Genomic DNA, 267,399 nt, shown 5'->3' on the forward strand with positions numbered 1-267,399 from the left:
GTCCTACATGAATCAAGAAAAGCTGTTGAGTTTAATTAAAAGTCGATTCTGATCTACTTAGCTTGTTCTCATGCTCAGTAGAGAGCTCATCAAACAAAGACTACATCTGTGAAAGTAGGAAAACCTCTGTTGTGTTGTCCTTGGTGTGTGGTTCCCAGTATTTAATTCCCACTGTACTTAATGAAGTAGAGTTAAAAAATAGACCTGATGTTAGTTTTCTCCAATTCCTGCTGGTATCCAAGGAATTCTCTGTGCTGGAGAATATAAATTCTCTAATCCCTAGAAATGAGAAGTTAGGAAGCTCTTGCTGGAGCAGCAAGGGAGCTGTTTCATGCCTGATACCACACATTCAGCCTTTTTGGATAGAAAAGGAAATTTCAGGGCTGATCTACAGACTGCTGTTGCAAGCAGGGCAAATCAAAATGCTGATGTGCTCGAATACAAATGAAAATGATAGTGAGGTCTGTTCTTCATGGTTCACATTACCAGTGTTCATTGCCATTCTTTCCTCTAGAGAGACTCCAAAAAACAGAACTGTCAAAAATGAACGGCAATCATGGTAAATTGAAATCTTCCAGGAAGAGCAATCTGGATGGACCACAGCATATATGGGATTTACTGTAGTTTGATGTTTATATTTTACATTTCATAGAATCACAGAATGGTTTGGTTGGAAGGGACACAATGACCATCTAGTTCCAGCCCTTCTGCCATGGGCAGGGACACTTTCCACTAGACCAGGTTGCTCAAAGCCCCATCAGTTCTACCTCAAGGACACAAAACTTCTAGCTGGTGCAGAAATAATTACAATATATAGTGAAGTGGAAAATTCTTATCTTTAATTTCACAGAGGACAAAACAATGAGTTATTGGAAGGTTTCTGCTCCTTGGTCTGTGTGTTGCAGAGCCAGAAAGAAGACATGGATTGCATGTTCTGGTTTTCCTCTTTGAAGTACTCAAATTCTGCCTGGCAACTTTGAAACAAAACTGAGAGGGCAGTAGGTATTTGAGAGCAATTTAAAGTTGAGCAGGTGTGGTCTAGGTCCAGGTGCACGAGTATCTGATTCTGTTCATAGGTCAGAAGGGTTGATACCTAGTTTGTGGTACTGTACTGTGCTTAAAATTACAAGGTTGGGAGAATGAGAGAAATTGTCACAGTTTTCAGTGATGTCACCTCAAACAGTGGTCTCCAAAGGAGATAGGCGAATACTAAATTGGTTAAAAAAATTGCAAGATCAATATTTCCACTATGAAATACAGCAAAATCCACTGGAATCAGTTCCCATTAAAAGGCAAAGTTACTTTTCTTTGTTATTGGGGCTCAGCTCCCAGAGAAAGGGAATTACTTTGGGGAAGTGTGTACCAGTGTGGGAGGGTTTCTTTCAATCACCTCAAATGACTTCCTTAGACAATCGTGCTTCCTATGGTGAAAGTGCCAGAATAAATATTCCTAAATTAGATGCAGGGGTGTATTTCAAACAATGCTCATTCAGAAATCCTGCCTGGTTTGTTCAGTGTGCCATTTGTTACAGCAAATATGCAGGATGGCAGGAAACAGCTTGCTGTGCATTTCTTCCCTGCGTAAATGGCTTGTTGAGCTGATAATTAATAAGCAACAGGACATTAGGTTTATTGTAACTTTGCTGGATGGATGGGTAGAAAGTACAGGAAATGTCTTATCTATTAAGGCTTTTCACATCTGTAGGAATTGCAGCCACTGATGTATGGAGTAGCACACTCCCTAAGAACTGTGATATGCACATGAATTATTAGTGTGTGAAAATCCTACCTGGAGTAAGAGAAATTTGGGCTAACTAGCAGTCACATGTGGTTTCTATGGATGCATCTCCATTGGCATTCACTTAAATGTAAACAACGATTCAGGACTACACAGAGATTATTGCCTGCTAAATCCTTAAAAACTAGAAGCTTCTAAAATATCCTCAAATTTTCCTTTACTAATTCTGCTGCAATCTGTTTCTGTTTAGACGCCACGCTCCAGGGAGGCTGTGTCTCCTGCACGTATGCCGAATGCACGGTGTAGGCAGTAGTACAAGGCAGGCTTGCGTTCAGCAGGACAGGAGAATGACATGCAAGGCATATCCTGTGGGCTGGGTGCTGCCACGAACTGCTGGGTGCTGGGGAGGGCTGCTGAGCACGCTCCTGCTGGGTCCGTGTCCTCCAGGAAGACGATGGGGAGCAGGTGCTGCCGACTTAGAGGCTGATGAGAGTGCGGATGCTCATCATAAGCAGCTGGCTGTGAGTAACACTGCTGCGCAGGAAGCTTTTCTGTGCCTGTGGCTGTCTCTCTTAGCAGTTTCTGTTCTTGTTTCCTCTTGAGGTCAGCTCTTCTGTTAAGGTGATCAAAGGGCTTCTTCCAGACAGGGATGAGAAAAGCTCGGGGCGACGAGCGCATTGATCGCGCACGCGCCTCCCGCTTGTGGATGGCAGCGCTGGGCCTTCGCTTCAACATCAGTGACTCCCTCGTGTGCTGATGAACCCACCTGCTCCTCAGAGCTCACTGCAGTGTGCACACAGGTGATTGCTCACACTGACAGTCTGTGCAGTGCAGCGGGGCTGCCTCGCCTTCTGCAGCTCAAGTCAAGCTGGGAGTCAGGGCATTGCCTTGTCCCTGTGTTTTTGTCACGGCGCTGCAGCTTGTGGGAGCAAGTTCTAAGTGTTGTCCCCACTGAAAATACAGTCCTAGAGTTTAAAGGTGTGTAAATATAAAAGGCCTGGTAAAGCTACAAGACTCTACACCCATTGTAAAATTTCTTTTTGCTGCTAGAAACATGGAAAAGAACTTCAAGGGTTTTCATTTCTTTATGAGCAATATTCACTCCCAAGCTTCTGCTAGGGCATGGAGTAGACAGGGCACAGCTGCATATTGAAGGCCTTTCTCAGTTCATGCTTACTTAATGTGCAGCGTTGCGAGCATCACTAAGCAGTAATGAAATTTTTGCATTTGAACTGTTTAGTTCTTTGAAGAGGCACTTTTTAGTTCATCTTTAGAAGCTTGAGGACATTTCTTCATGGCAGTCTGCTAAGGTTGTTCCTTAGAACTTGTCACGTTTACTTCTCTACTGGGGCTGCAGTGTCAGAGGAGTCAGTGAGGAACAGCAGTGAAAGAGCTGCCTGATCAGTCAGATGGGACAGTTGCAGCACCTCACTGTCCCTGCTTTGGCAAGCACCAGCTGCTTGGCTTCTTGGAGGCACCTCAGAGCAATGGCAGATGCTTTGACCTGGATGCAAACAGCAAGGTTTGTAGCAGTTAGGAGGTAACAGCCTGGAATTCCCTTCCTCCTGAGAGGCAGCAGGCACTCTTTCACTTCAAATGGAAATTATTGGCCAGTGTCCTGTGCTGGACTTGTTCTAATCCAGAAGATCCTTTCTTGGAAACCAGAGCAGGACAGGAAGTGGTTTTCTTGTCTCAGGGGTGTATTGCTTCTCCAAAAAATTTTCTGTCATACTATGAGTTAAAACCAGTCAAAAAGCAGATAGTTTTCCTGACCTGTCAGATAGGGTCTAGGGAGGTGTGTTTGCCTTGGATTTAATCTTCATTTAGATTTGAATTTTATAATTGAAAAATAAAATCTTAGCTTGCATTTCAAAACAAGCATTTGTGGGCAGGGATTACTCTTTTATCCTGATGTAGGAAATGGTAGAAGGTTTTCTTTCACTGGGATTTTTTTCAATGAGAGACCACACACAGAAAGTTTGTATAAATTTGGCTATCCCTGTCTAAAGAGCCTCTAAAGAGTGTGAGAGTATATTTTGGGTGAGGAAAGTTCTCAGCTCATTCCTAGTAACTGAATACCTTGTGTAGAATACCAGGACATTTCAGTGATCACCTAGTGCAACATATGCTGAGTAGGAATGTTTCGTCCTGTAGGCTCAGCATCAGATTCTTCAAAGGGAGAGAAGTTGTTCAGTCAGGATTGCAAAGAATTAGAAGTCCTGGATGGAGACAGTAGACTGCAAAAAATCAGCAGGTGACCCACAGTTCTCCTCCTCCAGTTGCAGTTCTTCAGCAATCTTTGCCTTGTTAACCATTGGCAACCAATGCAGTGGTTTACTCCTGGTTGTATTCAGTCTGTACCAAAATGTACCAGTTTTGAGTAGCTCTGTAGAAGATGCAAGATTGGTCCAGTTATAGGTATGTAGTGTAATATAGATATATATGTTTATGATTGGTTCCTTACTATCTCATGCTTGGAAATGATGTGTGTGTCTGGTGAGTGTTTCCACTCTGTGCCTCCAGCTCTGACTCAAATTGCTGGATGAATTCTTACCTGCTTAAGGCATTAAACAATTATCTGAAGGGGAAGGATTTCAGCAGGGCTGAAGCTCGCTGCATTCTCTCCGATTCTTACATCTTGTTATCCTCACTTTGCTAATTCTCTGGCAGACAGATGTGCTCTTCTGTTGCTGTCTGCATACAAATATTTAATTAAAACAGGAAGTGGTAATGCTTCTCAGAGGCAGCTGTTGTCCCCATCTCCAAATGCCGTGTCAGTTTAATAATAGCTTCAGAATGCCGAAAACCAAACGGTGACCTGGTCAGTGCTGGCATCTGGTGCCTGTGCAAAGAAAGACCAGGAGCAGTGTCTGTCCATCAGAGCATTTGACAGCATGGCTGGCTGCAGCCTTCCTGGGGTCACACAGCAGCAGCCAGAGCTGTCCTGCTGGAGAGCAGGATGTTCATGGAGGAGTCAGGCTGTCAGAGAAACAAAGAACTTGGGGATGCTGCAAAGCTGGCCAGACTTTTAAAAGCAGAGGAGCTGTGATCACTCAGTAGTGAATCTAAGGGACAAAATCAGTCTGATGGTTCTGCTAAAGCCTTCAGCTGCCCTCCAGGCCCCTTTGATGAATCATCACACTCAACAGCATCGTGGTGCTAACTGGCATCAAAGTGCAGTTTTCCTTTACCAGAAAGCAGCACACTGAAAACTGTCATTAATTTGGTTTTTGGTTGTTTTTTTTTTGATGCAGCAGAAGCACTTTTGGTGTGTGAGGGCAACAGCACTATGCTGACTGCTGCCTTTCTTGTTAGAATGTCTTGGCAAAGGTTATTGAACAGCTTCCTTGGCTTGTTCATCCCACAAGCACATAGGCAGGATATTCAGAAGTAGGATATTTTTAAAAAAATCTCACATGGTATTTTTTTAATAATGAAAACCATTTCTCTAGGCTATAATCAAAACTTGGTATATTTATATATGAAAAGGTTTTGTATAATTATCATGGAAAAGACTGGAAATATAAAGATACAGAGAGGAAAAGCCATGAGGGGAAAAAATTCCTTCATTATTGTCTTCTTACTTTGATCTTGCATTTTTTGATGTTCAGAAATATTTCAGTTAAAAGCAGGAATTCTGTAGAAGATGTATATATGCACTAATTCATTAACCAGCCAGCAGGTGAACAAGAACCATAGCTGGAGAATGAGTTGCCAGTTCACTGTATAATCTGTTGGTTTTGCCAGAATACAGTATTCCTGACAGTGATGTAGAAGAATGATAGTCCTTTCTAGGACAATATGTTCATGATTCAGGTTTAATAAAAAAATTAAACTGAAAGGGAAAAAAAAAATGGAGAGAGAGAAGAACCCACACTCATTGAGGACCGAGGCAAGTACATGGAAATCAGTTTCATGTTTGTCATTTTCATACATAGTTTTGAAGGAAAAGTAATTAAAGTAATTGAAGTTATTTCTCTTGGATTGGCATCTATTAAAATTCCCTTGAATATGAAATGAATGTGGTTAATATAATAAAAGATCTCTTTTATTCTGTCTCTCACCTTACCACTTCATCCTGCTGTTGAGTGCTTGAAAATATTTTTTTCCTTAATCTAGTAATGACTTTATAAAGCATTTGTTACAGTTCTTCCTTTAAAATAGAAAGAGAGCAAGACTATTTCACTTTTGGTTTGCTGGGCATGTTTTAAAATCAGTAAACATGGTGAAATGTTCTCACATAACAGAATGTGTTTAGCTGCTCAGGTTTAGAAGAAAATCTGCGCTTGCAGGTGTGTGTGTACACGTGCACACACTTGAGTCAATCTGGTATTATGACAGATTAGGTGCAGCATCTGATTTGGAGTCCACTAATGAGAAAGCAGCTCTTATTCTTTCCACTCCTGTTTGTGATGAGATCTCATTCCAGTAATACTGATTAGTATCAGGTAGAGTTTTCCTTTAAGAACTGGAGAGCATCCCTGGCTTATTCTCTACAAAAATAGCTGGTAGTTGGTAATGAGCTTTTGCACAAGCTCATGAGAAAAAAAAGAAAAAAAAATTCTTGATCCAGCTGCTTCTTTTTCTTTCTGCTCCTTTATCTGATTGAATTCCACAATACAGTTTTGCCCAGAAGAATGCACCTCTCTCACTTTTGCTCCCACTGGTTTTTTGGGAGTTCATTTCTAATGGTGTTAATGAAACTCACAGTTTAAATAGATGAACTAAATTAATAGAAACCTTAACATTGCAAGTGCATAATAACTAGTGATCAGCACAGTACCTCGCTCTTCCTCAAACAAGATAAAATCTATTATTCTATTAGCACAATAGATTTTTAAGAAATCAGCCTCAAGACAAGTAATCCTTTGATTTGATGCCTGAGAAGGAAAAAAGTTCTAATACTGGTTTTCTGTATTTGCTGAGGTACTTCAAAATTTCCATTCTAAAAAAGCTCTGCTCTTATACATGGCTCTAAAGTGTCTGTGAAAATTAAGCATCAGGACAACCCTGCCTCCAGCAAATATTTTAATAGAAGTGCCTTAAGAGAATGAGGACAGCTGGGATATTTCATCCTTTTAGAATCCTTTCAAATCCATGTAATTTCTCTTCAGTGAGGCAATTTAACTACCAGTGTTCTGTGAAGTTTGACATTCCAGTCACTGAATTGACTGGTTGCAGTAATGCTTATTGGTTGGTTCCATTTATTATAAGCAGAATTCTCCAGATTTGCTTCAGACTTTCTGTCTGACATGGTAAATCACAATTTTGGAAATTAAATGCTAAGATTCAGATTTGTAGCTGAACTTTTCTTAAAAGTCAGTTTTCATGCAGAGACTGCATTAAATTATATGAGTTTGGTCAAAGAAACATATGCAGTAAGCATTGATCGCAGAGCTCTACTCAGTGTTGAAGCAAATAGTCTTAACTAGGTTTGATTAAAAATGTGTTGAGGTTGTGTTCTTAGAAATTATGGATGTCTGAGCACTATGTTACAATTCTTGGACCGTTTAATCAAAATAAAATCATGGGGTTTAAACAAGTCAAACAGGAACTTTCTCTGCATAAGTGAATATAATGTATCACCTCCTAGAAGATGGGTGGAATGAACAGGTTCTATTTTGTCATATTTACAAACATCATCACTGAAAAAGAACTTCTCTGAAATGATTTTTGTGAAAAAGCTTCAGCTGTTTTTGTAAGAAAAATTGAACAGTTACACAAAAAAAAATCAGAAGATGATGATTGTTGTTGTTGTTGTAAAGTGTGACAGTAGATGACCAAAGGGGATTTCCAATAGCCCAGAAGAGTTGACAGTCCATTTGGATATTTAAGACCTTCAGAAAGTCTGGCCCATACTGAGTCCTTTAGTGTTGAGAGCTTTACATCTCTGCCAGTTTTCCTTGCAAAGAGTCATTGAATGGTTTGGGTTGGAAGAGACCTTAAAAACCATGTAGCTTCAACCCCTGTGCCATGGCAGAGACTCCTCCCACTAGACCAGGCTCAGAGCTCCATCCAGCCTGGCCTTGAGCAGCTCCAGGGATGGGGCATCCACAGCTTCTCTGGGCAACCTGTGCCAAAGCTTCACTGCCCTTAGAGGGACAAATTTCTGTCTGCTGTCTAACCTGCACCTGCCCTCCCTCTGTTTAAAGCCATTCCCCCTTATCCTGTCACTCTCCATCTGCCTCCTAATAGTCTCCTTTCCTGGAGGCTCCCTTCAGGTACTGGAAGGCCACAGTTAGGTCACCCCAAAGCCTTCTCTTCTCCAGGATGAACAATCCCAGTTCTCTGAGCCTTTCCTTGTATGAAATGTGACCTACTACATTGTAGTGCCTACATTGTAGGTACTTTGTAGGTGGTAAGAGGAAGATGAAGGACACCAATTTTAGATTCCCATTGTGCTTCTAACTTTTAGCTACTTTAAAAAAATATCTTCCTGCATATTTTCTGAGAAAATAGAATCTGAATATGAGGTGGGACAAAACTTCCTCATTTCCATTATCAAAATTAAAAATACTTGCATTTCTAGGTAAAAAAACACTTTGCACAGGGCATGAATTCACTTAGATACTTGTATCACATTATTTACTGCATTATTATAGAATTTGAATTGACATCCACAGCTACAGCTCTTACTTATTCCATTCCTACATTTGTATAAAATCATCATCTTTTAACCTATTAAACTTTACAGCATGATTCACTAATGCAGTATTTCTTTAATAAATTACTTCAGCAGATTACCAGAAATATCAGGTATTCAATAAATTCACCAGTGGTTCTTACTGCATTTTAAAGGAATTTGTTTAAAAGGCAGAATGCATTTAAATGTCATTTACATGGTAAAAATTAATTCAAAATTAATTCCTTCATCTCCATGCAACGATGGATGCAAGTGTTAAAAGGAGTGGTGCCTTGAATGTTGGACTGCATCTTTCCTCTGGCCAGCTGTGCCCCAGCTCTGGAATCCAGCCCTTCCTTGAGCCACAGCATTTTCATCAGCGGGTGCTGGTGTCCACTGGTTTGGCTCCATTGGCACCCCCAGTCCGAACCCTTCCTCCTCTGAGTCTCCTTCCACTGCTCTGTGCAAGTCCTCCTCTCTGTTACACCTTGTGCCTGCACCTCCTCTTTCTGCTTTCTAAGATCCTTCACATCTACCATGGAAGCAAATTCCAGTCAGATTCTCTGTCTGCTTTCTGCCAGTGGATGTACATATCACACATGTTCATTGTCCATCTGGATGCTCCTTCCGCATCCACATGATGATTCTACACACAACAATTGCTCAGTTAGGTGCAGAGTCTGAAAGATTTTTACAGGGATATTGGTGAGGTAAGGAGCAGGCCCTCAGGGAAGCTGCTCCAGGTCATCCTGACAGAGGAGCATTTTATATTCCCCAAGTCTTTTATTGCAGCATATGTGGGGTCTGTAAAGTGCTTTGATGTTGGAGCTGTATTTAAGTGCTGGGCATTTATTGTCTCGAATCTTTTGGGTTAAGAGTTGTGGACACGGGGAGGCTGGTTTTTGTTAAGCTTTCTGTTTTATCTTCTTCACACATGGTCTCCTGCTGCATGGACTTGGCTTAAAATTATAAAATGCAGAATTAAGTATTAAAGAGGATTTTGAAAAGGTCACGGGGTGACTGGTGAACAATCTGGACTTGCCATGTAAAATCACATGGAGGAAAAAATCCTCCTAATGTGGAACTGGAAGGACTTCTCTTCCTTGCTCTGCTCTGGCATGCCATGTACCAGCTGAGGACTCGACCTCCCAAGGTGGGGGATGAACTAATGCCTACCTGGATTGACAAAACTAAGAGAGAGCACCTCTTTTTCTCAGAAACAGAAAAATGCAGTTTCCATTTTGACTGTCACAGTATTACTGTCATATTAATTTGTGGGAAACAATCCTGGGTAGAAGCTGCTTTGTGTACAATTTCCTGATAATTCCTGAAAAGACCCTTTTCCTTTGCTGTGAGCCATCTTTTAGTTCTGTGTTTCCAGGGCTGTTTGTGTCAATGTATTTCTGTGTTCAGCAAAACCTCAAAAGCCTGGAGCTGCTCATTTAAGAGAGTCTGATGGTGATTGCTCCTGCCACCTCCAGAGATCTTCTAAAGTGGAAAGTAGATTGGAAAGATCAGAGGGTAAAAATTAGGTTTTAATGGCAGTTCCAAGAGCACGTTGGAGAAGGAGATGTGAGGTGCTGTGTTGTTTTTAGCTGGATTGTGTGCTTTGCATACAGAATGAAGGGAAAGCTGGGTTCACAGTACTGTGTCTGCTTGGTTTTTCAAGGCTATCCAGTCTTCTCCACTGCTGTTTCCTAATCAGTGACTGATTCATACAATAAAGAAAATTCCAAAGAGGCTGCAGATTTTGGTTATTGGAGAATTATTTTTACTACTTTTTTCCCAAATCAGAAGTACCTCTAGCACCTGAAACACACTAAGGCAAAACCCTGTGTACAGGTGAGTTGATGCCTAAATGGCCAGGAAAGTCAAGGAGAGAGACTTTGAACACATCTCACTGGCTGAGTGAGTTCTGCTTAGGCATCCTGGGACAGCCTTCCCTTTTGCCATATGAAGAAAAGTTACCAGAGCTTTTAGAAATCGGGTGTCTTTCAAATCTGCTCCAGTGGGATGAGCTCAAGGAGAACTATGAGCAGTTTTCCCACCTACTAGTAAAAAATAGGTAGTGAATAAGAACTGAGAGGCAGAATAACTTTGAAAGAATATGTTTAACCTAAATATTTCTATACATTTCAACCCTAAGCACTTACTCATGCTGAAATAAGACTGCATATTCATAGTTTTTTTCCAGCAGTGGTATTAGAAAACTGAAGAATAACATTAACATTTCTGTATTATAATAAACCTTTAAAAAATTGAATTGATATATTAATATGGTTAGGAGCACCTCACATTTCTTGCTACAAGACCATTAATTGTTTATTTGCTTTTGGGGTTTTTTTTTAAGTTTTTATTTCTCTTTTCCCTCAGGCCAATTCCTAGAAGAATCCACTCAGACAAAACACTTCAGGCGTCTCCAGGTGTGGGGCTGAAGTACGTACTGCCAGGTTGGCAGGCTTCTTTGAAAGGCTGGAGGCAAGGCTTGACATTTAGTTGGAGATAAGGAAAAGGAGAAGGGAAGTATGGGGAGCACTTCAGATTTGTGCCTCAGAGGTGAAGAACAATTGCCTCTGTCAGCATTTGGCTTTTTGTCATGTGGGAATTGACCACTCTTTTCTTGCTCAGAGATTCCTGCTGAAGTTAGCAAGGACTGTTGTGTTCTTTTGATATGTTAATGTTATTTAAGTTATTTACAGAGTCTGATCTGAAACTGTGTCAGGATGCAGGACAAAGCCTTAATGCTGGTGTATGCTGTGGCTTCTTTGCATCCTTCTGTCTTGCTTGTTAGTGCTTGCAGGTCATGCACTGTGGTCTAGGCAGAGATGCAGCCTGGAGCAGACACCACTGGACCGTGAAGGTGACTCTGACTTTGTCCTGTTCTCTCCCTGGTTTTTGGCAAGAAGAAGTCTTTGCCTGGGAGGCACATATTGCTGCTCTGCTCCCATCCTGTGCTTGGTGGTCCACTTTGTTCATGAGAGAGTTAATGGTAAAAGAGCATGCAGCAGAGCTCAGCAGGTTTTGGAGAAGAGCAGGAGGGTGGTGAAAGGATGAGATGATTTCCATTCGCAGAATGATTCTGAAGATAGGTAAATTTGTAGCTGAAAGGTAACCAAATGCTGCAGTGAGACAGTCGAGTAGGTGGAGAAATTACAGCAAAATTGGTTAAAGTGAAATTTGCAGATTCAGAGCAGACACAAGCGTCACCTTTTGTTTTCTAAATGCTTTTCATGAAAGTTAGGAGATCTAACACTTTCCAGAAGTCTGACAGTTATTTGTTAAACTAATTAATTTGACAGAAGTATTTTCATCTATGCAAAATCCTGTCCTTTTTTCACTGAAGTAGACAAAAAGTTGTTTATTTTCCTGTACTCTACTCCAACTGTTTTACTAGAAAGATGCATAATTTTAGTACTCAAGTGTTGCTATTTACTAAAATATTGAATGAACTCCTTTTCTCAGATGGAATGGTGTGGGGGATAGTTTGCAGGGTGGGGCAGGGGAGGATTGTGAGAGAAGGTCCTGTCATGTACTCATAAATGTGAAGTCCCAAAATAACTGTTGCAAGCAAGTGGTGTATTTTCAAGATGAGGTAGGCATCAATATTTCCTCTGCTTTCAAGCCAAGTCCCTCCAATTACTGAGTGCTCAGCTCCCAGCTGACTTGCTGGGAGTGGTTGTCACTGTACAACAAAGAGCATCATACCCTGGCAACCCAGTCCTATTTCCTTTAAAATTGGTAACAAATCCCCACCCACTATTTTATCAGTACCAGATTTAAATGTCTGAGTCTTCTTTTGTCAGGTAAACTCGTTTTCTACAAAGACCAAAGGATTTAAATCTGAGCCCTATTACGTCATATGAAAATTTTAGTAGGAGCCCATCCTAGATGTGTTAAACCTTCTGTTTACTGCAGTCAGCCTTGTTTATTTTACAGACACTTTCATAGCCTGAAAAAGCACCATCAAGGTGTTGTTTTAAGAGCCCTTCTCCAAGCTGTGAGGCTGTCTCACAAAAAGCTAATTTGGGTAAGCTGCCTGCTGAATTTTACACAGCCTGCTTTCAATACACTTGCTGCTCTGTGCTGGCCTGCAGATCTGTTGCTTGACTCCAAAAATGAATCCAAGTTTTGTCACATCAACTCTCTGCAGGAAGTTGCTGTTTTCAGCTATTGAGCTGCTTCAACTTGTGTGGTGGCAGTTGTGTCTTTTATCCCATAAACAGTTCAATGCCTCCCTTTTATTCTGGATATTCTGGAGCATGCTGCAAAACAAAGCAAATGAAGAAAAAAATCAAAAGGAGCCCAAAGTTAATTTTTACTTGATAGCAGTATGACAATGCTTCCTGGGGGACATTACTAATGGCTGCTCTTGGTGTAAGGGACAGAGGCCCTGGTTGGAGGGAGAGCTGTTGTACTTAATTATGTCAGTAATTAAGCTCTGGTCCATGCACCTAGGAGAGGGTGAGTGATGCAAAGTAACCTGAAGATGCTACATTTTTCAAGGACTAATGGTTTCCTGAAGAATGTCTGGAGTTGGTCTGGGATTCCTTTGGAGGCCACTTTTCCAAGAGGGTAAAACCATGAAGGGATTTCTGCAGAACCTAGCTGATGCTTGGTTCTGTGCTCTCATTTGTGGGGTTGGGGCCATACCTATGCAGAGGGCACCTTTGCAAGTACAGGAATGCCCACAGGCTGTACCACATAAATCCATGCCTTGTACCATTTCAATAAAACTCTTCCTTGGGTTGAAACAGCATCTAATGTCATGAATGTACTTGTGGCTTTTACCAGCACAATTATGTAAAACAGGGATTGAACCTTTTTATACTGGCGTGCAGCTTAGTCATAAGGGACACAGGGCTTTGCTAGGGCATTTGATGCCATCTTTCTGCTTTATGCTGAATATAAATGCTGTTCACAGCAATCACAGTTAAAACCCTTTTCTAGTAGCAGCAAGATGATTCTGTTGTTTCTCAGGAATCCTTTCCAATGAGCCTGATGGTGACACTATCATGAAGCTCTGTGCACATCACTGTGTGAGCTAACCTTTTTAATGATATATTAAAGATTAAAATTGCATTAACCTGATAATGCAAATTTTACATCATGATGCTGTTTCTGAAAAAAAAATTAAATAGCACCTGTCTTTTTTTTCAGTAAAACCTCTGTTGCCCTTGGCAACATGTTAGACAAAATTGCTCAAAAGTGTCCCAAAACACCTGTCCTTATAAACCTGGTTTGTCAAAAATTGTTACTCCTGAGGAGAGAGCAAGTGAGCATGGTTTCTTCTCCTAACTTCATTTGAATCTGCTTTGGTCACCTTAAGGTTACAGTAAATTGCCAGGTTTCTTAGCAGCAAAATCTGGCAATAGATGTGTGTATCCTTTTGTTGTCCACTACTGCACTTTTGACCTAAACATGTGAAGAATTTTGTGATTCAAGTTGCTTTACAAATAGCAGAGGGAAACAAAGGGATAGGCAGAGGTAGTAAGTCAGTAGCAGAACTGGGAGTAGATTTTGGCTCCTGTGCCTGATGTCAGTCAGTAGTAATTCACATTCATTCCTCCCTGTGATGTGCTTTTCCACAGCCCTGCTGTGACACCAGGATTTTTGGGGTTTGTGAGGGCAGCTCAGTAAGCACAGAGCGATGAGCAAGAAGTGGTCACAAAGCAGAAACTTCTAACACCAAAGTAGTGTCAGAAGAATCTCTCAGTGCTTTGGTTTTTGTGCTGCTTGAGCTGCCAGTAGGCTTCTGTGGCAACAGCACATGAAAAATCCGCTGTATTGTCTGTAAAAGGGATTGCCATGAACTAGTCATTTCTCAATTAGTTTGACTTATGCCAGATTTAGAAAGGTCAAGTCCTTGTTAAAAGTGTCATCAATGCAAAGGTGTCTTCTTTTTCACTGGGATAAGCATTGCTGCTCTGTCTCTCACTGAAGCTGGCTCCTCAAGTGCAGTCAAACACACAAGATCTGTCTCATACTTCTTTTTAAAGTAACAATATTGCTGATGAAGGGTTGTGAGATGAGGACAGGAGAGGCTAGGAGATGGAGTCAGCATTTACTTGCTTTGGCAGTCTGGAAGAATTGTCAAAATGTATCTTGTGAGATGAAGTAGTTCTTTTGGTTCCATCCCTCTTTTTTTTCCCTCCAGGATGGTCTGTCTTAGTGTGTTTGTCGTGCATAGGTTAGGGGTCCTTTATGATGCTCTTGATTTTATTTGTGTGGTTTTTCTCTTCCTCTGAAAACCTGCCCTCACCTTTACTGCCCACTGCTCAGGTAATGTGAAATAGTGAGATGTTTTTCCCATGCTCTGGGCTCTTGATGCCTCCTGGGGAATGCTAAAGACTATCTGGAAGCATCTGTAAGGATGTAGTTTCTGCCAGTTGTGGGCCATACTGGAAAATCTGATTTACTTCAAGCATTTACTGGGTGGAAACCAAATGTAGTCTGGGGAGCAGGGAGAGGACCCTCTCTCTTCCATTTTGCCACAGGAGAGTGTACTAGCTGTGAGGTTACAGAAAACGCTGGGGTGTTTATGCAGGGATTCTAATTTCCTTCCAAGGGAGGCAAAGAGCTGAGCCCAGCATTGGGGAGCCCAGCTCCAGAGGGAACCTCCAGCTGAAACTTCCTGGGGAGAAGCATGTTTTCCTTTGGGAATCTAATCCAATATCACTACTACCCCATCAAAAGCAATGTGCATTGTTGCTACAACATGGTGCTACAATGAGCATGGCTTCTGACAAAGTAAAAAAAGACCCAGATGTCACATCTTAGCATGCTAAGTCTTCAGCATGATTCTGAAAAAATGAGTGGTTTAGAATTTTTTTGGTCTTGCTTGCACTTTGCACTTTCTGTATCTTCCCACTGTCTGTGGTGTTCCATAATGTATGATTTTATCTCAGTGCAGGCACAGTGGTGGATCCAACTGCACAGGTCTGCCTGCAGTAACCTTCCTGCACTTGTGTTACAAGAGTAAGTGCTGACCCATCAGCTCTCTTGAAACTGAGACCATGGCAGTGCTGTGCTTGGCCAAGGACACACCATTGATGAGAGTTTTAATCACTGAAGTTAATTTCATTAGGATCTTGTGTTACATGTAGTACTTTGACAAATTTGTACTGGGTTTGAGATGACACAAATTACTTCCATGACAGTTCAGAGATTATTGCAAATTAATGTATAGTCTGATTAGATCTCCATTAGTCAAAGACAGTGGGTATTTTTTTGAAAATGTTAACATTTAGTTAAGACTTTTTACAGAATTTTTCTACCATCGTTTGAGTTTTGCAGGAGTAATTTAATTATTAATTCAATTCAGCTTTATGTACTGCTGCCTTCATCAAAGAAGTTGGCTACTGACAGCACTTGTATTTAATGTTCTGGTAAGCTTGATTGAGATACAAGATTAAGCCCACTTATATCTCCAAGAGGAAGGCAATAAAATGTTTCTGCCTTAATGAGATGACAGCTATAATTAAGCTGCTGGTCAACCTGTGCCAAGCCTACAACTCCTCACTGTAGACTGTCTTAAGTCTTCAGACTGAAACAAAACTGGCATATTGAAAGAAAGCTCAAAAGACTGGACCTGTTTTTCATCTGGTAAAGCCCACCCTAGTTAGTCCTAACTGGATATCACACATTGATCATTTTTGGGGGTCTCTTTTGCCACATGACCTTTGGTATCCATTCTGCACATAAGGGATGCAGGTGTGCACCAAAGGCACGGGCAAAGCTGAGCTGGATGTTGTCCCTGCTGAAGGCACCCTCAGGTGCCTGTGTTGACATACAGGCTTTCTTTACTTTTATAACTAAAAAGAACCAACTCAGATTTGAAAAAATATATATTTTTATTGAGGTTTTCTTACAGTCTACTTTTTTTTAAAAAGTATTTTTTTAACAAGAGTACTTGAATGTTTCAGCTCTCATAATGTACTTGATTAAGATAATTTGTCACCTAAGGTGGTGTGTAGTGCCCATTCTTTGCCCATCTTCTAAGTGGACTGTTAGATCAGTATTGATGAGCTGAGAAAGCCTCTTATGTCTTCTTTTTTAGTGAAGAGATTATTTTTTTTCAAATCTGTGAGTTTGATTCTTGCTTCCCATCTTTTCTGTTGCTGTTTCCCTAGTTGTGTTCTCAGTCCACATGAGACATGTCTTCCTTTTTACTGAAGATCTACTTGATCACCTAAACACTTAAATGTTTCATATTTTTTGTCTAGGGTGATGCCAATGCATTTGAGTCACCCTTTTGCTCTTATCCTTCCATTTATTGTGTTTTAAGGTCTCCAGTAGCAGATCAAAATGGAGACAAATGATGCCACAGCTTCTCAAGTATTCTACCCAACAATTACAACATCTGTTGTAGTTCAGGTTAGAATTTAAAACAAATTAAACTACATCATTCTCTGCAGAATAAAAGAATAGTTTATTATTATATTTATTAAATCAGGGACTTCAGCAAAAGGGAAGGTAGAGACGTTAGTAAGTTGGTAATGACCTTGGTACATCTGCCAGGGTAATTTTTCTGCCTTGGTAATTTAAATGCATTCAAATGTGATTGAAAGGTCATCAAGGATGCAAGTCAAAGACTTAAGCACAGTTTCTGATCAAAACATTTAGTATTGTCGTTGACTTTTATGAAGGGCTGAAGGACTCTGCCAAATGGTAAATTTCACTTATTTAATCAGGCTTCTTTGTTACAACAAACTTTGACTGCAGCTGAGCTCTTCACTTGAGGCCAGTACTCACTGAAGGACAGACGAAGGTCTTCCATCCATAGTTATCTTGCAGTTCTGCAGAAAAGTGAACACTGAGGCAAATCCCAATGCAAAGTAATTCTTCAAAGGGGAAAAAGGACTTATCAAGAGCAGTTTTGACCCATATTATGAATACAGTGTGAGCAGATGGGAAGAGTGCTAAAACTTGTGTTGCAAAATTTGATCCAAACAAATCTTTCAACATTTATCCTGGATGTGCTAGTATCTGTAGAAAAGATTTTTTGAAAGTAATTAGTAAGGTGATATAGGGTGGCTGTAGAACCAGATTGTGCTTTTAAGATTTTCTAATAGGGAAAAGAACCAGTAAAACAAACTGATACTTTTCTTTTTAAATGTCCATTTCCTGTGCAAAAACCAGCTTCATCCAGTGACCATGCATAAAATTTGCGAAGCTCTTCTATTTCATCCAGAACATTTACTTCAGCATGAGGCATTGATTTTTAGTAATAATTCATGTAGAATCAGTAGAAGAGCCAACTGAAAATAAAGGAGAAAGGAAGAAAATGAACCCTCTGTCCTCTCTGTTATGTATGCTAATTATTGCCAAAGATCAGGAGTGATACTGCCTTCAGAAGAAAAACAGCCTATTTTGGCAGGGTGAGTCATATACCCTGTCCCCCTGCCCTCACCCTGGCAAAAAAAGGCAATCTTTTGGTTCTCCAGCTAGTCAGGGTAAATTGTGGACTCTCTGCACTCTATCCTTCTTCAACACTGGCTTTGCCCATGCCCAGCCAACATCTGTAGCCACCGTGCTGTCTTAACAGGGCATCTTGGTGTTTCAGTTTAAAAATGAGGATGTGAGGAAGCGTGGTTTTGACATGTAGTGATTGTAAGCAAAGATATTTGATCACAGTCTGGGCCTGCTTGAGATGCAGCTTTCATTAATTAGCCCAAATTTATCTGTAAAATGACTAATCCATGTAGCCACACCATTGCACATGCACTGTGATCTGAAATCAGATCAAATCCAGTTCCTTTCTCTTGGATCTTCTGAGCTGATTTGATGATTGATCAGTTATTCTGCTTGTGTGGCTGATCCCGTAAAGGCAGCGAGCACCACACACGCTGGGGAGAGATTTGCAGAGATGATTGTTTAGCAGAGACTGTAGATATGGAAATTTGTTCTCATTTCTTCCTTTGTGCTAGCCCATTTACAAATGGAAATGACTGCTTCGTAGCCAGTTCTCATTATATTTCTCTCCCAGGAGATGTGAAATTAGCGCTAGGAGGAATCCCACAGTGGTTGGGAGTGAAGCCCAGTCTCTGCCGTGGAGGTTGCCCCACCAGGAGGCGGGGGGAGCAGGGAGTCAGTGAGGCTGGCAGGATCCTGCCCTCTCCAGAATGTCTCAGCCAGAGACAGAAGAAGAACAGGAAATTAGCTGAGGAGTACAGAGCTTGTGTGTATAAATGGATCTCTCCAGAGAGGTGGAGGTATATGCTGGTTTGGAAAGATGGTTTTGAGCAAGGTGTGTATATTGGTGTTATTAACAGTCATGTTAAAGATTTGCAGCACTGCTTATATTACACTGACTAGCAGAGCCCAGGTGGGACAGAGGGTATGACAGCCATGCATCAGATCATAGTCCTTGCTAGTTTTAGTGGGCCAGAGAAGCACCTGGAAAGATGATATCTCATTGCACTAAACTGCACTTTGTTAAATAAGGCAATTTAAACATAGGCAAAAACTTTCTGGCGAGGCATAGTAATTCTAGAACTTTGTTCTAGTTTTATGGAATTGAAAGGTTGTGAGGGGTTTTCTCCTTCTAGAAAAGGGAATATGCTGGTAAAGATATAACAATTTCAGATATAACAATGGAGTTCTATGAGATCTTTTTGTAGGTGCAGACTTGTTTCTGTATGTGCTTTGCTATGCCAGTGCAGCCATCTGACCTGAAAGGAGCATTGTGAGGGATCCCCTTCAGCAGCTGCTCAGGAAGCTTGCTTAAAACAGGGAAGCAAGGAGAACAGCTAGGCTGTTACAAGACTTAAATCTTTCCATTCCCATTCTTTCCATTCCTCTAAGCCAGGTACAAGGCACAGGAGGGTCGCATCTCGCAGCATCAGCTTGGGTTGGCAGAATGTTTTTGGTCTCCATGGCCACTCTGGGTAGGTAGCTCCTTCAGATTTTTGCTGATCAGGCTTCCTCCCCTTGGGTGGCTGCTTACTGGCTTGACACCACATCCCAGAAAAGTAGAGCAGGGCTTAGCAAATGAGATCCCTGTCCTTGGAAGTGCTGGCAGATTTTGCATGTTGATATAGCTGCCTGGGTGTTTCTGATCTGTGTTTTCTGACACAAGTGATGAATGGTTTACCAGCTTTTGCTTCAGATGAGCTCTGTGCTTACACAGCTCACCCAGGGAGGCCTGTATTTTCAGATACTCTCTGGGCTCTGTTGCCCAGCTCACACAGAAAGCAGAGAATAAGGTATTCCCTCCCCAAACTCAGTAGATATACTCTTGAAATCCAAAATGTGTTTTCTGAGAATACACAAGCAACTTGTCTAATTTTGTCCTTGAATTCAATTAAATATTGACATAATTCAAGGAATTTTAAATTAGTTTTTTCCTTTGTTTCAAGTGGTCTTGATGATGGACTAACACAGATTTGTTTTCCCCCCCCCCAAAAGAATTAAAATGAATTTACTCTCATCCACAAGTTATTTATAATTTAACTATTTTACTGATAGTTCTTCTATTTAGTTGCTATGATTCTGTGGACTGCAGCAGGGTCAGGCCAGCTTGTGCAGGTAAGTGAAACAGTGAAACAATTGTTCTTTCAAAAAGTGCTCAGCTGAGGCAATCCTGTCTGGGCCTTTTGCTCCAGATAACTTGTGTGCAACAATTCCATTTCACGGGATATGCCACCAGTGGGATGGAGATTGTTTGTTGTCAAGGCTTTCTGTTGGCTCATGGCCACCTTCAGGCACCCCTGTCTCTCTGCCTCCCTAAATCTGCATCAGCTCTCTTCTTTGCCCTTTGGTGACACTGTGAAAATGAGACACCAGCAGAAGGGGAGTAACTTCATCCAGCCTGAGACCAGCAGTTCAAGATGCCTTAGTCCTGCATCGATTGCCATGGCTCAGTAAATGGCTGCAGGATTGCCTGGTTACCTTATCTGTGCACTTCCATCCCTCAAGATATTTGTATTTCTGTTAAGTGAGAACTCAGCTCAATGACCTCACTTGTAGTGTTAGCTTTACACTGATACAGCAATTATCAAATGCAGTGTTCATGTAAATTACCGCTGTGCTCTCAGCCCTTCTCTTGCTGCACTAAGCTCTAGTAGTTAATATAATTTTTATCCATGGAGCATTTCAGCTATGAGAGCTCTGTGATAAGAAGCTATAGTTTGTTTGTTGCTAGCGTAGCTGGTTGTAAATACTTGTTAAATTTGTCACACTGTCTGCTTTTTTCCTAATTCTTAATGCTGGGAAGACACAAGACAGCACCACAGAATAGCTGCAATGGTCTTGGAATATGAGTGGTTTTGAGGATGACAAGGAAAAATGCCAGATGAAAAAATGGGTTGCAGGTAGGAAGGGGATTGTGAATAATTAATCTTTAAATCATTCTTCATATTTAAAAATTAATTATTTTACAGTCATTTTAAGCATCATATATTCATGACCGTTTCAGGGTACCTTGGCCAGAAATCACGTTGAGGAAATAAATTATAGTGCTTCACCTTTTTACCCAAATGTTTGCTTGCTGGTGATTGATGGCACGTGTCTGAATCCCTGGTTTAAATCCTCTTCTTCTGTGAGTATATGGCCTTGATTTCTCAAGAGCTCCCTAGCACTAAAAGGCAAGAGAAGGAGCTTCATTGTATGTGAAAAGCCTGACACACAAACCTAAATCCAAGAAGCCCAGCTGGACTGGTACAGAAATCTTACTGAAATTTGAAGCTCTAGTGGAGGGGAAGTTAATTCACCTTTCTGCTCAGCACGTCCTGCTATATATAACATGGGCATCTCTCTGCTCAGTGAGAGGCAGATGCTCACCTCAGGATCCTGCCAGGCAACAACAATGTTCCCAGATCTGCCTTTGGGATGTTCATGTTCTCCTGGGGAGTTAACTCTTCCTTCTCCTGTTTCATCTTAAAACTGTAACAGAAGGAGGCTCCCTGCTCTGGTGTTTCCATTGGTGTATATAACACTCAGCAGATAATTACAACTGAAAAATGCCCTAAAATCTTTGCAAGTCTCATCTTTATGTACTTGTTCACACCATATTTAAGGAAGCTCTGTTGGGAATACCTGAGTAGACATTTAATGGTAAACATAGTGCTGTCCTAAGCGAGATATATGACTCTAAAATGATTTCCTTGGAGAGCACTTCATAGAGGTAGCTCTTTTGCCTTGCTTCAGGGTGAAGATGGATTTTTGTTTACAATAATGCTTTTAGAAGCTTTTCTCTCTGGTCTAAAAATAAATGAGCATTAAGATTTCATATTTTGTGGGCTTTGATTTCATATTAGCTGTGTGTAGGTCTCAATTTAAGACATGGGAGGAGAGGGAAGGTTGCTTCTGATTTACAGATTCACCCCTTCATAATCTGAAAACTCAAGCTGGTTGGTTGGATTTTTTTCCTTCCTCATTAGCAGTTTTGGCAGGAAGATTCTGACAGGCAGTTTTCATCAGTCTTCCTTACTGTTAATTCAAATTCAGCAGTAGCATGAATATGGTTCTTTTGATTTTAGTTGAATTACTCCAGAGTCAACTTGATATGCATGAGACCACAATTACTGCCTAAAATACCAGGTTTTTTTCCACTGACTAGCTCTGCTGGGAAAACTAGTAGAGGGTGAAGATTTATTTTAAAGCATGAAGCAGGAGGCATAACTCCTGTGAAATATTTTTGTGCTTTATACAAGAGTTAGAAGTAAAAAATGCTTAAGGTAGGATGATATCACAAAAACACACCAAGAAATATAGAAATTATCCTGCTCGTATAAGGTGATACATACTGGGGAAATAATCCTTCTAGTCTACATTGGGCAGCATCTGGAGAGCTGGTAGTGATCATGGTATTTAGCATTAAATGAGGTTCTAGCTCCAAAGACAAAACAGAGAATCTCTGGATACTTGCATCCAGAGAGCATTAACCAGCAAACAGCAGAGCATGGTGGTAGTGGGGCTTTTTGTTTTTGGTTTTTGGTTTTCTTCTTTCATGTACATAATGCAATGAAAATAGTTTTGGCATCATCACTGGGTTGTGTTGGTAGGTGCTTAATTAAAGGTAAAGGATAGGCCAATCTTTTAAGCTCTGCCTATGAATTTGTTTATTTGCAGCTTATCTAATTACCAGCATGCTCAGCAGCCTTAGCTCTGACATAGGTTAAATCGATATCTTGTTGCTTAACAAAGTCTTTGCCAACACACAACTTTCTTCAGTGCCATCAAGCATAAAAAGAACATTATTTTAGCTATGGTAAAGCCTGGTTCCATGTGCAGTAAGAACACAGGAAAGCCACAACTTTTGTGACCTCTACAAAATCCAACCTATTTGTAATATGAAAACACCAGGAGACTTTGGCTTTTTGCTTCCAGTAATGCTGATCTGAATGATTTGTTGTCATCCTGTGTTGCAGCCGATGGTCTTGGACTGTTATCTCTCCATTTTCAATTTTTCACAGCAGTCATAAGTACTCAGAAAACCACAGATGTAAGCATTCTTCGGGATGACATGATTTAAAATTCACATAAGTAGATTACTATGTTGCACATTTGTTAGTGCCTTTTGCTGGAAACTGCTTCATGCCTACTAAGAGGCAGCTTTTGTGGTTACTGCCAGTGTACCTGGCTGAGGCTCAGGTCTAGACCTGGAAGCTCAGAATTTTGTCCTTCTCAGTCATCTTTCCAGATGCTGCATGGGACAGGGCTGAGGTATCCTTACAGCATTTCCATGGGCTTCCTTTGAAAATGACCTATTGTACATTAATATTTATTATTAATATTTGGACCTTTTCCACAGCCACCAGCTAAAGTGCCTTCAATGCCTGGAAATCCAAAGGAATAGGTCAGGTCAGCCTTACCTGATCTCCCAAGCTGGTTCCCATTGGTTGAGCTGCTCTGCTCCCAAGGTGCACAGTGGGTGGAGGGGAAATATGTGAGAGCTGTTAGCTGGGGGCTCATAATGGGACAAAGTGGCATCTTGAATTTACAGTGACTGTGTGCTGCTCTACATGGACTGGGAGGGTGGAGATGCCCAGCTGGGACTTGGAGAGCTGTGTGTTTGCTGGCAGAATTTATTGTCTGTCCTTTGACACGTGTGCAATGTGGAGGCTGAAAGCAGCAGCAAAAAAAAACCTGCTCTGAATCATGTTAGGACTTTGCTACAACACTGCTGAAAACAGGTAGAGTTTTCTTTCCAAATATCTGAAGACTAATTTGGTATCAAAGTGCACCACGTTTGTAACACATGCTGTGTGACATTCCCTGCTGTAATGGTCAGACAGGTCCACCTGGAAGTGACAAAAAGTCATGAAATTAAAATTTAAAAATGCAGAGTTTATCTAGCCCAACATTTGGAGATGCTTCAAATGTTGGGCTAGATAATAGGTTTCTTTCAACAGAAAGTAGTAGATCTGCAGTTTGGAATGTGTTATTTTTTCTGAAAAAGTGATAATTTTACTGATCCTCTAAGTATGTTAGTAATTGTAGGCAAGAGTTGTCTTGGCCTCAAATGCTGGTTTGCTTTGGCTTTTTATTATGCTTGACAGACTGGTGCCTGTTCCCCCTCCTTCCCACCACTGTGTCTCTTCAATTCCACTTTACAGAGGAGTTGCTTCAGTGTCTTTGTCACATTTGAACTTTTGTTTAAGAATAAATTTTCCTGAGTGCTAAGCCTTACAGCAACTTAGGTACTTCCAAATCAAAGTCAGAGTAGATGTATGCTCCTCCAGCCAAGCTTTTCAGGGAGATTAGTTCTTCTGACTTCAATTGATTTAATAACTACTCTGCACTTGAAGGCTTCTGAGGACTGTGCAGCCAAGGCACTTCTAAAAATAACATTTAGGTCCAAGAGCCACTAAAGCAGTTTTGGAAAATGCAAAAGATAACTACGACCCCCTTCTCTTGTATCTCACTGGTTGGAAGGAACAAAGGACTGTTTCCTAGGGTTTGGATGATGATGTGAAACCTGGCTATGCCCAAAACATTGCCAGTGTGATTATTTTCATTACTGGGGGTGCTGAGGAAATTTGAAAGAGCTTCCTTCTGGATACATGATTAAATGTTGGTTCAAATGATTTGAACTGAGCTAATAAGGATAGAACTGGTCTTTTGAGAGCTGGGATCCAGGCTGTTACTTTTCAGTTGAAAGCTGAGTTTTACCCCACTCTTATCAAAATCCAGAGCATGCTAGAAGCGTGATCTCTTCTAGGCATTAGCAAAGTATGCAATCTCTCAAATACTTTGAGAGATGAGAAGTTGAAAGTGTAACTCCAAAAGCTGTTCCTGTTGCAGCAAGTTTGTATCAATTCTCTCTTGATCATGTAATGAGAACAAATCTCCTGCTCATTAGGCTGAAAACTGAGTACATAACATACCAAAATGTGATTTTAACCAGCAAGATTCTTGGAAAGTCCATGAGCTGTGTTGGACAGAGCAGTGCTTCAGGCCTAGCTGGGATTGAAGACTTCTCTGGGTTGTGTGATAGATGGATCAAGTGCTCCTGCAACATCTCTACAAAATTTGTACTCCTCCTCACAAAGGAGCTTGTGTTTGATGTTTTGTGGAGCAGCACACCTTGCTATAAGTAGAGAATTTTGTGATTCTCACCCAGTGTTCCTTTGTTAAAAGTGATATCCAGCTGTCTTAAAATAAATTTCTGCAGGTAAAGCTCACAAATAATTGCTGGATTTTCAAACAGCATATGAATTAGTCCTTGTTTCTACAAATAGCATATGTTAATGAACACAAATTCATCTTTCTGTGAAAAAAATTATGACAATCTGTGTAGTCCCATGAAACCCCAAATCAAATTACTGAAACCAGTGAAGAAACTGTAAGATTTAAGGTGGTATATGACATGGTTTTGAATCAACAGATTTAACTCAGTCATTTCCTAACAGCTCAGTCATTTCCTAGTGCTGAAACCAAAAATATTTTGAAGAGTACATTCTATGTATGACTTCACAGAGAGATACTGATCCAAAATGCAGGCATGTATGCTTCCAAGGAGGGTTTGGAGACTGGTACAGCACAGGTGAGGGTGCAGTGGTTTTGGGGGATAAGGCAAAGCTGAGGAGTTGCCAAAAAGAGCTCCCTGAATGGTGTCTGAGAGTAGGAGCAGAATGAGAGGCAGCAAAAGGCTTGAGGTGCAAACATACCTTAAGATGGCACCTGGGACAGGGTCAAAGGAGGAAATTTCCTTGGAACTGTGCATCCAAAGCCATCAGTACTCTTTGGTTGCTTGGGTTTACAAGGAGAAGCTGTGGAAGCCAGAAGAGGCTGCTGTGACCTTACCTTGCAAGAGAGCAGCTCGTGCTGCTGTTTGATTGTGGAGGTCACCTACAAGGAAAACACATGCTGGGCAGAATTTGAAATTGCACCCTTGCTGGATTAGCATTGCTCCATGTGTCCTTCCTACATCATCACCTCTGGACACCAAGTTTTCCAGATTTTTCAACAGCTTTATTGTATCCAATCCTGAAATGGAAGAGATTAGTGAAAACAGTTTAAAGGTCCCCTGCTTGCTTCAGGCTGTCCTTGGGCTGCTTCTCAGGTGTGGATGCACCTGTGCAAACCTGCCTTGAGTGGGCTGGAGTAATCTGGGATTGCCAGGGAGCAGAACATGATGCCTTTGCTTCACTCACATGCACGTCCCCACACCCACAGCACGGCACGTGGTGCCAGGATGGCGAGAACGGGCAAGGTCCCCTCACTCCTGCTTGGAGCTGCCTCCTACTTGTGCAGCAAGAAATGCTTTGGGATTTGTGCAGCACCTCCTAGAACAACTACAGCAAGATTAATTTTTTTTAAATCCCCTTTTCCTTTGCCCATATTGGGGTCATTTTTCTTCCCCCCCCCTTCCTTCTCACCTTCATGAGATGAGCGGGAGATGATGTGCTGAATGCCACCCCTGACACTGTACAGGACAGACTCCCTACATTCCAGGAGGATTACCACAAGCTTGATTATTGTGGTTAAAAACCCTGTGAACCCAGGTTCTGGGCACTATGGAGGAATATTAGCAGAAATCTAAGACATCTAGAAAAGATTTCCAGTGCATAACTATGTATTCTGACAAGACTCTGATATGCTGGCTGGGGACAACAAGTAAGTCAGCTACTGTTGGCACATTTTCTGTGTGCCAGAGCTTTACAGTATTTAAAAATGCAAAACATGTAACTAGCAAATTTCCAAAGTGGCCCTAAAACAGAACAATTCTACTCAGTCCTTTTTTAATTTTCTGGCTCTGTCTCTATAAAGCAGCCACCACAATATTGCTGCCAGAAGAGGTATGTTTTTATTACATCTATTGACATACTTTCACATGCAATTTCAGCAGAGACAAAGCACAGCTGGGCTTTAGCTTGCTATTGAAGGTGAAACCCAATCTGCAGTAGGCTAATTTCACTGAAATAAAAACAAGACTTTTATGGTTAAAAATCCCCTTGGAGATACCTCAGCCAATTTGTTTTGTGAAACAAATAATTAAACAAAAGTATAATTTCACTTCAGGGTTGTGAAGACAAGGGATTAATATTTTTAAATGTCTCCATGAAAATTAGTCAGGTTACAGGACAGTATTTCACCACAAAGCAAGGCCAGGATAATTAGAGGCTCGTGAAACAAACACAGCCATTCATAGCAGGGGGATGCAACTTTTTCTGAACCTGTTCCAGGATGAAGTGTGACCCTGCCCAGCTCTTGGAGCACAGGGGAAGGTCCCAGCACGTGCCATCCCCAGAAGTGCAGGACTGAGTCTGGGGCTCTGAGTCCTGCTGAGGGCAGGGTATTGGGCTAAGGCTCAGCTGGGTGGGAGCACAATTAAACTGTGCCCTGACTGGAATTAGCTTGGAGCCTGGACAAAACCAGCCTGCAAAGCACCTTGTTAACAGAGCTTCAGAAAGAGCTCTTCCTGGAGCACCACTTTGTGCAGAGGTTACGGCTTCTCTCCATCCCTTCTTCCAGGCCAAAGGGGCATCTCCTGTCTGCCAGTAGGTTCCTTTAGACCAGAGTTTTCCCCAGGAAGGGCAGATTTTCTTTCAGAAGCAGATGTTGGTTGTCCAAGGACAGGATGCAGGAAACCATTCATGCACATGACCAAAATTTTTTTGTCAACAATGGCAGCAATTAGCCATTAAAAAACCTTCAAACATCTTCCTCTCTGTCCCGTCCCCAGACAGCACACACTAAAACACATCAGGGCCTAGCACTGAGGATTTCAACCTGTAAGATCTAAATTTCATAAATTCTAAAGAAAGGAGGAGAATGGACAAAGGAAACAGAAGTGTCAGGAAAGGTATCAAGGGAAGCAAAATCATTTACTTGGTTACTTTTCAAATTATTTCTAACTCTGCTGGAAAGCAATAGACCTTTTGGCTTGTGACCTCCTGCTTACTGCTGTTTGCTGTGATAAGTTTGAGTGAAAGGATGGTAGCTTTTGCTAAAAAGAATTTGAAATCATAATGAGACATCATTTCACCAGCAAAGGTTTTATATATTGGAAGAGACTTTATAGTTAAAAAATAACCTGGGCATCAGGCAGAGAGGTCTGTCTGTTCTTCACTGACACACATTAGCTGTTAGTGGAGTACATCAGGCTTTACACCCAGCTGCAGGATATCCAAAACAACCTTAATTAGAGATTACCCCAGACTCCTTTTGCAGAACAGGTAACAGGACTTGTTCAGGTTTTTAATAATCTTCATTGGGGCTGTACATCCCTTTGTGCCTAGGAAGCACCACAGCCAGCTTAAAGCATCAGGGTTCATTGGGGGAATCTGCTTGATAGACAAACTCACTCCAAAGGAGAGGATTGAAACAGACCTTTGTAATTCCACAGGAATAAATCCGGCCCAATTCCCTGAAAAATGAGAAAGACAATGACTGCCAGGGGGTCAGGCAGCCCTGGAGCTTAGATAATTTTACTTTTCATATTTTGTGGGTCGACTCTACTTACTTATGAAGCTGAATTGCTAATAAAAGTAATTAGAAGCATCATAAGTTGGCCATCCCAAGAGTATTTCTACTTGAAGCAGTCATTAATTATTCTGACTAGGATTGTCTGTCTTCTCTATTTATAGGCTGGCCATGGGCGACACTGACTGTTCTTGGGTTCCTGTACTGCTATTCTCATGTTGGAATTGAGTGGGAGCAGAAGTCTGCTGCACGCTAGCAATGATGCAAACAATTATTCTTCAGGCAGGTTGATGATTTTTCTACACTGGATATTGGATCTGCACAAGGGTGAGCCAGACCAAGTCTTCAGTCCATGTATTAAAACCAAAAGCTCATTTAATTGATTCTGGATTGCAAATGCAGGAAGTGAACTGCAGAAACACTGATGGGCTGCAGCAGGGGGTGGGAGACATTATGAAGCATTGTGAATTATGTTTTTTTTGTAAAACAGCATCTTTGTGGCTCTGTGTACACTAGAAGCATGCATCTCAGAACAGCTACTTTATGTATGTTGAGGGTTGTTTGCATGTTTTGCTGCCCATCTTGAGATGTGAAGAAAAAAAAATTTCTACCTTGGAGAATTCAAAAAGCCCAGTCTCTCACAGATGGTGTCCAGGGGCACGAAGGGCTGTGCCCTGCACTTACACTACTCCATGAAGGGCATGATGCTCATCAGTTCTTCTTGACTGCTTTCCAATATAAGCTAGAACATTTTGTATTCTCACTGACTGGAGTAGTTCTGCCTTAAGCTACTTTTCCACCTACTGTAACAAAGCCTGCTTTTTCTTTTTAATGTCTTCTTTTTAAATTTTGCCTTTAAAATAGCACCTTTTTGGTAACCTTAGAAATGGTTTTGTTTCTTTAAAAAGAGAGAGTAGGAAGGAAGGTCTTTTCTTGAGAACAGTTTTCCTTTTTAATCAAATGTGCTCTTTAAGCTTCTTGGACTTTAAGTGCTCTCTGCCTTGTCTTAGAGCTAAAGCATTAAATACTATCTTTATTTTGGGGCTAATACCACCTTCAGACTGTTCAGCCTGCCTCTTGTATTGTTCTGTTACTTAAGGAGATATCTCCAGTCTGGTTTAATGGTAAATCTGTTCAGTCTGCTTCATTCTCTGGTGTCCAAGCAATCAGCTCCTGCAATATATTGCAGACACCCTGCGAGGAACTTTTTAAGACCTTTATTAAAAAACAGAATGCTCCAATACAGTGGCACCAGATTATCTGGAGCTCCGTGTCCTTTGGCCACACAGACCTGTTACAGCAGCATCTTTGCCCAAAGATTTTGTTGTCCAGAGCTGGGAAGGTCCTGCCTGCAGGTGCCCAGGTTGCAGAAGTGCTTCAACACATGCTGTTTTCTAAGGGAAGACCCTTCCCCTGTCTGATACTGCGGGTGTCTCCTACACTGTTCTGTTTTAAACTGATACTGAAGAGCAGCCAGAAGACCTTTAGTCTTTCTAAAGTTAGACATTCCCCCTAGGCATGGTCAAAAGGCCACAAGTTCTGGAGTAGACTTCTTCCAAAAGCAGCTTCCTCCACCCAAAGCATGTCAAAACTTGTTCCATGCCCCTGGCAGACATTTCAGCCTGTTGGGAATTAGTGTCCTACTGTCCATCACTCCTGCAGCTTCAGCCAAGTCTGATATAATGTATCCCTTCAACAGGAAATTCAGTTCCTGAGACAGGCTTCTTCTTATTGCCTGCATTTCTGATGTCTCTGCTGCTCACGACTATGGCAGCCTTCTTGCTACCCTGCATTTACTCCTGAAGAAATAAGGGCAGAGGCTCCAGCTCTATCCATCCAGAGAAAAGCCCATCTCCTGCTGTTTCAAAGCAGAAGCTCTGGCCTTCTATGCTAAGAGTCCCCCAGGTCCCCCACCATGACAATGCCATGATTTCCCCTGGAAGCTATTTCTAGGAGGCACCATAGCCTGCTGAAAATACCTTGAATTCTGCCTGGCCAAAGACATGGCTCTCCTGACTGACTGGATGATGATTGCAGGGATTCTCTCAGCCACAGAGTACATGGCTCTAAGCTCTGAATTTTCTAAAAGGATCCAAAAGATTGGCCTCCATGTTGGGGCAGCACTGAGCTAAGGGCAAGAACTTTCTCAGACTTTGCTCAAACTTTGTAATTCAGAAGAATTAGCATTAGAGCAAAAAGTCATGAATCTGTTCTTCAGTCTTATTGATTACCATTATTACATGAGCTGAGGTGCTACTGAGTGATTGGATTCCAATTTGTATGCATGCAAAACTTCCAGCTCCAATATGGAAATGACCCTGAAGGTCATCTAGAGCATGTGTATTTCTGAACTAAAATAGTTTTCTATTTTTCTTTTCGGTGCTTTATATATCTTTCATAATTTTGTATCTTTTTCCGTTTCTATAAATAAAGCTGAAATGCACTGTTGGCTTGAGAGCTGTGTCTTGGAAAACTATAGCCTGGTGTGGAGAAACACCACTATGCCCTGGAAGCCTGCAGGGTGGGTGCAATGCAGACTGGTCACTTTTATCCCTGTTGTGCACTGCATGGAACATGCCTTTGCTAATGGTGTGAGTTGAAAAAGCAAATCAGCCTTTGGTGGCTGGGTTAAGGAAAGACTTCAGCACGTGACGTTTCTGAGAAGGGCAGCATGCACATAAAATGGTGCTTCCCACTGACAGAGTCCCTTCTCAGTCCTGCTTGTACAGCAGCTGCCAGCATGGGGCACCTTCAGTCAGACAACACACAGCTCTATGCCTGGAGCACTTCAAACTTGCTGCTCAGTTACTCCTTCAGCTTGGAGATACATTCCTCTGCATGGCCTGAGGAGTGACTCTTCACGTGGCACCTGATGTCCTTTTGTGGCAGCCCAAAGTGCCATCCTCCAAGCAAGGCCTCTGTGACAGTCCTGAGTGGGGGGGAGTTTGCAGAGACTTGGAAGAGACTGCAGTAGCCATGCCACTTGCCAAAGGACAAAAATAGGTGAGGGGTGTGTGAGAAAGAGACTTCCAAACCCTGAGAAGAAGCTAGCTATGGGGTGTAGGAAACAGGTGACAAGGACAGCCATGGCCAAAGGAACACACTGGCCAATTTGCACCAAAGGGGAGCACTTTTAGCCAGGGTGAGGGGAACAGCAGATACTGATTACTACTGCTCTGAGACCCTAAAAGTCACAAACGTGCAATGAACAAAAAAACCCTCAAAGGTGGTGGCTCCGAAAACAAGGTGGACAGCTACACAATGAACAAGAGTTCAGAAGTGATTGTGCAAAGCTGTCTAAGTGACGAGCAAGCATAATGTATAATGATATGTGGCTGTAAGGGTCACCACAAAGCTGCAGTAGAGTCTCTTGCACACACACACACACACCCACCCCCTTGCTCTAGCCCCTCCTTAGTTAACAGAGCCATCATCATTACTGGGTAGGATTACATTAAGTGGCTCTTTCTTTAATTCTGCATTGATTAGAAGGTGAGTAAGGCTTTGCTCACGTATCTCTTTCACATCTGTGAGCTAAAAGCAGCTTAGTTGGAATATCCAGCTTATCACAGGTCAGAAGAAAAACAGCTTAACTGTGAAAACCTGCAGCAATTTAGTTATTAGTCACAGCAATAACACCAGGCCTGTCCTTTCTCTTGCACACCCACCTAATTGCCTTTGTCACCACAAACCCTTGAGCTGGTCACAGTTTGCACTTGCTGAAGGGGGGAGGCTCTGCTTCCTCTGGCTTGGCAGCAGGAGTGTCCTCAAGGAGCTGTGAGGAGTGAGGAGATTGCTATGCATGGTCTGTCACAACTTCTCCTCGTGGTTCTTTATAGTTTCCCCCTCTTCCACGAGCTCATTATTGCTTTCCAAAATAACTTCCAGCACACAGCTACTTGTTAGTCAAGGCATATATTTTAATCCAGCAGGGACAGCTGAAACACTGCTTGATGCAAAGCCTGTGTGGAGAACCCTGTGCCTGTTACACCTTGAGGAAGAGGGGAAATCTGCATTACAATGGATCATTTCTTGTATTATGGGACCTCTGAGAGCAACCCTCTGTGGTGGGTCTGCATGGATGCCCAGGGCTGTTCTGTGCACACTCACTGAATTCAACAATCCAACCAGAGCTGCTTTGTGGAGTGGCTCCTCCATTAGTTGTGTGTTAAAGGAAGAAAAAGTGTAGACAACTTTGCTGTTTTTTGATTTTCTGCTTCATGCAAATTTGATTTTCTGCTTCATTCAGCCACATCCAAGGCAGATCCTGCCAGAGCATCTGAGAATGAGTCCCAGCTGCCTGTGGCACCAGTCACCTGCACCCAACCTACGGATGGACAATGTGGCTCACACATCCCCAGCCTAGGGGATGACATGCACTGGCAGCTCCAAGCTTGAGAGGCTTTCTCAGATGCCAGCAATGCCCAAGAGGACAGGAAAAGGAAAATTCGAATGGATATGACACACAACACACTTTAGACACTGCACAAGAGATGGAGCTGAAGGGTGTCAAGGCTTAACTTTGAGGCAGCCTCAGCACCGCTCCCTTTAGTTCCCACAAGCTTTAGGAACATAAGTAAAATGCTTTCCAAGAGGAAAAAGGTGTGTGCACTCTGTCCCCACTAGAGACAATTAAACCTATGTTCAAAAATCTCCTCATTCCTTATGCTGGGAATCACAAAGATCTGGGTGAGAACAAGTTAAGCTAACATCAGGATCTAACAGGAAAATTTGGACCACAAATTAGGCTGCACCACCTTTCTTAATATCCAGGGGCAGCTCAATGTGTAAATAGCTTTAGGTAGCTGCATATCAGCACCTTTCAGGAACAGAACAAATTAAATGGGCTACCTGTAGCCTGTGCCTTCCCCAGCAATGGTCAGCCTGCAGGTAACAGAAATGCATTCTATCCACAGGGATTTAAGAAAAGCTTTATATATGGTTGGGTAGCTGAAGTGAATCATTGCAGACAGGTGCATCAGCCAGCCACTGAAAAATTAAAGTTTACTGAGAAAGTAGCACAGAAATATAACTTCAGTTATGACCTGTGGCATTTAAATTGTATTGGCACTCCCTCTAGAGCTGATATTTCTTGACAAAATTAATTAATTTTTATGGACCATAACATTTTCATCCCTGCGCTAGCACATTTGAATTTCCAAAATTAGGTGACAAAAATAGAAGAACTGGAAATGATACTGGGAGAACAGAAACAGCTACACTGTTCATAAATTGATTAAAATGCAAGTCAGGGAAAAAATGAGGTCCAGTTGATTTTATTTTTTTTTAGACTACTGCCAGAAGGGTTAAGGTTGCTTTAGGGGCTCAGGTATGTGGGAGGATTACTATATAGTAAGCCACAATTCAGAGATAAAAACAAGCATTTATGAGACGGTTCTTGAAGCGATGGTATTGCTAATTGATGTGTTTCTTTACTATTGCAGTAATAGTTTTGTGCTGAGGTGGTAATTCATGATGAAACTGCAGGCTAATAACTTGCATTTGGCCATGCATTTGCTCCAGGCCCCTTCAGTGACCTCTCCACTGCCTTTCCCCAGCTCTTGGCATCCTGTCTCAAGGCTATCCTTGGATCCAGCTCTGTTGACTCACCCTTCACACACCACTGCTGGTGCCATCTGCCCAACCTTCACTCAGGTTATTCTTCTCAAAGTTCCTCAATTTGATCAAGTCCTGCCAAACATGACTTGGTAAAAATAAGAGACCTAAAAAGGGTCTGAAGATGTCCTGCTTGTCTTGAACAGTTATGCCAATAACCACTGACACCATGAGCAAGTTGGGTCTGAGGCCTGACATAGGTGTAAGGCTTTAAAAAGCACGATGGCCATTCAAAATAAAATAACACACTGCTTTTGGAGCACTTGGGGGCTCTAAACTTGGGGGCTCTTAGTTGATGCTGGTTGAGGAAATGTCTATTTTAAGAAAAATGACATTTGCATACTAAAAAGGTTTCCAAGCTAAATCTTTAAAACTTTAGGGCTGCTGGCAGTAACACAAGGGCACTCTCTGACACTGGCAGAGACCACTGAGGCAGGGTAAAGTTTCTCACAGCTCTCTTCAGCAGGCAAATGGTGACTCAGATGGCTACAGCCCTTTACAACCTCCAGCCAAAGGAGTCTTCTGGGCAGTCAGTCCCATTTGCCCTTGTGCCTTGTGCCAGTGTTGTGTTTCCCTTTCCTGCTCCCTCCCTAATGTCTGCCCCCTCAGTGAGTGTAACCTACAAATCCCCCCCTCCTACTTCATTTTCCAATGTTTTCCCTGGATGCTTAAGTTACACACAGACAGGTTTCCTCCATAACAGATTTTCCTGGGTGAAGGAAGTGCGGCAGATTCAAGCTACAAAGACAGGTATCCAGGGCTGTACTTCTGCTACATTATATGCTGCTTCCATTTGCTGTTGTGACCTTAGACTCTTCTCCCTGATCTACGCTGGGGTCAGAGCAGCCAGCCTGCAGCCTTTCAGCACACCTGGCCATAGCTGCTCTATTTGCTGCTTCCAAATGAGAGGTGCCCACCCCCATTTTACTGAGCTATTTATGATTTGTGTTGGCAGAATTGTAATTTCATGCAGTATTTCATGCACACTTGCTGTACACTTTCCTAAAAGATGCTTTTTCCAGTTTAGCTTTCAGCTGAACGGCTTTACTTTATATTTTTGTCTGACCACTTCCACTAGCCAGGTTGCATGTGCAGTGTTATCATTCTAAAGGAAAACAAAAATAAATACTTTGACTTGGTGCTCCATATGGATTATCTCAGCTTTCTTTCCAGTTCTCACGCTGAGAGTGTTCAATACATTTTCCTGTTATTGTTAGTTCTTCTGAAATACCTTCTGCTTAACCATAAAACTCACCAAAAAAGATTGCTGGAGAGCTTTGAAAGCAATCTATTTCTCCTCTCTAAGCCCTGCTTGCAGGGAGCCATTGCTTGTTAAGCTGTCTGGGTCCCATTGCTGAGCACAGAGCAGCTCCCAGGCTTAATAGTGCACTCCCTGTGCTGCTGCTGCTTAGCATTTCCCCCCAGTGGCAGCCCCTGATGAAGAAGAGGCCATAATCTTCCTTTTATAGAAGGTCCACATGTGTAATAGATACTCCAGCACAGTTTCTTTCTGCCGCCAGTTTTGTAAGCTGGGAATTTGGGAATGTGGAAGGAAATTCCAGTGCAAAAGCAGAACCCCCTCAGATTTGCACATAGAAACTGCAGTGACATTTACAGGTGCTCTGTGTCCCCCCCAGGTAGGAATTAACAGCAAAGCTCACCCTTTCCCTCATCCCTCATCCACCTGAACAGAAACATCTTCAAGAAAATCTCTACAAGAGAGCAAGGCTTAAAAAGAGCCAAAACATCTTCAAGGTTTCTCAAACACTCCTGCCTCTGTAAGTACTTAAAGTGGGGCTGGAGGGAGAAAGCTTCGGAATTGGTAATGATGGATGGAGCTGCCAAAGTTAAGCTTGTTTTAAACCCACACCTGTGCCATGGGGCAACTTAAATTTGAATTTGGCTGTGCTACATAAGGACTTGAACTTAATTAGGAAAGGGGAAGCAGGAATGGAAAAGGAAAGGGAAAAAAAAGCAAAAAGACAAGTCTTGAGCACATGTATTTTACAGATACAGCTGTGAACGAGCATCTTGATAGCTACTTCTGACAGACTTCAGAAGCCCACTTTCCCTAATGCCTTTTTTGGATTTCTCACAGGTTTTTACTCATCCTGTCTTTCAAGAACAGGAGAGGTTAATTCCCCCAGCTGCCACGTACCAACACAGAAGTTGTGGTGAATTAGAATGAAAGAAGCACAGACTCAATCTTCTAGGTGAAAAAGACTTTTATTGGCTGAGATTCTTTATGTGTGTGTTGCAATTGAACCCCTGACACCACTGGCAGCAATAAATACCATAGCAACACAGCATCCTTCCCAGCATTTTCTGGTTGGATGCACAGCCTCACTAACCAGCCTAACTCCTGGAGCAGAAGGCAAGCACAGAGAGCAGCTGATCAGCCAATGTCTCCTCAGCCTCAGTGTTGGGGCACAGTGGTCACTTCCCACTGGGTGAGGGGCTCAGTGCTGTCCCCAGGCTTTGGTAGGGTCTCCTGAACATTGCCCTGCACCAGGCACACTGAACAGGAATAGTTTTGATGTTTCCTCAGTGCTCTGGGACCTCTCTTGCTATTGCACACATGTGTGAGGGGGAGGGATTTGCTGCAGTTCAGTCCCACTGGCTCTCACAGCACAGAAGAGCTGGTTTGTGCTGATTGTCTTTACTCCAGACCAGAGACAGAGTGCTTCCAAGTTTAACATGGATACTAAAATGCACCACAGAGCAGCTAAAGAGCCTCCATTACCAAATGCAGAACTTAAAACTGTAGGCAGCACTCACCTCCCCACAAGCTGATGCATTGCTGACTGTGCCCAGGAGTTCCTGCTGCTGCCCCAGGACTGTACACCCCCTGGCACAGGTCCCCAGCAGCTGCACACTAATTCCTACCCAAACAGAGGAACCTGCAGCTGTTTCTGAGAAAAACCAGAAGCCATAGCACACTCCCTGTGCTGTGAATGTGCTCCCAGGGGGAGGGAATGAGGAGCAGGGGTTGGTGCAGGTGGGCCCGAGGCTGCTCACAGCTGCTGGGGCTGCTGGTGGGCAGCGTGCACAACACCAGCCTTTGCAATGTGGCACCTAAATCTGGGCAAAAAGTGCTCTAGGTAATTATCCTTGCTTTGAAATGCTGTGGGGCTGGTGAAGGGAGAGAAACTCTGCTGGGGAACATTGTGTGGCTGGTGCTACCCCTCCTGAGCTCACTGAAGCTTGGAGCACTGCCAGAGAGGCTGCGAAGAATGCAGGAGCAAAGAAAATAATAAAGAATTTAGAAAATGAGTACAACAGCCTCTAGAGACCTAAAAAAAAAAAAAACCCCACCAAAAACCCAACCCACGCCAAAAAACCCAACCAAAATTAAACAAAACAAAAAATACCCCACACAACAAAACAAAAAAAACCCAAGTGAAAGTACATGCCTCCACTATGGTAATTTTCCCTTTTCTAGTAAGTATAAGGACACTGTATAACATAATGCAAAAGAAAGCTGGATTTTCACACTGGCCAGAGAAACAATGCGAGTGAGAGAGCTCTTGTCACAGCACATAGGACAGTGGATACAGAAATGGTACTAAAAATAGCTCCTCATTGTGCTCCTTGGCTGCTCTCCGTACAGTTCCACCCCAGCTCAGCAGTCTGAAAGCTCCTGCTTTACTGCTGTTCTTTTGGAGATGAGATTGACAATCCTAGGGAGTGTCTTAGTACAGGTGACAGCCACTTTCACAGACCCTTGGTTGAGAGGATGGAGAATGAGCCACAAAAATGGCTGCAAAGCTCACAGGGCCCAGGCTGACACCCTGAAGAGTAAAACTTTGCATAAACTTCCAGCATGGCTTCTGGCCTGCAGGGATGACTGCTGGCTGTGACCCTGTCACATGAGTCCCTCCTGATCAGAAAGGATCTCCCATTCCCATGACCTTTGGTTATCCTTTGCTGAGGTAGCCAACAAAATGTTCACTGCTGCCTGTTGCAGCAGTGTCACTACCAGGGGCTTCCTCTGCGGGGTTTGTCTTTGGCTAAGTCCATGGTGAGGTCACTTTCTTCTACATGCAGATGACAGGAAAGCAGAGGGTTCTTTGATCTCTGGTTTCCATGAGTTTTGTAAAAGTTCTCAGACACTGCAGCAGTGAACACAATCTAAAACAAAGAGCAACTACAGACCTGTGTGCTTGTAGGACATGGGATGATCATTTCAGACAGGTCACAGCCAGTCCTCTGGTGCTCTCTTTTTGCTCAGCAGATACCTGGGCTAGACTGAGGTCTACAGCACAGGACACTGCCTGGGGTGTCAGAATATTCACTTTAAAGGACACCTGAGTTTAGTTTACAGTGAACCTGGAAATGTGAGTCCCTTTGCACTGATACACAGCAGAAAGAAATCTGAAAAACAACCTGAATCATTTACAACCAAAGCAATAATATCCCACTGTTCCACTGATAACACTTGAGATACAAACCAACAGCAACAAAACTGCAAGCCAGAAGTTCCAGAGAGTAATTTAAAAACACCTTGCTGATCTTATGAGCACATATTCAACACAGAGAAAAGCACACCAGAGCAACTGTAATGTATAAAATAGTTTATTACTATAATAAATAAAATTAAACTTCTTTTTTTACAAATATTATTTGTGCTTGTTTAAAAATGTTGACTAGGGATATCATTAATGGAGGTGGCTGCATTTGTATCTGAAACATTCCCAGACAGTGCGTATACATACATACATACACACACTGTCTATCTACTGGCAGCTGCTTTGCTGACCACAAAAATAGTATCTACTCATTCTCTGTTTCTAGTCATGCTTCATTGAACAAAGTGACAAATGCAAAGAAAAAGAACTGAGAGTATTTGGTGGATTTCTGAAAGGATAAAAACAAGTGAAGTACATTGAAAAGCGCCAAAGCAACTGCATTAACTGCATATCAATCAAGTGTCCATGCAGTGGTGGCTAAATATTGAAACGCAGACAGGTCTCCAACAGATGTACAAATATTGATTGCATGTAGGTACAATAATATAACACATTCATTGGAAAACTTGGTATTTCTTTATATAGCAGTTCATCCTGATACAAGATTATTGAACTTCTTTCATCTACAGCTAAAATGATTCTTTTTCTATGTTAGTGGTCACAGATTTAGTGGGAAGAAGAAAGAAACCCATGAGCCTTTCAGAACAGTTAGTGAAAACCCCGAACTGTTTTGTTAATATTAGGCATTTGGATCCAGTTACAGAGATGTTCTGGGATTACACATCAAATATGTTTACACAACACTCAACAATCAGCTTGAAACAAATTACAGTTGCAGGTAAATTCACATTAGCTTTGTTGATCTGTAAAAAAAAAGCCTCTGAAACACTTTTGCAATATGACAGGTTGGCTCCCTGATATACAAAAGTGTTTAGACAATAGCTATGTCTCTTTGTTTTATGAGGGGAGAGGGCAATTGGAGTAATTAATTATCCTAATAAGAAGGCAATAAGTGGAGAAAGAAATGTGATTACCAGCAAGTGATTTCCATTAGATTTAGAAAGCTAATCAAAGTGCTTCATCTTTAGGCAACACTGTAAATACTACAGAACATTAAGAAGGAAGAAGAATGGAATCACAGTTTGAATTATATCACTTATGAAAGGGTCTTAAGGCTAAATGCTGGAAATATCTTATTGCAAAAAAAGCTTTATTTTTATTTAATTGAATCAATGCTTCCCACAATAATGTGGTCAAAATGATGTCAGATTGGAGGATACAGTATCCTACTGTGCCTCACCTCAAATTTCTGGAGCTCCCCCTGCATGGGACTCTCTCTAAAAGGTTTGTCTTGATGTATCACAAGTGCAGCAAAAACACAGACTTTGTTATTGCCAATACACCCACAGGAGACTATGTGGAAATGAAAAATTCAGTAGAAGATGCTTTTTGCCACCTAACACCAGGACAAGAAAGCAGAGGTGCAGCAACCATGTGTTATGCTGCCCATGAGAAGAAGGATAGGCTCAGCACCTTTGAGACAGCCCCTGGTACCAGAAAAAAATAAATCCATCTATTCCATCATCTCTCTTGCAGGAAAAGCCATGATAAACACTCCCAGGGCAGCTTGGCTTCAGAGATACTGTGAGCAACAAACACCAGCTTATGAGCTTTATTCCCACCAACTAGGACACAGCATTTTTCCAATTTCACATGGATTTCTCTTTCCTGACTGTCATGACCCTCACCAGATCTTCTCTCAGTCACACTATTTACCAGACTCACAGTATGAAGTTGAGGCCAGCTAGAAAAATCAAAAATCATGGCCTTAAAAGTTCAACAGTTAACAAACAAGACACTAACAGGACACTCAGTGGATGTCTACTGGGAAGATTTAAGCTCCCTTCTTGGACTGGAATCAATGAGGAATGTGCTTTTACTTAACAGAAATGCAATCCATAGACTTATCTATACATAGATATTATATATATGTGTGTGTATGTACACGCATCTGCACAAGCGTAATCATACACCTCGTTGTTTATATAGTAAAGACAAATTATGTAGTCAATTTTTTCACAGATTGGTTAAGAGTGATTGAAAATATATCACCAGATAGTCACAGTAAGTATCTTGTTCAGTTCATTAAAGGGAAGTGCTGTAGGAACAGAACATCGCCTTCGAAGCTGTTAAACAGGGTGCACGCTGGGGCTCAGGGCAGAACTGTGGAAGAGATTTAAAGGAAGAAATGGTGTTTTCAAAAGTATACTTGCAATACCAGACAGAAGTAAATGTATCTGAACAAGGTAGGGGTGAGGGCTGGGGTTTGCTTTTTTAATCCTTTTTCATGTGCTGCATATTTGTATTCTTTGTAACCATTTAAGCATGAGCTTTCAGAAGTTCCCATTTGACCAAATCATAATACAGGCTCCTTCTCTCAACTACCTTTTTTTGGCTGAAATTTAATTCCACCATATAGTCAAAATGGAACACATCATCTCTTTTAGAATGAGGCAGGTCATTTAGCAGGTTGTTAAATGGCAGAAGCACTATGCCAGAACACAGTCAAAACCGAGGCCTTGGTTTTTGTTTGGGTTTTTTCTTTATACTATCTACAAGCATTTGCTTTGAAGGGGCAGAGTCTTTATTTTCAGAGATCCTTCAGTTCTAAGCTGGAAAATAATTTAAGTGAAAACATGTAGTGAGGAACAAGAGAAAAAGGAAAAGCTGACAAATAAAATCAAAGAATGAATAACATTTATGATGGGTCCACATGCCATCCAGCCAGAGGCATCTGTCTGAGTGTAAGGCTCAGTGGAGAAAGACAGATTTGTAACACAGGGGCTTTTAGCCACTCTTTAAAGGAAAAGTGCTGCATCAGCAGAGCCTGAGCACCGTAGCAAAGGTTCAGATTAGTCTGGGGTTCAAAGGAGTGGGCATGGATTTGTTCATTTTTTAACCACTCAATAGTCCAGGAAATCCAAACACCAAAACTCATCCTAGACGGTATCATTTTTCAAATTCTCTAACAACAAACACAGGTTGCTGAAGGATGATGCACTCTCTTACGACCAGTTTTAGTGCCTGACAGTTCATAATAATGGGCTTAATCTCAGTTACAGCTGTACAGGTCTGACTGACACTGGGCTGTCAGGGCTCACCTGGAGCAGACACCCTGAAGGTGTCACTGTAAGTAAGGAGCAAGCAGAGTTTCTTTGCCATTTCATGACCATAGCAAAGTTAAATTTGGCCATAATCTTCAAAGACATTAAGTTTAAAGTAGAATTCAGGTGCATGTTACAATCTTTGAGGGCTCTACAAATAGTAAATCTCTCTTTAGGCCATTGTAAGAGCCTGAAAAAAGCCTTAGAAAAGGACTGGGTTCACCCAACCACTGTTATACAGGGTGGGTGAGGTGGGGAGGAGTTTGGTATCATTCTGAGCATGAGGCTACACAAGGAGCATCCCCAGAAAATGGGGACTTGTCTGCCTTTGTTCACAGGCCTGGGTAATTATTAGAATTAGGGGGCTTCTGGGGCTGGTCCTGCTGGGATTCCAGGCTGGGCAATCAACAACAGCAGAATAACCACTAACATATCCCTGAGGGCACACAGAAATATCACTGAGAAATATCAATTCAGTATCAGCAACAAAGGGCCAGGTAACCTGCAACTGCACATTTACTTTTAGGTTTGCACTGCAGTTCTGGAGATACTAGGCACATTCTTGGGAGGTTGTAAACATTTCCTCCCTTGTCCACCTGGGATAAGCTCAGGTCCATGTTTATCCAACTGCAGGTAAATAGGTGACACTTTCACAAAGCACTTGCTAAGACCTTCAGCCTTTCAAAAATTTTATGAAGAAAAGTGTCATGAATATCATGCTGGTGAGGCATTTGCCTGGATCAGGAAACTGACTCCAAGGCAGTCTCTAAAAACTTGCTGGAAATCAATTACAAATCCCTGTGTATCAGTACACCTGGGGTTTACTTAGGTAGTAGTTACTAAGAAGACTAGAAAGAAAAAAATAAATCATGACAAAGTTTCTCACAGAAACTGTGGATGGATGAGTATCTCACAGAAACTGTGGATGGATGAGTATCTCACAGAAACTGTGGATGGATGGGTTTCTGTGGCAGCCCTGCCACTGCTGTTGCAGGTAACTGCTGCCACTTACAGTGATTAAAGCACCAAACACAAAGAGCGTGGCTTTGGTCAGAGAGTGCCTTCCTCAGCACTGCAGGTCTGCAGTGAGCAGCTGGAAAAGACACCAGGAACCACTGGAAAAACCTAAACATGGAACCAGAAATAAGTTAAGGAAGTAGCTCCTTGGTTTCAGAGCAACTCACCTCCCTGCTTGCCTTTTCTTGTGGGAGGGAAGAAAGTAACCTACAGATTTGAACCTGAGAGGTGTTTCTCAGGAGAGCTTAAATCCTTGGGTATGAATTCACAGTCTGTGGGCACCTCCATACCAAACCAAGGAATAAGACAATAAAAGGCAATCCTAAACCACCTGCCTCTTGACTTAGAAATGGTGGTGCTGGCCTGGAATAATTGTTATCTTTGAGAGCAAGGGCAGTTACTGCAGGAACAGGTACAAACAAACACTCTTGACAGCAGGACCTGAGCTGGGAGCTTTGCACAGCACAGCCTCACCACTGTGCCAGTCATCTGTGGACGTCCCAGCTCCCCAGGGATGTCTGACACTGTTCTGCATCGCACTGTGCAAGCATCAGGCCAGTAGAAATCATTAAAATCAATCGTGTTCCTTGCCTCTTCCGCACTTAACGTGAACAAAAGTCTTCCCCCCAAAAAATCCTGTGTTTCTTTGTAAATGACTTAGTACCAAGGAAAAAGAATAAGACTTAACACACACAGCATCAAGACCTGTTGACATTAAAGATGAAAACCCCTTAAAGTGTGGTATGGCACCATGCTTCTGAGATGTAAGGTACTGTTAAGCAGTGAACATACCAGATCAGTGGAGTGAATGTATTGTGAATATACACCTGTATCCCAAGGTGAAAACACAAGTCATGATACCATCTATGCTACCCTCTATGAATAATGAAGAATAGTTTTGGTAAAGTGCTTCAATCTTCCTCTGAAAAAAGCTATGAAAATATAAGTTTTGGAAACATCTCCTTCTTTAAGAAGCAGATCTCTTTGTTTCCTTGCTACAATAGCACTTGCATACAGTAAGCACTGAATTTCTGCCTCTACTATCCATTTGCTTCCAAGCTAGATTAGATCAGGAACAATACAACTGGATGTAGAGGAAAATGCCACCGTCTGAAATTGTTAAAAATTCTGTGAAAGCCTTTGGCTTCAGTGAACATTATCAAAACAGAAACTTCTGAATAATAATTTAACAAGAATTAAAAGAGCAGATTGGTAGCAGAACAGGACATAAATGCCACAGTATATTTTCATTGGGAGGCAAATCTGCAGAAACCTGTTAGTGATGTTTCAAATATGTTGTGCCAAGGGCTGCTCTCAGGTCCACTGCGCACCCAACCCTCCAGCAGCTGGAGTTGAAAGCAGAAGTATCAAATGTTGAAAGACATCTGAGACAGAAGTTTTTTGAAAAAACATTTAAAAAGTTTGAAAAAAACATATCCTTGATTCAGTGAATGACAGTGTGGAAGATCCCATTTATTAACAGATCTGAAATACTGTGGCTATTTTTGAAGATGTTGCCAAATGTACTTGTTTTAGCAATATGTCGGTTTGAAATTAAAAAGTACAGTATTTTTTTTCATCCTACTAGCCCTTCCTTGACTACCCAAAAGAAACTTCAGCACACAATGAAATGCATGCCTCCTACTGCTCTTTGCATTATTACAGCTTTATGAAAATATACTGTGACATCCAGCGTGCTGTAGAGGTGACTGAGACAGTGACAGCAGCAACAAAACAAAAAAACAAACAACCCACCAAACACTGAAAAGATAAGCACCCTGGCAAGTGCTTATTCATAGAGGCATAAGCCGAGCTAAGGACATAAGGCATGCTCCAAAAACCTCAGAGATCACCTGGGGCTCACGGGGATGGCTGCTGCTGTCAGAATTCTTATTCCGACATCCCAAGGGAGAGAAGGGGACGGGGGGGGGGGGAACGAGGACAAAGGGAGGAAAGAAAAACTTTAGAAACTGTACCCTTGCTGTCAAAAAGGCTTCAAAGTCAGCTGCCATCTTGACATGAGGTTGCAATTCCTGTTACCATACTTTTTTAGACAGAGGGAACATGCTTAGCGAACGGATCCCTCACTTGTTTTGAAGAAAAATTAAATGTAAATTGTTAGGGGGCTGTTTCTTTGTTTGTTGGTTTGTTTGTTTTTAAAAAGAAACACCTCAGCTAGCTCCAAACACATCTTTTTCTGATTCTGGAGACTGGGGCCTTGATATTTCAAACAACTCCTGGGGTGACTGGGAGCTTCTTCTTGAGGTCAATATCCTAAGTATCTCAGCAAGCTGGTTTTCTATATTGGTCATTTTTGTGTTTAAAGCCTTGATGTCCTCTTTCAACTCATGTTTCACTTCTAGCATGGTGGCCTGAAGAGTCTGTTCTGGGATGGGGTAAAAGGAGTGCTTGACCTCGGTGAGCACCGGGCTGTGGTCCTGCGGGCTTCTCGTCTCCCCGGCGTTGTCCAAGCGCAAGTCGCTTTTTGTAATGCCACTGTCACAAGAGTCTGTCTTCTTCAGGGTGGCTTCTCCCGAAGCTTTAGTTCTCTCGGGTAAAGTCTCCATGGACTCCGCTTTAGAGACCTTGTTCCAGTCTTCGCCCTTCCCGCAGGCTTCCTTGAACTTGGCCCAGCCTTTGCGGCGCGGGTGCTCCCCCGAGGCCTTGCAGGCCGCGTGCTCCGGCGGCGGCGCCTGCAGCTTGGCCTGGTCCGAGGCCCCGGCGCTGGAGGCGGGCTGGTAGGACACGGGCGTCGCCGGGCTCTCCCGGACCGTCACCACGCTGGCCTTGACCACCGCGCGAGCGGAGGATTGCTCCCCGACGGCATTGCCCTTTTCCACGTCCAGCTCCTCTGGATCGCGGCCCCTCTCCGCCGCCAGCCGCGCTTCCTTCTGCTGCCTGAACCTCTGGAACAGCCGCCGCACCGGGTGGTCCGGGGGCAAGATCAGCGGCGCTTCGTTCTTCCTCTTCATCCTCTCCTCTTCTTCCCGCTTGACGTCGCTGATCTTCCGGAACACAATCTACAGGGGGAAAGAGATTTCACTCTGTGATTAACTGCACGCTTGTTAAGGGGGAAAAGTCGGAGAAAGAATTATTGGAAAGAATCTGTTTTAACTGGGAAGTGCACAACCTCTGCGCACTATTAGCAACATTTTCAAATGTCTTACGTTGTGTGGAACGTGGTTTATTTCATTATTTAAGAGCAGACACCATCTGTCTTATAACACCAGAAAGAAAAAAAAACAGAAGAAAAATACTTCTCCAGCTCTGACAGGTCAGAGCAAGAGTGCCCTTGTAAATATAATGATCCCGGGAAGATACTGGTTCTATTTTGTGTGAGAAAGTGACTTCTTGTATTTGCTTTCCTGACTATATGGTTTAGTACCAAGTTTCTAATGTTACAGAGCCATGCCCATCAGTCTCATCTCAGAGCTCACTCACTGCAAATGATCTGACACTATTTTAGTGCAGCTTGGCCACTCGTGGTGCCAGTACAGCAGAGACTACTCTGGACTCTTCAACAGCAGTTTGCAAAGTGCTTCTTGCCCTCCTTTCCTGCCACACATTCTTTTAGAAGCAACATGCAGTTTAAGGATGCAAAGCTTGAATCAGTCCCAAAGCCAGGGGCACATGGACAATGGGAGATGGCCTTGGCAAGACATGGGGTAGCTGCTCATGGCTTGATTACCTCAGAAGCTTGTAGAGCTTCATGTCTTAATTTATCCCTTTATTTCTATGCAAAAGAGAACATTTTTTGCACAAAGAAGCATTAATTTTCCATCTCCGCTCCTAATTATATCTTCCTGAGCCTCTAAGGCTAATAGATCTCTACAGGAGCAGCCCAAGGATCCCACAGTACTGAAAAAAGCCTCACAGCGTCCCAACCTGCAGCCAGACAAGGTTTCTTCCTTGCATGTGATGTGACATTACCTTCAAAAACTCTGTGCATTTTACATTAGTATTGGTATTTTCCAGGCCAACCCAAAAACTCCACTCTGGCACTAATGAAGAACCAGTAAGTAGCCTGGTTTGAAAATGAGAGGTCCCCAAAGCTGACGTTTGCAATACAGAGGGTAAAAGATGCAGCCCACAGCTCCTACTGAACACTGATACCTAATCCCTTTAGCTGCTTTGGGGAAAATCCACTTAATCCACTTAAAGACCTTACACTTCAACGCAGAAATAACTTTGAGATTCAAATCATTATTAGGAAATGTGTAAATAAACCCATCCCTCTGTTGCAGACAAATTTAAATTAAACTAAAGTTAATAAGCACTTCTTCACTGGCGCACACAAAATAAATGTTTCTCCAGACTCCAATGCTTCTTGACAGTTTTGTCATTGTGGAGCAGGGAAAAAAACATCTTAACAGTGCATCTTTGGAAGGAAGAAGTTGTCAGACTTGGCAGCATTTCCTAAATACAAAAGAATAAAATTAGCAGGAAGGATATTTTATTTCCAAGCTGTAATTAGGAAACTAAATATGAGATAAGAATAAGAAAACAGGGTACTTGCCAGTCTTTTTTTTCTTCCCTCCAGGAAACTCACTCTGCAATGAGCTCAGTAGAAAGTGGACAAAGCAGGGTAATCCTTAGAAGTGAAAGACTAGCACTCAGTGGGAAGGGAATTCAATGCAGTCCTGCAGGCTAATGGTTCCCACACACTGGCAGTTTCCCACTTTACCTGAGGGATGAGGGCCAGCCCAGTGTTAGGGCACCTGCCCCTCTTGCTCTGCCCATGCCAAGTGATGCCAGGCCCGGTCCCAGGGGGTCCCTCCAGCAGCATCCTGAGGCTGGCTCTGGGGGCACAAAGCCCCAGCACACCAAGGCAGCTACCTGACCATGCCAGGTCAATTTGTCCCTGCAAAATTCTGCGTCCCCAAGCCTTCCCTCTCCTGGGGTTTGTATGTTAGGTGTGGATATCCACATCTGTGCCAGATGGAGCTAACAGGGCTCACTTTGTACATGAGCATGTTGTCTTGGTCTGACCTATGGATGAGGACTTGCCTTAAATGCTCAGAAGGGATGTATGACTGGCTGGTGCAGTGGTCACCCTCACAGGGATCATCAGGGAAGGCTTTTCAGACCCAGAGGCCAGGATGCTTTGCAGAGTCAGTGTCTGGGCCAGCCCCTGCTCCACACAGCCCAGTCAGCACTTGTCTGGAAAGCACTTGAGCATCCCTTGCTATTTAATGCCTGGTTTTTGCAACATAAATGGGTAAGTTATGTGACAGAAGCTATCTCTGCTACAGCATCATGCAGGAGAGACAGCAATGACCAAGTCTCAAGCAATCAGTCCCATATTAACAGCCTGGCCCAATCCATATTAGCCCTAGCCACTGCACCTCAAGCAGTTACTAGCATGATCTCTGTGGTGGAGGACACAATAAATCTACCAGCAAATGCAGAGAGGTGAGCACTGATGGACAAGCTGTTGGCAACACTTATCCACCCACAGCCCCGCTGCTCTCCATGGCACTGCCTAGGTGAGCCCCCCTGGTGGATGCCAGGCACACCTGGCCATGGAGGAGCTGCCATCAGCCTTCCCACCGTGTGGTGGCCAGCCTGAGAGACCCAAACACACCTTCCCTGCTCTGCCTTTGGGAGATCCCACTGCAGCAGCAGCAGGAATGTGCGCAGAAGGAGATGTATAAACCTTGCCTTTGCCATGGGTACTGCTACCACACTAAGGAGACCCCTGATTTCCATTCTCCACAGCTCCAAGGGAAGTGCACCAGGGCAGTAGCCACTGCATGAATGCAGAAATGCAGCCCTTGGGTGTCCCACCCTGCCTGACATCTTCTACAGGTAGCATTTATGTGGCAAGCTGTGCTCATGTGGTGCAAGTCAAACATACACACATTTGTCAGGGGACATCCCTCCAACTCTTGGGTTGACTCCTTTTAACTGACTCCTGAGACACTGGAGAAACAGCTGTCAGAAAGCAGCTTCTCTTTGGGAAGCTCAGACAAAGCTGTCACTTGTCTCCCTTTCAGTAAGTTCCCCAATGCCATATTTTCTCCAGACAGCTCCATATTTATGTTGTAAGCAAAAATATTATAGCTATGCAAAACTCAGCAGTAATTGATAATGCATTCATAACTCAATTTTAGATTTTTTCTGCCTTTTTTTAAGATTAAATGCTCCTTATAAATAAAAATACACATAACTTTCAAATGGACTCTTTTACAAATACTAAGGAAAATACCGTTTTCAAGTGCTTTATCTTCAGCAGCAGCCAAGTTATTCAGAAAATCTGGTTGGTATGCCAATGGATGTACACCTGCTCCCACAAGCAGTAAGAGTACAAAGGAAAAGCAAATAGATTTCATTTGTTGTAAGGAAGAGAAGTCTGGACCTACACAGAAATTTTCATATGGAATTTGATAGGGCTACAAATATGGACCTTAATCAAAGTTAAAACCCAAAATATTGTGGCAAAGATCCCAAGCTAGCTTTCAGAACAGTCCCTCTTTATCTCTTTCTCCAAGCATTCACATCTGTCTGGGAAAGGACAGCGCTATATGCCCTCAAAATCTCCTAGTCCCTGTATCATACACTGCTCAAACACAGGGAACTTCACAAGTTATGCAGCTCTCCAGACCACTGCACTCTTCAAGACCTAAGCACACAGGTCCCACAGAAAAAATCTAGTGGGAGCATTTTAACAGTATGCCAAAACCAAAAGATGGACAAAGAACCTGAACTGAGATGAAATAACATGAAATTTAAACACCAGCTGCATATTTCACATCTCCAATCTCAAATCTCATTTCATAATTCTGCTTTTATTAAAAAGGTGCTGAATCTTGTACCTCCCCAGGGAAGCTGCCCAAGCTGCAAGAAGTTGGAATATCGTGGAGGTATCAGCCCAGATTTGCCAAAACCTTGAAAAATAGCCCTGTTAGGCACAGATTCTTGCAATTCTATGAACATTTAAGCAAGGCATGCAATCATGATGACTCAATAACAATTTCATTTTTTGGAAAATTCCCTCAGAGACAAGTGGAGAAAGGCAGTGACATGTCCTGGTGCACTCCTGTTCCCCTATGTCCCTACAGACCTATGACAGAATGCTCTCTGTGGCCATAACCCTGCCTGTGCAGGAGTCCTATCCAAGAAAGAAAGATGTGGTTACACCAAGCACTTTGACCTTTCCTCAGTATTACCTAGTTGTGAAGTCTTAAGTGGCTTTGGGTAAAAACTCTATCTCTTTTGAATCATCATAGAATTTTCAAGTTGTATTTCTAGAATAAATGTTTTTACAGATTAAGGTCAAAGCATTAAAAAAATGAGGTAGACATAATTAAATACTCAGTTGTCAAATGCGGAGTACCCAGCACTGAAACCAAAGCATCAGAGGTGGACATTATTTGTGAATATGACAACTTTCATAATTTCTTTATGATAAGACCAGGAGAACAGATGGCAATGCCACCCCCAAGATTAAGGCAGGCCATAGGATTGCTCTGAAGGGGCACTCCCTGGGAGGAATCTTGGTACCACTAGATTGCATCTTTTAGAAAAACACCCAGTTTGATGGCAATAAAGAATCCATCATGACATCTAGAAGAAAGATTGCTTCAATTTTTGATTCAAGGCTAAGTTTCATAGAATAACAGAATCATAGAATCATAGAATGGTTTGGGTTGGAAGGGACCTTAAAGATTGTCTAGTTCCAACCTCTCTGCCATAGGCAGAGACAGCTTTCACCAGACCAGGTTGCTCAGAGCTCCAGGCAACCTGGCCTTGAATGCTTCCAGGGATGGGCATCCACAGCTAATCTGGCAAGAAGAATTCTAATTATCCAGTCTAAACTGACTTTCTTTCAGTTTGAATCCATTCCCCTTGTCCTGTCACTGCAGGCTCTTGTAAGAAGTCATTCTCCATCATTCTTGTAGGCTCCCTTCAGGTACTGGCAGGCTACAATTAGGTTACACCAAATCTTCTCTTCTCCAGGCTGAACAATCCCACTTCTCTCAGCATTTCCTCATGGGAGAGGTGCTCTATGATGTTGTCCACTGTCAGTAGTTCTTGTCATGAACAGCCCCACTGTTGGTTGTTCACAAACCCCACCAGAACAATGCTGCCTGCCAAGTCATGGCAAGTCATGTTCTTTGCCTCTCCTCACACTGCCAGAAAAGTAATCAACAGAAGGGCAAGGCAGGAATGATGTATCAGCCACCAGATTTTGGACTTGTGAGCCAACACTGCATGAGACAGACTTAAAGATCAGGGGATGCTCCATTTAGACATATTGTGAATGTATTGCAAACCTTACCCTGCAAATGCTGAAAGAGACCTGCCTGCACCTGCAACGAAAGGATCTTTTCGTCTTGTGCAAAAACATCTGAGGTTTTTTCAACTCTGATTTGTAAGGACTGATCCAAGGCCCACAGGAATAGACAGAAGTAGGATTTAGAATAGATAGAAGTACGGATTTCATCATGTTTTGAATCAGACTGTCATCATGGAGTTACAATTATGAGGCTTCTAGCCACAAAGCTGCTGTTATTATTAGCTATCCCAGCTTCCCTTCTTTCCACCTCTATAGCATGCACAAATACTGCAAGATTTGGCAGGTCTTCCTCAGCATAACAGCAAGTAGCACGGCATTTTTCTCTGGTGCTTAATAATTCTCTTTCAAAGATACAGAAACATTCCCAGAGTCTGGAAGTGCCAAATATCATAAACAATTAAAAGCTTAAAATTACTTCATACAGTGCTCACAGAAAATGAACTTAAGCGTGAGGAAAACAATCATGAAAAGGCATTCATTATTACACAGTCCATCTAGGATCTGCCAAGAACTGATGAAAATATCTTCAGGCTGATGTTAGTCCGACGAAAATTGGATCCAATCTTTCTTCCTTTTTTATTTAGCTTTTTTTAAGAAGCAAAAGGGGAGGAAAAATGGAAAGAGACAGAAGGCTCAACAATAAAAACTCTTTTGACACTGATGTTAAAGAAACCAAAGCTGCACGTGATCAACGTAGAGTGTGATGATGAGGAATCCCTATAGCAGTGTATTAGCAGGTGTCAGGGCAAAAGGAGCCTGTGTCTTTTGCAATTTTATGGGATGGCTTGTCAGAAAGGAGGGAATCACTGGTCCTACCTTCTCATTAAACACAGGATCAAGAGAATGTGCAAAAATGTCGCAGATGTCACTAAGTTCTCTCTAGCTTTACTGCCTATAACAGCAGAATTTAATTTCTGCTTCTGAAGAGGAACAAGTTTCTCTCCAGCTAAGGCCACATCCCTTCTGGGCACTCTCAAATATTTCTAGTTTTGATTAATTATCTGAAAATTCAAAGCAAACTAAGATTCAGAAGGTCCTGGCAGTGGGGCTGTACAGGAGTGCTGGTACCAGGGGTGCTGGTGTCAGCAAACCTCAGGGATCCCTGGGAGACACAAAGCCCAAGAGCCAACATGTGGATGGGCACAGCCCCTTGTGATGTAGGGTGTCATCACCCTGCCCTTCAGACAGAGCAGTACCCAGTTACTTTTCAAAAACCAGACTTCTGTGCACTTCATTAATAAACAAGTGCTCGGAAGAGACACAACTTCATCATTTCATGAGCATCCAGGCAACCCAGATGAACAGAGGAAACAAGGGTTTCAGTCTCTACAGATCAACATCATGAGCACTATCAGAAATTCTTCTCTGTGACAACCTGCTTTGTAGCCTGATTACAAATTCTAGAAATATCAACTCAGATATTAGTGTTTAATCATGTCACTATTACTTATTTAGAAGTTCTGCACAACTCAAGGCTCCACTCCTCTATGTCAAACTCCTCATTCTAATTCAGGTTTACAGGCTGTGCTAGTGTTGAGTGAAAAGGGAAAAGCTTTTACAAAAATACTACTGAGAACAAGAGAGAATTATGTCTAAAGCAATTAGTGGAAATAATAAAAAACCCCTGCCTGATCTGCAACAGACTCCCTAGCAGGTTTTGAGGCATTAAGAGATGTCTCTTCCCCAAAACAGATTTCAAAACACTGTCAACAGTAAACTTAGACAACTGCACAACTAGAAACCACACTGGTTTGAATAGACACAATTACAGCACATTACAGCTCATTTAGCAACCTCCTTCACTAATATAGAAAGATGCAAGAGAAACAGGGAAAAAGAAGCCATTGAAATACATATATTGCTAAAGATCTACTGGAGCTTCATTATCCTGAGATGAAAAGTAGCTGTCACAAGCAAATACTTAATGTGCAAACAAGAGCTTAGGGAAATTATGCCAGATCTGAGTGGTGGAATGTTATACCCCCTGAGAGCTACTATGTCCATCAAAATATGAAATGCTCTGTAGGACCTTCTTGTTTCTAGTAAATGAGGGAAAAAAGAATGTTTACGGGTTTTGACAGCCAATTGTCAGCAGTTTCCAGCAGCAACTCCTATAAAATACTATTTTCATGTATTTTTTTTTGGGGGGGGGGGTGGTTTGCATTGTTTTGGTTTTTTTAATCTTCTTTTTTAGCACATGGGGTGTTTTTCTAGCTGTGGGCAGACATCAGACATGCTACCAATTCATGTAGTGTCATCTTTTATTCCAGATCAACATACTACCTGCATTCTTGGGCAGACAACACGGCCTCAAAAACTGCTTTAAGGAGAGCCCAAGGCACAGCAAGAACTTACCTCTCTGTCACCTAGATTACAGCTATACAAAGTGTCATATAATCTCTACAACATGCCTTCTCAGGACTCAGAGTCTGTTTCTCCTAGCTCCCTGTGGCTTGCTGCCATTTACTAAGTGTTTTCTGGAAGAAACCAGGCAATTTGTGAGAGTCAAGGATTTGGGATTTTTTTTCCCATCTCTAACTCAGATACAATTTCACTTGAGATCTGAAATGGATGCAGAGGTTGTAGAGCCGAGAAAAGCTGATGTGTTGAGGGAATAGTTAAATTGTGTAGTTTGCTTTCTGTGATTACATTTTGGATACCAGCTTGCCATTAAGATAATTTCCTCTTAGCTAGTGTCTTCATTCCCTTTTTTTTCCTTCTGCTTTCACTTATCTGCTTTCTGTCATTAGGCTTGCAGTGATTGACAGGTATTTTATTTTCCAAGAGAGGAATCAAATGCATTTTTCAAATGTATTCAAATTAATCAGAGCTTACCAAGAGCTTACGAGTCATTCAGCTACCTTCCAATGCCCACTCACAAACCAATCCACACAAACACAACGCTCCGTGCTCCCAATGCACAAGGGTTGTGCGGCTCTTGAAATTATAAATTGAGAATTACACTCGGATGAAAGTTGCCTGCATAAATTGCCTAAGATAACATGAACTCTCTTTTATGTGTCTCTCTCTGAGCTGACAGACCTAAAGTTCAGCTATAATATTGAAGAAAAGCAAACTAAACTGCAGCCCTGCACAGAAAGAGAATAAATCTTCTACCCAAGTAGGTGGCCCAGTATGGCTGCACAGTCATGCACAGTCAAGCACCCAGTGCCACCCAACTGGTCTGTCCTTTCCCTGTTCAAAAGCATGGATAACATTATATGAGAAGGAAACAAACTGCTTATAACTGAATGAGAATCAGCAACAGAAAAACTGCATTGCTCATCATTTCCCAAAGCAGCTGTCAAACCCTTTCAGCCCTAACAGCCAGGAGCTTAAAATCTTGAAGGGAAGACAAGAATTGACTGTAGTGAGGTGTTTCAGACTTTTTCATTACAAGAGCTCCTCTAAACTCTCAGTTCCTAGAAACAATCTCTGCCAGTTTCCCACAGCCCATTTGCAGCTGGTGATGGTAAGTGACGGCCCGTCTCCCTTATCAGTTGTCAAAACTGATAGCTGTCTCCCATCCACTAAATCCACAGGTTTGCTAATTAAAATACCCAAGGACTGGCTGGTCCCTCCAAGTAACTTCACAGAGAGTCCTTCAGAGCTGAATTTCTTGATTTTGTTTCAGGTATTTTAGTTCTGTGAAAGCAGACACTTATGTCCCATGCTGAACGTAGATTCCAATACTGGCAGAGGTAGGTGATTTCTATCTGTCTTATCAGCACATTTAATTCACACACCTCCAAGAGTTTTACAGCCATTTCTCAATCCTTCCAATATGACCAATGCCATTATTTTTATTACTAATGTGGCACCAATCCTTAGGGTTCTATTGTGCTTTCAGTTTATACACACACAGAGCAAAACATCACTATTCAATGAGGTAAAACGACCTGTTTCATGGGAAGACATCACAAGCCCAGCGCATATTGCAGCGTTTCATGTCAGCCACACAAGTATTTATCAGCAGTTTGAACTGCTACTTGTGCAAGACGTCCCTTTCTGATACAACTGGTGAGAGTTCACCCTTACAAGTTTCAGATAAGAGATCCTCAATACAACTTGTCCAGTGATTTTAGACATGCTAAACTTAAACATTCATGAATTTCTCCTGAAGAAAACACCTGCTCTAGAAGAGGAAAACCAGGATAATTCAGCAGGAGAGCATTGTTTCTTCACAAGTAGACTGAAATCCTCATTTTAAAAATATTTACCATCATCTGTATTCAAAGAATGACAAAGTTAGATTTGAATATTGAAATTTTACCAGGAGCAGTAGGAACCACAACCTCCAGACTCCCTGAGACCATCAAGTGAGAGTCTAAAAGGCAGCTTTGACCCAGCCTTTGTTTGTATCACACCTCTCCCTCTTATACAGACATGGTTCATTCACTTACACACAGTGGTTCATTCATCCCCAAATGCCTTTTCAATCAAAAGTCAGGCTGCATTTGCAACCAGTTTTGTTAAAAGACTTTTTTTAGAAAAAGCGTGTGCTTGCGTCTGACTCTTGGACACCACGGTCATGGTTTTGTCTACCTTTTTTTCCACGAGTAATTGGAAAGTAGTTGACAGTACTCAGAGACAGCAGAAAGCAAATTCCCTTTTCCCCTCTGCCAAAAGGATTTGAACACGCCTTTAAGGAGCACAGTTCTTGTCACCACATTATGGGGACAAAGCCTCAGTTCAAACTCCAGTGTGCGCAGAGATGCCGTGAGGGAAGCCCTCCCTCCCCTTCCCTCCCTTGCCAGAGCTTTGCCCAGTGACGAGGTGATGAGATTCCTGCCCACTGCAAGTGATTCACAGGCCAGGATGGCTGAGCTTACCCCAGGGAAAGCTGTTCCAAGTCTCCCCTGCATTTCATTTTGGAAACACACACCACAGGACATCCTGCCTTCCATGCTACAGAGACATTCAGAGCTGGTGTTTCAACAAGACAGGCTGAAGGAAGTTCTGCTTTTAAAAGTGTAAATTGGAACTGAGGTCCCCCAGCTTCTCTCAGGTGGGTGACAGGACTGGTGCAGCAGTGTGGAGATACAGGTCCTCACCAGGAGGGAGGGCGGGATCCCCACATTCTGGCTCCTGCTTCAGCAAATGCCCCCACCACTGAATCAAAACAGAAAAATCTCAGCTGGGGAGACAATGATATCTAATCCCAGAACTCCTCCAGGATAGCAGTTTTACCATTCTCTTCATCTTCTCAAATCAGTGAGAAAAATTAACTTCCTGAACCTGAAAACTATCCCAGTTTTATTGAATAGTGCCCTCCTTCTGCTCTGCAACTCTAACCCTTCATTTCCCCGAACTAAAATGTTTCATTTCATCTTACAGACAGCTTTTCATTTAAGCTTTCTCCTCTTCTCCTATTTTTCCACTTCACTGAGACAATGCAAAACATTTAATTTTCACTGGAGAGGCAGGCAGGCTTGAAGAGTTCAGCTTCAGTAGCTGAAGCGAGGCAGAGCACAGAGTGTACACTGACGCGGTTACGCGCTTTTAAGAGATCAATAAAATATTGATTGTTTAACTATCGTGCTTCGCCATCTCTACCTCTTCCATGTTCTAACGTCACACTGGGCTAAACTTGAATACTTCAGGTGACATCTCCTTGCTTCCTCCTTAGGAGCATTGTAAAATCAGTTTTCTCCTTGATCCCCTGTTCTGAGATAAGACAGAGACGTGACACAGAGCTCACCCTTGAGCAAACTGCTTCTCTTCCACTGGTAGTACTGGGACATCAAGCCTTAACCTCTGAGCATCACTGAAATGTGAGATATTCTAGTTTCAGAGCTGTACTAGTATCCAAGAGAAGCCACCACCAACGCCATATCTCAGACTAGGAGTGCAGTGAAGCTTTGTAATCTCAGCTTAACTCCTCCTCACACTGCATCACAGGCTCTTTAGTTCCCCATGTGCATTTATGGTTTATATTTACATAGCATAATCTTCTTATTTTTAAAAGAAGAGAGGCATCTTTCAAGGAGCTTGTCATATTATGTTTTGTTACCCATTTTCTAGTCTCATCTTTCACATGAACTGATTCTTGTCCCAAGTGTAGGAATATAAAACACCATCATCCTGATCAGAAATAAAGTCTGTGAGCAGCACGCTGTACTCTTACTTTCCTGAAAACAGGAATAACTACAGCCATGGAGAGGCTGGAGAAGCTGCTGGATGTCAGGTGAGTTTCATGTTGCCACAGACTCCTTCTACTTCATCACCACCACGTTGCAAAGTTGTGCTTGAGGAGAGGAAGGAAAGGTTTGCCATGTCCCTCATACAACTTGGGGGACACAACCAAGGCCTCAGGCACATGAGATCCAGTTGGGAACAGTTCTCAATGCAAAGCTTTACCTAAGAGCAGACATTTCAATGGTGCTGTAAAGCTTTTCTGTTATGACAATGATTGTACTTGACTACAGTGTATAACTTTGTTTAATTGCTCAGAATTAAGTAAACAAAGGCAAAAAATCCCTCTATTCCTGTCTCCACAAGATCTCTCCTTTCTGCTTTCTCTTATGCCTTGGTAAGACATCTAGTCTGCAAGAATTACTCGTCCCAAAATTCACTTAAATTTGTCCTGGTGAAAAGATGTATGATCCTATACCAGAGGCATAGGCTGAGACATTAAAAATATTTATCAAGGGAAGGAAACTATTTCCTTAGCAACTGAAGAGTGCGGCAGACACTTCAGCAGTTAAGTAAGCAGACTCCACAAAGAGAGTATTTCAATTTAGTGGAAACAGCCATTTAATGGAAAATGCTATTTTGAGATCCAAAAAAGACAGTGTTATCCAAAATAGTGCTAGTCATGGATCTAAACGCAAGGAAAGACAACAGCAGATATGGCCAGTGCATCCCCCTGAATCTGAGTAAACAATGCTTAGATCGATCTGTTATGTGTGCACACCTGACAAAGACACAGCTGGACAATCTAACAGAGAGCTCAGAGAAAATAAAAGTGTTTGCACAAACAGCAAACCATGCTGAAGAAGCTCTTCCTGACATTGTTCTCAACTAAGAGGTTACAATCCTCAGAAACACAGAGCAGTCATCATTATATAACCAGCACCAGCAACTGAAAGCTGGATTTTGGCAACAGCTTCATCATCCCACAGAAATGAAAAGTGCTCTTAATTTTTTACATAATGACTAATCATAATCCTAATCAAATGAACGGCTTTTAAGACCATCTCCCTTACTGCATAATAACCCCATTTCTCATGGGAACTCCTTCACCAGCTTGAATTTGCCACCTAACTTCCCCGTGCAATCACAGCTCACGAGCAGGTGGACCCGAGCCATTGTTGTGTCATTCTCATTGCAGATTATCCCAGCGCTGGGAAGGACTAACAGATTTTAGAGGACTCAGAGGCTTGTCAAAGATGCATCTCATCCTCCACCCCTGCTGTCCTCTCAAATGCTCCTGAACTCTCCCAACATGCATCTTCATCACCACTACACTGCCCACAGCCTAGATTTACATCAGGCTTTATCTGGCTCTGTGCTACTGATCACACAGGGGCCTCGCTGCAGAGATTTTGGCACCAGATTCATAAAAAGAAGCTGCAGTGCTTTCAGACTTCCAGCAGATTTATCAAAAGTCAACAGGACAAAAACATTTTATCTCAAGATGAAACAGCACAAGTCCTACAACTCCTGGCACGGGGACTCCATATTGACCCTGCTGAAGCAAGCCTATGGCACATGCACACACCTGGGTTACTCTGCACAAAGTGTGCATGCTTTTAATTTACCCATTTCCCAACACTTGGAGCTACTATTATATACCAAGTAAAATCTGGAGAAACTTGAAAGATGTGGCTTCCAGCCTTCCCTTCATGATTTTTATCTAATGTTGCACTTTCTAGCAATATTTGACTGCAAAGGCACAGAAGGAGCAAAGAGATGGTGCACTCATTACACCAGCACACTGGCAAATCTGCTTCATATTCAGATGGAAACCATTTGGCTCAGGAGCATCATTGCATAGTAAATCAGCTGTAATTTCCATTATTCTCATTGTGCTGTAGGGGCATCCAGCCCAAAACGCCTGTTTGGCTGAAGTGGATGGAACCACCGGGCAACTGCTGGATCCAGCTTTTGTTCTTCAGTGACAGAAGGCTCTAGAAAACGCTGTCAAGGAGGGCATGGCAATGCTGGCAGAGATCATTTAATCTCCCTAAACTCCAAAACCTGCTCACTTATAACTTGGATCTGATGCCAGCTCTCAGGACAAGAGTCCTCCTGGCAGGATGCCAGTGCTGGAGCATCTCTTGACATGCTGCATGCTTTCATTATGTGGAAAAGCTGTCCTCCAGCTCAGTGGTCGGTAATGAGCTCCCCACTGAGCTCCTCGCCTGGGTGCCTGTCTCCATCCTCAGCAGAGCCCTCATGACCACCAGCCCCACAAGCAGAGGGTGACACATCAACATGTGGGGTAAGTGTGGTGTCCTCACTGCAGGGCAACATGGAGAGGAGGAGGCAACATGCTCAAGGGCTCTCACTGCCTCCAAAAAGTGTCTGAGGACAGTAAATACACTGCCTGCCTTTGCCCTCTCAAAGCCAGGTCTTGCACCAAAGGAGGTCAAGAATTAAAACATTTGCCAACAGCCCTCTTCTCTTTCTCTCTGCTCCCCAAAGCTCAGAAGCAGAGCAGACAGGGCACAAAAATCTTTTTCCAGCACACAAAGTTGAACACACAAGGCCCCTCGCTCATGCACAGATCGTAGGGAGTGCTGAAGATCACCAGTTTCACCTGCAGCCCATTTATCTCTAACACTGTGCCAAGCCTGAGACTTCTTAAAAGAGTTTGGGGGAAAAAAAAAAAGATTTTTGAAAAATAAAATAATTAAAATAAATATATTTGACCTCTCAAATCCAAGAGGGCCCTTGGGAAGATTTGCCAGAAACATCCTATGCTGTTGAGCATGGGCACTGGGAGGAGCAGGAGCTGTCTGCAGGGTGTGTGAGCAGGGTGGAGGGAGGTCTGCAGGCAGAGGTGCAGACCTTGGCACCACATGAGCTCAGCTGAACGGGCATTCCCGTGCACACAGAGGCAATAACTTCCCCAGCAGCCCCAAGCTATAAAGTGGGGTTCAGCTGGGATGTTGGACTAAATGAAAACACCCTTTGAACAAGTGGTGCTCAGGAATCTTTTCAATTTTAGTTGCAAATTCACTTCCCCCCCTCAAGTAATCTGTCTTACCCAGCTAGAAAAAACCCAATCCAGCTGCTATTAGATATTTTTCTAACAGGAGAGTTTATGAGATCTGGATTGTGAAACAGGTTTTGTTTTTAATATTCCTTTTACTTAGCATTTGCTGTTTCATACATGACTTCTTAGGCAATGTGGTTTATTAATAAAGAGGATTATTTCTAGAACATTAGTTTGCACTAAACCAGCTAAAATTCAGACTGCTGCTCTTCAAAATCACCATCCTCAGAATACCATAAATTTAAAAGCTGTTGCTTCAGTAAGTCATGCAACTTTTAGCATTTATCTTAAACATGACTATGTATCATCACCTGTTCTGCAACCCAGCTGCCCCTAGCACACTGTCTGGAACTCAGTTTGCTAAAAATAAGAGTCTCAACAGCATCTTCTGATTTTTCTTGCCTTTTTTTTTTTTTAATATACATTTATAGCATCTGCATCCAACCTTCCAATCTTGCTCAGGTGCAGGAGTGATTAAAAGAAGATCCTTTAAACTTTGTTACTAGAACTTCTCCCCTGTGAGAGGCCCAGGTTTGCTGCTAAAGGGTGCAGAGCTGCCTGTGAACAGCTGGCTGCCTGCTGCTGCTCTAATGTGCCGACCCAGAAGGACTCAGCAGAAGCACAGGATGCTGCTGCCATCACTCCCTGTTAGCTGAGTCAAATTACTTCACAGGACATGTTGTAACTAATCAGCACACAAACCTCATCTTTGCCCAACTCAAGAGAAGAGGATTCCCCAGAAAGAAGTTGTTTTTCTGTCTTAATGGATGTTTGGCATGTCATATTGCATTTGACTATTTCCTTAAACACACCATTTGCTGGATACATCTACCATATGAGAGTTTCAAAGAAGCAGTCATCAGGCAGATGAGACGATTCCGATAAAGAGGAGAATACTTTTAGCCTGTACCTTGGGGGCAGGGGGAATCTAGGCTCATTTCTGCATCACATCCAGCTCTGAAAACACCTGGTCCTTGTGCCTGCATTGGTTATTGAAACTGCATCTTGCCAAATGATCTCCAGCACTGGTGCTAATGCCATGAGTCACTCTTGATTGCCCGAGATTTTCCAAGGCATTTACACACTTCAATACAACATTCTGCTCTTCTTCTCAGAGAGGCTTCTTCACATTCAAACCTGTTCAAGGACAACCCTACAACAGCAAAACAGTGCTGAGACACCCCAAAATCTGTTGTTGCTGTTGGCTTTGTAGTTGGTTCTATTTTTCACAGGGTCAGAAGCTGAGCACTGCCCCGTCAGTGCCGCATGCGGGACTGGGCTGGGCTCACAGCCCCGAACAAACAGGAGGCAGGGCGAGGAAGCAGTGCAGGGGCTCTGCTGCCAGCTTCCTGCAGCAATTCACTCACCAATCACCACATCTCAAATGTGAATCTCTACTCAACCCCAGTGAAGTGGGAGTATGAGACAAGGCTGTTCAGTATGATGGCAAGGGTAGCTCAGGAGAGACAAAGAAGCCTCCTGAACTGCATGAAAACATTTTGATGGCAATGGGGACACCTGCCAAAGAGCTGAAATCAAACTCCAAACAGACCACATTATCCTTTCTCTACACACAGACCATTAATTCTCCAAGCTGTAGTCTGGCATGATGATGCCATATCTATTTTATGGAAAGGGAGCAAAAGACAGAAGAAAATAAATTATTTCTTAAGGACCGCCAGGGACATTTTTTTGCAGATCAGAGACGTAGACTGGTATCTCCCAAGTCTCACATTAATACACTGCACAAAGGTTGTTCTACCTCTTGCAGGCTTGGACTAAGTGATCAGAAGATTTTTATGATACCAGGCACTTACTGATACCAGGCACTGCAGAGGTCCTGCAGGACCTAAGTGCTGCACAGTGTCTACAGACTGAGGCACTGGCAGGGCAATCCAGCTACGCCTCGCTGGGTTTGTAGAGAGCCACACACACAGGAGGCAAACTCAGAAGGCTTCTGGCTAACCAAAATGCCTCCAAACAGCCACAATTCACAGACCAAACACCCAAGTGGAATACTGACTGGCCTGTGTTCTAACTTTGACTGCAGGAACAAATCAGGCAACAAATTTGCAAATGCATCATACACTGCATTGAGATGTGTTTTGCATGTAAGGGAACAAGGACTGGGATACTTCAGACTCCCTGCAGCTGATGGCAGCATCTCATCTATTTTTGGTTTTTGTTGATTTGCCTTGACCAAAGACATGAGGGTCAGGAGGCAGCACAGAGCTGTGCTTACTGCTGGGCAGGTCAAGCACCCCCAGGCAGAGCAGGATGCAATGGGAAAATTTATCACCTCTGATGAGGTGATTGCTCCAAGGAGGTGTTTTAAACTCTGATGGTTATAAAAAGAAACCCAAATGCCTGAACAGGTGAGGGGTGGCAGTTCTACTTTCTCCTTTATGTTCTCCAAGCTGAGATAGGGTCTGCACTGTGCTGCATGTATTCCCTCTTCCCACACTTTGCCGCCAGATTGAGCCATACATTTTGAGTGTAACTATAGCTGATGGCACCCTCCTAGCACTGGCAGTTTTAGGCAACAAGCAGATGTCACTGTGCCTTCCAACACACTGGTGGACGCAGCTTTAACGCATCATGACTTAGTTGAAAACTTCTCCAGTTTGTATTAGTATTACAAAACCAAGCAAGTAGAATAGAGACAAAGTTCAAAGTGTTTAACCGATAACAAATTCTGCTTCACGACACCCCGGAAATAGATATCACAAACAAAAGGTTCAGAAAATCAAAACCTGGCTGCAGATGAGGAACCACCCATACCATTTTATTTCCTGGTCACTTTCTATCAATTCTGTAAATATCTGACAGTCAAAATGTCTCCTTCACTCTGTCATTTATAAAAAATGGTTCCAGAATCAACAAAAAATACTTGTCAGAAGGAAAACATCCTAAAAGCAACAAATAATTCAACTAGAGTAAATGTCCAATTTTTGCAGGAGTTTTCATACTGAGATGAATCACCATACTTAAACCCTTCCACAGGACAATTACAGCATATCTCTTAACCTTTTAGGTCTTCTCTCCCTATCGAAAAAGATCCTTTTTTAAGATTAGATCTAGATTGAAGTCCAGCTATTGTGTCTAGGTCACTAAAGATGTTTGGATATGCTCCAGGAGCTCCAGCAGTCATTGTCCTCCTCACAGAATACTCCAAGAAAAGAGCATTCAAAAGTTACCACTGATGTAATGACCGTGAGGAGGAAGACAGAAGGTGTATGTGAAGCCCTTCATTCCAACTGGAAAACTAAGCACTGTCAAAAAAGCAATCTTCCTGCACATAAGAATCAGTAAAAATCCCAGTAAAATCCATACCTTAGGATTTGATCTAAAATTTATAAGCAACAGCAGTGAATTTCACCTTTTTTGCAGGTTTTGTTATGGGTTTGGGTTTGTTTTTGTTTTTTTTTTTAATTACCAATCTAGGTTGTGGCAACAGCAACAGCAACAGCAGTGAATTTCACCTGTTTTGCAGGTTTTTTTGGTGGGTTGGGTTTGGTTTTTTTTTACCATCGATCTAGGCTGTGGAATAAGCTTTAGTCAAACACCTTTTGCCTGGGAGTCTTAAGAAGATTCAACTTTGTAACAGCTTCTGAGGCAGGAAAACACTGCTTTTGCTGCCTGACTGGAGAATAAAGAGAGTGAATAATCAGCCTAGCCTTTAAACTAGATGCCTGCAGTAGAATGAAAAGCAATCCTTGTTTTCCCAGCAATACAGGATGTTCATTGTAAGAATACATGTTCAAAGGAGTCATATATGCTTGCAGAACAGTTACAGATAGTGCACTGAATTACCAGTGCAGTAAATAAATTACTTTGACTTGTGCAACACAACAGGAATTAGAGGTCCCTACTTTTAGTTCATTGTGATGGGCTGCTTCCAGGCAAAAAGAAAGATATGGTAGTAAAGCATCAAACTGCTACCATCTTAATAGAAAAGTTCGTTTAACCAGTTTGATTTAAAAGCTTAAACAGCTAAATTCTCAATGGAGCTGAACACCCTCAACCTCAGTGCTCATCACTGACCTTAAGCAGCTTCTCAGCCTCTGAACCCCCCCCCCACCCCAGGCATCCCTCCCTCACACACACATGGAGGCAGGCTCAGGAACTGCCCTGGGGGAAGGCTCAGGCAGACCTGCAGCACCAAGAAACCTCAAATTCTGGTTGCCTCTGCCAACCCTCCTGTCTGCTGATGCTTCTTATGAAAGCCCTGCCCTCCAGCCCAGGGCTCCTGTGTAGATGAGCAGCGCTGAGTTCACCAGGAGCTATTTTTCACAGGGCTTTGCATGACCTGTCTGTCAGCCAGCAGCATCCAAACCCTGCCCAGCCAACAGAGCCACTTCCCCATGGACTTTGGGGGTTGCAGGAGCTTCATCCTTTCCAAAGATTAATGAATTCCCCTTTGCAGTGCCCTGTGACATTTTACTACCCATTTACCCACAGAAGAAGGATTGCATGTCTGCTCCCAGTACGTACTCATGCTTTATAATTAAGCCAGATTGTTTCTGTAATATCAATACATGCAGTTCAGTTCATCCTTTAACTTAAATCAATACAGATCAAAACAGGTTATAATTTCTATACAAAAAAAAAAAAAAAGGTTTGAGACAGTGTGTGAACAGCTGTATGGATTTTGTTGAGCCTGAAGGATGGCTTTGTTAAAAGCATGGAAAGTTGCACATTTTCAAATAGTCAGAAAAGGATGGAAATGTCATCAGCTAGTGTCAGTGCACCTCTCAGGAATGCCAGAAAAGCAGGATTGGGGAAATGATTAGAGCATACTGCAATGCAATCCTCAGACAGATACCCCAATCCATACACCATTTTATTTATATATATATATATATGTAAGAATTTAGGGAGAAACCATCGAACTGTGCTGTAATCTGCCTTCTTGTAAGATAGATGTTTGTCTTTTTTCTAGGCAGCTCTTTAGGAAGAGCCAGATATGAAAGAGAAACAGCAGTTGGAAGCAAGAGATTTCCTGAGAATAAGAATTTTATTTTCAAGAAATCTTGAAAACATCCAAAAGAAATAAAACTGTAAGGGCATTGACTTTTTTTTTTTTTTTTCGTAATGAGAACCAGCCCTCGAAAATAAAATAATTTAAAAAACATTCCCCAAAAGCCTTTGCATGCTAGGCCAGTAGAAATTTCCCTTAACTCAAAGGAAAACTGAGACAGAGCACAGCTATTACTCAAGAAGATGTGGCTTCTGCAATGTCTGCTTTACCAGTTTGATACATTTACATTGAAGAATGTTAAAAGCCCTGTGCAATGGAACAGAAACATAAGAGGCATGAGTCAGCAACAGGACAGGATCATCTTTCTTTTGATTTAAAAGAGCTTGAAGAAACTCTGAAACATAGAAGCATTCAGATGCAAGCAATTTGAAGAAGATTATAATTTTTTCAATCTATACAGTGGGGAGTGACTGGACAGAATTAATGGGTATTTTGCAAAAGCCCCGCAGTCATAGTAAGATGATTCATGCTACATTGTTCTTATACAGCATAAGTGTATGGAAATGTGTATATCATATTTAAGTGCTACACTATATTCACATTGTATGCAAGATTTCATGGGATGAGAGCAAGAAAGCTTTCCCACACTGAAAAAAACTTTATTTTAATACAAGTGATACCAAGCAAAGAACAATCTGACATGCCCATACTGGGTCATGCCACCTCCCCCTGGAAAGAAGGAATTGTCAGCTTTCCAACAGGTACCTGCTGTAACTCTGCACTATGGAGATATCTAATGGGGATTTCATTCAATGAGATGGCTAATGGGGATTTCATTCAAAACAGGCAGTGAGACACCACTGAGCTCCAGTAAATAACTACTTCTACTGCTGATGACAGGATAATGGAAGAATATCCTGGACAGGTAATTTTTGGGGAAAAAACTTTCAGTTAACCACATAATGTAGAAAAACTGTACTCAGCTCATTCAGATGGTACAGAAAGGCCAGATTTCTGAGACTGGCCATACAGATCACAGGTTTCCTCAGACTCCAGACTAGCTCCACCACCAGTGGCATTCATAAAATCATACAATCATAGATAATAGTTTGGGTTGGAAGTGGCCTTTAAAAGTCATCTAGTCTGAGCCTCCTGTAATGAGCAGGGAAATCTTCAACTACATCAGGATGCTTAGAGACCTATCCAATCTGACCTTGAATTTTTCCAAGGATGGGGTATCTACCATCTCTCTGGGAAGCTTGTGCTTCTGCCTCACCACCCTCATTGTCAAAAAATTTCTTCCTTATACCTCGTCTGAATCTATCTTCTTATAGTTTAAAACTATTAACACATGTCCTGTTGCTACAGGCCCTACTAAAAAAATCTGTCCCCATTTTATAAACTCCTATTCATATTCTCTTATTCGTCGTTTTAGAAAAACATAGTGGGAACATCTCTGTGAAGAATCACAACATGATTGCGACGCTCCTGAAAGAAAACTGCAAGGTAGACATGGAACAGTGGCCAAATTTTTTAAGCCAGAGTGAAATTAAATGTTTGACAAAATGGCTGAAGTGAGGTACTGAGTCCTCAACATATAAAGATGGCAACTTGATTGTTTGGTGCATTAGAATTACATTTTCAGAAGTCAATTTAATCCCTTACACGCCATTGCTTTGTTTTGGTTTTCCTGCGAGACTGAAATCAGTCATCTCATACATTATTAATTATTTTCTCCAAAACAGAACTTATTCTCCATTGGTTCAATCACTCTTTACAATGAAAATTTTAGAAGAGATCATTTTGCCCTGGCTTCACTTCTTTTATTCTGTGGGAAGGATGAGTATGCTGAAAAGGAGCTTGTAAACCTGCTGTCAGCAGAGCAGGGTCTCCTCTGGTGACAGTGCTGTGGCAGAAGCTACAGGCTCCCCTCCTGCATGGCCACTTGCATTGAGCCACCCTGGGCACAAAAGTGTGAAGGACTCAGTGCTGTTACAGGTGGTACAAGGCCTAGGAGGTTGCCACGACACAGACAGGACAACAGGTTTGCTGAATTTCACTATGGGCCTTTCCTGCCCTTGAAATGGCCAACTTAGGAGGGGGCCAAGCACCCAGTCACATCCTTCAGAAGTGGAATATCAGCATAACTTCACTGGAGCTACTGGAATTGTCTAAAGATGAAGGCAGATTCTCCAAAACTGAAACCCCTGCTTTCAGCAGTAAGAACAAAACTATACAGAAATCTATACATAGAAAAAAAAAAAAAAAAAGTAGTTTTGGCAGCTATTCCACCCTTATCTCACTTCACAGCTTGGCACCATCATACTTCACTTACCAATTTCTCTAAACAAGTTTCACAATATTTTTGTGGCCACAAATATAAATATTACAAAATATCTTTAAAGTTTTAGTTGAAGTCACTTCCACAGCTCTTGGCCTCCTGGAATCAGGAGGCCAAGTGCTGCAAGCAGCTGTAGTTGGAGCCATGCTGGAGTTCTTAGGGCACCTGAGACACAGCACTCACAAGATTAAGTTCTCTACAAGTCACCAGCATGTCTGTTGAAGTGCTACATACCTTCATAGCTTTTAAAGGAAAAAGAAAGGTTTTGTGACAAAAGATTAAAAATTTCAAGTATCTGACAGCATCTTCCAGTGATGTTCAAAAGTTGCCTCCATGCAGTTATTATTCTGCCTTTATTCACTAACCCACATCACTTCCTCACTGGCTGGATTTTAAAGCCAATGAGAGCAAGTCTTTTCACATTCATATTTTGCTCAGTCTGAATCCTTAAATGCTCCTGTTTTACCATTCAAAATAAGTAAAATAGTCCAACTGAAGAGCAGTGCCCAAATGAGTGATTCTGCTACCTACTGAATGTATCTTTGATTTATCTGTCCCATCTGAGGGATGCTTTAAAGCATCAGTCTAGGCTCAGACATGCAGCGCCAACCTGCTACAAATTCAGTACACTATGGTTCAGTGCAAGGATGCAGCCCAAGCCTGCATTTTTGAGAGATGTAACTGTAGGGAGTGAGAAGTAGTCAGGAACTCACCTAACCCATTACCGTTCTCTCCTGCCTTAAAAATCCTTTCAAAGCTGGTGAGGAAAGCAAGTGTGTGCACAGGAGTGCTGTTCTGGGTCTCTCTTCCCATTCTAGAAAGGAGCTCTTTGGAGGTTTTCTGGTCCAAAGTATAAATGCAGATGTTCAAAACTGGATGGGTTTCCTTGGAGTTTTTAAAAGTGCAGACATGGAGGAGTTTTGGGATTGGTTTGGGTTTGGTTTTGGGTTTTGGGGTTTGTTTTTTTTTTCCTTGGGGTTTAGTATCTCTGGAAACCAGGTCCAAACCCAAAATACAGCACTAGAGACACATATGGATTTATTATGGGCTTATGGGTTCAGAATCCAAAAGATCTTATTAAAACACTTCTCACAGATACACATTGGGTTTCCTATGAAGTAGAGAAAATCTTATTCCACTACTGTTCTGGTGACTCAGGAGAATACAATGCCAATTTCCTCTATTTCAATGCTTTGGCATTTAAGCAGGTAAAAGGTACTGCTCAGGCTCAATAAACTGGGAAATACAGGCCTTATTGCTCATCCTTATGAGATCAGCAGAAAGGGTACAGCTTTTTAACTTTTTTATAACTGCATTTGTTCAATTGCTGCTGAAAAAAACCCTCCCGTGCTTAAACTAGCAGATGTTTTTTGCATCATTTGTCCTCAATTCACACATAAGATACAATAAATGCCATTGGAAAAAACCTCAACAACAAATACAAAACCAGCTAGGACAGGGCAAAGTGAGGGGACATCACAATTGAAACAACAAGATTATGCCTTGCGTGCATGACCCTTGTGTAAAAATACTCCATTTGTTTCGGCACGATGCTACCCCATAAAAAGGTCAGATCTCCTGTATTACCAACCTATAAATAATTCAGGGTTATAAAGCTTCTTATCTGATGCTGAAAATGCAGAGGGCACAAGAGAGTGCTCTTTGAACAAAGTCTCCATAAACCTTGTGATCAGAGAATATTAAACTGCCCGGCCCCGAGGAACGATGCGCTGTTCCCTCAGCCGACACGAGAGCAGGTCCTGGCTTCCCAAGGTGCCAGTGCAGATCCACTGCAAAGCAGCTCAGTCAGCCCAGCTCCTGCTCACAGGCTGAGGGCACGGCCCAGGCTGGGCTCAAGAGACAGAGAGAAACCCTGGATTTGCACAGGGGCTCTTCCACACCACACTTTGTGCCGACACGAGGGAAGAGCCCATGTCTTCCGCAATGAGTTTTCATCTAAGTGCCTGCGAGAGGAAGATTCACCTTCTACCATCACAGTCCAGAGCCAGGTGTTTATCAGAAACCAGGCTAATATTAACTCCATATGTCCATACTCTAAACCCATACACTGCTGCACCTGAAACATGAATACATTCTGCTGACAGCTCTGGGGCCACTATCCATACATTGCAACTATCATGTAATGTTGCCACTTGCTTTCACTAGTTCCCTTTGTAGAGAAATTTTAAAGAGTAGCATCAGAATTTTTGTTTTCACAACTATTCCAAATATTTTAGCAAAAGTTTTTTCATTTTGTCAAAGTAGACCTGATGTTAAACATCAAAAGGCAAGTCATTTTAGAGTATTTGTCATCTTCTGAAAAATGCTAACCAGAATTAAATCCTCTTTCTTTTTTTTCCTTACTTGTGACTTAGAAAATTCATTCTGGTTCTGTATAAAACACGGAATTAAGGAGATGGCTTTGAAAATGACTGGACTTTATTAGCTAAAACAAAACTAACTGCTTTTCTTTCTCGATGATGCTTTAAAATATTTGCAATAAAGCAAAAATACACCCTTAATCTGTTTGAACCATTTTTCCCCTGTAAATATTTTCCCACTGTTTTTATGGATTAAAAAAATGCATTCAGATGAAACATCTGTTTGACCTTAAAGCATACAATCTGTCCATTGTCTCCTATGGAAAACAGAAATTATATTGATTTTCCAAGTTTTTTTCCTTCTCTGCAATGTAAAATGGAAAATTACTTTGGCATGCTTAGACCTTAGCCTAGTCATGGAGGGCCCAGCTGGTAATTCTGCAGGCCACATTGATTGTTCAGGATTTTTTCTACCTGTGCAAATATCTTTTCCTCAGAAGAGGCTGGGAACAGCTGCAGGGGATGACTGCTCAGCACTGCCCGGTGACTGTGTCTGTTCCTACAGCCCAGGCTACAGCCACACATCCACTCTGGTGGCAGGAGTGGGGTTCTGATGCACCTGAGATGCAGTGCAGCACCAAAGAACACATCAGTGGGGATATGGGGGGAGATGGAGGGGCAGCACCATCCACCTCTACCAACTCATGGGCATGGACCTGCAACACTCTCATCTGAATATGCCACTGTCATCACTCACTGGTTAAATAGCTGCTGTGTGCTCGACAGGCATGCAAAAAGAAAAATCCTTGGTCTAAAAGAAGGTGTGCTGTCCTGTGCTATACAGCTACACACAGAGACAGCCTGAACTGAATTGCCTCCTCACATCTCTGAGCACATGTAGAGAAATGAACTATCTGCCTACCTGACCAGGGGCAAAACATGAGGGAGCCAGTCCCTGCCTCCTACTCTGATGAACCACCCACCCAACACAACGGGAAAAAGCTCCACTGGTCAGGTCAAGTAACAAACACAATGCTTCTCCTGGAGGCTGCAAATTACAATTTTCTCAGAACAAAGTGGAGGGCTGATAATATTTTTTTGGATGGCAAATCTTTTCTAAGATGCTGTGAGGAGCAGCACAGCTACATACTGCAATTCAGAGAAAGATGATGAACTGTGACCAAAGCCCATACTCCCCAGGTGAAATCACTGCTTCTACAGGACTGAATCCTACCAGAGACCTACTGCAATCAATCACACTCTCATAGAGTTACAACCCCAGAACATACAGCGGCACAGCAGCATCTCAAATGGGAAGAGGAAAAGGAAGAAAGTCTACAAGCAGCAATTGTCATGACTTTCATTTTCTCAGTACTATGCTTCCTTTTCACTTGTTTTTCTTGTTCCAAAATTCTTATTTCTCATATAAAACAGGAAAGTGGGTCCCAAATGCATTATATAAGTGCCTCAATAATATAGTCTTAAAAATTTAAAATGAGTGCTTACAATGTTGCTTTCATTTTATTTTGGTTAGAGAAATAATTAATATTAATGCAGGGAACACAGTATCATTTTACATTCATTTTGTTAGCTGTTAAATTGCTGCACATTCCCCACTCACTCTTATTACTCATCGCTGTTTTCCTGCTCCCGTGGTAGCTGTAGGAGTGAACTCTTGGCTGCTGCCTGTCCACGGCACGTAGCTGTCTCTCAGTCAGCTTCAGAGCTTTGCAGTCATGCTCTGATAAATCTGCCACGGTAGGAACAGGATCTGGACTTATGTTACTTTAGCAGGATCAGAGCTAAGCCTTGAATCCTCGCATATGTTACACACACAACACACACACACACACACACAAACGTGCCAGAAAGCAAAATACCTTCAGCGCTTCCAGAGCCCTCTAGCACCTCAGCTTTGCACCATGTGTTATGAAGACTATTGGGCAATTCCATGGACAGGAGCCCTGTGTTGTGAGAGTCACAGAGCAGGGATGGACATGGAGCTCAAATGAGTGGGACAAAGGAGTGCCACCATGGTGCCGTGGCAGAGCCCGGGACAGCGGCTCTGACCAGGGAAAGCGCAGCAAGGGATGCTGACCACGAGGCACCCTGCCAACAGCCTGACCTGCCCCTGCCAACAGCCTGACCTGCCTCCTTGGCTGCTGCCATGCCCAGAGGCTGGCTGAGGCACAGGTGAGTGCCATGCCCAGAGGCTGGCTGAGGCACAGGTGAGTGCCATGCCCAAAGGCTGGCTGAGGCACAGGTGAGTGCCATGCCCAGCCAGCAGTTGAAGAGAATTGACCCCTGTGAAGAGTTCTGCGGGTGGCAGCAGTGGCAGCAACACAGACTGGGTCCTAGGCTGCACAAAGGCCTGAGGCTTTGCAGGAAGCTCTCTCCTCACAGCCCCTGTGCTGAACACCCTCTGGCAGCCCTGGCCAAGCCTCCTTCCAGGTGCATGGGAGAGGAGCACAAAGGGACACATCCTGCATCAAACCCCTTGTGTGCATATACCCATAACCCATGATTTGGGGAACAGGAAAGCCTCCTATGCTCACCATAGCCCACACATTAATCAGTTTTGCCTTAGAGAGCCAATAATCTCACTTATCCAGCTGCAAAGACATGGCCCCTTCCACACACTAAAGGAATGGTGTGAGAACAAACAGTATGTTCTTGAGATCCCCCAGCACAGGACAAAATTTGCCTTGATGACTTCTATGCAAGTTTCCTGCCATCAGACTCCAAAGATGACTGTGGCTTCATGTCAGCACAGACAACAGTGACCCCCAGGTGGGGCAGAACTGCAATTACAGTGTGGAATCAGAAGTAACTGGCTGTACCTACAGGTATCTCTTACTCCACAAAAGCAGAGTTAGACAGAGATAAATTATACTGCAATATATAAAATGGAAAAGCCTCTTTTGTGCAGAACACGCAGCAACAGAAAGATGCAATGGGCACATCTACTGCTTTGTTTTCAAAGTAAATCTAATTTTTTGACATATTAAAGTACTTCAAAAGACAAAGGTAAATCCTCTGTCTCCTCTAATCAAATGCAGATGCAACTACAGAATGAGCAATGACACCGATGACTATAAAATCTAGAGCAGTTAACTGCTTAGCTGAGTGGACAGTCCACTTGAATATCTGGGAATCATACTCTTTTTTCAAACCTAGCTGGTAACAGGGACATAGGCACACAGCAAGATACTGGACAGAGACTTCTCTTGGCCTTAAATGTCTGGCTAAGGTACTCAATAATAATTCTGCAGCGACTTGTGAAACTTAAGATTTCTGAACAGCTAAACTTTGCTGCAACATTATGGTATTGGGAATTTACTGTTTCCTCACTGTAAGGAAAAGTATGATTAATGCATTTTCAAAATAAAAATGGAATAAATAGATGGAAGTAGTCATTGCAACCACTACTTAACGTGTTGCCTGAATTTGTCTTAATCTTAAACAACTCATTTGTGAGCAAAGAGGGAATGCTCTTAGATGGCACATCGCAGGCACAGCTGGCTTGGGGGCACATGCTCTCCCACAGGCAGTGCCTGACCTCTGCTTTCTCCATTAAATCCTAAAACTGCCATGTAACTAAACCAGATCTAAGCAGCAAATGCCTGATGATCCACTTGCAGTTACACTTCGCATATTAAAAGAATTATTAAAGAAAAATAAACAGTCAGAAAGGGGCAGTTTTAGTGTAGGGCAAAATAAACTTTTAAGGTTTCCCTTCCCCCCCAAAAAAGCTATTTCTGGCTTTGCTTTAAAACTGTCTGAAAGATGTCAGACATGCAAATTCCCTCCCCCAGCATCAGCTCCAAGAAGAGCAGAGCTGCAGCAAAAAGAGGAGCAGAGACCAAAGCTGAGCATCTGCTGCGTTAAGTGGGAGTTGTGCAGCCTCCACAGCTCCCTTCACTCCTTCCAAGCCCCTGTGCCCTGCACCACCCACCTCTCCTGTGAGCCACTGCAGTAAAACATGGGCCCTCATCCTTTATTTCTCCTTCCAGTCCTGCAGCAGCTTTCTTGGAGCAGAGTCGACTCCTCAGCTGGAAGGTGTACTGCTCTTCTGAACTAGGAGCACCCATCTCCCACATGGCTGTCAGACAAAGCCTGAAATATTCCAGGTACCCTTCTCAGTGAGAAAACACTGAGCAGTTGGCTATCACTGCTACAACAGAAACTGCTACTGGATTGGGGAACCATTTTGGGAACCCTCAAAGGGTCAGCAGAAAAAGGGCAAGAAGAAAAGAGAAGCTCAGCTGAATCGCATCTGTAAAGCCCTGGGCTGAGTATTGCTGTATTCACTGTGTTCTTTTGGGACCTGGCTGTGTGAAAGGGTAAGTCTGTGACTTACTTTTCTTCCAGAAAGCATCTTTCCAGGGAAGATGCTCACTGAGCTCCAAACTGTGACTGCCATCACTGTCCCAAACAACATCCATTAAAATGTTTGTGTGGTTTGTCACGCCAGCCACCAGCTGAGCATCCCCGCCCCCCTTGTCAGAGAGCAGGAAAGCCTCATTCTGTTTCTGAGGAAAGCAGCATCAACATTTGAATTCAATAACAGCAAACCATACTCACTCCTGTAGAAAAGCAGAGGCAAGTCTCACGTGCCACCTGTGCAAGCATGCAACATCTATCTAACCATGAGGCAACACACTTCCTCCAGTGTGTCCCCTCAGAAAACCTGGAACATGTCCCTGCTTTCTAGCAAGCCATTCTGCAGGCTCTGCTGAGATGCTCCCCAGCTTTCCCACAGAACATGCAAGGGGTTTTTTTCAGCTCAGTGGGAGGGTTTTAGAGCATGAAAAGGTTTTAGACACTGCTTTTGTACAACAGAAAGGACCTCAGTGTCCTTCTCCACATGCTGGCTTCTCATATTTATGCTACAGAGATGATCTCAACCACTAAGGACTGATGTATTTCACTTCAAAAAAAGAAATGAAAAATTCTGATGAAAATTTGTTTCTGCTTCTCACAGGAGGCATTTTCAGAACCATTGCACTAGTATGGCACAGCTGCCCACAGTGAGCTTGCAACAGAAGGGCAAAGCAGCAGGAAAGAGGATGTACCCATAGATAAGCTTCCACAACAGGCAATATTCATTTGTATGGGAAATTGTAGCCATCCCTTCAGTGCAGACCTCAAGGAAGACAAGAACTAGCCTGGCTGGAGAAAATTGAGTACCTCTCTCTGCAGGGTCCAGAGGAAACATCCACTGATACATACCTCAGCACAGAGTCAGTACCTGCCACTGAGATTTCATTCAAATAATTTGAAAAATAACTGTATATACGTCACTTCTGTTGCATTAGTCAAACTGACAGCCCTTGCTTATAAAATACAAATAGGATAGATAACAACAGGATTAGTTCAGTTTCATCTAACTCAGCACTGTTAATATCTTTTCATAAAAATGCACTCAGGAGTCTGCCTTGCAATCATCCAGGCATAACTTTGTTATCATGAACTAATTATTATAGACAGTTTGCAATGGCTACACATTTCTGTCTCTAGTAAACAGATTAAATCACTGAAAGATGTCTACAGCAATAATCATGCAAGACTGTTTTGGTGAAAACTCCATTTGCTAATCTTTTTCCTTAATGCTCTGAATATCACAAGCAACTGATTCCCTGGTGAGGCTGCCTGTAGGACTACCAGTGAATGCTCCAGGAATGTCATAGGGGAAAATGCTGACATCTTTCATGGAAGAATGGGAGAAATATAGTCTGAAGTTTGCAATTTTTACCTCACCATGATAAAACAGTGCTACAGGCACACCAAGTTAAAGAAAGTTCATTGTCTACTACTACACACAGGATCAAAACCCACAAACACCAGCTGACACACAGGACCAAAGAGAGTGGACAGCCCACAGGAATGCACCAACAGCATTGCCAGTGACCTACCCACCAATGCGTCGTGATGTAAATGAAAAACCTCATCTCACTGATGGTTAATTTTCCACCTGGGCCTCACCACTCCCCTATAAATTCTTTCCTGGAATTTACTGGAGTTGATAACTGCCCAAGAGGCAGAAAGCGGGCCCACCACCCATACAAACCTTTTCCAAAGCAATTCTTTGCTTCTGGTGTTTTGGCAGCTCCAACTGAGTGACAATAAATCACAGCTGTTGGCTGAGTCAAGTGCTGCTTTAAATGCCATTGTCTGTAAAAACTCATACCAATTTACTGGTGCTATGCTCTGATGAATGGAAGACAGCAGTGTCGAAATCCCTTTTAGAGTGACACCTTTACTGTCAGTATTTTGCAAACAATGTATGGGCTGATCTGGGTATCAGAGAGAAGCACGTAAATATTTTGTTACAGCATTTGTTGATGGCATTTTGTAGACAAATAAGTAAATTATATGGATGTATATACATAGAAATTGCGTTTAAAGGTCTTGGTTGATTTTGTTCAAATCCCTTTGTTATTTGAAGTAAAATTCAGTCTTGTAGAAACCTCAGACTATTGTGAGCATATGATTGGAAATGGTTATTTTCCACCATTTGCTTTGATTATCTCCCACAGAAGTTTTGGTTTTCTGCTGGTGACAAAATAAACTTGGTGCAAAGTTCCAGACATTAGTGACACATATCTGCAGCACCTGAATTATAGATTTTTCCAATATTCAAAAGACAAAAAGCAGAAGTGGGTTGTGTGCACAATGAACAGCTTTTTACCTTTGAGCTAACCTGAGGTTTGAAACCAGACTGGCTCAATAATCCAAGAGTTTCCCAGAGCCACTTTTATGAAGAGAACAAAAAAATGAACGTAACTGAGTATAATGCAACTTGGTTTTATCACTCAATTGTCTAGAAATTACCAGGTATATTCACACTACTGTTGGAAAACCATTATCACTAACAACCATATCGATTCTCACTTACAAAGAAGTCTTTGAAAAAGATAATTGCCCAGTCTGACTAGACAATTCCCTTTTAACCACACACAGAAATATGTGGAGTGGCAAACCCCCTACACAACAGCGAGTTCTCTACCTCAGCTGTGAGTGAAAATGCAGTAAAGAAGCACTCTGTCCTTTTGTGATCTATGGCATTATTCAAGTGATGGCACTGCTTTCTCCTCCACTGTCCTCCCAGTGGCACTTAACAGACTTAGAAGAAGGCATGTGGTATTTCTGTCTGCTCAAGCTTTGTGCCAACAAACTACATCACGTGTCTCTACCTTAAACTGGCAACCAACTAATGGCTCTTGCCTTGGGATGTACACTTCCCCTAAAAAAGGGGCTCTTGGTATTGCCCTGCAGGTCCTTTAAAACAGGAGTCTGTGATGGCTGAGGTGCTTTGCTGAAGGGAACGCTGAGCGTCACTTAGGGGTCCTGCTCAGATTTCATCAAAAACATGGAACAAATGCCAAGAGTCTGGCAGCGTGGTGGAGCCGACATCCAGGGAGGAGTGTAGCTGGCCAGGGGTGCTGAGCACCCACACAAAAGGCAGAATCTGTTGCTAATTTTGATCTTGCTGCTGGTCTTGTGCCTACTGCCTATTCCTCAGATCAGTCTGTTCTGAACCACCCGAGGGAGGAAGAACAGCTATCAGGCCAACACTTGACCCCACCTACACGAAATCAGCAGACAGTATATGTTCTTCCCAAAGCAAGTTTTAAAGAAATCACAGATCTCCCTGTGACTATCTCTTTCCTGGAAATAAAACTTCTGAGCTACAAATGTAAAAGCATAGACCAGTAACAGTCACCATCTTCCACAAGGATCATTTGCCAGCAAATCACAGACTCTTAATTTGAGAAGGAAATAATATATTTAAATTACACTGCTGGTTCAACAGTTCATAACAGATTTCTCTCAATTTCTATGTGAAAAAGTTTTTCTCTTTAGTTCTTTTATAATGCTTATTTGCTTTTAACTAGTTTTCCTGCAGGCATATGCTATAAAGCCATAAAAGCAGATTTTTATACTGCCATATCTTAAAAGCTGTGTGTCTGCAGCTACCTTAATGTTATTCTTTATTGAAGTCAGCACCACCAAATTTATCCCTTTATCATTTATAACCCTCATATAGCTGATACAACTGAAGATCAAAACACATTTATTTCCAATGCATGTACATTTAAACCATTTATTTTGCTTGACTGCTGACAGTCCTACACAGTAATAGAAAACATTTTTGATTAGCTGAAATAAAGCACCCTTCTAGCAAATGAAGTCTTGATGAGGGTGTCATTTTCTATCATTGACTGAATTTGTTGAAGTTCTCAATATTTAAAGTTGTTTAGACTGGTGGTTTATTTGGCCTGGAATTTCATTCTTTTTACCTATTTGTGCTACAGTTTAAAAATCACTTTAATCCTGAATGGAACATCTAGAATGAGGTAACAGAAATATTTCAGTTGTTGTAGATTCAAACCTTTACAGTGTCTGCTTCTGTGTGCAGTATGGAGCCAGAAAGATCTTACCCATTAGAGTTTCTGGGATTACATTTTTTTACTATTTTAAACCAAGATCTTGGCTTCTGCTTTTCCTCTGTATAACATTTCCTCCTTTAGGGGGCTCTTATCCATTAGAGCCCCTCAAAACTTATAGTTACTGCCCACTCCATCACCTGTGTTGATCCTCTCTGGTGATGTGACACAAACCAAACATTTTTCCCTTCTTCTTTTCTCCAGGCTAAATGTCCCCAGCTCCCTCAAGTGTTCCTCATAGGATTTAGTCTCCAGACACTTCACCAGCTTTCCTAAAGACTACACAGAGAATCAGCAAAAATCTAAAAAACTGATTGCCTAAATAATTGTATAAAGGTTCCTTTTCTGTTCAAAAATGCAGTTTCAGCTAAATACACCCTACATATGTTGGGTCTTACCCTCTTATAACAACTCAGCACTGAGATCTGCATTGTCATCAGCCTCTGCTGCATTCTTTACACTTCTTCCTTACTGTGGACTGGAACAGAATGTCTAGAGAGGTTGTGGAGCCTCCCTCACCAGGGATATTCAGGAATCTTCTGGATGTATTTCCATGTAATGTACTCTAGGATGACCCTGCTAGTGACCCTGCAGGTCAATTGGAACAGGATGCACTACTCCCCTTCCCTCAGAGGAAAAGGGAACATTTCAAACACAAAGCAGCAGAGAACTTCCAAAATCCCCCTGAAAAACTCGTGGCTTCTCCCTAGTTCTGTTCATCTTTTGCACTGCCCCTGACAAATACCGTCAGTGAGTCCAAAGAAGAGAGATCACATGCTAGGTGGGCTGCTGGTGCATGGTCCTCAGCTGAGGTTCCTTGACAGTGGCCCACCTTAGGGACCAATGGAAGGAGAGATGACATCTATGATTATGGCATATTTCAGTTTCCCTTGGCATTTAATTCCTCACAGGCATCTTTGCTCCATCCTGACTGCTATTCTAAACATCAGCTCTTTGCTCCATCCTGACTGCTATTCTAAACATCAGCTCCTTGTTGCATTAAATGCCTCTGCATTCCCAGCACTAGCAAGCTCCTGCACTGAAAGCACAGGTTCTGTCAACTGGATGGAAACAAAGAGCAGATTTGAAGTGCAGGGATGGAGGAGGGAACAGGGAGAGGTGTTCCCTAGCAAACAGCTCTGTGCTCTTCTGTCTATAACATGACAGCCATGCTTTGGGAAGCACTAACAAGATCACCGCTAACAATGGATTAGGAACAACATCACTCTTCTTTGCTGGGTCGTGCCTTAAATATGCTAGATAGAAGTAAATTAGTTTTGTAATTAATGGAGAGTTAAATCACAAAACATCTTTTTATCATCTCTTCATCAGGAATACTTTTGCATTGACAAAACATTAAAGCATACACTCAAAGTCAGCAAACCAAACCTGACACTTCTAATGAATGTTGTGCTAAGATTGATTTTTAGCAGGGCATAATCACCAAGATAAAGACACTGTTACTGGAAGCCACAGTACAAAGCTGAAATTCCTTTAACATTGACTTTTCCAGTCATGGATAAGTGATAAAGAATCATTTAGACTTTTAAATGTCTGCTTTCTTAAAATGTGAACTGCAGTAATTTTATTCGCTGGAACGTATTTGAATCCCAGTGTAATAAAGCCACATTTAAAATTAACCAACAACATAACTTTTCCATAGAATTGTAAAATCATGGAATGGTTTGGGTTGGAAAAGACCTTTAAGATCATCCTGTTCCAACCTCCCTGCCGTGGACAGGGACAACTTTCACTAGGCCAGGTTGCTCCAAGCCCCATCCAACCTGGCCTTGAACACTTCCAGGAATGGGGCATCCTCAGCTTCTCTGAGCAGGCTGTTCCAGTGCCTCACCACCCTCACAGCAAAGATTCTTTTCTTAATATCTAATCCAAACCTATAAACTTCTCTTTCTCTAGAGGAGATACAACAAATTCCCACTTTGCAATACTACAGCCTTAGCAACAAAACTTATTCTTGCTAAGCTGTTATTTTTGCTGTTTGAAATCCATTAATACCACAATTTTAAACCAAGATACCCTATTTTTGCATTTTAATATGCTGCTTTAAAAAAATTTATTAGGTTATTATCAAATAAGAATCTAGCCCAGGCTACAGAATAGACTTGAAAAGCAAAATGGCACAGACTCAAAACATAGTAATTTAACTTTCTATTCTGTAAGAGAAAGATTTCACTTGAAAACACACACACAAAAATAATCCCGTAACTTACTCTCTTGTGGTAAGGAACCACATTAGAGGTAGATACAGTGTTTCCCCCTCACTCTATTTTCAGTGTCCAGGCCAAACAGTCTATTGGCAAGAGGCAGATTTAGCACGGGGGGGATTCCAGTGACTCACAGACACCTCACTATTGTATAATCATGCAGAAGAAGATGCAGAGGCTTCTGCACAAATTGCATATTTGTGGAAGCAATTTCAACTAAGAGCAGAGTAAGAAAGTTGGTAGATACATTTATGCAATTATTCAGGGGAGATGGAAGCAAAAACACAGGCAGGACATTCGCTGCCTAAGTCACTTGACTTGGTGTCTCAAGACTGACAAAAACAAGGAATTAGATGTAAACAGAAGAAAGCAATTCTGGAATAAACACTAAAAGTGGAGAGACTTTACACGTCTCAAACCAAGACTGTTGCACAAGTGTGTGTGTAAACGTTTGTTCACTCAGACCTGCCTGTGCAAGGACAGCAAGATTTGAGAGGGCAAAGGGAAGGGAAGAAGGGAAATGCCAGACATAGTTTTTGGTCCCTTCTGGCTCTGCCAGCGCCTCTGGCTGGGAAACACAGAACTGACTCAGCAGGTTTCAGACTTTGCACCTCCAGCACAAATACCCTCGTGCAAGCACGATCCTAAGTGCCCATGTGGCTCCTCCAGTAACATGGAACAGACAGAGCTATAAAGCGATTCTTGCCAGCAGGACAGGGAACACAGCCTGGGAAGGCAACGACACCTCCTCCAAGTCCACCTGCGTGCTGTCACAGGCAACTGCAACCTCTTCCTTGGCTTCACAAGTTCTGTCTTTGACCTAATTTGACTTTTACTCATATTTAAAATCCAGTTTCAACATCTCATCCTTTCCATAATAAGAAACCTGATTTTGAATTCCATCTAAATTTATCCATGATCAATGTAGATCTATTTGGCATAAGCCTCACTCTTTTTTTAGTAAGTAGTGGTCATCAAGTCCCATTTTATTTCCTCTTAGAATCCACCACTCTAATATTTTACATCAAAAGTAAGACTATGCCATTCTCTGCTTTCAAATTAAAGAAAATATGTTGTCAGAAAACTATTTGACCACCAACTCTAAAAGAGTTGGAAGAACAGTATGTCTTAAAAGCCTGGCACATGAAAAACAATGATTAATGATGGATGCCATATTGACCTTGCTGCAGCCCATGGAGCACTCGTTGTGGCCAGGAAAATGTTTTCAAAAAGCCAAATTTGGCAGCAAAGGCAGCCTTCCAGCTGGCTGGGAGGTTGCCCTGTACCTGCTAAGAAACAGTACCCTGTTTCCTATTATTTGGAAATTCTCCACAGTTTCTCCAGGTAGATTTTGATGTGGTTTTTTTTTTTTTTTGCTTTTGTACTATTCTTACTTATTAATTATAAAAGAAGAATCATATTCCTAAAACCAGCTTGTCACAATATGTTTGTTTGTTATTCAAGTAAATACAGTAGGTGGAATTAAACATAAAAGGTTTAGGAGATTTTACTGAATATGAATATATTAGTAAAGGAATTTCTACTTAGTGCTGTAATCAGAGGCCTACAAATCTTAACTGCCCATGCATAAATATATATATATATTTATTTACATACATAAAGATTATAAAACATACTTCTTCTATTTGAGTGTATGCCTACATGTCTAGAACACAACAAAATATTTCTGTGAAAGCTTTCTCATATCGAAAATCTTTAATGGAAGTCCTTTGTCTTGTGACTACATTATTTTTCCTGTCCTTTATTTTATAATGAAGTAACCATTTTATAAATATCATAGCAAACAAATATATTTTTTCACCATTATTTTAGTGCTTTTAAATTAAAACCTAATTCAAATAAAAATAAAATTGATGATTTAAAATATATTGGTTATACAAAACAGAGGATCAATATAAGATCTTAAAAAGTAATGCTAAGTTGAGTATAAAATAACCTTGATGCTTTTTTCTTCTTCAAAACCGTGAGGAGGGGACTATGTTACTAACACTAGTATTGCTTATCATGCAAGTAGGTTTGGAATTCACAAGATTAGGAACCAAAAATACTCTGCTTTTTAGGTTTTGTATTACACATTTCCAAGTATTTATAACTGTGGGATTCCTAAATGTATGAGTTGTGCTCCTTGCATAGATGCTTGTATCCAGGAATTGTGCCATCAGGGGAAAAAACACCAAATGCAGCCTTTTCATGAAATTACAGGAGCTGGCAAGTGCTGCAACTCTTGCTATTTTATTGTGAATCTTAAAATATAAAGTGGGGGGTTTTAAAACAGCCTAGTTCTCGGAACCAAATGGTGCCTGCAAATGAAAAAAACTTCCAATAAGCAAAAAGAATGAACTTGCTGTTGGTCTGTAACAGGAGGCTGGCTGGCACTCCAAAGTGTTACTTTAAATACATGGTAAAAGAATTCTTCACCATTGTGTGAAATGAGATTTCTGGCACATCCTGACCCCTTCATCTTCCACCATCTGCTCTGCCTCTCCTCTCTTCTGCAGGCAGCTCTATCCCCACCTTCAGCCTCAGTGAGGCAGAAGAGGTTTGTGCTGCTGAACATGGGGCCAGTGCACCTTTTTCTTCTACAACTCTTCCACCATCAATATGACTTGTTTTCCTAACACTGCAGTAAAGGAAGCAAACCAGTCAAATGCAAGGCATTCATCATCTGGACAGAAAGAGTGCTGGAAAATTAAGGGGGGAAAGAAAGAATACATGGGTTTTTAACAGAGGTAAAAAATAAAAGTCCTTCAGAAAACAGGAAAACCATTGAGAATTTTCACAGCTTCGCAACCCGAAAAATCCAAAGCAACCGAAGGGCAAAAAGGAAATAGTTTGGAGAGTATGTAGATTCATTACACCTCATTTAAGCTATTAATGCAGCCTCAGGTGGGTTTAGAAAAGGGAAGTGTACCTCAGAGTTAAAGGCTGTTCAGAGCAAAATGCAGTTCTGCATTAGGATTAGATTCCATGCAGCACTCCCATCTCAGCAGAACCTGGAGGCAAAACAGTGGCAGGCAACAGAAGCAAATGGAGAAGGAAGAGCAATAAATGAGTAAGAGCTTTATGCCACGTCGCTGGAGTGCTGCTGTCAGTCTCTGCCTCACCATTTATTTGGCAGATCTCAACTGGGAACAGACTTTTCTAGAATTCCAAGTATGTTTTACATTTCCTTCAAATTAAAATTTTAAAGCCCATGCCAAAAAGCAAACAATTTCTATTGTAATATTTTGATTTTATTCTCTCCACTTTGGGAGGTTCTCAGTGCTGAGGCTTTTAAAGCAACATCAGAGACATTACAACAATATAAGGAAAATCATGGGCTTTACTGCAGAAAAATGAAGTCAATTAAGCCCCTGAAAAATGACCTGAATGCTGAGATACTCAACTGCAAAATGAATGGAACCAGAGTAAAAAGCATTCATTGCTTTTGAATGCCATGATGAGGTACATTTGGAAAACCAACAAATTAAAGCCATTTCTATTAACATTAATGACTTACTTTCAGAGGAATTACTCAGACCTGTTGCTTATCCCCCTTCCCCAAGACTAATCAATGACTGATCTAGAGGGCACCATGGAGAATCTTATTCAAAAGACAGTTGTGCAAGGAGGGAAGAGGGGCTGGGAATGGAGGAGCCAGTAGTGGAATTGCTGCCATTGTGAGAGAAGGAGGCAGAGCAGGGTCAGGCCACAGGGAGCAATGAAGGGTCACCTGGAGGAGCATCAGGTCCTGGATCTGAAACCTGGAGCATCAATCTGAATAAAGAGTGCATTCCAATGAGGCTGGGGGAGAAACTGTAAAGCCCTTCTCTGTCTAAGTCTTACAAGCAGCTCCCCTGCCACTTCTGGTTGTACAGCAAAGTGTTAACAAGCCTGTACTCCACACAGCTCTCTGTGGCCTGGGAGCTGACCATTTTCCATCAGAAAAACTAATTTACTCGGACTATTCTCTGAAAAGGCTGGAAGCAGCTTGTTCCCTTCATCTCACCCCTTCCCTGTGCTCAGCAGCTCCCCAGAGCTCCCGGTTTAACAACAGCAAGAAACAGTCCAGGTCACTGCTCATTTTGTACCATTTCTCTCAGTATTGTTGACAAAATAACACTGATGATAATATTACTGATTGCAACAAAATGCAATGAATTCATTACAGATTTCATTTCATAAATAACGATTTTGCTCTTGCATTCTTTCAGAATGCTTTCAGAAATAACAAATCAATTAATAAACACAGCAAGTGTCTTCTTTTTCAGTGCTGACAAGGTACAAATTTTGTTAATTGTAAATGTCAAAATCTGTCATCAAACCAGTAGGCATACTCTGCATAATAAATACCAAACAATCACCCTTAATTCTAATTTAATTTCTGCACTATGACACTGCATTTACATTTGGAAAAAAAAATTGAAAATTATGCCTGCTGTGACTAGTTATCCTGAAAGAAATGAGAGGGGGGAAAAAAGCAACTTGTTATTAGATTGTTTAAATTTCATTATCTATGTTTTAATAATTCTACTTTTTCTGAACAAAACTTTGTTCCTGTCTGGACCATTCTGATTGGAAATCACAAAACACATAAACTGGTCACAAAATTGTGAGCAAATTAGAAAACACTGGTAAGAACAGCAACAAATAGGCAATTTAATTAGAATGCTTGCTAACTATGAACTATGAAACAACTGTGGGCTTTATTCTGTCTGGAAGCACTGATTTACAAACACTGGGGCAAGTAATATAGTTCTAGGACATTTGTGTCTCATAGCAAAATGGATATTCACATTGTAGCAACATAAAATATTCTTTCTTTGGTATCAGAGGCAGAAAAACTGCAACCTAAGCACTAGTAACTGGAGGGAAAATAAGCAGACTTGACCTCTTTAAATGTAAGCCCAGAAGGCTTGAAAAAGGCCACACTGGGAGGAAGGTGCAAAATGGCACCATGGTGTTACACTGAAACACTCACACTGGAGCCCCTTGCTCCATGCATCTGATTCCAGACATGTTTCAGAAAGTATTTCTATATTCTCAAAGAGCAGAGGTTGAACTTGGCTTTTAAACTTATTACTCTATACTGAAGAAAATGTTTCTTTATTAAGGACTTCTAAAAATCACCTCAAAAGATTTGACACTCGTCTGCAGCATGTTTACCTTCCCAGCACAAAGTAATACAGGCAGAAATCTGATCTGATGCTTTTGTTTCTGAAATGCTCAATGGTGTAACTCAAATGCAACCAAGAGAAACATGGGAAGTGAGTTTGTCCATAACAAACATTTTATGATTATCTGAATTTTGTGCCGCTTTACAGGCCGTGTACTTTTCAGAACTGAACAAATTAAATATGTCAGATATGTTCAAAAATATTGTTAAAAATTTAATTAGCCCAGAATTAATTTTGAGAAGAAAGAAATAATTTTTTTTTCATTTAGAAGTCATAATAATGAGTATGTTTGGGGAAAAAAGCCTGTAACTTCAAATGTTTTTGTAGTTTTGGAAGCTGTTCCCCACCAGTAACTTTCTTCAAAATTTCTGCCATGATTTTTGTAAGATTTACAAAAGGAGTCTGGATTGGTGGGGTTTTAGGACGAAAGGAAGACTCATGTAACACAGCCCTGTCTTGCACTTCTACCTTTAACTTCAGTAGTAAGGTTTATTTTTAAGTTACTTTTCCAAATTGGCTTATTCCCTAATTTACGGACTGAGAAACTCTGGAAAGTGGGGGAAGGACACTTAATTTTCCTCCTTCCGAGTTATTTTTATTTCAGTGTTTCTTTTGTTTGTTTTCTTTAACAGGATAATTCTCCAAAGGAAACTTCTAAGGAGACAGCAATCTTTTGGGTCATTTGCAGTATCGAATATCTGAAGGTGAGGTTACAGCTACAGCTCCTCTCACAGCTCAGACCACGTCTGATTTCTGATATCTGCTGATAAAGCACTGACTTCCCAGAAGAGACCACTGCTTAGCACTGTTGGTCATCTCACAGATTCTCAAAGTGCTGACTGAGCTTTCAATTTAATTAATGGTTACATTAAAGTAATAAATGAATGGAGGCAGGGCATCTATACAAGTAAGTTCTTCAGTGGATATTCTTCAAAATAAGTTGTTCAAAAAGCATAATGCTGCCCAAAGCAAAATGATGTGGATTCACAAATGAAGGTCACTGCAATGGCAGCTGAGTCCCCTTGTCTCTCTGTCCAGGAGCAGTGCAGACCCACTGCAAGGAGGAGAGGAGGTTGACTCAGGCTCTGCCAGTAGGAAGCACATACAATGATCTAGGGGAATAATCTTCCACCACGGATGAGGTGCCTCAGGGACACACAGCTCCCCTACATGCAGTAATCAGGGTCAAATGGCAGCTAAACACGACCACTATTGGCCATGTATTTGTGCCAAAAGCACGTGACACAGCCAAACTTTAAATACAGGTAACTGCATTCATCAAGAATAAGGTTAACAGCAGTAAGGAAACAAATATTTTATGTACATTGACCCTCACACGTTTTGTCACCATGCTATGGAAACTGAGGTTCACATCTTCAGTGTAATTTGAATTCTCTGCAAATACAACTCTGGTATAGAGCTGTGATATTCCCACTTCAGCCTTCACATACACAAAATGAGTTACATTGGCTGCCATCATGATGTTAAAAATGGAAAAGGGAGAGAGCTGCCCAACCACCTATTCCACTTCTGAGCCAAAGAAACATTTTTGTTTGATTAGTTTGGGGTTGTTTTTTTATTTTTTTACAGTATATACTTCAATGATCTGCCAAGAATAGATGGGCAATGTGATTTACATTTCTTTTGTCATACTTTTTAATGAACTAATTAATTCTGGCAGTAATGACCTAGATAGTGCTTGAAATTCTTCTTGCTACAGGAAATAATTTGCATAAAATAATAAAACAAGAGATTTTTTTTTTCTTGTTGGACCTGCACTGAAATATGGCCCACAGAAAATCTTATCATCTAGCATCTTGCAGAGGAACATCTATTCATCCAGGAAATAATTCAGATCCCACAAAGTAACAAGCAAAAGTGCTTGTCCCTTGCCACTATTGCTATTTGTGAAAAAGCAAACTGGGAGAGACCCAACAGTTGCAATCTGCTGGCTTTGAACTACCCACTCATTGCTATTCACACAATTACCAGCCAAAATGTGCATTTCAATTTCTCATTTCTTCTTGGAACTAATCTCTGAGCTGAATCATAACCACATGAAAGATGACTTTTCCAAGATAGCAGCATTTCAAATTTTAGTGTGTGCATCAAATATGGCTTGCTTATTTTGATCACATTGCTTTTACTGAACACTCTCTGAATTACTGCAAATAACACTCCATCCCCTGCTGCTCCTATAGTCAGTGGACTCTCTGCAAACCACCTCATAATGAAAAAAAGTAGGAAGGTTTTGGTAAAAAGGTACTTTTTGGGCAGTCTGTCAGCCTTCCTCAGCTATAACAAAACAGACCTGATTCCCTGCATTCTCTTCACAGGCATAAAGAGCCACGTGATGAAGAAGATCCTGGTTATGGAGGTTTCAGGCAACAGTGAAAATGCTTTTTAATTGGAAAATCAATCCCAGCATCTCAAAAGAAATGAAAACCAAATGTTCTAGAAAGATAGAAGAACTGTAAGAAGATCTTATGAAATATAAAGCAAGGTCTCCTCTTTGACATACTTATAGACACATTTTACCCAGACACTTCCATCTCCTATGAGAGACAGGAAACCAGTGACTTAAGGCCAGTCAGGCACAATCCAAAACCAGATTAGGATATCCCTCTGTGTTCCCACCCTTTAAAAGATGCCAGGCATTACTCTAGAGTACTGTGAGGCCTACAGTTGTACTACCCATGTTTTGGGTTTAAAAACAAGAAGAAAATTAATAAAAACATAAATCTGAAAACAACAGTGGGTTCCAAAATCATTCACTGTTATCCTGCTGGCACACAGATTATTTGTTTTTAATTTCCACCCAGTGAGCTGAAAGCACTGCGCTCTTCCAGAATTTCTTACACACACATCCAGCATTCAGCAGCTCACTCCTCTGAGTGACTTTGCATTGCCATCTCTTGGTTTTCAAAATGCCTCAGCTGTGTGAAAAATAAATAGCTCCCCTCCTCCACAGCACTATTCACTTAACACTGTGGTGTTAAATAAATATTAATAGAAGCCTAGGCTCGCACTGTTTTATTACGAGTAAGTGGTACCTTACTCTGCAAATATTTCCATTCCCTCTACCACAGCAAGGTATTCCTGTGCACATGTAAAGGAGGCAGAGCCCAGCAGCACCATTTACTCCTCTTCCCCCAGCTCAGCCTGGCCCACTGGCACAAGCACAGAAAGCTGCTGCCTGTGCCCAGGGCGGCAGGGGAAGCCCTGCAGGGCACCAGCCCGGCTCAGAGCACCACCACACCCGAGCACATCACCCCCTTCCACCACACCGCTGTGCAGAACCCTTCTGTGCCTTCCTCTCAGGGCATGTGAGCAAGGCCAAGGGACAGCAGAATTCCCAAATTCAGCTGGCATCTAAGCTGGACCCACTTAACAGGCAGGCACAGAACAGTGGGGCACAAATGTGCACTTTTATGCACTTGTACCTTTTTTCTCTCTTGGGTTACAGGAAAAGAAATCTGCTTTTTGAGAAGGAGTCATGCAGGCTTATAGCCACTCACCCACCTAACCAATTCACCTTGCTGCATATTGCCAGTTTGTAAAATATTCCCCTTGCTTCAAAGACTCATCTACTCCCTCCAGTTTTACCCTGTGGTACTTAGAATTAAACACCAAACATTATGTTACTCTATGACACTTCTCCACAGTAAAAAAAGTTCAAAGCTGCAGCTTCCATTGCTCTTATTTTCTGCTGTTTGATTTTTGTTTTCTTTCTTAACCATTTGGATTTTAATGCATACTGCATTGGAAGACCATATTTCTAAAAAATAAACTATTTTAAGGTATTTTATCATTTGCCACATTCTGAATTTCCTTCAGTTTGTCTTTCTGCATTGTTCTAGTAACAACAACATGCAGGAACTAAAAGTAATACTTAGGTTCATGTGACATTTTTGTTAAAAGCACCTACTTAAGAGTAAGTTTGAAAACCCCATCATTTTCATATCTGTATCCCTCATTTAGTGCTATCTTCAGATTTTTGTCCCAGTTTTATTACACTAACTTCTCTAGAAGATGTTGACCATATGTTTTTTTTCTTCTAAACAGTGGTCTCTGATTTGCCACTTTAAGCTCTTTTATATGCCTGTGCTGCTTTGGGCTGGGATAGAGGGAGTTTTCTTCCCAGTCAGTAGTGAGGGGCTGTGCTTTGGATTTGTGCTTAACACAGGGTTGATAACACATTTCCACAATAATCTCTGTTTGAACCATTTCAGACTTCTGATTGCAGACAGGCATAGCTATGTTCCAGCTCACTGAAAACAAGGTCCAAAATAGTCCAATCACACAACAAAAGATTTGACCACCCAAAAATCAGAAGTATCAGGCCATGACTGTTCAAGCAATCTTTAGCAACACCTCTGCCTCAGTAGCCAGGAGCAAAATAATTTATTCAACTGCACAGTGTTTCAGATTTATTGAGAAAAGTCAGCTATCACAGTTAATTCTGCAGAGTAATAGAGAAGGTTTTATGATTCTGCAGGTTAGCTATAAACACAGATTAAAGCTAGGTGAATATACTTGGAGTTTCTCAAGTGGACAGTTTGGATGTAAGAAGACTAAAATTGCCTCGTGTACACATTTGTCTGGAGCTTTGTAGTATTACCACAAAAATAAAAATGAGAAAATATTTAAGCTAAGGGCTCCTTGTGTTTTATTTTTAACTTTCTAGTAAGCAGTCAGATTGAAACTTTCAGAATTAAACTGATTATTAGATCACATTTAGATGATAAGCAGTCAGAAGAGGGATGACTACAAACCAGACATGGCAAAAGCAGAACTTCTCGTATCAATATCTGCATAAAGGCTGCAGGGAGACCAACTCCTTCACTGTGACACCTGGTTCTGAGCAGACCCTGAGCATCCTGGATTTTGGCTAGAAGATGGTGGCCCACAGCTGGGGTGGAGACAGCCAGTGCTGCCAGTTTGACCTGGCTCCCACTGTGGAACAGGTCTGAGAGCTGAAAAGCTGCAGGGCAGCACCAGGCCTGAGAGAGACAATTCACTTCTTCAAAAGAGAAAAGAAAATCCCTCTTATCTACTATGTACACTCAAAAAATTGAAGTAAGCTCCTGAAAACATCCTCAAAAGATGTACTTTGAGGCAAGAAAAATGTTTCATTTTCCTCTCAAGGTTTTTTTCCCTTAATTATATTGTTTTGTGTTTTCATGTGTTTCATGGTTTAATTTAACCATTATTAAATGAACAGCTGACTTAGAAAACGTGAAAACAATTTTGCATCATAATTTTTTTCTCATCAGGCTTTATTAGTCAAATTCAACTTGAAGCTGTGAATGACAAGTAGTCTCACACCTACCTTGGGGGTGGGGGAGAGGAGGAGAAGAGAGGGAAGAAGGAAAACATGAAGGTGTCTACAGAGAGCTAGAAAATCATTAGTGTCACATTAGAGGATGGTGAAATGCTGCTGACCCTCTCTTCTGATGAGGAATTAAGTGGTATTGAATGGTATTAGCAGGTTCAAAAGAAGAAAGGCAGCTTTTCTCACACAGCTCTCTAACCTTCAGATCTCCCTGCCATGGACCTTATAAATTTTTAAGTCTTAGTTTTAAGAGGACTCAAAAGGTACCAAGACAAAATCACAGAAGAAAAATACACAAAGGATTACTAAATACAAACAGACTGCTTCTGATCCTCTCCCCTAATTGGTTGGATGACAGGAGATTATTCCAAACAGCGCAGTGACATCTCCCTCCTGTACTTGTGCTGTCCCCTCGGAAGTACTGCTGGGCACTCTCACACCAGACACCCAGCCAGATGGACCTCTGAGAGGAGCAATCCCTCCATGCTTGCAGCTATGCTCCTAAGCCCGTTGAGTAAATATTTGGTTTAAGACACCAATGCAGCCTGAGCCCCATAACTGTGTGTTACCATCCTGGACCACACTTGTTTCCCCTCATTTTACATAACTGAGAGGAAAGCAGAAATTCCACCGGCTTTGCAAAACTGCATTCCCCCCCAAGATGAAGGTTTAGAAACCACAGCATGCAAATGCATTCTCAAAAGATGTGCTGGTGAAAATGCAAGCACAAGCACTCCCATTTATCAGGACAAACTGAATGACTGCAGGCACAGCTCTGGAGCAGGAATGAGCCAAAGGCATGCATGGGAGGGCTTGAGGACAGAAAGGACTGTGCAGTAACCCTGGAGCTACCTCCGCCACCAAGTGTGGATTACAACATTGTACATCAGCTTTTCACCTGGCCAAATTTGTGTATCTTTAGATGTTTTAGGGCAAACAGTTATTTGCCTTTACTGTGTTCAGGCACCTGAACTGCAAAACTGACAACTGACAATATTCTTTGGACTTAGTAACAAAGAGTGCATATTTCCTAACAGCATGATGTAAGCTTTTACTAAGGTAGCTAACATAAAATCCACAGACGTTGGTTTCAGCAAAAATATAAATTAAAAATTCCAAAAAGTCACAAAAAGGAAGGAAAGAATTGTAATTTGGGGATTTATACATAACAGACTTTATCTTGACATGCAAAATGGCTTCTCTTATGTTGCTTTGTAATCTTGAAATTCTAATACAACAACACAAATCCTAGACAAGGACTGGAAGTGGGCAGCATATGTCCCTACAAGATCCTTGGACTTCACTCCAAACCTGTTCCTTCTGTGCAGAAGCAGGAGCCAGAAAGAGATGTGATTTATTTCTAACAGTTTACAGATCTATTAATTCTTACTAAGCAAACATGTTACTGAAAAGCTACATGCAGCCTGCTAACCTTTATCAAAATCCCTCCTTAATTCAGTGCTTATAGGCAAGGCACTGCCACCATACCAAGATCTGAGAGAAAAGCACAAAGATGCTTGCAAGAGGCACAAAATTTATACGAGCAATTGTTATTTGCACTACAAAAAAAGAGGCTCAACATAACAATGACAGATTACAGGAGCGTCCCGTTGTGATTTGTGATAGAATAAAAAATACTTAGTATTCAATCAGAGATCTGTACTGTAATGCAATAGAAGAATGTAACAAAGGTGCAGAATCCTCCACTATTCAGGCTGATGCACAAGGCTAGAAAGAAAATCAACATGTCTATTTTTGGTGTCCGTGACGTTGAGTACACGAGGTGCACGTAAGCCTAACAGCCACCATTTACTGATTGAAAACATTCAGCAGGCATGCTGACAAACTGTAGCTCTGCACAGACACTGCCACGAAGGAGATTTAGCATGAGAAGGAAAGGCTGGAACTGAGAGAAGAATCACCAAGGTACAAAGGATGTTAGCACATTCCCACATGCTGTATCTGAGCCTGCTATCACAGATGCAGCTCAAGGCACCTTCACACCCCGGAGAAGGGTGGTGAGTGGAAGCTCAGCATGGGGAAAACCCATCCAGCCCTCATTCTGCTCCTGAGGGGCCCTATGGAAAACAGCTGGGTACAGCACCAACCAGACTGTCCTTGGAGGTTCACAGGTTGGCCACTCCTCCTCTAGGCAATCCATTTTCAATCTCACAGCAAGAATTTAACAAAAAAAAAAAAAAAAGAATTTCAATTTAGCAGCTGCACTGGAGACAGCAAAACTGTGTTGCTTGGAGCTCTCTTAGGGTGACAGAGTTCTGCCTCACTGTTTGAGCTGTACCCAAAAGCTGGCAAGAGACTCTAGTTCCAGCCAGCTCACAGAGAAACCTCTAAAGGACACGGTGCCCCACTACATCTTGAGGCCAAAGTCAAACTGCCACAACAGCACAAGGCACAAGTGAAATTAAATTGCAGTCCCACACTCTCTGGAACTTTACCATCAGATAAATGACATCACCACAAATTAATCATTGTAAATGTATATAATTAAGTCAAGGTCAATCGTCTCTAGATTGGATTGTCTAGCTAAGCATAGGATTTTGATTAAAGTAAGACTCAGAGATTTCTATAATTCAATATTTCAAATTGTAGTTTTCAATGATGTGTCATTGAAAGACACTAATACCGTGCAAAAAAAGGCTACAAATGCAGGTCTGCTTTGTAGGTTTCTAGCCTGAGAGGCATTGTGACTTTTTAGAACTGCCACTTGAGCTACAGTCTCTTTTTCAGGATCTAGCTTACAGAAGAGCCACCCCAGAAAGTGCCTAAGGACCTGGAAAGGGAATCTGGCCATCTGGGTTTAGTACCTGGGTCTGTCAGAGATTTCCTGCGTGAACCTTGGCAGGCCATTTAATGACAAGGGACGAACAATAAGAAATATGTAGAGCAAAACTATTAACAAGGTTAAGTGACTTTGATGGGCAACTGGGCCCTGACAGGCTTAGGAAATCCCACAAGGTACTGAACTCTTTGTAACTTCCAACTCTACAGAGAGAGAGATTAATTCCCCACCACTGCAACAGGAATTATGCATCCTCTGCCTTGACCACTCTTGCTTCAGAGCAGTATCTTGGACATGCTGACTGCAATAAGCAAGTCTGAGGGTCTCAATTTGCTAAGGACATTTTTCTGTTACTGATCTGAAGTCATGAAACATCACCATCACAACCACTGTCCTCAGCCCTCAGTGAGGGCACAGATCAGCAGGAACTTCTCAGCACCTTGCAGTAACATGCATCACTGCCCAAACCCAATTTTTAAAAATGAAATCTGGCGTCAGAATAGTGTCAGACAAGTAAAATAGCCATCACTGGCGTATTTCATGTTCTAGGACAGATCCCTCCAAGATGAAAAACAAAGTAAGTCTGTGGTGGTTGGCATAGCAAAGTCAATTGATCTGCTCAGGGGGAGTCTGTGAACAACAGTACTTTGACCATCTCAGCTGTCTGACAGAGATTCTGACAGATTTGATGCTGAGCTTGTTAACTCATCTCAATTCATTCTTAATTAGATTATAGACTGACACAGTTTCTAATTATTGTAGACTACCAATGCAAATCCTCAATACCACAATCTTTTGTCATAAAAACATATATAATCTCAATCTCTCACTGAATTCTTAAGGAATGTAAAACCTTGCTCAGTCTCCCATTTTCTCCCCAGCCCCATAACTTCCAGGACAATGTTAAAAGCATATCAGTTCTAGAGGAAAGCACTTAAAAAGTCTTGTGTTCATTGGTATGGAACTACTTTGTACTGTAAAGGCAAACTCAACTCTCCCTCAAGGAAGAAGAGAGAGAGAAGGCATGCTGGGCACACTGCCACATGGCCTAGGCAGGAGGCAGACCCTGCTCTAAAAACATAACGCAAGAAGCTGCCCAAACCCTGAGAAAAGACACAGGAATGGCAGCACTACCCATAGCTCACTGCAAGATGCCAGAGAGCTGGCAGACCAGAGAAGGGGGAAAAGGCAGCAAGAGACAACAAACCCTTTTTTTCCATAGGGAAGATCACTGCAACAGTTGACTATCAGGTTGTTGCTGCCAGAAAGGGGGGAAGCTCACTAACCTTCTTTCCACTCCAGCAGCTTCCTCACTCCTGTTTCCCAGCCACCTCTCGTCCCTATACCCAATGGTGCTCATCAGACTGGAATTCCCATGACCCATCCTCTCTCTTTCTGCCACTTCAGTGAACTGAGTGTGGCTGCAGAAAGGGTCTGAAGAGTGTTGGAGCTGCCAGACACAAAAGAAGTGACATCAGAAGCATGCAGCAGAAACAGGGAGGAGGAGACAGCAGGGATTCCTTGCTATCAGCCTCTGAGATCTACCAGATTCAATCAAGTCACCTCATGCAATTTTAAATTATTTGGAACTACTCAAGCTTTTCAAATATAAATTGTCTTTAAAGAACAGCCTGAGAAGGCCTCTGCAGAACTTTCTGCATTGGTGGCATGTTCCAAAATCACACAGAAGAGAATGCATTTTCAGAAGATTACAGCACTGCTGGAGTGCAGAAAAACTATCCCTCTGAAAAAGAATACAGAAAATCTCCCTACAGTCCTGAAATGTAATCCATTCATCATTGTTCAGTGGAGATGCAAAGCTGTTTTTATTGTGAATTACTAAGATTTTTATTTTTATATATACAGAAAAACTCCATTTTTCTTAATACTCACATAAGCTCCTCAGGTATGAGATTTCATAGGAGGAATTGCATGAATGGCTCCTTACCTTTCCCAGAAAAGTGGAATGCCTAAACAGCTCAATAAGAATGGTAATAGGTCTCAAGCACTGGAGAAACGATCACAGCTAATGAAGAAGAACTGTTCTGGGAGAGGAAGGCAATTCAGAGTAGGCTTCAAAGTGACTTCCTGCAGTTCCCAATACTATTAAGGGACGATAAAAAAGAAACTTGAGTAAAGGTAAGACAGATGAAACAAAGAGGGTGAAGATTAAAGAGCTATTAGGAATGGAAAGGACAGGAGCTATAAGCAAAAAGAAGAGTGATGTTCTAGCTTTCTTAATGCACAAAGAACCGGGACTTGTATTGAAGGGGATGACGTCTTAAAGGGGTTGTCTAAGGGACACCAGCACCGCAAGGACCCAGCTCATCAGGAGATGGAATTAGCATTAGGAGGAGGATGGAGGAAGCGCCCCGAGGCTTCTCCCTGCCCGGCTCGGCCAGTAGGTGTCACAGCAGTCAATGCTATCGTGCGCAGCAACTCCAGGCCACAGAGGTGCCTAGTCTGGAGAACGCTAAATTTACTGTACTTAAAATAAATCGGCTTTAATTAAAATTAAAGGAAAAAAAATTAAAAAAAGAAGTCATTAGTCATTTCTATGACTTTCTATCAGATATTTCAAGTATCCTTAAAGAGTCTGGAAAGAACGCAAACGGATTGCCAAACATGTTAGCAAATACCACAGCTCTTACACCTGCACTTAGGGCTTTAGTGAGGCACTAAACACTCCGTGCTGGCACAGGTTAAAAGAACAGAGACGCTTGCTGCCCCCTCCCCAGGTCTATTAGCCAGCCTAAGCAGCACACATGGCTGAGGTTTGTTCCCAGACATGCCTGGTCTGAGAACCACAGCTAGAAAACATGAGGCTGTCACAGCACAAACACACAGCCAGAGCTGTACAAGTTGCAGAAGCATGAGAATTTTAAATAATCTCTTAAAATTTTCTACTTCAAAGGAAATTGAGAACAACCATATCCAGGAGAGCTCCTTGGGTTTAGCTTCTTTTGTCCTGGTGTGAATGCTCCAGCAGCCAAACTTCAGGCTGAGTGTTTTCCAACCCTTTCCCAGCACCAAGGGAAGCAGATGGGCTCTAATCATGCTCTGATATAGCACAGAGAAGAAAAGCATATGATGGCATTCCCCATCATGAGTCTGCCTTAATGCTTGCCAGTCAGCTGTGCACATATAAAGCAATCATGACTTTGTTTGGCATTTCCTCTGGAACATATGGTGATTTACTACGCAGTTTCCAGCATGTATTGACACTGTTTTGAATCGCACTTAAATCCTTCCCTACTACACACAAAAACGTAAACACGTGTGGTTTATGTTCAGGGTCACATCTACCTGATAGCAGAAGGGTCCTACCAAGAGCCACAGAGCAGCTGCTGGCAGCCCCCTGCCCACAGAGAGCAGAGATTTCAGTGGGAGGAAATGCCTTTGCTTTTGGGGGGAGCTCTGACAACCTGCTGCAAAGCAAGACGGCTTTAAACAGAGCACCTGTGCCCAGAGGGCCTCCAGTGCCTGGCTGAGCACACCAAGTGGTTTCTGTTTATCAGCATCCAGTCCTGCCCTATCCTCTCTGCCTAGTCCCACTGAGTAGTGGGTTGCATAATGATCCAAAAATAGATCACTAAAATATGAAAATTATTAGACATACTTAATAATAATCCCTGCGGCTAAATTTTTCATACCAGGCAATTGGCTGGCAGGTTACACAATACAGCATCCAAGATGTGAGTCAGAGCAAAAAAGAGAGAAGCTGCAAGAACATCAGTTAAAGAAGCCCCAGAGATTTAGGCAGTGCTCTCAGTTCATTACCAAAATACATCAACTGTGGCAACTGGACCTTCAAACCCTGTGCAATTTTGAAACAAGCAACAGTTTTCTTTTCTCACCAGCAGCTGAAGAGACCATCCAATAATTAATATTCTCATGTGAGGAAACATACTTTTTTCTTCAGTAGCACTGGTATGAAAAACATAAGTTAGATTTAACAGAGCCACTCAAATTTTGTACAGTCAAGAGAAATACCAAATAAAATGCCCTGTGAAACACCAAGATTTAAATATTTTTTTAATTGTATGTTTTTATTGAAACAAACAAAAAAGGAAATCCATTGGATTGCCATAGTATCTGCTGATCTTTACACAGTCATATTTGTAACACTCTTGAAACACTTAAGAGAGGAAATACAGTCTTTTAAAAGACAGAAGTAATTCCAGTGAACAACCCTTTAGCCCTTTGCTCCTAGGGAAAATAACCATACTGCCCACAAGATGCATCTCATCAAGAAAATGTAATCAGGTGAAATTACTTCACCTTGCTTTTAAGAAGCTATTACCATTTGCTGTTCTTGGTGCATAGGCTCCACCTTCTTTAACATACATGGAGCAAAAATCCTAAGCAAAGTAAACCAGGATACTGAACATACATTTACTTCTCCAAGGAAAACAGATGAGAAAGAATAAGCTACATAAGGCAGATGTTCAGATGTTAGTGGGTTTGCTTTGCGCTTCACCAAAAGACCCTGGGATAACACAGTGATAAAGGCAGTGAGAGCCTACATAAACCTGGACAGAACTAGAAAAAGAAGAAAAAAAGCAAATATTTTAGTGGTACAAGAACTGAAACTAATCAGGTGAAAACAGGTTATTTATAGCACTTTTAGAGCCTGAAAAAGTGTCATGCAAGCAAGAAACCTGCCTTTAAACATTTAATCTTGGATTGCATTAAGCAAACCAGATAAGAAGCACTCAGGATCACTCTGGGCACTTGGGTGAGTGGTTCACCCAAAGCTCCCACCCTCCTGCAAAAAGCTGCCACTGCTGGCTTCCAGCTCTGAGAAGACCTACAAAGGCCCAAGAGTGACCTGAACAAGAGTTCTTCACAGTATCACACTCGGTCATCAAAACCTTGGTTTCAACAGTGGCCTTATCAAAACAGGTTTATCAGTTAAAATTAGGCTATTGCTGTTTTCCAAAGCTCCAGGCTTGCCTAATGCTGCACGAATTCAGATCCCCACCCAAAGGGGTGACAAAAATCTTGGCTGTTCTGCATTCAGTTACAAGCTTAAAATTACAAGCTTTGCAGCGCCCTGGAACTCCATCCCTCACAATGTAACTCACGCCAGGTCGTAGAGGGGAGATGTTCTCTGGAAAGCACAGGTTTCAAGGGAAATCAAATGGGAGCTCCTGCCTGGGTGGCTGCACTAGAATCATAACCAAGGAAATAAAAGGAGCTTGATGGCACCCTCACAAGCATGAGTCAATGTATTTCATGCTTGTCTGCCATCAGGAAAAGCAGAGACGCTTTACCAGTGCCCAATAAAAAGAGCAGTTTAATTTCCAATGTCTAGCAAGCAGCTTGTTCCAAATCTGTTGTTTGTTTCATTGGAGTATAAAACAAAATCAAAATTAAATCATTTGTCTGTTTCTCTAAATCATTTAGGATGTCTAAAGGCAATTGAAGCTTTTTAATGTGGAACAAAGAATATTTATGTCACAAAACAATCTTAAACAATTAATATTATGCTATTAAAGTGTTACTCTTTTTCTGCATTTAATGCAAGCTGCCATATCAATATCCTAAACAAAAAATAAAATGGGAAGCTTCCTAATGCAATCATGATTAGTATGTCCTAAGATAAGCACATGGGAACTAAAGAATCATGGATCCAGCAACAGTCAAATAATGACTAACATTAGCTTTCTTTACATTACAAAGGTAATTTGTTTAGCTTATCATTATTATGATTATTACTGTTGCATCTTTGCACCCTACTCCTATCTGCTCAGTCTTGCCTTACTGAACATGCAGAATACATATTCAGCATTTACAAAATAGATTAAAAACCTCTGGTTAAAGAAGGACCAGGAATTTCTTCAGTAGAAGTGTTCACCACTGATGTCAGATCCATTTGAGGAGGCTCCCAGACATAAGAACTACTCCTATTAGTTTTTTACTGCACAGCTCCATAAACCATGAAATACCCTGCACTGAACTGTGCTAGATTTCAAATCAAGAGTTTTTGTTTTGAACAGTTTGTGCTAGAAACCTCCAAATAGCTCAGAAGAACAGTAATCCTTTGTAAAAATCTTATTTTCTTCCAGACCAACTAGCTTTGATGCTTCTATGATAAAATTACCAATATTCACTGTCAAGCTGCTCTTTCAGAATGTTCCTGATCTGCATATGCAGATATGGCTGGAGCAGGAATGTTGTCTTCTCTGCTGCTGCCCAGCCTGGTGTGTCCAGCAGGCTGTACCTGGTCTTCCCTGCATCCCTGAGAGGAGACCTACTGCCCCAGACCCCACCACCCTTGGCAGCTAAGGCAATCCAGTCTGTTAACAGATGGGCTGTCCACACCACTCCCACAACACATCCCTGTGGAAGGGATCCTGCCTAGCTCTGCTACCTGCCACATCTCTTCAGGCAAGGTGAGGGAAATGGAGAAAGAAAACAGGAGAAATCCCGATCTCTGGGAGGTCAGCCCTCCTTACCTGACTCCCCAGGTTCCTCAAGGACTGTTAAATGAGAAGCCAGCCACCACTGATCTCTAGCTGCTTGCTCCAGCAAACCTGTTTGCTCATGTGGAGCAGAACCACCCTTCTCCCTGCTTCCTCAGGCTCCTGGTTCCACCACTGTCCCCTGAGAAGGTGGTCCCACAACTCAGAATATCACTTGGTTCATGGAGTGTGAGATGTCCCTCCTGTCTGAAGGGACACAGCTGGCCCAGACCACCTCCAAAGGCTGCTCAGAAGGGGTGGGGCTCAGCTGCTGGTGGGCAGAACACAGCAAATCACACATGCAGAGTACATCTCAAAGGAAAACAATCCCTGTCATTGTGTTCAGGCAGGGGTAGGCAATGTGCATGGTGTGACAAGCCACTCTCATGTCCCAAGCACACACAGTTGCTAAGTGAGTCTGGGGAGTCTCAGCAGCCCACAGTTGGCACTCACCCAGCAACCACAGAGCAGCAGCTTGATCACATGTTGTTTCTCTAAACTGGGAGGGCTGCAGGATGCAAGTGTTATATCTATTCTGGTCCTTAAAGCAGCTTTGTCACTCATGTTCACACATGAGGAGGAGCAGGAACACCAGGATCAATCACGCACCATTTGGGTACCAAATTGGTACGTACCCAATGGAAATACCAGTTGGGCACCAACTGGAAATACCAATTAAGATGGCTTTAGATGACCACTGTGGCAGAGGCCCAGCAGCACAACCTGTACAATGGAGACACGAGCCTCATACCCACGCCACACACACCTTTTGAAGCAGTATTTTTTTTCAACAAAGTTTGGTAAATCATGGGACCAGGTTGCCCAGTGAGGTGGTAGATGCCCCATTGCTGAAAACATTCAGGGTGAATTGAAGGGGACTCTGGACAACCTAATCTAGTTGAAGAGGTCCCTGCTCACTGCAGGGCAGTCAGACTGGATGACTTTTAAGGGTCCCTCTCACTATTCTATGATCCTGTACTGGGCCCTGGCTTAAGGATGTGTTATGATAGCATAAGACACAATGCAGTGTCTCATGTCAGACTTTCTGTCTTAGCTACTAGAGCAACTTTGGATACAGACAGCTGAAAAAGGACCTCAAGTCCAGTAATGTCACCAGACTTCTTCATCTTCTTCTGCTGGTTGCTTTAATAATATTCCTTGGGGAACATGAGAGTGTAGATGTTGCTGTATTGCAGCTTCTCTTGTCAGGAAGGAGTGGCAGACAGGCTGTCAAATGGTGCAGTCTGAAGGGTTTCTTTGAGGGCCAGACAGGGGAAAAGCTGGTGAGATAATTTGAGGTTGCTCTTTATTGTTTTTACTGCGTCCACCTGGTGTAGTAAAACTCTGAAACACTGAGCTGTCTCTCTCCCCAGTCACCAACTGCTGTCCTATAGCTTTGTGGATCATGGAGCATCAGCTGCTCCATTCATCCAGATTTCTTTCACCCACCTCCCTGGAGAGACACCAGATGCTCCACTCGTCTCCTGCCTCTTTCTCTGCTTAACTAACTTCTCTGCTGAGAGGCTCTCTTGGTACATGCAGCATTCAGCAAGGGGAAGAAGGCCTAGCCTGTGATTCAAGCACCATTTTTCTGGCCTCTCCTGAAAACCCTGTCCTTGTTTTTGCTCATTCAGCTGTTTTCTTCAGCACACTGGTATGCACTATTAAATACTTACAGGCTGGGTTTTCAAAGCAGACACAAGGCCCTTTGCAAGACTGCAGCATAAAACTAGAGTCTGCTCTTCCACAAAACTAGAGTCTGCTCTTCCACTACACAAAGCATAATTCAACATCCTATGCCACGTGCTGCAGACCCTCAAAGGTCTTCTACACAGAGCAGAACATATGACTACAAAATCCTGGTTCCATTCCTCCTTGTCACTAAGGATCACTGTACAAGCCAATAAGTCACTTTAATCCTCTACATTTCAGTTTCCCCTCACATAAGGACAATAAATCATTCAGTATCTTATAAAAAAGAAATAAAGAAATATAGCCCCATATGAGCCCTCTGGATGAAGTACTCCATCTGTACACCTTTAAATGTCCAGTAAAGAAATTCCAACATGTAATGAAATAAAAATGCTATTAAAGCTAATTTGGTAGGGGCCTTATAATTCTACAAAGCTTTTCCTGAAAAGTTCTCTGAAGAGCATGATGGGGTTTGGAAAATCTTACTCACTGGAAAATGTGATGAAACAAGCAATATGCAATATTTAAGGAGATTCTCAGAGAGCACACCAAGAAACACCCCCTCAGTGTTTTTGAAGTCATGCCTTCACATCACTAACAAATATGCTACATAAATGACAGAGCAATTGCAAATTTAGGCAAATTTTATAAATTTTGGGGATATATTACAAACCAGAAGCCACAAGTTTTCCAGACTCCCTTCATGGCTGCATCTGTGTTACAGAATGGTTTGGGTATGAATGCTGAAGGTCATTTATGAACTATTTTGACTGTCAAACACAAATGACCATTTTCAAGGTTGCTGAAAAAGACCACTGTAATGCTTTTATGTTACAGGATATAACTGATCCCAAATGACATTCCAAAAAAAGCTTTTCATTATTTCTTCTTCCATTTGCTCCCATGAATTTGTCATTGGACTAAACGTGAATCTCCTCTTTCAGAAAGGGTACAGGATAATTGCTGAGAACATGTAAGCCACTGAAACTTTTACTCCTACAACACTTGCTGCTTGAGCAATTTGAAAAATGCAGGCAAGGAAAACCAAAGGTTAATATTTCTAGACTACACCAAATTTCTAATGGCAAAACCAATATCCATTTGTTAGAGCTAACATTATTTTCTTCCTCTGTTATTGCTTTGCATCTTAGCATGACCAAAGGTTACAGTATCCTCCTATTTCCACTCTAGCCAACCATCTGATCGAGTATGTGATGGAAATCAACAGCAATTTTGTTTTCATTAATCAAGATAATAACTGGCCACAAATAACATCCTTGCAGTCACTGTGAAGTAACAGCAAAACCTTGAAAAACATCAAATTGCACGTCTCCCTACTTAGAGGATGACTGCAATGTGCCTCACTTGTGCAGCACTACAAAGAATGCTGGAATTTACATGACATTTAAATTTCATACTAAATCCAGGCATCAACCTTGAAGGTGGGAGACACAGATGTATGCCAGTCAACCTGGGTATAACATTAGATCCTTTTAAAGTATTTTGTTTGGGTCTGGTTTTTTGTGGGTTTTTTTTAAGCATCAAAGTAAAGAAGAAGGTTCCAGAAGGGGAACATAATTCTGTATTTTCACACAAAGACAATGTTTAAAAAAATAAATCATCTGACGTATTACAAAATTATTGTGGCAGAAATTTTCTTGGATTCTCTGGCATCAGCTGTGTAAATGAATGATGAAAAAAAATTGTTGTGTAGTATATTTATTACAGAGCACATGGGAGAAATGACCAACCATGAAGTATGTCAGAATGGTGGAAGCACATCCTCTGAAATTTTAAGATGGAGGAACAATATGTTTAGATGAATTGCAAGGCAAAGCCAGGTTGGGAAATGCTGGGGAAACGTAGATGTGGTTTGCCAAGTCACAAAGGTTTGGGAAAGTGCATGTGTGGAGTGTTTGCTTTCTGTATTTGGAAAAGACCCCAGGAGATGGCAACAAAAAGAACTACAAACTATATGGTAGTATTAAAGCCCAAACACTTCTTTAACTGGGTATTGGGTTTTCACATTCATAATGCTGTACTAATTAAAAATGAATTTAACAGGCTTAGCCCCTGATAAAAATGTGGTGCAAACATTATGCAGTCTCACAGCTGCATAGAGAGACAATGGGTTTGGACCTGTGGTTAATTATGATCCCTTCATGTCCAGCTGCATGGCTGTTTGTGGATAGTGAAATTCCCATTGCAAGTCCTATAAGGACAGCACTTTGGCACACTGAGTATACTCAGAGTAGCCTACCACTGTGTGTATATAATACATATTTTTGTGTGTGTGTCCTTATATTTTTATATATACACATACATAAACATACAAGATGCTGAAGTTGATGTCCCATTTTGTAATGTAAAAAGCAAAAGAGAAAATTAATGGGAACAACCAAAAAAAGCCACTATAAGGAGGAGAATACTAATATTTCAAGTGGAGCTAAGACTCCTCTGCAGTCTGCTAATTTAGAAAAAATTACTCAAAAAAGCCTTAGTACATTCACTTGTACAGGGATTTTACATTTCACATCAGTGTCACATTTCTGTTTGAAAATCTGAATTCAAACAGATGCTTGACAGAGCACATAACAAAGTGCACTTCCTTTTGAGGAAGGAGTCATACACAGTTTGAACAAAAACCCAGTTGCTGGCTGCAAAATTAATACCAAATAAGAAGGGATGATTTGTGATCCTACTCTCAATGTATTTCTCAAAGTTCTTATACTGAGGCACAGCCCAACACACTCCTTAACACTTGACTTTAGCTGAAGGAGCAGTTGGTAGCTACACTTACAGCAGATGACTGGCAAGGTGCCCCATCCAGTTTTGTTTGCAATGGGTTCATTCCCATGATGGCAAAGCGTACTGGATCCCAAATTCAGAAACTCTCACACGGCCACGCCTTGTTGTTCCTCCACTTCAGAGGCAGCAACCAAACGCTCCAGAGGCAGGCTGGAACGGCAGCAGCCCGTAGAGCAGGCTGACATCAGACACCCTGTTACCTGTGTGACTTCTGGCAGCAGGCCTGAGGAATGTGGCACGCTCCTGGCTGCTCTCCCCCAGCAGGATGCTCATCCAGAGGCAGCTCAAAGGCTGGTTCTCAAGGATGGATACAGGAAAAACATCAGCTGTCTACACACATAGGTTAGTTTGACATCTCGGTGTTTACTGTTTATCTTTTCCCAAATCAAACTGGGAAACTGCTTTGGTTCACACAAAATCTTAACAGGATTTTTTTGTTGCGTTTAAGGTGAACTACTTCTTTTATGCCCATCATGTGGCATAGCAAATAGAGCTCTCAGAGGAACTATGGAGACCTGGCTGAGGCACACAGAGAGGGGAAGAACCTCCTTTGCCTTGTTGTCCAAGAGCTCATAGTTACGATAAAAGTCAACTTTTCAGCAAGAAAACAGGAAAGAACATTTCAGGAAGAAAAGAGGACCTGGAGGAAGCATTTGGTCTGGAGCCAGGATCCCAAAGTCTCTACACAACACTAGCTGCAACCTCCAGAGCTTAGTTTCTTTTGCTTTCCTTTTTTTTGTTTGTTTTCCCATAGGGAGCAGTTATTCAGCTTTCACTGTAGTGCCAAAAAAGGATCAATTGGATCACTTAGATTATAAAGTTTGATTGCTCAAGCATGTAGGTTGGCCAACGTAACTCAGCTTTCATATTGCACAGTCATCTGCGTTTTCTGTCCTTCATGGGCACCTTGGACAGGTTGTATTTGGACCTGCAGTCATATGAGTTCATGCCTTGGTGACCCTAGAGAAGACCAGAAGGTCAAAGCTGTTCTGCCAGGAAATCTTTTCCTTTTAATAAGTTTTTCCTGGACCCAGCTGCTTCCCAGACCAGAAAGATCATTTTTAGAAAAAAATAATACAGGATTGTATCAAGTCCCTGTTCTGTCATTTGCTTCACAGTGAAGCACCAGTTATACCAAAACATAAAACCACCAGGCCACAGAGGTTACCATGGCATTAACATAATTAGTGCAATTATATTACATGATAGAACGTGGCACACACATGCAAAAAAGCCTGGGCAGCAGCAGGAATATATTAGAAAGAGTGTGTAACATTGGAATTACTTGGGAGCTTCAGCAGTAAGTCAGTCACTGTATATATATATATATATATATACACACACTCACACTCATACATAGACAGAGATGGCAGGCACCAAAAAAACCTCATACCTTGTTTTTTAAATTAGAAACAGAAAAATTTTCAAACTCTTGCCATTCAGTCATGGTAAGCAGATGACTGCTTTGGAGAAAGGGTATTTAAGGAAAGGGAATTCCTTGAATTCCCCTGGAATGTCCCCTCTTCGCAAGCTTGGTGGAGGACTGGACTAAAGGACCCCATTAAACTTGACTGTGAGCAGGTGGTGGAGTGCACATGCATACTGAACACACCAGGCAGACTGACTCCACATACTTCACTTCTCCTTATCTAAATCAACACATTAGTAAGGAAAAGCATGAGTTTAAAATTGGGATTAATCCTTCCTTTCAGTGTTTCCACAAGGAAGACTAGATACCCAGACTGTGTAAGAGTAGCTACACTCTTTTGGATTATTCTGTCCCTGGTGGTGGGCCAACATTTAGAACTTCCTCAGTTCCTAGGAAATACATTTTCTATTTTAAAAAGGCTTGGGGGAGCTATTCTGGGGAATCCTCATTCACTCAGAATAACCTTTCTCTGTATTAAAATTATTTCTACGCTTTAGTCTACATGGGTGGAGGAGGGTAAAAATCAAAGTAATGCATTTTCTTCTGTTGGGATAAACAAGTTGGTGTGGGTGTGTGTCTCATCTTTAAATGAGACAAAACCTTTTTTTAATGTCAACTTTCTATTACTCATCTGGAAATAGCTTCACAAAAGCCAAGTGTGTCTTTTTTTAAGGATTAAAAGAGTATGAAAACAAATTTTATTTTAATTCACCATCAACCTTGTTAAGGGCATTTTTCATCTACTTGAAACAGCTTTCCCATATATAGAAAGACTTTACGAACACTCTACTGATTTCAAAGAAGTCAGAATTTTTTAGTTTATATTTAAGACTGAGTATTTTATGGGTCACTGATAAAAACAAACCTTTCAAAAACAATTCAAGCAGGTCTCCTCAAAACATGATAAAAACAAACAAAGCATCAATTCAGTTTCTGGACTGATGAATGAAGTGCTTAATCCCAATTTTTAGCTGACCAGAACTTGCTCTGTTTACTGCATTTTTCTTCCACGTACTGACGTAGAATTGGAATGTCTTTATTGACCTAACATTGACATAATCTTCCATACTTGGAAAACACATTGTGAAATAGTCAAAATTCTGGGCTTACAAATTTAGTCAGCACAAATCTAATTCCTAATTCAGTGATCAGAATGCAAATGATACTCAAGAATTTAGTGACCAGCATGGGAAAACCTATAAATTTACAATAGCACAGAACAGGAAATATAAGATACCTCAAGGCAGTTATGGTTTTAGCATTAGCTTCATAAAAGAAACATATTCTTCCATTTTAAGGTTATTTGGAATTTGAATTTCACCCATACCAGCTCTTCCATCAATTTTATTGATGATTAATAATATCTATTGACGACTGCATTACTTTTAATGGGATTTGCTAGTGAATGGCCTATCAGAACTTCAACAACTCAATATTTCTATGAAGAAATACACAGCTGGCTCTGCATGGCATACTAAGTTACTTCTTTATAACAACTGTGCAGACATTATACTACAGCACCTAAATGTATGAAAATTACTCATTATTCATAGTAGCAGAAGGCATCTCAAACATGTCATGAATTCATTAAATCAGTTTAGAAGGGATTAGTCATTTAAGAGCATTCTGAAGAAGCATTTTGCTACTTACCCACAGAGCTTTATCTAAGTCGCAGCTAAAATTTACATGACAACATAGCCTGTAGTGATTAACAGCAACAGAAGAGTTTTGTGGTCTGGTTTTGGTTTACGTGGCGAGGGTTTGATAGCAGACAGGCTGCAGAGGTGGCTTCTGTGAGAAGGCACCAGAACCTGTCCCCGTGTAGGACACAGCAAGTTGTGGTTCGCTCCAAGGCAGACGTGGCTGAGCCCATCGGCGATGGCAGCAGCACCTCCGTGCTAACACATTTAGGAAAGAGTAAAAAAGCACTGCTGCACTACAGCAGCTGAGAGGGAGAAGTGAGAATATGTGAAAGAAACTCTGCAGACACCACCATCAGGCAAGAAGAACTAGGGGGAGGAGGTGCTCCAGGGGCTGGAGCAGAGATTTTCCGGCAACCCATGGTGATGACCACGGTGAAGACTCTGGAGCTGCAGGTTATCCCCTCCGGCCCATGGAGGAGCAGACACCCACCTGCAGGCCACTGAGGGGGGCTAGGAAGGAGCAGGTCTGCTGGCCAGCACCTGTGGCTCCCCAAGGGATGCATGCTGGAGCAGCTCCTGAAGGACTGCCCTCTGGGGAAGGGACCTGCACTGGGAAGTTCCTGAAGAACTGCTGCTTGTGGGAAGGACACACATTGGACAAGTTTGTGAGGAACTGTCTCCCATGAGAGGGACTTCATGCTGGAGCAGGGGAAGAGTGTGAAGAGAAAGGAATGGCAGAGAACAAGCATTAAGAACCAACCACAACCCCCATTTCCCCACCTCCCTGTAGTCATCAGGGGAAGGAGATAGAAGACTTGGGAGTGAATTTGTGCCTGGGAAGAAGAGAAGAAATGGGCAGAAAGTGGTTTTTAGATTTTTTTCTTATCTGTCATTATCCCACTCTGATGAATTGGTAATAAATTAAATTCATTTCCTTAAGTCACATTTATTTTGCCCTTGATGGCAATGGGTAAGTGATCTCCATGTCCTTATCTCAGCTCACAAACTTTTCATCTTATTTTCCTCTCCCTGTTCTGTTGAGAAGGGGGAAGTGGTAGAGAGGCTTGGTGGGCATCTGGTAACCAGCCAAGTGGTAACCAGCCAAGGTCACTCCACCACAGTGTTTTAAACTTCCTAGTTAATTATGTTTTCTACTGTCCACACACATCCCCACTATGTAAACTATTTGTCTGCAGCCAGATCTTCCTCTCTCTAGGGCTCCAGGCCATAAGCATTAAATAGAACAGAAACAAGTTTAGAATTTCAGAACTTTTGGGAAATAGATAATGGAGTTACTTTGGCTTGAACACAATCACATACATCAACAATCACTGTAGGTATATGAATGTTAAAGGCTTGCAGCTCATCAAATCTTCTCTAAGGGTGGGTGGTAACGCTTTACCTGGAGGGGTCCAACAAACTACAGAGGAGGGGAAGGAAGAAATCCAAGGGCCTGTCCTCCTGAGAGCATGAGGCTTCAATTCACTGACAGACATAGCACAAAAATCATCCACAAAAGATGTGCAAACTTTATGACACACAGTGCCTCAGAGCATTTTCAGTACAGAGTGTTAAGTCTATTTGACCAAAAATCTGAGGGCTAGCTAGACAGTTCTCTGTCAGAGATAGAAGTTAAGATGTCCAAGGCCAGAGAAAAGATGCAGAAATGCAATATGGAATCTAATAATGATGAACATGAATAAAATACGTTTTGTTTAGATTGACATAAAGAAATTGTGTATACAAGAGCATCCAACTCCCTGAACAGCTTTTAAAAAGCAGCATGGGAAAGAACACTGTGCTTAACTGTTTATTTACATTTGGACAGTTTTTTTGGAAATTGACAATTTTGCCTCCTTGGGAATTTGGTATAATTCACAAGCCACGGGTCCTTCCAGACATCTCAGTCAAGTCCAACGTCCTCAGTTTTCAGTGCTGTAAGATGCATGCCAGTCAAACATCAAAATCCTCTTCCCACAGGATTTGTGGGATTGTTTTGGTGAGTACAAACACAGGAGAAAGAAGCAGGCTGTCAGTTTGACCATTATGAAATCCATCATCAGATGGGACAATATTCTAAAATTAAAACCCTTCTCTTCTCAGTGTAAGAAAGCTTTGTTGAAACCTTCCAGCCATTCTGGCTTTTGTGTACCAGAAAAAATTCTGGGATACCATTTTGAACCTCTGTCATGAAAAAGAATTTTAAAACTTGTCATGTGAAAAGGCAGAATATAAGGCCATGGACTGCCCCTTTGAAAACAAACTGCTTCCAACAGCCCCTAAGATTTAAAATCAGGGCTTGAGGCACTCCTAGCTGAAATGTATGATTTGATAGTTAGAGCTTACACTATGAAAAGAAGAAAGATTAAGCTAATACTGAAGAGGAAAGCACAATTACATTTTAAAATTGCTTTTTGAAAGAGATGCTGGGAGTCCTGTCCACTGGCACAGTTGGAATACCATAGAATAAACACACCTCTACATGTACAAAAGCAAGTAATCTTAGACTACCAAGGAGAGAGACTATTCTGTTACAATCACTGCTCTCTCAATTATGTTCTGACTAGGAGCTTTGGCTCTAACTCACTAAATCATGTTTGATTTGTAAAAATGCAGAGCATTCTTTGCCACTTCTTTCACTACTACAAAATCCCAGTAACGTACCTAGATCCTACTGCCTTCCTTCTTTTATATCAGGATACAAATTTCAGCTTCTGGGAAAGCTACTTGTGCTTTCTATCATGACACTCCAAAGTATTCAGAATTAGTCATTTAATCTCTATCCAAGCTAAAATGGCTTACTAGAGAAATCTCAGCTTAATAAATTATGTATTCGAATTCTCCCTTTTATGTAGCGCGAGCAGCCATTTGAGCTGTAGCATCATTTACGGCTGCAGCAGAATGAAACGAGCAAATGCAGGGTGGTACAACCCAGGGGAAGTTAATATTGGTCACAAAGCTCGTGCACGTGGGAAGAAGCAACTGCCAAAGCCAGAACATTTGCCAAAGGCCTTTCCCATTCTTAAAGACAGCAAACTTGCACCTCACCATATTATCTGTGGAGGAAGCTTTTCTCTTTGTATAGCTCTACCAGCCTGGAGCTATGACGTCCAATTTGGAAGCCCAGAAGTGTTTAAATATTTGGTGGGAACAACCAGACCTCCTCCATCCAGCCTGTGACTCCTGCTGCCCTCCCAACTTGCAGCATTTCTCTTGTCCAGCATACCCTTCGTGAGTTTGTCACTTGACTATCCCACAATACTCCCCGTGTCTACACTCTGGTTTCCCTCAAAGATTCCAAAAATGGAGAGAAACACCAAGTTAACCTGCTGCTTTAATTTCAGAACATTGTCACAGCAAGTATTGCTCTGAAAAACCTCTCTCAGCTTCCTTTCAGCTGCAAAGTCTTCAAGTCCAACACATAGCACCTGCTGGCACAGACTGCAGTTTCAGTTTCTTAGGGGCATGGAAAGAGAGATGCAGCAGATGATTATCCCCCTTTTCCCACTTAGATGAAAATTTCAGTGACTGGCAGCAGAAGGAATTAATTCAAGGTCTGCTTTCTCTTTCCCTTTAGGAAAAATAAAAAAGTTTCCTAAGTCTGAGCTCCCCTCTGAGGTAACTAGACAACTAATAACTTCAGGAGGGATTTTAGTCACTTGAGGAAACTGCTCAGGGAGTCACCTGACAGCAAGCTGACACTTTCAGAAAAGAGGATATTTCACTGGCATTTGCTGAGAAAGTGAGTGAAAGGAAAATGCTTTCACAGCACAGACAGGGCCAAAAATGACGTGCCAGGCACAGAGCACTGGAAACTTTTCCCTTGGCCACAAAGTCTTTAAGTACCACAGGCAGTAACATTTTACACCTGCAGGCCTGTTCCAGGAAGGCATAAAGGGCATACACAGACCAGAAGCGTCCTGCCCTCCCAGCCCAGCTCAAACCACATTCAAGACAAATAGGAAGAACAGCACAAGGCATGTTGCCTTTTACTTTGCCTAAATCCAGCTCTAGCTTTAGCTGAGGTCAAGACCAACGGAGCAGTCTGGGTGCCTTCCAATGTACCTGCATGCCTGCTTATTTCTGTCACAGCCATCCATCAGCCGTGGGTCCTGACCAGCAATGGGGGAACTTCCCTAGCACCAAAGGGCCTGGGATAGGAGCTCAACTCCTCCAGGGATCACCAGAGGAGACCCAGCACCCAAGGAATACGTGAATATGGCAAAAAAAAAATAGACCAATGCTAGAGCTGACTCAAGCTGAGTGAAGCTAGGCTACAAAGCACAGTGGGACTCAGTACCACAGCCAACTAAAGGCACATGTGCCCTGAAGATGGGGACACCTCACAGGAATAACCAAGTCTAAAAATATGAGATCTTTCTGAGAAAAAATCCCCAAAGCTGCTTTTTCATGTATTTGGAATCTGTATTAATATATTTGGGAGGAATATAGAATATCTACGTTTCAACTAGTTGAACCCTTTTGGAGCCAGAGATGAAACTGTTTATTGAAATGAAAAGTGTAATTCTGGTATTTATACTCCAAAGGATATGCAATACATCACAAATGTAACCAACAGAAGGTACCAGTTCATCTTAATTCTACAAAATTCCATTTGCAGAAATAGACCAGAGAAGTGTTAGAAGCGACAGGCTGGGGAGCTATTTCTATAAAAAACAAAATCACAGATATTTAAACCAGAATAAATTCTAAATTCTAAAAAGTTGCCTTTTAACGTCCATCACCTCAAATTTCTAAAGTATTGTACCTTCCACGCATTTCCAAGAGCATATATGATTCACATTATTTAACATTTGCATTCTGATTGCAATCAGCCTTCTTTTAATAAAATAGTGTTACAGTCTGTTAACTTAGAACCATCAAATTCTCACTTCCATTATCAATCAATGCCACTTTTCTGCTGACTGCAACTCAATTAAAATCCAATTATTTGAATAACTGGATGGAAATTGCTATCATAAGATGTACATTTTTATTAGGAACACTTTGTGTAGAAAATTGACAGCACGGAATTAGTGATGCTGCAGTCAAAAAACGTTTTGTAACCTGGGCTGGGAAAAGCAACGCCAATAAATACGGAGGGACAGTGGCACTTCTGGAACAGGTATTTGATTCTAAAGCTGGGCCTTTTGGCTCAGATCAGGTGCAAAATTATGTGAATTCTGCTAGCATTACTATGAGTTTTGAAATGTTGGTCCTTCTAAGCCTCAAAGCTTGCTATTTCTACAGATTTTGAGAAAGAAAAGATTAGTTATATATTCTGAGTGCATCTTACAACATTAGCCATGGAGTTAATTATAAAATCTGTCAGTCAGTGATACTGATTCTTGAGGTGACAGCAATGTCAAATTCTTTAATTTATTTTATTTCTTACATTAACTAAGACGGGGTAAGGAGCTGTTTATTAACAGGACATCTCTCTTAATATGCTTGCAGCTCTGTACCTTCACTTGAAAAAAAAACCACTTAGGAGAAAATCCCCAAGTAAAAACTTGCTTCTGAGTTTTTAATCACATCAATTTTCTACCAGAGCTCTGATTTATTTCACCAAACAGTGGATCACGCATTCTTTTATCATCCAACACTAAAAAGCTGAACTCTTTTATACTGATAACATATGGAGATAAAAAATATCATCACACTACTTTACTTTCTGTATGCCAACTCTATATATTAAAAAAAAATCTTTAAAAATGTCTAGTTGTAAAGTATAATTTTAGAAAATAGATTTAAAATATTAAAAGATTTCTCTTTTTTCAGGTCTAATTATCTAGGACTCACTTGGCACCTGGAAATTACTATGGACAATCATTCTAGGAACAAAAAAAGTCTCCTATCAAACATATTTCTTTAGCTGATCTCAAATCTCCTTACAAAGCAAGTACAGGTTCTCTAATGTATTTCTTTTCAATGTAATATTATTGTCTTCTACCTTGCATCATAAAATCATATCATCTGAATTATACCCACCCAATTTTAATGAATTTCTACAGAGGTTGTTCACTGAAGATTACACAGAGGATTTAAACTGGGCTATTAGATTATGATTACTTGCATTTGACAAAATAACTTGAAACAGCACACAACAAGGAATGAAAATAGCCAAAAAATCAAGGATAAGAAAATGGAGATATTATAGATAAGCAAAGTAATTCCAAAATGTGATTTATAATAAAAGAAAGAACTCTTGATAGAAGGCCATGTTCATATTACTTTTCCATGGTGTCTACTGTACTTGACTTTTGTTCCATATATTATATTTTATATCTTCCCTGTCATTTTCCTTGTGATTTCAGGCAACATCTCTAAGATATTTTTAGCTGCTTTACAAACTGAAGTCACATTAAATAGTGAACACTGTTTATCTCAAGTGCATGACAGTTTTCATATATGCTGGAACCTGTTTACTTCCTGGAAATGTAGAATACTTTCACATACACACAGTCTAGCTCCCTCTGAAGCTAGCACTGGAATAAATACTCACAGCCTTTTGACTCTGTATGCCAGCAGGGTCTCTTAGGCAAGCTCTGAAAAGTTATCTTATAAAAGGGGTCCACAAAAAATTCCAGAATTCAAGCCATTCAGTTTTTTTCATGCAGACAGTCCTTAAAAGAGAGATAACTTACATGATGGATGTTACAGCTACTTACCCTTTTTCTCAAGTTGTAGGTCAAAATGAGATTTCTGGAGAAGGAGTGTGAAAAGGCAGTGTAGAACTCCAGCACTTTCTGCAAGGCATCCCTTTTAATCACATGAAGATCACAGTAGGTCAAAGCCCTTACATTGGCACAGGACTGGGCGAGAGTCGACTCCTTCCAGAACACATCACCAAAAACGTCTCCTTTGCCTACAGAAAATCAACAGCATTGCTTTCATTAACAGCACTATTTCCATCAAAAATATAAAAGAACAGACATCTCATTCATGCAGTCAAGTTTCTGCTGTTTTTGCACTCGGAGAAAAAAAAACTGTCGGGGAAAAAATCAACTTTGAAATATTTAACTGATAACTTTTTTCCATTATCTTTTTCTTAATTACAACAGCCTAGCAAAACTTCATAAGAATAAATCATACTTTAAAAGTGTTCTACGTGACAAGTCTCCTTTAAATATCAATAAAGGTCTTTTTCTAAAAATCAAGAAGAGTGCTTCATTCTTGGTTCATGTTTTCTTCTGATCCCTTTCAAAGAAATTAATTAAGAGGAAATGGGTTTCCCTTCCTCCTTTTAACTGTCACACAAAGGATCTGTTTCTTACATCCGTGTTGTTGATTTTTCTTAATCTGGCTAACATTTACTCACTGTTGCGTCAATAAAATCATCCTGTATCACACATCAGTGCAGCTACAGGCTGCAGCTAAACAGAGCCCAAACAAGAAGAGTACAATTAGTTATTCCCAACATAACAATGACAAGGCATGAAAGTTCAGCTGTTTCTCAGTGGAAGGAAGAAAAGAGCCATTTCCACACACCCTTCCCATGTGCATGTCTGCATGAGCTTGGGGCAGCAGTGAAATCCCAGCTGTGGGATACTGCAAGGATGGCATTTGCACCAGTCTGGGCACTACAGTGCAGGGCATGTACACCAAAATCCAGCGGAGGAGCAGCCCCCTGTGAGGATTTCACTGGCTGCACCCCAGCTCAGGCTGGGCACAAAAGGGAGTGTGTAGGACAAAGTTACAAGTTCATTTACAAGAGGAATGGTCTTTTCCCCCCATTTTCCAATACATAATGCTAACAAAAAAGGAATATCCGCTTGTTACCTTGATAATGAAAAGCTATACTTTTCTTGTTTTGAAATTAGTTTTCTTCCCGAACTTCTCTGCGCTATATCATCACTGCCCATCTCTCTTAAGACCAATGACATGGAAACACTTTCAGATCTATCAAGTTCTAATAGGAATGGTTCCTTGTCTTATAAGTAATACCTTGCCTATAGCAATTCTTAAATCCAAACCATCAAAATATGTATTAGTTCACTGACTTCACCCAGGTTCTTTTAGATTCCTTCCCTAAATAAATCATCATTTTTGAAAGCCTATATGAAGTCAAGAGAACTATCATGAGTAAAGAGCTCAGAAAGAAAACTTCTAAATCAATCTCAAAATTCCCATCTCAGTCCTTCAGCTGTACTTCCACCCTTACCTAATCTCTTCCATTAGATGATAAGCATTTTTTCTTTGAGAAAAAGCTCTCAGCTTGATGGTAAAGTACCCTGAATTGCAATAGGTTGTTATTAACTCTAATGTGTTCCCAGCCTTCCACAGAAGACCTACACCATCCACCTCACATGGATCAGTTTAGATCCTGACCACTTTAGACTTTATTTTAATTTTAATTGAATCTATACACTGAAACCACCTGTTTTGTTACCACATTTTTCACAAAATTAGGCAAAGGCGCCATAAAGATAACCTTTCTTTCACCTCTAGTCTCTTGCATAGAACAATGCCAACATCTGGAAACAGTACAATATAGCTTCATATCACCAAGCATGGTGGTAGTCCCACAGACCAATACAGTAAACACCTTTTCTTTTAAATAGCAATGACTTTTCACATTTTCAATTATTTGTATGGTTTTTGTTAGCAGATACATTAAAAATGGCTAAAGAAAAAAAGCTTCCATGCAGTTGAAACAGATCATCTACAAGGCTTTCAGACACACACACAATATATTCAAAACTGAAATGAAACAATTTTTACGCACCATAAAAACCGATATGCTTCACTGGGTAAAAATGGATTGTTTGCCTTTGGAATAAATATGCTTTTATTCACAATCTTCCAGGCAATTAGCTAAACAACTGTTTTAATTAACGCTCTAGAATCTATCAAGCATTGAATTGTGCCATCACTGATGAGCAACAGTTAGAGCTGGTAGTCCAAGCACAAGGGAGAGGAATTCTAACTCATTTCTAAGTGTATTGCTGAACATCTCCAGACAAGTTTCCTTACCTTAAAATGACAACCATTATGTTACTGCCCTACAGTAATGGGATGACTAATTAGTACAATCCGAGCACAAACAGCATGGTGCTGCTGGGCCTACCTCAGAAATGAGGTACAACAGAAAATAGTTATGTCTTACTCTTCTTGGAATTTAATTCTGCTTTTCCCATAACACAGAAAGAGATACGACTTTGTCCTTCACTTGTGGCAGCAACCACAGTTTCCCTTCACTATTTGAAACTCTTTCCTCTGAAAAAATCTCCCTCCTGCAGTGTGCTGCCACCTCCCACTGGAGGCAAGGGCAGCACAGGAAGGAGCCGGGTCTGCTGGGTGCCCGCTGAGCCACACCAGAGAAAACCAACACAAACTCAAGTCAGATCACAGAAGATCCTGCTTTTAAGAAACAAACTAAAAAATCAAAAGAAATTGCACTCTTTTCTTTCATTAAAAAACTTCCTTGAAGTTAACAGCCAGTGATCTAGCTGAAATGAATCCTACACTGTACTTCAGTTTCCAAAGCAAGGCACACACGAGCACCTCATTGCTTTATTTCTGTCAAGTCCACTTTCTAAATGATGTGTACCAAAAGTATCAAATTTGATTGTCAGATTCTAAAAAAAAACTTGTTCGGCATTTATAGAAAAATGGGGGGAAGGAGCAGTAGAAATCTATATAGCAAGAAGGAATTAAAATTCCACTCAGGATTACCTGCACTGCTTTAGAACAATTGGTCTCTTATGCATAATAAGGAATTGCATACCATCTCCTTTTGTCTATATGCTCTCCACAAAGTAAGATCAACCACTATGGAAAAAGGAATCAAAAAAAAAGAGGGGGGCAGACTAAGTGGGTGTTTTATCAAAACCATCTGTAGCTGGAAAGCAAGAAGGGTATGGTGATACTTCTGAGTCAGAAGGTGGTTGGCAAAGTCCAAGGGCTGCCTTAAGGAACCTGAGCCAAAAGCCTCTTTTTATACATAACTCTAGGCTTTAGATATTTCACCTTACCTCTGAAGAAAGATTAAAAAGCCAGAGAAATGCAGATGGCCATTTGTTTGTCAGTACTTCGCATTTCTCATTCCCAGCTTGCTGAATTCCAGATGTTTGCCAGGAACATTAGCTGTCAATCACACTTAAAGTGGATGATCTAAGCTTTTACCATCAATCATTTATACTCCCTGCTGGATTTGTGGGCTGAGGACCTTTTCCACCATCAGCTCAGCATGCATTGGAAAGCCAAATAGTTTTCTGCCTTTGATGTTTCCTTGTTTGTTTTAATTATAATAACAAGTCCCCAAACCCAGATATATTTAAACTGTGAAGAAATATTTTATAAAATGTCTTTTTCCATATTTATTCTTTCCCAGTTTCTTCTCCACACCAAATTTGCTGTTTATCTTAGAAGTGAAAAGATGATTTCTCTGTTACCACTACCAATTTAGTGGTAGTGCCTGAGTCAGGCATAAGATCTGGCCACATCCACCCTGTCTCCTGAAAGCAGCAGCAGTGGCAAAGATCTGATTATTGCAGCTTAGTCAGGTGCTCTGCTGATTCTAAGGAAAGAACCTCTCACATTACAACTGTACTGCCTTGATACCACAACAACTCTTGACTTTTTCACTCTTAGAAGAGGAAACACTGAAGAGCTCTTCTTTCAGGCAGAAGATATTACACTCTACTCCAAAAAAAATATGACTCACGTGGAGTATGTTTGGCAGACAACCTACTCAGTCCACTTTTGGGTTCTGGGTGTCTGGAAGTCCAGTGCAGTTTTGGTGTGATAGCTGGGGGAGAAGATGAAGCTATGGATTCAGGTATTGCAGGTTTTCCAAGTCAGTATGGATTTTCAAGGCATTCACACTAGCCCATGGATTTTCAGTATATCAGACAAAATATTCATGTTTGAATCATTCTCAAAGCAACAGTAATCATTTTTACAGCAGCCAGTAGCAGAATCTAGGTCACGGCCCCTCCCAATTTGCCTTCATCTGCGTGTTTGAACAATAGAATTAGGATCTGACTGTGTCAGCAGATCCAAAGATCAGACAGAATGACCAAACATCGCTTATGGCTGAGCAATGAACAACCCAACACCACTCACCTGAGTGGCAGTCAATGCAGCACCAAGCACATCTTGGCAATCAGGTGTTCAGCAAACACAGTTATCTGTGATGCTGACCCACCAGGACTTTCCCAGCACAGCTCCCCAGAGCCCCCACACCGACCTGCACCCTCAGGATTGCTCTCCACCACCGAGCAACTGCTGTAAAAGCAATCACACGGATTTTCTAGGGTCAAACTCCCCCTGGGACCACCACACAATTCTTTGGCTTCAGCTGAAAATCCTTCTCTTCCCTATTCCCTCATTCCCTCCAAATCTAAGGCATGCAATTTAAACTTTCCCACTTTACAGAGAGAAGAAAGATTGAAGAAAAGTAAAGATAATAGAGCAAAAGTAATTTTCCTTCTTGGTGCATTAATGCAACAAAAACTGGCAGCCAGAAAAAAAACAGAGCTACCATTTGGCATTGAGGTGGAGTATTCAGTATCTGTCCTACAGATAAATTGCACAACCTGACAGCCACCCAATAGCCTTAGTTTGGCTCTCCAGCACAGTACAGCTGGCAGGAGATGGTGCATGGAAGTTGTTTGCTGCTTTGGATTTTCTTAAGATTTCTCAAGTGCAAACTGAGACACCTAATGAAAAGTGAATGACCAACTGCACTGCAGAGAAAATATTATTTTTCATTAACCAGAGGTTTGAACTACTATTTTGCTCTAATTAGACCTCCAAAATCCCTGAGCATCTTTGCCACAGAAACCAAAGCAAGTGTTACAGAGATAACAAACTGAAGTTGCTCTTTCAGTGATTTGCCTGGTTCATAAACAGAAACACAGAGTATCTGTTCATGCTGTAAACCACAGCCTGGCAACATTTTGCAGACAGTTTACTGCACAACTGAATCAATTTTCTCTGTTGAAACACATTACTGTACAGACAAAATAAAAACATTTATTTTAGAGATGAGTAGCAACAACATGATTAAGTTACAGCTAAATTTTCTATTATTGTTGCTGTAATTAAGGTGCTTATTTGTCTCACAGAATACACAATATAGAATTATATTTCACTACTTGACATACTGTGATGAAGAGTTTTAAACATCAACTGGGCCCTACCAGGTTCATTTACAAAAAAAAAAAAAAAATAAAGCCAGGAGGCTTCACTGGAATCTGCATCATTTATCCTTATTTGCATTTTAATGGTTACTATAAAAATGTTATAAATATGTGGCCAGTTTGTACAAACTCAGAGGATATGGAGTAGCTCAGGTAACTGGAGTAATAAATATATTTTAATGTATTTGCACTGGTGAAGTAACAGGAAAAACACAGCACAATCTGAGTTGTCATTGCATGGGCACTGCTAATTCTCTGACAAAAAAAAAAAGAACAAACCTATATAAGAGGCTCAAATTGCATTATCCTCTGAGTTACTTCCCTGATTACTTAGGGATAGGCTTTATATTCTAGGTATGCTTGAAACATACATTAAAGCTTCAAAATTGTATTCTTTTATTTCAGACAGAAAGGATTCACAGGAGTTTAAATAGCAAGTTTTGTGTTCTGAAATATAGAGAGTAAACATGCTGAAAACCTCATGAAATTTGCATCTATCTTGTATTTAATTTTATTTAGTATTCCTAGTAAATCCTTCAGTATAAATTTAACAATGTTACAGAAATTAGTTCAGCGGTTCACCTGCCAGAAATCAGGGTCTTTATAGAAAGCTGACTTCCTTGCTAAATTATAATTTCTACTTCTTCGCACCTCTTGTTGCAGCATGCACCCAAATATGATGTGCAAGCCTTCCTAACACAGATATCCTGAGATATCAGGGGACATGCTGGAACAGAAAGCCTCATCCCCACCAAATCTCAATTTCAGCTCCCAGTGTCATGGATCATTTCTGCCAGTAACCTGCCAGACACTGCCAGCTTCCAAGGGGGACTTCTCCCACATGCAATGCTGTTGGACCATTTAAGAGCACATTATGCAAAGGTGCTTAAATTCAGCACAATAGAACATTAAACATGGCCAGAAGTTCCCTGCTGAGGCCTCTGAATACTCCTCCTCCTCAGTTACTCCAGAAAGCCATCAAATGTTTTAAAAATCTGTTTTTCCAATACCCTGTGCAGTCTTAAACCATCTACAAACAGCAGTGGACAGGAGCTTTGGCAATTCATGCTTTTAATGTCTGTCAGAAATTAGACATAGAATAAACAAAAAGTTTCAAAAATGGCAAGTCCTGATATCAGCCCACCCCAGATGTCTGGAGGACAGGAATAAGGAATACTCTGTCTGAAACCACCATGTGGGATAAACCTATATTTCTTAATAAGAGTTTTAATGCTGCTCCTGCATCCACTGTGAAATTAAAATTTTATATTAATGTAGACCTCTTTATGCCATGTCCTTTTCAAAAGTTTAGCTGCATCTCCATCTGTAATGCTTTTGCTAAGTGTGCCTGGACACTCATTGAGCAAATCAAACTCTGAAAATTGTTCCTTCAATTGATGTTTATTGAATCACTCCACAGAAACATGCAACTTGTCCAACCTGCCTCTATAAATCAATCTAAAAAAAACCCCACCTTTCAGCTATAAATAGAAAAAGCACAATAGAACTACTGAGGATAAAGATGGATTTTAATTTCAATCATTCCTTTGTCAAAGCACCGCTGGTCATGTTTCAGTCTTATTCAATAGCACAAACAATGCTGAGATGTTAGATACAGTCAAAAAACTCTTAATGCCATCCATAATCCTGCAACCATTTCTTAAGCCTGAGAGCTCAGGAGCTTGCCGTTTTTAACACAGAGAGGGGTACCTAAATTTAAAATTCAGGTGAAAAATGAAGCAGAGAAGGAAGAGACTTCTTCAAGGTCTTGGAATTAAATAACAAGCTCTAAAATAACAGAGCTAATCTTTGAAAATGGAGCAGTACACAGAGCAGCTCAGTTCAGAGAAACCAGAGTTAGCTCAGGTACTAGGGACAGGCTAAAGATAGCAGCCTGGGCTCAGCTAACTCCTCTGCCATCTTCAGGTGTGGTGAGAAGCAGTTTTCACACGACTGTGTGGGAGTTGCAATGTTTTCCATGCAGAGGGTCTAACACAGACAATACTTCTGCACTGCTATTGTCCCTCCTGTAAAAGAGACCATCCCTGTGGCACAGCTGCCCTTGCAGCTGGCACTGTCCTGGTCTGGATGCAAATCTGTCCCACCAAAATCTGAATCAATCCTCTGGTGTCTACATCTGAACGAAATGCTTACGGCTAAATGAGTAAGCTAAAGCAATTGGAAAGAAAACAAACAATTATTCTTATAACATTTCTTTAAGACTGCAATTAGATCAAATTAAATCAGCAGGAATTTCTCCACACAAAGCAAATGGAGCATTTAATATCCTGCTGAAATCAAACATGGCACACCGAAGTCCCCTACAACATCACGTTAAAACCACAGTCTCCAATCTTGTCAACTTTGTAGCTTTGTAAATAACAATAAAAGATCTGTATTTCAGGGTCATGCAAATTTCACTTCCTCAGCTTCTGTGTGATCTTTATTGTAAATCTGTGTGCATCTTTTGCACACTTCCTGCCCCTCTCCCAGAAAATCCCATTCTTGACATTGTGTTACTGCACACTTGCATACCTACATAATATCTCCATGCTGATATTGTTTTTCAGCTTTGATAGCAGCAAAAGGAATAGTAAAAGCAAACTGACCTGTTGGAGAAAAATTGTATTCCTTACTCACAATAAATTCCTGCCTTGACTTCCCTTCCTGTCTCATTCACTTTACTTGCCCTTTGTGGAGCCAGGAGTTGGACTGAACAATTCTCACAGGTCTCTTCCAACTAAGGATATTCTGTGATGTTAAACCAATAGTCAAGAAAAAGGTTTATTATTTTGAAATTTTTTAGCTCAAATAAAGATAGCAAGAACATAAATGCAGAACAGCTGGAATGTAACTCTTGGGACAAACTGTTTGGTGGGAGGGTGCTGTTTTTTTCTTTTTAATTAAATCTAGTTAATGCTATTGTTCTCATCCAGCCCTCAGCTCTGAAGACCACGGTGGTTTTCAGAGGCTTTGGATTTTAGTTGTTAAATAAAAGCTTAAAGCTCCCTGTCTCTAATCAAGTCCACAAAACTAACCTCCAGTCTTACCTTCCATACACAGATGGGCTCCTTGCAGGAAGTGCCAAGAGCATTTCAGCAGCTTTGAACATCTCATACAAGTAAAGATTGACTGATCAGACAAGCCCTCTAGGAGCCATTAATTGACTAATTTTGCAGCAGTCTGAAAATTTAAGTACAAGACACTGCTTTCCCCACTGCTACCTAGAAAAAAAAAAGTTTGCCACCCTGATTTTCAAGGGTCTTCTTCCTCTCTTTAGTTTTTTACTGGAATGTTTTCTTAAATGTCACAAAATTACCCCAATTTCAGGCAGAAAGACCTTGAACCAACTTAGGTACTAACAAGGTCTCCTATCCAGCCCTTCCATGGATTTCCAGAAAACACGTACAAAATGTTATTTCTGCTGCTAATGGCATTCTTTTTTGCAATTTTCATTACATTATCTAAGCACACACACAATTGGTGACATAGCACAGGAATCAGCACTTGTTCAAGCAATGGTGAGCAGAGATTGAAAAGGTTCAGACTAAATGACTGGAGGGCAGCAAAGTGCCTTTTCCCCTGCATATTCCAAAGAAAGCTGCAGTCAGACCTTATGGTCTATGCCTGGAGCACAGTTAATTCAGGAGGAATATCTTTAAGAAGTTATTTGATAAATTAAAACATACCCAATCTCCTGAGCACGAGTAGGTTTTAACTTTTCAAAGACTTGCAGTAAAGTCAAGTTTTCAGATGTTCAGGGTCTTAGCCTGAAAGATCTGCTCCTAAACACAGAACCTAGAGCTGCCAAATGAAGTGCACATAAACACTTGATTGGTTTTAACAGAGGAAACAAACCTTCAAATTTTTTCTAACCACATCAAGATAAATGGCCAAGTCTTTAAGCAAGAGTAGTTCAAAGAGATACCGTCAGTCTCAGGTGGATAAAGCACCATCAGGCCAAGTGGGAGGGCTTAGGAAAGTTAAAAGCAAAGCCAAGTTGAAAACATTCTCTTAATGGAAGCCCTGCATGACCTGTGCTTCACTTGGATCTCTTCAGGGCAGGGACTGTGTGATTTGTCTCAGTCCTCCTCAAAGTGCTGAGCGTACGTCAGCACTTCATCCCACGCAGCAACAGCAGCGTCAGTGGAAGAACAGCAAACTCCCAAAACCAGAATTGTGCCTCATCCAGGCAGCTTCCCACCAGCTAAACTTCCCTTCTACATAATCCCACTCTCATACTTACACATTAACATAGAAAACATAGTAAGAGAGTGGCTTTTCTTGCTAAGTCTTCTTTTTCTGACTCATTTGTATTGGAATGAATCACAAATAAATCGATCACCTGGCTGAGAGGTCATTTCCTACATTTTTGTTTCTGTTTCTTTGACACACCAAATCCAAAGACTGGTCATTTCCTACATTTTTGTTTCTGTTTCTTTGACACACCAAATCCAAAGATTGTGTTGTGTGAACATCAGTAACTTGTATTTTAGCATAAATTTTACATAAAATTCAAAACATGTATCTTTCATCCCAACAAACCAAACTTCATACAAAGTGCACCGATTTCTTTAAATTTTTACTAAAACAGGCAAAGGTTTGGTTTTTTCTTTTTTTAATTTGCATATTTTAATATTTGTGTCTTAATTTAAATTAACAGGAAAGGCAATCTTAGGGGACACACAAAAAAAGTGCCTTTTTTCACTGCTGGCCTATGTGCAATTTCTTCCAACTCAGGACTCATATTAATCCAAGTCAATCAAAGTCAGTGCTTTGTTCTAAGAACATAAGCCTGAACTGAGAATATACCTGTTTCTGGGGTATTACATGGAAATTATTTGGAAGGATATTATGCAAGTGTACACAATACACTCCAGGCTACACAGTACACTCTTATATGCCAGTCTGCAAGGTTAAATGATTTCAGAACTTGAAAATGTTTCCTATGAAAACACTGGATCCTTTAAACATTAAGTGCAGTTTGCCTTTGGTTTATGTAATGCTGTACAGCAGTCCCACAGACTGAATTAGACTTGCAATTCATTTCTCCATTGTAAGGAAGATACAGGCCACATTGCAAGCTACAAAAGCTGCTTTATTACATGACAGCCAGAGCTGAGCAAATAATTCACCTTGAATAATTCGTGCACTTATTTTTTTTTCATTTTCATTTCCAGGATGCCTGAAAGAAGATTACAGTCTCTGTAACATACCTATCAACTAAAATTGCCCTATGGAATTCCTCACATGGTTTGCTGTTACGTGCCTGATGTTCACAGCTATGCTTGGTAGGGACTGGTAAACAAAATTTATGGCATAGGTTGCTCTGGCTGAGTGATCAGCAAAAATCATGTTTCTTGTACAATGCACTTTTGTTTCCCCCTTGTAGTGCCTTATTTTTTCTGGTATACATACATCAAGAGCTTGGCAAGTTTAGCTAACTATGAAAATAAAAACAAACTAACAAAAACCAAAACCCTAAAACAAACAAACAAACACAAGATTCCCCCCCCCCCCCAAAAACACTCTTTTCTACAGATAAGAAAACTGAGAGTACAAAGAGGATAGAGAGGAAACCCTGACCCATCTCCTGGCATATCCTTCAGTAGTGTGGTGATTAAATTACACAATGCTGAAGAAAAAAGAAGTTCAACTGATTTAGAATAGTGAAAAACTTAGTTAAATACATAATTTCTTTTCAGGATAGAGAATCCTTCAGCAGAAGTCTTCACACCCTGGAGGGAGAAGGAACACACAAGTGTGGAAGGAAAGGGATTCCCTAGTCCAGAAACTGAAACACCAAAAATTGATGCACATCCAAAATGAAATCTCACAAAATCCCAAATAGATCCAACTTTGTTTTACTTTCATCTCCACTTAAACTATTCACAAAGAAAATGTGAATAAAACTCACCAACTTCAGCGAGAGTCAGGGAACTGACTTCAAATTTTAAAAAAGAAAAAGAAGAAAATAAAAAGTTGTGGGGGGAAGAGGATCAACAGTTGCATCCCAGGAGAAGAGCAGCAACAAAATACTTCTATTCATCCAGACCCCAAGGGAACAGTCTCATTTATCTGTAGCTATCACTCTGCAGCAGCAGAGATTAGGAGTTAGGTTTCCTTAACACTGATTCCTCAAGCAATCTTGGCTGAGGGTTTTCTAAAGTGAGTGTTACAGTAAAATGCAGGAGCTACCAGTAAAGATGAGGAGAAAATTGGTATCTTTAAAGAACATTTTAAAGAAATTTGATCTTAGTGCTTTTATACCCATACTCAAATAGAGCAGCAAGATGTTTTGAGGTTTTCTTCTCACGCTGAACCCAGGTGGTGGCATAAAGGTACACAAACTGAGGGGTCTTGGTTTGTGTTCTACATTTGTTAATTCATGACAGGTCAACAGGCAAAAGGCAGCAAGTTCTTGATGTGCAGCACAGACAAGCAGAAGTTACAAGTGTCATTCAGCACTGAGCAGCACAGGTAATTCCAGAACAAAAGGGAATTAGTTATCCTCCAACTTCTCACTTTTTTAGCTTCTTGTGTGGCACAAAGTATTACCAACTTGATTCTCCACGACTCTAAATTTACCTTATGTTATACAAGCAATCCTGTTCAAAAGTACAGAAAAATGGAGCTCAGCATATTTATTAGCCCCCTCATTTTTCAGTAGACATTCATCTTAGGAGATTTGAGTGTATGTGTTCAGAAAAAAGTTAGATAACCAAGATGTTTTATTCTCTTTTTCCAGGCTGCTATGATGACAGTTACAGGATTAAGCCGCCATGAGAATTTACTTATCACAAAAGGGCTTGACAGAATCAAATGATAAGTATCACCTGCTCAATGCTCCAGCCACCCCATGATTCATCTACATCTATTGGATTATCACACTCTTTTATGTTAGCTTTGCCTCAGAATGCTGTTCACACCCCATCAGTTTATTTACAATGCCTCCAACCCAAGTTAACACAAATCGGTTCTAAATGTTTTAAACTATTTTGACTTTAAAATAGATAAATAGTATTGCAACACGACATCTTAAATAAATCTAACTGGAAAAACTCCAACGAAAGTGGATGGTTATGGGAGGGGTGGGAGTGAGGCAGGGAAGCCAGGCACATCAAGCTTTCTGAAGCTGTAAATGGAATTTCTAATTAGAAGGTGTAGGAGTGATGGGGGGTAGGACAGTCAGGACGGACAGAGACCAGAGGTCTCTGAGAGTTCCAGGTCGTGGAACTTGTGGCTTATTGCAAAGGTGTGGGTGCAGGGCTCTGCTTGGAGCTGTCAGCCACAGCTTGGAGCAGGCCCAAGAGAGGGAGAGAGGTAAAGAGAGCAGTAAAGAGAGAGAAGGCAAGAGCATGGTAAAGAGAGAGAGAGAGAGAGCAAGATTCCTGTTACAATACAATAAGTCTTCTTCTGTGTTGAATATTCGAATTCTCACTAACCAATCTAACACAAGATACAAATCCTATAGCATTCATAAACAGCCTGTAAGAATCATTACATTACCATACTGTGTTACATTTTACACCCTAAAAACTACTCTTTGGACCCCTTCTGCCAAGCTAGTAGGGCCTGCTCTGACCCTTGGACCTATCTGCAAGCAGAGGGTACTGTTTCATCAAAAGGGGATTACCTTCAGTCCAGCCACACCATTGTTTTCCAGTTGTTCAGTAACTAAGGTATCTCAAAGCTTGCTCTCATTTCAATCTCACTTATTGTTTCCATATTCTCAAAATCTTTTGCCAGGCAATCATATTTATAAGGCTTTCCTGTTTCATCTTCCCCAACAGAAGGGATGTATCAGGACAGGGAAAACCCCAAGAATGACCAGGACTCCATGCAAAAGTAAGGTTTCCATTGACCAGATGAAACAGGGTTGAAGCAATTTGCTCTTTAAACCTCCCAGTGGAAAAACAAACTTTACTGAAACTCTTTAAAGATTGAGTAGAGTAGGCTATAAACTGCTGCACATCTTTGTATTTATGTAAATGCACATTACCAGCTCCAAAACTCACCTAATATAGCAACGACTTCATCATCCTGGATCACTTCCAAGGAGCCCGAGACCACGAAGCAGAGGCTGTCGACGCTCTCCCCGGCGTGGTAGATGAGGTCTCCTGGGGCACAGTGCACCGTCTGGAATTCCATGGCCAGGGCCCGCAGGCACCCGTCGCTGGCCAGCCTGAAGGCGGGGTGCTCCTTGAAAACCTTGCGGTTCAGGTGAACACAGATGTCTGCTCTCATGTCCTTGGGGCAAATCTGCAAAACCTGGGAGGGAAATCGGGCAATCAACTCCTGTGCATGGCTTCTACCTGCCTGCTATGGCTGGTTTACCACGCAAGGTTTAAGAACCACTTTCCTCCTTCTTAATTTTTATATTATTTTTATATTATTTATCCACATAAGCAACAATACTAACTTTACAACATCTGAAGGAAAACACTGTTTTCCTCTCAGCAACATGCTCTGCTGGATATTGAAGACCAGGTTTTTAAGACAAAAATCTTAAGAGCTCAGCAGGATAGAAAGTGTTGAAGAAAAGCTTCCAGAAGAATTGTTTCTAGAGGGCAGGTCATTTTTTTGATAGGCAGATTCCATGAATAGCCTGCACTAGTAATATGCTTTAACAACTAAAACAAATTACTCAAAGTTTAATTATCTCATAACATTAAGAATTGCAGGTATCCAAATTTACCCCCGAGTGGCACTAATAAGTTTTTGTTTACATGGGAAAGGGACTTTAAGGTATGATGCTGTTTTGGGCAGCTTTTGATCTTCCAAATGGAATGTTCCTCACGGCGATTCATGATGTGTGGTCCTAAGAGAACACGAGCTGATGGAGCTGATGCTCAGCACAGCGGGTACCAGCCAGGGCCATTTCTGAAGGGTTTTAATGTAATACGGACAGCCAAGTGGAAAGAATACCAAATCACTGCTGCATGTGCAGATTAAAAGTGGAAAGTGACATGAGCAGGGTTTGGATATAACAAAATCCTTGGGGGATGGTCTATGATGAAGCACGTCTAGGACATATTATTTGAGAAAAACATTGAGTAGTCTAAGTCTGCCTCTTTTTTTATTATTATTTTCTTAGTAATAACTACTCCATCCAATTAAGGAGCACTCCAGTCGAGCTTCAGAGTTACTCCCACACATTCTCCTAGGTGGAAGGAGAAAACTGTCTCACTGCAAATACTCCTGAAAAACAAAAAGGTAACACAGGAAGCACTAAGGCTATGCCTACACTTTGAAATGGGGTTCTGTGCAAGTTCTGAGCAGAGAACCAAGCTATTAATTCTGTGCATGGCACTGGTTCCAGATATCATGCCTGGTACTCCAAAGGCAAATAACTCCACCACCAATATCATCATCTTTGGCCCACCTCCAAACAGACATTTTATTACAGATATTACTTCTAAAAAGACATGTATTTGTATAGTGCTTAGGTGTAGGGCACTCGGGGCTGATTTTTCTTGGCTGCCCTGTACAGAAGAGCTGCCAAACCTGCCAGTTCCCAGTTTTCCAGGCTCACAGAAATGAGCTGGGGCAGCAAGACCAGCGTTTAACAGGGAACACGGGCAGCGGCCGTATCTGTCTTTTCCATTATCTCATTTACTCTGCCAATAAAAATACTCTCTAGTGGCATATTCTTGCCAAATTTTACTACTGGAATTACACATACACTTTCCAGTTACCTGAATATCACACACAAAAAGGGTTGTTGCAATAGAAATAGTAGCAAAACCCCCCGAGTATACCAGAGAATATTTTAAATTATGCTATTATCCAAAAACTTTTTGGTATTGCAGTCTTAGAGGAAGTTAACCAATTTTCCATTCTCCATTTAAAGAAGTTGTCTCCAGACTTCACAAAAATGAAAGGGATTAAAGACATTTGAGATCTAAATGGAAGAAGACTTTCATTTCTAAGGGAGGTAAGAAATGTATCTTCGTGGATCAATTTTAGAATCTTTCAGTAACTCTTGGGTAAATTTTGCTGTACTGGCATTTTCTAGACCAATAACTTAGCATGTCTGCAGTGAACACTGAACTGACAAATTTGTGGCCTACAAAATAGTGACAGGAGCAGTTCTGTGCTCAGTTCATATTTAAGTCTCTGCCTCATCTGTAGGAAGCTGCACTGCGTTTCAGAGCAGCACAAGTACCACTGTTCTGCCTCATGAGCAATACATGTTTTATTCATGACAAAACATCCCAGAAGTTATACACAGGCATCAAAACAACAGAGCTCAGACCTGGGAGTTTATGGATTGGCAGAGCCAACCACAGCTTTTGCTGTGCAGATGAAAGCTGAGTTCTTGGTTTAGCAGTCATGGCCAGCAGCAGTTCAGCCATGAACACACCAGTCACTGAAAACAGCGCTGTATTAAGCTCTTTGGTGTCCTGACAATTGGAGATTTCTTTCCTGCTTATTAAGATAATCCTCAAAGGCTACACTGAGTATTGTTGTGCTTGGTCTGGTTATTCTGCTGTCTCCAATGCATCCTCTTAAAGCATTTCTCTCCTTATCAAAGGAAGCCAAGAATAAACTTTGAAGATATGCTAAAAAAAAAAAAACCAACATGTTTTACATAGCAATTTTTTCTTGTTGTTTTGTTAAAATGATGACAGGAGTTTGTAATGGGGGCTGAATGAAAGCATCAGCACTCATTACACTATGTATCCTCAGACGTCTCTCCAGCTTCCCCAAACGCACCTACCTCGAATCACAACCCCACACAAAGACAGATTGTGAGAAAACACACAGAACAGCTTCTAACCAGTGCTATCCAGCACTAAAATACCATTTCTTTCTGAAAGCCAGTATGGCAGACAGTGCTTACAGAATCATGTCTAGGATCTAAAAATGGCAGATATGCTGAAGACCATTTAGGAAAGCAAACAGGGCCCTGTGTGCCCCTCAGTCTCCAGGCAGCTCAGTGCAAGGCCACATCTATTCTCATCCTTCGTAACGATGCTGTAACAGCTGTACAGAAATGACACTGTTTGCTCTTTAACTGCATCATCCACAGTTCAGAATGCTAAATTCAGCTGCCAACCAGAAGGCTGGTGAGCAGAGCATTGGTATGATTTCCTGAATGATCCACCCCACAAATCACATTTCTTTACAAGCAGAAGAAAAACTGTCTATCTCTACAGAAGTTGGCAACTAATATAAAAGTGACAAGGAGATACATTTTTACATTTGTTCTGGTGAAATGCCATCTGTTATTTTAAAAGACACAATGGGAATTTATTCATCAATTCAACGAATCAGAATGATAACACTTGCCTTACACAAAGTAGATTTCAAGCAATACGTTATTAAATACCCCCATTTTTCATTAGTACCTTTAACCTGCACACAGAATATTACAATCAAACTCTCCAATGACCAAAAAAAAAAAAAAAATTACCTTGTTTTCAGGCCCACAGAGCTGCAAGCAACCTCACAAGAAATGCTGCCAAAAAATCTCATTTGGAAAAACTGCGAGGTTGCGTTACAATCTGCAACTCGTTATTTACTTATCACCTTTATTTATTGTAAACTGAGCTTTTCTCTTAATCATTTTTATACTATTTCATGCCATTTCACTAGCAAAACATACATACTTTTACCACTATCATATGTCAGTATGACAGAATAGCTGAAATACTGTATTTGAAAGTTAAAAATTAAGGGAAGCTGCTGCTTAGAACTATTTAAAGAATATTTGTCTCCTTTACTAAGACAGTACCTCCTGTTTATTTTAATGGACTACTTTCAGGATGTGACTTGTTTCCTTGCAGTTTAATTTACTTACCTTTTCAGTATCTATTCCTCTGGACATTGACCAGGTGGAAACGATGTAATCCATCACACGCTCACTGAGTCCTTTGGGGACCTGGTAGAGCTTTAAAAAGTCCCGGACGCTGTTCAGCATTTCATGGTATCTGTTTGTGTTAGCGTACATTTGCTGAAATATGGTTGTCACGTTACCAAAAATGGTAGCATACAGAAGGGCTGTGAAAAACAAGAAAAACCACAGAGAAAATACATGATAAGATGTGGTGATCAGTCTGTGTTCCACTGGGCTTTAAGACTGGAAATGCTAGGTCGTAAAAATGCATGCAAATATCGGTGCTTTATTAGGGAGGCCTGATGAGCAGGAGCATTTCATAGGTCACCTTCAGCACTGCAAATTGGGGACCACCACCTACTTTTGTGAGAGCATGTCCTGCATCACAGACCTCCTAAAACATGACTGACTTTGTCCATCAAACAACTCAGCAGTACCCAAAACCTTACAAAACCACCACAGTAGACAGAAGAATTTTAAGAGAAATAGCTTGACAGCAAATACTTTAATTTTTCATCTCAGGTTTATAGCACCTGTGTTGAAATACCATCAGTGACAGATTTCCAGGCTTGAAGTGCATTATCACAGTAGTAAGCTGAGTCATTGTTACCCACCTCGGAGTGACAACAGCAGTGCATCAAAGCAGAAGATGGAATATGTAATAAACAGCTACCATGGGTCAGTAATTTATAGACATAAGTTTAATAATACATAAAAACTCACATTACATTTTACATTCTTCAGGCAAAAGAACAGCAAGGCCTGAGGCAAGAGCTAGAGCCCTCAGAGGCAGACCTTTGCACAGCCCTCCTGACTTCACACAACGCAGTTGTGAAGCCAGCTGGTTCATCAAGATGGGTTTAAGAATAAACACGAGGCAGAAAAAAAGGCAGTGTTTCCAAGCGTGGAGAGAAGCAGATGAAAACACAGAGGACTTGAGAAGATCCATCTGCTGAAGGCAGGACAGAGCAGCAGGCTGGTGGCAGCCTCAGCAGCAAGCTTTGATGGCTTGCAGAGGCTGGGGCTGCGGCTCCTCCAGCCAATCCAGCCCTGAATGAAAGGGAGAGACAGGAAGCCTCAAGGGGAGCTCTCCTATATTATGAATCAGGTCAGTGATATGTGACAGGTTGGCTGTAGAGGGAGAGGAACAGTCAGACTGCAGATGTGATGATAACCACCCATAAGTGCTCTGGCTTGCTGAGTAACTTCTTCCTCTTAATCATTTCCTGTCCCCCCAAAACAAGCACTAAATTGTGATTACCATATCTCTTTCACTTGAAATAAAGTCAAGTCAATGAGAAGCCATATTTATAAAAAATATATTTTGCTTTACTGAAGTACCCGTTTTTGCTGTTTATTTACTCCCTCACCAGCTATTAAAAAAAAATCATCCCACTCCTTCCTTTGAGAATGCAGCTGTTTATTCAGGGGAGTGTTATAGGCAGATATCCTTAAGCCAATTAAGATGCTCTAGGGTTCTATGACCAACAAAAACCTTTGATACTGTGGTAAAGAAACTTATGGGACTGTCTTTGCCCTGATCATCAAGAGATGTGATTTAAGTTAAGGTTTGCCCAAGGCCTTTACACTGCTGATGTTCTGTAGAATTCCTTCTTGATGCTGCATGACTTCTCTTTTTATGAGTTTCTGTAGAGAACAGCTCTCCCTTTTTCCATCTATTCCTCTGTACAAACAGGTATAAAAATATGCAGAAAAATGTGCTCTCTCAGAGGGGAGAGCATTATTACAGTGACCAGAAACATATATTTTCCCTGTTTAACCTCAACTTGTGCTTGAACAAAACCATACTGGGCAGTCCAATGAGTAGTGAAGTGTGATAAAATGCTTTACAAAACAGATTTACCATAACAGCTCCTTAATCCATGAGTATTTTTGTATTAGAACAGCATTACCTATCCCTGAATAAGTCCTGGTTTGCTCTCTGTTATGCAGATGCAAACATGACCGTACAGGAGACTGCAGCAGCACAAGGCAGCCAGCCCAGCACTGAAATGGGTGACAAATTAGAGAGAGGATGGCAAGCAGATTTTTATCTTTGCTTTCTGGCAAACAGTGAGACCTGGGGGTTCAGTAGCTTGGCATGTACAGCTCCAGGCCAGCAAAGGTAAAAGGGAGTCTCCACTCTGTCCCATTAATGTCCAGCTTTAATGTGAAGCCTAAAGAAAAACCGGAAGTTTGATTGTATCTTTTGATTATTATAAAGCAAGGAATTTTCACTGCAAACTGCAGTTCCAGTATGACAATTATCTTGGCAAGAAAAATTATTCCTGCCTAGATTAATTTTTTTAATTCCCAAACTTACACCCTTAATTTATCATTAGCCAACCATTTTATTACCATTAAAGACACATCAAAGCCAAGGATTTTTGCAGCCTAATATTGGGTAGATACATTAGCATATTAAACCTTGAACTCTTCTGCACAGAAGTAGCTGGCTGTGTGCCTTTCCTTACTTTCAAAGGAATAATGAAATGAACCCACTGCAGTAGACTGCAGCCCTAGAATGATTTCAGAAACACATACTCTACTAAAGGAAGAAAGTTGGGCTGTTTATGACAGAGCAAAATCTCCAGCATTTTTTCTCCAGGAATGCCAAGATCCCTCAGAAATTATGTGGCACTCACCCTCTCACAGAAATATTCTTTTCTTACAATAAAGAAAAAGATGTTGTCCCCAACAATGTGGCTGCTCATTTACACTGCAGTCATTTAAACCAGTGTTTAAATAACATCACAGACAGCACCATAGTAATTGCAGCAGCAAATTACCCACAAGTGAATCATGAAGGTCAGACACAGGTTGCAAAGGTTACCAAATCATCTGCTATTTTTAGTGATGTAAGAAGTAAAAACAGAGAAATAAATACAAGCCAGCGTTAGTCACAGCTACCACGGTAAAAGATCTGGGGTCTGATTTTAGAATTATACCAGGAAAAATTCCTGTCTGTAAGAATGAGAGGTTTACAATTGCCCCATTTACAGATGTAAGTGCTGCATTTGGTTCCTGAGATGAATCAACAGATTGACGATGATTTGCTCAAAATGCACTCATGCAATGGCCTGGCACACAGAAGGTTTGCAGAACTACACAGCAACAAGTGAGACCAACACCAGCTAGTGAACAATCTCTTATATCCTGCCCCCAGGACTTGCAGTGCTTTCTGAAAATGAACTGCTTTCATTTTTGCTGCCTGGAAAGCTGATCAAGAAAGTCTGTCTGTCTGCATGTAAATTCCAATTTAACAATTAAAAAACCAAAATAAACCCCTTTTACGTACTGCACTAACCTAAGTACTATTTAAAGAGCAAGCACCTGCATTTGCAAATAGTAGATGATTTAAATAGATGATTGCACTTCTGTTTCACCAACAAGTTCCTAATATGCAACAAATTTTTCAGTTCATAGAAGGCTGAAAAGCACAACCTTGAAAATTTGTTGCACTGTATCACTTCTTACTGAATATGAAACACAACTGTAAATTAACCACAAAAACTGCAAGTCTCAAAGGCATTTTTCAGATAACACATTGTGAGGTCACACAAAATTAACATTGATCAGATAAAAAGAAAAGCAGACATTAATTGTATGGATCATCTCATAATTATATGAGAAAATGACATTATTTTCAAATGTGCAATTAGAACAATGTAAGAGCTTATAATTGCTTGAGATTAGGGGTCTTGATTAGTGGTAATTATGCCTACTTATGGGTAGAGAGCATGCAGTTAAAAGAAAAGCACTGAACTGTTAAATACAATATGCAAGCAAATACCAAACTGAACAGGTATCTTAAAGAATTGTTTACAAAGCTAGTTTGGATAGAATTGTTATTTGTAGTCTTGCAATCTGATATCAAAGCTTCTGAAGCGAGATGTACTTATCAAGTATCTACACAACCTTCTAGAACAGTACAGACAGACCCAGAGCTGCTTAATTTGCTTCTTCTTAGGAAGTGTTGTGCATTATAAAGTTTCCTATTTGTAATCTTTTATCTACCTTTTGCTTTTTTACTAACACAATGCAAAAAGATATAATTCCATTTAGCCAGTAAAGAATAAATGTAAACAACTTAGCCAAAAATCTAATAGGTCAATTAATTTTCTGCACTTCATGACTTTTCACAATATATATCCAGAACGTTTTCACCTGTTATAAAACAAATTACAATTGCTAGTCCTAGCATGTGCATCACTTCCTGAATTTCACATCCTGGGAAAAAGACATTTTTTCAAGTGAAAGTAAATTCCCAGAGGAGCTCTCCCCCTTGCTGTCCCAGTAACTGTTAAATCCTGCTCTTCCCACAGCTCTCTGTTCTTCTGGACAGAAACAATACACTGCTCCACCTCCCTCTTTCATACCACCAGCTTCTAATTTTCACCTCTGAAGCAAGGCAGTAGCAATGGCAAAGATCAGAGAACTGGCACACTACTGAGCAAGTCTGAAAATCAATTTAATGGCAAAGAGCAAAGCAGGAAGCCTGAATAGGCTATGAGGGACATGCACATCAAACCATGTGGCACAAGCACTTGACTGCTAGGATGAAAGATGAGAGACCACAGGCAAATTTTATTAAACTCTTAGTTGAATCCTACTGCAAATCTTCTCACTCTCATCATCACATTTGGTGAAATCACCCTGCTGACAGCAAAATTGGGACAGAGAAGGACAACACTGGGCTCCAGCTACAATGGAAATGTCTCCCCTGCAGAAGGGTAGGACACCAGTGATGACACAATTGATAAAGTCTAAACAACAGAGCATCAGCACATGGGGTTTTTTCATCTTCCCATCACCAAAAAAAAACAAGAACCGCAATGAAATGAACGTCAGAGACATAAACAAGGGAACAGCTGCTCTAAGAAGCCACTTAAGCAACTACCAAGGACTAGAGTAGTAGAAACATCTGTGCACCTTAAAATAGGCTGTCTGCAGTGTGTAAGGGCAGAAAGGGAAGTTAAGAACAGCTATGGAACAAACACCAGAAGCAGCTCTTGCTGCCTCTCTCCTCCCACCCTTTCCTCACTCTACAAAATAAAAGCAGCCTGCTACTACAGCAGCACAGCCATATAACCTCCTGTTATCTCATCGATTTGCAGTGACTTACATTTTACCAGTTTAAGACTTAATATGGAAGAATAGAGGCAAGTGTCGGTAAATTACCAAACCTTCCAAAGATGTTGAACTCCAGTATCCCTTAGGATGCTTCAAAGCTTTCTTTTTTTTTAGATTTTGATCTGGAAGCAGCCACACAGCTGATAGCAGCAGTCACAGGTGTTTTGGCTGGCAAGCAACATGCACAGCACAACTCTAACAGGTTTTGCTTTTGCCTTCAGCGTGTTTGGGCTAGGATAAACAGCATGGAAAAACACAGAGAGCAAAACTGATCAGAGGAGCCATCAGAGCCACAGTAAGTACAAGCCAGTAGAACAAACTTCAGCATCAGGCCTGTGAGAAAGCTCTTTAACACGGACAGCTCTCTCCCAGATGACAGTGAAGGGCCAACACCCCCCTGCTCTCTATGAAGGGCTGCATCTTGGATCCAAGAGCCTGCTTATGAAAAGCCAGGATGAAGCCTCCTGCCAGAGTGGTGGCTATTACCTCCCTGGCCAAGGCTCCTGCTTCTGCACAGCAGCACCTGACTAAATTAACAGAGTCCCACTAATTAACACTGTAAAATCTGAATTTTGGCAAACAGAGAAGTGTCCAAACACGTAAAATGGCAAGAATCCTGATTCACAAAACTCATCACTCATTTGTTTTGACAGCTACAGTTAGTATTGTATTTATCCTGAAAGGTGCCAACAGTCACCAGAGGGGGATTTAAAGGCAGCCACAGACTCTACTGCAGCCAAAACGTTTGCAGAAAAGCAGATTACTAAAGTAATCAGACGCAAAACAAGTCAGAAGTAGCCTGTGAGGACTTAGATGTGTTCTTGGTTGTGAAACTGAGGAGTGACAATCTGGTCATACACTAACCTTCTGCTGTAAAGGGACACCAACACAAGACAATAGAAGCATCACGCTGAAAGGAATTAAAAAGAAGAGCATCTTGGATACTGTGAGACTTCAAGCTGACAGACTTTGAAATCCCTAACCATGAGCATCTCTCACTTTCAGGGAAACAGGGTTGCACACTCTTGTTCTGTAAACAAACAGCACTTGCACACCAATGAGTTCACCTGACTCTTCTTACTTAAATTACCTGAAGGCATCCATTTCTCTGCAAGGCCCAGCAATTCCACTGACTAGTGAGTCCCAATGGGGGTAGCAGTGTTCTACATCCAAAAGTGCATCACAGACCAGACAGGAAGATGTATGTTCTGCCTCAACTTACAGGTAAATTCTTAAATGTGACAGAAAGCTATGGCTAACTCCAAACACAGTAATACCTAGTCATTAATTGAAATTAAGGCCTTAACCCTTGATAGAAAAAAGACTTTCCAAGAACTAACACAGCTTAATCAACAATTCCATAGAAAACTCCTTGCAGAATCAATTTATTTCAGAGAAAATATAACAATATGGGACAACAAGATCAACAGGTAAGATCTGAAATAGCGATAATGATAAATCAAAGGTAAGACTAGAGAAAAAGACTAGAATCTTCTACAGAAAATGGCACTTCCCAGTCACCTCTCTAAATTTTATTTCCCCCAAGATAGGTTTTATCTCTGATAAGGTAAAACAGAATGGCAAGAAAATGTACCAATTTTTACAACTAGTTACAGCAACTACAATTCCTGTAAAGAGCAGTATATTTATCACAACATCTTCAGGAATGTCATAAGGGATTAGTCTAGAGCAACACTGAAGTGCACATGCTCAAAACAGGGAGCATCGTCAAGATCTTGCTCCATGTGCCAATTTGATTACCAAGAGGAAAGTAAGCATACCAACAGATTAACTGCTGCAAAAACCATCTCTGCTCCAAACATACCAGGGCAGACTCCCCAGGGGGACACTTTTACCAACACAGGATGAACTCAGCTCAGTGTATTCACTAGCAGGTTTTACCATGATGAGAATTAATAAAATGCCAAATCTGATTAAATCCTCTGCAATTTGTAAGAAAGGACACTCTTTTACTGTTTTGTAGAATTTTATGGACAATAAAATTTAAATTGTCTAGAAAATTGAAATGGATTTCCATTTCATTTCCCAGCACTAATGAACAGATCACCATTTAAATGACGACTGAGCCATTTAAGGGCATCATTTTTCTTCTACAGTTTATGCAGGGTAATGCATGGCCATTTTCAATTACTTGGTTAAAATTAAATCTCCAGATACTGCTTCTAGATTTTTACTCATTTGCACCCATATGAAAGCTTTTGCTTTCAAAGTTCAGTTTTATCTACTCTCAACTTAGCTCAAATGGTTTCCCCCAATTAAACACCAGCTCTCCTCATTGTAAAATCTATTACTGAAATAGAGCTACGCAAAGAAAAGAACAAAAACAAAATCAAAAGCCACAGTTAGGAAAAGTTCTCTCCACCTGGAACTGCTTACCTCCGTAGTTGCTAGCGTTCCTCTGTGACTTGTGTGATCCTTTCTACATGGCCTTGCAGGAGGGAAATCTAAGGACACTCAAGGAGATCATCTGTCATCCAAACTTTCTGGTCCTTTCCCTCCATTGCTGCCAAACGTTCTGCTGGGCTTTGCACAGCTGCCTCAGGCCTGTTCCTGTTGGCAACCATTGGGCCTCATTTTGCAATAACCTATCCATGGTCTTTGAGAGGTCAGCACTGGATCTGAATTTTGCAACCAAAACCACCAACCAGCACTCGCATATATGGATTTCTGGACAAAACTTGCCACCATCACTGATGCAACACAAGAGTTTAATGGTTAAAGTCACTTGCAAAGTTCAAGCAAAATTCTCCTGTCTGATTCCTTTTGGTCTTTGCTTCAACCTCATTTAATTAAGGAATCTTACATTAGGAGTAATTCTTTGTTCCAAATGATAATTGGATTCAGGTGGCTCCTCTCTACTCCCACCAGAGTACCCATGTGGGAAGTTCATAGCTGGCTTCATTCCTTGCTGATCATGTTCAGATCTGAAAGGACCAGTGAGACCCCAAGGAGGAAGGAGCCAAGGCTTCCCCTGAGAGTGCAGTGATCTCACTTCTCATTAGGCTTAGAACCCCTACTCAGCTGTGCTTTAAGCACTACTGCAAGATGTGGGCACGTCTGCCTGTGCTGAAAGTTAAGGACACAGTTCAGAGAAATACAAGACAATGCATTTCTCTTCAACCCCTAACTTTCATCCAATGACTTACAAAAGCTTCTGCTGTCTATGTAGCAGTACAGCACAGTCTTTTTTTAGGTTTTGTCTTCTCTGAGAACAAAAGAAAAGGTAAAATTTTAATGCCTATAAATTACCCCAACATAAAAGCAGAGTGGGATGGAGGTACTCTGGTGTCATTTTGAAGAGAACCAAAGGTGGGTGGTAGAGTGCTGGCCTCAACCAGACAGCTGATGGAAAAATTGCATATCCCTTGTCTCACAGACTCCAGAGAGAAGACACTTCTTTGGATTAACTGTATTGCCCCCAAACCCAAAACTAGTCAAACAAAACCCTGAAAACAACTGAAAGTGGGTACCTAGAAGCCTGTGTCTTCTGCAGCTCATCTGGTTTACACTCAGCAGGTCCTTCAAGCTGACTTTGCTCAAAGCAGGCACACTGTGAAGCCAGCAGTGACCTCTGCACTGCCCAGAGCCCAGTCTGGCAGTGCTCATCACCCAGGAGCTGCCAGGTCTGCTCAGGTGACAGAGCAGCCAGCAAGAGCTGAGGGCATGGCTGCACCTGACAGGATTAATGCATACTGGACACAAGGACAACAATTAATTCTCAGTTCACATCTCCTCTACTGTGAAATTAAGCCCCTAAAGCTAGTGCACTTAACTGGACTACACCGCACCTGTGTGCTTTGCCTCTCTGCAGCTCAGTCTGAAGCTTTTGAGGCAACAAAAGCTTGGTAAGCCACCCTTACCCTGGGTGTTGTTACTTCAATAGCCACAGCCAGACTGCAAGGGGCTCATCACCCACCTGCCAATCCCTTCTTGCACGCACACAACTTTTACTTCTGGGTGCAACAAGTACAAACAAGTTATGTGACTATTTTCTACACAGGGTTTTCAAATGCTTCTCAAACAAACCTAAAGACAAAGTGGTCCAAACCCTCCCCTCTTCTGGCATCACTAAATAGTTACAAAGATTCAATACTGTTCATAACACAAATAGGAATAATGAAGTTTGGAATTATGTTGTCTAAACCAGTGAGGTTGGAGACAAAGATGACATTTACCGATTAAGACTAATTTGGGGTGGTTAAAGAATAATTGTCACTGGAATGACTAGGTCTGAGTCATGCTCCTCCCACACACTAATCACAGGTGTGCTGGCAGACCAAAACCAAGAGGTGCGCACAGTATTTACAGGAATGTGACATGGGAATAACTCTTAGGCAGTGGCTTCTCAAGGGGGCCCTGCTTTACTGGCGAATGAAATGACAGGCTAGTGAAGACATTGATGGTTTATCAAAAAATAACTGGAACTACTGTTGTGTTTTTAATGACAAACCATGGATGACTGCATGTGAGAGGAATACTTGCCTCTGGAGTGGTGAAGAGGGTTACAGCCTAACTTTCTGAAACAGGTATCCATTTCTCTTCCTATGGCTCCAGTCTTAAAAGTACTTTTCTTCCAGCCGAGTCTCCTCTTTTATTAGAACTCAGCAGGACTAAAAGCAGCAGTAAACATGCAAACAGCTGGGAGTTCCACACCTCACTTCTAAAAAGGATAATCATGATATTCAGGGGCAGATGCTATTGGGTAAGAGATACTGCCTAAATTCTTTTTAAAGTAAGTATTACACAGAAATCATCTGACATCTAAAAGATATCAGGCAGCTGCATTTTGTGCTTTGTTAGCAAGTCACCACAAAACGCAAATCTATTTGCACATAAACATACATATCCAGCCAGAAGTAAGGATGTGTTACTATCCCACTGGGACCTTTTCAGAGAACTGTTCTGCTTGTGCAGTACCTGCTAGGCACCCAGGAATGGCATTTGCAGATGCTAATGAGCTGAAGCTGTCCAACAGAAAGTAGAGAGGACTCTCAAAGGCAATGAAACATCTCTGTCAGTAATTTGCAGCTACAAACCTAATCCAATAGTTAGGCACACAAAGCTTTTTCTTGCTTAGGGAAGAACGATTGGGAAGGTAATGCTGAAAGTATAATCCCCTTCAGTCACTGAACATCTGGGACACAACAGGCTTGTTTCAAATATCAGTGCAGGAGCAGAGATCTGAACTCAGATCTTCCATTTTTCTGAAGAGTTCCATCACCTAAAGGTGACTGAGTATTTTGAATCAAACAGAAAGGAAAGGAAAAGAGTTTTTACTAGTAGAACTGTTCCAATCTCCATAAATACAGCAGGGGTGTGTTCCCCATATTTCCATATCCTTGAAGCCTTTGAACCATGAAATAATGGATTAGAATGGAGGAGGCAGATATCTCTGGACATAAACACAGACTGCTCTCCACAGTGAATAATGTGTTTTCTGGCAGGCTTGCTCAGAGAAGCTTTACTTGACCAGCCACAGCAGATCAAGGGCACCTACTATTCTAGAAAAGATCCTAGGAAAAGTAATTCCTAAAATTCATTGAAGTGATTTCACATATGTGCATGAACAAAGTCTTAGGAATCACAAGGAAATACGGCAATTGTACCAACTGGTGAAAGTAGCCAAAATCTCAGCATAAGTAAACCCTAGCACATCATCAGGAGTCAAACTTCAGAGAAAACTTTTCATCACTGTGACATGGGGTACATAATGTCAGAGCAATGGCTCCTCCTGAACTTCAATCCTGATCTTTGGATTCCAAAAGAAAAAGTCCCCCCAGATGTCCACTGTCTGCTGACACAATGCTGGATGCAGCTTAACCCCACAGCAGTCCCAGGGCAGTCACTAAGGTCACATTCCCTGAGAATTCTTACAGATCAGGGAGAACTTTCACAACATCAGAGGACTTTCAGAAGAGTCAGAAGAGTTTTTGCAGTAGTCACAAGTCTTTTCCTTGTTTAAGCCCTGAAGAACTTGCCTTCTGTAATTCAATTTTCTGCCATGTACAGGATCACCTAAGTAGCATCTTAAATCTTCCAGATCTTAAATTCTTCCTTCCCACTGATGAAGGCAACAAGAAAATCTTACAGCTCATTGGAATATGAATAGTGAGACTGGAGATGAATAGTAAGATTTGGGCAAACAATTGTGGTAAATATATTCCATGTAATTTACAGGAATTTAAGTTGTCAAAGTATAAAGAAGTAAAAAAACAGGAACTTACTTTCACACCAAAACTGTGGTAATAACCTGCACGCTCATCTTTTGAAAGCTATGTGAAGTGAAGAACTGTTTGTAAGCTGTGTGTGCTACCATGAATATTCATTTACTGGTTTTCAGCGCAAGGCAAGAAGAGAATGCTTTTCAACAGCTTGAATTTCTAATATTGCATAGCTACTACTGGCTGACAGATATTAATGATTCTTTTGCAGAATGCTTATCTTTGAGCTGTTGCTGTAATCAATCAGCACAAGAGCAGCAGGCTATTAAAATATTTTTCTGTCAAGCTCTCTTGACATGCTTTGAATGGTACACAGCCTCGATGCTGGGTTTGGATTTCTTTAGGTGTTTTGTTTGCTGGAGTTGGTTTGTTTGTTTCTGGTTGGTTTTTTTACAGGTTTCATTGTTGTTTTGGATTGGTTTTTTGATAAGAGAATCTACCTGAAACCACATAGCTGGACTTTCTTGATCAGAACCTCTTGAAGTTGTCCTTAAATATCAGTCCTGATGCTGAGCATTCAGAATCCAGTCACCATGGTTTCAGCTCCTTCTGACAAATGTCCCTCTGTCTTTTTTCATTCCTGCCTTTCTCCATCTACACGTGCATACACACTCTTCTTTAAAATGATTTCTCCCTGGCAGACTCTTGTCATCTACCTGGCCTATAATTACTCTTCATGCTTCCTTCCAGAAGTTCTACCCTCCTGTTTTCTCTCACTTCTTCCAATTTTCTGTTCAATACCCTGTCTTCCTCCAGCCTTTCAGAAACCTGTCATGGGAGCAGTGATTTAGCAGTCTCTCTGCATCACAAAGCCTGTAAAATTTAAATCAACAGCTTAGCAAACCCATCAAAGAGGTTGCCAGACCTTTTTGGCCTCAATAGAGAAGCCTAATGACTAGGAGGGAATCGAAGTTAAATGAGATGGTCAGGAGAACCGGGTCTCTTCACAGATTGAAGGAGGGAAAGAAGGGAAAGGAGAAAGGACAGGGATACAAACCTAAATATGTAAGCACGGGGTGAAAGAGCAGAAAAGGAATGCAGGTGAGGTTAGGAACACAGAACACAAAGGAGCAGCTAATAAATGAACTTGTGAAAAAAGCACAGAGAGGGTTTAAATGTCCAGTTTTCTGCATAGGCTTGGCTTTACTGATATCAATACTGTCCAAGATTAAAATACACTTCAGTGGCACTGCAGAGGGAGGGAACAGATACACAATGGCATGGTGTGTACAGGGCACAGTGCAAGCCTCTCTGCACTAGTAAGATGTGAAGATTTAAGAGTGGCAAGACAGGCAAAGCAGAGACCTGGAGCAGTTTGTATGTTGCCACAGAGGAGTTTGTGACAGAGCTGGGAACTCAGCCCAAACCTGCCAGCCCAGGGCATCTCCCCTATCCACCAGCCCCACACTGTCAGCCCTGAAGAGATAAGCAATAGCATTTTTCCATCTATTGCTTTGCTCTTTGCCTATCAGCTTATTTCCTTTGCAGGAACACCTGTTTACTGTATCCAGAACCTTCTGCAAATTCAAGAGGGTAACAAGCACCAATCTCTCTGAATGTTTGGTAAATTCCAGAAGAAAAACGCTGTCTCTGGCTGAATCTCCATTCCTCCAGTAAAAAGAAAATGTACCAAAAGCCTGCTTAATGAAGAAACAGTTTGAGTTGGGACCACGTTCACCAGGATCAGCAAGTGAAATGCAGCAGCAGAAGGCTGAGCTGTGGCTTACATGCATCCCTAAAAGCTTTGTTTGAAGAGTGTGTCAACATCATGACTGCCATGCAAGACTCTTTAGCCTGAGCAAGTCAGACCAAAAGAACACAGTGCCAGTGATAACAAATACTCCAGGGAGAATGTTGTCTTTGCTAGAGGCTAATGAATATAAATTAATCAATTTTTATATCTTAAAGCAAATACTCTATGATTTTTATTTGCTTTTCTCCATTATTTCAATGATGAAAGCTTAGGGAACAAGCCAGAAAGATTTAAAAAACACCACTTTAGAACAAGCCAAGGAACACTAGACAAGAAACCCAGAGAGATTATTGCAAAAGACACTAAAGAGGACAAAAACCTCTTTGGGTCCTAACAATATCCTTCATACAAAGCCTAAGTAAACAAGTTGTCTCAAGCAAGGTGAGAAAGAGAGGCATGCAGTCCTTTGTGTTAGACTGACAGAAAAGAGCTTCAAGAGCTTCTGCATGGCCACAAATCTTTTCAGAGCACTTTCACTCGCCCAAATTCTCCTCATCAATGTGCCATCAGATACAGCATCCATCCCATCCATTCAGAGACCACTGCTCTGCAGCTGGGAGGAGAGGAGACAGTGGGTCTTCTGAGCATGCTGCCAACCTTTTGCATGCTGAACCACTTCTCCTCCCCACCTCTGTGGATCTATCCCATTTGCCATTATTCTTCTATCAGGCACAGTGCTAAATCCTGAAGAGTTAAATCCTGAGCAGTTCTAAAGGCCAGAAGTGTTAAATCCTGAGCAGTTCTAAAGGCTACCTCATCCCATGCATATTGTTTGAGAAGGGCAGAGGAAAGAGGGAAATTGCCCAGAAAACCATTTTTGAATGACATCACTATGAGGATACCCAAAAGAGAATAGACTGTGTTTTTACATTCCTAATCCAAATGCTGGAGGGGAAAACACATACTTATGTACCACACAAAAGGCAGAAGATTCTTAAGGGCAACCTCTTTTACTTCACCTCACACATTAACAATATGTTTTCCCTTCCAGATGATGATCACTGGGATCCAGCATTGAATGGCCAGTCCTGACTCCCTCTGCTGGCACTTCATTCAGTCTCCTCTTCCTCAGCCTTAGAATAAGAGCAATGTCCTTTTAGCAGTTCCAACAGTAGTGCATAGTGGTAAAGTCTTGTCACAGCAGTTTCATTAAAATGTATAACTATTTTGTTAAGTCTTAAAAAATACTTTGAAATCTTTGAGGGTTCATTCAGGTTTTATCATCAGATCACCAGTTTTTATCTTTCCTGTATTATTCTGCCCTTGTACTTACAGTCTAGTACATTTAGACTTCCAGCTAGACTCAAGTTAGAACAGAATTGAGTAGTAACAAACATAAAACCTCTCCTTGCCTTAATGCACGGTTCACACACTTCACAACTGCAAATAAAAGTCTTAAACCCAATTTATCAACACTGCAATAAGAGTGAAGCACAAAGAAAGCTTTAAGTACTAAAAGTTGCAAGCTGGCAGTGTGGGAGCTCATTAAAAAAGCACTGCACAAGAATGCTCAAGGCAAATGCCACTCAAACTTTTTCCACGCTTAAGGTATTTAATCGGCACAGCCATCACAAGGGATAAGGCATTGTTTAAAGGAACTGGCTTCTGTAGGCTTGGTGCTGTTCAGTCTTCTGGAAAGGTATTCACTGTAAATGTGCCATCAATTTAAAATGTTCCTCAGTTCTGAAAAGCAATCTTTCTGACCTGAGGCTTGATACTTCAAGTTGCAGAGCACCCTCAGGTGAAACAATCCAAACAGCGTCGGGCTTCTGAGTGCCCCAAAGGACCACAACCACAAAATGGGGGCAATCTGAAATATTCTGCAAGTAGAAATACTAGTTTTACATACACATGAAGTTAAATTCATCCTTCTGTGTTTGTCACCAATTTCAATAAACTAGCATTAAGACAACATAATTTCTACATTATTCCTTTGTACTCATTCCCTGAGCATTAAAAGCTATGATACCAGGGCAGAGTCAGCAAGATCTATGTTTCCATATAATATACTTTTGCATGGAACTGCCCAGTTTCCCTTTTCATTGCATTTGCAGTTTCTTAGACTGTTCTGACTAGATGAAAGCCTGCTAAAAAGGCAGCACGGAAATTATTACAATTGCTACAAAGTGTGGACAAGCCAGTCTGAAACATCTGCTTACTTAAGTTTAAAAGTTCTGAGTTTGTCTGGAAAAGCTGTAGCAGCATCAATGCTGCCAAACAACTCCCTCCACCACAGTTACAGTCTTTTCTTGCTGAAGTATTCATTTCTACACTGTTTTCTGTCAGTTAACAATCCATACAGAAGACCCACTTCTCTCCTTGCTTTCAGGAAAACCACAACCTGGCCCAGCCTTCCCTGCTGCATGTTTAGTGAACTGCTGTGGTTTTGTCTCATGATCTGTATATCCAGCATTCATAAGCATCCCATGAAGTGCATACATGCACCAAAAGGCAGATGAGCATAAGCAGGTGCCATAGGCTCTCTCCCATCACCTTGGAGAACACTTATGCTTGGAAGAATTTCCAGAGAACCACACTACAGAAGTACATTTAAATTTTTACCATAGGGTTTTAACAAGAGCAAGTTTAAAGTTTAAGGGAAAAAACTGAGTAGAGTGTAGGTGCTGACACCTGTGTTGGTATCACACACTCAGTACTCAACCCTGCCAACACAAACCAGCAGGTTTCAGAAGGACCCCAGCTGAGGGAGAGCTTGAAGACAAATGCTTTAACAGCTGCCATCTGGGACAAGAGTTTAATTAACATAATCAAAGCCATTATTAGGTTAATCACCAATTAGTATCACCAGTTAACTCACTTATGGCCAGTCCCAAATATCTAAAAATCAGTGCCTGAAATGAAGCACACACTCTTCACACTGGACCAGAGTGAAACACAGCAGAAAATAATTTACTCCCCCAAAAAAGACACAAAGGAGGGTGCTTTTAAAGATCTCAGCAAACAAAGCAACATAAAAAGCCTCAACTTTTATTATAAAAGCAAAAAAGTCACACTTGGCTGAAAACCAGACATGCTAAAAAGCACCTGTGCACAGCTTGGGCAAGGTCAAGCACAGAACCACAGCTGTGCTGTTGGAGGCAAGCTTACAAAGGCTCAGCTACCAAAGACCAGCCTAGCTCATGCAGTAGGTACATCCTGCCCACTGACTGAAAGTTCCATCTGTCCATCACCCATCACCTTTCCCAGGTGCTCCTAAGCCTCCCTCATGCCCTGGGCTTCAGCAGCACCGTTTCTTCAGCAGATGCTCCTGCTGGCACAGCTGGGGCCAGCCCATGCTGCTTCTCCCAGTGGGTGCTTGCCCACAGCATGGGGGTGCGTGGGCTGGGCTGTGGGCACTGGCAGCTAAAGGGTGCCTGCATGTCCTAGCTTGTCCTCAGAGCAGTGACTTTCAGGTCCTACACACGCCCATCTTTTTCCGTGATTCATTCTCTTGGGTTTCATCCAGAGAAGGCAATACATATAATTTTCATGTCTATTCAGCACTTCCACTGACATGAAACTATGTATATGGCTATCTCAATAACTGCATAATTTTGTGTATCTTTCAAATCAACACTTTCCAGTAGGGGACTATTAAGTGTCCTTACATTGTTGATATCTTTCTCAAAAGAAGACTTGGGTTTTTTCTAAGAATTCTCTACTACGAGTATTCTCTCGCTGTCAAATTTTAATATCCAGCTCTGCTGTTCTTATATACCTGCTCTGAAGATCAAAATATCATTTTTTAAAAATGGATAAACACCACCCTTACTCTCAGAAATGGCTGACCTTGATTATCTCAACTTGAAAATTGAAAGATTTTGGAAGTTACAAACATGAGTCAAATGGAAAATAGAGAGAAAATGTGTAGACAACCCTAATTATAGATGTTGTTACATTTTGTTCTAATGCTATGGTGATGACAGCAGACAGATAATAGCAGTAAAATCATAAATAGTAGGAAGGATTCAGAACATAAGGAATAACACAAAGCACATCATCAGGCTGTGGAATGAACAAAGCCATCAGTAAAAAAAGCTCTTTGTTTTTGGGTTGTGTTTGTTTTCCCATTCTAATCAAGCTGTATTGAACATGACCATAAAATTATTGAGGTTGGAAAAGACCTAAAGATCCTCAAGTCCAACTGCCACCCTGGAGTGCCATGTTCACCACTAAACCCTGTCCCCAAGTTCCACATCCATATCTTTTAAATACCTCCAGGATGGTGACTCCACCACTCCCCTGGGCACTCTATTCCCATGCCTGAACACCCTTTCCATGAAGACATTTTTCCTAATATCCAATCTAAGTCTCCCCTGGTGCAACTTGAGGCTATTTCCTCTCATCCTGTCACTTGTTAGCTGGGAGAAGAGACTGACCCCCACCTGGCTGCACCCTCCTTTCAGGCAGCTGTAGAGAGTGATAAAGTCTCCCCTGAGCCTCCTTTTCTCCAGGCTAAATGCTCCCAGCTCCCTCAGCTGCTCCTCATCAGTCTTGTGCTCCAGACCCTCCAGCAGCTCTGTTGCCCTTCTCTGGACTCACTCCAGCACTTCAGGGTCTTTCTTGTAGTGAGGGGCCCAGAACTGAAGGCAGGATTTGAGGTGTGGTCTCACCACTGCTGAGTACAGGGAGATGAACGTTTCCCTGGTCCTGCTGGCCATCCAATTTCTGATAAATAATTGTTATCACAGCTGTTATGCTCTGTTTGCTTATCTGAGTGTGATTTTTAAGGTCCCCAGTTTGAATTACAGCATACCCAGTGTATTCACCACACAGAAAGAACACAGAGATCACACAGAAGGCACACAGAAACACAGTATAGTTTTGTTGTTGCCCAGATATCAGCACTAACCTTATCTGTTGATACTGGCAGAGAGTGCATATCTGCAAGGTGCAGCTCCTACCTGACAGCACCAGAAATATTAGTGCCAGCATTGAAAGTGCAGCTGTTTCCACAAATAACTAGGGGGTTTAAGATGGTTGGATTAGCCTGTGCTGCTAGGCTTTTCTATTACAGTTTTTAATTCCCATTTTAACTTGTACAGTTCATCTACATTTTCTCTATTAAACATTCTGCTTAAGTGCCATTGACATACAGGTATGTACATCCCTAACTTGAAAAATCATATACTCTTATGTGTCTCTTGTCTCCTGTTGTTTAAGGTCAGAGTTTTCCAGTGGGTCACCGACACAGAAAGTTAAAGTGCTTAATGCCAGGTTCATTGTTTTTTTGTAAGTGTGATAATAACAAAGGTAATAAATTATAAATCTATTCTGCCTCAGAAGCATAGCAACATAAAGTCAGGTTTGCAGTGTACCAAGCAGGGAAAATCTGAAGCTAAACCACAAATTATCAAGCACCCACGAAAAATACTGGTCAAAAAAGATGATGTGAAAGCACATAAAGTAGTCTTTAACTCCTCCAACAGGCAGGTTTTTTCTTGAACATTGAAAACTGACAACATAATTTTAAAATCTCTATGAGAAAAGTAAGTGCATTTGCAAGCAGAGATTCTGAGTTAAGTTCAGAAGAAATCCAACCCTTTAATGAAAGGTGTTTTACCCTCCTTTACTGCAAAAGCTCTTGAAACATTGGCAGTTCTCATGGGGTAATGTCTTTGCAACTCTTCCCAGAACACTTGAGGAACCTCATGGCTGGAGCCAGGAGAGGAGAAATTGATGCAAAAGTAAAATCTGATCCTTAGGGTAAATAGGTTTTGTGGACTGTGTGTTATTTTCTTCAGCTGGAACATTTCTGTGCTGCCTGCCCTCTCCTAGGGGACCTGACCATTCAGAACTGGGGCACCAAGGAGCACCTTGCTTTCCCCTGCCTCCCTGGATGTAGGCTCAGCAGAGACTGGGAGGAAATTTGCCATTTCTCAGCTCTTTTTTCACTTTAGATGAATCTACAGCCTGTTGAACCGAGAGAAGCAAGAAATCCTGTGGCATTTAAAATGACCAACAACCAATGGGCATTTTAAAGAGCAGGTTGTTTGGGAAAGCAGCCCTGCTTTACAGGAGTGCTCTGGTTCACCAGGCAGCTGGCAATGATGGTAAAGTCCTCCAAAACTGCTAGAACAGAAGTACTGCTGTGTAGCTACTGAAGGACAAGCTCTCCCATTAGCAACCAGCAGGAAATTTGGCTGTGTGGCCTCGGGCAAACATTACTGTGTATCAACCATTTTGTGCATCGCTGCATAGAAAATGGTACAAAACCAGATACTCCTCTCTTAAATGTATAAAGCAGTATTCTCTGGCAGGTTCAGGTTAGAGACAGCAATTAAAGGAGGAAAAAGCAGCACTAGCAGCACACACACACACAAACACAGCAGTCTCAGATTAAAGTTCTTTCTTTTCTTCAACCCATATTGCCTTCTTCTGGGCAGCAGCTTGTTTCACTGCCCATTTACCCAAAATTAATTAAACTCTTCAGCCATCTCCAGTGTTACGTTAAAGTGTGGGCCTACAGATCCTGCCCCCAACCCCTGACAATGACCAACATCAAAAGTTTACAGGAAATATTTCTCATTCCCATGCAGCTGCTTTCCCAGAATTCTTCCCCACTGCTCTCCCCTTCTGACACTGTCTCATATTAAAACTCTGGAGAGTGAGTACAGCCATGATGCTGCTTACAGAACAGCTGTAGGAAGGAAAACATGTAACTACTGCCACAAGGGTGGTATTTGTGTCACCAACCCTGATTCAACATTCTGTTTGCGCAGTGTGCTAGGCTGGAGAGTTAGTTCTGTTCCTGGCCAGTTCTACCACAGCTAGTCCCCCACAGCAAGAGGAGACAAGCTTCACAGCAGATTGTTGTCCTTCCCACCTGAAGGCAAAGTGCTTGAGAAATATGGTTGCCCCCAGGCTGTCACCTCCCTCTGTTTTTGCATGTCTTACCTACCCCAGCATTTCACTGCCCATTTCATTGTGCTTTGGACCCTTGCAGTTGTACCAGAACTCCATGTTCTGAACCATTCATACCTTTTTGGATATAGTTGCCTGCTGTATCATATTTTCCATTTCAACCCAAACTGGCAATGACTCAGAGCATTTTCTTCTGTATGGCTGCCCAGTGATACAACACAAAGGTCCCATAAAACAGTAGTCTTCCCTCCAGTCTTCTGCATTATTGAAGGCTGAGTATGAATAAAAGATAATTCCATTCTGGACCTGAACTGCACCCTCATGAAAGGAGATATCTTCAATGTTGGCATAATCACAATCTGAATCTCATGCACTTTGTACAGTACAATATCAAACCTGATAAAATCAGCGCAGTCAACTGGCCATACTTACCTCATGCCCCAGCATGCATTTTTCCTCACATAAATAACTTTCTCAAATTCCCTCTTCAAGTCTTTGCTTTAATGCATCATCACACCTCAAACCACACTCTTTCAGCCACGAGGGCCAAAGAAGAGAAATACTGCCCATCTTTTGGACTACAGGTCAGTAACCAGCATGAGGAAACAACCATCTTGAACACGCACCATGTGAGTTTCTGGTCTTTTTGGAAAGCAGTACAAAAAGAAGTTTAAGAGTTTGTTAGGGAAAAGGAGAAACTTTAGTTTCAAGTTCTAGTTCTCTCTCTCAACACCTGCTCTTCCTTTTGCTCACCCACACAACACCTCATCTTAACAGCAAAGGAAGCAAGGCAACCTCAGTAACCTACATTCTTCCATCTCACACCTGTCAGTGCACTTAGCAACTGACCAGCAGAGTCCCAAAAAAACCAGACAGTCAGCTGTACTGGCCTGAAAGGACCTTCTGATGCCATCACTGGAAAACAGGAACACCCACCCACTTGGCAACTTCGAGTCATTCCCCAGAAGGTGCCTGGCAATGTCATACAGCTCTCTGCCTCACAGGTACTGCTGCTCTCATACTTCTACACACACTTGGAGAAGTTTTGATTTGACTCTTGCAGTTTTCACAACAAGTGTGCTATTTTTTCTCATACCAGTGAGAGGGAAAAAAGAATCTCACTCATCTACCTCTCCCCTTTTCCTTTTTTTCCAGAAAGCTGCCCTCTTGGTCAGATGGCACACTGCAGTGCCAAGCCAGCATCTACAGGTGATTCACTGCTGTCAGTTCTTTCTTGGAAACACCTACACCAATGCATGCAGCAGGGGGAACAAACAGCAGGAGCTGGAACGTGAGGCAGGTCCCTCCCTCCCTCCCTGCACAGAGTCTAAACACCTAAGAATGGCAAAGAAGGGAAAATAGGTCCTGGAAGGTAACAGCACAGTCAACACCTCACCTCAATATGGCCTCAGGATTGCAATGCCCCTTCCAGACAGCACCTGGCACAGCCTCCAGCCACTTCAGTTTACCATATACATGAAGGTTCAGAGCACTGTTAGACATTGCTTTCACTGCAGCAGTGGATGAGAACAGCTTCATGGGCCAAAGGCGGCACACTGATAAAAGTCATCCTCTCCTTTTCAATGCCCACAGCCTGTGCAGCACCTACACAACACAGTGGTTTGCTCCAAGTGGGTTCCCTGTTTGGTAATTCCTCCATGATTTTCACAGGAGGTTGCTAACTTCGTGTGGGATAAGGCTCCTTTCCAGAAAAATGCCCATTTCCCCCCTCACACATTCTGTAGCTGTCATCTCATTACTAACCTGCAGTCAACTCATTTGCAAGGAGTGTGAGAAAGACAGCTCCTAAAATCTTTACTTTTGGCATACTTAGTTCCTGATAAAATTGATTTTATAATTTTCTAGGCCATGAAAAGAAAGGCTTTTATGAAGAAAAAAATAAGTAGAATCAAAAATATTCAAATTAGAAGTGAATCAGGTAATGAAGACTTATTTGCACTGCTGCAATACAGGAAATCACCTTCCTTTTCCCTCCCCTCCCTCCCTCTGGATTTAAATGCAGGAAACTCAACAAGAATTTTAAAGTTCAGCAAATGGTTAAGGAATGAGAAGCTCAAGGAATTACAATTTATAACAACTCCCTTCTCAAAAATCAAAGGGGCAGAACAAATAAAATTGAGTATCTTCTCTGGTTCCTCGTTTCTTATTAAATTTTCTCTGTGAGGAAAAAAAAATAAAGCCAGGATGATGCTGCTAGTGTGGGATGGCAAAGCTCAGAGTGGTGACAGGCCCAGAAATGAAGGTTTATAGAGAAAAGTGAGAGAAAAATGGTGGTCCATTTTAGGAAAGAGAACTGAAAATAGGCCAAATGAGATTTAGGGTGCAGTTCTGTGAACTATTCTCAGTGGATACTGGGTTATTTCCAAGACCAAATCAGTGCCAGATCTGTTTGATGCAAAAGGATGCACACTGTCCAGGACCACACACACAAAGTGCCACAGCAGGCCTGACCACTAGCAGATGAAATTCCACTCATTTGCCTTCTGAATATCAAAGAGGGAAAAGGTTTGGAAAGGAACATTAGGACAGGGTTGGTTCAAATTGGAGCAAATGTGCTATTTCCTATTTTGCAAAACTTGTACTGAAAGTACAAACTGTCAGTAAGTCATACAACTTTAATAAATAAGCTTACAGTTTTCAGAATTCACTTGATTAAGTTTCTAGAAGCTCTAAGACTCTTTAAGACCTTTGTGGACCAGGATGACCCAAAACCTCCAACATTATTTTCCATGGTTTCCTAGTAAATCTTAATTTTATCAGAAAATAACTTGCAAAAAGATTCCTCATTCAAGTTCAAAGACAGAAATTAATTATCTTATGTCCAATTCTGTCTCCTTCCATCTGGCCTTGTTGCACTTAGAAGATACTATCAATCTCCAGTTCCCTCTAATTTTGTAGTGAAAATCCTGCAGGATCCTTGCAAAAAGAATGAAGTACAAGACCACCTGAATCATCCCACTCACCTGCACCCATCAACCAACACATATTTGCTTTTGGGATGGGGACAGGGGAAGGCAAGGTTTGCCTATCATCTCACCAGAAAATTGAATTCCACAGCACTTGGTACAGTTACTGGTTTGATTTCAAAGAAGGAAAAAAGCATTCCTAATTCATGTTGAGGTGAGTCAGAAAAGTCAGGCCTTTATACCTCAGCTGTTTCATTCTTTACTGTAAGGCACTTGAGATTTTAGAACCTACTGGCTGCCAAAATCCTTTGGTTAGAAGAATAAATTTTCTACTTTTCTTCCAGGCAATAGGACCTATTAATATGTTACTTGTCTCCTTCCACATTTTTCACACCAGCAGCAGCAAGAGTTGCTGCACACTGGATAAAAGATACTGATATTTTTACATATATTCTACATTCTCTCAGTAGAACAGAATTTCTTCCAACAGGCTGCTGCTTATGATAGGATATGGCTTCAGATAATAACTCAAGTTCAGATCTAGTGTATTTCAGAGCTTTCAACTCCAAGAAATAGACTGAATATGACCTACAGCAGCTTTTTCCTCCGCTAAAACATTCCCTATCACTTTTATAAACAGCCAAACCTTCCTTTAAAATATAAAAGCAGCCAAATGCACTAAAACTCACTGATCTGGTAAGCACAACTAAGCTTTATTCATTCTCAAGACGTCATGAGACCGCTTATCCAAGTGGTTAAGGTCATATCATCATCTATAAAGCACTCACACATTCCAGCTAGGCAAGCTATTTCTACTCCAACACTTTGTAACCTACAGCAGGCCTGTTTGGGTCCAGCAGAATGTAGATATTAAAATAACTACACAACAATGTAGATATTAAAATAACTATGATGCAGAAGTGAAAAACGCTTAGAAGATGCTTCAGAACTTCCATCATATTCCACATATTTGGTCACAAGTGGCACAATGTGTCATATGGGTGGATGTGCTATTTTACTGCTTTTCACCCCATGCCTATCTAACTGGGTTTTTCTTAGTCAGAAATGGACTTGTGTAAAACCAAATCCTCGTCCAGGATTACTGTCCTTCAGCACTACAGTTGGCTGCTTAAGGAAAGGCCTCCCAGGAATGCAGAGACAATGAAAATTCCGTGCTTTTTGCATGTTGCATATATATATATATATTTAGCCAGCTCCACAAGTGGGAATCCATAATATAGTTCTGAGAGACCAACAATGCTCTTCTAGATTGCACTTGTGTAATTCAGCAATTAAGGAATAAATTTGTAAACTGAACCCCAGGGTTTGGTGTCCTGCATAGCAAAGCACTGTGTCTCTTGCAGATTCTTCATTTTATTGTAGGGAACAAAATATTTATCTTGCAAATTATCCCCCGGTTCCTGCCTTGAAATATTCTTTCATCTTTTTATATTCCTCTGCTCTTCAGTCCATGTTCTGGATGCATCACACTTTTCTCCCACAAATTAACTTGTGTTAATCATGGTCCTTTAGATTTTAAAAACAAGATGGTTGCACACTCTGATTAATCAAACTCTGATAAAGCCAGCATATTTCAGCATTTTAAATCTACTTATAGGAAGTGATGTTAGAAATGTCTAAAGAAAGAAAAATGCTGCACATAATATAAAGACATCAGGTGAAAAAGAAACATATCCACAGCTGGGATACCTACTTATTTTTCTTATCCTTCTCCTTCCTATTAAAGAGTTAAAAGACAAAATTTAGAAACGCTGTGTAAAACAAAGATAAAAGACAATTATCTATAACATTACTGTAGTGTGAGCTCTCCTCAAATCCTGGAAAAACCAAACTATTAACACTTCACAGCTTTCATCTTCTCTCCTGTCAAACAGAACTATTTTTTCTCCATTTGCATTTACAGTTCTTTCAAAAGTTGTCCAATGTCTTGGGGAGCAATGTTAAGCTCTGCAGGAGAGAAATGGACTGTAAAAACCTTGAGAATTAAAAATTTTTAGAAAAATCTCACTTCAGGAATTGTCCTGATTGGATTTGCAGAGTACTGCTAGGGATATGGACTATATCCTAGGGCTATTCTAGCAACTAAATTCTAGTATATTCTGAGGTAGGGTGATTCTCTAGCTCTATTAGGCTGAAGTACAGCCTGAAATTTTTAGCCATTATGGCAAGATAACATATCAAGGGACAATTCATAAAGCATGAAGGTATGTGATATGTACCTCTGGAACATTTATGGTTCTTTTCCCTACAGCCATAAGTACACAAGTAATTTACCCTTGCCCTTTCCAAATTATATTTTGCCAAAAAATTAGTGGCAATAATTTAATCTAGCTTTAATCTGGTCATATATGCTTTAAATAACAAGAAAGGGAACACTGGTTACTCATTTTTGCCTTCTAAGAAATAACATCTCACAGAGAATTAATTCAAGCCTTCCCAGGCCAGGCCAGGCAACAAAGTATTACCATACTAATATACTGACAGAAAATACTTTCTTACTGCTTGCTTTGAAATGTATTGGGGTGAGGAGGGGACTAACCCCAGATGAATGGGCCACTCCTCATAGGGTCATGGTCATTAGCTAAAGCAGATTTATTAGAGCATCAGCACTTGTGTTGTGAAACTGAAAAACAACTTTGAGTCCATCTTCACCTGGAAATGATTTTTGTAGGAATTTGCTATTTAGGTAGGTGCCACCTAAAGGCTCTTTTCTGATTTTAACACCAGTGTTTTATCATAGAACCATGGAATCATTCAAATTAGAAAAGACCTTTAAGTTTATTGAATCCAACCCTAACCCAGCACTGCCAAGTCCATCACTAAACCCTGTCCCCAAGTTCCACATCCACATGTCTTCTCAGTACCTCCAGGATGGTGACTCCACCACTCCCCTGGGCACTCTATTCCCATGCCTGAACACCCTTTCCATGAAGACATTTTTACTAATATCCAATCTAAGTCTCCCCTGGTGCAACTTGAGGCTATTTCCTCTCATCCTGTCACTTGTTAGCTGGGAGAAGAGAACGACCCCCACCTGGCTGCACCCTCCTTTCAGGCAGCTGTAGAGAGTGATGAAGTCTCCCCTGAGCCTCCTTTTCTCCAGGCTAAATGCTCCCAGCTCCCTCAGCTGCTCCTCATCAGTCCTGTGCTCCAGCCCCTCCAGCAGCTCTGCTGCCCTTCTCTGGACTCACTCCAGCACTTCAGGGTCTTGTAGTGAGGGGCCCAGAACTGAAGGCAGGATTTGAGGTGTGGCCTCACCCGTGCCCAGTGCAGTCACTGTCCTGGCCCTGCTGGACACACCATTTCTGGTACAAGCCAGAATGCCATTGGCTTTCTTGGCCACCTGGCACAGGCTGGCTCATGTCCAGCTGCTGTCACCAGCACCCCCGGATCCCTTTCCACTGGGCTGGTTTCCAGTCACTCTGCCCCAAGCCAGCAGAGCTGCACAGGGCTGTTGTGACCCCAGTGCAGGACCCGCCACTTGACCCTGCTGACCCTCACCCTTGGCCTCAGCACATCAATCCAGTCTGTACAGATCCCTCTGCAGAGCCTTCCTGGCCTCCAGCAAATCCAGACTGCCACAGAACTTGGTGTCCTCTGCAGACTGGCTGAGGGTACACTTGACCCCTCATCCATATTATTCAGAAAGATATTAAACAAAACTGGTCCCAATACTGAGTCCTGGGGAACAGGGTTGTGCTTCAGTACAAGCAATCCTGAAAAAAACCAGCAGGTCCTGGACGCCCTTACCCAAAGAGGAGGCAGCTTTTACGAGCAAAGACTTTGGAGCTTGCTGAGTTGTGAAGCCTGTCAGCACTGATGGCATCTCTCCTCCATGGCCCGTCTGCACTGAATGTCAATGATGTAACTCTGCGCAGGCTCATCAGTGGGGCTGGAAATGCCACCACGACCCGGCACACCCCACGCTTACCGATGAGAAATACCGACGCGCTCCGCTGGAAATTGCATCCCTCAGGACTCAGATGTCTGAAGGATTGTTTATATACCCAAAAAGCCCAAAACAGCGGTGTCTATCCATTTCATTTCTATTTGTCACAATGACTTTGAGGTTTTGGTAGGTTTTGCTGTTGATTTTTGGAGTTAACTTTTTGTTTTGCTTGGTTTTTACTCATTCTTTACTCTGAACACGAAAAATTGAGGTATTTTCACCTTTAAAGATAACCAGACCAAATCCTGCCCTAATAGTTAAACCCTCTTCTAACACACAGAGAAACTCTACCCACTTTTCTGCCAGCCTTATCACTTTGCTGAAACTTGCACAGAAATACATCCACAATACTTCTGGTGATTCATTCTAGTGGAGAAAGCATCCAAGCAAAATAACATTCAGAAATCCTAACCAGTTGCTTAATAATTATAGCAATAACACACCATCTCTTCAAATATCATGACTAGCATCAAATAAAAAGTAATAAGGCACAGCACAGAGGAGTGAAGGAACAGAACTGCAAAGACTGGCCATACTTATTTAAAAAGAAATTAAAAAAAAAAATCCAGGCCTTTAAATTAGGAATTACTGGCTAGAGTGGTGTTGCCCTTGGCTAAGATAGATGAGAATGAAAATTATTGCAAAACTATCAGCCCTGTAGAAAGGGCTGCCATCTGCAGCTTCAGGAGCTTGCAAGAGGTATATGACATCTGAGGGATTTTTGTCATCTTGCCAGGGATGTGACAAAGACCAGGAATTAAAGAGACCGTTTTTGCAAGACAAGGTTTCTTTTTCCTTTCCCAGCATGTCCCCAAAACACTGCACTGACAATACCCATGTACACAGAGAAAATTGCTTTGGGTTTAAAATCTCTTAGGCCTTTGTGCTGCACCCATTAATGATACCCTCAGCAAACCTAACTAACACTTGGCACGTGGCTGGCCCTTTCCTGCAAAAATGATTCCAACACATTCCCCCACCACCTAGAAGGGGTTCTTGGGGTTTGTTTTTCAATTATGACATGCTTCATGAGGGGGAAATCATGCCTCAGGAGGATCATCAAACATGATGCTGCAATGCCTCTATATCTTGTCCAGGTGTTTTGATAACAATAGTGTAGTTTTTGTCAGTTCCTCACTATCCTTTCACAAGAGCCACCAAACACTTCTTACCCTGCTGGAGCTCACCAAAGCACACCAATGCTCTATGAGACTGTGGAGGAGTAGCACTGACCTGTGCATCATGATTCCTGCCACCAAGATTTTCTTAAAGCTCTCAAGGATGGTCACACTATTGCTCCTTTCTGCAAGAGTGCTGTAAACAAGACTGCCCATGTTTTCACATTTACTGAATGTTATTCTCATTTCTGGATTGTCTTGGTGTTTTTGTTTGGTTTGGGTTTGGTGGGTTTTTTGTCTAATGAGCAGAAACAATTCACAGACAAAGCTGATCAAAGTGAGACAGCTACTCCATTCTCCTGGGACCTGTGTCTACCTTAATCAGAGACAGCAGCTGAAGTGCTGCAGGACTGCATGATGCTTGTGTGGCACACCACATCATGCAGAAGAGGAGTGGCTTGGGTTTCTGGACTCTCTTGATTAATGAACTCAGTGGCTGACAATTCATCACAATATGCAAGCATGCATGTTCATGAATCTGACCTTTTAACTCCTACTTTTGTCTTTTTCCATGATTCCTCTCACTAGCTGGTCTAAGTATAGTGTTTCACAGGGGAATTTATGATGTCATTTAGCATTCAAACACATGCCTTTTCCTTCATATTTTGGGTGTATCCAGCCCTGTAGTTCCAGAAAGTTCCTACCTAACTAACAGAGAATTTAGCATAAACAGGCACCAAAAACTTGGAATCTTTTAAAGCAACTGAAAACATCAACAAAAGGCTCCCAAAAGGATGGATTTTGCTCCATTGCTCAAAATCCAAATAGGCAAGCATCCATCAGTATTATTTTATGTCAAAAGTCAAGAATGCCAAGCATTTTTAGAACTGCTCATCCCTACTCCACCTGCATAGCAAGGGGATTGCTGACACAGTGCCCAGATACAAAAACTGCACATGAAAGTCCTCTGATTTTTGCTAGTGCTTAGGAAAAATAAACAATACCCAACCCAACCTGACAGAATCACTGAGAAAAATATATAAAGACTGTAATTTCAAGGCATATGTCTCCACAGGGAAGAAACCAAAAATTGAAACAGCTTTTTTTATTTTTCTGGAAGTATTAAAAATGGAAAATATATGTCTTTCTGCAGACCCAGACAGTGGTTTTAAGCCTGGGTTTATGTAATGTCAGCCTCACTGAAAGATCTGTCTGTAGACATCTTCCCTATTAATTAGCAATTTAGTGGCCATCTGTGGAAAGGGATAAGCAAATATGTTTTTCATTTAAAATGAAGCTGAGGAATTAATTGCCTTTACTTCCCCTAGTAACTCATCCATAGTCTCTCTCTATATACACATATGTACACTCAATAAAGAAAGTAAGACAAAACCATGCAGGTCAGTTCACAGATGTGAAGATATTTTGCTTTGCAAAACTACAATTCAACATATGTTCAGGAAAAGCAGCTACACAGTAACAAGAAACACAAGCTTCCCCAGAACAGAAATCATTTAAAGCAGCCACTGGGCATTTCATCTCTATTTTAAAATAACTTGATCTTCCCAAACAGATGTGCATTATTTGAGGTCAAGAATCAAGAGCAGCAATTTTCACCTACCCCCTCCAGTGGAGCTGACGAAGTGACAAAACATCCCTGGGGTTATGAGTTTGCCATAGCCCCCCACAAATCTAATTAGGGGCTTCACCTTCCCACACCAAAATAACCAACAGCAAGACACTTTCCCTCTGAAAACTGCAGCCACAATGAGGTCAGCAGGACAGCATGAGCATCATTGCATTAGAGAGCACAAGAACACCTCCCTGCAGGAGGCCCTGAAGCACAGACCAGGGCTGCTGAAACAAAGCCATGCTTTCTTAAACTTTGTCCCAAGTGTAAACACAACCAACAAAGCCAGCCCCACAGGCTCAATACCCACACACAGTTTATTCACCTCAATGATGCCTTCCCAGTGTCTGTGAACAACTAATATCATGTACCCACTCCTCCTACAAACCACATACATTAAACTTTTTACTGGGTCAACATTTACACTCAACTCAGCCAAAATTCCCACTGCTCCAGGACAGCTTCACTAAAGTATTTCTAAATTTTTCATTAAAAGCTACCTGTATTTATTATTTACCATAATGAAAGCTTGAATAAAAGAGAAAATGGAAGTGGTTCTACCTACTTTTTTAAACAGCTATCTGATATCACAGCAAAGTCCTACTACTGGTGGTCAGTGGGTCCACAGAGTTAATGCAACACAAATGAAATTCTGCCACTGGATCAGCTTTACAGAGGGAGGAAGCAGTGAGTAACAGGGGATATACCCATGGCTGAGCAGCAGGGCAAACCACATTTTGTCTCATGGAAGATGGAATTCCAGTGTTACCTCCATAACACTGGGCATAAGCATAGTAAAGACACATGGAAGGACACTAGTTATGAACTGCTTATGCTTTCAAATATCTCTAATATTCTGGGCCTTTCTGGCACAAACACCCCATTTGGATGCCACCACAGGCCTGTGCTGACTGTAGCACAAACCTTTCAGTTAATTTGCCGGTGGAAAAGACAGCAATGCATGTCTTAAAAACACTTGTTTACACAGCAAGTCCTCTTCAGAAACACAGGCTCAACAGACAACAATCCAAGATCAAAGGAGTATCACTACTATTCACACCTCTCTTCTTAAGAAACTATTCAAGATATGGATCCACTAAACCAAAACAAAACTAGAAACAAGGACCTGAAAGCCTTGCAAAGCCACCACACCAGTCGGCAACGTATACACCATGACCAGCCTTTCCCAGAGGTACAAGAACTTTGCACAGTCAGATCCATTGAATTAAAAATAATTCTGAGAGGGAAAGACTCACACTTCTAAAAGTAAACTCTTCCTTTCCCTCCCCTTGATGCCAGCATCTGTACTCCAAGGAAGCAGCCCTTGAGTGCTCCTACCAAACCATGGAGGCACAGCTCATGGAGCAAACTGAAGCCAAGCCATGGATACAATAATCAGAGGGAGGGTGCAGAGGCAGTGCTGTGTCTCTGAACTGATTTAGGACCCAGAGAGCTGCAGCTTCTGGGACAGCCACCAGTGGGAGGGCAAGCCCCTGCCATGCACTGCACCCTGACTTTCTGCAGGGCAGCCTCACACCCAGCCCATGCAAGAAAGGTGGGGCCTGAAGATATTTTCACACATGCTCACCTTCTTCATCACCATTTCCAGAAAAGTCAGTTTGTTTGAGAAATAAAAATGAGGTAAAAATTTCAAAGGTGATCTTGCTAACGAAATTGTGACTGTAAGCTTAGCTGGCCACAGTATTGTTTAAGTCACTAGTCTTTTGATACAGGACTTTTTGCTATTCAAATGAGCAGAGGATAAATACACAAAAAGAAAGGTTATCATTGTCTTTCTGCTCATCTAAATCAACATTATTTATGCATAAATTCAGTTTCTTTCTGCCACACTGTCATATGAAGAGCTTGGAACAGGTGCAAGTCCAAAATAACCCCAAATAATGTACATTCATGAGTTTTTGAAGGCAATGCTTAATCATTATTCATAGTACTAAATAATAATACCAATTAATACTAGCTGTTCTTGTTCTAGCTAGTATCGTGGTCATAACAATAAGCCAAAGATCAGGATATTTCCTATCCAACTGGCACCTTCATCAGGAAATATGCTTGGAAGTCCGCTTTGTGCTACACCACTAAATTGTCTAATGCACCTTCTCATGAGAAAACTGCAAAATTTTATCCATATTTTATAAAAATTTCCCTTCTCCTACAGGGTGTTTTATTAGGATGATAGGACTCTCGGCAGAGGAAAAAGCTAGAAAAACAAAATTAACAAATTTTATAGCTAAAATATCCCAGTCCCTGTGTGATCAACAATGCTTGTCTTGATAGTTTTTTTCACTAACCTTCAACAGATTTAACACTGCACACATAATCTCAGTGTGTGACTTCAGTGTTGCTGTAAAAGGACACATCAGAATCAAAGGTTTGCATTTCTACAGCAGGCACTGCGCTGCTAATTGAGTTTCATTATGTATTTGGTTTTAATTTTCTGCTTAGCAAGGACTGACTTTCTCCTCCTCAGGATGCAATGTTACCATACAGAAGCGCCTATCTTCCTCCATACAATGACAAGTTTTCCCATGGACAAAGCAGATTTTTTTTTTTCCTCATTTTGGTTCAAACTCCACCCTTATCTAGAAAACCATGACCTAGTTTAACAGTGGCCACCATATGGTTCTTAACTCCAAGTAGCTCTCAAGGCACTTTGAATGCAGATCCTGCACTGAAATGACAACATGGCCAAAAGCTGGACAGCTTGGCAACATGTACCCATTCTAACAAGGATGTCTGAGCCAGAGGTGCCCAAGCACAGCAGCACCCCCCTTGCTTCAGGATATGTCTGTGTGCTCAGACCACGGCAGAGTTTGTGGTTCTTAAAGAGTCCCAGTTCTCTCTCCCTTAGAAGATGATGCTCCCAGACCTCCTCCCACACTCTGACCCACTTATCAAATGTATACAGCTCTCAGACATGAAAAGAGTTTGCCACATACTAAAATGAAGGCAAAAAGGTGCATTAATTCTTAACATTTCAGGCTTTAAGCATTTTATGGATATTACAAGAGCATATTGAAAGGATGTGGACAGAATATTTTTTCCAAAACGACTGAATTTTTGCTAGTCACCACAATACTCCTACTTGTGATTTAAACCTAAGCAGTAAGAAAGTGTGTAACACTTATACTGCCACCAAAAAAAATTTTAGCTGCATCACATTTACAGGATTCCAGATGTTCCTATGAAATCAGCACCGATGACATGCAGCTATTTGGCGTTGCGTACTGATTTCCAGAAGCAAACAAAACTCCACAACTCTGGTGAAAGTTGTAAAGTATGTTTATTACAGTATGTTTATTCTTCTTTATCAGAAAGAATTCCTGGGTCATTTTCCCCTCTCTCTGTCTGCCCTCTTGTCCTTCAGCTGAAGCAGTTTCTTTGAGCATAGACTTTTACGAGAACAGGCAGTCAGACTAAACAGCTATGTTTGCAAGCTTACAGACTTAACTCAAAGATGTACATTTCACCTAAACCTAAATGGATTTCTACTCTGTCTCAGTACGAGAAAGACAGAATCTCTAATACTTACAGCCAATCATCATCATAGCCACAGCGAAGATCTTCTCCCCATCCGTCGTGGGAGCGATGTTCCCGAATCCCACGCTGGTGAGGCTGGTCATTGTAAAGTAGAGCGAGGAGATGTAGACGGAATCTTTGCTGGGCCCGCCCTCCCACTTGCCGAAGCCGGAGGTGTTGAAGCGGTAGGGGGTGCCGATGGACTCTCCCAGCTGGTAGAGCCAGCTCTCGGTGCGGATGGTGTTGGTGTCCTCGTCGATGACCTCGTAGTCGCCGATGCTGTACCAGATGCAGGCCAGCCAGTGCGCCGCCAGCCCGAACACGCACACCAGCAGCACCAGCACGGCCGCCCCGTACTCGATGTAGTGGTCCAGCTTGCGAGCCACGCGACCCAGCCGGAGCAGCCTGACCACTTTGAGGGAGCTGAAGAGGCTGCTGATGCCCTGGAGGGACAAAGAAGGGTGGCCATTAGGGTTTCACGTGAAAGCAACAATATTTATAACTGCGGCTTCCAAAGACACAAGGGGATCCGTAAAAAGCAGATAGTCACCAGATAACAGAGAAACTGTGAAACACAAAAAGCTGAGCGACCCTTTCCGGGGATGAATGTAGCACCCTTACCTTCATTCACTACCATTTTGTGGGTTTCTCTCCCTTTCCAGATTATTTGAACAGGTTTACCAATACCTTTGTAAAAACTTCAAATGACAGTCTGTCTATTTATTGCATAGCCAGTTGTGAATTCTTATGCAACACGTCAGATGTAACGTCCCAGACATAACAGAGATTGCAATATTTAGCTCAGACATATCAGGAAGATAAATAAAGCCATAAAACACTGGCAGTACCTGGCAATTTGTAGTTTTCCTATTTCCTACAATGCATTTCCTATGACTTTACTGTCCTATATAAATTCAGTCCTCTGACATTTCTCATATGAACTACACAAAGCTTAAATATTTCAAATATCTCACTAATCCCCAGATTATATCCTTTTTATGACAACTTTGATAGCAATGCAGTATTTCTGTGCTGAAAATAACATGGCTCCCCTGAAACGGAATTAAGCCACCATGTAGAATTTGGTATTGTTAACTTTTATACAGATTTGCACAAGAAGTCAAATAAAAAAAAATCAAACCCATTTGGAGCATGAGAAGATCTGAATAGCCTATCATAATTTTTTTTTTTTTTTTTTTTTTTACTTCCTCTTACCAAGACTGTTTCATACATAGAAGTCTGATTAAAATTTAAGCAGACTGGTTTAATGAGTATTTCTGGAAATGCATAATTGCATACTTCTGGTCACCAGCTTTTACTGGAAGTTTGTTTATTCCTGCATAAATACAACTGCCTCAGTATCTTAGGCTGCTTCAGTGCACTAGAAAAGATGTTTTATTAAATAATTACATAAAGTATATTGACTCATGTTCCCCAAGACTGCAGCAATATATTTTCCCTTTATTTCATGAATTTGTCATGATTACATTGACTCATTTTCAGAGACAGATGTAATTTGTTACCTGGGAACACACCAGCAATTTCTATTAAGTATCTGGACAAGATCTAATGCAACCAGGGGGTGGGGAGTAAAAAGAGAGAGAGATTAAAAAAAGGAAATAAAAAGCAGCCTTCCTTTAAATCAGAAATATTTCCAGAAATCTAGAAGAGAGCAAGTGAACTATTCTTTTAATGAATATCTAAGCCAAAGTCACTGATACAAAAATTGCTACACAAAGTAAGTTAATTTCCATTTCCCATTCATTCCATACCCAGATTTGTTTTGTAAACACTGAAGCAAAGCCTCCGTGCCAATTCTGAGAATATGACACAGAAGACCTTAATTTCCAGGGGAGGGAAAGCAGGTATTTCTGAACACTCACTATGGAGAGGAAAAGCAAAGTGGAAAATGCAAAAAATTATAACCACATTTTAGAACTCGATATGCAAGTCCTGGACTGACAAGCACATTTAGTCTGCATTTTAAATATTCTGATATTATAACACAGCCTTCTGGCTTTTTCCCTCAGGGCTCATGCCCACTTCTCCCTTTCCTCTTTGCAAACCTTAGCAGTGAAACACTAATTTTTTACATTTTGAGAGGTCTCCAGCAATGGTGCTTTTTTAGCTTTTTTAGTCTTAAAACCAAGCCTTTTAATCACACACTGCTTCGAAATCTCCACCCCAACATCCAAGAAAATGGTTTTATTTTTGTCCAAAAGCAGTGGTGCAAAACCTGTTCTTCAAATTAAACATATCCCTGCAATTAAAAATAAACCCCAAAAAAATGCTGTTTGTCAGTGAGAGTCCTACCAAAGTCAAAAAATAATAATGGTTTAAGAAGGACTTATTAGCATAGAGTTTGGTTATTTCTTAATTAAAAATTAAAAAGAGTCAAGGATTAGAAATACTTGGGGAAGGGAAAGAATCACAGAAGAGGAGCTCAAGAAATTGGATATGAAAAATGGGAATACTAATTAAAATACATGAAATCAGATTTTAAAAGTCTAAGGCAAAATACTTTTTTCAAGCATTCTCTTATCGTAATTTCCCTTGTGGAATTCACTAAAAGAAATTATATTAAAAAATTTAAATGGGATTGAACTGCATCATTTGGGAGAAACTGATTCTACCAAATTCTGACCAGAGATAGAGAGAATTAGGCTTTTTGTACAAGAAGAACTTGAATATTTACAAGAAATATACACTTGATTTGGTGGCACTGGAAGGATACATTTAATATTCAAATTACTCCTAATGCTCACCTGACTGCATTACCAATGATATTCTAAAAGTTCAGAAAAAGCTCTATTAAAAAAACTCCAATTTATTTTTATTTCAGCTTGAACAGTGTTCTCTCTTTGATTTCCTCAAAGGAAAGGATTTGTCTATCCTAAATGGATCAATATCAAGAGCAAGAACTGCACAGAGAAATGATTATGCATATAACTCTTGAAAATTTCTAAGTGAAAGAATTTCAAATGGTTACAAACAACTGCAACTTAATAGACTGTTTCACAGATTATAAAGTAGGGGAAAAAAATCAGATAGTCCTGCAATACTTTAAATCAGTACTTTTTAGCACTAGATTTAGCAAATTATATTTTAATGCTCACTGGAATAGATCTGTTGGATTGAAAAATTGACAATTTTAGATTACCACTTTCTGAAATAGAACTGTACTTTTAGATTATTGTCCATTTTAATGCTCTTATCAGTGCAGATTATTTTTATGCTTTTATCATACAGATGGCTCCACGATGTCACGCAAAGGAGCCTGAACTCAATTTACTTCTCTTGATGCGTGTCCCACCCTCTTGGTCTGCTGCTCCTGCCAGTTTTGAGAGGCAGATGAAGAGACACCCAGAGATCCTTGTGCCCAAAGGAAACAGAAAAACCTCAGTTGATGAAGAGCTAGAAATGGCGCTGCATGTCCCAAGCAGGCACCCTCAGATGCTCTGCTCTAAAGGGTCACCACAAGGAATGTCAATGTGGCAGCCAGGGAAAGGACAAGGCTAAGTAATATTCCATGGAGTTCTACTGGGTCTGATTTACCCCAGCATAGTTGCAACTACTGGCACTCTATCCAACAGAAAACATCCCTTGAGGCTATGCAAAAATAAATTTTTAAAAATCTGTTCTATGGCCAGAATAGACACATAATAGATTTTTACTATATTTTTTTACAGAGAGAACTTGGGTGCACTGCTCACTTCAATATGCAGCACTCAGTCAGGTATGTCAGAAAATACTGACTTTCACAAACACTTATATTTCAAATGTTTTGAAGCGACTGAATGAGACTAAAAAATTCTACTGCTGATACCTGTGTACTGATGTTGATAAATATTTCATATGTTGGCAGGTTTACTTTCATTGCCAGTGATGGCTGCTGCATAAAAAAGGAAGAAAGTGTAGCCAGTCCCCTCCAAACCGAAGGGCAAGCCCAAGGCACTGAGACACTCAAGAAATTATTCCATAGCCACTGACTGAGCAGACTTGAATGTCAAAAGCTCTTAAAATAATAAACACAACCACTTCCCCTCCCTCTCCTTCTACACATGCTTTGCAGAGTAGAAGTCTACCCCAAAAACAGAAAAACAGACCAGCCTCAGTTCCAGAGGAAAGCAGTGCCCATATTTTATACTCAAAGAAAAGGCTTCGTAAGTTGTCCATTAAATGCTGCCAAAAGTAAATTTCCATGTACACTTTGTCATTAATTAGACTTCTTCACTATATACAGTGCACATTTACACAGGTTTTCTTCTGCATTTCCTTGCTTTCTGCAAGATCTAACCTACTGTGAGTGCACCCCTTGCCTCACACTGATACCTCAGCATGTAAGTAGCCTTCTTTCCAAATACAGGATCCAGGATATCCATATGTTGGCTCTACCTCTCAATACGACAATATAAGATTTTTGCTGTTACTTCCACACCCAGAAAAAGAGACAGAGACACTGTGAAAAAACAAGGGCTGCAAGCAGAGCAATTACTGTTCCTTGTGTCATTGTGGTCCAAGAAGAGTAACAGCGGACACACAGTGATAGATGCTGCACAGATAAAAGCAGTTGCTGCTGTTCATTTGCCATGCAAAATCAAATTCAGCTCAATTCTTTGACTAATAAAAGTCCACCTAGAAAAAAATTAAAATACAAATTGTTTAAAGAACAGCCATAAAAAGTAACTGAGGTCACCCCACCTGTCCCCCAAAAAACGTGAGAAATACTTCATTTTCCATTCCAAACAAGATGCAGCATGAATAACTGCAGAAAATAACTAAAATGCTGCATTCACCCCACCTCCTACAGCTGCAGTAGCACAAGTACTTTACTAATAGATTCAATCTACATGACAGTATTCACTTTTTAGGCCATTATTCACTTTCTACATGTACAGAAAGAAAATGCACTTAACCCAAGCATTAAGATTTTTTTCTAGGCTCAAAGGCAGGATAATTTACTTCCTACTTACTACCTATTTTTAAAAAGAGAAATATTCAGTATTGGCACAAATCTTTCCTAAGTTTTTCAGCACTTTTCTCTCACATGGAACTGCTAAAGTTCAGGCTTCATCTCAATTAATGGGAGATGCAGGAGACTAAAAGCTAACCATTAAAAGAAAGAGAATGAAACAGACAAAAAAAATAAATTATTTATTCCAAAAGGGGAGGCAATGAACCAAATTTATCCCTACTGTGAGGCAAAAGCCGCAGAAAGCACTGCCTTCTTTCTTGACACTTTATTTGAAGCCAGCCATGCCACAACCTGGCTCTGCCTATCTGCAGTAACCTGGCAGCCCTGTCAGGTCATCATTAGGACTACACATTTCCGTCATTTGTCTCCTCTGATTTTCTTAATTAGGTCTGAGAACATGACCTTTCCATCAGATGGTCATATTTAGCAACCAAGAGATGAGATAGCATTATGTGCACAGGTCAAAATCAATATCCAAGCCCTCTGGATACTGCTGTGGTTTTCAGCACTGAAGAAAACAGATCTCTAGATCCCTGAAGCTTATTTTAGTCAGACATTTGTGAGCTTGGTTAGAAATGGGGGAGAAACAGCAATAATTCATGTATTAGAGCACAGGGTGTGGGAAGAGATGGGAAGGCTGATTTTTCATTTGTAAAACTATGTCCTTGCTTGCCTTACATGCATGCATGCATGCACACTCAGAAAAACAAACAAAAAAAACCAAACCAGGAAACAAACTCTATTTTCCTTTTACTTTGAGAGGAAAAACAAGACTAAAGATAACACATAAGTAACCTAAAGAAATTACTACTTTCTGTGGTAGCAAATAAAAAATTAACCCCAATAGACAACAATCTGCTTCCCTATGCTTCTGATTCAAAGCAACAGCCAGTTCCAGAAGCTTTTTACTTCTCTCAAAGAAGCAAAACACCCAAATAATATTAAATGTTACTGGCATTTAATACCTCTCCATCTTTTCCAATTCTAATTCCATCCCTAATATGAAATAGACTACAGAGCAACCACTTAGCTACTCAAACAAATACCCTTTGTCATCTCATCTGACTTTCTGCCTCAGATCAATACGAGTGTGCTGAATGGGGGGAGAAGAGGAGAGTAACTGATCCCTGCCTCTGGAACATGCCTCCCTTTACACACAGTGTAAGTCTCGCTCTAACAGCAGCTTTTTGAAATAATTCAGACTCTAATATATTCAATTAGCTCTCCTTCTTGGACAAAGGCTATCACCATACATTATCACTGAAAATGTAATTCAGCTTTTAATTCTTTTAGCCTGATACAGATTGAATAGCTTATGTAGACTACTGTTCTCTCTTTAACAGAATGATAAATCATGTCAGGCATTTCAAAGCCATGAAGAAGTAGCCCTGAAATCCAGTAACACCCTTACTTATCTGTGACTTAGCAGAAAGACTAATCTGAACATTTGGAGTGCAGAAGAAGAGTCAACTGGAGTCTTAACAGCCTCAGTAGAACCCACAGAGAAGGTCAACATCAGGCAGGAACACAGCAACACATCCTGCTCTGGAATTTGCTTTTGGTAGGGGCTATCCATCAGCAGACAGAGCAGATGTGTCTGAGCCACCAAGGTGTATGAGCCTGGGTAAGACATGGGAAGGCAGCAGAATCAGGCTTACAGCATGGGAGAGACTTTAACCCAGAATGCCTCCCAAGGCATAAGAGCTCTGCAGTGACTATATACATCAAGATAACTTGGAAAGCTGAGGATTTTGGGGGAAAAGACAGCCTGCCCCTTCACAGGGTAGCATAAAAATTGCATGTGATGGGTAGCATGGAGGTTGGGTTTTTAAGGAAGGAAGGTAGAAAAACTCATATTTGACTGGAAAAAAAATGGAGGCGAGGGGAGGTGAGAAAATGTGGAACAAGGCAGACAGAAAAGAGAGACACCCTCACCTGAATCCCCAAGAGTCTCTGAACAGCAAGTGCTTCTTTTGTCTACCTGGCTTATATCCTGGCTGTGCACTTTCCCCCAGGAACCTGCTTTACGCCATTTGCATTTCCCCAAAATACTCCTTCCACCTACCTGTCTGCTAAGGAGTAATTCCTGCCTGGCACAGCCCTCTGGGGCCATGCTGAGAACAGAGGCACTTAGAAAAGTCAGAAAAGCAGCCCTCCTCCTCCACCACTGCTTTTCCTTCCCACTGCACTCCCCCTTCTTCCACAGTTCAAGGCTGTCAAGCTCCCTCTGAAGCTCCAAACACCGCAGGAGCCCGAGCAAGGAGGCTGGCCGTGCTCCAGGGCAGGTTACAGCCCCCAGCACACACCTGCCATGGGCGTGCCCTGTTTCTCAGGGGCTTCTCACACAGCGATGCCCAACCAAGCAGACCTCCTGCATCATCCCCAACCCAAGGGGCTCCAGCCCTCCCCTGCCCCACCAGGGCACAATCACCCAATTGCTCCATCCTTCCCCAGAAGCCCCAGTAGGTGTCACCCAGTCCACAGGGTCTCACTCATCCCTCCCCATCCACCTTCATCTCATCCAAGAGCCACAATTTGCCAACATCTCTTCTACGCCTGGATCACGCTCTGTGATACACAGCTGGGGGTTTTTTGTTAAACGTGACATAAAAAGTAGGTTATGACTACTTTAAATTTCAATTAGCCATAGAAAATTATTCATTCATTGCTGGATTTAGCAAGAGACTCACATGCAAAATACAGCACTGCCTCATTGGACAGATTCAAATAAGAGTGGTGAGCTACTGTTTCAAACAGATTTCATATTACTCAGCTGTTTACAGTTTAAAAATACTTTTAAAATTACATTTTCCAGTTTGCAAAATTCATCTAACACAAAATCTTTCTTTATAGGTCCCAGTTTATTCCATAAAACTGTACATATGATAATTTATTCCCTTGCCCCTTATTGCATATAGTGGTTAAAAAAAAAAAAAAAAGGGAAGTTGCATGCTTTCCAGTGTAGCTGCTCCAGTAATTCCTAAATAGCTAATTTGTATTAGCATGAGAGATTATTCCATTAACAAGGTTTAAATTAATCTATTGCAAAAGTACTGCCTCAGAGAGTTGCCAACAATTTGACCAGCAACACATTCATTTTTTCCTCTCTCAACTCTCTGTTTACTTTCCAGCTACACCACACTCACTTAGCACTAATTATCTTCATTTACTTCTATTATTCTGTATTGTATTTTTTTCTGGGACTTCTTTTATCATCATAAATTTTGGCCTTTCAAGCTGTACATCTTCTTTGCCTACATGCAAGCTTCTCTCCTATTCATTCACTTAGCTGAGCACTAGATCATTTATATTGAATATATCTTTCTTAATGATCTTTTACTATGCATTTATTTCTCTTCTACCTCAACTAATAGAGTGAAACATGGTTCTCAATTTGGCACCAGCCAACAATTGATCACAGCTCTCTGCTCAAACACATATAGCAATTACTACTACAAACTCCCTATTTCAGAGATTTATATGGTGGTGACATGACTGGATTCCGCTCCTACCATGAGATTTCACAACAGCATCACATGTAATAAGTCAAATTTTTTCCAATATAAATTATATCTTATGGCATTATGGACGAAAACCACAGTATAAAATTGCTCAAGCTGACGCTGCAAAAATATGCTTAGGAATTCAAAGTCTTAAATTGCACTGTTCTTGGCAAAAATTGTGGAATTTTCTTTAAGCCTGGTTTTTGTTAAATTTACTGATTGATGTCTGAACAGAAAAAGATAACATTATCCCCCAAAGTAGGTGGTATTTCCTTAAGTGAGGAATAATACTAATTACTGTAAAGAATTACTGACAAATGCTATTTTGATCATTCAAACTTGAAAGACACTAACACCACATGTTTCAAGGGCTGTTTAAATTTTAGACCAATATTTTCTTTTCTTACTCAGACTAAATTGCAGCATGATGTATTCTCTTAACAATAGAAAGTTCAAGCCTAGCATTAAGTTGATTCATCAATCAGTATGAATGTGGTATATTTTCTTCTGTTGAAATTCTGTCAGGTCAAGAAAATAATTAGTATTTAACTATAGAATTTTTTTCCCATATATAGAAGCCAGGAGAAACATCCATAACTTTACTATCATTTGAGTAACAACAGAAATTTCTCTACAGCTATTCATTTCTTTATTTGTTGAATTCTGCTCATGTCTGAATATGAAATGCTGTACTGTCTCTCTGAGCACAGCACTTGAGATCAGTCTCTTATATAATTATATGGACTTGAACAAAGACATTAATGTTTTTTCTTTCCTCTCTCATCTGTAGAATGTGGCTATTCATACTTAAGTGCCTCTTGAATTAATTGTAGTTATTAATAGTTGTATTGATTAATAGTTAATGAATTCAAATTATTTTTATGGACCAAAATATTCTCAATCATGCAGAGAGGAGACTGGAATTTCGATTATATTGAAAAATGTGAATTGAAAATATACTAATTTTCCAAACTGCAACAAACCCAAAGAATTTTGAAATTGTCTGAAAACCACAGAAGTCACACTCAATTTTGTTTCAAGAAAATATTTTCGGTTCTATCTTATAATGGAATAATGAAGTAAATTGCAAAACAAAATGTTACTTCAAAATAGGAAAAAATATCCAATACTAGAATATTTTCAATTGAGTATCTGCTAGCCAAAAATATTGATCAACTCCAGTTTCATCTATTATAATTAGTGGATCATTTTAAAGATGACAAAAATGAGTTCACTATTAATCTAGAGATGAGTAATGGGACAGTCCCAAGACTGCCCAGAGCAAAAAAAAATCTCAATGCCCTATTATACAGTTTTTTACTTATTCAGTGCTGCAGCTCCCATGTCTCTTGCAAATCAATTAGTCTCCATTACAGTAATTACAACATTCTGAAGTACAAATTGACTTGTCAAGTTAGTTCCTCCATGACATTCTCAGAGCCTTCAGCACCTTTTTTTTAAACAGAGGATGACAGCAGCCAGCAAAATAAGCAAGCTTCTACCTGGTCCAATCCCCCTTCATTATAGGGACTGCAACAAAGCCAGGATTCTATTTCTTCCTGTTTGAAATCATGTATGGAAAACATCAGATTGGGGAAAACAGCAATTCATATTCTTCATCTCATCTTTGCACCACTGTTGACACTGGGTATCATTTCATCTGTGGCCATTTTTTAAGAATACTCTCACTACGGCTTCCAGAAAAAAAAGTAATCCTGCAGCAGCCATGGCCAGCTACTGATTCCATTGCCATGGCTCCAAGGGAACTCCCTCTAGCAAAATTAAAGTGCCACAGGGATAACCGTTCAGTTTGGTTATTTGCTCATTGAGCAGGGCAGCCTTGCACCTGACTTAATGCAGCTGCAAACTTATATGGTGTACAATCTGGGGCAAAAGAGAGGTAAATTTGAGCCAGCAAGAAAGGAAGAGTTCACCCACAAGGGAATGCTCTACACAACAGAAAAAGAAAAGATAAAAGGCAAAGATTTTCTGCTTTCAAGATTCCTTGAATGTGGCTTTTATTTTTTTTTCTCCTTCACTAAAAGGTTATCTTTCTCTCTACAGGCAGTTCTTGAAACAGTGATCAGTAGATATTGTCCCAAACCCCCTCCTGATATGCACTGTGTAATTCTGCTGGCATTGCTGGCAAAACCCCTCAGGTCCCATAAACCAGCCTATGAGCCCTCAGTAGAAGCATGGCAATTTACACCAGTGGAAACTCTGCTCTAATGATCCCACAACAATTTATACCAGCCAAATGTCAGCAGCCACTATGGGAAATGCAGATGAACAGTCTTGAATGGACAGCATCAAGAAAAATCTTGATTTTTTTTTTTTTCCCCTTGGGCACAACTGCACAGTAACTTAAACTAACACTGTTATACTGATTAAGGAGACTGTTGAAGAGCCAGGGGAAAACTGAAGTACCAATCAGCTTCTCATTGCTACAAGGCAAGACTGAGATGGAGAACCTGCAGAAATACAAACTCACACAAGAATTTCTCTGCAGAATTGCTGCCATGAGTCCAAAATCATCTGAGCTCAGTTTGAGGGCTGTCACAGCCACTGGTACAGATGTTTTCCTCAGGGATGCTCTGTAGGTCACATCACCAGTCTAAAGTCAAGAAATGTTCCTTCAGCAAAATCATCACCCGGCTGCTTCTATCTGCCATAGGTGAGAAGAGCTTCCTTCCTGGTTTGTTGGTTTTTTGTCTCTTGCTTCGTTTATTTTTTACTTTTATCTATTATTTTTACTCTGTCTAATGTCAGAACCTGACATATGGCCACTCCTCCCATCGCTCTATCAGTGTCATTGCAAAGTAATTTGTGAAAGCCCTGCAGAATAATCTGCAGTCTGGGTCTTTCATATGGCAAACAGATACTTAAGGACAGGTCTCACAAGGCTTTTTTGCTTGATCTAATTTGTGTTATTTCAGTCTGTAGCTTGATATAAAATGAAAACTTCTCTAGGGAATTAAATATCAAATAACATCACATTTTTTCCACTGCATTTAATAGTTTGCCCACCTGTCCTCAAGTTATTGAGAAAACCACTTTAAATTTTATTTTAAATAGTGTAATTCTTAAAAAGTAATGGGGTTTGGTTTTGCCTATATTTCACTTTGCATAATTTTCTTTTGATAGATAGGCTGTCCTTTGTAAATGGGCATATCTTAAAGAAAGTCATAAAATTCAAATTTTACAGGCTAAAATTTAAATACTAAGCCCTGATGAGGTAGGAATGTAAATTCCTCTCCTTCTCTGGAAGTATTCAGACCCAGCTGGATGTGATCCTGTGCAACCTGCCCTGGGTGAATCTGCTTTAACAGCTGGGTTGGACTAGATGATCTCCAGAGATCCCTTCCAAGCCCAGCCACCCTCTGATTCTATGATCCTGCATCTTACAGCTTTAGCATGTGCCACAGATAAACTCAGAGACATAACTAGTTGATGATTTTATAACATGTAACCAGAAATCAGACTTCTGAAATCCTCTTTAAGATTTTATTAAAAATTCATTAACTTTCTGAACTATTTAGGCAGGGAACTTTAATGTATTTACCTTAGAAATATTTTCTTGGCAGACTGATCCAAAAAAACAAGCAGCTAAAAAATACTAGTTTTCTGGATTTAAGTGTCTTAATGTTAGTTCTTTTGCTAGATTGTGATCTACTCCCAGAGAAATGAAGAACTGAGGAACAGTCTAGATTTCCAGATTTCTCCCCATTCTTTCATTTAATTATGAAGCCACCAAACAAGCACCTTCACAGTGCTTTCTGGTGCTCTAAGAAGATTCACTGAGTCACTCCCTGCCTCTTTGCCACCTGCCACAGTGTACTAGAAGCAGCTGAGAAATGTGTATTTTACTTCCCAGTTGTTCCTGTGCAGAACTGGAATTAGCAGAACTGCCCTGATCGGTCATCGGCAAAAGCAAGCACAGCCTGCCCCAACAAACTGTCCTGACACACAGCTCAAACTATTCCTGCTAAGGCAGATGGAGCAGCTTCCCTCAGAGCTGTACAAATTACATCTTATGGCATTATGGATGAAAACCACAGCATAAAATTGTGGACAGCAGCACCTGTATAAAGGTGCTGCTGTCTGCCTCTACCTGTCCTCCTGAATCCTGAGGGTGCAGAAAGAAGGAAAATGAGCATGGCTTTTTAACACCAAAAACTACAGCAGAAATTAAAGAATAAGCCTTCTGGCTAGGATTCATAAGCAAACTTCTGTGCATGCTGTGGGTGGCTACAGACAGACATACGTACAGTAATTCAATAAATTTAAAAACGTGTTTCTTGTGTCCTGCAGATCCCCCCCCCAACCATCAAGTCGTAATAAATGGAAGTGGAAGCGGTGTACTGACCTCATCAACATTCTCAAATGCATTGATGACATCATATGGCAGGCAGGAGAGCAGGTCAATCACAAACCAGGTCTTCAGGTAATTCATGCGGATCAGCTTGGGGTCAGAGATCACCTCCCCTGCCGGCCCCACAAAGGTGGTGTGGAAATTGAGCACAATGTCAACCAGAAAAATGACATCTACAATGCTGTCCACTACTAGCCATGCCACGTTGTTCTGCTTGGTTTTAAAGGAGACGTTGTAAGGGACCAAAATAGCAGTGTAGAAGGTTAAAATCAGGATGATCCAGTCCCAGGTAGTCTTGAATACACAATAATGCAAAATTATATGAGGTGGAGTCTTTGGTGCCTCTTGTTTGTACTGTGGGAGGATTTCAGAACCCAGCTGCAATACCTGTAGTCAAGAGAGATTTGAGAGGAAAAAGAAAACATGCTTAATTTTATTCACACTAGATTCTCAAGCTCAGTACAACAGTTCATAAAAATTCATGTCCATTAACTCCTTTTACCACCACCAAATGGTAAGCAAGCCAAGAAAAGTATTCTGTCACACAAATCAACTTCAAACTAAGAACAGTTGTTTCTTTTAATGCCATTGATTATTTTTTGACACTAAGTCTAGTGTGTGGAATATCCAAGACAAACAGAGAAGAGAGAACCCCTTCAGCTAGCTAGACAGACGAGACAGAAAAATGATGGGCAAGAATAGGCAGGAAGGCCAGGGTGAATAGAAATTGATGGCAAAACCAGGAACAACACACAACTGAGCTCCAGGCCAGCAGCAGGACCGCTGGACCGCATTTTTTTTCAACACTGGCTATTTAACTCTTCACTACACCCTGTCTGACATAATCTCATACTACAATCTATCACCAATGCACAGGCCTCTCTTCCTCTTTTCTGGGCTGTGCAGGTCCAAAGCCCATGGATATCTATCATCAGCCTCAATAAACTCATTTTGGACTTCACCTTTTCATTCAGAGAAGTTCAATATCTTAACTACCTGATGGTGTAGAATCACAGAAAGATAGACTCATTAAGGTTGGAAAAGACCCCTAAGATAGTTGAGTTGAACAATTAGCCCAGTACCACCATGTTCTCCAACAAACCATGGCCCAAGTGCCACATCCACACACCTTTTGAACACCTCTGGGTACAGCAATGCCACCATTCCCTGGGAAATCTGCTCCAATGCTTGACAAACCTTTCAGTGAAGAAATTTTTCCTAATATCTAATCTAAATCTCCCCTGGTGGAACTTGAGGCCATTTCCCCTGGTCCCGTACTTGTTGCCTGGAGGAAAAGACAGATCTCCCCCTCGCTGGTCCCCTCTGAGCCTCTTTTTCTCCTGGCTAAACAATCCCAGCTCCCCAAGCTGCTCCTCATCAGACTCGTTCTCTGCACCCTTCACTGCCTTCTTTGCCCTTCTCAGACACGATCCAAGGCCTCCAAGTCCCTCTGGCTGTGGGGGCCTCTGGGCTGACTGCAGGATTTAGGGCACCTGCCAAGGCACACTGTTGAGTTACACTGCAGTTAGGTCTGAATTCAGAAAAGCACTTCTGTAGAAGATCATCTGCCAGCATGTGTTTTAAACCCTGGACCTCAGGCTGAGCACATGCTGACACTGAGCACTGTTTTGCATAACTGCAGTCTCAATCAATGCTGCCCATTTTATGTCTGTTCTCTCTCCAGTTCTGCCCACTGCTGCAAAAACAATATTATCATGTGTGTAATTCTTGGGAACTCAAGTTTCTTTCACATACCTATGAATAAGAATGTGTTTGTTTATTTGGATATACGTGACGGTGAAACTGACATCAAGAACTTGTGTCCAAATAAAGAGAAGTTAAATTTTAAAGCAAATTTTACCCTGGATGAATTATGAATGAAAATTGAAAGAAACATGAAGGCTTGCTTGATTGAAATGTGTTTGGTAATGCCAAACTCACAGAACCTGTGAGAAGTATTTAGGAGCATGGTTCCTTTTTCACTTTTATTTACACATAGTTCAGAGCAATAGGAAGCAGGGAAGGAAATTAAATGTCTGTTTTTCTCTGGGAAAAGATAAGACAATACAGCTAGAATAGAAGGATGTCTTCCTTTCATTCTCCTATCTCAGCGTTTTTAATGCCTGTTATTTAGACATGGATTTTATCTCCAAGCTTTTCTGAGTGCCTTTTTTTTTTTTTTTTTGGGGGGGGGTGAACTGGTGAGATTTTTTTCCAACACTTTCAGCCAAAGGGGACAAAAAAAAAATGATCAGCTACACAAGATCTACTTGGACAAAACAGTCTCAGATGAAATTCCCTGCTGCTTTGAGCCTCACATAATCACTTACTTGTGTACACAACAGGGGTCAGACACTGTCAGACCACAGCTCCTCACACACGTGTAAATGAGAATGGGAATTGCAAGCCTGCTGACTTTGAGCCCAGTATGTTCTCCTGAAGAGAATTAACATGACCTGCTCTGACAGACCTGCATGCTACCACAGAGGCATTAAGAGTTGGAAAAAAAAATTGTATTAAAAAAAAAAAAAGGACTGTATTTTTGTTAGTGAGTGTCTAGAATGACAGCAAAGAGGAGAAATGAACATTTCTCCAGCAGACCCAACTAGGACTCAGACATGTTCACTGCAGTATTACACAGTCTATTGATCCTGACCCTGATTCACGTATGTTCTCCACATCACCAAAAATAAAAGGGAATTAAGCTGTCCTGTGTTCAGAGGAGCTGGAAGGAGCACAAGACACATGCCGTCTCTCTTCCCTGCAGGAAGCATTGGCCAGCCCATGCAGTCCCCAAAGTCACTGGTGTGACTGGAAGAGGCAGAGGTTGTGTACTGAGCTCATGTGTGTACTCAGAGCACCATTCCCTTCAAGGCTTGTTCACAGTCCTGGGGACAGATGTTGGGATGTCTTTTCCCAACAAAAGCTCTAGCCCAAATCAATACTGCAAATATCTCCTGCCCTCCCTTTTGCACACTGCAGCTGTGCCTGAATCACTTGGAAAGCAATGAGTTACTCCTGGCTTTCATGAGGCTCTGCATGAGCAGCAGCTCTAACAGAGGATCCTGAGCCTGAAATATGCTTCACTGGGCAAGGAGAGTCCTCTGCCTTCCTCACTCACTGGAATAACTGATCAGCAAAACAAGAACCTCCATCACATAGTAACATTTTTCATTGAGCAGGATTTCAGTTCTAGTGCTGAGATTTTACTGCTGTGGGGAGACTGGATCAGCCTTCAAATGCAGCAGGAAAGCATAATTGCTTCTGCAATCACAGGCCTACTACAGCTTTTTTTTTTTAGCCCCTGGTATTACATGAGTAAGTCCAATATTTTGGTAACTATTCTAATCAGCATAGGAGCCTCAACCTTGAAAAACTGGAAAAAAAATTGTTTGCTCTTGTCAGGTGGTTCTTATCTATACATACACAAATTATAGATTGATAATTGCATAATGCACTCCATTTTGGTCACTGCTGCTCTCTTTGTACTCCAAGAATTTGTAGAAATTTTGCATCAACAGAATTAAATTTACTGCAAAATATACTAATGTATACCTGCATACCCAATTAGGGAAATGGCAAAAAAGAAGGGGCTAAATTATGGTGTTCACTGTTTTGCTGTAAATAGAAAAAAAGCCATTAAAATAAAACCAGTGGAACTGAACTGAAAGCAGAAAAAACAGACTTCTAGTTCCAGCTTGTTAAGACAATAAACTGCTGCTTCAGTGTTTTAAAATGTCATCACCAAATACAAAGCACTCTCTCCTTACTTATTTGAGATTCAAGGGCTACAGCACAGGAAAATAAAAGGATTGATGTCTGATTGATCTCCTTCCCATCCTATTTAGAAAGTAAACATACTCCAAACTATCTGAATAGCTAGGGACCTTATAAATAAGTCTTTTGAACTTCTGTTTCCCCCCTGGAGTCTCTGGAGAATCCCTAGCAATGGTTATTTAAAGAGACCAATGGCTTTAGTTGGTCTCCAGCAGAAAGATGTGCACCAGCACTGTGGGCATGAATCCTGAATGGAGGGGCAGGAGACAGGCATCAAGGAATGACACAGGGATTCCAATCACTCACCAGATGGGAAAAGCCACCTGCAGAAAGCCAGAGGTGCCTCCAGTCCTCTTTTTGGGTGGGATGGAGGTGACAAGTTCTAGCCTGGGCCCCCTCTCTCTACATCACTAACACACACCTTTGTAAAACCACCCCATCTTGCTGGCTCTGCTTAGAGATGATTTCACAGCCTGAGGTGAAAGAAGGGCACTGTCCCAGCTCACACTATCTCTCCCAGCAAAGGCAACTTGCTTTGCACACTGGCAAAAGCTTCACAGTGCCTGACAGTGCCAGCCAGGAGCTCTCAAAGGCACCAAATTCTTCATTTCACTGAAGGAAGAGAAACACGCCTACAACAAAGCTTAATCTCAGAGAACAAGCATGTGTCTTTATCATAAAGCACAAAAAAGAGCTCAGTACTGCACAGAAACCAGGGAAGGAGGTCCACAGAGCTTAGTGCTAAAGATCAAGGTTTTGTTAGGTCACTGCACTGAAGTTACAAGAGCTCCTTGCTCCACTTTTCCCACCAAGGGCCACACCAAGTCTATGTCCTCACCATCCTTCCCCCCACACACACCAGCCCTGGCTCATCTGGATTCAGAGCCATAAACCCCACTCTCTGCACCATCCAGCAAAGTTCCTTCTGCCCTATTCCTGCTGCACTTCAGCCTCTAGGGAGAGCAGTGCCAACCTGAGACAGGTTTGCTGAAGTAGTCAGGTGTGGTTACACGTGAACTAACCACATTGAAACTGCTTGTAAAGCTACTTCTCCTGGAGAGGAAAAAAACCAAACCCCAAGAGACTGATATAAAAGTAATCATGAAGAAAATGTACACAACTATATAAACCAATATGCTGAGCTTCCTTTTGCATGCACTGGACAATTTGATTACTACAATTTTCTGAATAATTGAAACAGCTCTGGTTTTGGAAGACTCTTCACTATTGTACAGTTTTATCATGGTAAAAGAAATATTTATTTCTGAAACTTATTAATGAAAGTATCATTTCAGTTACTTACTATTCATCAGATAAAGTTACTTATAATTCATCTGCTGTATTATATGCATTTATTATTTGTGGTAATGATGCATGATGCTTTAATAGCTCTCTAACGCTGGAGAATTTTATTCCAAGAGCAGAAACGCCAAATTTCATCACGGGTTTTACAAGACTCTGTTCTTTTTTAAACACAGCAAACTTTTTCTAAATCCTTTTTTTTTTTTAATAAAATGGTGAATATATCTCAAGTCAAGAGTCATAAATTGCATCAAATGTGGTTACAATGATTTATTTATTTTTATGACAGTATGACTGGGGGGCAAAAAAAAAAAGCTAACACAAACACTCACTCATTTCCAGCTTAATCTCTCCTTTTCATGATTTCAATTGCACCTATTTGCTTTCTCTCACTCTCCCTCGCTTTTGTTTTCCCAAGCACCCACACAAATTGCTCCCAAACTAAGGGCTAGGTGCTAAGGCTCAATATTTTGATTGGCAGTTTTAATGGCAGTTATCATTTTCTGGTAAATAATGTTAAAAAAAAACTGGCAGAAGTTCCATTCTTAAGCAGTGGTGCTAAGCACCATTATAATTTCTCTGCTTTTATTTCTCATAACTATTTTTTTTTTCATTTTGACACAGTCTTGTTTGCCCAGAACTGCCTGGCAAAGGTGCAGAACACATCAGCTAAGACCACAGGTTTCAGATGACAAACATACTCATTCAGCAGTGACCAGGAAGAACCATCCCTACAATCAGCTCCTTGGTGATTAAGCAACAGAAATGCATCAGTTACTTTTACAAACTCCTATTGCAAAATGTTGTTGCACAGTTACCTAACACCTTTGTGTTAATTGCATAATTAATTTGAGTAGTTTTCATATGACTGCTATTAGAGAAGTCAGGGTAAAAAAAAAATCTGTGCCTACTGGCAAAAGTCAGAGACTGAAGCTTCACAGACAGTGCTTGTATTATCCATGGCCTGTTAGTCTGTCACTAACACCTTTCTTAAACTGTTCCATAAACAATAAAAAATTGTAAGCTGTTGTGGCAGGCTCCAACACCTTGCTCTACTCAGGTTCTAGGATGCAACAGCCTCCCAAGACATTCAAATATATAAGTGATAAATAACTAAGAGCAACTCAAATAACACTGCAATAAACGTGGAGCCTTCTCACACAAACAAGATTGATGTGAAATGTCGTAGTGAGTAGCAAAAGAAAAAGGATGACTTTTAAAATTTCAGACAGGCTACTGCAGGGATGAAGAAAAAAAAAGAAAAAATATTTGAAAATACAACAGGGAACTGTTAGAGATCCCTTATTCAATATTATCAAAACACCTTTGCAGAATAAGAAGCCTGGCACCCCATATATCTTCAAATAAAGAAAGGTGGTCTTGTCTGTATGATTATCTGCACTATTCCTTTCTCTGTAGTGTAGTTCTATTGGCTTAAATGGAATTAGAGCAGGAAAAAAAGCTATCTAACATCACAGCTGGGGCTAATGTTCTTTGTAAAATTATGACTGCAATATTCAGTCAGCAATTAAAGAAACTCATTTCAGACGTGTAAACTATACACTTGCCCTTTATTATTTGTAATGAATCAATTGGGTGTGCCAGTAAGAATACTTGCAAAGACTTGTTGAGCACATGGACTTGCAAAAAGTTTCAGCAATGTGTAGTCACTGACGTCCAGACTGTTGCCAAACAGAATAACCTCTGACCCTTTGTCTTATATTTTGCTGCCTACATTTTAGCAGTAACTAAAACTCAAGGGTAGAGATCTAAAGAGAAGAAAGGATTATTTGATATGAAGCCTTGAGTAGGATTAGGAGGAAAACTGTTCCAAATCCCAGGACACTAAAGCAACCTCAGTGTGGACATGTGTTAATCGCATGGTGTTCCTGCAGTATGGTGTCCGTGTGAATGTCTGTCCCTCCCCTGTGCCAGCATGATCCATCTTATTTCTCTGCTCCAACAGAAATTGGCTTCCCCTCTTGAGTTCTTCTGTATTGAATACTGGCTAGGTAAGATCCTGTCTGCAGGAATTTTGCCATTATACATGATAAGAAGATAGGTGACTTTCAGTTTGCATAGGAACCGAGACATACACAACAGAACCTGCAGAGTGTAGTACAACTGACTATGTGGACAGCCCATGGAACTCATCAACACCTTACACCCCCAGCTGCACAGGGAGATCAAGAATTACTGCCAAGTCATAGCTGCTGCCATGGCATTCATAGCAGAAGTGACACAGGACTGCCATGTTATATTGGCTGTGCTGTCATTAACACCAGGTCAAACCTCTCCCCAGGCTGTTTTTACACCAGGGAGACCCTGCTACTGGCCCAGGAAACAGCTACAGGAAACTTGGGACAGTCTCTCCCCCTCGTGGCGAAAGCCCTCAAACCCTAAGTGTTTCAAGGGGCCTTCTCTGCCTGGAGCTTATCTCAAAAGTTTGAGAGGCTACTTAAATCACAAGGTTTCACTTTCCCAATTTCCCTGCAGTGCTGCTCGCGGCATCTTACAACTGTTCTGTCCATAAAAGCAGTAACTTAAACATAGGTTTTAACCAGTTGGTAATGCAGGGTTGGGATCCCACTGAGAAAGTAACTAGACATAAATTAATTCAGAGAATAACCCTGCCATGGATTCTCCAGGATTCCCTTGTGTACTAGACTGAGTTTTTCTCACTTCAGTGTTACATAAGTAGATAGTCCAAGATCCTACTCTTACTAAGATCCTCAGAAGAATGGAAACTGAGTGAGAAAGTATTATTTTAATAACACCTTTCTAAGACTTTGCTAAGATGATATGGAACACAACACTGCAATTAGGTTACATGAAGTCTTTGGGACGGACACCTGCTTTCATTCTGCTGTCACAGGACACATTTCACTGCACACGTACCAGATTCCCAGGGCAGGGAGGACTGACAGTTCTTGGCTCACCCAGAGATGACGTACCCACAAAGGCTAAAAACATTTCTTTACTGCCTCCTGGGGAAAGAAAAAATTACCTCAGCAAGTCTTGAGTGCTTGTGGACGTTCTCTCCCTTCTGCACGCTGGGAGCAAGCTGCTGCAGCACCCCTCGGCTGCTCGTGAGGGCACGCGTCAAGCGGGCAAACTTCCCCCAACCTTGAGAAAACATGCAAGATTAGACACACATTACCAAAAAAAGCTGCAAGTGTACCTCATAAAACCTTTTATGACTAAAGGGAGAAGAAGTTGTTAAAACAGAGCAATCTGCTTTAATACTGACCAGAAGGGAGTATAATTTAACCAAGTACCAGATAAAAGCAAGTCAGAGAATAGGTGTCAGCGTGGTACAGTAATAAAACCCATGACTGCTGTGACTTTGTATTCAATGACTCTACAAAAGTACTGCCACATGAACCGCATATTTTGCAAGGATAAATGTCCACTATACAATAATCTCATATTAAATCTAATGATCAGATTTGGATCTCACAGCACTGCAGAAGACACTTCAGACTAATCAAGATGTAAGGCTAGAGTCATGCACAATGAAAATTACAGTTGTCTGTAACAGAAGTGAACCTAGCTTCAGATGCATCAAGCATACATCTGGAATAAGCAGAGAAATATACATAAGATAATAAAAAGCAGAGCAGAAAAACAAAACAAAATCATTAATTTTACTCTCTCTAAACAAAAAGGGGAATATACTGATAGATTTTCTCAAACACGAATTAAACATTTAGCAGCTTCTGGCAGAGAAGTCATATGCTGAATTTTAATTCAGAATATTTTTTACAGTGATTTCAAATATCCCTGAAAATAGAAGATGTTTAATGACAGTCACAAGAGCTAACTACAACTATAATCTTTATGAGCAGTACTTTGCCATAACAGATAGGCAGAGTATATACATCTGGATATTTTTGGTATACTGAAAGGAAAGTATCAGTGCATTTAATCCCAATCTTGAAAAATGCTAGCACCACCTGGGAGCTCTTGAGCTCCTACCCCTCATCTTCTACTCCAACTGAGGATGCTCAGCACTTTGAAGATTCAGTTTATAATAAGCACCTGGTTCTGGAAAACGTTGCCTACACGGCTTTCTTGCAGACCCCTCTTAGGTACTGGAAGGTGCTATAAGGTGTCCTTGGAGTCTTCTCCTCTCCAGGCTGAGCGCACACACCTCTCCCAGTCTGCCTGCACAGCAGAGGTGCTCCAGCCCTCTGAGCATCTTTGCGACCCTCCCCTAAACTCGCTCGACAGGTGCTTCTTACGCTGGGGACCAGAGCTGAGTGCAGTACTCCACACGGGGTCACACAGGATTGCAGCAGGGAAGGAAAATCCTTTTCCTTGACTGCTGGCCACGCCGTTTTTGATACATCCCAGGATACCGCTGGCTTTATGAGCTTCAAGTGCGCCTGGCCTAGTGATGCCCAGCCTCCCTCCCGAGCCAGGTGCAGGGCTTGGCAGTGGCGGCCCGAGGGGGACACGCTCCAAGGGGCAGCGGCAGTCGGTCGGTCGGTCGGTCGGTCGCCCCTCGGCGGCCCGCAGGGAGCGGCGGCGGGCCGGGCGCTCGGCGCTGGCCGTGGTGCTGAAGCGGAACGAGCGGGGCTCGCTGGCAAAGGTCAGCCCCGGCGGGAATGGGAACAGAGCACGGGGTTCCAGCTTCGCCCGGGAACTCCAAACCCGCCCCCCTTATCACGAGCAAAATTTTTCTAATGCCAGATGACAGACAGCTCCTTTAACTAACTCAAACCGGATTGATGGGGAGGGAATTATCCTGGAAGATGCAACATTTGGTTCAAAACCTGAGGACAAACTTTCAGTGTGCATTTTCTTCCAAACATTATTCTAAGATTTGGGCTATTTGAAGATACCCAGAGAAAGGATGAAAAGGAAGCACCTCGTTTGAGCTTTCTTGCACAAAAGCACTGCCAAACAACTCTGTGCTATAGCCACAATTTGTGGCTATGAATGCTGAGCAACTTCGAGTGTCCCCCCTTCTTCCCAGGAGTCATCTCCTTTTGAAAGGCACAGCTCAACCCATTCCTCTCTCCTCAGCATCCCCTGCAAGCATCTCCTCTGCCCTTCGTGCTGAACATCTCACTTGTGGGTGCCTAAATGGCTCCCAAAAGAACTGTTTCCACAAACATGACATCCCTCCCTCTACTCCAAGCTCTGATCTGAAAGCAATATAACTGTTCTAGGCAAGAGATTGTGTCTCTTTTCAGCTTGGCTTTTCAAAGCAGTGGGGACACAAACTGGGACTACATACCCTAATTCTCTCCACACACAGGGTACCACACTTGAGAGCCCAGGTAGGAGATGCTCCCACTACTGTGCCATGGTATGCCTAAAACTAGGCAGCGAGTCCATGTGCAAGGTGCAAGAATTTCATCTTTAGAACCCAACACCCCCCTCCTTGCATTGCCTTTTGGGGTTCTGGTTTTTGTGAAAGAAAAAGATAAAAATGTGGCAACTCCAACATAGAGTTAGACCTGCAGATTGTAGTGCAGGAAAAAGAAAACAGAAAAAATTAAACAGAATGCCAGTACTAAACCTTTTGAATCATAACATCTCCAGTAATGCCTGAAAAGACAACAGTACCTGTTGAATTTACTGCATTTTTTCCTCCAGAACACTAAGGACAGACACAATCAACAGCAGGTCAGTTATCTATCCAACAAAGACAGCTCAAGTAGTGGACTTAAGCCATAGGACTGAACACAAACACTAAATGTTAAGAGTCATGGACCTTTCTAAGATGAGGAACTAAAATTCAAAATGGTGTAAAAATATATTGGTGTCAGTCCTGGTAAAACAGAGGGACCAGATGATATGGATTAGGAGTTCTCTTTCAAGACAAGCAGTTGGTAAGCCCTACATCCATTGTTTTCCTCTAGAAACAGAGAAAATATAAATTAAATGTAAAATCTAGTGATCCTAGATGGTTCTAATATAGGCATATATAACCCTCAAACAAGACAACCTCACAGAGAAGACATCTTGAAACTGAGGAACCAATCATAAAGATGGATACCATCCCATGGCAGTGCTTGTCTGTGCTCCTGTCTTTAATTTAAATCCATTTTTATCATTGTTTGGTCTCTTTTTTCAGTTCTGCAGAAAATATCATGCACAGACAAAGCAATGCAATGACAGTAAAACATTTCCAGCTTCAAAAGGATGGAAAGCCTTCAAGATTAACAGCACTGGTTTCAGCGCTCCTGCATTCCACACTGTTCTTTCAGTTTTCCACCATTTCTTCACAAAAAGGTGAATAGAAATTGCTTCTGATAACACCCAAGACAAGATGATTACAAAAGCTGTCCCCTGAGATTTGTTTCATGTGGAAATATGGCATTGAAATATACTTTTGTGCTGTGGCATCAAAAATTTTCTTCTTCAAAGCATGAAGTTTCATTTAACAATGGCCTTGAGTTGAATTTTCTGTATTTTTAAGTAAGTTGATACTCAAGCACAAAGCACTTATTTTTTATCTGTAGGTAGCTATTTGTTTCCTACCACTCTTCTCAATTCATTCCTGTTAACTCAAGAATTCAAACACTGGGAACTGTGGCAGTTACAGAACCCTTGTTACCACGTTGCTGATCCATGACATGACACGTCCTAGAGTCAGAACAAGAAACCATTGTCTGCTAGAGAAAAAGTCTGTTTGTCCACAGCTCTGTTGTTCACACAACTGTGTAAATGTGACTAAATCAAGATTCCAGCAGTTCTTGCCTCCACTCAAGCCACCTCTGTACTCCCACACATAAAAGATCCTTGCTTACATCCATCCAGCTTCTCTGCAGTGCTCCTTCTCTTTGAAACCTCATGACTAAAACAGTATCATTTTTCCATCTGGACTGGGAAAGCATACTGAAGTTTTTAATATACTCACTACTTCCCCTTCATTTGTTTCCTCTTTTTTAAGAAAACATTTCATCCAGATGAAAGCAGAGTATATCTTAATCAAAATATTTCAAACACTGGCTCTGTTCATATAAATACATCTTTAAAAACAGAACCAAAAATCCTCCAAAAAAACCTCCAGAAACAAAAAGGGAAAAAAAAGAGGAAGGGCGAATTTTCCCCTGAATTAAGATGAGGGAGACAAACAAAAATATTTTTTGTGTCTGTACTCCAGTTTGTTATGCAAAGGACAGCTTAGCTGCAACATGAAATAAAGCATCTTCTGCAGAGGAGATGGCAAAAGCACAGAAGGCAACATCATCTTGGAGGATAACAACTATTCACTACTTGATTCAGTGATGCTGAATTTGACCATCTCTTTGTATAAAAATGAAGTATCAAAAGCATAAATTAGGTTCCAAAGCTTAGTTTTCAAGCTCTTATGAGACAGCATAGATGATTCTGGATATGTTCACCTTGTATTTATACATTCAAAACCTGTTCAGGCAAACTTCTTACAAGCCACTCAGAGTGCAAGCAGAGTTTCTATTTGTCTGCACAAATAATTGTTTTGCATAAAGTGATGCATTCCACTTTATACACTATTCTCAAGCCTCTCATACTTGGTGTGTGAGATCTCAAACCAGGAGAGACATATACAGACAAAATGCATTAATTCCAAATACAGTATAAACTTTAAAATTCAGCTAAGAAGGTGACCTAGCACTTGACAAGCCAAACTTAGCTATGCTATAGCTTGATTTTGCCTTCTTCTATTCAAGTAAACCTCTTTTACGTTTCCCTGATTTTTTTTCAAGGGGCAAGCAAAGGGGGAAAAGTGGAAAGAGGTTGTTTAAAAAATGATCAACATCACTGACACTATTTTTAAGCCATTTTATTTAGAATACACTATTTTTAAAGCTGCTGCATTTAAAAGTGAGCTTACTTACCTTCCATGGAAATAATACAATTAAAATTTCTAAATTATCTGAATCAATTTAAAAAAGGCCACAATGAGAAGTCTACTTTTTATGTGACTTTCTTGTTTCATCTATTCCAATGTCTGACATTATTAATCAATTAAAAAAAAAAGTAAGCATGAAAAATGGTAATGGGACCTTCTATTCCTCTGAGTCACCTTCAGGGGAAAGATGCCTATTCATCTTTGTATAGTCAAACACCTGCCATTACAGCTCTACACTTTTCACTCAAGGAGCTGCATCATTTGCAGCCAAACAATCAGGCTTGAAATTGCCAGCAGGTGATAGAAAACCAAGATACACCACAGCTAAGCAGGCTTAGCCTGACAGATCAGTTGCTCTTTATGTAGTACAAGAACATGATCGATTTAATGTTTTTCTTTACATAGATGTACAGGCATTGAGTCTGAAAATCTGAAATGCTTTAAACCATAATGTCCTGCAACTGTGCAAATAGCACATTTTATTAACATATCTGCATCTACAGGCAACCTGTTACATATCAAGTACTCATAAGCATACGAAACTGATTACACATACAAACACAGTAAAAGGAAAGTACTTGCTAAGCTGACTGAAGGTGAAAGAAGGAAAAGGAATTGATTTAGCAATCAGTTTTCAGTTCACAGTTTTAGTTTTTTAGATTGAGAGTTCATTTGGGTTGAGAATATGAGAAATATTCCTAAGAAAATTGCCCTCTTTCAAAAGCATGCTGCAAAGTTCCGGTGTAAACACTGCACACAGCACAAAAAATATACCCTCTTCAAAGCTCACGTGTGTCCATGGCTCTCAGAACAAGCTAGTACAACTTTACCTTTTTTAGATCTTCCAAAAACATTTTTCCACTCTGTGAATCCCAGAGCCTACTACAGATGATTATCTAATACCTCATACCTGCCTTTTCTTCCCCCTCTCACAGCATACAATTGCACAATGAGATCTTACATTAAAGACATGGACACACAGGTAAAATTCTGTTTGACAAATCAGCTCCTCCAAGAAATTGCTCATCTAGCCATCAAGTGAATAATACAGTATCACATAACAAAATTCCTACAGCAAGTATATTATGGAAGAGAAAGAGATAAATTAAGGATGAAAACAGAAAGTGCAGTTCCATTTACATCAAGATTGATTTGTGTATTAAGTGACAGAGAACACTTTTACCGGCATGAAACTTCTACAACTTTATTAATTTTAGGAGATCCAGAAATAACATTTGGAAGACTCATTTAGTGCACAAGCCCTTCTGTACATAAAGACATAGCACTCAGGGAAAGAGTGAAGAGCTGTGAATCAGTGGCCTCTAAATAATACATTCAGTTCTTCTGTCTGCAACCTCTGTTAGTCATTTTGCCAGTTTCTGTGGGCCAGAGGAAGAAAATCTGCTTATCATCAACTCCTCTGCAAGTCCATGCATTTATGTGTAGGTTTAGTGCCTATACTGCTGCAGATGTGCAACCACTGAGAATTACAATGCTCACTGCAAGAACAGCGTAATTTTAAGATACAAAGGAGATTTAAAAAGAAAAACAAAATTATCATTCCCTTTCTTCAACATACTTGGATTGAAAAAAAGAAAGTTGAAATGTTTCTTTGTGCTGGAAGTGTAGGACAAACTGGCTATTTCTACCATACTAGGGAACCCCTGTGAAAGCAAGAGGACACAGCTAGCACTCCTGACTGAAAGTCCTGCTTATCAACTGACTAAATGAAGCAAGGGCCTTCACTAGCAGCAAATAAATGAGAGCCAGCTTTACTGCATCATGCTTATTTATCTGTGCTGTCACTCCTCATCAGTATACAGTGAGCACCATTAGGCAGGGAAAAAATAGACCCAAACTTTCTGACAAGCTAAGATTTTTAGTTTTATTAAAGCAATAAGGAACCAAACAAATAGCATTAACAGGAGAAAAAAATTATCCACATAGCCTGGAAGAGGGTATGTTTGTCAAGGTTGTACTTCCTTTTTCAGGGTAACAGGTGTTCCCACTTTGAGAAACTATGTTTTTAAAGAATAACATTTTGAGAACAAATGTAAATCAGTTCATCTTCACAGTAAGTTTCCTGTTTAATTTAATACTACAAATATTATTAAATACTACAAAAATGCAAACAACAGGAGAACTTACATCCTTTTTTACCCCAGAGGATGCAAGTCTCTGTAATCCTCCATAGGGTACAAAAGGTCTGTTTCTGACAGGATCTGAAGCCAAGTGAAAGTTTATGCTGCTGTCACAGCTGAGTTTGCTGCCAGGTTTCCAGGCTGTAGCTCAGCAAAGGGTTAAGAGCAGAACACTGCAGTCCTACTTCACTCTCCAGGACAGCTTAAACCTGATTCCACTTAAGATAACTGCAATCTCTTCACATAGGCTAAAGGAAACTAGAATGGGACTTTAACATAAGAAATCCCATAATAATGACAAGTTAACATTGAGATAGGCAGAATTTAATTATTCTGATCTTTGCTAGACTCAGCCAGGGTTGATTCCTCAGTTTTTTCATGCAGTTTCACACACTATTTGTACAGGGCTGTTGAGCAAGACTGTGAATCCTTGAGGGCTATGAGTGTGGGAGAGTGGGTTAATAGTGTATTTTAAAGGAAGAACAGTACCTATTTACTATGTAAACTGGTCTTTCTGAAGCACTTGGGGCTTTCATTAGCAATGACCCTTTCCAGTGCAGGCCAGAACAATTTTCCTAAAGAAATCAGCAACCATTTGTTGCACAAATGCCATCCCCAGTGGCACAGCTACAAGCTGTTTTAACATTTGATTCTTTGGCTTGGGTATTTAAAGGACTTCACCTCTTTCAAGACCAGGGCAAACAAACAAAAGCAGCATAAATATGTAATTGTAAAAAAGACCAACCTTTACATGAATCATCCTCAATGGGCTGCTTGAAAGCCGTTATGTCATTGAAAGTGCAAAGAAATAAAACCACTTTATCCTGCTCATTTCGAATTGGAGCAATTTTCACAAAGAACCAGACAGGTGTTCCTGGAAACAAACACATCAAAGAGTTGGTCAACAGCAGGCAGAACAGAAAATGTGCCAGTTCAGATGTTTACATCTCAAATCAGCCATCTGTAGAAGTTACTTTAATGTTGGCTTTTTTTACAAACACCTATTTGGAAAAATAACAAAGCAGCTGACGAGTCTGTTATTTAAGTTCTCTGCTCTGTCTCTTCTTAGCTTTTTAATCTTCCAGGAATCACCCTATTTCTGAACTTCACCTGCAAAGTTAACACTTGAACTTAAGAACTGCTTTGTGATCTACTGAAAGAAGAGTCCATATATGTGCAAAGGCTGCTGGTCCAGTGTCTTGCTGGTTCTCGAAGGACTTGGGAATGGCTCAGCTGTGCCTAGGACATGAGCATAACGCAGAGTCTCAACTCACAAATACGACCAGTTTGGTCAACTTTATAATTCCCTGCCAACAAGGAATGACCTAAAAAAGACCATGCCCTAACTACTATAGTAGTCTATGTCTAGCTTCAGAGCTGGGCTCTGAAGGGTTTCCCTTGCATGGGGCAAATCCCCCCATGCAAGGGAAACCCTTCACAAGCTGCTTTCCAGCTGAGCCCACTCCAAATCACTCCAGTGTGAAGCAAGACTCCACTGAATTCAGGAGAGAACAAGCCATTAGGACCAGAACACATGATGCTGTGGATGGGATCAAGTTGTACTGCATGGAACTGCACCTTTCTAATTGCTGCAGCAGATGAACTGCTAATTAAAACTGCTTGAGAGATTAAAGTCTGCACATCACAGAAAAAGATGGTCCCACAATAGGACCCTTCAGCTGCTGCTGCTGCCATTTCTCCTTGATCTCTATCCACACAGATCACCTTGAGGAGAGAATCTGTCAGTCAGCCCTGCCTTTCCATATTTCTGGCAGTTCTCCTGAGACTGCTGAGAAGACCCTCACGATACCAATGAAGTTCCATGCAACAAGGCAGTGTCTACCACTCTTTTCACAGGTCTCACCACTGAGTCCTGTGACTCACACTGATTTTAGTGATATTTGAGTATAAGCTGATTGGAGGGCTCAGAACAAAGCACTTGGCTCCTGTATGCAAAAACATGTCCTCCCTGAAGGCACCATTTTTAAGTCTGCAGTCTTAACTTTAGAGATAAAAAGATGACTTCTCCAACTCTGAGGTACATCACAGTAGGGACACTCCAGACCTCAGCCTTCAGGGAGTTTCTACATGGGTTTTCAGACTGGCCCTACACTCTCAGAGATGATGAAAACAACTCAGCATTGCCTTCACAAGCACCAGAAGTAAGAGAGAAAATTCGGGCTTTCTTGCTGTGAGCAACATTTTTTTATGTGTCCCTTTTAAGATTTGTTTGGAGAGAAGGATCTACATACCAGGGGCCAAATTAAGATCAGCAGGAGCTTGACTCTCTGGGAAAGCCAGAATAAAGAGCACCACACAATCTATTTCACTCATGTGGCAAAGTCTATTTTAGAAACAGTGATCTTAGAAGACTACTCCTTTTCTTTCTCAGTCACAGGACCATTTTCTCTGCTAGTGATCAGATTCTCTTTCACCTGAATTGCTCAGTATTTTAACATGAGCATGACATGGTATATTTCATGCAATAGTTTTTAGTAACAAGGGCAACTTGTGTTTCCTGGCTGTCAAAGGGTGACAAGAAAACCCCAGTATCTTACAAGTTACTGTCCAAAAAAGGAAGCAAAGGCAGCTTTTTTCCCACCTATGTTAATATAAGAGAGATTGTTGTTACCAGGACATCACCTGGCTGTTTCCCAGCCTCAGTGCTGAGCAATCTTTTCTGGCTACAGAAAGGTAGGGCATCTCCAAAACCCATGGACAACTTCCATAAACCAAGTTCAATTCCTAAGGCTCCCACTGTGCCTGCATAACACACAAGCAGTTTCAAACTCTGGCTGAGATTCCATGCCATATGTACAGCCACTTCTATAAACAGCAGGGTCTATGATGCATGGAGGCCTCTGCTCAAAAAGCAGAGAAATCCAGATGGAATCACTGGTGGCCATTTCTGAAATATGCCTGCATGGCAGAAAGTATTCAAGGGTCAATATATTCTGGTTTTTTAAAGAGTTAACATTCCTGAACAACCCCTTTCAAAAAAGTATGAACAAACAAACATGCTAAGTGTGAAAGAAGATTAAGCAAAGTAACCGTGCCAGTAAAATCATCACTAACTTGCTAATGAGCTTAGAAGACACTGCCACAAAGCAGCCAACAGCAATTTTCTAGACAGTAACACCCTTTACACTACTCTTTCTCAACAGCTCCTAAAATTGCCTATCTCAATTTCTTCTTGCCTACTTGTTTTTCCCAACTTCACATGTGAACTATTCTGAGGCTGATCAAACCCATATCCTGCTTTTACAGAGATTCCTTGGTGACTAACTGCTTTTCATTTTACCCACTTCAACACCCTTCACTAACACTGCAACTTTTTAATCAGCCAGGATCTCCATCAACAGCCTTGCTTTTTGATCTTTATCTACATGCCCTTTTTTTGATTAGGGATTTTTTTTTCCCCTCCCCAAACCACTTTGCATTGTTTTACTACTTCAAGCTGCAACTATTCTGTATGGGCTGCTCAAAATATTAACCTTCATAGCATTGAGACTGAATTACACACTCAGTTTCTTCTCTGCCTCTCACAGCTATATAAACTTACTACTGTGCTTTTGAAGATGCTGTACTCAGCACAGAAAGGATGCAATTCACCCTCCTATTCTGGCTATTTGTCAGATGAATGATGTCACCTTCCCTTTATGGTTATGCTATAGTATGTTGTTGCAAGCATTTTCTAACATGTTCTGAATCCAGCAAGAGGACTTTCCCCAATAACCTGTCGAAGGCAGCTGCAGGGCAAGGAGCTTTTATCAGCAAGGTTTTTACTTTCTGGCTCCCTTGACTCCCACTGATGTGTTGCATTATTTATAGGAAGAAGGAAGACAAAACATTTTTTTACCTAGAACCAAGTGTATAACTTAGTGATACGCCCCACAGGCTAAAAGAAAGAGCAAGATGTTCTTGACAGCTAAAAGTGGGTGTGTTTGATGAAATGCACTATTTGGGTATCCTTGTAATTTCCAGACTGCCACCATCAGAGCCAAATGCAAAGTCAGGGTGGCACGCAGGGCCTGCAGAAATCATCTTCCAGTTTGGGATCTACACAGTAACACTACAAAGGCAGAAATAAGTAGATGGAAAATTCTGCACCTGCCTCCACAACATTGAATTTTCCCTGCAGTGCATTCCCTAACATCTTGTCAATGTCTCTTGTGAATAGGAGACAAGTGGATATAAAAATACAGTCATGAGGCGTGTGCTCACAGTGCTGGGTTACATGGGCTTTCCACAGTGCTCTGCAACCAGGAGCTCATTCACAGCAGAACTGGGATCTGAAACGTGGGAACACACCAAATGGCTCAGCCAAGAAGTGGCCATGCTCAGCTTTTGTGCTGCATGCTGGTTTAATTATCAGAAGAATTTTACTTCTTAAACAGTTTATTTAACTATTAAACAGGAAAGCCTAAAGTATAAACTACTTATAAATCAGGTCAGAAACCAGAATTTCAACGTCCTACAGGCAGCCCTCATGCTCTTGGTGTCAAAGCCAACATCCCTGATCAGCCAGACAACCATGACTAGCAAGAGGCACAAAAAAGGCCATTTAAATGAAAAATGTGATTTTCAGATTCAGCCTGTGGTTATTCAGGCAGTGAAACTGCAGCAGTTCCAGAGTTCTCACAGCAAAACAAGAGCAACTTCCCAGTCTGCACTGATGCACAGCCACACAGAAAGTGTTTACCAGTGTTTCCAACAATATATCTACTTCCATTTACATTTTGTCTTTAGTCCTGGCAACCTCTCTCCCTGGTAAAGTTCAGTGATAATACCAGTGCACAAACAAAAAAGTAAACACTCATCAGCTACATTGGCTTCTGTTAGATTTGGAATCAGCAGTGAGAGAATCCAGCATTAGTCTAGTGGCATAGCACCAATCATGCTAGAAAAGGGAATGCCCCTCCAAAGCTGCAGGACGAGCAGTGTGGACAACTGAGAAGAAATTAAAATCTACTATGAATGCCTGACAGCAGCCACAGGACCAGCCTGGCTCGTGGTACCCAAGTTACATAGCCAATCCAGAATTAACAGGTGCAGCTCTTGATAGGCTTTTATGGCCTAAGCACAGTTCTTATGGTGTTGCCTTAAAGCAAAGACCCATTCAAGTCCCAAGTCTTCTCCAGATTAACACACTCTAAATGCCTGCATTCCTCTCAATTTCCCATCTGAAAGACAAATACTACTGTCTCTTCACTTTCCTTTTTACCACTCCTGTGTCTTTCAACAATGATAGGTTCAGCTTCTTGTTGGGCAGGAACACCAGCATTTCACATGCTATTTAACTTTGGTTGAAGTCTTTCAGAAATTCTTACATCATCAAAGTGAAAGAGATCTTAAAGGTCTATTCCAGCCTCTCCATGAGCATACCATTGAGCTCTCCTAAGTTTTCCCTCCTGCCAAACAAAAATAGGCTATATGAAAATGAAAACCACTGTTTAAATGTGCTCTTTGCCCATACCTTGAGCCATTTAACCAAAGAGGACAACTGTTTTTCAAAAGTACAAAATGCATAGTTTAAATAAAACTGGAATACACAATTTTTCTTTCCACTAATTAATTAATTTTAAAATACAATGAAAAAAATATTTTGACAATTTAGTTGACATCTACACTGCCATTAATTAATGAGGCAAGTTTCCTCTAAGCAGCACAACCTCTGTATTACTTGATAATGTCTCAGCCAAACAGTCATCAGACACCTATTGTCCTGAAGGGAAACAGTCTGGCAGTATGGAAACAGAAATGTGTCCTTTCTCCACCAATTCCTACATGCAGCAATGCAGACAGCAGAAATTAAGTTATGTTAGCAGCATGGCTGACCATTACAGCCCCCCCCCTTTTAGGGTTTCACTTCTTCCCAGGTACTCAGTATTATCCCACGCTGACTGAACAGTTTGTCCAGTGTCAAACTAGCCAAACAACAGATGAGGTGTGATCAGAGAGAGTTTGGCAAGCCATTGTACCCACACAGATTCTAACCAGGTGTTCAGAGAAGCCCATGACATTTGACCGTGCAAGACAAAGAACAAAAGTCTTCCTATAGACTCTAGCTTTGAGCAGAGAGCGTGTACCAAATGAGAACAGACCAACTCAGCCTGCAGCTCACCACCCTTTTAAAGAGTAAACCTTTAAAATACACTCCCAGCACTTTCAAAGCCGTTATCTTCGTGTCTTCTCTATCTGGTGCTTGGATGCTGTGGCACCTAATGCTTCTAAAGGTCAAATCTTTACATGCTAAGATAAGGAAAATCAATTTTAGTCCCCAAAGGTGGAATTGCTGTTCACAAGGGTTATCCTATGACACTGAAACAGCACAGTAGAAAACAAGGTTCAGCACAGAGTCTTGTACTGCAGTAGTGCTGGCACAGTTCACCTGATTCTGAGCTCTCTGAAGAACAGAACATGAGTATAAGGAAGACACAGTAAAGTTTTGAGATCTTCTTTCCATTTACTGCAGGAAAAATACTTATGGATTACTACTGGGAATTCTGTGCATATTTGTGGAGATGACAGCACGCCTTGCTTGCCAACACATTTGAAGACAATGATAAATGGCAATTACCAGTTTTATGAGTCCAAAATATTTAATTTGACCTTGCTGAAGGTAACTGAACTCACACAGATGGATTTCACAGGAGATGCAGGTGTGCATACTGCTTGACAAATAATGGAGCTACACTTCAGTGAGAGGCTGAGGATACCTGTCACTTGACGCCAGCACCCTCATTCTCTCCTGCTTCTGTTCCTATGCAACAATATGGCTTAGCAAAGGTTTCCATCTGGAGACACTACAGGCAGAGCACACACAAGTATAAATGGGTTTAGATGGTTTTAACCAATAACAGATATGAGAAACTCTTTTCTCATAACTGGGGTGGTGGGCAATCACAGGTCTACCTCCCTGAAGTGAATTTTGCTTCCTATAAATTAGGATGGGGTGTTTGCTTTTGAACCTCTGTGGAAAGCACTGGTCCCAAAGATAAATGCAAGTAGAATCTACCAAATCACTATTTCAGGCTGATTTGTCATTCTCTGACACCTGAAGGCTTTCTAATACACTGGGGGAAGGGAGAAGGAAGGAGGGGAAAAGACTGTGCACACGTTAAAATGAAAATTTTAAAACTCAGCAATCAAATAAAAGAAAACACACACACAAATATTCATGCTGTTAAATTTGTTAAATGTTCAAGCACCCAGAAAACAGAGAAGTGAAGCCCAGCACAAATTGAAAGTGCATCCCAGCCTTTGGGACTCTCACCATAATACGTCTACTCAGCAAAGAGCTACTGCTTTACCAAACTGCTTTGCAGTGTGCAAAGTAGTTACCTACAGCCAAGCCAGCAATCTGGCAAGCATTCTGCTGGTCCTATCAGTAGAGAACTTCTGAGACACAAAAAAAAAGGTGTCTTAACACTCCCTCTGCAGCACAGCTGTAGACCATAAGCAATGGGAATGCCTCTGCTCAGACAGGGGACACTTGAAGACTCTTTCCAACTCTTGATGCACTTCACCTTTGACGAGTTCACCCCACTTCAAATATTCTTCCACTAAAGTGGGTCAAGTACTGCACAGAAAAGGGGTTTAGATTTCAATTGGACACCACCTCTTCAGGGACAGATAGAAGCAAGTGAATTTTGTATTCTTACAAAAATATACTTCATCAGTAATGAAAGCAAGTGCATATAGAACAAGCTTGCTTTTGTGCTGCTTGTATGTCAGGCCTACCTTGTAGAGGAAATACAAGACAAAGAAAATCCAAGTTTCATTTATTCAGACATTTTTAACTCGTGAGGCTGACAATAAAGTGTAAAAACTTAACAAATGGCTGTCAAAGTCTCACAAGAAGTTAAATGTTTAAAACACATCAATTCAGGAAAGGTAAGATATGACTAAGGCTAGATATAAAATATTTTCTAATACATAGGCTGTACCCTTCCCTGAAATAAGTTCATTTATCTCCACTGACTTCAGATTTAGTAATGTTTTCATTTTCCCATATAAAAATAAACAATACTTCCAGCATCACTGGGCGCTCACATCTAATTAAACAATGGAACTGAAGCTCTCATGTGAAATTACTGTCAGTCTGTCTGTTGTCATTTTGCAGTCCTGATTAAAGAAAGCTTTCACTTTGTCTCCTTCCAGGTATGACAATGAATCCCCTCTGAATGCAACTGGCAACTGGATGGCATCAAAACAACAATGACAAAAATCTGGTGGCTATGCACCTGTTTGCTTTAATTGCTTCCAATTATCCTGAAGAAGCTCTGTATTTCTGGGAAGCAATTCTTCCAGAGAATAACAATGTTTTTTACATATCTGCTAAGTTATTAAGGGCCTAGCCCAAGGAATCATCAAATCTCTATCACATCTTAATTTCAAATTCTGAAAACAGGGAATGTAGTCACTTTTGGATGTGGGGAGGACTGGGTAAAGGAAGGGAAGGCAGAGTAGAGGAAGCATCCATAAATGCAAACATGATGAAGGCAGGAAATTGTATGTTGTTACTAGAGTTAATACTGTGAACTGCAATGAAGTTTGTGGATATACTGTACCTATCAACAGCTGGATGGGGTACTCCTATCAGGCAACCAAGTAAATACTAACACTGGGTCACCACCATGGAGAGTGCCATGTAAAAAAAAATAGCCCATCACTTCTACTAGCATTATTAAATGTCTCAATCTGCTTTGACATGTAAGACCAGGGAATAATTGTTTCTCAGAGAAAGAAAAAAATAGCTGCTCCCAAAAGTACAAGATTGACTTGCACTACAACATCGTTATTAACTTAAAACTCCTATTTTGTTTTCCTTTGTTCCTCCAAAAGGATAGAGACTGTACTGTTAAAACAACCAGAATTACATTAAATGTGCAGGCTGTGGAAAATGTACCAATTATCCAACAACTCAAAACTGGGAAAAAAATTGCTATTTGTCGTGTCTGTTAGTTTATAAGGAGGCAGTAGACAGGTAAAGAACAAGAAAAATCTATTTTCCTGGTTAATTTGAAAAAGAAAAATAGAATGAGGAAAGAACAGGGAGACCAAACAAGAAACAAAGAGCAGGAAAAAAGATGCCTAACAAAATTCAGGGTCCTTTCCCAAGCTTTCAAATGAGAGCAGGTTAGAACCAATCAGGTTCATTATCTGAACCATTGCCATAGTTGCAGGCAGAGGTAAAGTGACCACAAAGGAAAATCCACTTAGCAGTCTGGGTGCTAAAGGGACTGGAAAATAGGACTGTGTTTTTCTGTGATGTGGCTTATATTGAGGAAAAGTTCCAGGATGCCCCCTTTTAGATATTTTTCAGTTGAAACTCTCTAGTATTATTAGTCAGTCTCTGTAACAGTAGTTAATGTATCTCTAAAGCTGCAAATCTAACAAACATTAGGTGCTCTGCAGTTTGTTAAACCTGAAAGCAAGCTCTGTGCTTCCCTTTCTCCCATGCCTGTGACCCTCTGTGTATGGAGCACAGCCGTGGCAGCTCCGTCCTTCGGCACGGCACACAACACAGCTACCGCACAGCTGGGCGTCATTCCAGGCCACCTCTCCTGGAGGAGTGCACAGCAGGGCAGGAAACACTCCTCACTCCACAGTTACCTTGCTCTAAATCTGCAGAAAAGACAGAGAGGCCCCACTGCAGGCCATATGCTGCAGCGTGACAGAAGAGTGGCTGCATCGTCTCTCGGTGCCAAATCACTGATAACTAAGAGAGGATTCCAGACTCTCCCAGATCCCAGGACTGCAGCTTATTTACTTGGGTTTGGATGCAGAGATGTGAGCTGCATATGGTCCCCATGGCCACAAACTGAGCTAGGAACAGAAATCAGCTTTTAGAAAATAGGTAAATACTGGAGGCAGGTAGCCCTAGGAGGAAAGCAGCACAAAGCAAGGCCATGCAGACTGTGCATACAGGCAGTACCAGCTTCATTATTAGAAGGCAAAATTGTTAAGAGCAAAATAAGTTACAGAATGCAATTTTTTCAGCTTAACATCTTGCTAGGCTGAAGATCTCAGTGTATTTATGCTTCAGGTGACATAGATTAAGTAGATTAAGTATTTTCATCTTCAATAAATAGATGAAAGTAACTGAATGACACAGTCCACACTAAGTGAGACACCGAGTTTGGGGCAAGTTCATCTGCTGATATGTGCAGTTACAGACAGACTGAATTTCCTAGGAAAAAAAATCAAATTCCAATTAAGAATTTTTTGTCCAAAACAAAAGATGTTTCATCTGAAAACATCAGAAGTAGTTCAGATTCTAAAACAAAAGATGGGTTCTTTTTATTCCAAAATTACTATATACTGGCTTTGCTATATCAAGTTGTCAAAAACTGAGAAAGTATGTTCTCTGTAGTGGAAACTTGCCTAAACCTAGTTTGTGTACTACCATTGTTGATGGAACCTTCAGTGTTGTCTTAAAGCATCACATACAGATTACTCTAAATGTCAGAACAAATTAGAAAGCTTCCTCTGCCTCCCTGAGTGACTTTCATCTCTAATGTTCTCATTTCTCCCTTTCAGATCAAGTGGCAGAACTGGGGCTTATTTAGCCCCAGATAAAGCACTGTCCTCCAGGGTGACAGAATTGCAGTTTACAGTGCAATTGAGAAGAACTTTACACACTTACATTAATGAATAAACCAACTGACTACTTACTGTTCTTCTTGTACATCAAGATTTCAAAGGAGTTCATCTCATAGTTCTCAAATGTTTGCCGGACCTTGTCAATTGTATCTTTGTCTGTCAGCTCTCCATACATAAAACTGCAAATGAAGGGAGAAATTCAAGTCAGATACCAGACAAAGACACAAAGCCATTTGTTTACTGTGTAAAAAGGACCCATTTAGAAGTGGCTCTTCTTTGATTTTGTTTCACCTGGAAAGCATATTTGACAGATGTAGCCCCAGGAGACAAAAGACAAAACTGGAATAAACAGATTACTTTTCTCCTCAAGAACAGCCACAACACTACAAGCTATTTAACAGAAAATAAATCTGTTCTCAAATACCTGCAGGTGCTGCTTTTTTGCATAACTTCTGCTCTGTGATATCCTGATAACTTGCAAAATCCATCGTTGCTGTAGACAATGGGCCAATCCACGATCTGGGCATTACCCAGGACAAAATTAGTATCTGTTTGAAAAAACACATCAGTTAGACATTAGTCAAAGCTATGGTTGCATTAGAGGAAATACTCATTTCAGAACCCAATCCCAATTGCTTCAGCCCCTGCACAATTTTCCCAGATATCATTCCCACTGCAGTCAACAGGATTATTCCTGGTTTTAATTTTAAGGAAATTTTTATTTTTAAAGAAGTGTTAATTACTCAGACAGAGCATAAATAAAACACATGATGGTTAAGCAGGTAAAATTCATCTCTTGACTGAAGACAGATCCACCAAACTGCTTCCCTCTGTGCCACAAGCACTGATCCACATGATGCCGAGTTTGAATGTGAAGCCTCTTACAGGTGGCCAAACCAAGACATGGACAATACTTCTCCTCCCTGAATGCAGACACAGGGGCTCCTCTCAACACTGCCTTCACTGCTGGCCACACAAGCTCCAATACTCTGTACAGCACAGCACTCCACACTAAGGGCTAGCAATTACACCAGTAGAAGGAACTCCTTGTTTGCAACACAAGCCAGAAGCGGTTCCAATCAGTACAAAAAAACCCCAAACAACTAAGCAGGATTCACGCCTCCATTCTTGCTGGGGCTGTGCATGCCACATTTTTATGCTTGCCAACTCAAACCTACACCTGTGCCAAGACAGACAGCAGGGCTGCTCCCTGGGCACTGGCAGGCAGCAGGAGATGGTGGCTCCTGTCACAGCTGCAAAGACCCTCTGGCTTTTGGAAGAAAGGCTGGGCAGTCTCATGAGATGAAGAGGCACCCATTTTTAAGGAGAGTCCTTACAGGAGCCCACCACACTGCCTACTTTTCAGTATCAACTCCCAGCTGCTCACACATCCATTGAGCTCATTAATGCTCCCTCCAAATAAATGTCATTTTACCTATTAACTGCAGAGAGTTTAGTTTGTTTCAATTTCCCCTTTCAAAATCTTTCTCCCCAAACTTCAAGTGGATTTAAATAAAGCAGTCCTGTAGTTAGCTAAAGCTACTGCCCAATTCCAGAAGCATGATTAAGTGTATTTTTACACACTCTTTAGAATAAAATACACCAGTGATATAACTTCAGGATATTTTAGCTGCTTTGTTTCTCACAGCCTCTTTTAAATACCATGGGTTTTGCTCAGTTGAAACATTTTCTCCCCAAAACAACTCTTTTACCCCTTCCTACAAATAAGTAAACCAAGTCATTTCTCACTGCTAAAGCAAGTGCTTTTGAGTGTCTGTTATAAACACTACATTAGACTGTGTTAAGATATTTTAAAATTTCATCAGGAAATACAGAAAATGACCAAAAAAAAGGCAAATACAAATGTTAGGCAAGGTCCTGCCCTGATCTGAATAGTGTTTTTCCATTTATTCCATATTCCATGCTTTAATTGCTTAAGAATGCCTTCTGACTGCCTCCCCTTCTCAAAAGATAACTTTCCCTTCTCTCCACTTACTAAAGAGTTCCTGTTAAGAATTTGCCTGCCTTTCACACTTAAACCTTATTGTTTTCAGATAAATAATCTCTTGGGTGTTTTTTCATTGAGGGCTATATAGGACACATTTCTGATAACCATCACTGTGATAATACTACTTTTATCTAGCCTTGCAAGGCTTCTGTGAGTTACAACAATGCTCTTATCTCCTATTTACAGGTGAAAACAAAGCCCTGAGTCCACAAGGGATTTAAGCTCCGAAATTTGAGACTGCAAGAGTCTAGTCCCTAGATGCCCAGCTCTTAAGGACTTGGGAGCTAGAAGCTCTGGGAGCAGTGCTGGAGAGGAGAACTGAAAAACTTTAGCACAGCAAATAGAAATCTGACCAAGTTAAGCCACAGAAAACAATTTAAAAGGGGGATATTTTAAGGCTGGTTTTTTCCCCCTTTCTCATGTTTGTTACAATACCTAATATTTGAACATAAGCCCAGTTCTCACAGTTAATACTCAATTCTTTGCCATTATTGTAGGAGCTGAAGAATCATGCTCCTGCTTATGTTTTGGCCTAGCAAAACCCGATTTTTTTGGACTGGCAGTTTCCAAAGGATGCATAGAGAACATGCACACATTTCTCTCCCTCAACAGCAGTTTGGACAGTCTCCTAGAAGATTAAGGCTATCTTAGGGCAGCGAGAGCTCAGACATTATTTCAGCTCTCGAATGACTGTCCTAATCATCAAGCTACCACAGCAAATAGATGTCAACACCCTAACCATGTGAGTTTTTAAGTCAGTATGACTTGGCTGCTGTATTTTATGCGTCCCTATTAGTCAGCACTGGGTGAGCCTCTCTAGCCTGTAGAGGTACAATGCTTCATGAGAGTCCAGGCTGGGCTTAGTTGTGAGTTAGAAGCAAGCTGAGAGATCGTTATGTACCCATAAAGCTTTAAAGGAAAAATTTTGCACAACTATCAAACCAAAGAACAAGTCAGAGATTTTGATGATCCCATTGTTTCTTAAGTGTCTCTCCCTTCTAGCTAATTCCAACTTCATGCATCTTGACCTTTCTTTGATCTCGGCTTTACATAGCTGACAAATACATCTCATTTCTTCAGAAGTGTCTCTGACAACACTGTTTTGCCTGTGTGAATGCTGGCAAGACACAGCATAAAATAAGGACTCCCACTTACAACTCCACTGCATAGCTTGTTCAGACAGACAGCCCAGGAGTAGAAGGGCTGTCCTCATTGCTATCATTTACATTCAGTTGCAGTGACATCCCTGACAATGTGCTGCTTGAGGACAGCTCATAACCTGGTAATTTTTCCTAACATAAGAAAATACTGAATAACATCCACTGAGGCAAATACTGCCATTGCATCTGCAGAGACACGGGGTCCCAGAGACCAGGAAACATCTGCGGCCTTGTTACACAACAAGCATGAGGGATGCTCTAGTGAACTCTGAGTATCAGAGAGCAGAGACTCTTGGGGACTCACAAGTGGGTCAGCAAGGCCAGGAAAGGAGCTGGCCAGAGGAACACCATGAAGAAATCCACTGCTAAAGTCTCTTCAAAGACAGGGATGAAATGGACGTAATAGTAATAGCAGCAGTATCAAAACTATTTGGTGACTTGAAGCACCTCTTTGAAAGGACTCAGTGAACTGCCCTACTTGGAAATCAGTTTCTATCACAATGGCAACTGTGTTAGCAGTATTGCCTGGCCCAAGAGGAAGCTGTAAGCATCACTGGCCCTTCTTATGAGCTAGAACTGGAGAGGGCAGGCTCATATAAGATCTGGGCTTCTGGCTTGTGCTGAATTGGGCACAGTCTGAACAAGACCATTGAGAGGCAAGGAAATATGAAGAGGTGCAGCACAGAGCACAATGTGCTGCAGAAACACAAGTAAGAGCTGTAGCATCACAAAGGCAGCACAGTTACTTGCATGAGTAGGGCAGGCTTCTGCAGCATGGATTACTTTGTGAGGGGCATCACTTCCTATTTTCTAGCCTGCATTTTCCCCAGGTTAGTTCTGCTCACTGCAGTATACCCACATCAGCATCTACACACTCAAATGTCAGATCCAGTTTGGGTTATCACTTTAAAGTAGACATGGCCACTTAAAAGCAACAAGAAAAACATTTTAGCTCCTTCCAAAATGTAAGAATGGATTTCACTCAGTCACTGAAACCAGTACTTTCCTCCACTCAGAAAACAGACCATCACAGAAGAATCAGAAAATGTCTTTCTAAATAACCTTGTTCCTTTAAACACTAACAATCACAGGAGTCTAGAGCACCCATTCTACCAAAACTACTCTATCTACTGAATCCTACTGTTACATTTAGTACTTTGCTTAACCAAAACTGCCCATCAGCTTCCAGAATTCCTGCAGATAAGCTGCACTCACAGACATTTATCTGGCCAGGACTAACTGACTAAGGAGTGGTCACCTCCTTGCACGAAGGTGGAGCAAGTCACTGAAATGCTTCCCCAAAACCATTCACTGCCCTGCACAGCTACGTATTTGCTCCCAGTGCATTCCAGCCTCTCCTGTAACATGGATCTTGCCAAGCTGAGATCCCCCCCCACCTCTTTCCAGAGGCCAGCACACCGGTTTTACCTTCCCAGTCCCACCAGTGATGCACAGGTCCTCTCCTGGGAAACAGTGGCAGGTCAGAGACCAAGAGCCAAATATCTTCCCACTGCCAGACACATTCCCACACTGAAGGTATTCCCTCATTGCACAGAGGAAGCCAAGGGGAAACCTCTACCCAGGCAGTCCTAGTGCACACCTCAGTTACAGGAGAGGCTGGTGCCCACTGCACTTTCCCATGTTTGGGGCAGTCAAATCCCTCAGGGTGCTTGGGTTTGTGTAGTGTACTAATGGGATTCAAATATATTAATATATTTCCCCACAGTCATCATACAAAGGCAACACTCAAAAGGTTTGTTCCCAATTTATTCCCCCCTGAGTAAAAGGAGAACCAGGCTCAGCACGGTGGGAAGACCTGCTCCTCACCAAAGTTTCTTGTTCTCCCATAAGAGGGAAGGGGAAGAAGGAGGAGGAGGAGGAGGAGGAGGAGGAGGAGGAGGAGGAGGAGGAGGAGGAGGAGGAGGAGAAGGAGGAGGAGGAGGAGGAGGAGAAGGAGGAGATTGCTCTCCTCATTTGAGACCACAGCCTCCCACATGCTGGGCGATGACAGCCCTGGTTATTGAGATCAGCAGGTCTTCTTTTATCCTGTCTCAAACTCTTGCCATGGATCTTCAGGGGAGCAAACCTAGTTCTTTAGCATTAGCAAGCACAAACCACTTCTACAGCAGAACTAACAGCACTGCACATCACACGTGTCTCTCACCCTCCCCATGGAACAGGGATGGAGGATACAGCTGCCGCTGCCTGAGCTGGGCCCAGAACAGCAGAGATGCTGTGTCACAGCCAGGGTAAGAAACGTGCAGCAGGCAAAAATCATGTGCTGCTGTCATAGCAGTAAAGATTGTATCCTACAGCTTAAGGACAAGGGACACGTGGTACTTACAAACTTGTGAGTTTGCAAAACAAACAGCATCATTTGGATACTGGGGGGAAAAGAGATTGCATCATTTCTGTCTAATTTCTTCCCAGAGCATAGAAATCAAACATTGTGTATAAGTAGGCCTGTCAAAATTGCTAACAAAGGATAGGTATGATAATCTTTGCTCATGTTTAGTCTTAGCTTTGAAAAATAAAGGAAAACCAGAAGCACTTCGTCACACTGATTAGTTACATTGTTCAGATGTAACTTCTGAGATCAAAATATGGCCCTAAGTCAGCTCGAATAAGTCACACTGAATTTCAAGTATTTATTCAATCCTTTCTTTGCACACATGTGATTCAAGACTTGCACTTCTGGGACCCACCTCATTTTCATCCTAACAGAAGTGGTGCAACTGTAGCCAGAGCAAGTACAGACCTGCTGAAATGACAGAAAGACTATTTATATGGTAAAATAAAAATAATAAGGAATAATTCTGCTCTTCCACCCACATCCTCCTGTGGAAGCCAGTGGTGTTACACAAATACATTCACTCAGTATCTCCTTGTATTCATCCCTACAGTGGAAGTGCTTCAATATCCCATTGAATAACTTGATCATTCTATAGGATAATGATATAGTGGCCTCAAAATCATCTCTCCTTAATATTGAGGTCAAAATTTTTAAGCTCACGGTAATACAAGAAACATAAACCCCTATAGATAGGTTCATTTGGGCTGTTTCACAAAAGTTTTGTATAACTATTTGTTTAATTTCCAAAACAAAATTGATTTAAAAGTTCCTTGGTTGCTACAGCATGAACCCAATTCCCTAAATACAGATATATCATGTTTACTCAAATATGACTTACACTGTCATGTGTACACCAGAGCAAAGTGCAAGTGCAAGTTGAAAAGAATTATTTAAAAATTTGTATCACCAGTCTTTCCACAAATAACAAGAGACTCCAACTAAAGCAACAACTTCAAGTGAGTCACTTTAAATCATTACAGAAAATGAATGCTAATTGCAGCCAGCAGAATAGAAAAAAACTACCTTTTCCACCTCAACATTCTTACTTTGCATTGTTATAGAAAATATTTCATGGTAGGCATCTACCATGAGAAAAATTTAAATTGAAAACTATGCATCATTCTAACACTTGTAGCTATAAAATCTCCATAATTATCTATATATTTAAAATAAAGCATATTACTGCAGAATAACAGAACAAGAATAGTTGAAATGGCACCAAAATTGTGCCAAAGGTATCATATGTATTTTTTGGACAGCATGATTTGTCACCTATCCTTGAAGTTCTGTCCATATTGAGAAACTAAAAATCCAACACAACCCCCCCCCAAAAAAAACCCAAAATAAACACTAAAACACAAATCCCACACCATCTACACACATGTGATGTTAGAATGAGATAATTAGATGATTTTCAGAAATGAGAAAGTTCATCAGTTGGTAAGAGGCAGACATTGCACCACTCATATCAAAGAACAAAACCACTGTTTAGCAGTGAGAGTTCATCATTCAGCTGGTCAGAGGGGTTTTGTTTTTCCCATCCCATATGATCTGAACACTAATCCAGAAAAGGCATACTTTAATTGCATTGATTATGAGTCTTTCTTTAGTTTAAAGAAGCCATTTGATTTAGTGATTATAGCCTTAAAAATATTTGAGACAAGACCTAACTCCCCACTCACTTTTATCTATGAGTTACAAAAATGCATTAACCAATTCTCCAAGAAGTGGGTTTCATTAAGATTTGTTTTATAATCTTGTTCTAGGATTTAATGTAAAACTGGATTGATGCATTGAATTATCACAGGAGAAGTTCTTGAGCTTTCAGAACATTAATTTTAAAGCACATTACCTGTCATCTCTGTGCTGTACATTTTTTCCCTTACTATCTATAAAAGTAATTTTAACGAAATCAGGCCGTACATTCCTAAATGCATGAAGGTGCACATTCAAAACTTTTAGCCTAGTAAAAGCCAGCAGGAAAAAAAAAAACATTTTACATTCAATTCCAGTGATACTGAGAAAAAAATTGTCAGTAGTGAATAGGTATTTCAATGTACTGATCAACTGTGTGAAAAGCATGGATGAAAATATACATGAAAATATATGTGTCTCCACTCCAGTTGGAAACATGGGAAAGAAGAAGATCAGGAAGCAATAAAACCCATTGTTTCATTCTCTTCTGGGAAAATGTCCTTAACACAGAACCTACAAGCTGTCCTCTTGCAGTTTCTGAAGGTCTGCTGTTTTCATTCCTCATTCTCTGTTAAGTTTCCTTTGCATTTTTCTCTGGCTGAACACAAAAACAGTCTTTTCAGTTTCAGAAGTGTTTACAATAAAGTTAATTTCTCTCCTAGGTCTCAGATGATGGTACAAGGTTAGCATGCCCAGGATGCAAAATGTTTATTGTACTGGGACTTTATAGCCTGTAATGAAAGCAATGCCATAAATCATGCAAATGTCTGTTATACTCAAGATCTATGTCTGAAGGTGCTTTTTCTTACCCTCTATGGGGAACTCTCTACATTCTCCATCAAAAGATGCAGGTTTGCTTCCATAACTAATGTCTCCTTAGTGTGTTCCCAGGGGATTTTGTGAAAGGAAAATTAAATTCACATGAGCCTTATGCCTTCTAACTTACCCTTCTTCCAATCTCCTTATTTTGTCCATAAATCAGAAAAGTACCTGTGACTTCCACTCAAATTCCAAAGCCATGTAAAGACAGGACTTACTTTTGCTATCCTTATACATGCCCAATTATCACACACCTCAGTGAGAATCTTGACCAAGGAAGGACTGAAAAATTTGGCTGACATTTACATAAATCAAAACAATTTTTTTCTCCAGATATTGATAAAGCATTGGAATATTGCAAATAACCACTACAATAAGCTGCACCAGCTGACTTGGGTGCCCTGGCCATGATCCAGGTTTATAACTGTTATTATTACAGTGCTTGTATACTGTGGATGTATTACATTACCAAGAAAAATATTAATATCACATTAGCAGTAAGCATCAGGGGCTAGTGATTCTTTATATACTGCACTGTGTTACAGCATGGGCTCATTTTCTGTCCCACTGGGTGTTCTGGTCTTTAAATATTTCAATGCTTCAAAGAAATATTTGTCAGCCAACCACTGCATGCAGCATTTATTTCTCTAGCTCTGCATGGCTAGTACAGAAACACATATTTTGAACGTTAAATACAAGATGATCAGAATTATGGTGTCCCTTGTTTCAAAGGACAAACCTTAGGCTCACACTTCATGCAGAAGGTTTTTGTGTGAGAAGAAATCACAGAGGACCAGACAAGGTCCACAGGTCTAGAAGATGACAGGTTACATGTTCTTTCCTGTGTCTACTAAGGCCATCCCATGTTCTCTTCACTCCCGTGTGTGGGAAGGCAGTGCTTTGCAGCTCTAACCCTAGCACAGCTCCTTTGGCTGGCATTCAGTGCATCAGAACCTGTCTCAGTTGATTTGCAGCCTGGGAAGAAGCTCTCATTCCTAATAACTCTGAAGCAGACAATTCAGACCAAAGGAGTTAGAGGTGAGTCTTGCTGCAGAAGGTGTGCTATAAACATGAGCCAAATTTTAACCCTAATGGCAAAAACCCTGAACTTGCACATCTACATACACTGCTACTACCTTTAGCCACAGAATGTGCAGCAGTTCACCAGTCCCACATCCAACATGACAGAAAGGCTGTCCAAAGAATTCCTTGTCAAAACTACTGGTAAAAGAATGTTAAAATTAGTGCTGTCCTTAGAGCAATGCTTGCAAAAGAAGCTGCATGCCCATCCCTTTGTTACCACCATACAGCCCCTTCCACTGAGTTAACACCCCCTGCTCCAAAACACTCTTTCCTCTGTCCACCTATGACTGATGATACCCACAACATGTACAAATTCCTTCACATGGAGCCCTTAGTACATTATTTCTGTTCAATGACAAAATTCTTCTCTTTCCAAAGGGAATCCTCTGCAAATCAGGAGCATTCCTATATCTGTATCACCCAATATCTGTTGGCACCACTCAACTTGCTTGCAGGTGCCAGCAAATACAAGCTTGACAACAAGCCCAAGGTTTATTTGGCAAATCCCAAATGGCGTAGACAGCTTCATTGTGGGTCACATTACTGCCCAATTGAACAAAACCAAGAAAGGGGAGCCAAACCTCAAGCTTTATGGGCTCATTTAAGCACTCATCCTGTGGGCATCCCAAATCATCTCAATGGCCAAGTAGGCAGGACAAGATGAGACGTGGCATGTTTCCATACTGCCCCCGTGCTGGTCAGCACAGCCCTGCCTCAGCACGAGAGAAAGGAGTCTATCCTTGTCTCTTCAAACAGACTAAGGTCAGAAAAACTAATTCATCCAACACTGGTATGTGACAGCACCACATTTAGAGCAAAAACTTGAAGGCACATCACAGAAGAATTAGTGTTCTAAACCCGAGTCAATTCTCTAAGCTTATCCTAGTAAGGTCTGAACTGTTCATCACTTCCCACCAAGCTTAATCTAAAAACTTGTATTGATTACAGTCCTCAGGACTTGCTGAGCATTTGGAAATGGAGTGCTGTCATTCTACATGTGCTGTCTAGCACCACGCTCTGTTATGACACCTTCTTAATAATGGGGGAAGAGAGGAAGAAACAGAGCATAGCTTCTGCTGCATGATTTCCCCCATCTGCAAGCCTCAACTGACTTATTGCATCGAGGCTTTGGCACTGAAAGCCAAAAGAGGAAATTGGTTTTTAATGAAGAAAATAATCTACAAAGTCGAGAAAGTTTTGAGAAAAACCTTCAATAACTGTTGTTGGAAGATTAGAGAAGCAGCCTGAATGTGATGACATGTAACATTCATTTTTAAAGACATAAAAAAAAAAGGAGGGTAAGATTCACTGTAAGACTGGAAAGTAATTTCTTCAGGAATGCAGCCTCCAGCACCCTTCCTTCTACAGGAAAGTTGCAGAGAGAAATAACCTATAAAAAGAGCCTCACAATTTTATGTGAAAATATGGTCTCATCAAAGGCTAGTTCTCCAATAATACTGCCTAATTAAAAAAATTGAAAATCATTCTTGGGATCATTTGAGTTTTTAGCTGCTTATCAAGAGGGTTGTCTTTGCCTTATCAGAACAAACTGACTATGTTTTTAATTAATTAACTCGTCTCGTCTTCAAAAGGAGCTTGATCCTCATATTCTCAACCATACTACAAGTTCTTAATCCCTGAAGTAACCCCATTGAAGTCACTGGAACATTAAAAATGGTACAACTTAGGCTCGGGGCTTTAAAAGAAATGCACATGCCTAGGTTAAACAAATCCATGAACGCTTGCATGGTCGCCGGCTTACAGAGGGAGCAGCTTTTGGTAAGTCCCTAAGTGAAAGAATCTGGATAGCATTAATACATATTTGCATGCAATTGTGAAATTCGAGGCATTTTCCACTCCACAGTTTTCCAAGAGACAGACCTGGTTACAGTGCACCAGGAAAAAAAAAAAAAAAGGCAAAAAAAGCAAAAAAAGCAATATCTGCCCTCAGCCCTTAAAATGGCAAACTCTCTCCTCACTTATGACAAACCTTCCCTTTCAACTCGGGCAGGCAGCCCTGGCCGATGCCCCCGCACCGGGCTCTCCCAGCCCAGGGACCATCTTGGATCCCCGCACCTTCTCCCGGTCCGAAGCCGCCGCTGCCGCCCCCGCCGCTCGCCGGACGCCCCGATGCCCCCGCCGCGGCCCGGGCGCTGCCCCCGCTCGCCCCGGGGCGCGGATCCCGGCCCGCCGCGGGCACGGCGCGGCCGCCGGGGCTCGCCGGCACCGGCCGTGCCGGCGCACCTGCAGCCGGAGCCCCGCCGCCCGGGCCGGGGGCTCTCGGCAGGACCCGGGCGGCGCAGCCGGCACCGGCTCCGGCACCTGGACGCGCCGCTTCGGCGGAGCCGCCCGGCAGCGGCCGGGGCTCGGCGCCCACCGCCCGGCGCTGTCCCCGTCGAGGACGCGGTGGGCTCCTTGCGGCCGGCGAGAGCCGGCCCCCGGTGCCCCCTTACCGTTAGACCTTCGCACGATGTTCTCCAGGAACGTGTTCTGAGGCGCCACCAGCCCTCGCCTTCCCCCGGCCATAGTCGCTGAGCGGGAGCGCAGCGCGGCGCGGAGGCTCCGCTCAGGGCCGCGCCGACCCGCGCTCTGCCGCGCCGCCGCCCGCCCGCCCCGCGCGCCTCATGCCCCCGCCGGGACCGGCACCAGCGGCTGTGCGGCACCGCCGCCGCCGCCGCCTCCCGCGCACCGCAGCCCCGCGCCGCCGCCGCCGGCCCGCCCCGCAGCGACCCCCGCCGGCCGCCGCCGCGCCGCAACGCCGGGGCTGCAGCGCCATCGTCTGGGGCCGCGCCGCCAGCTGCGAGCCCCGGGAGCGCTCGGCCCGTCGGCGGCGGACGGCGCCTTCCGCCGGCCTCTTCCCCCGCTCGGGGATGGCTGCCGCCGTGCTCGACCCCTCGCCGGTGAGAAACGCGGAGTGCTTAAAGACCGCTCGCAACTGCCGGCAGCCGCTCTCTTGGCGGCGGGAGGCACCGCTGCGTCCCACCCCGGGTGGGTCCCCGCGAAGCTCCGGAGCCTTTGCTCGCCGCCCTCATCCCGGGTCGCGCTTCACGCTTGCCTGCGATGATTTCTCTTAGAAGGCTACTTAGTACTAAGTGGTCAAACTGATTAACAGCTCCGTGGAAGCAGCGAGACAAACTGTTTAAGTATAACCTTTGACAGGTCTTGAACTCTTTACGATATTTAACTGACACCAAGTTTTCATTCAGAGATTAATCGATTTTGTTGTTTCCCCGTACCAATCTGTCAGTAAATGGAAAATACTCAGATCTTTTAAATTTAAAAGGCATATTTTCTCTTGCTGGCGCTGGCATTTACTTGCTGTAATGCCTCATTAAGTGTAACACCTTCAGGCTCCGCAGCTCAAGGCGTATTGGAGACATGGAGAGTATGTTTCTGCAAGTTCATCTGCTAGAGGAAAAGCTATTTCTCACAGTGTGAGCAAATAAAGCATGGCAAACACGATGGCCTGTGTCAGCCGGGATTTTTAACCACTACCACTGTTCCCACAGAATGCTGGCACTGCCCAGCTTGCTCTGTCCTGGGTAAGGCTTGGGGCAGGACCACAGCACAGCCAGGAACCACGGCCAGCTCCAGCACAGCCGCGCACATGATCCGATTCAGCACACAGCTGTGACCAAACGCTCACTGTGACACAACACTGCCAGACAAGTCTGATCTCCCTGCCACCAGGCTCCTACAGCATTTTTAAGCAAAGAGTGTGAGACTCGAGGGGTGAAGGCAGGTGACAGTTTCATTGCAGCAGCAGCTACGGATCGAGACCCTGAGCTTCCTGCTTCCAGCAGCCCCTCACACAGCTGGGCACCTGGGAACTCCTAGAGGACCTGTGGGCCAGCCCAGCTGCCAGGCAGGAATTGGCTGTGCCACAGGGGCCTCTTTTAAACTGGTGATTATCTATATGCTGGGCACCTGCACTTGCTGCCAAACAGGCAGGTTAGGAGGAAAACAAACAAACAAACAAAAAAATGGCTGAAGCTGCCAAAAGGCCACTAACTATCCCTGAAATGTTGGGTTTTAAAAGAGTCCACAGAAGCATTTATTTGCATCTTTACACATCTAAGTACCCCAAAGAATCATCCATGTGAGAAATGGATTTAGAAAGAACTTTTAAAACTTGACAGAAAGTTCATATAGTTTTGTATATTTGTATATAAACATTGAAATAATGTGTGTTGATTTATGAAGGTCATGGAATAGAGATAACATTGTTGAGAGAGAGATTGAACTAGAAATAGGTTTTAATAAGTTTTGAAATAAGTTTTTGTAAAATACGGTTTTGTAAAAAGACTAGATATTTGAGAGAATTAGAACTGTGGAAGATATATTGTAGTAACACTACCTAGGGTAAAAATATAGGTGATTAGTGTTAGAAGTAATAGCAGCATTGTGTGGTAAAAGCTAATAGGTTGAAAAACATTTATAAAGTATTGTGATCAGAAAATAAGTTAGCTTCTGATGAAATAGCATTGAGTTTTACATCTCTTATGTCTCACCCTTCATCAAGAGGGATAACAGAATAAAATCTTTTAAAACCTCTCTCAGTTACCCCATCTCTATAAAAGCTAAGAAAACCAACAAATCCATAAAAGACCCCAGTTTATTTAGTTCCTGCTAGCTTCAGCAGCACAGGCCAAACCTGAAGAGAGTCTAAGCTCTCTGACAAAATTGTAAATGTAGCCTTTGACATTGAATTTACACAACTGCTAACAACCAAGAGTGAGATTTGGAAAACTGGGATGCAGAGTAGTGTTTCATTATTCCTCAAAACCACTGTGCCAGAGGAATAAGTGCACACTGTATCTTAGCTTCTGCTGGAAGAGCTGCAGGAATATCTATGACTTAGGAGACACCTGGCATCTGACATACATTTGAGGCCTTTAAAGGAAAAAGGGTTCAAACTGAATCAGCATGTACAGAATCAGAAGTGGGAATGAGGTGACCTAAGAGGAAGAAACTGAAGACTTTTTTCCTACAACTCCATGAAGTGTGGGCTGCCTGCAGTTTATGTTGCATTGCGTGGTGCAGTCTCTGATTACCTAATTTTTCAGTGTCATGCTTAATCCAAAGTTTCATATCAAAGGTGCTATTTTATCTCCATTGCTTTTACATCTACCCTGTAACATTGCAAATGACTGAAATGCTATAGCGAATTGTGGTGGATTGACCTTGGCTGGGTGCCACATGCCCATCAAGCTGCTCTATCACTCCCTTTCCCAGCAAAATAAGATAGAAAAACTCTTGTAGGTCAAGAAAAGACAGATTACTATGGCAAAAGGAAGAAAAAAAAGTGTGCACACAAGCAAAGGAAAAAACCGAAGATTTTATTATCTACTTCCCATCAGTGAGTGATGTCTTGCCACTTCCCAGGAGGCAGGGCTTCAGCACACAGTGGTTGCTCCGGAGGAAAAACACTGTAAATAACAAATGTCCCCCCCTCCCTACTCCTTTTCCCTAGCTTCTGTATCTGAGCAGGCATCACATGGTATGGAATATCCCTTTGGTCAGTGAGTCTGCTGTTTTGGTTATGTTCCATCCCAGGATTTTGCCCAGCCCCACCCTCCTGGTGAGGGGAAGATGCTGGAGTGACAGCACTGAGCCGTGCCAGCACTGCTCAGCAGCAGCCAACACAGTGTTGTCTTATGGGCACCTTCACAGCTGCCAATGCACAGCACAGCTCTGGGGGGAAAATGAACTCCATCTCTGCCAGGCCCAATAACAAATGGAAGATTTCTCCTGTATCTTCTATCTCCTTTGGACTTTCTACCCCCTGCAAAATATGATTCTTTTGGAATCTGCAAGTATGAATTTTTCACCACTAGAGCAGAGGGACACTGTGATGTCCTACTGTGATTATTTTGAATTCTATACTGATTTTCTCACCATCACTGGTAAATTTTGGAAATAATACAGAGCCAGTGGTAACACCCCACTTGAAGCAGGCTGGGTACTCTGGCTGGGTTACCTCTCTCTGGCCATCTTTTTTTTTTTTTAATTTGAAAACTGGAGTTGCTTAATTTGCAGGTTTGCTTAAGCCTACTGGACAGAAGTAAATATCTAACACTTCCACTTAAGGCTAATATAAAAAGTGATAGTTTGCTGTAAAAGACATTCAGCTGTCTTACATTATGCTGCTCTTTCCTGAACAAGGCCCTAGGTTGGGACATGTAGTATCAATCACCCCAGTAAGTGACCATCCTTTGGCTGCAGAGCCTTAAGCTCCTGTTCCATGGTCACACTGAGCAGCTGCTGCTGCAAAAGGGACAGATTTGCCTTCATCTAAGCTGTGCATATTTGTCACCCCACTGAATTGAAAACCAGCCTGAAAAGGGCAGCTAAGACATGTCCCTCTTTGGCAGCAGCCTGTGTTTACATCAACCCCTTTACTAACACGACTGTCAACTTCCAGTGTTCATACACACAAACACCTTGACAACATCAGTTCCAAGAATTAATTTATGGGAAGGTCATGTAACCCCACATTTATGAAATAAAAAACTGGAACTGGACAGAGCTCACTTCTTTCACTGTATCTCATGGTTCACCCTTGAGAGACACTAAAGTAACTTTAAAAACTTTCCCTTTGTCAGCCACTAGAGTCTCTTGGCAATCTGTTCCAACCTCTAACAAATCCTGTGAGAAAGCTTTTCCTAAAATGCCACTAAGTCATCTGGTCTTTGAAGCCAGTAAAAACTCTTCCTTCTGCAGTCACAAAAATCACCAACCCTTTTGCAAGTTTTCAAATGCATGAAAAGTTGGTGTAATGCTCATCTGTCAGCTCTCGTTGCCTCACAGTCTGGACAAACCCTGTTCTTCCAAAGCTGTGCAAGGCTTCTGCTGTTAAGATTCTGCCAGTACTTTGGGACTTCTCATTTCACTGTCACAGCATCAAATGGGTAAAGAAACATGGTAGTTAGGGACGTCTCATAGGCTAAGAATTTAGCTGGTTTATATTGAAAAGAACTGGTTTATTTAAGGTCTTTTTGATTTTTTCTCTGTTTTGTACGCTTCCTTTTGCTCTTTGTAAAAAATAAACTGTCAAAACCAAGAATCATAACACAGTTATAACAAACTACCACCAACCTAAAAACAAAAAGAGCATTCAATCTTTAAATTGAGTTCAATTTGTATACTAACATATGGCTTTTGATAAACTGTCAAAATAAAATACATTAATTGATAGAATTACAAATTACAGAAGATAATACACAAGTTACACAGCCATACAGATACTAAACAAAAAAAAAAAAAATCTGAATTCCAGCTAAGATGGAGAAACAATTATAACTTTATTTATTTATAATTTTTACATTCAATCAATAAAGCAGTCATTATTGTACAAATTCTTACCCCCAAAGGAATGCAGGCAAAGGCCTCCTATTAAGTAATAATATCCATGAATACTTAGTTGCTTGTGATTAACCTTATTGGCTATCTTGTGGGAAGAGAAAAGAGAAACAGAAGTCCTTAAAACTAAGGCAAGTCAGTAGTTTAACAAGCACATGTGTCCATGAAAAGGAAAGAATTTGAGAAGATATCTGTGTGTCTTACTGAAACTCTTCCATTTATTTCTACACTATCTTGAAATACTCATCAAGTTCAGCCTGAGGTTCCTAAAGGTCCAATTATTTCTGGGGTCTGAAATAAACTCCAAAGAAATATCCAGTTGCACAGCAGACTGTAAACCTAGGAACTGAGATATGTTAATATTTCTAAGCAGCCATAACAAATTTGCCAAACAATAAATGTTAACACTTCTCTGGTTTTGGAACTACTGAATTTCCTCCAGAGTTTTTATGGGTAACAATTATGGAAAAATAACTAAAAAAATCCAATGTTCTGAAAGTAAGAAAATAAAAAATCTCAAAATAAAACTGATGAGGGAGTACACAGCCAGTTTTTATTTATACATCTAACATTTGGAGTGTGGGCTAACAGGGAGGAACTGTTCCTTCTTAAAGAACACCTCAAAAGGGTAGAGAAATTTTCCCCCATTTGGACAGGATGTCCATCTCCATTTAACAGGAGGAAGCATCCTGGATTTCCAGAGTAAGGGAGGGAAAAAATAAAACTCCTAGAACCCAACATAAAGTCATCATGCATCTTGTTTGGGACAACAGCCACTATCACCCTTCCCCTCACTGCAGCTGTGTCTACTCAATCCTCTTGGCTCAACCCTGTCCTGGCATGGCCACAGTCTCTCCCTGCCTCAGAGCAGAGGCAGTGACCTGCTGGTGTTGTTACTCAGAGAAGGGATAGAAAATACCCATAGTTTCTTTGGTTCCAGGTTTAGTGGGATCTTTTTAATCATCACATCTATTGTGTATTTCACTGACCTCATTTTTCCTGTATCTCTCGATCAATATAAAACAAGGCAAAATTAAGCAGTTTGGATGCAGTTTGCTTGAATTCTAACAGAATGCAGGGCCCTGCTAAGTAATTGTAACAAATAATTTTATCTGCATGCTCTGTCCACAATAAACCCAGGAACTCATAGTTCTGGGTGATTGTTTTTTGTAAAGCAGCAAGGAGCTCTGAAGGCTGAATTACTGTATTTTTACTAATTGCATCTTTATCTCTCAACTGTTGTCTAGTAGTCTCTAATATAACAATATTTTTAAAATCCACTTTTAATCCTATGTTTTCATTATATACTGTCCAAAGAAAAAAAAATGAAAATTAGATGGTTTAGGCCCAGATTCAGAAAAAAATAACTCCTAGTTAAGAATATGCTTGTGCTAGCTAGTAGGTCCTCTTTTTTTTTTTTTCTTCTTTGTATTCTACTATATAGCATTTTCCAAGAATGTAATAATACCAAGAATTCCCAAATAATACTGAGTCACACTCCCCAGATTATACTCTTTGGTTAATTTAAAAAGCCCAACAGTCTTAAAAGCCTCATTGTTTGTTTTCTGGACAGAAGCATCCCACCTGGGAGGCTGACAGTAGTAAAAGCACTGCTAGTGCTTCTTTCCAAGCAGTCTCTCCAAGAAACACACCTTAAAGATACCCAGCATAAAACTATCATCAGCACAGTGAATAAATTTCTTGCACAGAGCTTACATTTTATAGGTTTTGCCTTACACGTACTCAGAATTCCTGCTTTGAAGTCACATATATTACAAAGTTTCTTACCTTAAGAATTGACCATACCAGTTCCTTGTACTTTTCAGTTTTTCAGTTATGGAAGGTTTATCAACAGCCAGAAATCAACCTCTCCTCCAAAAAAAAAAAAAAAAACAAAAAAAAAAAAAACAAAAAAAAAAAAACAAAAAAAAAAAAAAAAACAAAAAACAAACAAACAAAAAAAAAAACCTAGAATAGAGACGGAAAAAAAGCAGACTAAACTCTTGTCACTTTATTTCATATTTTTTCTGAGTTTAGCATTTCATCACATATTTCCCACTTACTGATGTCAACAGACTGCATTATTCACATTACTCACATGCATTACTGCTTTCTGTGTAGACAAAACTTTGTTGCATTCTTTGACAGTGGGAGGGAAAAGCAGAAGCAGCCAAAGAACTGAGGAGCATAAATCTAGCAGGGAGGGAGGGAGGGAAGGAAGGGTTTTGTAACTAGCATAGTACTGCCTTTTTTTTTCATTTAAAATTTAAATGAAGTGGTAACAAACTTTCTCATTCTAACTTGTGTCTTGTTATCTCCAGCAACTGCACTGAGAAAAAAATTACTAATTTTTTAACATATCTTAAAAGCAGTTTTTTCCATGGTCTTTATCATATACTGGACTCATATTCATACCTAGTAACTAGTAACACATGAGCTGTTGATTTTCATAAATACTTGCTGGGGGGAGTTTTGTCTTTTCCAGTTATGGTTAATTTTTTTACAAGTAGAAGAGGATTCTTTTTTTTGCTTCCATCTATTATTGTGAAGAAAAGACTGGTACCAGTTAATTAATACAAAAACTTCTTTGTAAAGTCACACAGTGCCACACAGAGAGAGGTATCAGGACATCCTTTTACAATATCCAGACCTATCTGCAGCTCCCAAACTAAAATACAGCATGTGGCACATGCGAAGGGGAAATTAGGGAACGGGTGGGAACGCACTTGTTAGAAGTGTAGGTTTACACAATAAACCAGCAGAACACCACATATCAAAAATACCCATGCCAGTTCTGCAGTATCCATAGGGGGGGATCTCTGGCAGTGGGCTCAGAGCATAACTCTCAAACCTGGGTCATCTCTTTGGTTTTGTAGAACAATATGGGTCTAACACAAACAGACCTCTTAAAACAAGTTCCCAGACTGTAACATATTTCAATTTTAATTAGTTTCATTTAACTGAGGACAAAAGCCACCTTCACTAAAAGGGATGTAATTTAGATGGAAGATAGTGAACTAAGTAAGAGCAAGTAAAAACATCATCTCCAGCAATAAGAGAATTTAAAGCAGTGGCTGAGAGTGAAGTTGAGTGGGTGTTTTTCTAAAAACTCTGTGGAAACCAACAATAGCAAGGTCCTAGTGGTATCCAACATTTTCACCCTTAGGTTGTGTAGGCATGAGCTTTTGTTTTTCCTCTCAGTTTAACAAACACTTCAGCAGAAATTTTGTGAACAGTTCATTCTTTCCAAGGACAATTTTGCTACTGTAGATTGACCCTTTATGTACTGATCCATACCCTCAAATGCAAATTTGCAGATTTCAGTTTTGTATTTATGTAGTCACTATCTGCCTCAGGTAGGAGAAGAGCGAACATAATTCCTGGAAACACTGTACAATACAACTTGAAGAGCCAGATACAGCCATATTGATTTGTTTGTTGTTTAGCTGCTGGATTTTTTAAAAGGATACTTTAAAGAGAACCATTTGTACTCCTAGAAAATTCCAGTGAAATTATATTATAATAACAATTTCCACATGCAAAAATAAATCTTACTTATATGAGTAATAATTCATTAATTATTATATTTTTGTTGCTTACAACTCCATCTTAGAGATATCTATGAGTCAAACAGTAGTTACAGCAGGCAAAGATATAACTCTTAAATAGTAATGTTTTGGTATCTACACAGTCCAGCAACACTGACCTTCAAAATCCAGCACAGCTCCATAAAACAGGGACTTCGAAGAAACAGTGTAGACTTTTCTATACAAACAAGATAGAATGCAGAAATACAGAATTACTCTTGTAATTCATCAGGGACCTTCTTTTGGCCCTAGAGAGTGTTATTTTCCACTTAACACTTCCCTCCTTCCCCCACCCTTAAATCACAAGAAGCCAGGTAGGATAACCTGTGGAGGACAAAATTCAGCAGAAGGTGCCAGTATGCTACAGCATAAAATGTTCTGACAGTCCAAGGCCTAAGACATACAGCAAAAAATGCTGCCACTTCAGGTTACTACACCACTCCTCACACCTTTTTTCCACATGTGCATCATGTGAAAAAAAAATACATCATCTTCCTCAAGTGAAGTTCTTAACATTTGGTTCTTTCAGATCCCCCAAGATTACTCCTGCAATAACACTGTATCTTAAATGGATGGGCAGTAGAGGATTACAGTAATTTTACATAATTTGTCCAACATATTACTGATGGTTCCTTTATTCTCCCTTCATTTTCCTTTCCTGATTGGAAATTCAATTTCCTATTACATACACTGGCTGGATCCCAAACAAACTGTAAGGTGTTTGGGGCAAAATTCTCTCTTTTTCAGGATTAGGCACACAACAATGGTAACACAGCAGAGCATTTTCTTTTTTTACTCTAGAATGTTTTAAAGAACATTTTTCTCATCAAAATAAGCACTTGGTACTGTTAACTGCAAGGAGAAAATCTTGCACAGTGTATTCCTTTTGTGATGTTGCTTCATGGAAAGAAAAGGAGGAGAGATCCACAGGAGAGAGCATAAACATCATTACCTCACAGCAAATGGTCACCTCTTCAAGTTTTCAAGTTAGCACAGCGACAGGCAACCTGAGAAGAGTAAAGCCTAAGTTTAGCACAGTTTCCCCAACCGCATGGAATCAAAGCACTTGCTTTGCATTTAGAAAAACAAACAAAACCCCTCCCAAACCACAACAAACACACAAAAATGTAAACAACATGCAGGAGAAACAAAGTACATTTCTTACAGAAGTTCAACAACTTTAAGTATCAATTAAGTGACCTCTGCTTTCTGCTGAACAGTCCCATGAAAAGTGGTTTAGGTAACTATGCAAGAGTGAAAGAGGACAAAGTAAAAGCACACTGGCTTACCAAAACAATTACAGTATCTTTTTTCCTTTTTGGGGGAAACAACTGGCCCTAAACCCAAATTATTTGTAAAGAGGTGCTACCATTTCAGTCACGTATACAAGACCTTCATACACAGTCTGAAAATCTTCACTGACAATACTGAATGTCAATGCTCTCATTCAAAGACATACTGCCAGCTATTACCAAAATTTCCTTTAAAAAGGGTATGCAAAAACATAAGTGGTTAAATGATATCTGTAGACTGACTTTCAGAAATGACCTGTTGTCCTGAGTTGCTTATGTAGCACAAGATGAAGTCAGCTACACTCAGCTTTTCCCGCAGTGTGTTATCATATTCAAACGGACACAGAACCTCTTTACTCTTTGCAAACAGTACAGCTCACCAGATATTTAGATTAACTGAAGAGAAATGAACAATGATACTGAAATTGCTGAGCAGGAACAGCTGTCCCTCCTGTCAAGAAAAAGAGAAAATAATTTATTTTTAAGGAAAAAAATATAATCATACAGTGTCAGTAAAATTCACAAGTAGGAAGTCACTGAAGCAAGTCTACAAATTCGTAAAGGTGGAGCAGAAGTTTTTGTAACACATCCATAGGAATAAGATTTTTTTTTTTAAAGATACCAAGCTTTACACTTCAGAGTTAAAATCTTTAGAAGACCAAGAATAGGCTTCTTGCCAACAAAGAATGGAGACTATGGCACCCACTCCAAAATGAGTTCCTCTGTAGAACTGTCAGGATCAAAGTCCTGGGCAAGATGGATGTTAGCACTAACCCATTATGCTCGTTCCTGAACAAGCCTTTCGACAGTGCAACAAATAATCTATCTCAAAATACTGTTTTTAACAGAGTGCCAAGTCCTAACGCTCCCCACTCCATTCAATGTATCTACCACTGACACTGTACAACACAGTCTGAGTCTCAAATTTTGGCAATATGATATGATACCTGGTGACAGGCATTTAAATAGGAAGAAGTGTCTACAGCTGCTGAAGTCCTTAAACTTCTCAAAGAACTGCAACATGACTTTCTTCGTCTCCCAAGAATAAGTTACCAACTGTTCTGATGCAAAAGAATTCCATTCAGATCTCAAAAGCAGATAACTCTTGACATCTTCAGCTGGAAAAGAGCACTACAAAAAGAAAGAAAACAAAGAAAAAAATCTTAGTTGGGAGATACCAACAGTAAAAACGCAAGAAATGCTTTGCTGTTTCATTTTAATGGCCAGTTACAGAACAAATTTTTACTGATTTCTGCCTTAAAACATTAAGACTAGAATTCAAAAATACTAATAAATGCTAGCTTGAGACTGAAGGCCTTATTTTCTAGAGCTGTAGAAAACCCACCATCTTCCACTGGTTCCACTAAAATGCAAAGTCCTTGAAAAATTCAAGAATGTTGAATGAAACACAGCAATAACCATCAGTGTAAAAGAACTAATAAATCTCACCCTGTCCACTCTAAGCCTCCCACTTACCACCCAGCAGGCCTAGTTGTGTTTAATATAAAAGAAACACAGGACTTGATGGATGACACCTATATATTTTCCAGCAGAGGCGTGAACAGACTCCAAGCAGTGTAATTTATCTGAAATTACCTTGATCCAGGCATGCTTTTCTTAATGTGCTTATGACGACAAAGAGCTTACTTTTCTTTATGGACCAATTATAAACCTTCACATTAAAGCACAAGTTTCCAGGCTGGATATTGCCAAAAGGTTTCCATAGTCATCCTATTTTCTTTGGGTTTCACACAACACACATCAGCTATCTATAATTTTTCTAGTGAAGCATCACAAATCTGTTGACCTGTTTCTAAAAATATTTAAAGACACAGATTTTTAAATGGTGTAAGGCAACATTCCCAAGACAGGAAACTGTCAAAATGTTCTTTCCAAAAAAACTGAAAGCATGAAACTGTCACCATAAGATAAAAACGACAAACATGTGATCTGCAATACTTTCCCTGACCCAGAATTTAATGAGTTAGAAATTTATAGTTGAGATGGGCATAACATACAAGAGGTCCTGAAGAGCACCCAAAGAGCAAAAAAGCTGGTGAAAAGTCTGGAGCATGAATTTTATGAGGAGCAGCTGAGTGGGCTGGGGTTGTTAAGCCTGGAAAGAAGGAGGCTGAGGGGAATATTCATGGCTGTCAAAACTGCCTGAATAGAGGCTATAGCCAGGTGGGGATTGGTCTCTTCTCACAGGTAATAACAGGATGAGAGGAAACAGCCTCCAGTTGTACCAGGAGAGGTTTAGATTGGGTATTTGGAAAACTTTCTTCACAGAGGGAGCTGTCAAGCATTGCAACAGGCTGCTCAAGGAAGTAGTGGAGTCACCATCCCAGGCAGTATTTAAAAGCATGGATGTGGCACTTAGGGATGTGGTTTATTGAGGGACTTGGCAGTGCTGGGTTAGTGGTTGGACTCAATTTTAAAGGTAATTTCCATCCTAAATGATTCTATAGTAATACTGACACGTTAAAGCCTTGCTTTAAGAATTTAGTTTCTTTTGACTAAACAGTCTTTACTTTCCCCTAGCTCACCACTCAACAGTTAATACCATCATTAACCCTCACTGTAAGGTAATAATATGCAGGAGTCCACACTCCAATCAGAGTCTGGTTTGCAATGAACTCCAAGAACCCACGCCAACCAAAATTGCAAGAGGCCTCAGGAGAATCCTCAGAAGCCGTGTAGGTTTTAAGCTGAGTTAATTAATGGATAGGAAAAGCTGTTTCTTTTTGAGCTTCTGTTTCTACTTTTTAGTAATTTCACTAAAAGGGAGGAAGCAACTGCTTCACCTTCCTTGTCTTCGACTTGTCCATTCCCTAATTCCCTTCCTCTGTTGCAATCCACTTTGTACCCCAAGGATCCCTGCCTAAACACAAACCTTTCCCCAGAAACTATGACTTGGGAAACACGTTTTAAGAAGAAAGGCATAATGTCCAAGAATGAAAAACTGACAGGCTCATAAAGAGGATCTTCAGACTGGCCCAATTTGCACCTTGTGAACGCTTTGGTCGCTTTGCTGCCCTCTAGGGCTTATGTCCGGAAACAAAAATTACAAATAGGGATACAGAGAAGGAAGGATATACAGAGGAAAGGAGAGAACTTAAAGCAAGGAGAGGTTGTGGATGCCCCATCCCTGGATGTGTCCGAGGCCAGGCTGGATGGGGCTCTGAGAAACATGATCTAGTGAGTGGCATCCTTGCCCTTGGCAAGGGTTTGGAACTAGATGATTTTTAAGGTCCCTTCCAGCCCAGCCTATGCTGTGATTCTATATGCTAACATTAATCTAAGATAACTCCTTATGCATAGTTTCTATAACAAATGCAGCACCAATCTCACAAACAATTACTTGATTATCATGTCACATCTAATCCAGAAGCACCCCTATACTGAATGTGACAGAGGAACTGGGGAGAGAGGGATAAAAAACAACCAAACAAAAAAATTAAAACAGAAGACAAGAGAAGGAAAAGACAAGAATCCAAGAGAAGAAATAGCCCAAAGCAAGCCAACTTCCAGACTGCATGGGGAAAAATAAAATCATTATATGGATCTGCTAATATCTAAGTGCTTGACTAAGTGAACCTAAGCCCTTTTATTGTAACCTCCAAAATGCAGTTTTATCGGCAGCAGAAAGAGAAAAGGTCAAGCTCTTCTGACAATTCTCCTCCAAACCATGCCACAAGGAATCTTTCTTCCTTTCAGGTGGTTACTTTCATGACACCTGTAAGAACTTAACAATCCTGAAAGCTGTAACAGCTTACTAGAACTTCCAACAGCTTTTATCAGACAAATATAGTCATAGTGCCACATGTATGCCCCAATTTCACATCCATAGAAAATAAAGATTAAAAGTCTCAAATAGATGGCCTTAGGAGACCTAAAACAACAAATCCCAATTTCCTGCAAGTTTTCGTAATGATTTTGTGCCTTAAAAGTACAAACATTGGTTCAAGATTTTCCTGTGGCCCTGGCATTTCAGTGTTTTCTTATTGTGAGCTCTTTTGTGTACTTTAAACTGTGAGACTGCAAATGCTCAATTGTTGAGGCACTTGCAGGCAACCACTGCTGCTCCTACCTTGTCCTTGCTAATCTTTCCCTCCAGCTCATGAAAAACAGCAAGCACAGAGGAGTCACAGCTGGTTTACTTGCATTTTTGATAGCCATCTGCCAAAAGTTGTCACAAAACCAGTTATTCAAAGACCACAAAACTCCCAAAGCAGGAAAAGTCTTGACAATATCTTCCTGACATATTCTAGGAAGCACACATACACCAAAGATTTTTCAAAAGTACTTCATTTTACCATAATGTGCTGCTTTCATGGCAAGTATCAAGAAACAGCAAACACAACTACATCATGTCACAATCCAACTAAAAACCACTATGAACACTTAGTAGCCATAAGTATGGACACAAGTAGTCATCTCCCCTTTATCTCACCCTAAGAAAGCAGCTGCAATACTCCCGCTAGCACTCCTCAATCAATCAATCAATCAATCAATCAATCAATCAATCAATCAAGCAGCTTGGGGCAGACAGTCACCAGGGCAAAGTTTGGGAAGAATTGCTCAGATGTGACAAAGGGTAATGGATTGTGTCAGACACTCTTAGCTGGAACAGGAGACTTTAATTTGATATACAGCAATTAAAATTTATACTTTTTCCCCTACATCTGGAAATCAGACTGACAAACTATCACTGCATCATTAAAAATACTTATAACACATATTAAATCATAGCCACAAGAACATTAAATGTATTTGCACAGAACAAACCAGACTAATAATGCATCTCCAGATTAAGCAGCAAGACTGTTGTCACACTGTAACTCAGAGTCGGTCTGGAGCCCGTCTCAGCCCTTTTTTACCTCATAAAACGTGAATATCGGAGATAAACTGGATGGTAACACCGCAGCACTTGGTAACGCACCGGAATTCACTAAGCAGGTAAATAAATAGATCACTTTTTGAATTTAGCAAGAAAACCAGCACGGGTTCACACATCGTGCGATTTCAGCAATGTGACAGCACCGGCTTTCCCCACTCCGCGGCCCCGGGCCGGGCCCCCTCCCGCGCCTCCCGTCCCCGCTCGGCCCCTGCGCGGCCGCGGCTCCTCCCGCCCTGGCCGCGGCACCACCGGGCCCGCCGCTCCCGCCCGCCGGGATCCCTGCGCCGCCGCCGCCGCCGGGAAATAGTCCCCTCTCTGCTCTGGGCCCGCCGGCCGGGTGAGCTCCACGGCGCGGCGGCGGTCCGGGAGCAAGGCTTCCTTCCTTCGGCCGCACCGCCGCCGCTCCAGCGGCATCCCCGCCCCTCGGCGAGATCCGGCCGGGCCGGCGCGGAGGGATTCCCGGCGCCGGGGGAGGGGGGCGCGGCGGGCGGGGGGAGGAGGTGCCCGAGGGGGGGGCGGGGAGGGGGCAACATGGCGGCTCCGTATTAACTTCCCCCCCTCGGCAGCCAGTGCTGCCGCCGCTCTCCCCCGCTCCCAGCCCTGGCATGCCGGGCACGATGGAGAAGGGCGCGGAGCTCTTGGGGGGTAAGAGCCGGGCAGCCCCCAACGGCGCCAAGAGCAGCAGCCCCTCCAACGGGCACTACTCGGAGCCGGAGAGCGGCGGCGGCGACAGTGGCGACGAGCACGGTGCGAGCCTGGGGCCGCCCCGCCGGCGGCGGCAGGGGGGTGGCGGAGGCGGCGGGAGGGGCGGCGAACCGAGCCGAGCCGCCTCCCCCTTCCCGGTGCCGGGGCTCCGCCGCTCCGTCCGTGCCGCGGCCGAGCCGCGGCCGCGCGTGTGCGGGGCGGGGGGGCGGGAGCGCGCGGCGCGGCCCCGCGGCTGCCCCCGCGGTACTTAACGATGGGGAGGGAGTGTCTCCCGGGAGCCGCCGCCGTCCCCATTGTTCCGCTGGAATAAACTCCCCCTTCCGCCTCCTCCTGCCCCCTCCTCGGCGGTCGTCGGGGCTTAATCCGCGGCGGTGGGCGGGGGGTGGCGGGGGGAGGAGGTGGCTTATTCCGCACGGCCGCGGCGGGGGCTCCGCCAGCCCGCCCGCCCGCCGCACGGCGGGAGCCTGGGACGGCGCCCGGGGACGCTCCAGCCCTTAATTTCTCTTCCCCCCTTTGCCTTGCAGATGTAGGAATGAGGGTCGGAGCGGAATACCAGGCGCGCATTCCTGACTTCGAGCCCGGTAAATGGCTTTTCGGCTGTAACCTGACATCTCCCGAGGCGGGAGGGGTGGGCTCGCCGCCGGGGCGGGCTCGCCCGGCGCTCTCCGGCGGCGGGAGGCGGCCGCGGGGCTGTATTTACGGTGCTTCCGAGCCTTTGTGTCGGCGACCCGGTGCCGGCGGCGGGAGGCTTGGCCGGGGCAGCATCTGCGCTCCGGGGGCGGGGGGCTTCGCGGCGGGGGATTCTCACTTCATTATCGGCCGCATTATGTGTATCCGGCGGGAGGCGGTGAAGCAGAAAAACCTTGATTTTTTTTTTTTCCCTCCTCCCTCTCCTTAAACCTATAACCATAAAAAAATATTTGACGAGGGGTGATGGATGTTGTCGGGCAAGGGTGGGAAGTGATGCGCCCTGCCGGAAGCGGAGCAGACCTGGCTGCTGGGTGGAAGATGCGCTCGGTGGGAAACTCCTGCTCCTGGTTTTGTGTGCTGTAGTAGCCTCGCTGGCCCCGCCGTGGCAGGCTGAGCTGCTCTCCTCCGCCTTCCTCGCCCCCCCAGCCCCGCCCCGAGGAATATGGGTACGCTCGCCTAGCCTGGTACTCAGCTTTAGCAAGTTAATTGCGAGAACGCTGCCGTGCCTTACTACGCTGAGGCAGGGAGAGCCCGGGAGCGTTCAGCAGTTTTGCTGTAGCGGTCAGATGAAGCCTATCTACTTTCCTGCTCTCCAGGCAGGCTCCGTGGGTGTCGGATGGTTTCTCACCGGAAGAGGATTGCTCTCAGGGTGCCTCCCAGGGCTGGAGCGAGCCCCTCTGGATGGGCGCAAGTCCCCGCCGGCCAAAGAAAAGGCCGGGGGAAGGAAAGCGCCAGGGTGGGATTAAATGAATGTGTGATCTTGGCTTAAGGGAATGCCTTTCCCCTAGGAAGGAGCACGCAGGCTATGTCTCTTTGTTAATAAGGCTAATTGTTTGCACCCTTTATTTTTACATTGCCTACGTAAAATTATACACGGATAAAAATGATGGTTACTAACCTCCAGCCTGGATTTGCTTTTCTTATAGGCCACTTAAATTAGAAAAACACCTAGTGTTTGTTTTTCTTTTGATTAAAAGAACTCTTCAGCCCTTTTAGGACAATTGAGGTTCTGTGGTTTCAATTTTGTAAACTGTATATGCAATAGTACCATTACAATACTGACTACAGAACTAATTTTATGCTCTCCTATAAGCAGACTTTTTAGAGCTCCTAAGTGTTTCTGCGGGATGGTATTCAATTAATGCCTCTTTCTCCAGTGACTGGGGTTAATATATACTCGCCCTATCAGTTTCCTTAATGATGGAAATGTTTCTTTAATAATTCCTGAGTTAGAAGCATAATGTTTTATTTTGAGGTATTATCCTTCTTGGTGTGTATATTTTGCTTCTTAGGGCAAGAAGGTAATGATTTATCTTGGAGTACCTAAGTCTTACAAAATAAATTTAAAAGTCCATCAAGTTTAAAAGTACAGTATTTACCAAGTTAACAGATTGTTTATCTGAGGAGATATCAGTGAGATCTCATTCTTTCATCTCTTTGGTTTTTTTGGTTGAATTTTTTTTCTGATGAGTTTTGAGGCATAATTTCTTAGGGACAGAAGTAATGAGAGACAAACATCTGTGCTCTTACAGGTACATTTCGGTTACTTCTTTTGTAGCAAGTGAGGTAATAAGCTCCTCTTTAGTTCCAGGTTTGCATATATGGACATGACAGTGGATTTAATTATCTTTAATTATTTTTCTTCTTGGAATTGTTTTAATGCTCTTTTTTTAGGGTTTATCAGATACTTTAGAGTATGTGTTTATTTGCAGTACTCTTGAGTGCTGTTTTTTAAGCTCCTTGAAATAAATAGGTGGCAGAAGGGAATCAGTGATGGATAAAAGTAGACATAACTCTAAGACACAAAAGTTAGCCCTGATAAACCTACAAAATACTAAAATGAGTGGAATAATACTAATCCTTTCACTTAGCCTGTCTTGAAAAATAGCCATAAGTAATGCTCTACAACAATAGGAACAAAATATTCATGATTAATGTTGTGATGGCAGTAAACTTTTTTTTTAAATTTAGTTTAGGTATACAACAAGATACCACTGTTTCTCATTGTCTCATGGAAGTGGATTGTGGCTGGAAGCAGCAGTTAGGCAAAGTTCACTTAAATTTACTCTCTTACCCCCTCCACACCATATTACTTTTACAAGCAAACTTTCAGATAGCGCTTAAGAGAAGTAAAGTTTTTAATTGTCACCAACTATTACAGCAATAAAAGAGATTTTCTTACTGCAACAAACAATTTTAAAGAGTAAACTTGGGTTTTTTTACTTTACCTAATTTGCTGAGTTAACATACCATCTCTTGCACTCAGATTTCTGTCTCCTCCTCCTGGTTTTGCTATAGTATTTTATATTCTTGGTGAAAATTTTTCTGCTTGTGCTTTCTGACCCACCTATAGATCCAACAGGATGTTACAAAGCTGGTATCCTTACATTGTGGGTTTGCATTCTTTTGGAAATCACAGTAGAGAATGCACCACCCTGTTGTGTCACCCACAGACAGCTGCTAGAAAAGTTTTATTCTACTCAGATTTAGACTTCACAATGGTTTTAGTATGAATTTTGCCTACTTAATGCTGAAATACTTAATTTCCCTATTTACCCTCTTTTCAGGGCTGGAGTTGGGGCTGTCAAGAAGAATGTTTTATACCATTTAAGGTCACTTAGGAAAGCATTTGTCTATATGTCTTTGTAACTTTTCTCTCTCTAGTCTTCTAATAGGAAAACAGGCTTTTTGAAATTGAAATATTAAATGGTGTGGGAATGGCTTAGTCTTAAGCAGAGGAAGGCACATTTTCTGCTGGAAACCAACATACTTTTAAATTGCCATGCTGCCCTATAGTGCCCTCACTGTGTCTTGTATGCTTCTGGATGATCATGTTATTCTCAGTACCTAGAATCCTGTATAGAGCTGCACCAGCTGTGCATACCCAGCTTCTAATGTGAAGCTGCAATGTAGAGAGGGTCAGTTTGCTGCTATGATTTCCCTGTTCTGGAGGTGGTGCAGAGTGCCTGTTGGTCATCTTCAGCTGGCTGCATTTCCTAACTGGTCCTGGCAGAGGGGTGCAGCAGCTGAAGTGCAGAAGTCTCTTCCTCAGTGGCTTGGAGGTATGTTTTGGGGAAAGAGCTACATCTGTTATTTTTCAGATGTAGCTCTTGGTCCTTCTCTTCCTTACTGGTTTACAAGTCTTCTAACGCACTTTGGTTAACATGTTGCAAGGTATTTCCAGCCCCCCTCCCTTGTAAAAAAGATCATGTTGCCCTTCAGGTGTAACACAGCCTCTTTGGGGGTTATGGCTGCTTCCTTGAGTGCTTGGGGCACAAAGGACAGGCAAGAAGTTCCCAGGAAGGTAGGTCATGGTCTTGTATATGGAGATGATGTCTTAAGTTATAGTTTTCATATTTTTCAGATTCTGTGCTGCCTTGGTGTGTAGCTCTGAGCTTCGTATTTAGTGTTAGTAAGTTCTCTTCATAGGCTAGTTAGACAAAACAATCCTTTTCCAGCCTGGGAACCAAGGATACAAGGAACCAAGGTTACAACCTTCAGGCCCAAAAAGCATAAACAACAGTGAATTGAAGAGAGCAAACAAGGAGGATGGGCCTTCATAACCTGAAGCTGTAATTGGACAATTAACCCCAATATGCAAATGGACCAAAACTTATCAAAGTGTGAAACCTTGTGACCTGTTGTCCATCTTGTGACCATTTTGGGTCCATCTTGGGTGTAGCCCTGGCCAGGCTCTTGTACTGCCCAAGGTGTATCCACTGAGGCCTTTTGATAAATACCTACTTTATTCTTTAAATCTGTCTAGTGTCTGTTCCAGATCAGCCTCTCAAGGCATCAGAGATGGAGGGATCCCTGTCCTACAGCTAGGGACAACTCATGCTGAGGTCAGGGTGCCTTCTCTCAAGCTACCTCTATGCATCTCATTATTCCTTTGTCATCCTGGCTTTTCTTTTGGCAGTTGTGAAGGTGCCACCTGAATGGAAGCAGATGTCTGATTCCTGCTGGGGACACAGCACTGCTTTGAAAGGGGATGTTCTGGTGGTTGTTGCTTGTCATGTGGGGGTCGCACCTCATTAGGGGAGTGTCACCACATACATGATCTCCTGCAGGCACAAGAGCTCTGAAACTAATTTTTTTTTTTTTTTTTTTTTTTTGCTTATTCAGTACCTGGTAATGTCCATGATATTCCATTCCAGTTGTCTGCAGGTATCTTAAGTTTAGACTTTTTTTCCTCACAACCTGAGACTCTAATACATTCTCTGGTCATCCTGCTTTCTCCTCATCTTTAGAATAAAGTGCAGGATAGTGGTCATTTACTTGTGACAAGAGAAATGTTGTGCCTGTAACAGCTTGCCCTATTCTTCATGAAGTCTTGCATTCCTAATGACTAAGAGTGTCATGCTTTTTTATTCTAAAGTGGAATGTTATATTAAGGAGTTTATTCTTGTATACCAAAAACCTTTCAGAGTTTAGTAGTGCTTGTGCCTTGAACCTGGTGCTTTATGAGTGTATGTACATTCTTAACCTGTTACAGAGTTTATGCTGCACTGGACTTATCTGCCTTACACATCTCATTTTGGAAAGGCGCAGGAGTTCTTTAATTAACTGTTTTCAAGTTCACAGTTGTGATGGATCAAGATTGCAGAGATGATAGCAAATACAAAACACTGCCAAACTGAGGAGGCAAGAGCAACAAAACATAGTACATCAAGGGAAAGCACTACACTGTTCTTTTTTCCAAAGCACCGGGTTTTGGTGTTTTGTTTGCCTCAAACAAGATGTAGAGCCTAAATATAAAGTGTGTAAGCTTAAAATGGAGTGAAAAGTTACTTGTTTCACTGAATAAAAAAAGCTGTTCTTCTCCAAGAAGGATGCAAGGATTTTTCCTCTGAGGGTGATTACTCAAGGAATTCATACTGACATTAGATATAAATCCAATTGTTGAGCAATTTCTTAGTGAGATAAACTGTTGTAAACAAATAGATTGTAAGGGCCTTTATGTTTTAGAATACATTTGTGAAATAGTAATGGAAAGTGACTCTTGAAGAATGCTTTTACAGTATCAGGGAGTTTTCTTTTACAGCATGTTTTCAAAAATAGTATGCTCTGATTTAGTGCTTCAGTGTTTGCATCGGTATTGCTCTGTCCTGATGGGTTGGGTAATTTGTACTGCTTCCCTTGCTACGTTGAGGTGGGGGTAAACAAACCAAAACCAAAAATTACTTTTACGTCTGACTGCTTTCTCCAGCTGTGCAATTTGGTTGGCTATGAATATTAAAATTATAAAATTAGAAAAATCAAAACTAGAGAGAGATGAACAGAATTGTTTCTGGCATAGTCGTTAGTATAGTTTCATCTTGAAAGGGATTGGGGATGGTGACTGAATTCTAGCTCTTACCTATTTCTGTTTGTTTTAAGGAAGTGTAACTAACCACAGTAGGTCCTAGGACTCCTATGATAGTGATAAATGTTAGAGCCCTAATGGACAATCAAACTTCAGGAGAACAAAGTTGCATCTTTGCCAACTTCACAGGGGATAGATTTAGATATTAGGAAGAAATTCCTCACTATGGGGTGGTGAGGCACTGGCACAGGTTGCCCAGAGAAGTGTGGATGCCCCGTCCCTGGAAGTGTTCAAGGCCAGGCTGGGTGGGGCTTTGAGCAGCCTGGTCTAGTGGTAGGTGTCCCTGCCCATGGCAAGAGGTTTGGAACTAGATAAGATTCCTTCCAACTGAAGCAATGCACTTCACTGGTTTAATTGTGGTAACCAGGATACTGTCTAATATTTAGTTGTACTTGAACATCCTAAGAGTAGTGTTCAGATTCAGCCATTTGATATCTTAAGGAATTAATTGTGAATAAATTATTCCCCCCCCCCCCCTTAGTAGCTGGACTTCTTACTGGCTTTTGCTTACTGTTACATAGTTGTTCTCTAGATCATAGTTATTTAATAAATACTCAGAGTTACTTGTTTTCTTACAGGTGCCACAAAATACACTGATAAAGATAATGGAGGGATGCTTGTATGGTCTCCATATCATAATATTCCTGATGCCAAGTGTAAGTCCTTGTCTGCTTAGGAACTTGGGTGCTTAAGTAAACTAAATTGTTTCTGGTGTACCTGTTTGCTCTTTATTTTACATACAGTGAAACTGCAAATAATTAAATACAATCTTCTTTTTCTTTATTTAGAGAACTCCAGGTAAAGCAGAGATGATCTTTTCTTATGTTAGTAAAGCCTTTGTTTCAAATCATACTGCCTATTTTGTATTATCATCATCGTCTGTGAAACCTTTTGTTATTAATTAAAGAATAAAATATCTGAACATGAGGAACTTGCTGCTTTAAATTCCTAGGAGAAGTTGCAGTGGATGAATTTAGAAAAGATTTGTTGAGGCCCACTTCAAGGGGAAATTATTACTGCTGTCACAGAAGGAAAAAGCAAACATTTTTTTCCCTTTAGGAGTGACCTGAAGTACAGGAGTCATCTGTATTTCAGTTGATAAATGTGATCAGTTATCTGTTTAATCTAGTTTCAACTTGTTTCCTGTGCTAGAATTTCCCATATGTAATATAGGGGAGTAAACTTTAAGGGTGCAACTATGAGAACCTCATTCTCAGGACAGTTTCTGTCTAACACCAGTAGTTAGGGATTTGTGTCCCTCTATGTTTGAGGGAATGCACCTTCAACTACTGCAGAACAGTTAGAAATAAAATACAGCTGTGATTATTAAACACTTTTTTCATTCCTTTAAAGTATAATTAACTCTTTGCAGGAACAGTGCATGGCAAGGATATCCCTTGTCCATTTGAAGAAGGAGGATTTGATTATTTCCTTTTCTTGATCGTACTTCCTTCCACCTATTTAGTTGCCACTTAATTTTGAGCTCTAGAAGGTGAATAGGAAAAGGTTTTGTTTAAAAATAAAAAAGTGGGACTTAATTTCAAAATAAGTGTTCAACTCAAAGTTGGCTCTAATATTGCTACATATGATTTTTTAAAAATTTTATTCCTTAGTTTTATTATCTAGTTATTTAATTTTCATACTGTCCATTGAAAACTGACTTTGTGTCATAGTTAAAATCCATATTGGTTAGTGAAAGCTATAGTAATCTTGAGGATATGCATAATCATTGATATTGGATCTCCTTGCTGTAATTTTCAACATATTTGGGAATACAAGCAGTAGAAGTAGTTAAATTTAAAGCTAACCCAGGAGGGGGTTCCAAAAAGGCATAGCCTTTCAGTAACTAGCTGGTCTCTGCTTTAAATAAATAAATTGAGTCTCTGTGGTTTTGTTGTAGTGAAAACATGAAAGAAAGCAGAATTAGCTTGTGTAAAAAGTTTATAAAATTAAATGTTAAATAATGGTCAGTAGGTTTATTTATTATTAATAAAGCTGTAAGTATATTTAACATTTTGGAGGACCTGGGCCTATGCAGTGTGTTAAAGCATGGGGAGACTTTTCTCCTATGTTAGATGGCTAATTCTGTCATAGAGCAGAGCTAAAAGTATTAAAGAGTAATTCTGACATTGCTTTGTTGCAGTGGATGAATATATAGCAATAGCAAAGGAAAAACATGGATACAATGTGGAACAGGTAAGTGCTATGGAATGAGAGTGCTTATTTAAAGGATTTTTTAAATATAAAACTATAACACAACTCTTATTTTTCCCCTTGGTTACCATTAATTAACGCTGTTTCTCTTCAGGCACGGCAGCAAACACTGCAGTTAAATGGATCTGCATACAGTTGTGGTCTGGATTCTCTGCAAAAGATTGAGCTCTTTGTTTTCATGACATGCTCAGCTTGTAATGTGCACTTTTGAAAGGTTTGGTATGTTTCTTGATACACTGGGCATGTCATGCAATTGTGTGTGTATATTTAGCTAAAGAGTTTCTTAGGGAAGCAGCTTACAAATTTGAGGTTTAACATTAGAATGAAACTATGGTACAATTTTGAACCATTAATTGATAGGGATGGCACTGAAAAGGTTTCTTTCATATTGAAAAAAAACCTGGAAACCAACCCCAATTGAGTGGGTTTTTTCAGAGGCCGGAGAACAGACTCAAGTTTCAGCTCCGAAAGTAACAAACAAGTTTACTTTTTATTTAACAGCCTTTTCACCATTCCTTAAAAAGTAAGGATAAAACTTTGCTGGTCTGCATGTAGTTCTATCACAAAACTCTTCATAAAATTAACCAGTCTATGTAAAAGTGAGATTACCTGTTGCAAAAAAAAAAAAAAAAAATTTCTGTACAATTGAAAAGAAGTTGTATGATCAAATTTTGGAGGATGGAAGCTTGCTCATCAACTGCTGTCTGACAAAGAGGCTGCCAGTGTTACACTGTCCAGAATATACCTGTGGTTTGCTGTTACTTCTTTATGCTTGGCTTGTGTTAGGCAAGAGGAGGAACTGATGGATCTCAAGTCTCCAAGAGATGGATTTCCAAAATAACTTCTGGTACAAAACATTTGTAGACTCCTCACAGTGGAATAGAAATTCTCTTAGCAAGAGGTGTTTGTCACTTGCCATTTTAACAAGAGCAGAGGTTTGCTGTGTCCAGGTTGTTAGAGGATGTGAAATCAGGGGGTTGGAGAGACGCCTGGTGATCGTGTCCGTGCTGTGTGATTGAAACGGAGTGGATTACATTGCCCGGTTCCCATGCCCGAATCTTGGCATCAAATCTGCCTGTGATTCTTTGGCAGAAAGTCCAATGAACATAAAATCCTTTTAGACTATTGAGAAATGAAATTGTATAAGAAAGTATATTTAAATTTCCATTCCTTATTAGGCACACATGACAAAGTGGCCATGCTGTTATTTGTGGACTGGAGAGTTATAGAAAGACCACTCTCACTTTGAACTTTCAGACTTGTGTTTTGGATGATCCTCTGGCTACTGAAAAGTATTTTTATTTAAAAGTGTTGATACTTAAAAGTATTTTTTCATTTTCTTTCCTGAGTGGGCTGGTAATAAAGGCCTGTAAGGAGCTGTGTAGGTGATATATGCCTGTAAAGTAAGAAAGCAGGTCAGATTTGAGCCTGTCAGCCTAGTTCAAGCTGCTCTAGAATTACTGCTGCCATGCCAACCTTAAATTGTCTGGCTTTCATACCATTAATAAAGTATAGTTGTGCCCACTGAGTCCAAAGAGAATTTTTTAACCTATAGTAAATAGCCAATAAAATTGTAAATACATTTTGAGAAGGGATTCTGCTAGTCAAATTTTATTTCGAACAAATGAATTGCCTGTTTTTATTTAACTTGTCTCAACGTTTTAGAAAATTGACTAAATCCAAAGAGGGACTATTTCTTTTCAAAGGCTCTCGGCATGTTGTTCTGGCATAAACACAATATTGAGAAGTCCCTTGCGGATCTCCCTAACTTCACTCCTTTCCCTGATGAATGGACAGTTGAAGATAAAGTCCTATTTGAACAAGCATTTAGCTTCCATGGAAAGAGCTTTCACAGGATCCAGCAAATGGTAAAGTAATGTTTTAATCAGAAGCATTAAACAACTCAGATGCACTAAGAACAAAGGCTCCTGTTGGGCTAACATTTCATGTTGATTTCTGTGTAAAAGCTTCAGGAAGAACCTTGAATATAAGATTTAATTTAATTTCATCATGTCTCTTGGACATACAGCTTTTTCAGTCTAATGAAAATAAGCCTTCTCTCCTTTTAAAAATATGTATGAAATACATCCCTCCTTTCAATCTTACCAATGCATTTAAAATATTGTGTAAGGATGGTTGTAAACAGAGCAGAATTATAATTCTGGGTAGACTTTTAATTTCTAAGTGTTAATCTGTTGGTGATTTCTTCTAGCTCCCAGACAAGACCATCGCAAGCCTTGTAAAATATTACTATTCTTGGAAAAAAACTCGCTCTAGAACAAGTTTGATGGATCGTCAGGCTCGTAAGCTAGCTAATAGAAATAATCAAGGTGACAGGTGAGTTTTATGTTCTTAAGTAGCTAACCAGAGACTGAAATCTTCCTAAGTAGAGATGTGAACTCATTTCTAGCCATTGTTTCAGTGTGAACCATGTGTTCCAGGTTTGAACCCCTGTTGTGCTATCTGTGATTTTAGCAAGGGGTTTGGTACCTGTGCTTTAAGAACTTTATCACTCCAGTCTGTGTGAGTTGTAATAGGAGACAGGAGGGTTTTAATGGATAACTGTAAAAACAAGGACTTAAACCCTAAAGTCTATTACTGTCTGTGCAGGAGGGTGTTTTTGTGGGTGTGGGGTGGGGTTGGAATTGTTCTTTGTTTGGATTTTTGTGCTAATATAGAACTACAACTGAAAGCACTGAAAGCACAACCACCATAACGAGCTGATGCAGTTAGAATGCCTCTGCATTGTTTTATAACAAAAATGTATATAAAGTTGTTTTTTAGGAGACTTACAACTGCTATCAGAGAGAATTAGAGCTCAGAGTAGTTTTGTTGTCTTGCATAGAAGGGAATAACATTTCTCACAGTTATTATAAAATTAAAATTTTATTCTGCTCAGTATACATAATAATTAACTTGCACTTTTTAAAAGGTGATATGTATTGCATGTGTAAGTAACATAATCTATGTTTGTATGGGAAGCTGTAATTTTATATCTATAGAAAATTGCTTGACTGGAGCAAAAGGGTTTTTTTAAATTATATGTTATTTTGAATAACTTCTGAATCTAAAGTTCATATGCTTATTTAGTGATCCTATTTCTGAAAAATTGCAAGCTAAAATTAGTTTGCTTTTATAATAGCAGTTTGGAGGGGTTTGGTAATAACTAGAAATTTTAGTTTGTTTTTGCATTAATTTATTCAGAAATTATATTGTCAGAATGACTGGATCGGGCTCCAAATTGACTGTTCTCTTTTTAACCTTTTCTTTGATTTAATTCAGTAAATTTCATTTCCCTCCCCTAAATTGCTAGATTTTAAGCACGTTGGTGAAAAAGCAGTCTCATATTTTTCCATCATATGCCCTGTGCTCCCCACAGACTTCAGCAAGGGTTTATTCACCTGGTGCAGTGGTTTGAAAATTGGTCTATTTAAACTAATGGGGCAAATGAAAGGTTATTTCTACCCTTGGTATATAGTTGGCCACGTAAGTGTTCACGCTGGCACAAATGGTTGAATTGAAGAAAGGTGACACCAAAATTCTTGGCAGCAGTACCAGCGCTGCTTAAAGTAAGTTTGAAAATGTGGTTTAGGATTGCTTGTTTATCGTAATAATTACTAGTATTTAATACAGAAAATCCTGCTTGTAACAGCTGTCTTTTGAAAAGTACAAATAATTTTGAGATGCCATATTCTCAGAATAGATAAATTCAAGTAGATAACTCTTACCCTGGTGCATACTTATATTTAAAATAATAAAGTTTAAGAAGTAATAAAGTGACCAGCTTTTTTATAATCTGTCTTTAGTGATGATGACGTAGAAGAATCTCATCCAATGGATGGAAATGATAGTGATTATGATCCCAAAAAAGAAGCCAAAAAGGAGGTAACAGATAACTTAATGGTGAATGTCAGTTTGTTTGTTTTTAGTGAATGTGTTACTGTGAAGAGTGCATTGTAGTACAGAGGTTTAGGTTTCAGCCTGCCAAACTCCCAGGGTCTTTAAGTAGTCAATATCTTGATGATTTCTCATTGAAACAAAATTTTATCATATTTTTGCCATTTTGTGGCTGTAAATGCATATCTCATTACCTCTACTGTGTCCTGAGAAATCTTCAAGTTTTGTAAGAGATGTATCCTCTCACAACCTAGTAAAACAGGTTGTATTTGCCCTCCTACAGTCTTGTTAATATGTTTAGAGTTTTACTGGTTGTGAATTATTTGAATCAAAATGGGGTTTTTTTTGAATTTTAAAATTAAATTACATTTTTCAAAGAACAACTTTTGTTGTTTGTTCAAAGTCACAATGAGGTGAGGCATTTCAACTAATATGTGGTTTTACTGAGATGCTTTCTACTAATAGATGTAGAGGAAAAACATTTCTGTCCTAATGAGCACTTACTGTTAGCTTTACAGATGACTGCTGTGTTCAGGGTATGTTCAACTTTTAGGAGTTTTTTGAATTCTTGTCCTAAACATTAAGCTATCTATGAACAAGACTAGAAAAACACACTTAAGTGTGTGTTAAGTTGTTTCTTTGATCAACTTTAAACATTTGTCATCTTCCTAAATCAGCCAGTTCATGCTTCTCAAGAGTGAGAGGAGAGGTTGTGCAAAGCTTCAGCACTCCCATAAGTGGTATCCAGGATTATGAATAAAACTTTGCACTTTTCATGAAAATAATATTGAGTAAGAGACTGATAAGCTTAGCTGCTGTTCTGAGCTTTGCAGTGACCTTCAGCGTATCCCTTTATCTACTGGCCTTGTGGGAAGAAAAGGACAATTCTCCCTTTCAGTGAAAGAGTTTGAGATTACTTTTTTAGCATGGGGATGTTTTATAGTACTTGCAATGTCACATGGTCTGATAATGTACCTTTTTACTTTTTGCTGTTTTAACAATGTCCCTGCAATCTAATGATGGGAGTTGCTGCCTTAGCCATGTCTCAATAAGGGCTATTTTGCTCAATTTACTTGGTTATAGTTTGAATCATGACATGCAGTCCAAAATGCAAGTGGTGTGTTGATAGACTTCTAGGAAAAGGACAAAGAGGTTTGTAGTTTCTGATGAGCTATTTGGATCTGCACAAGATAATTTTGTGATCTAATAGTTCTGGTAGGATTTGCATGCTTTCACTTCCTAAGCAGAATATAAACTGAGTAGGCTGCTTGAGCACACACAGCAATGGAAACTTTCTGTTACCAGATAAAACAAATATAACCTAAGCTCTCTGTAATGGCAAAACAAAATTATGAGAGAATATTTTCACTTTAAATCCAGATTGAACACATGGGAACTGCAATTTCATACTGAAAGAGCAATGCAGAAGCAAAACCCAAATAAGTATAAGCAGGGCAGAAGTAAGCTTAACCTTGACTTTTTTTACATGTCAAAGATGTAAAGCTCTACATCAATTTTCTAGGGAAGACCACATACCTTAAGTGCTTTTAAGGTGGCCTCTATGAAGTCTGTGGGCTGGATTAAGATGTTATATTAGCTGGGGAAGAGAATGTGGCACAAGGTCAAGTGTAGTAAAACAAGACTGTTTGCTGCTCTGCACTACTACTACAGAAAATAATAATGATTATAATAATGGCTCCTGCACTTGGTTTTGCAGTCACTGTGATCAGATGACCACCTCCTCTTAACATGCATGGATGCCAGCAGGGAGGAGCAGTAGGGAGCTACTTGAAGCAGGGAAAAGCCTGAATTCTCTTTCTGTTCTGGTACTAAGCATTCCTTTGAATTACAATATCCTTGCAGAGAAAGTAATTTTTGTGTCTCTGCTCCTGGGCTGCAGGGAAACTACTCAGTTGCTCTGAGGGAGTCACATGCATGCAGAGAATGTTTAGGTGCCCATACATACCAAAACAAAGACTTAATTTCCTCTTTGCCATTCCTTTCCTTTTCAAAGAAGCAAATAATTAAAGCCCATGTTTTCTAAATTACATAGATTTTTATAAGGACTGCAGGGGTATGTCCATACTCTCTCTTCCAAATCTCAGATCAGCTCCTCCCCATCCCCCCCAAACCAAACAGTACAGTTTCTTTGTGGAGAAATGTAATTTTGCATTCTTGCCTGGCCTAGTTGACTTTGTCATTCTTCTCCTTTAGTATTTGCCCAAATTCTTCATTTTTGATCAGAAATAAATGTATAAAGTCACTGATTTTGTTTTAAAAACAAGATACATGTATATTACTTGTCTTCTGTATATGTAAGAGGTCCATAATGTTTGCCCTCTGTCACAGTACTCAGATTTCCATACCATTTACTGTATTTGTGGCCATATTAAAAAAAAGTTTTGAAAGCTGACCTTTCTTAGAGTAATGCAGGCTTATCCAGCAGATGACTGGTATGCTCCATCAACTCATCTGCAAGACATAGTTGCATACTTGTCCTGGTTTGAAAAAGAAGTGAGTTTTTTAAGAGTTTGGTAGTCAAACTAATAAGTGCTGAGATTTGAATATTGGCACTTAGTGTGGCTATTGAAGATGTAGATATGCTTCTGAGAACACAGGGGGTCAAAAGGAGAGAACTCTCAGGGGGAAGTAAGAAGAGATAATAGAGTAGCTTTTTAACTAGACTTTTCTTGTATAGCTATAGACAGAACAATTTTTTTTTGTGACACAGAGACTGCATTTAAAGAGAAGCAATGGCTTAGAGCTAAGACAGTGCAGTGATGTCATGTGAAAGAGTGGCGTGAACAGGAACGACCAGTGAGGAGGGTGGTAGTGCAAAGGAGGATGTTAGCTTAAGTTTTATTGGTCATAAATATGACATTACAATGCTATCTGATACTTCATTCTTTTTAGTAAAGTTGTATACAAGATACTGTTATTCTTTAATGATTTATTTCTTGTAAATTAAAGGGCAATAATGAGCAGCCTGTTCAGACCAGCAAAATAGGTCTGGGTAGAAGAGAGTATCAGAGCTTGCAGCATCGCCACCATTCCCAGCGTTCCAAATGCCGTCCACCCAAAGGCATGTACCTGACCCAGGAAGATGTGATAGCTGTTTCCTGTAGCCCCAATGCAGCCAACACAATTCTTAGACAGCTGGATATGGAACTAATCTCATTAAAGCGACAGGTACCATGGGTTATTGGTCTTGGTTTGTTTTGTTTTTTCATCTCAGATTGTTCTGATTGTAATGGTTTTGAAGATTATCTGTGAAGATTCTGAAACTTCTTTAATGTGAGTTTTCCTCATTTTGTTCCACAGTTATCACCACAAATGCTGGATAGTAGCTGCTCTTCAGTTTTGTTTTTTACGTTCATCTGCTCTTTTGGATAAAATGAAGCAAGATTACTTTTTACTTTTTTCAAAAAAAGGGTAGCATTAAAACAGTGCTACAGATTTGGGGACAGGAAAAATCAAGTCACATTTGATTTGATTTTTTTTTTTACTTTGTTAGAAGTATTTGTTTGAAAAGTGAAAATGAGACCAATGGAGCAGAGGAAGTTACATTTGTTATGCTTTAAATTGTAGCTTTTTTAATGGATGTCCTTTCCCACATATTATGAAAGTATGAGAGGTGTGTGGAACCTAGATGTGTGGACCTAGTTATTTCTCTGTTTGAATTGATAAGTTTTCTACTTCTTATTAAATTTAGAAAAGCTTTTTAGTCTTCACCTTTAAGAGGAAAATAGCCTGCATCCTTTGCATGAAGAAATTAAATTTTGGCATTTAAAGTTGAAACATGTAATTATTCAGCTTCTAAGGGTACAGTAGTGATGTGCATGCTTGCTTTCTAGGAGCGATGGGGCTACAGAGTCAAGGCTTATCTTCTGGAATTTTTGCCTCCTTATAGAGCTGCCATGTTGCAAAATCATGGAGTGAATAAAGGGGTTTTTTTTCATGGAGTTTTTGCTCCCTTATGTTCTTTTACAGGAGAAATAAGCTTCTTTCTGTCACAGCAGGACTCTGGGGCTAAATAGCATAGGTGGGTTTCACTCTTTAGCCTTAAGTGTAGGTGAGTTTCAGCCTTGAGGTTGTGCTTCTCTTTTTCTTTTTTTTTTCTTTTTTTTTCTTTTTTTTCTTTTCTTGCAGTGATCTCAGAGATGCAGCCTTTGGAATCTCCCACTGAGTTGTCTGCTTTTGTGTCCATACTTAAGAACCCTTGTAATAGCTGTGCACCATAGTATGCAAAACTATTTTCTTACCTATATTATGTGCATCAATGTCAGATTTAAGTGGTTCATAGATGTGTATATGTACTATTTGGAAGGTCTGTCCTTTTTATAAACCAAGAAATATTTAAAATAATTTCAAGAATCCCCCCAAATTAAATTAAAATGATCTCAGGTCAATGAAAAGCATCTGTCAGAAGGAACTAACTGAAAACATTTCATGAATTGATTTTTTTTTTTTAGAGGGAAGAAGTTAATAAGTTAATATATGCAATAGATCTCACATGTCTAAGAATGAAGTTTTTTGTCTAGAGTATTCTTAAATCTTCAAGAACCTATGCATCCTTATCAAAAATTACTTGTTGTGAACAACTTTTAATATTCTTGCAAACAAACTGTTCTTTTGAAAGACTGGCTTAATTTTTTTCTCCGTAGTAAATTGATGTGTTTTGTTTTGGTTTTTTAAAGTTTTTTTTTTTAAACAGTTAAAAGTAGTGAAGCCTTAAACCATAATATTTCTCTTTTTAACTTAGGAGGTACACTTGTGGCAATCCTAGTGAAGATAAATGTGTAAAGTGACCAACTTTCTTTGTGGAGCTGATTAACTTTGTTGTTTTTGACCAAGGTTCAAAATGCTAAGCAAGTAAACAGTGCACTTAAACAGAAAATGGAAGGCGGGATTGAAGAATTCAAACCTCCTGAGGTAAATCAGAACAAACACTGAAACTTGTGGCCTTGCACTTACATTAGTGGGAAGCTGCAGAAATGTGTTTTGCTACAGCCTAGTGTTTGCACTCCAGCAGCAGCTTAAACAGGATCCATTAAATTACATGCAGGTGGGAGTCTGGCTTCTTTACAAGAAATCGGTGGTAGGCGATTTTTTTATGGCAACTGGTTGAAAAAAGAAGCAGAAAAAACTGAAATATCATGTTTGTTCACAGTAATAGGGAGCTGAAATTGAGCCCTGATACATGGGGGCTTTTTGGATTAAAAATAGGTAATGTAGTTTGCCAGTAATAAATGGTGTTCTGTGTGAAAACAGACTATATATACATTTTGGCATCCCTAAATGAATGATCTATTACTACTGAAGTTCTGGCTTTGCTTGTTTTAAAGGCTTGGATATGAAACATACCATGAATGCAAAATGCTCTAAACACCTAGTCCAAATAGTTTAGGTAAATGTTACAATAAATTCAAATTCTGTCTGCATAAAGATCATTAGCTTGTGCATAAGTTATTATATAGCTGATACTAAGAATTGCAATAAAACAGAGGAAAAACTGCTGGCATAGTTTTAAGCTCAAATCTGATTGCATGAAAGCAATCTTAAACTATAAATTTTTGGCTTATAAGCAAGAGGTTTTTACCTATTTTGCAAACTGTAGTGCAAGTAAAATACATTGATGCTCAGATATCTTGCAGCTGTTGAAACAATTTAATGATCTTTGTGCCATTTTTCTAATTTTAATAGTCTAATCAGAAAATCAATGCCCGTTGGACCACAGAAGAGCAGCTTCTTGCAGTACAAGGTATGTTAATAGTAGCAGCAAGTTGAAATCTGATGCAAAGGATTTGAAGAGGTGCTTAGGCTTATATTTGTGTTTCCCTCTAATGCAACGCTAAACTTTATCTGGTCACCAGGAAAACAGCAAAACTATTGAGGATATTTAGGACATTTATTCAAGCAACGTGACACTAGGCTTTCCGTTACCCATGTTAAATTTCAAAGAGAAAAACTATGCAGGATTGAACAACTGTATTAGTACCAGAAAGTGCCTTCAATCATCTTCTAAATCACTTTACATGAATTTCTCTAATGTGGAAGACTAAAGCAATTGTTAAAGTAATACATTTTGAAGCATTTAAGACATCTCCAGTATCCTAAAGTAGGAAAAGGCAGAAGTAAATCTGCTCTGCTATTGCTTTTCTCCGTTCATGAGGGAGTAATGGGCAGGTATCTACTCATTAGGCCTTTTAAGAGTCTAAAGCTGGATATGGCTGCTTGACTAATAGTCTTACTGGGCTAAAACCCTAGCATTTTCTGATAAGTTTTTCATACAGTTTATTTACATTTATTTATATGAAGGAAAACTGACTCTTGTATTAGCATGCACTGCCAAATCAAGGAACATGTAAAGGAAATATCTGGAGATGCTGTCTTGAAGGCATATATTGACTCACTTATGGGGAATCATCTTTTATAAAGATAAGAGCTCAGTTATATTATGTGCTTTATTCCTCTGTATTCTTCACCTTGAAAATGAGAGACCAAGTTTTAATATTAAAATATTCAGTGGATCAGGATATTGGTGTAAAGTTGTCAGGTATGCCATACCTGGTACTTACTTATTAGTCAGATGACTGAACCTAAAGTTGGGTTATTTTGAAGTGTGAATGGAAATGCAGAAAGACCTCGTGAGTCTTAAATCATGTCTTTCAACTTACATACTTCATGCTTGGATTTGCATCTCCAAACTGTCCTCTGTCCTGAGTTCATTCTCTCCCTATTGCTAAATACTTCAGTATTTGGTTCCCAGATGTAACTGAAGGAGATGTCTCTAGTACGATAGACTAGTAAGACAGACTTACTGGAAGAGTGGGGAAAATCCAGGGTCATTGTGCCTGCCTTAGAATGAAAGGATTCAAACCATCTCGCCTTTTCATAGTTTAGTTATTGGAGTTCTCTCTAAGCAACAGTTTGGGAAGTGATAAGAATACAGTCAAGTTTTTGTTAAGCTATGACACTCTGTGACCAACAAGACAAACTAGAGCCTGAGCAAAAGAGAGTGAGGGTTGGTGGTGACTCCTTGGAAGGAGATCCAGTCTTCAGGTCTCTAGGGATGGTTCTGTGTTTTATAAAGGTAGTCAGCCTTAAGGATGGGGTGAGAAATCTGGCTTGCTGGAAGAAATCTGTTTTCATTGACATGTGCTTCTTATATGTATTGTTTCCTCTGTGGACCCTTTCCCTTGTCACTATATAAAATGGAGATGAGAGAGAATCTTAATGACATGAACAAAGTGTTCTAATTATCCCTCCCTTTCTTACTGCGTGCTCTCTCTCCTGGAATGAGAGTGCTGTCTCCCACCCCTCAGGCTAAGGACCCCGATTTCTGCCTTCAAAGCAGTTGCTTGAGGTAGTAGACTCTAGGCATGCTGTGTTTTTCCCTGGCTTTGTTTCTAGAAGGTAGCCACAGTAGCTCTACTAAAAGCTTCCATAATGTGCATTAGGCTTGGATTTGAATGTTGACTTGAACATGGGGGCATTTAGTTCATACACTTTAAAATAGATTAATTTCATTAAATGTATTGGTATATTTTGGTATATGCTTTTAATAATTTTACAGAAATCACAAGCATTAAGCAGGTAGGTGGCACTTAGATGGTTTGTTCACTTGAATTTGGGCAATAACTCTAACCAAGGAAATTGTAAATATAATCTGCAGTAATATAATTTTGGTACTGTTTTTCGTAAACATGAAAAAAACTCGTTATCTGCAGGCTAATCTCAAGGGATTGCCAGTAACTAAGGAAGAGGTAATGAGAAAACCTATCTTAAAATAGAGCTGTGTGTAATCTTAAAAGCAGTGTGGGTGCCTGCAGTGGGGTTGTGGACTCAGATTTATGATCTGAGCCAATATATTCACAGTACAATTTATCAGCTAACAATTCAGCTTTGAATAGTTGTTGAATGTAATGGGCTAGTTCATCAGTTAGCATTCTTAAATTACAAACTTTTATGTACAGAAATGTATAAGAATGATCACATTTTCAAACTATGATCTTGGCCATAAAAATGCAATTCTGTTTAAATTTTTAAATTTTCTGCAAAAATGGTTTAACACTTGCTCAAGACAACAAATTTGCATTGAAAAGTTGTGCATGACTTTCATGGCATTGCAGGGAAAAACAGTTGGGACAATCAGGATCTAACTCTACATAAGATAGTTAATGGGAGCTGCGGTTCCACTCTGATGGGATTACAGCGCTCCTGGCAACTATTTCTGCCTTCTTGTGGTGCTGTATCATATTGCTTTGCACCCTGATTAATATTGTGTTTGCCATGCTGTACAACGTGAAGCAGTGTAAACAGAATCAAACCTGGATTTATGAGTTTCTCCAAGAGAGACATTCAAGATAAAATACTGTAATCAAGAGCATGCACGTGTTCCAGCGCACCTTTGCAGCTGGATGAAGTTCTGAAGAGCTTGAAGGATTCCTGTGAGCTGGGCTGCTTTCAAATGAGCTGGGAGAAAACCATTCATACATGGGAAGTGAGGCTATGCAGTCTTCCTTTTTCAGCTTCACTTTCATCAGCCTAATAAAATTATTGAATAACGGATTGAACACATGAGAAATAATTTGGGGGTGTTTAGCACTGAATTTGTATAAAGATGCATAATAAATGTGCCCCAGTTTGACAGGGATAGTGACTTGGCAGCAACTCTTAGAGATATGCCATCACCTTATACATTAAAGTGTTACAAACACTGTGAATTTTCTCTATTTCTTACGTGGCTTGAAAAGCTTTTATTATATCATTGTGGTAGAGCAGTGGTAATAACATTGAAAAGAATCCAAAATGAGCAGTGCTGTGTGCAGCTAAACTAGGGAAATTTTAGTTTATTTAGATTTTCTTTTTAAGAGTTGGGTTCTCAGTGAAGGCAAGAACACCTTGTTTTCAGGCTGTTTGCTTGGAAATAGGCCTTAAGACCTTTTTTTTTTTTTTTTGACAACTTGAGTTGAAGATAGCCAACAGGCTCAGTTGTTTTGTAGATTAAGGGAGGAAAGAAGTGTAGCCACCATAGTAACAGAAAAGGCTGAAATCACTAGAAGCCTATATTAGTTTTCTAACAGAAATGTGCTTAGTTCTGCTGGGCACCTTGTTCACTTGATTAATTGTACAGGATGTTAGATATATTGCAGTGGACATTTCGTGTTCATTATAAATCAGTAAGGGTGGTAATGGTAGGGCAGACAAAGAACATTAAAATACTGGAGGCAATGTTCTGTGGGCGCACACAGCTTTTAAGGAGTACAGCTGATACCTTGTACAGCTGATAAAGCACAGAGCCAAATCCCTGTCTTTGCTTTGCCTGGATCCATGCCCTCCCACATGGCTCTGAAATCTTTCCAAGGTTCCTGCAATCAGGAGGGTTGTATTCTTTTGTACGCTCCAGAAAAAGATACTAAATAATGTAGCTGGGCTCCAGACAGCTGAAACATCAGCTTCAGCTACAGAATTTGTTACTATCCTGGAGGTGAACTTTTCTTTTAAATTGCACAGAGTGTACATTACCACATCAGAAGTGCCTAATAACAAGGAAAGTAGAAAGGAGCAGAACAAACTGAAGGTCACACTTTTCACAATTATGTTGAAAAGGAACATAGCTTTCAGATTTGAAACAACTCTCACTTTCTGAACACTTTGCTTCATTTTCTGAAGTGAGGCATGAAATCAGGCATAAATTTCTTTTCCTGTAATGAGAAAGAGTGCCTGTCCTCTAAGAACTGTAATACGTTCCAAATGAGTTTAACTATCACAAGCTTTGCAGGAGAAGTCAAATTGTAATCCTCTCATGCATAACTGACAGCAAAAAAAAGACTTCTGTTTACTCACTCTGGAACAAAATTGGTTTATTTCTTCAAGTCTCCAAACTTTTTGACACTTGTAATTAAAAATATACTTTATGCAGCTAAAAGCTGTGTTCTAGGAGGTGGGAGAGGTTGAGGAGCTTTTTTTCTTAAGCAGGAGAGTGGAAGATCTAGAGACATAGCCGAAATATAACAAAATAGATATAATTTTTATTATAACTCAAATTTTAAGTTAAAAACTATGGAATGTTGCACTAATTTTTTGTTATATGCAAGTGTAGTTTCAGAAGTATTTAAAAAATATATTGGGATTTTCTTTTGAAGCACTCATAAACGAAAGTGACTATTGATGTCAGTACAAAAATTAATGAAAAGAACAACACAAATCTCACCTGCCATGCTTCTTATCAGTAGGGGATTTAATCCTGTAGGCTTTTGCTAGGCCATCTTACAAGCAGACACTAGTAGCTTAAATATATTTACATTCTCCAAGGTGGAGAATGTAAATGTAAACCCCCAGATTTTTCTACCCAGTTTGAATGGTGAATGAAAGCTTCAAACAGGCTTTGTGAGATGAGCACTTGCCAGTTGCTCTGTGTAGCCTGAGTAGAGCATGTCACAAGTGCAGGGATGAGCAGTGTAGTGTGATTACAGAGCTGTGCCCCCTGGTTCTGCCCTCTGCCACTCCTGCCCCACTGGCCGTGGGAAAGGGCCCTCTGCATGCAGCTGCTGTGCAGGGAACCTGTAGGAGCTGTCAGTGTTTGTCACTTGGTATTTCTAGCATTTTATTCTGTTTACAGCCATTCACACGTGCTCAGTCACCCCTCCTCCCCTCTTGAGCTGGTCTTGGGCTTCTGCCCTTACTGTGAGCACACTGGAAGAGTCACTGTTTGTCAGAGGCCAGATCTCTGTGGTTTTAGCTTGAGAGGTTTGGTGAGTAAGGCAGGATCTTTTAAGAATGGGTAATGACTTTTTAATGAAGTTCTTGATTTGTATGTTGATAGCTGCGCTATTAAAAATTACTTTGTTTTAATGGAAATTGAGGCTTTCTCCTAATTGAGAAGTTCTCCTAATTAGCGAGTCCTCGGTTTGCAGGTCCCATAGGTTCTCTCTATAAATACATCACACGTAGCTGTGTCTGACTGATTCTTCACAGCTATGTTATTTACTTTGCCTTCCAGGTGTCCGAAAATATGGTAAAGATTTTCAAGCTATTGCAGATGTAATTGGCAACAAGACTGTTGGCCAAGTGAAGAACTTCTTTGTAAACTACAGGCGTCGGTTTAACTTAGAGGAGGTATTGCAGGAATGGGAAGCGGAACAAGGAACCCTGGCTTCTAATGGTGATGCTTCTGCTTTAGGGGAGGACACAAAAAATACTTCTAATGTGCCATCAGGAAAGAGCACTGATGAAGAAGATGAGGTGTGTTTTGTGTACCAGAAATAAGTAAGCATGGGTTGAGGAACAGCATTTTATGTAGCGATAAAATATAAGGTTAACTGGTGTGGAGTGGCAAACCGCATTCTAAAGAATGATGACGAGCTTGCATAGAACTTCAGCCAATGTCGTTAACCAGCCGGGAGCAGGACTGCACCTTTGATAGCGTTTTACTGTTAAAATACACTTCTTGCTCTAGAAGAAGACTTTCTTTGTAAATATTTTTAGTTCTGCTGTCTATAATGTTTTGGTTGGTGATTTCTTTTCAGTAACTTCTCGGTTCTTTGGTTTTATATTTTTAAATGCTGTTTCCTGTGTAGTGGCCAGTGGCAGCCCAACCGCGTGACGCCCCGGCCGGGCCGGCCGTTCACACAGTCTTGTCTTTGTCCTTTGCGCAGGCACAAAGCACTCCGGCCACTCAGTGTTTAGGCCCTTCACCTCCAGCACACGCATCTGCTCCGGCACCTGCCGCTCCCATGGCGACTCTAAACCAGCCGCCCCCGTTACTCCGTCCGGCGCTCCCCGCCGCTCCTGCTCTGCACCGCCAGCCGCCGCCGCTCCAGCAGCAGGCGCGCTTCATCCAGCCGCGGCCCACGCTGAACCAGCCGCCCCCCCCGCTCATCCGCCCCGCTAATTCCATGCCTCCCCGCCTCAACCCCCGGCCCGTGCTGACCGCCGGCAGCGGCCAGCAGCCGCCCTCGCTCATCGGAATTCAGACAGAATCTCAGTCCACTCTGCACTGAAGAAATGCGAGCAGAATTACGCTAACTCCCGCATTTGAAATATTGTATCCGTGTACTTTTTTTTTCCAAATAATGAAGGGGAGAAAAGAGCGAGCCTTCACAGGGATCAGACCAGTTTTCCAGAGGAGCGAGCTAAGAACTAGAAACGGAACGACGTCAATGACCACCTGTATAAAAATATTTTTATGCCGAAGACTTGTACAGCAAAACAATGCCTACACTGCAGCTCTCCTCTGTATGAATAACTGTTGAAGGAAGCTAACTTCTTAAATGAATAAATGTTCAACACACCAAGATTTTGTTTAACTGATTTTTACTCTATTTATTTTATTACGGTTCTTTATAGTCAAGCATCTAACTACAGGAAAGTAGTCTGGCAAATCTAGAAATAGATAATATTGTAGGAGACTTAAATGTAGTGTTGGGGTTTTTTGTGTGTGTGACTTTTGAAACTTTTTTTTTTTTTTTTTTTACCTTTTAGTTAAAGAAAATAATGGCTTTAGGTTCAGAATGTTTGACCCCGTTTAGATTACGTAGAACCGTTTCACACGCTTGTAAAATGTAGGTCTTCTTTCCATGTTTTTCCCACAACATCTTAGCTTGTTTTAAAAGGTACTGGCTTATTAAATACTCCTCTTTCAGAGTATTCTGAAGACTCAGTGAGCTATTGTACCAAATTAATTAAATCTCATGCCTGTTCTACTCATAGAACTTAACTGGAAGCAGGAGTCCAGTTTCTTGCTGCAGTCTTGTCTTGTGGCCTGGGCAGGATAGAGTGGCAGCAGCTTCCACCACCCAGGGGGATGACAGGACAGGAGCCATCTAGCAAGAAGTATTAATTTAATTTGTTATTCCACTAATTCTTCTAATGTAAGTACAGTAGAATTCCATTCCTCTGAGAATGACTGTCTGCAGTTTGTGTACGTTAGATCACTGAAAACTTGCTTGAGCATTAATGAGGGAAGTGTAGAGGCTGGTGGTGCTGGTAGAGTATCATGAGAGTAGTTACCTGCTGCCAACCCAGTCTTACTTTTGATTATCTCTTGACTCCTGCTATATTTCTGGCAAAGTTGGTTACATGAATTGAGGGTATTGGGGGAAGGACGAGCGTGTTTGTTTATTTTATTGACTCAGTAAAACCTGCATATAGATATTTATATTGCTTCCAAATTATAGGAGTTTGAAAGAAACTCATTTCACTGCATTCTCATCTGAAACCTTGATTGATGCCTAGAAATCTTTCAGGGCGTGGGGGGTTTTTTGTGTTTTTTTTGTAAAAGCAGATGGTCTCTAACCTCCAAGTAAACCAGGCTCCAAATATGAGTAGCACTGTTTGAAACTGTGTGATCTGAATTAAGCTATTGAAAAATAATGCATTCTTGATTATGTAACAATATTCATGTTGAGTGTTGTACTATTTTGAAAGTTTTTTTTGCTTATAGCTGAAATGGTGTCTAAAAGTCATTTTAACTCCTTTTTGTTTTTAACTAGATTTGCCCTTGACTAAAATGAGACTTTTTATGCAAAGGGAATGTGCTCTCCCTAGGTTTTTTTCACAGATAAATTAGGTGGTCTAATGATCAGTTTAGCAGCTAAATAAGGTCTTTTTTTGATGTTCAAAGGGAAGTTCCTGTACTGTCAGATTCTATTTCATTTGAAAATCTAGTGTTAAAGTTTGATAGTTGTAACTTGAATTGCAGTTGAAGTGTTGACCTTTATGTTTTAGTTCTTCATTTTAAAATACTCTCAGATCAAACTTGAGAGATTTTTCTTTCTGAAGAGCTTTCACTGGTGTGCTGAGGTGTCGTACAAAAGGTCTTTCTTACAAATTTTCTTTTGCATCAGAGTAGGTGCTTAGCCACTATGTGAGCATCAGATGATCCCATGTCTAAGTAAAGCGGAATTTTAAAACAAGCACCAAGGAGTTAGTGGTCATGGAAACTTGTGTTCTGGAAGCCATGAGTCTTTAGTGTGCCCTCATCAGCTGCACACAAATCTGGCTGCTCTCTGGTCTTTAAAACCAATAAAAAACCAAGATGGTACATTTTTACAGTTTAATTGTTGGCAGTGGTAAGATTCATCTTTGGAATTTTTTTATTTTCTTTTTTTTTTTTTTCTTTTTTTTTTCTTTTTTTTTTTTTTACTTTTAAGCATTGAGTCTCCCAGGTGTGTGTATTGTACATCTGCCAATTTTTGTCTTGTCTCTTGTCGATAGACTTCAGTATGCAGAATGTTGGGTGTTACAGTACAGTTGGCCACCACCAACTGCTATGAAACTGTTCGGTACATTGTAATTCCGTTTAATCTTGTTTAAATATTCTATAACTGGGCAAAGGTGCTGTATTTGAAGGGGGGAGGGAGGGTCAGAGATAGGTAGGGTAGTATTTCTTAATTTACCTACACTGTAGCACACAGTAGGGAACTCTTAGCATTTGTAGTACTAAATAAGTATGTACATAGCAAAATGTCTTTATTGTGTGCTTTGCAGAATATGTGCATACAGTTTGCACGTCCTGTTTTGGGGGGTAGGGTTTGTTTTAAGCAGTGTTTGCCTGGAGAGTGATTTGCTTGCTGCTTAATCAAAGGATTAAAGTTTCAAAGAAATCTGTGTCTTCTATTTTTATGTACCTTGTAATGGTCTAATATGTTAGGGCCCTTATACTGTGATTCTCTTCTAAATTCATTTATATTTTTTTAAGAATTAGAAATAAAATTATACAATGGTGTTGATTTCAGTGGGAAATTTCTTTTGCCATATCTAGTCTCCTGTTTTGTAATGTAGTAATGAACTCTGACTTCAAGGTTGGCTTAATTTTGTCACTTTAAAAAATGTACAATGTTTGCACACTAACGTTTGGCAGAGAACGTGTATCCTACATTGTTCAAAGCTAATGTAACTCTACAGCTTTTTGTACAGTTTATTTTAGTTAATAAAGCAAAATGGTACTAAAAAATTACATTTTACAAATGCAAGGCATAATCGGAACAACATGTATTCAAGAAACAACACTTGCAAAATATGGATGTACAAGAACTATCAGATTTACTTGTTGCACTTTAAATCAGAATGGGTACGAAGTTGAGCAGGTATTTCTGCATTTAATAAAACAATCACTAAACATTGCACATCATAGTAAAGCAGTTTAATTTGTTGCTCCTGAGCAAAAGGAAATAGATACTTTTGTCCTTAGGGTTTTTTTCCTCCTTAGGGTGTTGGGATTTTTCTTTACTCTGGAAACTTCACAATGCATCAAGAACAGAACACAAACCAGTAGCTTACAGGTATGGGAGTTTGTGTATGGACAGAGATGAATTGCAGAGTTTAGGGAATAGGTTGGGATGAAGGTTACCAGGACTGTGTTGTGCCTCTTTAGAGCAAAAGAAAGGAATACACTTAGAGCTGAGGCCAGGCAGAAATGTGGCTGTCAGGCAAAAAAAGCAAAGCCAAACATCATGAAATAGTGTGCTTGGAGATGTTTTTCATATTGCAAGGGAAGCTGTGGAGAAGTCAGCAATGTTGCACTGTAAGCAGCACTGAATACAGCTCAGTCATCCTGCTAAACGTGGTGAACCTCCAGCTTCTCCTGAGGCTGAGGCAGAGTTTGCCTTTCTCAGAGTGAGTTAAAGCCAGGCATTGATGGGATAGACATCTGCTTTAAGATCCTAGGGAGTTGTATATGAGATATAGAGGCAAACATGAACTCTTTAACACTACTCAGTCCATTGCCGATGAATTAGGTGTCAAAAATGTACAGTCAGGTAGGGAGGAGAAGCAGAGTATACAGGCAACAGTATCTGGACTGTTTAATTAGCAGGTGCCCCCTTTTATAGAACAGACATCCTCAAAATTAATTCTGAAATACAACTTTGGAAAGTAATTACTTCATTTTCACCACTAGTGAAGGCTGCTACTTTTTAGTTCTGTCTAATTCTTTAATCTTAAAGCTCTTTTTCAGTGAAGTTTTGTACACTGAAAGAATTCTAGCAGCACAATAAATCCTCATTGCTGTTACTGACTTGGCAGTTTTCCCTTGGATTGGCTCAAAAGGAAGCACTGAGATTCAGGGATTGTGATCTCTGCTGCAGCTTCAAGGATGCAACTTTGTCTTAATGCAGACCAGGCATCCTGTTATGCTCGCTGAGCCTTAAGCGAAGAGGGATTTTTAAACTAATGTCTGCACCGTGATATCTGATGGTTTTATTCTTCCCCACAAAGCAGTGTTCTGGGGAAATATGTTCTGCACTGGGAGGATAGTGCAGGCAATGACCAGCTAGAGAACCTGATCCCATCTCTAAGCTGTTAATTTAAACTTATAAATATTTAATTACAGAAACATAATGCCTGTTGTTCTGACGGATCTTCCTGTGAACTTCCGGCAAGTAGTACCCAGACTAATCAGGATATCCTAAAAGTTAATAAAAAAATAAAACCAACCTAATTTTTGCAAGGAGTGTTTTCAAAAATGTCTGTGGTAGTAATGCCTTTGCTGGGCTCCCAGACTCAATGCACTATGGACTGACTCCCTCGGGAGTGACAATTCTGAGTCATTTTAGCAAAAGAAAAATCTTTCTGAAACCATTTCATTAGTATTGGTTTTAGAGCTCCTTTGAAGATAAAGTGACCCAATTGTTTCTTTTTTTGTTAGCCTTAGTGCTTTTGTGCGTGTGCTAGGATGGAATGTTCCTTACAGACTGGTTTTCCTAGAAATGGTTTAATGTGAAAGACAGAACAAAGTGGAGCAGCAGGTGATGTGGAACAGGCAGCAAAGCCCTCGCATCAGTACTGGGATGAAGGTTACCAGGGCTGTGTTGGCTGGAGGAGGGCGGCGTAACCTGCCTTTGTAAGGAACCCTTCGGCACGTCTCGGGTCATTAGCCCGTAGTCCTGGCACGTAACAGTAATATAATAATAGCAAATAATAACAGGCATGTGGCACGTCCGCGTCCTTTGCCTATTGAGCAGGGGCTTTGTTTCGCTCCATCAGTCCCGCAGGTGTCAATACTGAAAGAGCAATGAATGCCTGCCCTCCCTGCAGGCAGCGACTGCTGCGTCCGAGCCCCGCCGCCGCTCCTCGTTAGCCGCTCCTGGAAAACTCCCGGGCCTGCCGGGAGGGCAGGGGCACGGCTCTGCCGCCCTGACCGCGCCTCACCGGGCGTTCGGGAGGCTGCGGGCCGGTGTGCCGAGCCGGGGGCCGGCGGCGGGTGAGGACGGGCTGCCGGGGACCCTTCCCCAGCCGCGGTCCCGGCGCTGCCTTTCCTAAGGAGGCGGGGGGACGCCGCCGCCCCCTCCCCCAGCCCGGGAGCGCCGCCGGCGTTGCCGGAGCGGGGCGGTGCCGCCGCCGGGGTCTCCCCGCCCGGGGGTTGCCATGAAACCGAAAGCGGCTCCCGCCCGCGGGGGTGGCGGCGGCGGCGGCAGCCGGGGGCGGCGGCAGTAGCGCGTCCTCGCCGCGCCCCCCGCCCGCCGGAGCCGCGCACGGAGCCGCGCCCGCGCAGCCGGGCCGGCCCCGCACCGGCCCCGCACCGCCGGCAGCGGCGGCCCCGGGCCCGGCTCGGAGCGCGGCGAGCGCCGGCACAGGTGCGGCGGGGCGGGCGGGCCGCGGGCGAGGGACCCGCCGGGGCCGGGACAGAGCAGGGACGGGGAACGAGGCGCGTCGGGGAGCGGGCCCGGGCCCGCGGGCGGCAGCGGGGGGTGCTGGCCGGGCGGACGGGGGGTGACAGCTCCTGAAGTGCCTCTGCCAGCCCCGCGGGGCAGAGCAAGTCTGCGCTCGGCTGCTCCTCTCCGCTCACAGAGGAGGCCCCGGTGGCAGAGCCGAAGTTGGCGCCCCGGGAGTTGTGCGAGGTGCGGCGGAGCCCTCGGCCCTGGCGCGGGGTTCCCCCGTGGAACCGGGCTCAGCCCAGCCCTGCCCGGGATGCGCCACGGCCGCCGCCCCCCGGGGATGCCGGAGGGAAAGATAGGCCCGGTGCCCGCCCCAGAGGTTGATGCATCGCCGAAATTTTGGAGTCTGGGAAGGAGACAAAGCCGGGACTGCTCGGATGAATGAAGAATGGCTTTGCAGCTCCGATCTTTTCAGACTGCAGGGACCTGTAACAAGCATCCCCGCTGATGTCAGCCGAGTGCTGCTGGAGGGAGGGAATCTCCCCTCTGTGCTTGTGCAGGGGGTCTTCTGATTTTCCTTGATTAACAGCGCTCTGGGAGCATCTCACAGCAGCAGGCTTTAACCAAACGTTTTCAACACTCTTCATATTTAGAAGGAAAAATGAAGAGCTCCTATTGTTGGCACTTCTTAAACTGCTTTGCCTATTGTTAGCTTGGCTGTGCCTTCCCGGTGCCAGCCAAGAACAACTTTCCTCATAACTTCCGTTTTATAAATACGGGATGGCTGAAAAGAGTGCAGTGATGTGCTAAAAATAGCTGGGTGTATTCAGGTCAGGCACATCTCCAGGCTGGCAGCAGAAACAGTTGTATTTTTAAACTCCCCTGCTGATTGCACACAGAGCATGCAGGTTTCATGATGAAGGTAAAATTGGGGTGGTCTGGAATGCTGTTGTGCATGAGCCTGGGCTTGGCTGGTTTTTCACATCATCTTCTTTTCTCTGAGGACTGTGTTGTATTATTGCTTTAGAGCTAAACGTGAGGTTTGGTGGTGATGTGTTGTGCTCAGCCTAAAACCACCCATGACAACTTCCTTTGCTGTTAGCTTTGATTATTTTATTTCTGTTGTGCAGAGAAGTGTTTGCTGTGGTTGAGGACCCCTCTGTGTGAGCAGAAGGCTGAACTCCACCCCTTGGCTGAAGGGAGTTCATAGTTTCAAGCCAGGAGGGAGGGACCTGCCTGTGTGCAGGAGCAACAGGAGACAGTGGGACCCTCTGGATCACCTTGATAGTCAGAAGCCAGTTGTTCCCAGCTGTTGGGCAAAGGAGATCTTGGAGAAGAGATTTGAAGTAGAGCAGCCTGCTAATATCTCTCAAAAAAAAAAAAAAATCTGCCCTCCCAGCACACACTTGCTCAAATACATGACAAGGAGGCCATGGAGCCTGTTATTGCTTGAACAGGGAGGAAGCCTTTATATCATTGGGGGCAATGCAGAGGCAGGTGGAGGGAGACCAGAACAGGCTTTGAAAGTGGAGAGGTTTTGGTGCAGTGGGAAAGTGGAGGGATGGTGAGAAGTGATGTGGTTGTAGCTGTGGCTTAGAAAAATTATCCCTCTGGCAGCACACAGGGTGGATAAATGAGTAAAATATTACATTTCAAGAGAAACAGGTGTTTGAAAATGAGTGTTTTCCTCATTCCTGGAAGTGTTTCCCCCATTCCTGGAAGTGTTCAAGGCCAGGCTAGATGGGGCTTTGAACAACCTGGTCTAATGGAAGGTGTCCTTGCCCATGGCCAGGTGGTTGGAACAACATGATCTTTAAGGTCCCTTCCAACCCAAACCCTTGATCCGATGAAAACCAGAGGATGATGGTGATGGATGGCAGTGTTAGCAGACAAGGAATACTGTGTCACACAGAGACACAAAGCAGGAGAAGTTGGTGAGGTATTGTGAAGATCTAACACTTAAAGCCTGAGAGGGAGGTGAAGGTTACGGAGCTGAGTGGAACAGGGTCTGCTGGTGCCAGGCTGGGACACGGGCTGTGCAGAAGAAGGGCTGCAGGGGAAGCTTGGGGTCATCATGCTGCCTCTGGGCTGGCCATCATCCACAGCCCAGACATCAGAGGAAAGGCTGAGAGTTCAGCCTGTGCAGGAAGATGGTCTGCAGCGATAGGGCACATCTCTGAGTACCTCCCAGGAAACTTTAGGGTTAGAAACTGAAGAGTTGTAAGCTGCTGAAAGATAAGATTCAGAGTAACAGCATGAAGGAAGAAAGAAAAGCTTGTGGTGCTCACAGGGTATTTAATGGAGTTTTGAGAGGGTAAGGAATCACAGCCAGGAGGGGACAAGATTTTGAAGCTAGAAAGCTGCTCTTGTAGATTTGGACAAAAGGAATTCAGGTAAGTGCAGAGGGCAGAAACCAGACAGTTCTTTATTTCACCACACAGCCTCCCTAAGTGAAGAAGAGCGGTTCTTACACAGCTGTCAAAGCTGTGGGACAGGTCAGAGCCCTTCATTCTGTGCCTTGTATTGCTTGGGCCATTTTGCAAAATCCCTTCAGTGGGCAGGTGCAGACTTTTAGGGTGCTTCATCTCCTGGACTTTATTGTGTGCACCTTTAAGTTACCCTATAGTCCTCTGTCTTCTTCAGCTCTTTGTCTGACCCTTTGATTTTGCATAAATAGACATAATGCACCATCAGGAATTATCTGGCTGGAGAGAGATACTCCTTTCTCTGGTTTTTCAGGGAGTCTGTGTGAGTTGTAGTTTTCTTGGTCTCCTGATCCTGAGGAGGCAGTTGCTGGTGGCTCAGGGATTCAGGTGGTTTCTGTTGTCCCGTAGACATTCTGTTCTTGGGAGCATTCTCTGCCCAGAGCAGCTCTTGGGAGCATTCCCTGCCAGAGCAGCTCTTGGGAGCATTCTCTGCCCAGAGCAGCTCTTGGGAGCATTCCCTGCCAGAGCAGCGTGGCAGCCTCAGGGTGCTGCTGCAGGGCCCGGCCAGCTGGCTGGGACACCCTACAGCCACCGTGCCCCTGGGTCTGCACCCCAAGGTGAGGATTTCAGAACCTCTTCTTTTGCTTTCTGGGGCTTTTCTGTCCAAGTTTCTCAGCAATAACTGTGAAGGGTTAATGATCCATCCCACTGTTAGTCATCAGTCCCTTATCAGTAAGCAGTTTGGGCTGCAAGTGTGTAGTTGTTCCACTGTCTTCCCTCAGCCCAGGAAAGAAGCTCACCTCTTTACCCTGGTGTGTGGCTGGGCTCGGGAAAGTGAGGAAACTTGAGTCATGCTGTATTGTTAATAAAAATGCTGCAAAAATTTCCAGTTTCCCCTGCTCGATACTGCAACAAATACACAAGTGTGTGAGAAACTGTTTGCACCTAAACCACAGTGCTTTTGAGATGGGATTGGCCAGAGTGCTCAGTAGCTAAGCATGTCTGTCTCTGGGAGTGGGACTGTAAAGCAAGTTTGTGTGTGTAATATGCTGCTGTTTGCTGTTTAGATTCTGTATGGCTAATTATGTTGCTGTGAACTTACTTTGCAGAGGGCATACAAAGGCATACAGTAGCTTTGCAGAAGCCATACAAAGTATGTATGGCTAAGTAGGTTTCTGTGAACTTACTTTGCAGAAGGTTATATCAAAATATAAAAGTTACTTACTATTATTATGCAAAATCACCTAGTGATTAACCAAACCTCAAGGTTTGGAACCATCTGCAAAGCAGTTTTTCCCAAAGTAGATGCTGTGGGATATGAAATAGTCTGACCTGTGCTAAGATCATATGGCTCACAGTCTTGTCTGCTATATCCATGTGCTTGAAACTGGATTGTGGCCCCATGAAAGAAACAAAAAAAATGCTGTGGCTGCCTGGCTGTGGCAGCACGCTCAGGCAGAGCAGCACAGCTTTGCACTGCATTTGGAGAAGGGGCCAGGGGAGAGCACCGCTCCTGGTTCTTACCTCTGTACATCTCCAGCCTGTCCTCATGGGAAGGACTTTTTAAGAACACATCCTTTTTCCTGTTGATTTTTTTTTGCTTCTGAAGAAAAGAAAATGGTGACAATCTTTGCTGTCACCACTTTCCCAACAGCAAGTTCATGAGAGCACTGGGTTTTACATTAGTAGTTGCATTTTCAGTGACAGCTGTGGCTAGAAGCATGTGTGTCTACATGTCATCAGACACATGTATGTATTTTAAAAAAATTTTTGAGCTCATCCTAGTAATTCAGATGAATAACCATTGAGTTGATTCATAGATTTCTGCAGAGATGCTGGTAAAGTTCTCTATAAAGACTGAGTCAAAGGGTCTGGGTGTGGAAAATTAAACCAAGGATTTCTTATGCCTTAAACAGATATTCATGGCCAAACCAACAGAGTGGTCAAATCAGCTGAAGTCCTGAATAGTGTGTCCCTATAGGGCAGAGAAAGAGATGTGAATTTGGAAGCCCCAAAGACCTAGTTCTGCAAAATTTGTAATGGCCAATTATTTGTTAGGAAAAGTGATGAGTCACTTTGGCTTCAGTACGCTAAAAGATAAAAAAATAAAGCCTGTTAGTTGTCTGGCTTTCTCTCCCTTACTGTTATTTTTTTTCAGTAGCTTTTGTTTCTTTATTTTGTTTTTCTGTCTCTTCCTTCATTCTAATTCCTAAATGCTGTTGCTGTCTTTTCACTTGAGTTCATCCCCTTGAGTTTGCCTGAAACTTGGTCAGGGTTTCAGCACTGCGCTTGCTGCTGGAGGAGGTCAAGGGCTGCTCACGAGCAGTAACACTGGCCTGCTGCTCTCTACTCATCTGCAGAGTCAAACTGTTTAAAATTAAGATCCTGCTCCCACTCAACTTCTCCATTTGGGGTTTTCCCCAAAGCTTCCCAGAAGCAGATGGTGCTTCCTGGAGCTGTGCTTGCAGAGCACTACAATTTCTGCAGCGCTGCCTCCTCCCGAGGAATCCAGCTGGATGTGCCCTTCCCTCCGAGCTGGCAGGCTCAAGGGAAGTCTGTGTACAAGCTGTTGGGCTGCTCTGGTGTCTGCCTGTCTGCAGTGCACAGCCTGACCAGGAAGCAGCCTGAGGACAGGTGCTGATGGCAGGGATGAAAGGACACCTTCTGGGTTAAAAAGCTTGACTGTAGAAGGGAGCTTAGGCTGTGCTGAGAAATGCAACTCAAATCAATTTAATTGATCCCATAAAGAAGCAGCATGCCTGCAAATTGGTGCCTTTCCCTTGGCCACTGACTTCATGATGCAGTGTGTTCCAGAGCTTCATGGAAGGTTCAGGAAAACGTGTCATAGGCTGAGATACCTCCTGGAGGGGAGATGGAAATTGAAATAGGTTAGAAATGCTTTGGGAAAAGGTGAAAGAGGCTATATGTTGCATTAAGTACAAAGGAGAATAGACATTTTCTTAGAAAAATTAGTATTTTAAATAACAGGAGACTTTAAATTTACTGCTTTCAGGGAAAATATAATAGGTTACTTTAGGAAAGGAAGGGAAAAAAATGAAAACAAGAGACCAGAAAGCAAAGGAAGAGGGCAGAGGAGGATAAGGAAAGAGTGGGGGTTGAGATGGAGCCTAAGGCACTGCCTCGAGGGCAGCACATTTTGGACTGGGGAGAGAGGCTACCAAGAATCCTGCGTGTACAATTAAGTTGAGACTACAAAACCATTAGGGTTTATGGCCACTTAAGTTATTACAAAACCAAATAAAATGTTTATTTTCTTAAAACGGATTTTATTTCCCTTTGAGAGTTCTGTTTGAATGTCTCATGCCTGTGCAGCCTGTGGCATGATCTGATGTGAGCGAGCCAGTGCTGCTTCCTCTGTAAGCTGCCACTTCACTTCCTGCAGTGGGTGGGTTCACCCGGCTTTGCCAAGGCTACTCTGGAGGGCTTCACCAGGATTGGACCTGGCTGTTTCTTATGTCCTTGTGTGCTTCCTGCTGCCCTTGTACTTCTTCTTTGATCACATCACTCACCAGTTTTGTGGAAGGTGAAATCTACTCTGTATCTTGGATTCCAGCTGTGAGAAACGTCCTTGGTAACCTTGTGTTGCTCCAGATGGTAAATTTGCAGTCCCTACATCATTGCAGTAAGGCAAAATACTTTTCAGTGGTTTGCCTTGTATCCTAACACTTCTAAAACATTTTTATGCATGATCTTTTCAAAGCTCCTCTGGGGGATTTCCACTCCCTTGCTGTTTTAAAATGCTTGTACTGCTATGTTAACCACAAAGCTCACGCTGGTAGACTCTGTCTCTCTGTCTCTGTCTCTCTCTCATTTTCTCCCCATTGAGGACCAGCTACAGCTTCCAGGTATGGCTTTACCAAAATGTGTCCTGTTAATGCTGGCAGGAGCTTAACTTTGCCAGAATTATTTCTCATTTCTGAAGGGCTATTCAGGGGCTTGTCACACAGGGGCTGGGGGAAGGCTGCAGACCCAGAAACATCTCAGGGAACACGTTCACCCCCTGAACCGGCAAAGTGGTGTCATGATGTAAGGGTGAGAGGCAGAGCCTTCTTACCGAGATTTCTGTTGGTGCTTGGGAAGGTGATAAAGCATTCAGGGATTGCCACAGAAGTGATGACAAGTTTATTTTCCAGCTGTGAATGAGGTTATTTTAAGGCATAACAATATTGTGTTGATTAGAAATAGATTTCTTGCTAATGCAAAATTAATTAATTAATTATTTTTAGAACATCCAGGGAAAACAGTAGATGTAGCAAATAAGTAAACTGGCTGTAAAATCAAAGCTGCTTTAGCACCAGACACACTTCATTAATTGTAAGAGTGTATTTTTAATTTTTTTTTAAATGCAGTGTTGTAACCTGTGTCTTAAAACCTTGATGCAGTCTAGTCTTATGGGAATTTATTGTAATGCTTGACTGTACCTCTATGCAAAGGAAACCCTACTGTCTTACTCTGCTCAGTGAAAATTTGCCTATGGAGATGAGCAAACTGATGCTTGCTTAGTAAGGTTTTACTGTGCCTTGCGGATGAGGTAATATTACAGTTGGAACTTCAATGGCATAGTGGTGTCTATATGCAAAAGAAAATGTTTATTCTGCTGTCCTCTGCAGCAACATCCCCTGGGGGTGCTCAGGCACATATCCAATAGGAAATTGTTGCTGTTAGAAATACTCTCTCCTGGGTACCAGCTGGTCACTGCCCTGCAGCTTTTAAGTGATCAGGACAACAGCAGAGCAGTTCCTGAGGTTTCCTCGCTGCCAGGTGAAGTGGGAGTGAGCCCTGAGCACTGGCAGTGGGTCTGTGTTGGTGCAACAAGGGATCCTTTCCCTCCTCACACATGATGC

General features: G+C 41.4%; 2 protein-coding genes across 4 annotated transcripts; one reads left to right on the plus strand and one right to left on the minus strand.

The window, feature by feature from the left end:
* Positions 1-44,666: 44,666 nt before the first annotated feature.
* KCNH1 (potassium voltage-gated channel subfamily H member 1) lies at positions 44,667-215,022 on the minus strand (the record flags this gene model as incomplete). Its single annotated transcript, XM_084202555.1, has 11 exons — positions 44,667-45,515; positions 114,358-114,554; positions 127,854-128,106; positions 131,642-131,841; positions 164,865-165,294; positions 177,696-178,088; positions 185,788-185,906; positions 193,516-193,644; positions 203,451-203,557; positions 203,803-203,926; positions 214,950-215,022. 11 exons carry the CDS (start codon positions 215,020-215,022, stop codon positions 44,667-44,669), a joined length of 2,874 nt encoding a protein of 957 aa, XP_084058681.1.
* Positions 215,023-230,177: 15,155 nt separating this feature from the next.
* Positions 230,178-257,492, plus strand: RCOR3 (REST corepressor 3). Of its 3 annotated transcripts, none has more exons than XM_084203264.1 (12): positions 230,178-230,384; positions 230,867-230,923; positions 236,976-237,053; positions 238,541-238,593; positions 240,318-240,479; positions 240,824-240,948; positions 242,418-242,514; positions 245,479-245,697; positions 247,363-247,440; positions 248,212-248,269; positions 253,514-253,755; positions 254,169-257,492. In XM_084203264.1, the coding sequence occupies exons 1-12, from the start codon at positions 230,243-230,245 to the stop codon at positions 254,511-254,513; spliced, it is 1,656 nt and encodes a 551-aa protein (XP_084059390.1). In that variant the 5' UTR covers positions 230,178-230,242; the 3' UTR covers positions 254,514-257,492. The 3 variants fall into 3 exon arrangements, with proteins under 3 accessions (XP_084059390.1, XP_084059391.1, XP_084059392.1); XM_084203265.1 differs by having other exon boundaries at positions 242,418-242,496; XM_084203266.1 differs by lacking the exons at positions 230,178-230,384; positions 230,867-230,923; positions 236,976-237,053; positions 238,541-238,593 and adding an exon at positions 238,703-238,825.
* The last annotated feature ends 9,907 nt before the right edge of the window (positions 257,493-267,399 follow it).

The sequence above is a fragment of the Fringilla coelebs genome (genome assembly GCF_963513975.1).
Source record: "Fringilla coelebs genome assembly, chromosome: 3".
In the NCBI taxonomy this organism is placed as follows: Eukaryota; Metazoa; Chordata; class Aves; order Passeriformes; family Fringillidae; genus Fringilla; species Fringilla coelebs.

Excerpts from the sequence above, each read along its gene's own strand:
- RCOR3 (XM_084203264.1), top strand. The coding sequence starts at position 230,243 with ATGCCGGGCACGATGGAGAAGGGCGCGGAGCTCTTGGGGGGTAAGAGC. Across the intron at positions 230,924-236,975 it reads CATTCCTGACTTCGAGCCCG|GTGCCACAAAATACACTGAT; the intron begins GTAAATGGCTTT and ends GTTTTCTTACAG. Across the intron at positions 248,270-253,513 it reads GCAGCTTCTTGCAGTACAAG|GTGTCCGAAAATATGGTAAA; the intron begins GTATGTTAATAG and ends TTTGCCTTCCAG.